General features: G+C 40.6%; 3 protein-coding genes across 5 annotated transcripts in view; 2 read left to right on the top strand and 1 right to left on the bottom strand.

The window, feature by feature from the left end:
* The window catches only part of MON1B (MON1 vesicular trafficking associated B), an 11326-nt gene extending 9253 nt beyond the window's left edge, over nt 1-2073 (top strand). For both annotated transcript variants that reach the window (XM_014792672.2, XM_087419909.1), the window contains exon 6: nt 1-2073. This exon is cut by the window's left edge and continues 1692 nt beyond it. The gene's annotated coding sequence lies outside the window, so the exon portion shown is untranslated.
* The window catches only part of SYCE1L (synaptonemal complex central element protein 1 like), an 11466-nt gene extending 313 nt beyond the window's left edge, over nt 1-11153 (top strand). Inside the window, 12 exon segments of the mRNA XM_087419910.1 lie at nt 4848-4910; nt 6460-6519; nt 6705-6779; nt 7342-7389; nt 7652-7706; nt 8942-9025; nt 9272-9335; nt 10221-10290; nt 10383-10470; nt 10700-10730; nt 10732-10784; nt 10988-11153. Of these exon segments, the coding sequence (XP_087276036.1) occupies nt 4848-4910; nt 6460-6519; nt 6705-6779; nt 7342-7389; nt 7652-7706; nt 8942-9025; nt 9272-9335; nt 10221-10290; nt 10383-10470; nt 10700-10730; nt 10732-10784; nt 10988-11084 (788 nt within the window). The 3' untranslated portion in view covers nt 11085-11153.
* A 79321-nt stretch (nt 11154-90474) lies between these two features.
* On the bottom strand, nt 90475-216146 carry ADAMTS18 (ADAM metallopeptidase with thrombospondin type 1 motif 18). 2 transcript variants are annotated; one of them, XM_087419905.1, is made up of 23 exons: nt 215584-216146; nt 215402-215489; nt 211980-212296; nt 157078-157360; nt 154662-154855; nt 154289-154372; nt 152552-152711; nt 151083-151188; nt 147960-148097; nt 145477-145630; nt 138000-138095; nt 133817-133965; nt 127735-127907; nt 123825-123955; nt 122891-123014; nt 121897-122141; nt 106344-106485; nt 103967-104093; nt 100603-100807; nt 99764-99949; nt 97539-97751; nt 95194-95341; nt 90475-92821 (listed from the first exon to the last, which is right to left on the bottom strand). In XM_087419905.1, the coding sequence occupies exons 1-23, from the start codon at nt 215671-215673 to the stop codon at nt 92706-92708; spliced, it is 3669 nt and encodes a 1222-aa protein (XP_087276031.1). In that variant the 5' UTR covers nt 215674-216146; the 3' UTR covers nt 90475-92705. The 2 variants fall into 2 exon arrangements, with proteins under 2 accessions (XP_087276031.1, XP_087276032.1); XM_087419906.1 differs by lacking the exons at nt 215402-215489; nt 215584-216146 and having other exon boundaries at nt 157074-157360; nt 211980-212069.
* Nucleotides 216147-288358: the final 72212 nt, after the last annotated feature.

The raw sequence follows: 288358 nt of genomic DNA, 5'->3' as shown, positions 1-288358 counted from the left end.
GGATGTTCTTACAAAAATCACCCTGCTGCCGCCATATCTAAGAAAATGAACAATGATTCCCCAATATAATCATTTCACACCCAGCCCATACCACACTTTGCATGGATTCTTTAATCTTAATTGGGAATGGCCGCTTCCGCAGACAGCTTCTTTTCTCCAGGGCATTTTGTGGATAATGACACCCCACCCCTTAGAGAGAGGAAAAAGAATTGTCCTAAAGACAGTTGGAAACTGCAGTCTAGCCAAAAGAAGAAAATGTTCCAAGACAATGAGCCACTACTATGCCACTAGCATTTTTTTAATTATAGAAATTTTCAAAATGTAGCAAAGAACAGAAAATAGCATGATGAACGCCCATGTCCCCATCACTCTGTTTCATCAGTTGTCAACTTTCTGCCCTCCTTTCTTCAATCTCTAACCCCTCTTCCTGCACACTCTTTCAACTGCTGTATTAATAAACCTGTTGGATGGCATCTTTCCAGACCTATATTTGCAGACATCAACAATAATAATGATGATTTACTTGTTTATTGTCTGTCCTAGGATGTGAGCTCCACTATTTACTGCTGTTTCCCCAGCACCTAAAATAATGCCTTCTTGGCATATAGGGGGTGCTCAATAATTTTTTTTTTACTGTATGAATAATGGAATAACTTTAACACTGAGAGCTCTCTTAGATTACGGCCACACGTTGAATGCCAGCTTTCAACAAAGGACAGACAGAAATAAGATAGATGCAAATAGATCTCATTTATTAAGCACTTACTATAGCTGCCACTGTGCTAAAAAACTATGGTAGTATCAATCTTTCAAATTCGTCAAAATTGAAGTTATTATTAACTTCACCAGCAATGGAGAAAATTTTAAAGCATATCAAGTTACCATTTCTAGCCCATCAAATTGTCTTTATAAAGGGAGGAATAATATTTAGTATTGATTACTTTGTGGGGAACAAGGCTATCTCTTGCCACCCTGGGAGAACTGACCAGTAAAGGCTTTGCTGGAGGCAGAATATTTTTAGCATCTAAAATGCTGTTCCGGGGCCAGCCCCATGGCTTAGCGGTTAAGTGCACGCGCTCTGCTGCTGGTGGCCCGGGTTTGGATCCCGGGTGCGCACTGACACACCGCTTCTCTGGCCATGCTGAGGCCGTGTCCCACATAACAGCAACTAGAAGGATGTGCAACTATGACATACAACTATCTACTGGGGCTTTGGGGGAAAAATAAATAAAAATTTAAAAAAATAAGTAAAAATAAAAAATAAATAAAATGCTTTTCCATATCTTTAGTCACCATGCTTGGTAATCAGGAGACTACACAGGTATGTGGACCAGGAAGGGTTTTTGGAGCGTTGTTGGTGGAAACAAAACACAAGAAGCAATCACAGAAATGGCTAAATTTAGGTATATCCATGCATATTGTGGAATGCTCGTGTGGTGAACTTTATTTTTAAGTGACAGAAAAAATAATTAACCTCCAATTTAATTTAAAATAATTAAAAATTAATTTTTGAAAGGATAAGCTCATGATTTTCCAACATAGAATGAGCTCCAAAAGAGATCATATTTTTATGAGAGTAAAGCACGTTGGGATTAAAAAAAAAAAAAAGGAAGGGCAGTGTCAACTACAGCCCTGTGTATGTTGCGCAGAAAAATGTCTGAAGGCTAAAGACCTAACGGATGACTGTCAACAAGGGACTTGGATTTGGGGGGCTGGGCAGAAGTAGAGACATTTTTGTGACTTTTGTTTTGTTTTTTAGGAAAGTGTAAGTAGTACTATATAATGTTAAAATAGAAAAATTTGAATGGCATTCGAGGATCATATATTAATATTGATAAATATTAACATCCCGGTTTTGATTGTTATACTGCGGTTACCTGGTAAAGTCCCTTTGTATATCAGAAATATACACTGGACTACTAAGGAATAATGGGCCATGATGCCTGCAATTTATGGTACAGAAACGCTCACAAATGGGAACTGTGATACAGGGCAAATAGGAGCACTGTGGTCTGTTTCTACGACTTTTATCTATATCTGAAATTATTTCAAAATAAAATGTTCAAAAAGGGGGCTCATGCTCTACAAGACTTTTTTTTTTAATCTTATCAGATGTTGGATTATTTAAAAGATTTACTGATCACCCATGATCTTACTCCATGACTGAGACTAGAAATGCCGTGGGGAGGAAAAACACAGAGCTTTCACAGAAATGGTTGCAAAAGCTAGCTGTCAAGGACATATAGGGACAATCGGGGGAAATCACGTGTCTTCTGGGTATTGGATGATAGTAATGATCCAATGACTAGTGATGATTGTTACTCTTGTCGGTGTGATTGTAGGATTGGAGTCATCTAAGAAAATGTCCTGAAGAAGTTGAGACTCTTAGTGAAGTAATGAAATGTCATGAATCCTGGGGTCTGCTTGAAAATATGGGTGAATATTAATGATTATCAGATCTGGGTGATGAGTAAATCAGAGTTCATCATGGTATCCTGTCTACTTTTGTGTGCATATGGAAATTTTCATAATATTTAATACTTCAAAATACTGACAAAACAAATAATCACAAACACTTCCCCTTATTATTAGAGGAGCTTTAATTTTTTGGTTTAATTTCTAAATATTAAGAGTATTTAAAAAAATTTTAAAGTCTAAAAAGGAGACATGCCCACCTATGAACAGTGATTATATCAGAGAAAGGCAGTTAGATTTAGGCCCAAGGAGAGAAGGGGAAGTTTCATTTTGAACTTCACATATTTCTGTAGTGTTTGAATGTTTTTAGAATGTTACTTGGATAAGAAAGTAAAAAAGCAATACATGAAATACATTTTACTAAAAAATCCAAGTATCGTCACCAAGCTGTTGGCAGTGGTTACTTCTGGGAAGGGGCGTGACTTGGAGGAGGGGCTGTTGGTGAGGGGAGACTTTTACTTTTTACTCCATGTTCTTCTGCCTTTGTTTATTAAGCAATTAAAAACTTCAAATGCAAAATTAAATTAATGCATACTAATTTCTAAAAGGTTTCAGGCAAGACAAAAAGGTGTAAAGAAAGTGACCATACCCCCAAACATTTCAACAAAATTTAATAAGATCATGGTAAGAATCCCTGATTTTTAATGGCTGCAAAGAATTTTATCTTATGAATGTGCTATAATCAACTAAGGTATCTTTAGGTCGCTTCTATCGTTTAAGATTACAAAATGAACATCTTGCTCACAATCCTTAATTATTTCCTTTAAGATAGATTCCTAGAAGTGGAATTGCTGATCTAGAGGACTTGAGTAGGTTTCTATATTTACTACCAGGAAGTTTGAAATGAAATACTGTTTTTGCCTATGAAATTGGCAAAAATGAAAAAGATTGAAAACATACTTGGCTGGTAAGATTATGGGGAAGGAATCATACTGTTCAGGCCTGCCTGAAACAGCTAGAGGGCAATTTCATAATAACAGTCAGATTTAATAATATACATGCCTTTTGATCCTGCAGGTAGCCTTCTAAGAATTTATCCAGTAATACGCTCCCATGTGTGCACAAAGAAGAATGTACAAGGATGGTATACTGGGTTGAATTGTGTCCCCCACAAATTCATGTCCACCAGAACCTCAAAATGCACCTTATTTGGAAATAGGGTCTTTGTAAATATGACTAGTTAAGATGAGGTCGTTAAGATGGGCCCTAATCCAATGACTGGTGTCCTTATAAAAAGAGGGAAATTTGGACACAGAGATAGACTGAGAGAATGCAAAGTGAGGACAGAGCCACGCACAAAAGGAAGCCCCAGTTTGTGATACTTTGTTACAGCAGCCCGAGAAAACTAATAAAGATGATCCCTGTGGCATTGTGGGGAAACAACCTAAATATACGTCAGTAGGGGACTGCTTTTAAATTATGGTATATCCATTCAGCAGACCACTATGCAGCCACTAAAAAGAATAAAAAGATTGCCAGTATACATTGTCAAATTATAGAAATAATATTAAAGGTAACACAGGCTCATGTTAAAAAATATTTAGAAGTATATGTGATGAAAAGTGTGCTTGAATCAGGATCCAAATTTTTTTAAGGTCTATTCATTACAATTGATTGATGTACGTCTCTTGTCTCTTTTATCTCCCCTCTCCCTCTGTTTCTTCTTTGCAACTTATTTGTTGAAGACACAAGATTGTCCTGTGGAGTTTCCCAGAGTCTGGGTGATGCTGATGGCACCCCCGTGATGTCATTTAACATGTTTCTTTGCCTGTTGTGTCTCCCCTGAATTGGTATTTAGACATGGAAACCTGATAAGATTCTTTTTGTTGTTGGCAAGAATCCTTCATAGGTGGTGTTATGTTCTTCCATCAGGGGCTCGTGATATCTGGTCGTCTTTTTTTGATATTAGCAGTCATTAATATCTATTTCCTAGATCCATCAGTGCTTTAAGAATTTGCAAATTGTGGCCTATAATTAAAGAAATTCATATGAAATCTTTCTGCCCTGTTAATTGGTTAGAACTTCATACTGATTTTGAACAGCAGCAGCAGCAGCAAAAGTGCATCCCCTTTACTCATCCCTGAGTTTCAGTAAGGGGATGTTTGTGGGGTGCTTTGACATCTCAGGGAGAAGCTGACCATTAAGGGTCCTGATTCATCCAGCACACACCACAAACCACAGGGACAAGGGACCAGGTCCTGCAGGGTCTCTACTCTGGCTGGAAACCTGCCCCTCAGCCTCTCCTTGGTTCCAGCCAGGGGTGTCTGCAGAACCCACTGGGACTTTCTCCCTCCTTACCAGGTAGGCCTGGACCTTTCCTCAGTCCCTCTTACTCTCTCTGGATCCTTTAATTCTGGTTTTCATCTCCCCAGGGCAGACCAAGTCTTGGAAGAAGACTGAAGACCTGCTGGCAATGGTGAAAAAGCTGCAGAAAGGTCACATGTCTCCTTGTGTCTGAGGTTTGGAGTCAGGCATGTGGTGCAAACCCAGCCCCTGAACTCACGACCTTGGAAAATTATCCCACTGCACTTTCTCCCTCTTAGACTATTTAATTCTTTGAACCAAAAATACAGCTTCAGACTTCAAGCAGTATAAGAGGATGGAAAACCCTACCCTCTTAAACAGACACAGACACACACACACACACCACCCCCCAGCCGTCCATTTCCCTCACCCAAAGGCCAGCAGTGACCATTTTTTAATTCTTAAGTATTTTTCCAGAGATGTATTTTTAAATACATCCGTGGGTGTGTATTCTTTGCCCGCCCTTTGTATATACAAATGGCAAATGACAACGCAAATGGCTTTGCACCTTGCTTTGCTTGTTGAGGAGGCCTGGGGGCCAGCCTGCATCAGGGTTGTGGCAGAGTGCTGGCTGGGTTTGAGGTTGGACCCCACCCCCCCAGCCCCTTCACAGGTTAAATTTTACAATCCATTTATCTGTTCCAAACGAAAGGAAACTCCCCGCCTCCTCCTGCCCTGCGGCCACCTGCAGAAGTGCATGGCGGCTGCTGCCTGGGCTAAAATTGGGTAGAGAAATTGCAAGACTGGAAATGCAGAGTGATTCTGACCATCTCCAGTAAAGAAAAGACCCCCAGGGATCTGTACGTCATAGTCAGCACCTTTGAAGCACCCACTTTCCTAGAAGTCACTGGAGGTCAAGTTGGTGGCCTCAGAAAATCAAGGGCTTGAGCTTATCAACTTGAGTGTCAGGCGTTGGTAGTGAGACCCAGCAAGGGCGGGGATGCTTTCTGCCCCAACTCCACGCTGCCGACCTGGAAGCCAGAGAGGGACAAGGAAGAAGGCGCCTTCAGACAGCACTGAAACTGGGGCTGTGGGAAGTTAGAGAAGGCTCTCTAAAGAGACAGTGATCTCTGGAGAACTTGAAAGCTGTCACCCACAGAGTGAAAGCAGAATTTTTCCCATTTAAATGAGGCCAATACCAGAGTCAGACGGGTGGAAGTGACGACCTGCCCTGCTAGGCTTTTAACAGGGTGGGGCAGGCGGGAGGTCTTCATTGGCTCCTCCACACTCAGATTTACATCTAGAAGACTCCACAGTGTCCCAGGAGGCCTGTTACCTACCACCCTCACTTCCCCCACCTCACCTTCTCCTCCCCTCCACTTGCTCACTAGAGTCACACCGGCCACACCAGCCCCTTAGCCATTACTTTGGGCCGTGCCTCACTGACTCCCACTGCAGGGGTGACTTGTTGTCCCTCTGCCTGACATGGTTCCCCCTCCGCTCTCCCCAGCCCCACAGTACTGCAGGGCTCCTATCATAGATCCTTTTCAATGTCCAGCTCTCCCACCCGGAATGCAAGCCCTGCAAGGGCCTCTTACAATGCCCAGCACACAGCAGGCACTCAATAAATGCATGCTGATGGACAGCAGCAGAGACAGAGTGCCAACACCCACCCCCTCCATCTGCCTTGGACAACCAGGCATCTGTCTTCTCTGGCTCCATCTTGCTTTCCTTCTGCAGAGGGAAGCCTGGAGCCACAAATCGAAGACCTAATTAACCGGATTAATGAGCTTCAGCAAGGTAAACTCTGGGACCTAGGCTGGCCAGCTGGCCAGGAAGGACCTGGACTCTGAATGCCTCCACTTCCTCCAAATCCAGTCTGCTCTAGGTTGTTTGAAGATGGGTGTGCAGTGTCATGGTCTGCGAGAGAATAGCACGCCCAGAGGCTGCACTCACACAATGTCTTCTTCCCTTCTTTGGCCCAGCAAAGAAGAAATCCAGTGAGGAGTTGGGAGAAGCCCAAGCTCTCTGGGAGGCCCTGCACAGGGAATTGGATTCATGTAAGTGAGACCAAAAGAGGGACCCAGAGATCCATGACCACTGCTGATGTTCCTGTGTACACCTTGGGGTCTTCACATGGGCTATTCTCTCCACCTGCCACGCTCGTATCCTACATCATGCAGATTGCCTCTTGCTATCTCAAGTCATCTTTCAGCTCTCAGCTCAAGCTTCCCCCTAACAGGTTTACCTTGATGGTCCCATCTAAAAATGGAATACCACCTTCTCTCTGTCACTGTTACTCTCATACTCGATTTGTTTCTTCACAGCCTTTATTTCCGCTTGACATGGTGTTTTTATTTATTTCTAGTCATTTCTCCCCTCAGTATAAACCTTGTGCATTCTGCAGAGTCTTCACTCCTTTGGCAATGTAGGCACTGATGGGGAAAAGCTGGATCAGGATGGTCCCCAGAGGAGATGGGTGCAGGGTGGCAAGAAGATTCCTCACCTCCGCTGGGGCTGTACCATACCCTCTGTGTGACCTTGGGCATGCCATTTGCATGAAGTTGCAATGGGGGCATAGGATATGCCCGTGGAGGCTCAAAGTGTCACTGTGTTTTCCAGTGAATGGAGAGAAAGTGCACCTAGAGGAGGTCTTGAGCAAAAAGCAAGGTATTTACCAGCTGCTCTGCCTTCATTATTCTACCCCATCACTCCACAAAAGCCCACAGTCCCTAGAACAGCCAGAGGAATCCCACTGAACCTGAGCTTCCCCTCTGCTCAGATCTCTGCCTTAGCTGCCACCTGACTCAGAGTTAACACTAAAGTCTCTCACTGCCCTCCAATGCCCCATCTGATGTGGGGCCCATTACCTCCACCCAACCTTGACTCTCCAAGAGCTCTCACAGGGCACCCTTGGCTCCTCTCCCCACAGAGGCACTGAGGATCCTCCAGCTGCACTGCCAAAGCAAGGAAGGTGAAGCTCAGAGGTAGGAGGTCCTGCCCAGCTCTTCTCCACCTTATTCCCCAGCCTGAAGGAGGAGGGAGCAAGAGCTAGGGAAAATACATCTTGGACACACACTCCTCATTTTCCCTTTCTATAAAAGGGAGTAGCTAGACAAGAGACTTCCCTGCTCATCTCTGATATTAGGTGGTGGTGTTAAGATTAACTCACTCATTTAATCATTCATTGCTAGTTTCTTTATCAAATTTCATCCACTGGTATTATTCTGTCTTCCCCTATTGGTTTTCCAGCTCTTCTGCCATCCATTCATTTGTTTATCTGTCTGCTAATTTAGTCATCCATTTACCCACCCATCCATCTACCCATCCATCCACCCACTCACCCATCCATCCATCCACACTTCTATCCTACTATCCAACCCTTCAGCCAGCCAGCCAGCCAGCCAGACATTATCTCTCCAGCCTTCCACCTAATCATCTTCCATATAATCATTCATTCATCCTCTCTTCATCTTTCCAGTCATCTGTTCATCTGACTGCTCATTTCTTCACCCAGCCATCCATCCAGACATCTATCCATCCTTCCAGCAATCGTTCCTTTATTTCTCCATCCAGCCATCATCCCTCCACTCATCATTTCTCTAACTAGCCATCTTCTCTTCAGCCAGCCACTCACCCATCCAATTAACTGTCCATCCAACCATCTACCCATCCATCTCTCCATCCTTTGAACCTTTACTTAACACAGTCCTGTGGCTAGAAGTCTCACACCTTGGTACACCATGATTTTAATTGTGTTGGAAAACCTGATGATGGATAGTTAAAGTGTGTGTATGCTTAACCACACCACACATACATTGTCTGATAAGCAGTTTATGTTCATTTATCAACCTAATCCTCACAATGACAATTGTAGGAGTTAAGGGCTAATGTCACCCTCCCACCACTACCACCATTTTACGTAAGAGGAAACTGAGACCCAGAGAGTTTAAGTAACTTGTCCAGGGTCACAGTGGAATAGCAGATCCAGACTTCAAGCCGGGACTTTAGAGTCTGTGAAACTAAACTACTGTCCCCCCTCACAAAGTTTTCTTGGGAAGGCATGGTTTAATGGGGGACAGGGTGGTGGTCTCAACAGAGGCCACATTCAATCAACAGAAGAAAGGAGAATGAAGAATGTTATGAACAGACTCCACTCCTGCAGGAGGGAGTGGGGATCATTCAGAGAATATGACCAAGGGTTTGGTCTTTGCCTTCCCAGGAAGCATGCGTTGCAGGAGTGCCCGGAGCAAATTTCTTTCCATAACTCTCAGATCGCAGAGAGTCACAGACAGAGGAAGCTGGGGTAACCACTGGGGTAACCCTGGGTCTAGGGCCTGGTTTGGCTCTGGGTGGGGAGTGGGAGTGGGGCTTGCATCAGGGAGACTTTGTTGGAAGAGGAGCTACTGGAACCAAGGCTTGGAGGATAAAGCCCATAAAGGGGCACCTAGCAGAGGGAGCAGCAGGCAAAGATCTGAAGGCCTGTGCACCAGAAGCCCCAGACCGGGCTAGGCGGGTGTCAGTTCTCTCTTTCCTGGGTGTCGGCCCCTAGGTTGCATGTGGAAGAACAGCTGAAGGACTTGATGGACCAGCACAAGGACCTCTGGGAGTTCCATGTGAGCCATCCTCATTGCCTCCAACCAAAGCCCCTCCTCTCCTGGCCTCAGTGTCTCCTCTGACTGGCCCGGGGTCCACCTACTGCTCAGGCCCAATGCTATGGGATAGTCCTGACTCCTTTCTTCCTCTCGCCCACCCACTGAATCCTTCAGCTTTCACCTTAAATCTGGCCACCTCTCACCATCCCCCCTCCACACCCGGCATCCATTGCCCAGACTGTTGCAGTAGCCATCGCTGATCCTGCTTCCCTCCTGCTCACCTAGAGAGTGCTCATCTTGCCGTGGCAAATGGGAACCCTGAAAAAGCAGTGGTCAGGGCATCCCTTCATTCAACTAATATCACTGAATGCATCTGGCAGCATTCCAGTCAGGAGGAGGCAGTGGGGAACCAAAGGGGCCAAATCTGTGCTGTCCCCGGGATGGTTGGGGGCAGGGAAGGCATACCCAGACTCTATACAAGAAAATAAGTAGATAGATCATGTAATGTCAGTGGGAAAGGCCTCTCTGAGCAGGTGACATCTGAATGCAGACATGAAGGAAGCAAGGGAGGAAGCCATGCAGGGATCTGGGTGCAGATGTTCCTGGCAGAAGGAAAGGCTAAAGGTCCTGAGGCTGAACTGTGCCTGGAGCATTTGAGGAAGAGCAAAGGGGGTGGGGGGGCAGGGGATGAGGAGAGTGGGAAGAGATGGTAAACGGGGACATGGGGAGCGATTGGGAAATGTGTCTCCATCAGCACCCAGTCACAGCAGAAACTGCACATTCAGTTAATAAATAGTTGACTGAATGAATGAAAGACCTAATTCAGGTAAGGACTTCCCGAGAGCGCGAGGGAGGAGAGGGCCAGGAGGACAGACAGACGGACACGGCTCCTCTCTTTCCTCACAGATGCTGGAGCAGCGCCTGACCTGGGAGATCCGTGCGCTGCAGAGCAGCAAGCAGCAGCTGCTCACTGAAGGTGGGACTCCAGCGCCGGGTCGGGGGGCGAGGGGGCGGGGCCTGGCCGCTGGAGCTCCTGGCCCCGCCCATGACGCCCCCCGCCTCCCGCAGAGAAACAGGCGCGGGCCAAGCTGAAGGAGGTGGGGCGGCGGCTGCGCTCGCCGCCTGAGGTCGAAGGCGCCCTAGCAGTGCATGACGAGTGAGAGCGGAGAGGGGATCTAGGGAGGGAGAAGGGGCCGGGAGGAGGGCAGTGGGCCGACGTCCCCCCGCAGCGCCCCCGGTGTCCCTCCCAGAAGGGCTGGCTCGGGGGCGGGTGGGCTCTCCCCCACACCGGCCTCCTTTGGCGTCCGCAGGTCTTAGTGGCTTCCTCCGGTCCCCTCCACACTCGCTCTCTTCTTCCTCAACTGTCCTCTGCCCCTTCTCCGCAGGCTGGAAGAGGAGCTGGGGAAACTCGGGGGCCAGGTCCCCGCCCAAACCCAGAGCACCCCAGAGGGCGGGGCCGGCCTGGGAGAGGTAGGGACCCGGGGTGGAGGCGAGGCGGGCACAGACAGAGCGGGCGGGAGTGTCCCGGGAGGCCCTCTGAGAGGGGTGTGTGGAGGCAGGGTGCCCGCGGGGGGCAGTGGGAGGGGGACAGGGCACCGGTGGCCGCGGGCCAGCGTAGGCGGACGCCGGGGCGCTCAGCTCCCCGCCCGCAGCCTGACTCCCGGCTCCCGCAGGCCGGCCTGGAGCGGCCGGGGAGCTGGCCCTGACGCTCTCCTAGGCCAGCAGGACCCGCCCCGTCCCCGCCTTCCTACAAGGCCCGCCAAGAAATAAAGGCGATGGTTGCGGACCGTCCTCCACCTCCCAGGCTGAGTCTGTGCGCCAGGAGTCATGGGGCGGGCCCCTAGCTCCTTGGGGAGGGCGGGGGCGAGGGGTGGTGAGGGGAGAAGGAGGGGACACCGGAGAGAGAGAGGGGTCCAGGGCACTCTGGGCGGGGCCTCGGCCGGCCTCCACCAGTCCCTTGGTGGGCTCCCGCAGAAGCTCAATAAATGCTCCTGAGCGGCTCAATGAATGAACGGGTGTCAAGGCCACTCCGTCTCCACGGCCTCATCTCGGGTTCCTGAACCATCTCTTTTACCAACAAGAGCCGGAGGGAACGTGTTAAAAACCTATGCGAGGTCCTGTTGGTCTCCTGTGGTTCAGAGTAAAACCCCAGCCTCCCAGAGTCCGGAATTCCCCGCAGACCCCCGCTGACCTCTTGGACCCCTCCGACCTGCCCGCCTACCTGGGCTCCCCCTCACATGTTGGATTCTAGCTGCACAGCTGCTTTCCCACTCTTCTTCAAGCACTGTGTCATCTGAGGGCCTTTGTCCTGCTGTGTCCTTATGTAGGATGCCCTTCCCCCGCGTCTCCTCAGACCTCAAGTCTGTCAGCTGCGCGAGGGGCTGGCCTGGAGGACCCAATTCCAGGTGCCACCATCTACTAAGCAGGTATGGATTAAACAAGCATTTGCTGCCTGTCTGCCGGGTACCAGGCACTATCGCAGGCCCTGGATTTTTAATAGCGTGGTCAGGGAAGGTCTCATGGTGGACGTGGTGCCTGAGCAGGGAGGTGAGGGGGCAGGTGAGGGAGTGAGCCATGTGGGTATCTGGGGAAGGATGCACCTGCGGAGGGAGTGGCCACTCAAAGGCTGTGAGGTGGGACTGAGCCTAGTTGTGTTGGAGGGGCATCTGGAGAGGCCAGCGTGGTGGAGCAGAGTGAGGCGAAGAGGGAGGGCAGATAATATTGGAGACTTGCTGGGGACCTGGTCGAGTTGGACCTTGTCTGTCTAATCAGTGTGGTCTTCTGAGAATAGGAGCTGGCACACAGCAAACCCTCAGTAAATGTTCACTGTCACTTACTATGATGATGATTCATTATTTTTCCCAACCCATCAGTGAGGGAGACCGAGGTGTGTGAGGCACTTAACAGCGGTTTATAATCTGTGTCTCATAAATGGTTCATATCATTTTTATTATTATTATTATTATTATTATTATTATTCCCAGGCCGCAGATGAGGAACACCAAGGTGCGTGTATCTCTTAGAACAGAGATTTTTATGCAATAAATGCTCAGTAAATGGTACCTATCACTTATTATTCTCATTACTAGTCTTATTATTCCCAATCTAGAGATGAGGGAAATTGAGGCAATGAATGTGTACAGTCAGCCCACAATAAGTGTTGGGTCTCACTATTGTTTCTGTTATTATCCCAAGTCCACAGAGGAGGCCCGGGAAGCTTTAATCCCTGTCCCATGGCTCACACCAGGCCCAGCTGACCGCAGGCCTGGGTTCCAATCCCCTCCCCCACTGACACTGCCCCTCTGCCTTAGACTAGCCTCCAGGGATCTTTAGGGAACTTTAGTATCTTCTTCATCATCCTCTCTGTGTCAGACAAATGAGAACAGCCTGGATATTCTGCTGACTTACATTTTCCTCCTAGGATTCAAATCCTGGCTTCCCTGCTCACTGGCTGAGTGACCTCAGCAAATTGCTTAATGTCTCCAAAACTCAATTGCCAAATGTGCAAAATGGTGATACCAACCGCGCAGAACTTATAAACCTAGCCAACTCCTCACTCCTCGAGGAAACCTCCCTGAACCCTTGATAAGCTAAATTGTCCCTCATGTGGATATGGTGTGGTACAAGGAGACGGTTGGTGCCAGGGATTGTCTCTCCCAGACTGAACTCTGTGAGTGGAGACTGACCAGACCCACTTTGTCTCCCTGGGTTCTAGTAAAAGGCCTGAAAAAACACTAAAAATAGCGCCCCTTTCAGTTTCCGCCTGTGTGTTTTTGCACGTGTATGAAATGCCGCTGAAATCCCTTGAATCTGAAGACTATTGATGATTGTTAATTGTTTCCCTGTGCTGATAGTTCTTATTCTTAACCATTTTCCTTCTCCCATCTAAAATAAATATTGGTTTACTCCACATTCCTGGAGTCCCCAAAAGCTTTTACTTTGGGTGGTAGCTTCTTTACTCTCACACATCTCCCTTTCTCATCTGCTTTTCAGTCAAGAGCAGTTATTAAATATATTCCCCCGAAAGGAATGGATCAAATGGTATTCTAGTCAGGGAATATTTTTTAGCCTTTTCGTCTTTATTCTGTTGGGATTGTGGGTTTGGAAGGGGAGAGAAAAAGAACCAGAGACTGATATTTGGGAATGTTGAACAGCAATGTGAGAACTGCGCCTTTGAGAGACTGAGTCATCGATTAGAGCTGTGCCATCCAGTGTGACAGTGACGGCCACATGCGGCTGCTGAGCACCTGCAGGTGGCTGGCCCCAATGGAGACGTGCCCCAGGTGCAGAATATACACTGGACTTCAAAGACCTGCAACAAGAAAACAAATTTAAACATATCCTTAATAATTTGTATATTGATTACATGTTTAAATGATAATATTTTGTGAATAGTTATATTCATAATACTTAATGAATATATTGGCTTAAATAAAATATTAAAGTTAATTTCACCTTGTTTTGCCTTAATTTTTTTTTTGTGTGTGAGGAACATTGGCCCTGAGCTAACACCTGTTGTCAATCCTCCTCTTTTTTCCTGAGGAAGATTGGCCCTGGGCTAACATCCGTGCCCATCTTCCTCTACTTTACCTGTGGGACACCTGCCATAGCATGGCTTGATATATAGCATGGCCCCTGCCTTAATTTTTTAAATATGGCTAATAGAAAATTTAAAATAACATATGTGGCTCACATTTTATTTCTGTTGGACAGTGCTGTTTTATTAGAGAGTATTGAAGGGGATGGGGCCATCTGCTGTGCTCCTGGCCCCTTTGTAGCCATTATCTGTGGACCACATCGTTACTGGTCCACTGAATGTCCTGATCTAGCTTGATCCCTTTGGTGCACGAACACAGCGTTGAAGAATGCAGCAGTGGTTTTTCAAGTGAGTGCTGACTCTGAGATGGATGGACATGTACACAGAGCACACAGCCAAGGCTCTGTATCCCAATCTCTTCTCTGTGTATGTATCAATGTGTGGATGAAGAGATCACATAGTCTTGCATTTCAGAAAACATTTTGAAACCGAACATGAAGAAGTAAAAATCTTCCCTAGAGCGAAAAACTTGGAGATAAGCTTTGCTAACTGCAGCTGTGCATATTCAGCATAATCAACTGTTGTTTAAAACTAACCAGGTCTTTCTGTCCCTCCTTAATACAGGAGTGAGCTGTCTTTCCCAGGAAGTCAAGGTCCAGACATCAAGATTCAGCCTCACAAGGCCAAACATAGGCTGAAGATGAAAACTAACCAGAAAAGTCCAGAAAGTCAAGGGAAAAGAAATTCAGTCTTCAAGGCCAAACGCAGGCTGGTGGGAAGGCACCAACTAGCAAGGCCACATGCTCTCCCTCCCCTTTCTAAAACCCCAGCACACGCTCTCCCTTCCTTACCTAAAACCCCAGATAAAAACCCCTACCTTTTTCCCTTTGACGAGGTGGATCTGAGTTCTAACTCCCATCTCCTCGTCTGGCTGCCTTTCGATAGTAAACCTCTTTCTTTGCCACAAACGTGGTGTTTCAGTTTTTTCTTTATGGGCCCTACTATGCAGCAGGTAAACGGAACTGTGTTTGGGATTCAGTAACAATTTGGTGAGCCGGCCAGGAGACTCTTTGCCCATGGCTCCACAGCCCTGGGCCAACTGAGATTTCCTGAAAGGAGTCCAGCAGCTGCCTAGGTGATTTGTCCTAGGGACTGTCCTCAGTACTTTCGGTCTGACCCGGCCCTGCTGGCCCTAGGTGCATTTTTCTTGTGGCAAGGAAATAGGCTCTAGATTTGTTTGTTTGTTTCTTTGTTTGTTTCTTTTGGCTTCTGGTTTGGAACTGACATCCTTTTGGTGAGTTTCTTCATTAAAACCAACCGAGTCCCATTTTTCCTTTCAATGTTTGCCTCTGTGTCAGGGGTTTTGTCCCAGGTTACTGGAGTTTGTTCAGGGGGCTCCTATTTTGTTGAAAGGACTAGGGATCTCACTCAGAAAACTCTGGTCCCCATTTGTTTTGGTTAAGTTGCCTCATTAAAACTTACTGAGTCTTATTTTTCCTTTCATCTGTTTGCCTCTGCTTCAGGGGTTTTGTTCCAAGTTGCTAGAGTTTGGTTGGGGGGCTCTGACTTTGTTGAAAGGACTAGAGATCTCACTCAGAAAGGACTAACTCGGAGCTCCGTTTGTTTTGATACTTTTGTGTGTGTGCGTGTGTGTGTATGTGTGTGTCTGTGTCTGTGTCTGTGTATGTGAATGTGTAGTTTGTTTGCCTCTGTTTCAGGGATTTTGTTCCAGGTTACTGGAGTTTGTTTGGGGGGAGCCCTGATTTGTTGAAAGGACTAACTCTTGGCTCCATCTGTTTTGATACTTGTGTGGATATGTGTGAATGGATATAATGTGTGTGTATGTGAGTGATGCCATAATGGGAAACTTGGTTTTGATTCCCAGTGGCAGCCCTCTGGGTTATATATTGCAAAATTGGGATGTTTTCAGTTATAAACCTATGAAAAAGAAAAAGATTAAACAATTAAATTTGGGCTATCCGCTTCCTCTCGTGGTCTTACAGATGTTAATGAAAACAAGTTAACAAAAGAATAAAAAGAAGCCAATAGAAAAATAAAAGGACTCTTCTCAACAAGGTAGAAATTTTTTAAAGTTTTTTTTTAAAAAAAAAAAACCCTATTGGCCCCCCAGCATTAAAGGACCTCAAACAAGCCCATTCTATTCACCCGAGTTTGGAAAAAAAATTAAAAAGCAAGAAGGCAGAAAATCACAATGAGAAACCTGACCAACAATTGTTTGGGGCAACAGTTAGACTGCTAAGGTTGATAAAATTATAAAGATTAAAATGTTTGAGCTAATATGTGACGAGGTCATGTCAACTTTGCGTGAATGTTTTTTGGGGAAATGGATGTTATGTCTGGCTAGGAATGCTTCCCCTACTCAATATTATAAGACTGAGACTTATTGATGGAATCCTAATGAAAGCTATGATTAGAGGTATAAAAATTGATAAAATTTTGTAAAAAATTTGTTTATTTAAATGGGCTTTATGTAAAATGATTGCATCTCTTTTTCCTGATTATATTATAGATTATGTTATGTATTATAGATTATGTTATGGGGATAAACATTATGTCTCACTGGGGAATGTTTCCCCTGCCTGATATTGTAAAAGCATATAAATCCACCCTTCAGGCAATGTTAATTAAACATGCTAAAGGAGAGCTCACTTTAAAATGGCCAAAATGGGGTAATTTCAGTTTACCCAAACTGGTATATTTACATATGCAATTGGAAAAAGCCAGCTACAAAGTTAAACAACCAATGGGAAACCTCTTTTAATCTTTTGAGGCCTCTAAATGAAATCAGGGCTACTGTACTGCCTCTTTAAAAAAAGACAATTTAATAATTAAACATGCCAGCAGCAAACCCAAATCTTCTGCTCCTCTCTCCTCTCTCACTGAGCTTCCCTACTTTAACTTCCCCAAAATTCCTAATCTAAAATTAAGCAAATGAAAATAAGTAAACTTTTGAGATAATTTGGAATTATAATGGCCATTCTGGGGAACCTGTTTCAAGTCCACCTTGAGGGTCACCCTTACAAGAGAGGATTCAAAACCTCTCAGAAACAATGGAATGCAATCTTTGGTTAATATGCAGAAACTTCTAGAAGATAAAATGATTTCAAAACAGCTCTAAAAAGGATCCTTACAACAAGAAAAGAATCTTTAGTAAATATATTTGGCTGAACAGGTCCATCTGCCAGAAAAACAGTATAGATCGAACTGTTCTTCTGAGTTTTGTACCTGAGAGCTGGCTAAATTTTAAAGGTCTCTGTTTGTGTCTGTCTGTGTGTAAGTCTTTCTGTATATATTTGTCTGCCTCCAGATGATATAATTTCTAAAGGAGCTCTAGTTGGCTTGAAGTAAGTGCATATATAAATTATTTCTAAATGTAATAGAAACTAGTCCCAATGTCTTTCAAGTTAACATGATTCAAAATGATCTTTGCTAAATAAAATTTTTTTAAGTTTGTTGGTTTGATTAAAATAAATATGTTTTCAGAGTTATCAACATTGAAATTGGTGCAAACATGTTATCTCTGTTACAAAATTTGTCAGCAAAAAATAACTTAGAATAATAGTTTATTTTGTCTGATGTCTCATGAAGGTTTTGTAGGCAATCTAAATATAATTATTGGAAACAAGGTAATATAAATAGATATGAAAAGGATGAAAGTTTCTGGAGGAGCTTTTTAACAATAATTATGTGTTATGGTGTATGTACTTAAAACAACTCAAGATGATGGCAAATTGATTGAATAGCACATGATGTTTTTGTGAGTAATCTAAACATAATTGTTGAGAACAAATAATTTAGATAGATAAAAATGAGTAAGAGGTTTTGGGTGCAATAATTATGTTTTATGGTCTATATGCTTGAAAAACAGCTTCCAAAATCTTTTTTGGTAACTTAAAATTTTAGAATTTTGTTAAATTAAGTTGAATGATAAAAATTTGTTGTGTTACTAGGTCATTTCTGCATAAGATAAAATATTAGAAATTGATTACTACACATAGATTTGTCTGCCTTTGGTTTTTTATCTCAAAGAAACTAAAACATATTTGAGTTTATTGATAAACATGTTTTGTGCATACTGAGAAATTTTCTATGAGAAAGCATATATTTCTAGAAAGTCTGTATACAAGGAAAGTAAAATGTATGTTTTCAGTAAAAAATTTATAAAGAATAGAGATATTTTTGTTTGTTTAGGACAAAGATAAATTTGTCCTAAAGTACTAGGAAAGAAAAAAACAAAAGAAAACATGGGACAAATTCTGAATGTAAAAAGTAAGTAACAGAAGGTTTGTGGAAGTAAAACCCCGAGGAGTTTTGTGCATGGTCAAGTTGACTGAGATTAAAAAGAATTCAATTAAGTAAATAAATTTCAATATCAAATGTAAGCTGGTGCAAAATTAGAATTTGGCTTTCTCTCTTAAAAAGATAATTCTCTTGAACTTTTGGTCTGTTCTTGATAAAGAGGTTATAACAGGTTTTCATTTGTGTAAGTCTACCTAAAAGACAGAAAATCTATGTTTTGTTAAAATAATTTCCTATGTTCAAAAGGACTGAGAGCTCTCATTAAGGTTTTTTTTTTTACTGTTTTAACTCTCTGTTTGCCTTTGATGTCTTCTGTTGTCACCTTGATTAAATGGATAACTAAGCATTGTTTCCTATTTGACCAAGTGTTTTAAAACTTTTTGATATTTTTGACAAGCTTTCCCCAAAATTAAAGTCTTTCTTTTGATTTAAAAAGAAAAGTTTGAGAATTTCCAATTATCCCTGAGACTTCTCAAAGAATTTGTTTTCTCTTTCTATAAATAGGAAAATATTAAATTAATTAGACTTATTTGCTATGTTAGATTACATGGGAAGCATTACCAAATAAATGACAATAAGCCTTCCTAGGTTATATTGTGTGGGTAAATGTTATTAATATAAGTGTTTAAAAAAATATATAACATTCCAAAAATTCTGATCTGTCCTGGTTGTCAGTCATAATTCTAGTTATTACCTCAAAGTGTTATGTGTCACAAAAATAGCCAAATATCTTTGTCAATTGCCATTTTACCATTTGCAGATGGTTGTTGTTTTACTATGATGTGTTTGCAAATATGTTTCATCTTCAGTGAGATTCATGGAAAGTATTCTGACACTTGCTCTAAAATACAGGTTTATGATAAATGTTCAGATTATGAAACTGAGCTGGGTAAAAAATTACAGAACTGTAACAGAGAAACTGATGGGCTCACGAAACTACTAATAGAAGATCAAAAGTTGATATCATACGACTGAATAAATTGATGAGGATTATTATAACTAATATGATGAGGATTATTATAACTAATAATATTATATTATTATAACAGCAATATTTCACACAATGATGACTTTTTGTTTGAAATATTGCTGAACTTTTAAATGTTTTGTTTTCCAGATTTAAGGAAACTGTTTTCTCTTTTCTCTTAAGCTAACTATGACATAACAATTTGGTAAATTATACTTTTATAAGCAGAATTGAAACATTTATCTTTTCCTCCCTACCTGATCCCTCCAGAATTTGGAAACTCTTAGTCAGTAAGTATTGTTTTCATGGCAAATAGTTATTTGCATGAGTTCAGTAAGACTCTGTTCTCCTTATAGCAGTACACAATTAGAAACACTGGTTATATTACCAAGGCTTTGACTGGAATGCCATATTTAAAAAACATGCAGGCTCAGATATGACCAGACAGCTTTTGAGGAACAAAGATTGGACTTTATGGAATAAAGCCACTTGGAAATATTGGCCTGGTGCCTTGCTTACAGGGTGCCCAGCAACCTTATGTGGTGAGTAAATAAGATCACTTCCCTGACAGGTGCGAGGAACCTCAAGATATTTTGGGGATGTTGAAAAGAGAGGAATTCACCCATATATGTAGGTATTGCAGGCAGAGTCTAATGACAAGTCCTAGGCTTGGCCTGGCCTCAAGAGGCCTATAAAGTTGAATCTGAGGTTCCTTATAAAAAGTTCCAGCAAAGCAGATTTAAAAGAGCCTATATGATCAATTGCTATTCTTGCTGTACTTATGTAACTAATTGGGCCAAGTTTATTGAAACTAGACTTATTTTGCAAACCAGTGAGTCTTAGTTTAGCTACCTTTGGTAAAAATGAGGGTGATTTTAGAGAGAAAAATCATGTTTCAATAAAAACCATAATACATATTTGTAGATGTTGGATTCTGGTTCTGTTAATTGTCTTCGAGGGTTTTTTTTCCTATCTGTAAACTGAACTGGATCCTGAATTCTAGTTTCCTTAAATATCTGGTACAGGTCTTCAAATTAACGTTTTCAATTTTTTTTTCTGTCCTTTTCACTTGGAATCTTTGAGAACTAAAACCACCCTTTTTCCTGAAGCCCTGCAAATGGAAGCTGGATATAAACCTAGGAGAGAGCACCATGATAGCCCATATTTGAATAATCTTCATGCCTGTTGCTGTGTAAGCCATTCAAAAGTGTTACCTGAATGCCTGATGACATCATTGGAAACATTTTATACTGCAGGGGATGCTTCAACCCTGACATCTAGAGATCTTCTTGACTACTGTCCCATGGGCTCAGAAATTAGTTTATAATTTGCTCCAACCATTAACCTTGATTTTCTTTTTTGTTTCTCTAGAAATTCTTCTTATTAAATATCTGGTTACTTACACAATCCAGGCCTAACTTTGGGACACCCTTCCTATGTTCTGGAGATGATCCAAAAGACCTGGAGGGAACTCATATTAAGGAGCTAGACACTGTCAGATGTTTCTCTGTAACATCTTTGTCATGGAAACTGGGTCCTCTTGAAATCCTGGAAGCACAAGATAGGACCATACAAGAAACACCACAGGGAAAGGAACCATGCCATAAAAGTACATCACAACTGTGATCACTCAAACCTTGGCTGATTACATACTCTACAGACTCACTTCTCTGAATGGTCAAATGAACCCCTGACAGACCACAAGTTGCTGTTCAGAAGACAGTCTTCTTAAGATAAGTAATAAATGACTCCCAGATCCTACTTTACTTGTTGGACTATTAGACAGCAGGCTACTCAGCTACATCAGATTTCACCTGAGAGTCTAGGCACTAACCTTGATTGGTTTAGAGGCCTCTTCTCCTAGATTCCCTGAGGATTGAGGTCCATAATGGAGGAGATACTAAAATTTGGGCTATTTTGCTACTCTATGTGGTCATCTATGTAATTATAAAATGTAAACTTACGTATAGTTCCAAAGCCATTGATCAGAGTACTAAAATATTAGTCATGCAAAGCATATCTTGCTCTCCCCACCTGGTACCCAAAAATATTTTAAAATAAAGGTAAAGCAGTTTCATTCCTCTGATCCTGATCTTTGCCTTTTCACAGCTGGAAGTAGCTAGAGCAGTCTTCACCCCCATTCCCCAAGATTGAGGAAAGATCATAAGACAGTGGGGATTGAAACTGAGCATGAAGAAGTTAAAAATCTTCCATAGAGCAAAAAAACTTGAAGATAAGCTTTGCTAACTGCAGCTGTGCATATTCATCATAATCAACTGTTGTTTAAAACTAACCAGGTCTTTCTGTCCCTCTTTACTATATGAGTGAGCTGTCTTTCCCAGGAAGTCAAGGTCCAGACATCAAGATTCATCCTCACAGGGCCAAACACAAGCTGAAGATGAAAACTAACCAGAAAAGTCCAGAAAGTCAAGGGAAAAGAAATTCAGTCTTCAAGGCCAAATGCAGGTTGGTGGGAAGGTGCCAACCAGCAAGGCCACATGCTCTCCCTCCCCAACCTAAAACCCCAGATAAAAACCCCTACCTTTTTCCCTTCAAGGAGGTGGATCTGAGTTCTAACTAATGCCATCTCCTTGTCTGGCTGCCTTTCGATAGTAAACCTCTTTCCTTGCCACAAGCCTGGTGTTTCAGTTTTTTTCTTTATTGGACCTACTATGCAGTGGCTAAACCAACCTGCATTTGGGTTTGGTAACAATTTTATGGACTTGAAGGACATTATTGGGAAATTCTTGGTGTAACCAGATTTCCTCATTAGCTCAGGCAAAAGTGCTGATTTGATCCCCTGAACACCCAGATTAGTATAAAGTTTCTTCTAATGCCATTAGCAAGAGGCTCAAAATTTGTAGACTACCAAATTACCAGGCTTCCAGAATGCCTTTTACGCAACTGTCATGCCACCAAAACTGCTAAATCCATTTACCTGAATCCTTTCTTTAATGCCCTTCATTATTTAGACTCTGGGCTTTGCCTGATAGAAATCTAACCATTATCCAACATTGAGCTTTGGTGTGAAGTTGCAAGCCAAAGTCTGGTACCACCTCTCAGGGCTTAGAATGTCATAGAAATCACTAAATGCTCTGGCCTGGATGTAAGGTGATCTGGCCTACCTTCCTTCCCTGCCTTGTCTGTCTCTGCCTCAGCCCACTCCCACTTAGAGATCTCATAACACCAAAGTGCTGTTTCCCATGACACTGCCTTTGTTCATGGCATTCCCTCTGCCTGAAACACCTTCCCCAGTCTTCTTTGTCTGGTAAATATCACTTGTGTAGAATCCAGAGCTAATAGATAAGACGTATAGGCAAACAACTCCCACATACATTTTCAGACTGTGTTATCAACAGACTTGCTACTTTACTTGTATTTATTGAAGGGTCTCATGTATTAAGTTTTTATCTTAAGAAGAATGTAACTGATATGACTTATCTATGATCCTGTAGCCAGTTCCTGATAGAGCCTAGGTGAATCCTAGCCCATGCTACAGTGGATACATCAAAATGGTCAGTTTGAGGGTAGTTCAAGCATTGACAAATAGTGACACTAATGAGGAAGGCAAGGGACTGTTCTAGATTGGGGGAGACTAAAGAGACATAACAGCCAAATAACATATTAAATTTTAAAAATTGAGTCCATAAAGATACTCATAAAAGTAAAAAGGAGAAAGAGGAAAATGAAAAAGCTTTTCTTTACAGATGAATGACAGCTAATAAATGAGGAAGGAGAGAGAGAATTTAAAGATGCCCATTTTGTAATCTACAATGAAGTAAATGATTCAGGAATAAATGGTGAATGGATGCTACCACCACTGGTGAATGGCTGTTGAGGAGCAGGATATCAGGTGTTCATAAAGATTCATCCTACAGCTTAATAATTAACTCCAAAGGAGCATGTGCCTTTACAGTGGGGAGATCGGAGTGGTACCGCGTGAACCGAGGGCCAAGTTGAGCATGAGGAGCAGTGGGACAGTCTGACCTATGTTCCTCTTGGTACAATGAGTGGGAAGTACATATCATCACCTATGTGAAGTTCTTGATGAAGTTGTTTAACTTAAATTTAATCAATAGGAAATAGACACAGTAGGAAGTTCTGTAGGACAATTGCCCTGGACGCCTGAGAGGAGTCAGTATCATAAAGAATAGAGGAGGCTCTGATGTATTAGTTTCCTATTGCTGTGGTAACAAATTACCACAAACTTGGTGGCTAAGAATACAAACTTATTACCTTACAATTCTGGAGCTAAGAAGTTTCAGTTCTGGAGGACTTACTTTACAGTTCTGGAGGACTAAAATCAAGGCATCATCAGAGCTATGTTCCTTCTGGATGCTCTCAGAGAGAATCTGTTCCTTACCTTTTCTAGCTTCTCAAGCCTGCCTGAAGTCCTTGACTCACATTACTCTGATCTCTGCTTACATCATCACATCTCCTTCATTGACTTGACTCTCCTGCCTCTCTCTTATCAGAACCCTTGTGATTACATTAGATACTCCAGGATAATCCCCCAACTCAAAATCCCTAACTACATCGTAGCTGCAAAATCCATTTAGCACATAAGGTAACATATTCACATGTTCTGTGTATTAGGACGTGCATATCTTTGGGGGCCATTATTCTGCTTACTACATTGCATGGACTGTTCTCGAATGAGAGAGACCAAAAACACCAAAGGCAATTCATGAACCTTGATTGGATCAAGGCTGGGGGAAAACAGCTACAAAAGACACTTGGGGGGCCTTTGGGGAATTTAAATATGGACAGAAATTTGAATGGCATTGTGGAATTAATGTTGATTTTCTAACAGTGATGTTGGTGATGTGGTTGGTTGGAGAATGCTCTTGCTTTGGGGGAGATGAGGGCTGAAGTAGGTTTTAAGTTTCATGATGTCTGCCACCTATTTTTGGATGGTTTCACAGATGGGAAGTGTGTGAACGTTGATATTCAGAGAGGGAGAAGGATGAAGTGGATGTGAAGAGGTATTAATGGTCCGTGAATCTAGATGTTCATTGTATCGTTCTTTTTCATAGATTTGAAATTCTTAAAAATGAAAAAATAAACCCTAATAATAAGTGGTAAATTGGAGCTCAGTTTCCATGGCCCTTTCCTATCTGCCAGACTTCCCAATGAGAAGTCCCTGAGATGACAGACTTTATATTTTACATGAGCACATAGAACTGGACTTGAGAATCTACCCCTGATCCCCAAGACACGCACACCTCTTCCTTCAAACTCTTTTTCCACAACTGAATTTGCTCATTTATGGTGTTCTTCTTAGGTCCAAGCCCAACTCTGCCTCCTCAATGAAATTTCTGTATTAGTGCTTAGTTCCTTGGAAATGAGAATGCATCTCAGGCTCTTACCAAAGGTCTTTTCATTTCTCCCCAGTCTCCATTGCTTGTCAGGAGATTTTCACTCTCTCCTTGGCTAGGGATTTCGGGAATTATAAGGGAGAATGAAGCCTGCCTGGCCTATAGGAGCCTCCATAAAGACATGACTCTGTTCTCACACTGGTGGCCTTTCCTGGTCAACAGCAAATCTGTGTCTTTTGATTTGCCCTGTGTTCTCCGGGCTCAACTGACCTCGGAGGCAGAGCAGCTTCACATTGAAATGATTGATGGCTGCCTTGGGTGTCTTCACTTACCTGCTCCAATAGCACTTCTTCCTCCCCTGTCCACCTCCTCTGTCCACAGGGCTTGTATTCAGTTCCCATAATTTGTTCTCAGAACTTTGCTTCTTTATCTTTCCAGTTCAGATGTGATTGGACCTGAGGGAGTCCAGCATTGCCAAAAGGTTGAAAGGCATGCCTAACGAATTGAGCTAGAAAGAATCCACTGTGAAAAACAGGCAGAGGAGCCAGAGGAGGGACTTGAGGAGGTGCACGCCTGAGCAGCATGCTGGACGTGCTGGACGTGCTGGATGAGGCATAGGGGAGGGAGTGGCCAAGCGACTTCATTAGACTCTCCAGGTGGATAATAATTCCTCCCCCTAGGCAGGTGATGGAGCATACTAGTTAGTGGAATAGAACCCAGAATCCAAGCTCTGCTGCACACTAGCTGTGTGACTCCAGGCTAGTTACTTAATTTCTCTCTGCCTCAGTTTCCTCATCTATAAAGTAGAGGGTTGTTGTGAGGGTTAAACAAATTGATAACAGATAGAAAGTGCTTAATACAAGACTTGGCACGTCATCGGCACTCTGTTGGTGGTGACCATCATTATTATTACAAAGAATTTTCATATCCTCATTTGGTCATCACCCCAGTAATCAATCCTACACAATCAATAGCATATGTTTTCATCAGTAAAGGAAACTAATGGTGACTAAACTAAAACTCAGGACAGAACTAGTATTTAAGCACAGGTTTTCCTACCTCAGGTCCCAGTGGGTCTCAGCCTGGTCTCTAGAAATGCTAGAGGAGGAAAAATAATTTTCCCTCTACCCTTTAAGGTGAGTGCCTAGCTGAGACCCCTTTTTCTCTGGGGCATCTCGTAAATGGATAAGCTTATCTAGGTCGAAAGTCGCCACTGTAATTCAAGATTATCTTTGGTAAGGTTAACCTGCTTGTTCAGCCTTAAAACAAAATTTTGCACACCTGAGACCTCACACTGGCTCCAGTCCAGCTTACATCAGAGCCAGTATAACTCCTGGCTGGTTTCTGGACCCACTCCGGAAAAAGAAATACTCCAATAGTCTGAAAGCGCCTAACAGCAAAAGCCTCAGAGCTAGGATCCAGGATGCTAGAGACGTGCCCAGCAACTCCAGAGGAGCAAGAAAGCAGTGAGCTCAAGGACTCAACAGGTACCCTCATCTGGTTGCTCGTTGCTCCTGGGGGCAGTTGGGGGTCTCCTTTGGTTCCCTCTCTGACACTAGAACTGTTAAAAGATAAATTGAGGCATATTAAAAATTTAAAGGGTTTATTTGAACAAAAATTGATTCAAATCGAGCAACATCCAATCCAGCAGGTAGAAAGGAACTCTGAGGAGCTGTACAGAATGAAATACTTTTATAGGCAGAAGGGAGTGGGAACAAGGAAGTTTTACCAGGCAAAAAGTGGGTTGGTTACTGCAAAGTTCCTTTCCTTTAGGGGATGGCAGGGGTCTGTCAGGCAGATTACTCGTCTAGTGCTGATCAGGCGAGTCCTGATTGACTGTTGTAAGATTCCACTCCTGGGAGAGCAGAAACTGTAATTAAGTTTCGATTTGGTGACATGGGGAGTAGCATAAGTGACTCCACTTGGGCCTGTCGTCTTGTTTTTAACAAAGGCTGGGGGCTTTATCCTTGGTAAAAAGACAGGGTGGGGGTGACATCCCGGGCATTTGAAATGGCAGATGCACGTTTTCTTTATAGATCGTCTGTGTGCACATGGGTTCCAAGTGTTCCTGCAGACCTGGTGAGAAACACAGCTTGTGGGCTATGGCTTTATTTCTGCACCTGAAGTCAGTTCTTGTTCACCATCAATACTTAAGTACTGCTCTCATTTAAAGAGAAGCTCGAATCAAATGTCGTCACTCTTTCTGTTGAAAGAAGCATCGCAGATTCTGGTGCTCATGGCACACGGCAACCTCTCACTGAAAAGCCTGGCTCAGCCAGGAGCAGGAATTTGTCACATTTCCTCTTCATTTCCTTACAGAATTTATGAACAGCTTATGAATGGACACCATGGGCAGCAGACACACATTATAGAGCGGACTTCAAAAAACTGTATTATTATCTTTTGGCCTCTGGCCAAAGAAACAATGTCTGGGAACCGACTAAAGGTAAATGCTAACCTCCTATGGCTAAACTCTAGATGGGTTTGTTGTTTATACACTTTACTAAGTGTGTTAGTGAAAGAAATAGAAGGAAAGAGAGAGAAAGAGGAGGAGGAGGGGGAGATCTGGGTGGGGGAAGGAAAGGAGAGGACAGAAGGAAGGAAGAATGGAAAATCTTGCATTCGAGATACAAAACGAAGGATTATTCAGTAAAGAGTGAACTTGCTGGATAGACCATGAAGGGGGTTCTCAGACTCCAGCCTATGGCTGACTCAGTAAGCTCTTCATGGTGACTTGAAAGAAGTTGCAAAGCCAAAGCAGGGTCAAACATATGCCTCCATGCTGGGTTCTGAACCAAGAATTGGAAAGGAACTCTGTTATCGGAATGTCAGATGTGTGAATTTGAGAAGTAGTGGAGGTCAATAACACTTTCGACTTTAAAGCACTTTTAACTTTTTATAGAGCACTTTTTAACACTATAGACTCTGTATTGTAATAAAGTGCTTTTGTATATCCATGATCTCATTAAATTCTCAAAATAATAATGTAAATGAAAGAGGTAGATGTGGCAGAAACTATGAGGTTCCCCTTGTAGGAAGAATTCGAGGATGACCCCAATGATCCAAGACCATGTGTAATCCATCCTCTAGATTGTGGGGGCACCTATAACTGTGATAGGCTCTCACTTCCTGATTAGATTATGCTGTCTGGCATGGCTGCCTTTAAGAGATGGCGATTATCTTCAGTGGGCCTGACTTGCTCAGGTGAACCCTTAAAAGGGACTGGATGCTTCCTGGTGAAGAGATTCAAAGCATGGGAGGGATTCAACGCAGGGATATTCACCCTTGCTGCTTTGAAGCTAGAGGGGTCCACATGACAAGGAATGAGGCTGCTTCCATAAGCTGAGGGTGACATCCAGCTGACAGCCAGCAAGGAGCTTTTCAGTTTCATTTGCATTATTAATATTTTCTCCATCAGGTTCTGGAAAAATTTCTTGCAAAGGGCCTGCTGGTAAATATTTAAGGCTTTGCAGCCATAGTCTATCTCTGTCACATATTTTCTTTTCTTTTCCTTCCTTCCTCCCTCCCTCCCTTCCTCCCTCTCTTCCTTCCTTCCTTCCTTCCAAATGTAAAAAATTCATTCTTAGTTTAAGGACTGAACCAAAACAGGTTGTGGGCTGGTTTGCCAGCTCCTGGTCTAGATAATCAACAAACAATAAATTAAGGCCTGAACTGCAGTGTTTGCCAATTTCTGTACTGTAAACACACCCGCCGTGATTGACTTCAAGCTGCCAACACGAAGTTTCTTCACTGTCAGGAGAAGAGATGCAGTAGCATCTTATTATATAGTGTTTCCATGTCTAAACAGTAGGAGTAAATAACCGTAAGGGCATAGATGATAGTAAAATATGGTGCTATAATTAGGAAGGTTGAGTTTTGAGTATCTGCCGCCCTTGTTTTTAATATAATTTAATTGTAAGTTTTTGTAATTTAATGTAAATAAAGGCTATGTTTAGCAACCAACTCATGTAATTCCTGAAAAGTTAGCAGCTGGCTCTCCTCAGCTGGTACTAGCCACCTCTAGCACAAAGTGTTGTGCCCCTAAAGGGAGAGGTGTGTGTTCTAATCCCCATTTTCTCCTCCTGTCAGCTGCAGTGTGAGCCCAGCAGATCTGATTATGGGCCTCCTTTCACCCTGGAGACGTGACTACATCATCAGGGATGGGAGAACAATAAGAAGGAGGAGCCTGAGTTCCTAGCACAGTGGAGCTACCCCATCAGGCCTGGACCTCCCGTGATCCTATCATAAGGCAGAGGGGAGATCAAATTCTACCTTGTTTGAGCTGCTCCTATTTTGGGTTTTTGTTACAACAATGGGCTCTACATTCTAATTAGATATTAGAATTCCCTTGTTTGAGTGAGGAAACTGACGCTTAGAGAGGTAAAACTGCTTTCCCCAAATCAGTGGGCTGAAAGTCTCACACTTATCATTTTAAACCACATTTTTGAATTCCAAGTCCATTGTGATTTCTATTACACACATCTGTTGCACATCCAGTCAATCAATCAGTCAGTCATTAATCAGTGCAGGCATCCAGCTTGGGGGTTTAGCAGAGGCACAAGACTGCTCTTGACTGACTAGTGGTCCTGTCTCTGGAAATGTTGTACTATTAGGTAAATGATGTGGTTTGGAGAAGGCAGCCTGTGACGGGATGAGAGGAGGGCCCTGCCCGGGCAGTCGGGGAGGAGGACAGGCTGCAGCAGTGCCCTCTCACCTCCGAGACTTCATTGAACACAAACAGGGACCTCATCGCTGTGCTGCTGCTACAGGGATCACAGAAACACAGAGGGAAAAGTCATCTAATGTCCAAGTGTTTGCATACCCACCTGTGTTAGCTCTAACGCCCTCCTGTTAACATGCTCCAGGAGCACTGTTGAGGATTACAGTCTTACAGGACCACTTGAGCCCCAGGACCTGACTCATTCATGACTCAGAGACTGACACACAGACGTGCTTTGTAATCATTTTTCAATTGAAATTTTCTAAGTTCTTGTAACACAAATATGTATTAATTAAAATAATGATATTAGTATTTTCTTATGCAGTAAAACAGTTGAAAGCATTGTCGCATCTCATTTAGCCTGACTTTTCCCTGAATTAATGCTCTTTCCTTGTTATGTGTGTAGGAATGTTTATACATCAAAGGCAACTACTTTTCCCTCAAACTAACTACTTTCAGGCATAAAAGAAGTCTTATAGTCTCTTGGTATTTTGTCTTAGTCCTGATGAGCCTAAATTAAATCCTTAATCTCAGGGGAGGAGATAATTTAATTTTCACTGTTTTTTTCTCTGTACTCACACCAGCTGAAGACAAATAGTGGAGATTATCATTACTAAATATTATGATTGTGTTCTGCTCACTCTGCTGGGAGGACAGGTGGTTAGATATTCCAATAACATAAATTCCAGGGTGCTACAGCTTTCAGATTCCACTTTTGGCAGAATTATCTATTTTTCTCAGGAAGCTTTATTGCATTGACACTTCATTGGTCAGAGTCTTCCATGTTAAACTTGAATGTGTCACGTTTCTCTTGGCTTCATTGTGTCTTAGGCTTTTGGCTACTTGTTCACGGAGAGAGTGCCAGCTTTTGCTGCCACCTCCAGACCATGGCCACTGCCACCTCATCTAGTAGCAGCACAGGCTATCTCATCCTCCCCCAGGGTGAGAGCTGGCATGAGGAAGGTCTCCTGTGTCACCACTGGATGGGAGATATGGAAGCTCCAGCAGGCAGCCCTGACCTGATGGACACATGAGGCTCCGGTTCCTCCCACCACTCTGGGCAAGAATAAAGTGCCATGGCCCAGAGCGTGCCGCATCATCATCACCAGTGGGTGTCTGAAAATCTCAGGTAACACAGCTGGAAATGAGGAGGAGTCAACTCCTAGTGGGGCAAACTTTGACCAGTGAGAGGCAGGAGATGAGAAGAGGCTGGAGACACATGCTGTCTGTCCTCAGATGTGCTGATCTGAAGGAGGGAGTTGCTGTACACAGTCCAGAGATGTCCTGTGTGGCTGAGAGACCAGCGGTTTCTCTCTGTGAAGCAGCGGCCAGCTCAGCAACGCACTACATTGTCTTTGCTTCCTGACTGTTCCTGCCTCTCCCTCTGTCCCCTCACTCTTTTCTCTGGGATTACGTCTCCTCTTAAAGCATTAGCACTTACTTTTATTTTTTTAATTTTTAAGCCTCGATTTGTATATTGTAAAGCAGAGACAACAGAGGATCATGGGAAAGAATTCCTCAGTTTTCCTTGTGAACATGATACAAACTGAAAACAGGAAGTCAACCCTTATGTGATTACATTCACAGCATATTGGCATTTATGATAAGTTGGAATCCACATGGAAAAGTAGAAATAAAAGTACAAGCAAGTCTTGTATGAGATAACCTAATAAAATGAATCACGTGGGTTAAATAACACATCCGAGGACTCAAGTTGCCCCTGGACAGATATTTATAAAGTTGGGTTACAAGTACAGAGTATATGTTGAAAAACAAGACAGATTACTGTAAAGGCCCAAGTTACTGAGAAGAATCAGCCCCTGACAACAGCAGTAGCAGAAGCTAGATTTCTGCTTAAGGAACAGTCACACTGAAGTCTCCTTTTCAAGTGCCAATCAAGCAGAAAACGTTGTTTCTCACTCCCCTGTGGAAATGTTGAAGGCCACCCAAATGAGAACATGCAGAAGCCATTTATTCCGAGTCTGCTATAGCAACGGAGTGAGCCACTATCACTTGCATTTGGCGGAGACTCAAAGGCAGGCAGCGGAGAAGGAAAGCTTCATAGTGGAAAAAGGAGAAGGCTTCAGGTGTGCGCTGACTGGAGGCTGTTGGCACAGGGAAGCTGTAACTGGGTTAACCGCAGACAGATAATCCTTGTGATTGGTTAGGGGCACTTTCTCCTGCTGCACTGGGTAAACCTTTCTCCTGCTGGTCCTGAGTAGGAAGTGAGGGCAAAAATTAGGGAACCTGTCAGTTACTAATCAAGTCCTGGCCGTTTGGGGACAATTACTAAAGGAGTAGTTGTTTGGCCTCCTGGACTGGCTGCTGCGTGTCGTGGGTTGGCTTCCTGCAGGTTGTGGTTGCTGCAGATTGTGAGTCAATTCGTTTTCGTATGTGTTCTGGCTCTTGTCCGTTTGTGTATTCAGTCTCTCAACCCCGAGCACAATGAAGTGGTCAAGAAAGAAACGTGTTGTGTTTAAGTCAGTGCTGTACCAATGAGCTGATGCTAAATAATAAAGTTGGGGCCATAATCTATTCTTAATTGTTATTTCTCTGGAGAATTATATCCTAGATGTAAAAATGAGTTTCAGGAAAAAATTAATCTTGATATGATTTTATTTATTTATTTTTTTTTTTAAACTTTTTTTTTAGGCAGTTGAATGCCATTTATTTATTTATTTTTTTCCCCAAAGCCCCAGTAGATAGTTGTATGTCATAGTTGCACATCCTTCTAGTTGCTGTATGTGGGACGTGGCCTCAGCATGGCTGGAGAAGCAGTGCATCGGTGCGCGCCGGGGATCCAAACCCAGGCCGCCAGTAGTGGAGCGCGTGCACTTAACCGCTAACCCACCAGGCCGGCCCCAATTTTGGTATGATTTTAAATATATAGGAAGGGCTGAGTGAGATTGGAGAGGTGAGGCAAAAAGATGAGAAGATTTCCAGGGATGCCCTCCATCCTGTGTAGTATGGTGGCTGCATGATTGACAAGATAAAGGACAAACTCAACCCGAAAAGGGAAACATTTAGGATGTGGGTCATGTGGTCTGACAGGAAGTTGCACTGCATTCACAACATTTAAAACTTAGAGAAAGTATTGTTCTTTTTCTCTTTCTTAGCCCTAGAAGAGTTTCTGTTCATGGTTTTGTTATACGCATGAGGTTCATGGAAGTTAGAGATAAGTGGAACCATATGAAGCCCTTCAGGGGTTTGGTTTGGTAAAAAGGCAGTGAATGGTATTTCAATTGTTCAGGCCAACAGGTAATCAACTCAATGCATACAGACATGACTTTCTCCCTCAATGAGTTTGTAATTCAATTGTTTTGAGAAAGGAAGAACAAACATTTTAAATAAAAATATAAGAAGATAAATTGAAGTCTAGAGAGAAACTTAGAAGGAGCGTCTACACCTCAAATAAAACAACTGTAACATTAGCTGTTTTGTTTGCAATTGTAAATGGAAAGTAGTGAATTAATCTAAACACTATAAATGATTCTGATTTCTCACAGCTTTCAGGTACACCATAGAAAAACCTACATTACCTCTTTCAAGAGACACTGGAATCAAGGGGCATTTGGCTTCATGAGGAAAATGGTTTTTATTAGTAAATAAAAATTCTTTTCTGTAAGTGTTGGTGTACAAGTTTACTAGGGTTGCTGTAACAAAATACCACAAACTGGGTGGCTTAAAGCCACAGAGGTGTATTCATCCACAGTTCTGGAGGCTGGAAGTCTGAAATCAAGGTGCTGGCAGGGTGTCTACTGGGGGCTCTGAGGGAGAAACTGTCCCACGCTTCTCTCCTTGCATCTGGTGGTTGCAGCAAATCCTTGCTGTGTCTTGGCTTGTGGACACCTCACTCCAATCTGCCTTCGTCTTCACATGGCCGTCTTCTTTGTGCTTCTGCGCATCCTTTTCTCCTCTTCTAAGGACATTCCCATTTGATTGAGAACTCACTTGAATCCAGTATGATCTTCTTTCAGTCCTTACCTAATTAAATCTGCAAATATCCTATTTCCAATTGAGGTCACATTCAGATGTTCTGAGTAGACATGGATTTTATGTATTGAACCCACTACAGATGGACTCTCTGAATTAATTATCTTAGAAAAAGAACCAAACGAGGCACCTCAAGCTTTTTAGTTCAAATTTGGACTCATTGCCTAACTGGAAATATGACCTTAACAAACCAATCTTGCAAAATTCTATGTCTAGATGTCTTCACCTTTAAAATATAAATAATATTGATTTATCTATTAAAAAGCATGGCTGGGGCCGGCCCCATGGCGTAATGGTTAATTTTGGTGCCCTCTGCTTTGGTGGCCTGGGTTCGTAGGTTCGGATCCTGGGCGTGAACCTACACGACTCATCAGCCATGCTGTGGCAGCAACCCACACACAAAATAGAGGAATATTGGCACAGATGTTAGCTCAGAGCTAATCTTCCTCAAGCAAAAAAAAGAGGAGGATTGACAACAGATGTTAGCTCAGGGCCACTCTTCCTCAGCAAAATGTAAAACTTTCTTACACCAAAGTTATAGACAAAATAAATTGCTTAAAAAAAAAACCACCATGGTTATGAGCTTTGAATGAAATACTAATTATTTAATTTAGTTGGTTGCTTGGCTTTATGTTTCCTTTCACTGGCTCAATTTCTTCCAATTTCAAATTGGTTTGTAATTTTAAAACACGATTTTTAAAAATTTACGCACGTCTTCAAGTCTATAGGGCTGGTGTAGGCATTGTTGGGGATCATTGAAGCAGATGATAATTTATTTTGATTAGAAATATCGTAAAGAAATACATATCAGAAAATTTCTCAACTCTTCAAAATCCATGGTGATTGTAAGTCAATATTCAAAAGCTTATTTAGGGACAGTGAGTAGTATCATCCATCCTCCTCACAGAGCCTAAAACATGCACATTGTAGATTTCCACGTTCAACAACTCTAAGTCATAAAATTATGCTACTTTAAGATTATTCAGAATTTATTATATCCCAAATCTTAGAAATGAGGAATTAAATCAATGCATTTTTTACTTTAGAATCAATAAACAATTTTAGTATGCACTAAAAATAGTAAAGAAGGAGCAGCAAAAACATACACAGATATTTTTAAGAAAAAAATCAGTAATCTCTCATGATAGCAATCCTACAAAACACCAGCAAGACATCTGAATGACAATGATAGAAACAAGCAAAACTGGGAAAAAGTTTTATCTAAAGTAAGGAAAACAGAAGAAATGATATTTCCACAGATAGCAGCTTCTTATTTTTTTAAGTTTGTAAAGTTTATATATAAATATCAAAAGGAAATTTAAGGGAAGCTGAGATATATCTTGAACCATGTGTTAATCACCATCTTCTGTATAGTATTACATTTGGGAAGACAAATTTCTAAAAAATAAATTTAATTATTTAATACCATAACCTGAATCTTAGTAGATCCCTCAACTTGTTGCTTTATAGAGCCTTCAAATTCAAAATGTCTTAAAATAAAAATTGCAGGTCTTATCAAATTACCTTGTGATAACCAGTATGAGAAAATTGCATCATGGAAAACTTCTATATCTAAGATGTAGTATGATCTGTAGTAATCAGACATAGTATATATCGTGATGGTATGTGTTTAGCCATCAAATAATCCATTAAAATGAAATGGTACCTGTTCTATCACAATTTTAATTTTTTGGAATGAGTCCCTTTATATCTTGGATGATTCCTTCAGATTATTAGTGGAAAATAAATTTTAATATCTTATTTAATCTGGAAGCAAAACATAGAAACTCATGAGGGATGTCAGTGGCTAAAACAACACTGCTGTGTGACAACAGAGCCCTTTATGGAAATTGAAATATATGAGAGGGAAAAAGAATAAATTTAAAAGGAGGGGCAGAGAGGAGGGATTCTAGAGAAGACCAGACGAACAATTGTATCTTTAGTTCATAACACAGTATCTCTCACAGATAAGCACACACAATATGTGTTGAATAAATGCATGATCAAAAGATGACTATAGTTCAAGACAACGTCATTGATCGAGAGTGGCTATAAATAATGACTGGATAGTCCTAATCATCCAGATGGCTGGCCAGATGAGTCCCATCCCTTCAAAGGCGACAATGGTGATGCTCAAACACAAACTTATTTGAAATTCTTAACTGTATTTTAGAATCTGAGATCCATTGTTTTCAATAGTTCCAATTATGGCATTATATTTTTTCCCTTCCTAAAATGGAAAGTTTAGTGTTTTGTAAGAAGTTGAAAGGCATTTGATTACTAAAAAGGAAAAAAGTAGACTATGTTTTATTAACTCTAAAGTGGAATTATATGAGAATGAATCATTTCTACTTCTAAATGAAACTAGGAAAAAGAGACCAAAATGCACTGAACAATATTTAAAGTAAGGTCCTGGAGCAGGACCAGGAGGTCCTGATAGTTCTTAAGGAGAGTGTTTCTTAAATGTTTTCTCGTTTCTTAAAATAGTGGATTGAAATGTTCTGTGTAGAGTTCTTGAGCAGCTTTGTAGTGGATCAATGCCTCAATTTGGATGTGTTTTGATTCTATGTATTTCTATATTTTATTTTCTTTTTTTATTGTGCATATCTAGAAATAAAATTGATTTTGCTATATTTACCTTCTATACAACGACTTTGCTGAACTCACATGTCAATTATAATAGCCTTTCTCTGTATTCATTTGGATGTTCTATGTGCACCAAGTCATCTGGGAATAATGGCACTTTTATTTCTTCATTTTCTAAGCTTGCCTTATTGCATTACATAGGACTTTCACTAAAATGTCAGAGAGAATTGGTGATAGCAGCCCTCCTTGTCTTATTTCTGATCTCAAGGGAAAGCTTTCAATATTTCACAACAAAATGTGAAGTTTGCTGGAAGATTCTTCTATTTTTTATCAGATTAGTGAAGTTCCCTTTTATTCCACCTTTGCTAAGAAAGTTTTCATTAATGAAGGCTGAATTTTATAGATAGCTTTTCTGAAAAAATGTGAATATGTTATTTTCTCTGTTACTTTGTTAATGTAGTGAATTAAATTGTTTCCTTCTTTTTGGGGGGAAATGTTATTGAAGTATGACATGCATACAGAAAAGTACAGAAATCATAACCGTTATAGCTCAATGAATTTTCACACATGAAATCAGAGTTATCAACTGTCAGAAGAATAAACAAGTCATTACCAGGACACCAGAAATACTCTATGTCTCCTTTCAGTATAGAGACTGGGTGACCAGTATCTTGACTTCAAATGTCATAGATGGATTTTGCCTTGTTTTGGTGGTGGTGGGGGACATCTGGCTTCCTTCGTTCAACATTGTGGTTGTGTGATTAATCCTTGTTATTGTAAGTAGTTGTAGTTTGTCTACTCTCATTGCTGGAAAGTATTCCTTGTATGAATATGTAAAAATCTATTTACTCATTCTACTGTTTATGGACATTTGGTTTGCATCTTTTTTTTTTTTTTTTGCTATTATGATCAGTGCGTATATCAACATTCTTAGAGAGGTCCCTTTTGTCTGTATCCATGCATTTATTTTGAAGATACACACACACACACACACACACACACACACCCTTAAGAGTAGAGTTTCCGGATCAGAGATTATGCATATATTCAGCATTAGTCAACACTATCCAATGGTTTCCTAAAGTGATTGTACTCATTTATTCTTTCACCAGCAGTGTATGAGAGTTCATAGTATATTCTCATTATATAATAGGTGTTACTATTATTAGAGAATATCCTTCCCTCGTACAGAGGTGATAGAGGGCAGTAAAAAGTAGTGGGACTGGCCTCAGGTCAGATGGAGTGGATTACATGGTGTCTGGTTCTTATATTTTCCTTGGTGTTGAACATATTACCTTGCAGCAAGTAGCCATCCAGTAAGCTTTAACTGAATTGAAAGAAATTACCAAAGATCTCCATCATATCTGGCTGGTGGAGTGAGCAGATACAGAGGTGATATATTGGTGGACGTGGGCAGTCTGTAAGCACCATAGTAGATATGAGTGTTGCAGAATATGAGATAGGATTATATAAGTAGATATGGAAGGACCTTGAAGATATGTTTCCTGCCTTGGTTTTTTTCTCAGGGTTGTTGGTGATGAATAGTCAATGTTGATTATTCTGTCTATTATCCTTATCATAGAATACTGTTCAAAAACTGGAATTGTTTTGGGGGCAACCTTAGAGGGATAAGGGGGAGGTCTAGTATCCATAAATTCAGCTCCTCTACCCACCATTATCCCTTTCCACGTTCAGACAGGGCATTTCTACCCATTTAAACTGACTGCCATACAAGATTTTATTTAAAGATACTGTTCTGCTAAAAGAGAAAAAGAAACCATTGACACAGTAATGTTTTTCTTGATAAATACTGTTTTCCGTTTCCTATCTCAACCACCTGTTAACCATTTTAGCGTTTCTTTTCAACTGTCACATGATGATAATGTAGGTGTATGTTTTTCTTTGTGCAAGGGTCATCCTGACACATTGGGTTTTTTGTTTAGTTTTGTTTTTAATCACAGCACCTGTTGCTTATATTTTTTTCATCTTTCAGTGTCTTTCTATCCGCCTTTCAGTGACACCTAACTGTGATATTTTTACCATTCCTAATAGTGACCATTTTTTTGTAATCAAAAGAACTGGAAGCAGATTTTTACATCAGTGGGATTTTAGCAAAGCAATTACATCTCGATATATATGACCTGACATGAGTAAGCCAGTTTTAAAATTTCTCCTCATCTAGAAAAGAAGTGGATTCTGCTAAATAATTCTCGATGGTACTATAAATATTGGTAACTAGGAAAAGCATGATTTATTTAATGATTTATTTAGAAGAAAAGGCAAATTTCTCAGGGAAGCATCAATGTTAGTTAATAACAAACATTGTCTAAAAAGTATTTGTTTTGGTCTTTTAGTGATGTTAGAAATAGAGAGATTTTCCATCGTGATCTAGTCACTTTTTAGAATTTAGTTCTCCTTTAGTTTTTTGTTGTTGCTTATTCTGTTCCAAGAACAACGGTTAGCGGGCCGGCCCCGTGGCTTGGTGGTTAAGTGCGTGCGCTCCGCTGCCGGCGGCCCGGGTTCGGATCCCGGGTGCGCACCGAGGCACCACTCCTCCAGCCATGCTGAGGCCGCGTCCCACATACAGCAACTAGAAGGATGTGCAGCTATGACAGACAACTATGTACTGGGGCTTTGGGGAAAAATAAATAAATAAAATCTTTAAAAAAAAAAAAAAAAAAAAAAAAAAGAACAACGGTTAGTTGCTATAAATGTTTTACAATACATGCCACATAGAATATGGGATCTCAACTTCCTTTTGGCATATTAGCATCCTGCATATGTACATGATGTCAAGAGGTGTCTCTCCGATTATTCAGATTTAACTGGCAGCCCCAGTTTTAGGAAAGTAAGTTAATGTTTTTCTTCACATGACTTTGAAAACATTCCTAGTTTATTGACTTCCAGATACTGAGCAATTACTTAGGAAGTATCTGCACGTGTATAAATCATGTATATTACATATGTTCATGTATAAATCTCTTGTTCTGAACTCTGAGCCGTGAGCCGGGAGCCGCCTTAACAGCCTCGTGTGGAGGTTGGGAGTTGACACCGATGTTGTTTAGTCTCAGTCCCTCCCTCCATTGTCAGAGTTGAGGAGTTAACTGATACTCAAGGTGTCAGAACACGTTCTTCTGATTATTTGCAGTGCTGGAAAGAATTGGTTCTATACCTTGGACACATAGATTCAGCTCTTCTCTGCATTTTGCTCAAGTCTGGTTTTGCCAGGGACCAACATTAGACAAAGCTCTCTTTTGAGGATTTGCACTGTTCTTGGTTTCAGAGTGCTGATCTCTCTGACAATGGTTCACCATGTTCAGTGGTCTCAGAGCTCCTTCAGGGCGTCAGAGGCTTCAGGTCCGGTCAGAGTCTCTGCAGATTTTGAGGTCACTAAACAGGCGCAGTTCAATTTTAAAGACTTGGATTTTCCAGCTTTCCGTGCCTTGTTACATGAGGGTGTCCTTCACCAAAACGAGAGGACTAAGACTTAAGGCAAAATATAGCAATGGCGAATTACAACCAGTGTATAATACTAGACCTGCCTTAAAACACATAAACCTTGATAAAATCTCGAGGAACCAGTTCTGAGAGTGGTGGACAAGGGCTCGTGAAAACTTTGTCTTACCATTCCTAATAACTGGCTGTGAGAATAACTCATCAGTAAAATTGTCTATGAATTTAAACTTAAAAAAAAAAAATCAAATATAGACATTGGCCATAGCCCTCAAATCATGTTTTTCTTTCTTAGTCAACAGTCTCTTTTAAGTCACATAAAATGAGAACGGTACCATTACTTAACAGAATTTATCATAATTTCCAGCCTTTATGTCTGCTATGGTCTGAATGTTTGCATCCCCCCAAAATCCATATGTTGAACCCTAGCCCCCAAAATGATGGTGTCAGGAGGTGGGGCCTTTGCAAGGTGGTTAGATCATGAGAGTAGAGCCTCACGAATGAGATTAGCGCCCCTATAGAGGAGACTCCAGAGAGTTCTCTTGCCCCTTCCAGCACGTGAGGACACTGCAGGAAGTCAGCAGTCTGCAGGCTGGAAGAGGGCTCTCCCCAGAGCCCGACGCTGCTGGCACCCTGATCTCAGACTCCCAGCCTCCCGACTGTGAGAAATGCGTGTCTGTTGTTTATAAGCCTGCAGTCTGTGGTTTTGCTGTAGCAGCCTGAACAGACTAAGACAATGTGCGTGACTATACAATCTCTTCTTCTCCTACTTTACACTTCCTGTTACAGCATCTTTCCTGACCCTGGTGTAGGACACTCCTCACCATCATGAAGATTCTGCTTCTCTCCATGGGAGAGGGGCAGGAGGAGAGGTGCTACTAGGAATTCAAGCAGTGGCGCGAGGATCATGGAATCCCTTAGGCAGCCACTCGATTTAAAACTTAAAGCATTTTTCCAAGTTGTCAGCTATCTTTTTCTCATGGGACAGTACGGTATTTGCACAATCTTTCCAGGACAGATTGATAAAATATACACATATGGGATTTGCTAAATAAGATGGTTTTGCTACTGACATGTTGGAGAATGAGCGCACATGGTACGCAGGTCCCTGTTCGTGTGTGGGGCATCCGCATCCCAGGTCTGATCTCGGTCCGCGGCGTCAGAGCTCCCCCCGCAGGAGTGGCCGGGGTTCTGTGGAGGTGCAGGGGTCTCCCTGGAGGAGCACAGCCAAGGGGGTGGCCAGATCCCGATTGCTCACAGAACTTACATCACAGAGAGTCTTGTTTTGTCCCCTTTTTCCTCCCACATTTCTTGCCACATTGTGTTCAGCAAACCTATACTTGGAATTGTTTTTAAAATTTCAACTTCCAATTTTGTTTCCTAGCTTGGTGAGAAAAGGTAATGAGATTTTGTTTTATCTCAGAAAGAATATTTTCCTTCTTTTATTTAACACGTTTACTTCTGTAGGGTGCGCATCTGCCCAAGGGCTCTCAAGTATCTGGAGAAGGAGTTTCCTTTTGAGTTTGTGAAATCCTACTTTTTTTTTTTTTTTTTGATGGGACTGTTCAAATCCCCACCCTGCCAGCTCCTTTAAAATACCCACCTCTGACTTAAAACACCCTGTATTCATTTACACTTTTCTGACTCTCCTAATTTATTGAACATTCTAGCACTTGGCTTAATGAATTTCTCCCCACCATCTAATGTGACATTTTTCATGGTGATTTTACCATCTTTGTGACGTTCCATGCAATATTCTCTCTTCCTATCTCACAGATACTTTGTTTTCATCTTATCTCAGCCATCCTATCCTAAAAGAAGACCCTAGATTTTGCTATCACCAGTGACTCTGCTGTCTCTCCAGTCCCTCTGCCCACCTCTCCTGTGTATTTCCAGCCCCCTCCTCTGCTGCCTGCACTCCATCCAGACTCCCCCACTCATCCTCTCTGTGCAGGACGCTCAGCATCGTTTTACTGTCCACACTCTCCCCCCGTCCTCATTTCTCACCTCATGTGGTTTGTCTCCACAGTCCTTGGTTATACTGATGCTCTTGTGGACTCTCAATTCCCTTGTCATTTCTAACCCCATTGTAGTCACTGGGCAGTACCCCTCTCGGTTGAATAAATTGTTCCACCTCCTCTGTGTCCAGGATGAGCAGCTCACTGTGGCTGAAGAAAAGACCTGGACCGTCCTGACAGGTCTCCCTTTAATTAGTGAGCACTGCCCTCCAGTGGAATTCCAGACTCTTTGCTGGTACATTTCTCTTTTATTTCATTTTTCATATTCCTCCTGTCTGTTACTTTCCCAGAAAACTGAAGTAGAACTGTAACTTTAGTCATCTATGAGAAGACTAATTTAACAGACCAATTTAACTAGAGGCCAACTTAACAGAATATTTTTATCAAAAAATTATAAAGACTCCATGAATAATTTATGGCCAGTATGAATTCATATGACTTAATTGCTATGGCCTGTATTTTTGACTTCCGTTATTGATTATTTCAGCAGAGCTTCAAAATGAAAACAAACAGACATTAACTACAAATGACTCAATGGTTTAAAAATATATGAATTTCCATTTCAACTATCTAAAATTGACATCTAGGCTATTCCACTGGGGGAGCAATTATGAACGTCTGAGTGTGAAATGAACACAGAGGCAGCATGGATTTATTTTATATCAACTTAATTGTTACCAATAAAACAAAATGAGGAGAGAAGACATTTGTCTTCCACATTTGGAGTAATTCTAGTGTTTTGTGCCACTATTGATGGAGCAAACAGTTATTGCTTCTTATCAATCCAGGAGAAACCACCCACCTCCCCAATCGAGCCAGTGCAGCCCCGTAAATGAGTAAATCTGATGGTGTGTTCCAGGTGAGGACGCCTTCCCATCGGCCTAGGCAACTTCATCGGAAATTGAGAGAAAGAAATTTCAGTTACTGAGGGGCAGCATAAGAAAATGGACCCACTGAAAGATACTGAAGCTGTTTCCAGGCTTATCTTTGTCTTCATCCTGGTTTTTCTCTCAGACTCTTTTTCTGGGTGTTATTGTGGAAACCTGGCAACACAGAAACTGGTAATTTAGTTTTTTCATATAGTGCAATTCTCTAAAGAATTTTATGAAAGAACTTTAAATTGAGTATTTCTTATATGAAATAGATAGTAAAAATAGGAACTTAGGGGAAGCAAAGAAATAAAACACAGATGAAGGAAAATAACAAGATCCACAAAAAAGAGAGGAGAAAGGAAAATGAAGAGATGGTTTGGGATAGAAGATTTAAAAATGAAAAATTGAACTTAATCATGAATAATCAAAAGCATTCAAATTACTATGGTAGTAATAATTTCACTGACATTCATTTAACACTTATCTAACGCCCAGGGCTTTTCTGTGACTTCATATGGATTAACTGACTGAATCCGGACTATGGCCCTAGAGGCAGTTGAAGTTATTATTCTTATTCCCAATATTTAATAAAACAGGATCACACTCATGGTTGTTGAGGACACAGCGCATTCATGATTGATAATGGAAAGTAGGACAGACATTTTGGAACGCATTTTGGTAACAGGCATTGAGAAGCTTAAGAATATTGGCCCACTAATTTTCAGTTAGATCAGCTCTCCTCAGGAAGCAATATTATATATAATAAAGTTTCCATAATTGAAAACGTTTAAATTAATATGGCTTAACAGCAAGTCAGAATGTTGTGCAGACTTTAACAACTCCTGGAGCTTAGGAACAGTACAAACTTGTGAAAACATGTGCAGTATAATAACCGAAAAAAGCACACTAAAGATAGGTACTTTAGGATTCTTGTTTTGTAAGTGGAAATACATATAATTATAGAAAAAAAGACAAGGAAGAAATAGAGCAGGATATTTTTTTCTGTAGTTAGTGAAATATGGTGAATTTTACAACTTTCATAATTTCCAAAGTTTCTACCATTAAATCAAATGTGGTGAATTGATTTCATCAGTGCTCCCTGTTTCCTGACCTTTCTTTAGTGCCCTCCCACACTGATTCTTGTCTCATATCACTTGCTTTAGCCAATGGGATGGTAGCAAATTAGATCCTTGAAAAACATTGGTGCGTTTCTGATCTCCCTTATGCCTATCTGTGATCACCATGAGAATTCCCTGATGGGGTCAGGAAGGAAACATGGAGGAGAGCTCAATCATCCCAGCCCAGGCCATCCTACATCTGCTAGCTTCCAGCCGACAAGCCACCTACCACACACACAGGAGCAAGCCCGGCAGACAGGCCTCGCCTAGATCAGCGGGACTGCCCCCTGACACCTAGGCGCATGGGAATCAACAAATGGCTGCTATTTACCCCACTTACCCCACTCACCCCACTCAGATTGGGGGTAGTTTGCTTTGCAGTGAGTTAACTTATATATGAAGTCAATTAGATTTCAGAGCTTTGCTGAGTAGCAAACCCAGGTTTAAAAGCATTCATCAATAAAGATGTATGCAAGGTATCCATTCCATTATTTATTTTTCGAATAACACTCTCTGTATACGTTCCAAGGTAACCTGGCTTTGTATCCTCCACATGTTTAACTAGATGCCTCCACTCATCTTTTTCTAACTACTATGTAACTAGATTCCTTCTCTTCGCCAGCTCCCACTGATAACCTGGGCTTAATGCTATCTAGCGAGCCTCGTGAAATGCTCCTTGCTCCTCAAACCCTCAAAATTCATGAGGAGACCCGGTTTCACTTAGCCTTCTGTCCTCCTTGCTGCCACACGTACAGGCTGACCCTGTGTACTTTTCATCGGAAGAGCTGGGAGACTCTGGCTGCGGTGTCTCCAGCTGTTCCTTCTCTACTTGAGCCGTCACTCCATGATCACCGTCGCCCTCCGATGAGCCGACACCTGCATTTCACGTGAGTCTCGCCCCACGACTGACACTTTCCTCACTTTCCTCTTACTGTTCCTGTCCGTCTGTTTGCCTCTGCAAGCCTCCCTCGTTCTCAGGCTCCCCTCCCAGGCTTCCTCAGGCCAGTCCTTAAGGAGCCCTGGTCCAGCCTGCAGCTCACCGTCCTGGCTTCTGTCTGACGTCCGCGGTCCTGCTCGACCGCGCCCTCTAACGTTCCAGGCCATCCCCTTCATCCAGGCACCACACGCCTGGGAAGGAGTCATGTGAGGGCAGTGTTTTATGTGCTTTGTATTTGGAGTTTAATCGTCAGTATTTGCTCTTTCCAAGAAAACTCTGGTTTGAACAGAAATAGGTACATGAGCAGATAATTTTGAAGCACTATATCAGTAACGGTCAAATCAAAGGCATTTATAAATTGCTGGCTTTGTCTTTTGTCTCTATTTCCTACCTTTCTCAATCCATTGACTGTGTGTGTGTGTGTGTGTGTGTGTGTGTGTGTGTGGTGGTGGGGAGGCTACTTTGATGGCAAAACAGACAACCAGTTACCATGCTGCCTTTTGCGGGTGCAAAGCTCCCTGGCCGTGGGCTGGTTGGCGCAGTCTCATCTGCAGGGGCAGTGGCAGTGGCAGGCAGGCGTCCTGAAGCCTGATCAGCTATGACAGTGATTAATCACTGTCCAGTTAGGAGAGGCGAGAATGGGGTCAGCAGACACGTCCAGGTGTGTTGGAGGAAGCGCACAGGTGCTTTCACAGAGGAGGAGGCGACAGTGACTGGTCTCCCCTGGCTCTGCTGTCTGAGTCCTCACAGGCTATAGGGTGTCGCCAAGTCTCTTAGCCATTTTTTAAAACAATAGGCTGATTTGCATCTACTTGGAGGGAAAAATTGCCCAAGTCAAATAAATTCTCCCTAATGCACTTTTCAGAGCAAGCCCAGTAGGTGCCCTGGGCCTAAGGGTGCATAAAATTCATGATGACCTTTCCAAAATTCTCTTTCACAACTGAATAACTGTGGTTCCTCTCACTACATCAAGAAGCAGTGAAATCCCAAATGTCCCGATTATTCCCCTCAGATCAATTGACTCAATAGACTGTGTATGTGTGTGCACGCAGAAGCATTCTAAGCCAGACTGATTTGGTGAGCGTGTGCTTTGACCTTCTCCCCACAGAATCATGGAGAAATGCCTACTTTCATGTGGACTTTTTGTGATTGGTGAGTTCCCAGTGCCTCGGAGGAATGTTGGCAAGTATCTCACCACCCAGAGATTGGGCGGTGTTGTTTCTAGTGTTCACACAGTATCCAGCTTGCATGCAGTAGGTTCCCAAAAATTAGTTAAATAAGAAATTTAAACACTATATAACCAGGTTAGGTGATCAGATACACAAGTTAAGATAGGTAAAAATATACATAAAAGTTGTAAAAATGAAAAAAATATGACCGAGTGCAGGAGTTCTCCAAGTGCAGTCCCCGAGTGGCAGCATCGGAAATATCTGGGGACTTGTGAGAAATGCACATTTCCATTTCTGACTCCTGCCCACAGGACCAGGAGCCCTGGGAGTGGGGCCCAGCAAACTGTGTTTTTACCATCTCTTCTGGGGTGATCACTCAATTGTAAGACCCTCTAAATGAGTGATAAGAATCTCTCGTTTCTAACAGAAGATTGCAAAATTATTTATTCTAAAGTTAACTCTCATTCACTTCTCCAAACAAACGGAGAACAGGTGATTGACTAAAACTGCTTTAGAAATGAAACCAAGTAGCTCCAGTTCCCAAATCCCATATTTGTACCTTAATTTTTAAAATATTTGTAGGGTTTTTTCCCATATCTAAACACAATTCACAACCAGCTTTAAAAAGATGCCTTGGGTCAATTGGAAAATTTCCGTATGGTCTGGTATTAGACACTATTAGGAAAGTGTTATTAATCTTATTGGTGATGACGGTATTGCAAATGCAGGATGTGCTGGAGCACAAGTGTTTGAGAGAATTATCTTTATAAATTCACCCGAGTGAGGTAAAATGCACTATTTGTGACTTTAAACATATTATACACCATACTCATGTTTTAATGGCTTCAATTAAGGTAGGACATAACAAATAAAAACAACGATTATTCCATGCAAATAATACCAGAGTAAAATATTTTTTTAGAATTCTAGAGGAAAGTTAAAGAATGTCCAATTAAAATCCATGTAAGTAAATATATCACTAATATTCTTATTCTAAGTGCACTCCTAACAGCAGCAATCATTAATGTTTGTCTGTTGCATGTTATTCTGAGCCTCCTGTCAGAATCTGTGAGAACCCTCCTTCATCTCCATGATGACAGTGACAGGTATTTGTCGCACTCCCTGGTTTGACACAAGGTGGAAGTGAGATGTAGAGAAGTTAAGTCACTTGTTCAAAGTCTGTTAACCAATAACAGTGCAGTTAGGATTCATGCTAAGTTCTCAGATCAAAACTGTAGGGAACAGATTCTTTCCACATCGTGTGCATCTTAAGGAAGGAGCTTATCGCTGCACTTAGGGTCTGAGTGCAAAGCACGTGTACACATACAGCCTACTGGATTGGGGTTGAGAATAGAGGTGGAGATGGAAGGGAAGAGGCAGAATAAAGTCCTTATGAATCTGTGGTCTGGGAGACACCTAGAGAGCAGGTGGATGTCGACACCTAGAATCTGGAGAAAATTATCAGCCAAATGCTACAATTTTTGCAAAGGGACACTAGCTCACTTAGAAAAACAATCACTAACAATGAAATGTAAAGTCCTTACCATGGCCTCAAAGACCCTACAACATCTGGTCCCTTCCTGCCTCCTTGACTCTTTTTCCAACCTCTCTCCCTCTCTCCCCTCAGCTCCAGTTATCTTCCTGAGGCTTACAAAGCTCCTGCCTCAGGGCCTTTGCACTTGCTCTTCCCTCTTCTTGCCTAATGACTAATGACATTTATGTCAGTTTCATCCCTAAGTAGTACATATTTTTGATGTTATTATAAATACTATTGTTTTTATTTTTAATTTCAATGTCAAATCATTAGTTCCTAGAACATAAAAATATAATTTAATTTTGTATATTGATCTTGTATCAAATTTGCTAAACTTAGGGTTTTAAAAGTTTTTTGTGGATTTCAAAGAATTCTCTATCTAGATATGTGCCTTTGAGATAAAGTGTATTATGCTATTTTTGGTGCAATGTTCTATAAATGTCAATTAGGTCAAGTTGGTTTAAACTGTTCTCAAGTCTTTTATAACCTTCCTGATTTTCTGTGTATTTTTTCTCTCAATTATTGAGAGAGGTGTGTTTAAATATTTGACTATAATTATGGGTTTGTCTATTTCCTTTGCAGTTGTTAGTTTTATCTTCATGTATTTTGAAGCTCTCTTATTAGTTGGATAAAGATTTAGGGTTGTGTACTCTTGGTGAATTTTTCATTGTGACTACTTTATCATTGTGAAATTACCCTCTTTGTCCCTGGTATGTTCTTTCCTCTAAAATCTACTTTGTCTGATATCTTTTTCCATACTTTTAACTTTTTTACATTATTTGTATCTTTATATTTAATGTGAGTTTCTTGTCGGCACCGTAAAGTTGGGTCTTGCTTTTTTGTCCAATTGAAAAGTCTTTGTCTTCATTAGCAGTTTAGACTATCTACATTCAATGTGTTCATTTTTATGGTTGAGTTTAAATTCACCATATTACTGTTTTTTTTTTTTATTAGTCTCCCCTGGTATTTGCTTATTTTTTCCTCTTTTTGTAACTTCTTTTGGATTGTGTATTTCTTTATTCTATGTTATCTCCATGGTTGGTTTATTAGCTACAATAATTTGTTTTGTTATTTTAGGGGTTGCTTAAGGTAAATAATACAAATCGTTAGACTATCTCAATCTATTCAAGTGATATTATACTTTTTGTATATAGTATGGGTATATATTAGCTCAACCATTTTAGGGATAAAGAAAGCTGAAACCCAGAGAAGGGATGAGACTTGTCTATAGCCAGAAACTGTGTTAGGGGCTAAAATAGGAATTCTGGTCTAGTGACTTCAGACTCGGTGCTTTTTCCACAGTGTAACACTGGGATGAGGGTCAGTGTACTTTCTCTGGAGAATACCTAGTTGCCACAATTAGAAATTATACTTATAAGCACCAATGGGGAAAAAGTTGGGATTATTTTTTTCTTATTTAGGAAAATGTAAGTTTTAAATATCCAGTAGAAAAGCCCTAAAATTTCCCTACGGACCACATGGATAGCATCACACATGGGCATCAGGTAAACAAGGACGAGTCTGTGAGCCAGCATTTCAGTTGAGACCCTGGAGCAGAGTTTGGATTCCTTTGGCTTTTCCCATTAGTCACTCTGGGAGAGCAGTTCACATCCTATAAATCAGATTCAGACTGTGACTTGTAGAGTTGTCTGAAATTGTATTTACTCATCTCATTCTGTGTGCCAGAATTAAAGCATATCTGAGACTGTCAGTATGATAGGAACCTATGCTAGGCCTGGTTATGTCAAAATCAAATGCTAGATGCATATTTACTTCTTGCATTTGCAACATTGGGATCACACAATTAATTGTTAATATACTCCATTTGGGCAGATCCGATTTTATGTTCCCTGGATCATCATAGGAACAAAGAAAAGAGCCTATTAATAATATAAATGAATATGTCAATATTACTTTTAAACACAAGTATGACATAAATAGGAACCAATATTTATTAAAATTCAAAATAAATTTTTGAATTCCTGAAATTCTCTTAGATATATTTTCCTTAGTATAACTGCGTTTATGCCCAGCTTTACTCCAGTATTATATTTTTATGCAAGATTAAAATGAAATACCTTTCTTGATTTTTACACGTTATCATTATTTGTCATTCTTATTCATGAGCTCTAAATAGCAGATACTTAATCTCTGAACCTAGGAGACAGGTCATAAATGTAATCAGTTGGTATAACTAGTCTGATTTCTGCTTTTGTCTGATTGAAGAAAATAAAGAGGAGAATTCTGACCAACACAGTTGGTCAGACCAGGAATTTGTGTATGATGTATGTATGTATGTAGATACTTTTCCAGAACCTGTTTTTAGAGAATATCAATGATGCCAAAATGCCTGGATTTCTTTCCTATATTTATAAGAATATTATATAGAAATAGCCTCAAAATAGAACTTTTCAACTAATATTTATATAACCAGACTTAGTTGTTAAGGCATTTGACATTATCTACCCAGCTTCCTCTAGAAGTTTACAGTGTATTGGGGGAAAGACAAAGGAGTAACCGTTGTTCACTGGTCTCCACTATAAATGCCCAGTAAGGCCTGTGTGCGTGTGCCAGCAAATGATCATCACTGACCCAGGCCCTGAAAACAACGACAAGAAGGGTCTCTGTGCTGGTGCATGGTGAAGGGGAGGGGACAGGGAGACAGTGAAACGAGAGGACAGAAGAACGTGGCTGCTGAGCCCAGTCCCGCCACTCTTGCTGTGTAGCCGTGCAGCTTCCAGACTCTGCAGTTCTTTACAGCCTTTGCCATGCGGTTCCATAAAACCAGAGTATCTCCAGCATCCCGCAGTGCAGTTGTCTATTGGAATAGATGTGTAGCTGCTACTTTCACTTTCTCATTTCTTTAAAAGAGACATATTCTCAGTGCTCTTTGCATTTCAGTCAAGAAATTGCTTTATTTCAGTGCAGTGGCCGTCTACCATTCTAGACTCTATGATGACGTGCTATTCTCCTGCGTGTCCACTGAAGGTGATATGATGAGTCCCATCTTGGGGATGGCTTTGACTGCATTGCCCAAAATGTGCTTTAGACAGGCTGATTAATTGGGCGAATGATGACACAAAAACTGTAAAACTAAATTAAAATGTTTGCTCAGGAAAAGCAAGAATGTAGGCTGAAATTTTATAAAGGATTTGTAGTAAAAGATTGGGTTTGATTAATGAGATGTTCATTCATTCATTTATTCAAGGATATTTCTGAATGCCTTCCATGTTCCAGGCAGTTTATTATGCTTGGTTATAAGTTGGTAAATTAACAAAATATGACCACTGCCCTAGGAACTCAATTTAATCTGAATTCAATCAATAAATAAGTGAACAAATAAAATTTTAAATTTTATATTATAACACAATTATATTTGATGAATGTTGTGATGGAGAATAATTTAGTTGGGCTCCTATTCAGAAAGTGTAGTTATGGAAAGTCCCTCAAGGAATTAGCATTTAAACCAACACTCAGTGATTGGATGACCAGTCCACCATGTGAAAACTTGGCCACATCTTTCTTGAGAAAGGAAGTAACATGAGCAGAACTCTGGAGATGGCCAAAGCTTAGCGTATTTGGGGAATGGAGAAGGAGCTGGTGTGCTGACAGGAGCAGAATTGAATTCGGGGATGAAGGAGTTTGGATTATTTAGGGCCTTGTAAATCGGAGTAAGGTGTTTGGAATATATACAGAGAGTAAGTCCGTGTGGTAATTCCATTTCTTCTTCACTAATTGGTATTACTTCTATTATTCAATGTAAATTATTGAATAAATACAAATTATTGAATAAAATATTAACTTCTGTTATTCTCTATACATTAATAGATATCTGCTTTAATCCCCAAAACAAATACTCTCAGACCATCCAGTGGAAAAGAACAGGCATCGCGAAGGGTTGATGTGCTGAAGGAAATGACAATAACTTTGAAATGACATAAACTAAGGTTAAATGGTGAACTCAATTCATCTTTAACATGATTCTGTTGAACTTCAATGGATTGAAAAATAAATCCTGGGTTTATTGATGTATTATGATATCATGTGACATGATATGCTGTGTCATAAAATATTGTGACAAGCAGGATTCAGGAATTGATAAGGTAATGGAGATGGAGCAGTTTTCCAGTTTGGATTTCTCTACTTTCAAAAGAAGATGGAAATCAGTAGAAACTTAAATATTCTGAAATGCATATGCTGTAACCATGTACGTGTCAAGAATGTTAAAATTAGGATCTGTACCAAAATGTTCCCAGTTATATGGAGCATTTACTTTACTACAGCAGTTGAGGAAGGGCATGCAGGATAGGTCAACGTTGTGGATAGAGTTGTCATCTAAAGCATGTTTCTATAATTATTGTTTGTCTACTGTCAATCTCAAAATGTGTTTTTCTCTTTACCAGTTATCCCTTCATGTCTTCCGGTCTCTTAGGTTCTTCTCTATCTTTGAGTTCTTTCGACAATGTGCTAATATATCCCCCTTCACACAGTAATTCACTGTTTTTCTATAATTGCTAGAACACCTACTACACAAGACATATAGTAAAGAAGATGCTATCTTTCCTCTTAAAACATTGAAACTGGATCATGAGGAAGAAATATTTAGATTTATAGCTCCAATGCAGGAAAAAGTTGTAGTTGGTGCAAGAGAAATTAAAAACATCTGAGGGGGAAGTTCAGAAGAGAGAGTGATAACATTTGGTTGGGAGAATTCACACATTTATGGAACTTGAACTGACACTTGAAGAATGGGCGTTATTTTGCAGGCTGGAAAAGGAGGTCCAGGTGAAGGAATATGGCGGCAAAGGAGAGCCACATGTGCACTAATCTTGAGAGGAGAGTGATTACCCCAAACTGATCATTTGTTGTGACACAAGCCAGCATTACCCAGCTTGTTCACCCCCTTTATTCATCCTACTTGGCACCCAATGACTATTGGTTATTAACAGAAATAAAACTCACCTAGTAAGATAAAAATATTCTGTTATGGCTCATTTATGTTTATTTTACTGTGAGATTCAGGTTCCCAACGATTCACACCTTTGTGTGGTCCACTCCCACATTGTACCAAGTTTGGTCTCTGGGACCAATATAACACAGAAGAGAGGATGATATGTCACTTCTGAGACTAAGTTATCAAATACTGCTGCTTCTGTCTTGGTTTTTGCTTGCTCTTTCTTGGATCACTTGCTCAAGGAAAAGCAGCTGCCATGTCATGAGTAGCCCTCTGGAGGGGCATACCTAGTGAGGAACTGAGGCCTCCAGCCGGTAGCCACATGAGTGGCCTTAGTGGCAGATCCTAAAAACCCAGTGAAGCCTTCAGATGACGGAAGTCCTGGCCGCCATCTTGATGGCCACCCCATGGGAGACCCAGAGCCAGAAAAAGCCAGCTCAACTGCTTCTGATCTTCAGAAACTGTATTAATGAATTTTTTTTGTTTTAAGCTGCTGAATTTGGGGGTAATTTTGTTAAGCAAAAATAGATACTAATACAATTCCTAACACCTGGAATAATGCTTGATATATATAAAATCTCAGTAAATGTTTACACCTTATGCCTTAAAGTGTACACTCCGTAACTTTTTATACTTGGGACTATTTTCTTTTAATTTGAGATCTAAATACATAAGCCTCTATATAGAACTCAAATTATGTTTAATGAATTTTTTAAATATGAATTGGCAATCATTCCATGTGCTCTTTATTTGCTTCCCCAGTTAGTCCCTGACATTCAAATATCAATGTTGCTGCAGGTTAAGATTTAATTTTCAGCAGCTGGCTCCATCCCAAATAAAAGGCTATGATTCTATTTTTGTTTATCACATATTATTTTTATTTTATTCTCTGGAAGTTAGAAAATTAGAAAAAAGTGGTTCATGAAAGTGTTGATTCTTAAATGCAATAATCCGAGATAAACATGTAAACATAATCAGGGAACTTAATTTTTAAAAAGTTCTCTCTTTATTTTTCATTATATTTAAAAGCTCTTTGTCATAAGGATGTCTGATTTAAGAACTTAAATAACATTTGTATAGGATCACAGTGAAATGGAGACTTGAGGTATTATTCTGCATAAGTCTTGATCAACCCTTTCATTTTTTCTAAAGACTGTTTTCCTAGAGAAGTTTAAGTTTCACGCAAAATTGAGGGGAAGGTACAGAGATTTCCCATATACCTCCTACCCTTACACATGCATAGCCTCCCCCATTATCAACATGCCCCACTAGAATGTACATTTGTTATAATTGATGAGCCTATATTGACACATCATAATTACCTGAAGTACATAGTTTACATTAGGGGTCACTCTTGGTGTTGTACATTCTATGGATTTGGGCACATGCATAATGACACGTATCCATCATTTTGGTGTCATACAGAGTATTTTCACTACCCTGAATATCTTCTGTGCTCCACCTATTCATCCCTCCGCAACCCCTAACCCCTGATCACCACTGATCTTTTTACTATCTCCATAGTTTGTCCTTTTTCAGAATGTCATATAGTTGGAATCCTACAATATGTAGCTTTTTCAGATTGGCATCTTTCACTTAGAAATATGCAGTTAATATCCCTCCATGTCTTGTCATGGCTTGATAGCTCATTTCTTTTTAGTGATGAGTAATATTCCATTGCCAGGGTGTACCACAGTTTATTTATCCACACCTACTAAAGGCCATCTTGGTTACTTCCAAGTTTGGCAGTTATGGATAAAGCTGCTTTGAACATCCACGTGCAGGTGTTTGCATGGACATAAGTTTCAGCTCCTTTGGGGAAATACCGAAGAGTATAATTGCTGAATCACATTGCAAGGGTATGTTTAGTTTTGTAAGAAGCTGCCAAACTGTCATCCAGAGTGGCTGTACCGTTCTACACTCCCACCAGCAATGAATGAGACTCCTGTGGCTCCACACCTTTGCCAGCATTTGCTGTCGTCAGTCTTCCCGATTTTCACCGTTCTAACAGCTTTGTAGTTGTATCTCATTGTTGTTTTAATTTGCACTTCCCTGATGACATGTGATGTGGAGCATCTTTTTGTATGCTTTTTTGCCGTCTGTATATCTTCTTTGGTGAGATTTCAAAGTCTTTGGCCCATTTTTTAACCATGTTCTTTGTTTTCTTATTGTTTACTTTTAAGAGTTCTTTGTATGTTTTGGCTAACAGTCCTTCATCAGATGTATCTTTGGTAAATATTTTCTCCTAGTCTGTGGCTTGTCCTCATTATCTTGACATTGTCACAGAGCAGAATTTTTTAATTGTAATGAAGTCTAGCTTATCAGTTATTTCTTTTAACCATTTAAAGTATTGAAATAATGGATACAAATGTGTATTTTTAAGTTATGTACATAAGTTAATGTAGCAGACAGATCCTAAAGTGACCCCCAATGAGTCCCAACCCCCGATGCTCATGTCTTTGGGCAATCCCCTGTCTTGAGTGTAGGCAGGACCTGTGACGTGCTTCTAACCAATGGAATATAGTGAACACGATGGGATTTCATGCCTGTGATTACAGTAGGTTACGTAGGACTCTGTCAGAGCAGACTGGAGCTAGACTCCCCCTGTGAACCTGGTGAAGTAAGGGGCCATATTTGAGAGCCCCTGCAGTGAGGACTTGCAGGGGGCTTCTTGGACTGTGGGCAGCCCCTATGACCTGAGGTAGCCTCCAGCCGACAGCCTGTAAATAGCCAGGCCCTCACTCACACAGCTGTGAGTACTGGATGTGACAACAACCCGGATGAGCTTGGAAGCACATTCTTCCCCAGTGGAGCCTCCAGATGAGAATGCAGCCCAGTGACACCTTGACTGCAGCTTTGTGAGACCACGAACAGAGACCGGCTAAGCTGTGCCTGGACTCCTGACTCACGGAAACTGAGAAAATAAATATGTGCTATTTTAAGCAGCTAAGTTTGTGGTCATTTGGTACACAGCTGGAGCAAACTAATACACTTTGTAATTTAAATTTATTGTTACTCATGTTCTTAACTTTTTTAAACCCATTTCTGTCGTTGATCATAACATATATATATATATATTTTCTTGCTATTTCAAAATAAATTAAATTTACTTCAAAACAAATAATTACAATGACAAATCAGAGCAAATCTTCTTTTTTTTTAAGAACACATTTCCCCTGGATATTTGTTATAACCCTCTATGGGGAAGAGATGCGTGTGTGAAGTTTTCCTCCCCTGACACCAAGTGACAATTAGTTCTATAACACATAGGCACCTGTTCGATTATTTTTATCTGTAGGAAGATGAAAGGGAAGTGGAAGGCAGGACAATTTGCTATTGGGGGTCACTCATGCCCTTTACTACAAACAGATGTGGTCCCTGCACGGCGGTAAGTCACCCCTGGGGTAAATGACTGGGCCCAGTTTCCCGTGGGACATCAACGGGCTTCTGTCCCACAGAGAGGATTGACCACTGTCAGTTTATCAGGTTCCTCCTACATCAGCTCATCTCCATATAGGGGTAGGGGAAGAATGACTGCAGTAACAGAATCACGAAGTGGGATCCTTCTAATTCAGTATGGTTTACACCGTTACGTGAACCTCAAACTTTTTTTGGTCCGTACCGTCATCCGCTGATTTGTCATGGCAAAAGTGAACAAGAAACAGCTTTAAAGGCTAAAATCCACATACTCTGCTTTCGTGAAACATCCAACTTAAATTTATCTTGAGTGGAAAGACTTTTCTCATCTGTGCCCCATCTCTCTGATAATATTTTCCATGTCTTCTTGTTATTTTCTGCCTGTGGATTTCCCTGCCCCATGACACAGCAATGTCCTGCAGGAAGGAATATATTTCCTTCTTCATTCTCAGCCTAGAGTCTGGCTTCTCTTTTTGCTTCCTCACCAATGAATCAGGTGCTACTGTCAGGTGCTAAATTGTTTTACACATTGTTTCATTCAGTTCCCCTAATAACCTTATATTTTAGGTAATATTATTATCTCCAATCTACAGATGAGGAAACTGAGGCTTAAACAGCTTAAGCATTTGAGGCACTTGGCATTGGAAAGGCAGTTTGAAAAATTTGTTTAAAGGATAAAAAGAGCAAAGGAAAGATAAGTTATTTTTAAAAAGAAAATATATAGAGAAAAATAATATGACACAGGAGAATTTTGAGAGGAAAAATATTTATTGAACAACACGTTTTTAGGGCCATGATCCAGGCTCTGACAAGATAGCAGATATATTAAACATGATCTGATTTTGAAGGAAACACATTGCTTCTCAAAATACTCCATAATGTTAGAAGTGTGGACAGAGGGTGGGAGATATTGGACCTCACAGAAGGGAACAGCTATCTTATAATGAGATGGGCTGCGTGTTCATCTTTGATAGATTAGTATAGTAATATTATTATAGATTTTGAATAGGCAGAGAGCGAGAAAAAAATTCTTCTAGACCAGGAAAACTGGGTGACCAATGGTAGGAAAGTGGGAAAGTGAGAAAGTGTATTGGGGGCAAATTTCAAAAATAAAAAAGATAAGATAAATGCAGAAATGAAGGTAGAATAGAAGACAAAAAAATCACTGTGCATTTCTCTCCTCTTGAAGGTCACCACCATGACCCTAATCTCCTCCAGTCTGAAACCCGGCACCATTTTCACATCAAGTACGTTAGTTTGCTTCAATTGTAAGACGACTAAAATAGCTGAGCTAAATACACACTTCCTAACTGAATTAGATAAAATCTCCAAAATTCTCTTCATTCTTCTGGTTTATTTCATTTTAGCTCATGGTTCATCTGACTACTAAGTATCTGCAACTTGAGGGCAGGAGTCACGTGGACTTTATATTTGCATTTATCAAAGTGCCGCCACAGACTACTAAACATAACAAGATCTTATTAAGTATCTGTTGAGGAGTCCAGGGTTGAGATTGGGGAAAAGGAGACACATGGAAATGGTTGAGCTGGTGGTCACTTCTTGGGAAAAGGAAGGAAAGTGTTGAGAGCACAGTTGGGAACCAGAACACAAGAATCCAGGTTGTATGTATTTTATGGTAGAGTCATGAGCAGTCTTGGAAAGTTTTCTTAAGCAATAGAGTGTCCCTGAGCAGACCCACTCTGAAAATTTAACTGAGCAGGAGATTGAAGGAGGACAGATGATACTAAAATCTAATGTACTAGTTTATGAGGCGACAGCAGGGGCCTGACCCAAGCAGTAGGAACAGGAAGAAAGAGATGAGGATATTGAGATCTAAAGAACAAGGGATAGAAGTTCAACTCTAATTCCTTCTCTGAGCAGCTCTAAAGTATAAAAGTCAAGTGAGTTATTTCATTTTTTTATTGTAGAAATCAGGAACATCATGTTACTTTCTTTTGGTGGAAAAAGTGTTACGTTGTGGTCCATTGGTGTAATGCCATTGAACTTCTTGAGCCTCTCACAGTTCCTGGTCCCTACTCACATTTGGGAAGAGTGTAGCATACAGAGAGGGAAGTGCTCAGGTTCTGGTCAGACTGCCAGGTTCCAATCCACACCTTCCCACCTGTGTGGCTGAGAGTTGATTGCTTACCCTCCTTCATCCCACAGAGTCAAGTGCATGTGAGGTTGGTGGTAGTATGAGTGTAGTGTGGTCACTGGGGGGAGAAAGGGATTTCCGTGAAGCACTGAGCACAGCACCTGACCCATAGTAAGTGCTCACGCTCACTAACTAGTATGCAAACTGTTAGCAAGGCACCTGCTTCCAAAATGCTGATCACACATCCAGTGAACAACCAAGGAGCATATTATCCGACCTAATACAGTCTGCCTGTGTGCATCATGTTCTTAAATATTGGCCTCGCAATTATTTTTACAATGGGGCCTATTAAGCATATTTTCTTAAGAACAAAATTGGTATGCATTGCCCATTTTCAGTGAACAAAATAAAAGATACACTTTCAAATTTTCTTTTGAATAAGAGGAAAATTCCACACAATGGAACTATAAATTTAAATGAAAGAATACACTCTGGAATTTACAATAGATGGCAGACTGTGTTCTTCATCTTCCCGAAGGTGTGAAATTGTAGTTAATTGCCTTGTTCTCAATTTTAAAGAGCAAAGAGTTCATAAATAATGAGCTCGAGGGGCAGTTTGCAAAAGCTCTAAAACCTCTCAATGTAGTCTTCATTGCCAAAGATGTAATTCTTCTGAGTGTTGATTATTCCCATGAATTTTAAAATATTTTAAATTACACTACAGAGACTAAACAGATGAAAATTATCTCTCAATTCCCTTTGAATAGAGCTGTGTGTGTCAATGAGAAGCCTACCACCTTTGGTTTCCAATGACACATGCATCCTTTATCTAGATATAATGTTTCTTAAAAATATCATGTAGAGTTCCACAGTGAAATGTAAATAATGAAATTACTGCTTCCTAACTGCATAATGATAAGCAAATTTTCAAAAATTTTGGGTTATGCATTATATATGTGTGTTTGTACGTGTATATATATATATATATATATATATGGAGAGAGAGAGAGAGAGAGAGAGAGAGAGACTATTTCTTCATATTTGGTGGCTATTTGTTCATTGAAAATATCAATCATTAAGTGAGATCATGATCTATTCAACACCCTAAATCCTTCTGGATTACAAATGTCACCAGCCGTTTAAAAATACTTACGTGTGTGTTTAGTACATGCAGTAAATATGCATCATGTTTGGCCCCTTCCCACCAAAACCCAGCACAAATCACCTCATGAAAACCACACCCCTCTGAGGTAAATATAATCCTTTGGGACACTCCAGCACCATAAGATTAGTTGAGATTTTCAAGGCACTAACTCTACCTGGCCACGTTGTATCATCATTTTTTTGGGGGGAGCAAGTTTTTTCTACAAAGAACTTCCACGTGTAACAGTGTGATCAGAATCCTCTTTTTAGTGGCCACATGTTGAGTAGATAATAGTAACAGCAAATAAACACGTAAGCAAAACAAGCAAACCAAGGCATGAATAGAACAGTGTTTTACTCACTCAGCCCCCTGCCCTGGGAGTTCATGAGGGGTATTAAGGTTTGTTACACTTTAGTTACCAAGAATTCCATTTTCCTCTGGGTTCTTCAAATCCCACACAGGCAATTGGAAATCAGACTGGAAAGCACAATTCAGAGAGAACAAACAATAATTACTTAACCTGCTTGTGAAGTGTAGCATAATTTAATCTTATGTGTTGCCTTTGGAAAATTACAGGAGGGGAGGGAGAAATCTATTTTAGGTGACATTAAGCATTTAGGCATCCATGGCAATTGCAAGGTCACTTTCTTTTAGGGGATGGCAAGGGTCTATCAGGGAGATTACCTAACCAGTGCTAATTAGGTGATTTCTAATTGACTGCCTTAAGATTCCATTTCTGGGAGAGCCAAAACTTTAATTAAGTAAAGTCTCAGTTTGGTGATATGGGGCTTAGCATAAGCGACTTAATATTGGGCCTGTTGTCTTGTTTTTAACAGTCTTGTGCTAAGTAAAGATCACAATCCATTTGACTTAATTCTTCCAAGTTCGGTGATTCAACTTGCAATTATTGAGTATTTGCCATGTCCCTGGCACTTTGTTAGTCACTGAGAAACTAACAGAAAATGTATGAGTCACAGGTTCTGCCCTCAAGCAGCTTATAAACTCACTGGAGAGAGGAAAGACTGACATAGTAAACAATAGCAGACATGAAACAGTATTGTTCTGTGGAGGAGGAAGAATAATTTTCCCTCCACCCTTCTAGGTTCCTGGCTGAGACACGCTCTGTAATAAAAGACAAATAAACAGGTGAAAAACAAAGAGAAGTTTAATGACGTGTATACCTCCTGTATACACAAGAGATACCCATGTAAATGTTTCTTACAAAAAGATAACTTCTACTCAGTTTTCAGAGCTTTGCCTGTGTCTGCTGTTTCTTAAAAATAACGAACTCAAAATAATCAGTGTGCCAAAGAGGCGTATTTTGGGATGGCGTATTCTGCTCCCCTTTACTCCTAAGAGACAGTGGGGCCAAAGGAAAGATTACCGGGCCGGCAATCAGGTGGTTCCTTTTCTGACTTAGCCCTGTGTGACCTTTTTGGGAAAATATAACTAAAATGAAATCTCCTGCCAACCCAGAAAACCTCTCCACAAAAAGTAGAAGAGAAAGAAGACAGTTTTACTATTGAATAAGCATTAAACTAGAATGTGATGCACATCCCAGTAATTCTCTATAGAACAGACAGAAAGAAATCTCACCCCTTCACAGAGCCAAACAGGTATAGCCCACTGATAAACAATAACTAGTCCGCGAATGGCAGACTTGACAGCACCATGCATCACACAGAGGACATCATAAATTCATTTGGTAATGGGGGTGACCATCTGTGTTAGCTAGTTGGCTTTATCCAAAGGAAAATCAAATGACAGTAGGTAGTTTTGGAGCAAGGCATCTGCCAAAGTCAGGCTCCTCCCCTCTCCTTCCAGGGAAACTGGGAGATGGGGGCTCTATCTTCCATGAAGATTATGTTTCTAAGAGATGGTTCCCAGGTCCTTGAGAAAGACACTCTTGGGTCATAAATGTGGTAAAGTGCTTGTTTAGCTTTTAAAAAGATTTATATACAGTTCAAAGAGACAGAGGAAGAGCTGACAAGTTTTCTAAAGTAGATGCTCTAAGAAAAGGCAGGCAGGCGAAGTGTCTTCTCTTATTTTCAACAGGGAGAATTAAGCCTCTTATTTTTCACTTACTTTTTTTGTTTGTTTTGTGCTGAGAAAGATTCACCCTGAGCTAACATCGGTTGCCAATATTCCTCTTTTTTTTTTTTTCCCCTCCCCAAAGCCCCAGTACATAGTCGTATATTCTAGTTGTAAGTCCTTCTAGTTCTTCTATGTGAGCTGCTGCCACAGCATGGCAACTGACAGACGAGTGGTACGGTTCCTCACCCCAGGAACTGAACCCAGGCCACCGAAGCAGAGTGCACAGAACTTTAACCACAAGGCCACCATTTACGACTCTTATTTTTAATTCATATTGGCTCTTACAACCTTGCATCAGTCACTTCATCTTTCTCTGTCTCTTGTTCCTCCAGTGTAGAAAGAGGGGGGAGATCTCTATCAGTGTTCACAAATTACTTGCCCACCCAGTTTGAGAACCACTGAACTGCCAGAAGGAAGAGCTTCTGAATTCTTCCACTTTTTCATGTCTGTTCTTGTGGTAGAATAAAAAACAAAAACAAAAACGAAAACATAGCCTTTGAAGGCAGAAAATTTCAGTTCCAAGCCTAGGATCCTCACAACTAAAAATGTGACCCAGGACGAATTATTTTCCTCTGTAAGTTCCAGTTACTTCACCTGTAAATAGAAATTGAGATAATAGTTTCAATAAAATTATGGTAAGAGTAAAATAATGTCAATTTCCCTCCCTTCCTTATTAAGGAGATCACTGTTTTATAATGTGCTATCTATGCATTAATGGGAATGATAAGCATAATTATATATTCACCCTGAATTCCAGCTCTGAATGCTAAATGTATCTGTCAAAATGTCATACACTTTATCAGTGGCTTATGTCAGTGTTTCTCCAAAATCTGGGACTCCTATCACTCGTGATCTGTGTGGTCCAGCTGGCTCATTTAATGACATTGGATCACATTTGGGGATGTTATTTCCCTCTCAAAATTTTCAAAATGATTAAATACATTGGGGGAAAAAACACTCTTATTTTGGTTTAAAATGCCTGAAACACATTTCTAAAACTTCTAGTGCCCCTGTTTTAATACAGCCATTGGCAAGCAACTATGTTTTTCTAGAACTTAATGTATTTGTTTAGTTTTCCCTGTATTTATTTCTGCATTTTCCTTCTAAAGACAAATGGTGCTAGATTTTCACATATGATAGTAATAAAAAGGTTCTTTTAAATAAATTTAAGTAAAAAATGAATGAGTTTATTTAAAGATACATTTAAAATAAAGTGAGTGGGTTCTACATAGCATGGCCAATGAAGGCATGCGTCCAAGTCAGTATTTCCCATCCTTCAAGGATGGTCAATAGAAACCACAGTTTTAAACTGTCATAATCAGAGAGAGAAGAGGATGAGTATATGGAAACTCTGAAAACAGAGGCCAGACCAGCTTTGTCATGGCACAAATGTGAATCATTTATATGATGCTGAAAGATCGGGATCAGTATAGAGGAAATTTAGCAGAGGTTCCTGTGAAAGAGATTTGGATGACATTGTGTAAGAATGTTTATTAACCCTTTAAAACCACATTTGTGCATCTTTAAACACACTGATACACTCTAGTGTTCACAATAAGGAGATCCTGGTTCTGGTTAAGCTGTGCTCAGGGCATTTTATAAAACTCCGGCAGACTCAGTTCGAGATGGATATTAACAAAACGAAGCACATCCAGATAAGTAGGGCAAGTATAATAAAGATTTTGAAATTTATGTCGTGAGACCTGAGGCTGAAGAACCTAGGAATACTTATTCTAATGAACAGTGACCTGGATTCTGAAATGCTCTTTGTATATCTGAACATACAGTCATCACCCCTTATCTGAGGGGAGACGTTCCAAGATCCCCAGTGGATGCCTCAAACCACAGATAATACCGACCCCTTTACATACTATATGTTTTCCTATACTGTGACAAAGTTTAATTGATAAATTAGGCACAGTAAGAGATTAACAACAATACCTAATAATAAAGGTGGCTTTGGGGACATTACTAAGTAAAATAGGGTTACTTGAACACAAGCACTGTGATACTGCAACAGTCAATGTGATAACCGAGACCACTACTAAGTGATTAATGGGCAAGTGGTGTATACAGTGCGGATACACCAGACAAAGGGATGATTCATTTCCCAGGAGGGACAGAGCAGGAGGGCAGCATGAGATTTCATCACGCTCCTTAGAACAGTGCACAATTTAAAACTTATGAATTGTTTATTTCTGGAAATTTCCATTCAATATTTTCAGACCATGGTTGAACCTCGGGTAACTGAAACTGCAGAAAGTGAAACTGCAGATAACAGGAGACTACTGTATATCATGTGAAAAAGTAACCAGCGAGATAAATGAGGACTTGCTAACAAGTACCGCTGTCCAACAGTAGAATTAGCAGCCACATTGAGTAGTGAGAGCTCTGTCACAGAGGTAATCAAACAGGTTAGGCTGCAGCTGACAAGCATGCAGTTGCAGACTGTGCAATGGTTCGGATGTTAAAATAAAAGGCCTGTTTGGAGTGTGGGGTGTTGGAGGTGAGAGGTTAGAAAGGGAGTTAATATGTGAAGAATACCTGCTATGTTACAGGCTATTATTAGTACTTTGGATCACCTGTTTCAGTGTATGAAAAACTTTTAAAAATGACTTTCTGGTAAAGTTGCTTAATTCCCACCTCCAACAACAATAATAAAATCTTCACATAACATTAATGCTTCAGAATCATGCCTCTTATATAGGGCCTTCAAAGACCAGAAAGAAAACTACGAGCACAAGCCAGTTTGAAAAGAGCAATGGCAGAGATTTGTGTGGGGAAGATGGGCTCAGAGTCTGTTTTGAGGTAATTATGCACTCTGCTGATGGCCAGCTGGCTTTTCCTTTGTGTTCTCATGCGTCCAACACCTGTCTCTGGGGATTCAGGTGTGAAAAGCCCAGGCCTTGCAGCTTCCAGCCTAGGACACTGAACATTCTGAGATTTGCTAAGTGTGACTCTAACCAGGAGATGGCAGCATCTGCCTAGAGATGGACCAACCAGCCATGGCCACCACACAACACCATGGATTATGTTTAAGGAACACTAGAGGGCTCTGTGCTCTCACTGTTGGCCATAGAGTAGGCTGGTTCAGAGGATCTTGTAGGGGACAGTCCTCCCCATGTCTCCACTCCACAGCTACGCCCCCCACACACTCACACATACCTACACCTATTCACAGAGAGTGTCCTGTGGCTGTCTACATAGATGTGACTATTACACACGGACACACACAAGATTTCCAAGCTGAGACTGGGCCAATGAGCTACCAGATCTCAAGGTTTAGAGGGAGCTGTCATCCCTTCTTTACCTACTCTTTTACACTTCCGCAATCAGAGGAAGTGTTCTACATTAAATACATGTTTCAGTGGCAGGATTTATTAGACTCCAAGGTCAACCAGGATACCAGATGGACATAGGTTGTAGCTAGTAGGAAACAACAGCAAGTAAAGAACCAGGACTGATTGCGTTCTTCTATGTGCCTGGCACAGTCATCACGGATGTATATATCCAATGAGATTTTAGGCATATACAGAGTTTAACGTGTGAGAGAAGTAACTTTATTCCCCTCTTTACATTTTAGGCAGCTGATTCTCAGTGTCACTTCTTAGTCACTTCTCCATGGTCATAAATCACCTAGTGGTAGAAAAGAGATTCAACCTCAAATTTATCTGTTTCCAGACACTTCTACAGTGTCTTTCTGCTGCTTCCCCTGCAACATGGGAACAAGAAATATTCAATCCTCTGAAAGGAATTCAGGGTCACTTATAATTGTTTTTCCTTTTCCAAATAGAATACAGTTGAATTAAACAAACACTTTTGACAAATGTTAGCTAGAAACTTCTACCAAAGGCAGGTTCTAGTTAAGTGGAACACAAGGTGGAATTCCGGCTTAATGTGAATTTGCAGGAGCATTGCATACTACACAATTTTCTGTAATCACAGTAGCACCTAAAAAGCCCGATTACCATATAAATTTGAAAACAGGGCTAAATGAAAATTGCTGTGCTTGTTCTCTAAAATGTTAACATACAAAATAAAATCAGCTGCTTATTCTCAGGTCAAGGTGAGACGTGAATGAACACTGACCCAGATGTCTTTTTCACACAGGCTACTGAGGGCTACAAAGCCATTATAATCTGCACAATGCATCTATCCAGTAAATCAATACGAGCGTAAAGTGGCATTAATAAAAGAATCAAGTTCTATACAACGGATGTGATAATTTTCCTCTACTCTACCTTGTTGGTGCTAAGTTCTTGTTGCAACATCTTGGCAAGAGAAAAATTGTCAAGAGAAGAGACTGGTTGGTCAGGTACCACTCCACGCCAGACATCCCCAGGGCCTGAAGCTATTTCTCATACTATAGGCCGAAGAAGAGATATTTAAGGAGATCATAGTGCCTGTATTCAGATATGCAAATATGCAGAGGATGTTTTGGGAACTCTCAGTGATCAGAGGTAAGCCTATGAACAGAAGGTAGACACTGAGGCAGAGGCTGTCTCATTGAGGTCAAGCGTTGTCACACACATCACTGTCCTGCATTGGGATAGGTGGCCTGGTGAGGGCATCAATGACCACTTGATGGACTGATGAGATACACAAGCGTAAAGTTCTTTCCTTGTATGGCATGTGCTAACCCGAAGCTGGGAGCCCAGTAATGACTGAGGCAGGCTCTGTCATTACCTTTTTGAGCCTTCAGTCTCATGGGGAAAACAGGCATTACAGCCATGGGGTGTGAAATGACTGTAATAGGGGAAGAATAGGGTGCTAAGGAGCCCAGCAGAGAAACACCTAACCTCATCTCAGGAGTCGGAGAAGAATTCCCAGAAAAAGGCTGTCTAATTTGAGACCTGAATAGTGAATAGGAGTTAGTTGAACAAAGAGGGTGAGAGAAGAAGATAGACATAATCCACCTTCCCAAAGACAAAGTTTCCTATGACTTCCTATATGTGTGAACCTTTCTAAAACACCAAGAAAAATTATATCTATTATATCTATTACCTACTGTTGCCTAACAAACCACCTCAAAATGTTGTATCTTAAAACCATGACCATATATTTGCTCATGATTCTGCAATTTGGGCTGGGCTCAGATGGATGGTTCTTCTCCCGGCTTGCCTGGGGTCACTCATGGGGCTGCTGTCATCTGTTAGCTCAGCTGGGGTGGATGGTCCAGATGGCCTCAAATTTCTGGCAATTGGTGCTAGCATTGTCTGGGGCACTTCTGGGCTTCTTCTCCACATGGCTTCACAGTCTCCAGCAGAAAAGACTGAACTTGTTTAAATGGTGGTCTCAGGCCAGCATTTCAAGAGAACAAAGGAAGACGTTTCAAGACATCTTGAGGACTGGATTGTAGAATTCACATAGTGTCACTTCCACCACATTCTGTTGGTCAAAGCAAGTTTGAGGCTAAAGAATGAAGAAATAGACTCCTACTTTTGATGGGAGGCACTGCAAAATATTGTGGCCATGTTTCTCAATCTACCACGAGCATGCTGAGAAAACCCAAAGTAGAGTCAATTAAAAGTGACTCCAGATGGGTGAAGCTGGAGGTCAGTCTCTAAGGGTGAGTAAGATTTTATTAAGGAGAGCAGAGGAGGGCCCAGCATGGCAGGGAGAGGTTGAAGAGCATGGCTAGACTGTTTAGAGTTCACAGGGTTTGGTATCCACGAATCAGGGGAGCAATTGCGGGAAAAAACACAGCAGGAGAAGAACATCATCACATCGAACAGCGTCCCACAATGCACTGGCTTGCTAGTGAAGTGATCAACAAATATTGACCCTGTCTAGATAAGCATAAGATCATGAAGGGCCTTTTATGATCAGTGTAGGAGTTTAGCATGGGAACATTTAAATCAAGGGATTTAGATAATGAGTTTTGTTTTTGAATATCTGAAGCATCATTTCACAGACCGTGCATAAAGTAGCCTTGGAATTATTTCCTTCTTATGAGTTTGGGCAGAACCTTCATTATTGGTACTTGCTATATCCATCTGGCTTCGTTGTGGACACTGAAACCAGTGACTCCAAGGACCATTACGCAAGCTCCTAGACTTCAGTACATGAGGACAAAAGCCGTCCAAGCTAACACACATCTACCACCAGTTGGATTTCCACTGGATTTTTTTTTTCCCCTATTTATCTTCAGTTGGTAGGGAAAAGACCCTTTAATGCTGAACAGCTGGTGAGAGGAAGAACTGAACAGCAATCAACTTTTTGGCAAAGCCAGGATAGAGGTGACTTAGATCACAGAAGGTCATATGATAGCGAAATGATCTAAGCCACTGGGGATGGATAGCAAACAGTTCCTCACATTTTTGGTTGCTCTGTGGGCAGGAACAAAGCATGATTTAAAATTAAAGTGCAGACTCTCTCTTTTGAGCAAATCCTTCTGTCATTTTGAGGTGGGCTGGCAACCACCTAGCCTTTGTGTTCAGAAAGTCTTTTGAAAATCAAGTAGAGGCACGTTCTTGAAGCAATAGCAAGCATAACAAGTGTCTTCCGCTTCCTAAGTATACCCCTTTGTTCCTTTAAACCCAAAGGAGCATCTGTAGAAAGACAAACCAAGAATCCAGCAATTCTTAATAGTTAGCAGTTGGAATTTATGTTGTTCAATCAACCTTAATGCTAGCAGTAACTCCTCCTTTGTTTTGCCTTGGGGAGAAGTAGAGTCTCTCAGAGGTGGCAGGAATAAAGACCTGTTGATTCAACGCATTTTGTGTTAGATTAGCTAGACTCTATAAAATGACATGCCCCTGAGCCTCAGGTTGCCTATGTTTTGCTAAGATAGGAAGGATTCCCTCAGGGACAGACAGGCCTGGGGCTAATTATGCTGTAGGCTAAATTCATCACTAAATCTTTTTCGCTAACAAAGACAAATTACCTCATACATTTTAAAAGGCCCTAAAAAATTAGGTGAGTGAACCTAACATCCAGCCAACACATGAACCCAGAGTCAGCACATGACAGCCTGCCAGAGAGACTCATTGTTGGTTTGCATACACAAAGATGAGAGTAGGCAACCATCATTGGGCATACGGTTGATGAGACCTTTCACATACCCAGGTCTTCACTGCAGTCACTGAGAGGGAGGCATTATTATTACCTTTGTTTGCAAATGAGGAAATTGTGGTTCAGAAACATCAGAACCATAGAATCACAAGAGCTTTGGTTTTACAGACATAAAGCTCTTAGCTCCTATCCCATCTCCACCACTTACTTGCTGCACATGTGACATTTAGGACATTTTTAGTCTCTTTGAGACTCAGTCTCCTCATCTTTTTAATGGGGATGATAATACCTACCTCACAGGCTTGTGACAACAGAGGAGAATTCGTTCACACTTAGACAGTCACACATACAGTACATGCACTTCAGAAGTGTTTATTTTATCAAGTGGTTATGAAGCAGTGGACCCTAGAGTCAGGTGACTTGTTTTCAAACTCCAGCTCTGCTATCTGCCAAAGGTGGTAAATTGAAGAATTAGTTTAGCTTCTCTGTGTCACATTTCCTTACTTATAAAATATGGACAATAGTAACAGCTGCCCCAAAGCTTTGTTGTGAAACTTAAAGATGAAAGTGGTAGGTAAAGTCAGTAATAAGTACTTAGATGATGATGATCATGATCATGATCATGGTAATGATAGTGTTTCTCATATCCCTCAAAAGATTTGTCCAGAGTCACACATATGTAAGGTCCAGAGCCAGGGTCCAGTCTCAGGAATTCTAACTTTAAATTTTAAGGTTTTCTATTGTAAAACAGGAGCATAGAATTAAGGGCAAGGATGGGAAACAGTTTGAAATCCCAAGAGTTGGGATTTCTGTGATGGTGGAAAAGACTTGAGCAACTTTCAAGAGACAATGGAAGTGTGGGAGGGCTGGCTAATGCCTTCCTTATGGCCAGGATCGGACCTCGCAGGCTTTGAGCAGGGAGGCTAGAATGAGGTTCTATTGCAAGACCGGCATAGCCTCTCCAGTCTGTGCACAAAATCTGTCAGTCATGGGATTGAATTATGGAGCCGGCAGATCTGGAGTGTGATCTTCAGCTCAGGTTTGAAAGAGATCTCTGCCATGGTCACAGAGAAGCTATAATCTCTTTCTTATTTCTCCCTTTATCCCTATAGGTTTCTCTTTTCAGGGAAGTCTCTGGGGGAAGTCATTTATATCTTCAGTAAAAAGTGTCTTATCCTGTATCATTCATTCATTCACTCACTCTCCATGTACTACTACTTGCCCGAGGTCAAATAGCCAGTATATTAAGTCTCCATTTCCTTATTTGTAAAACTGATAATAAGAGTATCCATCCCTGAGGATTTGAATCAAGACCATATAAGATAATGCAGGTAAAACACTTAGCTATTGTTGATTAGTTATTGCCTTACTGCTTATGGATCACTCTACTGGAAATCTATTAGGTATATAACAGCAAGAAAGGCATTGAGTCCTTTGATTATTGTCTGAAGGTCTAGGTTTCAGTCCTGGTTGGGCCACTGAGGACTAGTGTGACCTAAGGAAAGTCATTTTTTCTCTCAGACTTTTTTTTCTCATCTGTAAAATTAGGTTATTGGAAAAGGTCAACACCTAAAGGATATTTTCCAAGAAACATTAGTCTCATGAGATTGTCCTTAGAATTAAAAGAGGTTCAATGGATATATAAGTCTGGGGAAGTTTGTATCTTCTATTCCTCTCCTAGAAATCCTCAGTGCACATTACCGTAGTGAAGACCCTGCAGGAAAGGAGTCCTATAGGAAAGAAACCTGTTTGGTCGGGATTAAACTAAAGTTTCCCAAAGCCATTTGACTATATGACCTTTTTCCCTCTATAACAGCAAATCACCTTCCCATGGATTATTTTCTGGGATATGCTGAACTGGTGGTCTCCTAAGAGCCTTTTCAACTTTGGCAATCTTTTCTCTCTACCAACATCACCTACAGTCGATGTTTCCTTCTGTCATTTCAGCCTCAGGTACAAGTGGGGATGCTCTCCTGTTGGTAGGGGCCACATCTGTCAAACTGAAACCATGGCATAGGCAACTGACAAGTCTATATTTACAAAGAGCCATGTGGGTAAAATACACACTTATCCGTGCGTGCACAAAGAAGATGATAATATGCAAAATCTAAAAATGCATTTCACAACATTCTTATTGCTGCCAAACTGTTTGGTTTTTTTGGTTTTTTTTTTTTTCCACTGTTCCCTGGGCAGCCTTTTCTTTCAGAATTGTATCCCATTTTTCTCACCCAAATGGAAAGAAAAACTTGGAACCAGAATCCTTTTGTTGCCTTCCGAGTAGCTGAGCCAAATCAGAGCGATGGCCTAGAAACCAGAAAGTTTGGATTCTAATTCTGCTTGTGCCGTGAACTTGGCCTTGATTAGGAGCAAGTCACCCGTCCAATCAAATCCCACCTCTCTCCATCTAGAAGGTGAGGGAGTTGAGCTAGATTGGCCTCTGTATTCTCACCCGGCATGAGATGTGGTTTCCTTTAGATAAACGGCATTTGAAAGCTGCTTGTGATCCAGCAGTCCCACAGCGTGTCCCTGCAGTCTCCTGTAGGAGCCATCTGATCCTGTATGGTTTGCATTAGGCTCCCTGCACCAATGAGCAATGGCAGGGGTTGGGAACAGCCTGAGCCCATCTGGCTCTTTTAAAAGAGGCTGCACTTCACACCCCGTGTGCCAATGCCCAGGCTGATGTCACCTCATTCTTTGGGAAAACGTTCTCTCCATCTGTTGAGACAGCCGGTGTCTGCTAGATCAATGGCCTGAATTGTAGAGATTTGGTCATTGTCTTTCTTTTTTTTTTTTGTATTATAACAAAAGAAACATCATCAACACAAACCCTAATTTAAGTTATGTGAAGGATTTACTTAAATCCACAAAAGCAATGAGAACCAGACCTGGGCTTGCAAGGAGGGCCAGTTACAATGGCTTAGATTAAGGCATGAGGATCAGCTTCAACTTTGAGGTTAAAGATTGTTCTTTCTTTTGTGGCTCTCTCAGCCCCTTAACATCACTTAAGCATAATTGATTCGGGGGAACTGAATGCTGTGAATGTGTACATTGGCTTCTGTTTCCCCCAAATTGTGCTTTATAGGAGCTCAAATTCTCTGAACTGTTGAGCACAGAATTCCTCTCCCCAGAAGAAGCCTCAAGTGTTGATTTTGAGGTTGTTTACTGCATCCCTCTCCCTGCTCCATAGGCGATCAGCTAATTAAGACCTGCTTGGAGCTTGTCTGGATCACCTCAGCAACTCCCTGGTAGGGGAGGTCTCCGTATGCAGGTGGAGGAGCATCAAAGACCTGGGCTATGCCTCTGGATGGCTCAGGGACTTGACCACTCTGTGACCCTGGGCCGATGTTTAACCCCTTCTGAGCAGGGTCAGCTTCCTTTTCTGTACAGTGGGGTGGATACTCCCTGCCGTGAACCCCTTATATGGCGGCTCTGCTGGGACACCACCCTTCTCCACTTTGCTCTATAATATCATGGGCCATCTTGCCTTTGCCTCACTCTACCTTGTTCTCTGGTGTCCTTGAGACTTGGCAAGGGCTTCCCCTTCTTCTGGCAACAACCTTCCTCTTTTACTTGGTGAATGTGGACCCATTCTTCCAGACGCAAGTCAAGTGTTTTCTCCCCAGGTAGTTTTTCTTGACATTCCAGGCTAGACTCCCCTGCTCCGTGCTCCTCTCTGACACCCTGTATTTACATTCATCATAGCACTTGAGGAACCTGAAGTCCCCACTCTCAAGATGCTCACAGACTCATGACAGATGTGTCATACTCTTCTATGTTTGCAGCATCCCATCCCCCTTAGGGTGGTTAAAGCTATTCTAGGCAGATCATAGTTGCTGAATGAAAGTGAAGAATATACCTTATTTTTACACACCAGTGATGGAAAAGGTCCTACTAGTGAGCTGAGTGATGGAAACAAGAACTTGGTGATAGTCTATTATGAGCCAGGATACTGTATGTATTCCACCCCATTTAACCTCTTCCAATTCTGATGATGTATATGGTAGCAATGTAATTTGAGACAGGAAGAAATTGAATCTCAGAGAGTTCAAGTAACTTACTCTGTCAATTGGATCCTTTGGGGAGGAGATACTGCGAGGGAATTAGTAGTTCAAGTGGTTCATCGTGTGTGTGTGTGGGCAGGGGGCTTTGATAAAGTATGGCCCAATTCAATGGGGAGCTCCAGAGCAAAAACTGCCCATTAGAGATGTCTCATGTTGAGCTGAAATGGTTATCCTCCAGTATCCCCACTGTGCTCAGAGCTGAGGTGAATCCTGAGGCACTGCAGCTGGAAGTTCTCAGCTAACTGCACTCCTTGCCATATTGAGTCTAGATGTCCCGACGAAGCCATGATTTGAAAGTGGGTCAATCTGACTTTAAAGTCCATTTTTTACTACACTACATTTCTGAAACTTAAGGGGCCTCCTATTACACATCCTGAAATAAAGTTTCAGAGATCAAATGGATGACCAAGATCTGTGCAATACCAACATAAGTCTGACGCTAGAGTTTAAGCTCCTACGTAAAACAAGATACAAGGTGACCTTCTCATTCACAATCTTGCTTCCATTACTCTGTTTCCTCTCTTAAAACTGTGCTTTGGCAGGACATACAGGGATCATATAATATACTGAATGATTAAAAGTTATTAAAACCCCAGATGATTGAACCTACTGATTAAGCAAACTGCATGGACATCCAAATCACTTAACAGGGCTCTGATGGTCGCCAAGTATTATAACCCTGGACTAGAAAGGCAAGGGATTTATTCAAGCTGGAGTACTTCTCATGCTTCCTCCACCAGAGGTTGGTATGAGCCAAGTCTTGATTAACCATGACCTCATTTTCATCGTTGACATCCTGGGACTGCAACCTTCCGACCACCCCCATGCATGGCCACTTGAGGCCCATCAGAGTGGGATGGCACGGGATCTATTACAGTATGAACTCTCTGGAGTATTCAGAAAACTAGAAATTGCTACAGAGCCTCTTCTTTCAATCCAATACATTAAAATAGCTGCAAAATAAGACGTTAAGTAGAGCGATTGAGATGAGTTCAGCTTTCCCTTTGATGATTCTGTTGCTCAATTTGGCAAGGCCAGGTCTAGAAATGGTAGTAAGGGTAATGTCTCAATCACTCTACTTCTCAAACCTCAACCTAGAGTTAATGAGTATCTCTGGGGTTGAAGTTCAGAATCATTACTTTATTACTGATCTAGTTGAGCTTATCTCAAGAGAATGAGCAGACTGGTGGCAGGCACTAGAATCTTGAAACCCGTCCAAGTCTACACTGATCTTAAAAGTTCTAGGCCCAAAGTCACCAGTTATTTAGTGGGAGAGATAAGCTGAAAACCCAGTCCAGTGGTCTGTTAGAATTATAGGGAGTCATATAGCTCTTCAAATCAACATGTTGGTGGCTGGCTCAACTGGTGGTGAGCTTACCATCCCTGAAGATATTCAAGCAGAGGCAGGAAAGCCATCTGTCAGGTAGGCTGTGGATCAGACTCTTGAAGAGCGAAGGAGGTGGGAGTCTGTAAATTCTCTTATAACTCTGAAAGTCAACTTCTAATAATGGTAGACAGACAATCCAGTAGGAAAAAATTCACTGTGAATCGTGCCTAATATATACATCTGCCAACACCTTTCTTCAGATCATGCTCTAGTGTCTAGGCTTACTTTCTAATTCACAGATCCAATTGCATCACTTCATTGCTAAAATCAACAACAATCCCCTTTTACTCTTCTCTGTGGTCCACCCTGACTGCAAAACCTTTCCAACCAGATCTTCTCCTTTCCCTTTGGACCTCATCCCTTACCATTCCCCTTCTTATCTCGGAGCATGACATAAACTTGGATGCCACCTATATTAGCTATCTATTGCAGTAAAACAAATTACCCCCAAACGTAGTGGCTTACAACAATAAATATTTCAGAATTCAGAAGTGGTTAGCTGTGTGGTTCTGGATTAGGTCTCTCATGAGGTTGCAAGAAAGATGTCAGGTAGGTCTCAGCCATCTGAATACTTGACTGGGCTGGGGAATCTGCTTCCAAGATGGTTCTCTCACATGGTTCCAGTTGTTGTCAGGAGGCTTCAGTTCTTCATGGGGGCTTCTCCATGGGCTGCCTGAGCATCATCACAACACGGGGACTGACTTGCCCCCTGAGTGTGAAATCCAAGAGGGACCAAGACAGACACTATGATATTTTTTATAGCTTAGCCTTGGAAACACAAACAATCATTTTGGCAGTATTTTGCAGGTTACACAGGTTGGCTTTTTTCAATATGAGAGGGGACTACGCTAGGGCATGGATACCAGGAGGCAGAGATCACTGGCGGCTTTTTTAGAGGCTGGCTGTTGCACTCTAAACTAACTCTGAACATACTGTTTTTTGCCTCGATTGTCCTCGCCTCTTCTCTGTCTGGTACTCTCCTATCCATCCTTCTAGAATCATCTCAAATGCCACCACCTTTCGAGTCTTTTCTGAATCCAATAAACAGAACTAATGATACTCATTTCTGTTTCCCATAGCACTTTGTACACACTTTTGTTATCTCTTATAAAAAGATGCATTTTATTATAAAGTATAATTTCATCTCTCCACCAAGAGATAAATAAAAGAAAGGGCCAAGAGGTATGTAAAAAAAAGGACCATATCTTATCTAGTGTTTCTAATATTGAGTTAAATTTTGGCAAATAACAAGTACTTAAGGAATATGTCAATGAATTAATATCATTTTCCTCATCTTATCCTCCCTAACCTACTTTCAGGGGCCAAAATTAATACTAATGAAGTCAAGTACAAAACAGAACCCAAGATAAAGTAAAAGGCACTCAGTGTTATTTTTCATTTAAACCCTAAACCTAAGTATAATTTTAATAGGAAACAACTTTCTGTAGGGAAAAGTTGAGATAAAATGGAAGTTACAACTGTCAGAGCAAGAAAAAGCCTTAAAAGCTATGTTGCACAAATTTCTCCTTTTGCAAATGGGAAGAAATTGAGGCCTAATTTTAACACATATTTTTCATGGCAGAAACTAGAAAAGTGGGTTAATTAACTTTGATAAAAAGTAGAGAATTAAATAACTTGAGTATATTGGGTTTTGTTCCTTTATCTCTTTCATAATCCCAAATCTCTAATTTCATCCCCGTAAGTCTTCCTTAAAAAAGAGCAATATAGAGTGAATTAATTGAATGAGTCAAAAGGGACAGGGAAAGCAGATATTCACTCCAAAACACTGAGAGAAGACTCAGGGATTTGGTGCCAGGCAGGGGTAGAGAAGAACTCTTTATAAAACAGAGAGAGAACTTGAAGGAGGCCCCATTCACCTCTCCTCTGAGCTCCAGTGTTCTCTTTCTTTCTTTCTTTCTTTTTTTTTTTTTGTGAGGAAGATCAGCCCTGAGCTAACATCCATGCTAATCCTCCTCTTTTTGCTGAGGAAGATCGGCTCTGAGCTAACATCTATTGCCAATCCTCCTCCTTTTTTTTCCCCAAAGACCCAATAGATAGTTGTATGTCATAGTTGCACATCCTTCTAGTTGCTGTATGTGGGACGTGACCTCAGCATGGCTGGAGAAGCGGTGCATCCGTGCACGCCCAGGATCCGCACCCAGGCCGCCAGTAACGAAGCGAGCACACTCAACCGCTAAGCCAGGGGCTGGCCCCAGTGTTCTCTTTCTTGATGCAGAATCCTAACTTCCAGAGTGGGGTGGTTTTTCTCTGGATAAAGAAAAATAAATACAGTGGTAAAAGCTTGCTAAGTAAGGACTGAAGATGAATATTCAACAGTAAAACTGACTTCCTTTTAGGCATAGGGAATCGAGGGAATTGGAAAGGCGACAGAGAGAGAACACTAACTTTTTCAAATTCAATCATGAATTTAAGCTGTATTTTTTTCCCTGGGTGGATCAGGGCTCATTTATCCTCCTGTCTCATTCTTCTGTGACCTTCACTATCCCAAAGTGGTACAACTAGTTTTCATTATCAAGAGTCATCAGTGTGAGTTTTTAGAGGTTCCTGGGTGAGGAGAAGGAAAATAAGGTATTGTGGAACCAGAGAACTCTAGTGCCCCGTGTACCAACCCCACCAATAAGGCATAGGCAGGGCGTTTGCTGCCAGCATCATAGCAACAGTGACATACATCCAAAAAGGTTTTGATTTGAGCTTTCCAACAACAAGCTCCCTGAGGACCACTTCCCCCCCATTCTCATTGTGTCCCATGTCACCGCAGCAACTAATACTCAGCACAGATGTTTTCAATCTTTGCTTGTTGAACCCACCCAGGGCAGATAAATAAATTGCTTTAGTAATTGCACTTTCAGGCCACTTACACAATAGGCTGAAGTCATTCTTAGATTTTCAGTGAGAATGGAAACCATCGTAAAATTAAGGAAGAGGCAAAGGCTTGGAAGAGCCCTTAAATGACTCATCTACAATGTTGTTGGAATTGAATCAGTGGTTCCCAGCCCTGCTGAATATGAGAATAACCTGAGATCTTGCAGCTCTATCCCATATCAATGGAATCAGAATCTCTGAAGGTGAGGTATGGGCATAATATTTTTTTCCATTCTCTCTAGGTTATTAAAATGTATATTCAGGGTTGAGAATCACAAGATCTAATGATATCCTGGGATCAAGAAGCATATGAGAATAAATCAAGCTCTTCCAGAGGATTAATGCTGAACAAAGTCTAAGCCCCAGATTTTCTGGCTTCCAATGTGGTCTTCGTTCCAGTGCACCACAGAAATGATTTAGTAATTAATGCACTTAGTAATGTCTGCTTAATCAATTCAGGGAATAAAGACAGTAAATCTTTTTTTTTAAATTGAGATAACGTTAGTTTATAACATTATGTAAATTTTAGGTGTACATCATTTTGTTTCAATTTCTGTATAGACTGCATCGTGTTCACCAACAAAAGTCTAGTTGCCATCCATCACCATACACATGTGCTCCTTTACCCTTTTCACCTTCCCCCTGTCCTCTTCCCCTTTGGTAACCACCAACCTGTTCTCCGTATCTATGTGTTCGTTTGTTTGTTTATCTTCCATATATGAGTGAAATCATACAGTAATTGTCTTTCTCTGTCTGACTTATTTCTCTTAGCATAATACCCTCAAGCTCCATCCATATTGTGCGAATGGCAAAATTTCATCTTTTTATGGCTGAAGAGTATTCTACTGTATATATATACCACATCTTCTTTATCCATTCATCTGTTGATGGGCACTTAGGTTGCTTCCAAGTCTTGGCTATTGTGAATAATGCTGCAGTGAACATAGGGGTGCATAGATCTTTCTGAGTTAGTGTTTTTGTGTTCTGTGGATAAATACTGAGAAGTGGAATAGCTGGATTGTGTGGTATTCCTATTTGTAATTTTTTTGAGGAATCTCCATTCTGTTTTCCATAGTGGCTGCATCAATTTACATTCCCACCAGCAGTGTATGAGGGTTCCCTTTTTAGAGACAGTAAATCTTAAGATCTCTCTCTTATGTGGTGAACCTTAGGCATCCAAGATCTTCAGTCACTAGAATATTGGGCTCCATTACTTGTTGAGAATTGGGCTGAATTTATTGTTTTTGAGAGGCAGCAAAAATAATGCTCTTAGAAAGCACATTGGACCGCAAGTCAGGTAAAACCAGGTTCTAGCATCAGCTTTGCCATATACTAGCCATGCAACTTAGGTTGAATGCACTCAGTCTAGGGCTGTGGTTCTCTATCTTGGCAGCATACCAGAGTCACCTCTGTAAGCTTACAAGATACAAACGCTCTGACTCCACGCCCAAATATTTCCATTTAGACATCTACAGTGGCTCGGGAATATGTACATTAGAAGATCCTCAGGGGATGCTGTTGTCCATCTTTAACTGAAAATCCCTGGACTAGAGGTCTCCAGATAACATTTGTTTCAGTTCTGATATTCTCTGTGGTCAAACAATTTCTATGACTCTGGTTTATACTCCACTGCTTAAGTTGTTTGTTCTTTTTTTAAAAAAACAACTTCATTGGGATATAGTTTGCATATCATACAATTCACCCATTTAAAGTGTACAATTCAATGGTTTTGATATAGCCACAGATATGGGCAACCATCACCACAGCCAATTATAGAACGTTTTCAAAACCTAAAAAGAAACACCCCACACTTTAGCTATCACCTTCCTGATCCCTAGCTTCCCCTCAGCCCCAGGTAATCCTTTTTCTGAACCTATACATTTCCCTATTTTTGGACATTTCACATGAATCAAATCATATATTATGTGGTCTTTTGTGACTGACTTCTTTCACATAGCATAATGTTTTCAAAATTTATCCTTGTTGTAGCATATATCAGTACTTCATTCCTTTTTATGGCTGAATAATATTCCGTTTTATGGATATATCACACTTCAGTTATCTATTCTTCAATTGATGGACACTTGGGTTGTTTCCAACTTTTTTTTAAGTTATTTTATTGAGGTCATATTGGTTTATAACATTGTGTAATTTCGGGTGTACATTATTATATATCCGTTTCCGCATAGACTGCATCATGCTCACCACCAATGGTCTAGTTTTTATCCATCACCATACATATGTGCCCCTTTACCCCTTTTGCCCACCCCCTAACCCCTTCCCCTCTGGTAACCACTAATCTGTTCTCTTTATCCATGTGTTTGTTTATCTTCCACATATGAGTGAAATCATGTGGTGTTTGTCTTTCTCTGTCTGGCTTATTTCACATAATATAATACCCTCAAGGTCCATCCATGTTGTTGCAAATGGGACACTTTTGTCTTTCTTTATAGCTGAATATTATTCCATTGTATATATACACCACATCTTCTTTATCCATTCCTCAGTTGATGGGCACTTGGGTTGCTTCTACGTCTTGGCTATTGTGAATAACGCTGCAATGAATATAACGGTGCATAAATCTCTTTGAATTGTTGATTTTATGTTCTTTGGATAAATACTCAGGAGTGGGATAGCTGGGTCATATGGTATTTCTATTTTTAATTTTTTGAAAAATCTCCATACTGTTTTCTGTAGTGGCTGCACCAATTTGCATTCCCACCAGCAGTGTATGAAGATTCCCTTTTCTCCACGTCCTCTCCAACATTTGTTATTTTTTGTCTTGGTAATTAGCCATTCTGACAGGTGTAAGGTGATGTCTCATTGTAGTTTTGATTTGTGTTTCCCTGGTAATTAGTGATGTTGAACATCTTTTCATGTGCTTGTTGGCCATCTGCATATCTTCTTTGGAAAAATATCTGTTCATATCCTCTGCCCGTTTTTCGATTGGGTTGTTTGTTTTTTTGTTGTTGAGTTGTATGAGTTCTTTATGTATTTTGGGAATTAACCCCTTGTTGGATATATGATTTGTAAATATTTTCTCCCAGTTGGTGGGTTGTCTTTTTGTTTTGTTCATGATTTCCCTTGCCTTGCAGAAGCTTTTCAGTCTAATGTAGTCCCATTTGTTTATTTTTTCTTTTGTTTCCCTTGCCTGAGTAGACATGGTATTTGAAAAGAGGCTGCTAAGACTGATGTCAAAGAGTGTACTACCTATATTTTCTTCTAGGAGTTTTATTGTTTCAGATCTTACATTCAAGGCTTTAATCCATTTTGAGTTAATTTTTGTGTATGGTGTAAGATAATGGTCTACTTTCATTCTTTCGCATGGGACTGTCCAGTTTTCCCAGCATCATTTATTGAAGAGACTTTCCTTTCTCCATTGTGTGTTTTTGACTCCTTTGTCAAAGATTAGCTGTCTATAGATGTGTGGTTTTATTTCTCAGCTTTCAATTCTGTTCCATTGATCTATGTGTCTGTTTTTTTGCCAGTACCATGCTGTTTGGATTACTATAGCTTTGTAGTATATTTTGAAATCAGGGATTCTGATGCCTCCAGTTTTGTTCTTTTTTCTCAAGATTGCTTTGGCTATTCAGGGTCTTTTGTTGTTCCATATAAATTTTAGGATTCTTTGTTCTATTTCCATGAAGAACGTCATTGGGATTCTGATTTGCATTGCATTGAATCTGCAGATTGCTAGGTAATAAGGACACTTTAACTATGTTTATCTCCCAATGCATAAGCATGGAATATCTTTCTGGATTGTTTCCAACTTTTGACTGCTATGAATACAACCTACCAAAACTGAATCATGAAGAACAGGAATCTTAAACTGACCAATAATGAGCAAGGAGATTGAAGCAGTAATCACAAACCTCCCAATAAAGAAAATCCCAGGACAGATGGCTTCATGGGTGAATTCTTTCAAACTTTTAATGAAGAATTAATGCCAAGCCTTCTAAAACTCTTCCAAAAGTTGAAGAGGAGGGAACACTTCCAAACTCATTTTATGAGGCCAGCATTACCCTTATGCCAAAGCCAGATAAGGACACTATAAGAAAAGAAAATTACAGGCCACATTCTTGATGAATATAGAGGCAAAAGTCCTCAACAAAATACTAGCAAACTGAAATCAACAGCACATTAAAAGAATCATATACCATGATGAAGTGTTATTTATCCCTGGGATGCAAGGATTGTTCAACATATGCAAATCAATAAACGTTGATGCACGCTAAAAATGCAGGCTAAAAATGCAGGCTAAAAATCATATGATCTTCTCAATAGATGCAGAAAAAGCATTTGACAAAATTCAACATCCTTTCATGATTAAAAAAAAAAAAACTCTTAACATAATAAAGGCCATAAATGACAAGCCCACAGCTAACATTATACTCAATGGTGAAAAGCTTCCTCTAAGATCAGTAATAAGACAAGGATGCCTACTCTCACCACTTCTATTCAACATAGTACTGGAAGTCCCAGCCAGATCTATTAGGTAAGAGAAAGAAATAAAAGTCTTCCAAATTAGAAAGGAAGGAATTAAGTTGTCTCTCTTTGCAGGTGATGTGATCTTCTACATAGAAAATCCTGAAGACTCCACCAAAAAACTGTTAGAACTAATCAACGAACTCAGTAAAATTGCAGGGTACAAAATCAACATACAAAAATCAGTTGTATTTCTATACTAACAACAAACTATCTGAAAAATTTAAAAAGCAATCCCATTCACAATAGCATCAAAACCAATAAAATACTTATGAATAAATCTAACCAAGGAGGAGAAAGATCTATACACTGAAAACTATAAGACATTGGTGAAAGAAATTGAAGAAGACATACTGTGTTCATGGATTTGAAGAATTAATACTGTTAAAATGTCTCTACTACCCAAAGTGATCTATAGATTCAATGCAATCCCTATCCAAATTCCAATGGCATTTTTCATAGAAATAGTAAAAATAATCCCAAAATTCATATGAAACCACAAAAGACCCCAAATGGCCAAACTGATCTTAAGGATGAAGAACAAAGCTGGAGTCTTCACTTTCTCATTTCAAATTTTATTACAAAGCTATGGTACAGTCATGCACCACATAACATTTCAGTCAACAACGAACCACATATACAACACTGGTCCCCTGAGATTAGTACCATGTCACCTAGGTGGGTAGTAGGCTATGCCATCTAGGTTTGTGTAAGTACACTCTGTGATGTTCACATAACCACGAAATGACCTAACGATGCATTTCTCAGAATGTATCCCTGTCGTTAAGCAACACATGACTGTAATCTTAACTGACTCGTATTCAAGTTTGCTGATTCTTCCTTTGCCTGCTCAAATCTGTCACTTAGCCCCTATAGCATATTTTTTTCATTTCAATTATTGGGCTTTTTAAACTCCATATTTTTGTTTCTTTTTCATAATTTCAATCTCTTTGTTGACATTCTCTATTTGGGACATCATTCTCATACTGGACCATTACTCTTAGAGTTTACTTTAGTTCTTTAGATATGATTTTCTTTGATTTTTGAAATATTTGAAATAGCTAATTTAAGGCCTTTTTTTTTTTTTTTTTTTTTTTTTTTTTTTACAAACGCTAATATCTGGGCTTCCTCATGGAAAGGAAAAGAAAAGAAACTTACCCCTTTGCTATTTGCTTCTCCACATTGACTCACCTCAACAATGTGCCTGCGTATATTTATTCTCCAGATCTTTAGGCGGGTGTTTTTCATATTTTGTCCAAAATTTGTCTGTTTGAGAGTTGGTCTTTAGGAGGCTTATACCACCATCCTATAAGTGGAAGCCACAGGGCAATTTTTAAACAAATCTTATTATTGGTTTGTTTAAAATAAAACTGGCTCCTCTCTTTCCTAAGTGAAAGATTTTATTTCCTTAAACAAACCTGTGTTCTAAACCCAGTAATGTCATATTTTGCTGTGTGACCTTAAGTGAATTATTTACTCAATGAACCTCTGTTCCCTCATCCTTAAAAGGAAGGAAATAATAATAAGGAGTTTTATGTGAGAATTAAAGAAGAGAGTGCAGATAAAGTGCCTAGAACAATATCTGGCACGTGATGGGGGCTTAATAAATGTCAGCCCACTTTTCTCTGTGTAGCAGTAAAGGTTTGGAAAGGAGTTGAACTAGCTGGTGATGATTTGGCTTCTGCATTTGAAGGCAGTAAAACCAACATCTGAATGATCTGGGTTGATAAGATTATCTAGATGGCTGCTAAATCTCCCTGCCGCTTTCTACTGGGGATACTGAGACTCTTAACTCCCAAACCTAATCTTGCAAAAAGCAGTCCTTTACAGGGTACCTCTGAAAGACTCTTTGTGCTAGTAAACAATGCCCAGAGTGTGCCTTCCAGATAGACACTAAGGTAAAGCAGCACATTAATCTTCCCCCAAATCCTATTTCACATCTTCCGGACCTTGCAGAGGGGAGATGGGTGGAAACAATTGATCCATTGAGAATCACAGGCTGACCTCCAACTGAGACCTCTACCTGGGTGAGTAAATTTGGATGGAGAACAAGTGGTTTGGCCCCAGCCAAAGGTTGTTTCCTGCTCCCGGACTGAGGCTGGCTGCAGTTCAGTTGTGAACTCTGCCATTAAGACTGCCACGGGAAAAGACGTTAAAAGTGCCCACCCAGTCAGGATTTAATTAACGGTCACACAGGAACCGACTTCCTCCCACTCTGGGAAAAGGAGGAGTTTGGCAGCTGGTCATTCCCGGGCTGCCAGCTCTCAGTCCTTTGAGGGCCTCAGCCATCCACCTGTGCCAGGAGGCTGGCAGCTGAGGGTCAGATGATCCAGGGCCTCAAGAAATCTCAGCCACGTATGAACCTGCTTCTCAAGTTATTGCCTGAAAAGTTTCAAAAGCATAAAAGTCTTCTTTCACCCTTCAAATTTCCTTCCCTGTTGCAAGAGCATCTGTTGCCTTCTTCACTCTTCTGTCTTCTTTTTCTTGATTGTCATTTTTATTGTTACCATTTGTTGAGTATTACTACATGCCAGACACTCCTGTTTAGTGCACAATACCTTATTGAACCTTCAAACAATTCTGGTTACTATAGTTACTCCTGATGAGGCCAATCACTAGTGAATGAATGACATATTTGTTGAGTGTCTGCACAGGGTTGAGTAGGGGAGTGAATTTCCAGACACTTGTGGTTTTGTGTGCTTGCAGGCAAAGTGGGTGCTGGCAGCAAGAGCATGACCTTGGGAAAAGAAATGCAGGTGCTGTCTTTGGGAGTAAAACCACCCCACAGACCAGTGTGCAAGAGATTGACTAAGGGTTGCAAGCCATATGGAGAGGACGCTATGTAGCTTCTGCTGCAACCACACACGTTTTCTGCTCAGCTCTTATCATGGTTGTATTTTATGTTTCCCTATGACATGCTTTGCTTAATGGCTATACTCGTCCGTGAATCATAAGCCCACTGAGGGCTGTATATTTCTCTTCAACCTTGTAATATCCAGCACAAGTGTGTTAACTTTTGTTGAATAAATGATTAAACGCCTGTTCCTAAATGAAGAAATTAAGGCTCAAATGAATGAAGTGACATTGTCACTGACCAGATGGGTTCTTTGGGGTCTTCCATGAATCTAATAGTGTCTCCATGAATCTAATGCCATCGTACGGAATGTCTGTGAACCTTGGTTCATATTCAAAATTAGGGGAGTTAATTGTTTCACATGTTGTTTCAAGATTCAGATAACTACAGACAATCAGACTAATATATGGAAAATACAAAGCATATCCCTTGCATATAGCAGTTGTGCATTCACGTTATTATTACCATCATCCTCACATCGTCATTGCCTCTTCCTGCTGTTCCCACTCTTATTGCTAGTCTTCAGGAACTCGAGCATCTTATTACATTGTTATTCTTGGTTTTCCAGGTAAGTCCTAAGAAAATTTTATGAAAATAAGTAAAACATTTAAGTTTCATCAAATGACTCTTGAACAGAGATTTTTAAAAAATCTGTTTCATAGAATCCACAAGAGATTAAAGAACACTATGCCCAAAATAACTTCCCCCAGGTGTGCCTCTTTTTCTCTCTTAATGTGTAGAATAGAAAGAAGGAACTAAGGTCAAATTAGTTTTTCATTCCCTGCATCCTTCCAAGCCCAACTTTATCAATGATATGTATTTTTCCCTCTTGGGATGGAGGTGGGTGCAAATGAATGTGTAGCTCCTCCTGTCAAACTCTTAAAGAGTAGGTTGTATGAGTACAGCATAATGCCCCCATTCTCCAAATTGTTTTCTGCAACCACAGTTCAGAACTTTGATAGTGCCTCTCACCCCACTCTTATCCAGGAGAAACAGGCTTGCTCCTGACAGGTCCTTATCCCTCAATGACCTCACAATAAAAATGAGGGGCTTACTACAATAAGGTGTAGTCAGGAGCAGGATGATTTAATTATCATTGTTTCAATTGTTCTATTGTTCTATGTTTCTTAACAAAACAAATATAGTAAATCAAAGTACTCTTTTTTTTTTTTTTTTTTTTTACCATGGGGGTGTTGTCTTTCTGTTTCTTTGCAGGGAAAGATTCGCCCTCTAAACTAACCTCTGTTGCCAATTTTCCTCTTTTTTTTTTCTCCCCAAAGCCCTAGTGCATGGTTTTATATGCTAGTTCTAAGTCCTTCTAGTTCTTCTATGTGAGCCACCACCACAGCACGGCTACTGACAGATGGATGGTGTGGTTCTGCAATCGGGAGATGAACCTGGGCCACTGAAGTGGTGAGAGCTCCAAACTTTAACCACTAGACTATCAGGGCTGGCTCTCAAACTACTCTTTTATCTGGGCATAGATGGCCATTTTAATCATATTGGTTCCTGTCATTGTTTGGGTCAAAAATGCGTACTATCTGCCCACAAAGATTGATACTGTTAATGTTTCTCCTTTTCAAAAGGGTGTAGGGAAGCAATTTAGAACATTTTTAAAACAAATGCTAACACTAAATTGAACCTTTTCATCTCAGTCATCAAGTTAAATAATCACATAAAAAAAGAACTTTAGAAACAATCTCATTTAGTGCTCTCTTTCTGGCCCCACAGAGTTCTCTTTCATAGATTATTTCAATTCTGCACTGAAAGTGCTATTTAATTGTCTGAGTCTCCAACTAGACTATTAGTTTAAAGGGGCAGAGCCCATGTCTGTCTGGTTCCCTCACGTATCATCCATTCAAGAAATGGTAGGTAATGGTGATACCACATTAACAAGATGAAAAAAGAACCCTGCCTTATAGACCTTACACTCTAATTGTAACTTCAGTACCACGAACAAGCTGAAAGTTACCATCCTGTGGTTATTCGATGAGTGAAATTGCAAACGGATGAGAAAAGTAGCCTCTTCGGTAATCAAAATTTGTTTGGGGTGCTGTGGTGCACTAAGTAAACATCCCCAATGGGGTGTGAACAGTACAGGAAGAATCGGCTCTGCAGAGAAAAGTTCCTGTGTGACCATACACTTGAGCATAGACAGTTCTCATTTTGAGCATATTCTTTTTATTTAAAGAGCTTTATTAAGATATAATTTACCTGCCATAAAATCTACCCATTTAAAGTGTCCAATCCAATGGTTTTTAGTATATTAACGGAGTTTCGTGACCTTCAACATCCTTCTTAATTCATGGCTCAGGGAAAAGCCATAGCTCAGTTCCCAGAAGATACCAGACTTTTGGAAAGGGAATGAGTTAGACAGTTTTAAAAACTGGTACTTTCATGAGGTCACCTCTGCCCTACATAGAGGAAGTATGACAACATTTTTATGCTTCTTATTGTACTAGAGCTTTTCTTTTAGGGGCAGGAGCTTAAGTTAATATTACAGATACCATATGAACTCAGCAACGTTTCTTATTACATTTCTATTTGAAACTCACTACACATTAAAATTGTCATTAAACTCAATAAAAGTGTTTGCCTGTCAAGCAAAAAAATCACTAAGTATCATATAATACAGTGAAAAGTATACTTGCATGAAAATCATTATAACTGACTTTATGCCTGGACTTCCCGTTAACTCACTAGGTAATTTTAGGAAAGCCCCACAAATGTTTGGGTCTCAGTTTCTACATTTGTGAGAGAGAGAGAATGAAACGATGACTAAATTCTCTTCCAGCTCTTAATTTCTATACACTAATTTGCAAGTGGGCCACTCTCTCCTCAATGCTATAATTTTGTGATTTCATTATTTTAAAAGGGACAAAAACTCACATCTGCAGTCTGCATGATCCTAATTTGTGTATGTAATGTTGACAATAATACAGACTAAAAACAAGCTTTATCAAATGACTGGAGTGAATGTAAAAGTGAGGAATTTAAAAAAAAAATCTTAGGACTCTATGACCTTGGACCATTGCCTAATGGTTGTATGGATAAGCATCCCATATTTTCAAGTATCAGTCCCTTTGGGTCAGGACAAGATCTGTTTCTATGCTTGGCTATCACATTACAGTTGATGCTTAATAAATGCTTGTTGAAAGAAAGAATATATTTAGATAGCAAAAATGCAGAAAAAAATGTTCGTTTAGGCAGACCAAACTACAAAAGGGTAAGTATAATTCTGTGTATGTCAGAGAGAATTTTAGCATGAAAACAAGTACTAACCTCTAAGAAAATGTGCAATGTTTGCCCCTCAGCTGACCAATCTGTAAGTAATAAAAACCCTGGACAATGACAGCATCATAACAAAGGAAGAAATTTGCTGAATACAATAACAATTATTCCTTTATTAGTTTAGGACTATGCAGATATAGAAATAGCCATGTTCATTTTAAATATCTGGAACCAATCTTTAAAAAAAACCTGTAAATTAATGAAGTTAGCCATTAAACAAGAAAAATCAGAGGCCCAGAACAGCACAAACCATGAAATTAACTCGTTTATAATTTAGCGTGGCTAAAAAGCATCATTTTAGCAGCTCTTCCCTATATTATCAAAAGCTGAAGTTATTTTCATTCGGTAGAGTCAGCCAATGCATTTCTGGCAATTTGTAAGGAAGTGACAGTTGGCCTGATTCATAAAAATGATTAATTCACCTCTTGGCACCTAATGACTAGGCAGGAAACAGGACAGAAGCCTTCATTCGGCCTTGACTCTGGATCTCAGGAGTATACTGTTTTCATTCGCCCTGGGTTTCTCCACCACACACACGAGGCCCTGGGAGTAATTTGCTAAAAGAGACTTCCCGCTGGGGATTTCACTGGCTTCTCTATCGTATGCCCTTTCTTTTTAAAAAAAACACAGTACATTAGCTCTTGCATATGAGTGCTTGACTGAGAGAAATGGCCCATTGCCCTCAATACCTGTCTTCCACCGCCCACCAAACCCTGCTGTAGGCTACTGACACGCTTGGGAATGAGAAGAAACCCGGAGAATGATGACCAGCGAACTGGGCCCTGCTGGTGAGTCCTTTTCTTGACCCATCATTTACTGCCCCAAGAGTTTCCCAGGTGAAACATACTTGCAGACGATGAGAGTAGGCCAGGCCCCTTTATCATTAGCTGAGTTTAGCCCAGTGCTACACCAGGGGACATGGTGCCAAGGGACCTCCTTTGCCTGCACAAGGCAGACAGACCCAAGGCACTTCTTTATTTGCCCTAGACCAGTGGTTCCAAAACTAGCTGTGCCTCAGAGAAATTTGAATACTTTTTAAAATATAAATCCCCAGGCCCTACCCCCAGTTTTAATTAATTTAATTTCTGGAATGGGGCCTGGGATGTTTATGTGTAAAATATCCTTAGATGATTGTGATGTAGCTAATTACTTAGAAGTACTGTCATGAGACTTATTCTAGATCCACCCAGGCTTTCAAAGGGGTTGGGGCAGGGGAGAGAGGACCCTCTTTCCAAGAAAGGGGAGCTACTTAACCCCATGTATATGGAATGAGAGTCTGCAGAAACAGAGGAGCATGCTAAGGAAGGGTGGAGCTGGCGAGGCCTTCTGCCACGAGGGGGCTGCCCCATCCTTCCTGTGCTCCAGCCACATGAAAGAAGAGAAAGAAGGGAGTCAAAGAGAGAAACATGTCTGGGCCTTGTCTCCAGCAGGAACAACCCCTGGCCTTAGCTCACCTTCAAAGACCATCTCCTCCAGGGTTCTGATTGTTAACTTAGCACAGCGAAAATGCCACTCTGCACTGCACAGCAGTTTTAGAAAGTCTGTTAGCCCTCCACAGCTAACATCCCCCTTTCGAGGGTTAAGGAGTACCAAGTGTTCATTTAGAGTGGTGTTTTCCGACAAGCGGTATGGGCATTGCAGTGCAGCACTGGGTGACATCAGGTGATGTGCTAACCTGTATGGGGCAGAGGCAACCTAAATGGGGAGGCCAAAGCCATGTAGGGAAGAAGAGAAGAGGGGTAGAAAGAAACAGGGGGGTGGGTGGGGAGAAATGGCCTACAGGGTTTCCTTTTCCTAGACATTGATGTCTCTTTCTCATACCAATTAGGATGCTGGGAACAATCCCTGAACCTCATTTGTCTGTTAAACCAACCAACATTATATAAATTACTTTTTGTTATTGAACGACCTGATTATGAATTCAACTGTGTCCCTCACTAAACACAGTTTAGGAAAAAACTTAGAAATACCTTGCAAGTATCTCTTCATAATGTTCAAACAGATGGTGGTTGTGTGCACGGATAAGGCAATTTGCCGTAACTTTGCAGAAACTGAACACATTCAGAAAAATACATTCTGGATATTGCTCCTGATGGCTTCTCTATACACAAAAATTTGCTGAATAAGAGTCACTTATATCACGATTCTCAATGTCTTACAGCAAAGGTGCAATTAAATGGATATAATTTGCCTTTTCTATGTACAAATATGAATTGGGATTCAAGATAAAAATAATCTTCTCAACAGAAAATACCATCTTTATCCTAAGCTTAGTGATGCTAAACTGAATATTCTGAGGAGCTATGAACAGTTCACTTATTCTCATTGAGGAATTTTTTCAGATATGAATTCTGTAAACCAATTATGGTGACTATATTTTTAATTAAAATTAATTTAAATATTATTTAGTGGGCTTACTTTTATGACTTGACTACCTTCTATTCATGGCAAATAATATAGATTTTCCATTTAAAAGAGTTATAAAAAGTTTGCTTTATTTTTATTTTACCATATTTTCCTTAGGTCAAATCATTTTTTACTTAAACAGAAAAATTGAAATGAAAAATTTAGTAGAGGTGTTTTGTGCTTACAGGGAAACTCAAGATGACAGTAAATGAATGACAGTAGTTCAAGAATCACTTCTCCCTGAGGTCCTCTCTGGAGGAGGAAGATACAATCACCCAGATCCATGAGTGACTAATGAAAAGTTACTGCAGGTATTAAGATCTTCAGCATCAGTGGAGACCACAGAGGTGTTCGAGAACTTAACATCTTATGGGAAAGATAAGGTAAGGCAGACAAAACGTGGAATCCATATACATATTTTTACAGTTTCTAAAATAAAGCCAAGAAGAACGTAAGTAAATGGCCTGTTCTACATTGCATTAGCAATGATGGGTTCTATGCTATTAATTCCATAAACCATTTCTTGCATGATACACACTGCTGTGAGATCATCATTCCTACCGCTAGTGTATAGAATGCATGCCAAGAGAACTGTGCTTCTCTCTCTCTCTGCATCCTAATGGACTTGGCGTTGTAGGCTCCAGACACTCAGATTCTATTGTCCAGGAAACACTATCCTCCCAGAGAGCAGCAGTTATTAGAGAACAAAGACACTTCGTTATGCAACAAGTCTTAAAGTATCCTTTATTGAAAAGACAGGCTAGGTGGGAATTTATTACCTCCTGTCTCCAATTCCCCATCTTAATTCATCCCAGCTCTGCCCATAATTCTTCATCGTTATATTGTTCATTGCCAAATCCTCTGCACATGCATCTCAGGGGCCATAAGAGTTCTAAGGCTTAGATGTCCTTCTTGCTCTCTCTTTTCTAATCTCTCCCAGAGTAGCGCAGAACAATGACAAGAGATGAACCTTTTAAATCTGATGGTCCGGGTCATCATCACTTGATGACCATGTGCCCTTGAGCCAAATATGTGATCTCTGTGAATCCCAGAGTCTTCATCTGCAAAGGGCAGATAATGGTACCTTCCTAACTAGGCTGTTGTGGGATTAAAGGGTTTAGCACAGTACCTGGTACCCATTAAACACTAATATATGGTTGCTTTTATTACTATTTTCTTACCAAATGGTAAAAAGGTACATTTTCTCTTCTGCCATCCATTCCATTTTTCATTCTTGACCATAATTTCTTTTATATGTTTGCCAAATAGCAATAACTCATATAAAAGTCCTCTTAAATATATTTTAAAGATATGCATGCATAAATGATCCACATATATACATATACATACATATATATGAATGTATGTAATCACATATTCGGGGGAAATACTGTATATTCAGGTCAATTGGACTTCCTTTGCCCAGATAATTTTGATTCTCCACTGGGCTGATGATTCAAAATTTGGAAAAGCTGAGAACAATTGCTTTTTAATTTATTTTTTCTCCCTTCCCCCCCTCCACTCTTTCTTTCTGCAGAAATATTTTACCAGAATGCCTTTCAAATCGAAAAAAATGAAGAGAAAACCAACTACATTTGTGTTTATCTAACTTGGATGATTTCCATAAATAAATGTTGACGTGACCATTAGAGTAGAAAAAAATAATTCAGTATCTCCATAAGATGGTAAATATGTCATCTATTTCATCCTAGAATTTGATGGTTTCTGATTTCCTCATACACAAGAAAAATCATTAATTAATATCTTATCTTTCTCCCCCAACTTTTTCTCAAGTTTTCATTGAGAAATTATTCTGAGATTCTGAGTCAAGATTTATACAGTTAAATCACCTTGGAAAGAACTGACTTCTCATTAATTTATTCAAGAACTTAACAAGTTTCGAAGATAAAGAAACAGAACACTTTATTATAAAACTTATAAAATAATTAAATATTACACATATATTTTGACTTTTCTCTATAGCCCATGGTTTTATTCAACATTTTCCCTCAGAATTAATATCACTTACTCAGAGAAATGAGAACACATAAGAATAGGTTATTAATAAATTAATTTTTCCATAAAATAATGATAATTATATAAAGAAACAAATAACTTGCAATTTTTCAGAGGGCAACGGGGTGGTGATGAGGAGCTATTTTTTTCTGATGATAAAATGGCCACTACTTTAGGCTAAGCCATGTAGATTGAGAGAATATTCTAATCATTATATTTCTGAGACTTGAGAATGCATGATTTTAATTAGAATGAGAAGAAAGGATGCTCTGAATTTAACAAACCGCTGTCTAGTTGTTTGTGCTGAGCTGGCAAACCCCTGTTTGAATTGAGACTTTTTAAAGCAGTAAAATTGGGTTACATTCATCAAAGAAATTGAGGAATAGAGTAGAATTATATAAATATGCCCTTTATAACCACATCTCAAAAAATTACAGAAGGACACAGTCATGTAAGTTACTTTGGTTTTGGCAAAATAGTGTGGTGTTTTTCCAATTGAGAACAATTTTAAGCTCATTAGTGCATACCAACAGCTGGCTTCTGAAGACTGAAAATATCATCTGAAAGATCATAAAATACTCTTATTCATTGAAGGCTCTTGGCATATTATGATTTATTAACATCAACGTAGCAAGAAGACAGATGGATTTTTCTATTGCCACCGTGACTTTGTTCTTGTTAACTAAATCAGGGCAAATTTAGACATGTCAGTTAGTAGGAAAAAACCACGTGGCCTTTAATTTCCCAAGCAGCTCTGATATATAGGGAGCATTATAAATGATGGTCTCCTCTCCTTCAAAACACTGCTTTTTGCTATTTAGCTCCTCCTAGATTTTTACCAGGAATGGACATCTCACCAATTCTGATTCCCAAAGAGCAAACTTGAGGCTCCTGTGCACTTACTCAGCTAGCACCAAAAGTTACCAGGTTGATATAATGTGTAGGGTGTCAATATCTGCCTTTCATAGGAGTGTTGTTTTTTTCAGAGTGTGAATTTCAATTAAATGGAGACCTTAAACAGTCCACGTTGCCCTGTTTTCAGAATATTTCTTGGAACACTTTTCAAGTTGTGAATTTTAGTCTTGGAGACTCTCGATAAGCAGAATATACTTTAAACAAAATAATAAAAACAACACACACACACTGAATAAACATAACATGAAGCTTGCTAGTCCAGCAGCAAGCACGATCATGAGCACCATTTGGCTTCTTGTATAACTCCTGGTTTAACGTGTCCACAGTTCAGTCAAACTGTGAGCTCCAAGTAACAGTTAGGCAAGGCGTTCCATCCATATTTGATTGCTCCAAGTCTCAGTCTTTGACCTGAAGTCTTAAAGGACCTTTTCAAAACAGATGTCTGTCATGGAACCCTCTGACGTTCAAAGGGGAATCTGTCCCAAAGTTGATGTCCGAAAGTTGACAAGATTCTCACTTTGTCAAAATTATAAATTTGATGTATGTCGGCGTGATTCATCATTTCTTGCATGTAACAGTGCAAATCAAAGTTGCTTTGTTTTTGTTTTTTTGTAAGTCAGATTTGTCATCGCTTCCCATTTTCAAGTGCTTCAGAGTACCATGTGCTTTGGGGAAGTGAATAAAGAGGCAGTCTGTTCTTCAGAGCCAGCTCCTCAAATACTGCAGCTCACAATTGGTTTGCAGCGTTCAGCTTTCTATCTGAAAGGTGGCTGGTCTCTCCAGAGGTTGAAAGGTAAGACCCTGGCCCTACTGTGTTGGAGAGGCCAGCAAGATCAGCTCTTCCTTGTGCATGACTTGCAGCACTGTTTACCATAAAACTTGTGGTTGCAGACACCATGCTGAGGAACTAGATGACACCAGCTGAAGAAATCTACACAGGATGGATCCTCTAAAATGAGAAAATATATTTAGCGTGTTAGGAAAAGGCTCTTAGCCTTTTTCTTAAGGTGAGGGCTTACAGAACAAACATGTTGGCTCCACCTGCCTTGTGCCTCTGAGTGGTTCTTCCATCATACATTAGGACTTGGGTAGGAGGGTGCAGGATTAGGACACCTTAAAGGACTATGACCATTAACAAAATTTAAACCAGTGGGGGGAAAATGGATCTTAAAAAAAAAAAGTCATATCTAGCTAGAGGTTAATGTCTAATCCTCCCCAAATAGCTGGGGAGGTACCATTTTGCATCTAAGGGTATGCACAAGGAATCCCCCAAGGAGCTTGTTGAACCACTGATTCTGCTTCAGAAAGTCTGAGGTGAGGACTGAGATTTATATTTCTAACAAGCATCAGGGGATGGTGATGCTGCCGGTCCACGCATGTTACTTTGGGGAGCAACGAGACTAATATATTGGGAGTCAGGACGCCTGGATTTAAGGCCCACCTGCAACACTCTATGTAACTTTAAATAATTCTCGTGGCCAATGTGCAAATAAGTGAATTTAAGTGAGCACCAGTCCTTTCTAACTTCTTTAGTTGTTTAAATAAGATTACAGATGTGATTATCTGTTGGAAGCAGAAGACTGTACATCAGGGATTCTTACCCAGAAGGGCCTCAGGAGACACAGAACACACATGAAACTGTATGTAAAATTTTCTTTATGTAAACATGAATGCACATTTAGGAGGCGGGGCTCTGTTGTTTTACTGAATTCTCAAAGATGTGACTTCAACAGTATTTAGAGTCTACTCCATACGTGAATAAATATTCTCATTTCTAGCCGGAGTTGTTTTCCCCTTCCTCTATGTAAGCCTTAAGTTGACTTTACCCTCAACTCAGCCAGAACTACACACCACTCATGGGCACCCAACCATGTCCTTTCCAAATTCATCCTTCAGTGGCTCCCCACTGTGCTTTTGGTCATGATGTGCAAGGCTCTCATCTCTTCTGCTTCATTTCCAGCTGCTCTTAATTTAGATCCTATCTTTCTATGATTCAGAACTGCCTACATTTCCTTCTTCAATCTTCGGTTCTTCTGCTTCTAATTTTCTTTACACACACACCCCATTTCATAGTAGCCCCAGTGATACTTTTAAAACATAAGCTAGTTCACGTCACATCTCTGCCACAAACTCTCCCGTTAGCTCCCGTCCACCCAGAGTGAAAGGTATAGTTCTTACAATGACTGACAAGGCCCTAGGATCTGGTTCCTACAGTCCTGTACATGTGGGTTCATCTGTGGCCGTCTGACTAAAGGGTGGAATTTGAAATTATCGACGGTGAAGAAAGGAGGAGATGGTCTGGGAGAAGTGCTCAAAATGTGTGTTTCTTTTTCCATAAGCTTTTTGCTGAGAAAGGCTGCAGGTTTATAGAAATCTAGCATTGCCTAGAGGTGATCTGGCTCTGAGCAACTTCTATATAACTAGTTTTCTGGTCTTGTGCAAGGCTCAGATAAGATAGGAGAGAGAGAGCAGAGGAGGGAGAATTGATGCCCCGAGCCTGGAGCTAAGACTTTAAGGAGTAGATAATAACAACAATTTAGAGATGGGAGGTGATATGGACAGGGCAGAGCAGATGAGTAACAGGCCCAAATCTGATTTTCCACAAGTTGGAAAATGTGGCAGAAGAAATTAGACAGTCTTGGAAAAGCTGTGATTGGATAAAAAGAAAACTCAGCAGGTACATGATGGAAAATGATTTTTGAGCACAAAGAAATCTGATTAGGCTGAAAAAATATGTCATGGTGTTCGTTAGATTACTTTAAAATAAGTCATACTAGTGAGAAATGGTATAGTTCATTCAGATAATTGAATTTCCCATTTTTCTATCAGCATTCACTGATGGAACTTCATGTAGGTGTAGTCTTAGGATATTACATATTCATTGTAATTGAGTGTAATTTATCTGTCTCCTCAATTACAATGAGCACTCCTTGAGGGCACTTCTTGTTGACTCGTGCATTCTGATTAGCATAGTCTCTGGCAGACAGTGGTTACTTTCTCATAGGTTCAACTAGTTTAGTTTAGAAAAACGGACTTGCAAGATTACCATTTCCCCTTTCAAAGTAAGAATTAGCGGCTAAAAAGCCTTATCATAGAACTAAATGTTCCCTGCAACGCTGTGCAGATGAGATCTTTTGGAGCAGGAACTGGCCCGCATTGTGTCTTGCACACCCCACTGCAAGGAGTGCCATTCACATCAACTTCGATGTGAATGGCAGCCCCTGGAGTGGTGCAATGTACGAGCTGCACAAGCAAATATGGCGGGTGTTTGAAAAATTCTCTGAAGACGAGTAAAATTGACTGGAGCGCGGGGCCCTTTACCTCTCCTTTCAGGAGCTGGACAAAAGTTGGTATTACAGGCTCGGAGCACCGGAGGTTTCTGACGGAGCAGACAACTTGAGGAAGGCCGGCCCTGCTGAACACAGTGGACTGACCGGGTCTGGACCCCTCCTCCACAGGTCACCGTGCACTGCAGAAGAGGGAAAAGAGGAAGGAGTCAGAAACACTCAGCTGGATGGCGTCCTTTCTGAGGTCAGTGACTTCAAATAGGAGGAATCCCCGTGCTTCATGACATTACCAAGATGCCTGTCAATAAAACAGGGATTGTCCAGAGCCAGGTATACGTGCTCATGGTCCACAGAATCTCTTCTGACACATGGGAGCCATTTGATCTGATTAGAAGGGTCCTAGGCCAATGCTATCTATTTCGCTCAAGAGCATGGGTCTCCCAGTTAAGTGACTCATACAGGAGAGAGCTTCCAGAAATACAGAAGCTGCAATAAGAATGCAGAACAAATACAGACACATCTAGGCCATTAATCACAGTATTTAAAGAATTCTAGATAATCTCTGCAGATGCAATCGTGGAGGGGATAGTTCAAAACTAGGACAGCAAAAGAAATGATACCCTGAAACAGCTTTGGAATCAGGCCCTCGGTGGCCAGCCAGATGCTGAGTTAGCATGGTGGATATGGTGCTTCCTAGAAGTTAGGGAGTCTACTGACCAATTAAAATTAAAAAAAAAAAAAAATAGATGACTAACAAGGACTATCAACTTTCTTATTTTTTCTGGACACACATATGAAGACTTAATATTTTCTTGTTTTTTCTTTTGTTATGAAGTATCTTTATATTATCTGGGGAAAAGACAGCCCTTTATTTTGATTTGCTTTAAAAAAATTCACTAGCCTTATTTTATTGCAGATGGGTGAAGACTTCATCTTGGACAAGCATTACTATATGGACTGATATTTCGGAGGAAAAAATATGTTGGGGTGGAAAGAGTATGAGTTTTAGAATTAGCCCAACATTCAAATATAGATGTATGATTGTCATCCAATCATTTAAACCAAGAGTTGGCGAGCTTTTCTGTAAAGGGCAAGATAGTAAATATGTTAGGCTTTAGGACCATATGGCCTTTGTTGCAACTGCTCAACTCTACTTTTGAGCACTAGAGCAGCCAAGGACAATACGTAAACAAATGAGCATAGCTGTGTTCTAATAAAACTTTATTTACAAATAACAAGCAGGGGTTGGGGGAGCAGATTTGGCCTGCTGGCAATTGTTTGCTGACCCTTGACCTAAATAACCTTATAAGAATCAATTTCCAAATCTGTTAAATGAGGAAAATAATGATAAAAATTTTAATAAGAAATCCATAGCAATACGTATAGCACCTAGCATAGTGTCTAGCCAGAGATATGCGACCATGCTAATTTCCTTCCATGTTTTAGTTCCCAGATTCTCCCAAAGACACACACACCTGTATATATAAAAACATGTGCACACACACACATGTACACACATGCACACACACACATGTACACACATGCACACACATATACAAATGCATGCACATATGTATATATAAACGTATAAACAGACTCATGTACACTTCCACCTGGCCCATGTTAAATGGCAAGGTGGGAAGCACCTCTCAAGCCAGTGGGTTCTTTGAAGAGCTATGCAGCGTCTGTTGGTTGGAATGCTGCAAGGACTGAAACACAGCTTTGGATCCTGAGGACACATTGTTCTCTCAGTCTTAGCATCACACACCATTCCTAGACAATAAGAACCAAACCAATGTGACCCAAGTGTCATCCAAGTCTTCTGAGAAAAAGGGTGCCTCTAATATCTGATGAGCTTAAAAGCTGGGTGTCCTTGGCTGAATTGCCTAACTCTCCGAGCTTTACCTGCCTCATCCATAAAGAGGGACCCACAGATATTACCCACTAGTAAGATCATTCTAAGGATGAAGTGAGAGAATGCATGTAAATACTTAGCATAGTGTACAGTAATGATGTGACAAATGTTAGCTATTATATTATTCAGAAACATAAGAACCAAATGAGTCAAAACTGTGAGCAGCATTCCTAAAACAGAGAAGACTCTAGTGGTGAAAAAAAAAAAAAGAGAAAAAAACCCCAACTCCACAAGATGTTATCATCTCCGTTTTCTAGATGTGAAAACCGGCTCACAGATTATGTAACCTGCCCAGGGCTACACAGGTGGTGGAGCTGGCCCAAGAACTCAAGCCATTCTGCCTCCAGAACTCGAGCCCTTTGTTTTTTATGTTTGGATGGGTCTCTAAAAGCAGCCACTGACGGACTACCTCCTTTTTTCGAATCTCACTTAAATATAAACCTCCCAAATCTGCAAGTGCTCACCTGTTGCCATGGCGATGAATACCATCCAGCTGCCATATTGTACACTGGACGAGCCAGACAAGCCCCTCGGTTGCAGGTTTCTTCCAAGTCCAGGTTTGGTTTCTTAATATTGCGACATCTTCGCTCTGGGAAAGTTATCAGCTTTCCCTGGAAGGCCTTCTCGCTGCATTTCATTTCCCTCTTCCTCACACCCAAACCACAGGTCACGGAACACTAGGAGCCAAGAAAGGTATAAGCCTACAGAACTCCACAGTTAAGTCTGCTGAGCAGATGTGTTCCAACATAAGGATGCACTATCTATGAGAAATTGAGGGATGGGATGATGGCAGGTCAACCACCTGCACACAAAGATCCTAAAGATACAGCAACCAAGTCCCTCATGTGATAGGTGAGGACCCAGAGGCCAGAGAATTTGAGTGACTTTCCCAAAGTCACAGAGCGCATTAGCACCATGAGGCACTGTAATACCACAGTGAGCAGGGACCATGAGATACCACATGGATGTGAGTGAGACAAAGTCCAAGAGAAAAGATCGGCAGAGGATGAGATGAGGGTCTCTGTGTAGTGTTTATTTGGATGTCCAGGTTTGGGGTTAAACACCTGTGGGTCCAGGTCTACCTGAGGCCTCTCTGAGGAGCTGGGAGTCTATGCCAAGGAGGCAGAGCACAGAGATGAGGGTTAGAGGCAGCCAAGTGGAAAGAACCTCCTGTAACAATTATCCTGTATTTTTATCTTTCCTCTCCCTTGGCTGAGATATAACCTGATGCCATGTTATGGCAGGAAAAAAGGGGGCAGGGTAGAGGAGGATGGAGGCTAAGGAAATAAGTATGAGAAAACTTGTTTCTGTTTTAAGTATTTTAAATAGTATTATAGGATGATGTATGGGACCTTGATAAAGTGAATAAATCAGTAAGAACTGGGATCAGTGTAACTTTCTATAGAAATAAAGGGTGACACTGAGCTTCATACTTACAACAGCTCCATTGTACAGACAAGGAAAGTGAGGCTTAGCCCTGTTAAGTTGCTAGCCCAAGATCACACCCTGAGTAAATACTGAAGGCTGCATTCCAATGGGGTAAGTCTGAGTTAAGCACAAGTATTAGCCATTAGAGTACAATGTCTCTTAAAGAAAATGTGTGAGAAGGGAGATGGACGTACTATATACTTATCACTACGATAGAATAAAAGGGCACTGATGGGAAAGATCCAGTGGCTATTGGGATGGAAGCTCCTCCTCTACTGGACCACACCATGCCCACAATTGACCTTTCTCTTTCTTGGCATCTGTCTTCCTCACCGGACTGTGAGCTCCTGAAGAGCAGAGACCTCGCCTCACATGTTACCGATGCACACTTCAGGTTGGGCTCCTTTTCTCGTGTTTCCTGTACCTGTGAACTCAACTGAGTTCCCTAAGCCAGAAATCTAGGAGGCATCTTCCAGTCTTCTTTTTCCCCTACTCCCACATATGCCTGGAGGTACCAAATGGCCTCTTTAGGAACTCGCAAAGATATTGCTTCTCTCCATCCCTGAAACACTTGCATCTTAATTCCTGCAATACCCACACAAATACCTTTCCTGCCTCTGGGATTGCCTGCTTTGCATCGGTTTCCCTCTCTCTAAAATGAAAACTTGATTGTTCCACTTCTTTATGTAAAATTTTAATTGGCTCCCCAATGTTTATATTTCTAGTCTGTCACTCAAAGCCCTCATGATCTGTGCCTGATGACATTTCCAGCTTCCACACCCCACCCCCGCCACCATTCCATTCTGACTGTGTTATATTCTCTCATTTCTCCCTCATATAGAATGCCCCCTCTCTCTGGAACAACATATCCTGAATCCCACCTTGGCCTGATTCCTGCTCATCCTTCAGGCTCACACTGCCTAGAAAATCTCTTCTGACAAGGATACCTCCTGAAGTCAGGGTTGGATGGACCTCAACCTCTCCCATGGAATTACAGACCCCATCACAGCACTCCACACCCCTTGCCCATGTTTCTATATGAATGCTTTAAGAAGTTTTGTACCTCCACTGCCCAGGCATAGGCCCAATCAGTGTGATGGGTGCTTTATCCATGTTCGATGAAGAAATCAGGAAGGAAGAGTGGATAATTGGTAAGCATCTGGTATATATGTGTGGAACAGACAGGAGATTTCAGCATCTGGATGCTGCTGGGTGAGCTGAGCATTTCAAAAAAACCCCAGCAGTATATCTAAACTCATACCTCACTCCATGAAGAGACGATCCACTGCAGCCGGTTGTTTTTGGGGCATCGTCCTAGGACACAGCCCTCCTGTGACTCTGGTCTCGGGATGCTGGAGCACAGGCTCTCGGGGAGGACATCTGCTGTGGCAGAACTTTTGCACAGGATTTCTCGTTTCCTCACCCCTCGCCCACAGGTCTTGGAACACTTGAGATGAAAACAAAATGCCATTTGCATGCTAGTTTCAAATGATTTTCTTCCAGGTAAATGCTGAGAATACATTAATAAAGTATTTGCAAAACTATTTTTAAGCATTAGAACCAAATGCCCAGAATAATCCCTTGCAGCCAGTAGGAGAAATCCTTCCTCCAGTCAGAGGACTTAAATGCAGATTGGCAGTCACCTTCAACATTCTTTACGCCCGACTCCTCTCTGTATTCTTCTAACCCCACCTCTTTCCACTGAAGCAAGAGTTAAATGTCCTTTCTATGCCTCACTCTTTGTTTTCGTATTTTCCATCTGCTTTGGAGAATTCAGTAGCTAGTTTCATCTGCCCGTCTTCCAACATTCAAATCTTGTCTAGCTGTGCTCACCAGTCTAGCCTAAATAGCCCCCTCACACTAATTTCTGGACTTCTAAGGAAGATTCTAAGTTATTGTACAGAGGTTCCCAAACTTCAGGATGCGTTAAGAATCACTAGAAATGCTAATTAAAATGGCCTATCACGTTAACTCAGTGTGATTCCCATGAAGGTATAAAAAGCTGAGATCCCCTTAGGGAACAAAGACACCACCTCGACTTTGGCAACCTGCGTTTTCCACGAGGAACGAGACCAGTGACTCCAAGTCTTTCCCAGTTACCTGAGACCAGGGCCCGAGGCTCCACTCTGGAGGGCAGGCATCATTGTTGCAGACTTGAACCTGAGTGGGTGTGCTCACTGGGCAGAGAGAATGTAACACTGCTTCCTCCTTTTGGAAGGGCTTCTTCTGGACACATTGGATCTTCCGGCTCTGCTGGCCCCCCGCACACGACCTACTGCACTCACTCCATTCGCCCGGCTTCCAACTTTCAGTGAAAAACAAAATTACTTCCAATGAAGCTGAGACTTTGGATCACCACTTCCAAATCAGTTACTGTGAAAGATTAACCACCTGATGAAAACCTTAGATCAATTTTAGAACCAATAAGAGTGATTCCTACTAATTATTCTTTTATAGATGTTGAAGTCTACACTGATGTAGTCCAGTTGTAGGAATCACATTTAATCACTACATAGTTCTGGGGAAAAATACGTACTTGCCCTCTGCAGGGGAAGAAACATGTACCATTTGGAAATCTGAGCAATTCATCCACTCAGCCAAATTTATTGGGATCCTAACCCTGTGCCAGGGACTCTCTTAGGCATTAGGGTTGGAAAAATGAATGAAGCAATATTTTTTCCATTAAGGAGCCTACAACACAGTGAAGAGGTGGATATGTGAACAAATAAAGACAACACTTTCTAATAATTGCTACAATAGAAATTAATACAAAGTACAATAATGAGACTAATGGAAGAGAGATCAATGAGAGAGAGAGGGGTGTGTGTGTGTGTGTGTGTGTGTGTGAGTGTGCATGCACAGGAAAGAGGGGCGCATTCATAGATCTTTCAGAGAATATTTCTAAATAGGCAGTTCCTTCAACTTCTTTTCTGGTCAGTCTTAAAATTTACCGATGGGTTAAAGATAAAACCTCACATTCTTTATTTAAAGATTGCTATATCACTTTTTCCACAGTTATCTGAGACTTGGTGTATATTGAAGGGTGATCAACTACAAATTAAACTATTAATCCTTTTCAACAACTACTTTTGATTAATTGAAATTGTATGATTTGAGGGCCTAGCATAAAAAAGATCCACTAGATATGATCATTATACATTTCAGTCACAGCAGCAATGTATAAAACTCATCTTGGTTTATGCATATTCTAAGTATCATCCTAAGAAATAAAACATCACTAAGACCAAATGTGTTTTTGTTACACCTTTGCATTTCTCTCCTGGCTCTATAATTTTTTCCTCTAGTTTCCCACACAAGCGTGATGTGTGAAGTTAAAGACCTTTAGTCCAGAGAATTTAGCACATGAATTCTAGGATTATATGTATCCTAAAACGTTGCATAATCCATATTATCTTATTTAAAGAAAGATGATATCAAATAATGTCTTATGTTTGTACAATCATTTGTATCTTATAAGAAGATGCAAAGAAAATATATATTATTATGAAATTATTAGTTTCAACATTAGCCTATAAAGCAGGCATTTTTGTCTACCAAATTCAAGTTTCTTTCCCTTATGTGGAAAATATGATGAGTCTGTAATAGTACTAGAAAGAGCATAGCACAAATAGACTTTTTGCATGACATGCAGGGCTCTCCATACTTGGGCCCCAGGCTCACTTTCCACCTCGCCTCATTCCCTATCAACCCCTGCCTCAGAGCCCAGACTACTACACTGTCAGTTTTCTCCCTTACTGCTTTTTCACACACAACATCTTTATAGCACGTATCTCACTGCATCTTAATTATTTCTTTACACATCTGTCTCTTCCTTTCGATTGTGGGTTCATTGATGGCGGGAACTACAAGCTATTCATCTCCATATCTCAGTTCTCAGCTCAGAGCCGGCATATAGTAAGTGTACACGACGTGACTGTTACGTGGGAAAATAATGGAGTTAGATCAGTTGAACTCCTTTGTCCTTATAACTCTAATAGTCTAAGCTCTTATTTCTAGTATATCCCTGAGGAAGAATCGTCCCTGAAAGGTCCCATCATTCAACAGAAAATACTGAGATACAGATAATAGGATGGAGAAGAAAGGAAGGGAGCAAAAGATCCTGCCCATTTCACCACTCCGATTGTGCAGTCATTGCGAGGGCCCGTTCTGCTTTTAAATAGCCAGTAAACTTGTTACTGCACAGAATGTCATTCCTATATGTAGTCATCAGGGAGGTTCTAGGAGTTTGGCATGACCTCGGCTCTCTCCTTTTTCATGGATGTACATACAAATGGGGTCCCTTTCTTCACTTGGCGGAAATAACCAATGTTGGGAATAAGAAAACATCAGTTTGCCATTAAGGCCTGCTCACAATCCCTACATATACTTATACATACATATACACACACACACACACACCCCATCTAGGGGAGAGATTACTCCTCAAGGGTCAATAACATTGTCTGGTAATCACGTCTTAAAGCCACTGGATAGTTCTTGGAACCAGATATTTCTTAACAAAAGAGGAAAATCCCTGGAAGCCCCCCAAATTTCTTTCTCCTTTTTGTGTTCAGGATACAGCTGGTTCCAGATTCTAAGAAAAAACCTGGGTTGACAATTAGGCGTATGGGACTGGAGGATAGCTGAAGCCCCAAACAATTATGACAAATACACTATTTACAAGGAAAAATATATATATGCATCTAAAAGGATTGTGCAATATAATTGCATCACCACAAAGCAAACACTACTTATTAAGATGATCTGAAACATTAGTGAAGACAACATTGCTTTAGAAGAAACTCTGTCAATTCTATGTAAATACATTTGGCGGAAGATAAATCACATAAGGAGAGACTCCATTTGGCTGGGAAGATTACTTAAAATTAGGGTTCAAACAATAGTGTGACTAAAGTCAATCCAAAAACAAACCCACTGAGCTCCCCACAGTGTACCCTCATCAGAAGTGGATGACCACTTGGTTTCTACCCTTTTCTTTTTATTTTGTGTCTTGCTACTGTGTAATTTGCATTTGGGGTTTCATGGTCTGCTTAGTATTATGATTTGTAAATTCTTGGAAGACTATATAAAAGTTTGGCACACAACCACATGTAAATTTAACTAATACAGGATTCTGTGTTATTTAAATATCTGATTGATTTAGTTCAGAGAAGAGGGGCCTGTATGCAAAGGCCACAAAAAAAAGACAGCTTGATGCCTTTTTTATCCCAAGGTTAGGTTTGCATAGCCAAAGTCAAATGAGTATCTACAGCAAATTTGTGTTTTCAAGTTATATATTTTAACCTCAACTATCTTCTTTCTTCAATTACTTGGGGGGTAGGCATTCTATCTATTTTGAATCACTTTTGATCAGCAGCATTGACAGTGGCTTTAATTATTTCCTATGAAGAATAAAGGCATACAAATACAAAAATAACCAGAAAGACATCGTCAGATGACTTACTAGGCAGGGCAGGAGAAAGCATTGCATGTTTTGGGTTCAGTTGCTGGCTTGGATCTTGCATTGCAGAACGAGGAATTGACTTGAGTATTCTGATCTCGTAAGCAAATGGCCTTTACACTTATGTAACCTAATAAGACATCAAAAGTTACAAAGTGAAAATTATAGAAAACCAATTCAATTTAGTTTCCAAGTTTAGCTGCTGATTTACCAGAGTTCTGATATTTTATTGGGGATACAGAATCCACATATTGTGTGATAGCACCTCCTTTTGATAAAATCTGCAACTAATTTGAACGCCACTTTCCCCTGAGATAATAGTTTTCATATTTTAATAATTTTTACTTGTAGCTTCTTAGTTTTAAAGACTGCTGTGGGTTCTAGAAACATACAGCAATAAATACAACCTTTTGAAAACACGGCAGCTGTAAAAGGAAACATCTCACAAGCTTTAACTCACACTACACACATCTAATGGAAAAGGTTCCTCAAAGAAAAACCATTGGTGAATTACGTGTGGAAATGCTAAGATTCTGCATTTCCATGAAGCATCTTCTACTTCCATAAGAGTATGATGCATATATAAACAAAAAGTTGAACTCACTGAATATGTATTCATATCTGTCAGCTAAGAGTGGGTTTTTGTTTGTCTGTTTTAGTGGCATCCCACTGGCCTTGCTTTCAATATTCATTTCAGGATTTCTCATCAGAGCCATACATTGTTTTGTGAATAACTGTATTTGTCAGCTTCCCAAATAGGAATGCTACCTACTCTTTCAATTGTGTTTATTTATATTTACATGGTACTTCTCCTTAAAATGGAATCCGAGAAACAATGAAGTCACTCCTGCTATAACGATTAGGTTGAAGTAGGTTTGCTTTCAGGAGGCACTTAAACCACCCTGGCATTCTCTCAAGTTACTACTGCTGGAGAACTTATTCATTTGGACTCTTCTTCTCATACACCTTGCACCCATCATGGTCTTTGAGTCACATGAAGGGATTGCTGAATCAAAGCAAGGGGAATCCCACAATGCGCTTCTCCAGCATCCTCCCCTTGGTTGGGTTTATTCCCTGTAAATGAAAAATGGGTGGAATCTCTCTACTTCCCAAGGAACTGTGCTCTCCCTGGAACACCAGGAAGTTATTGCAGATGCTCTCAAAGAACATTTGACATACGAAAAACTGCTTATGCTCTAAGACTAAGTGAAAAAGAGCATAAAGATACATCTATAGCATGGTTTGTGTTCTGTAAAAAAAGATTACAAAATGATACCTTTGCCACATGTATGTCAAACACACGTTTTTATGTTTGCGTAAAAAAAACAATAGAATGATTTAGACACAGTATTGACATTGGCTATTGCCGATAGAGAATTATGGGAGATTATTTTTCATCTTTATAGCATATTGCTTTAAAAATGTTTATTAAAAAATGAATATATTTTTAATACCTTTTAATTATTCAATATATTTTTTTAAAAAAGAAGTATTTCCTCATATTTCGTTAATTAGCATAGGCACCTGAAGAATAGGCCTTACAGACGCAAGAATTTTTTCATTTTCTATATTCCTATCCTGTCTCTGGTTCCAAGATGCCCCATTTTGCTAAGTGGGAAGGACTAGGCAGCCCACTGTCACCAGGTGCTCTGAATATGAGGAAATGTGTGACCAACTTCATGCTTTGGTTTCATGGACCTATTTATGGACTTTCATTCTTCTTCCCAAAGGGGCAAGTGTGACAAAGATTGACTTACATACAAATAGGTGATATTTCTGGATCTAAATAAAATGCCTGCCTTCTCCTCGCTGACAGGATGGCTGTTGTTTTTCCCTCCTTACAAGGGTTATTTCTCAGACTTAATCCATTTTCCTACTGAGAGAGAATTTGCTGGCCTCGCCCCTGAGGGGATGGAATGATACAATATCCATGTTTCAGAGGGCCGTCCTAAGTTTGCCTTACATGTGTTCCCACTCGTCTTGACCCAACCTTCTCTAAGTCCCAGTGGGAGGTTTACAACAATAGAAAAGTCAGGATAGGGAGAAACTAAACTGTAAGCTGAAAATAAAAAATATATATAAATATATAGGTATACATATCCTTATATTTATAAATAAATAGACATACTTTGTATACTTTTCCCCATAAGTTTCAGATGTATAACTTTTGGCTGTGGATGACTTGAGTTTGGCGAGAATTGGTTCTTTTCTACATACGAAAATTCTCAAATAGTACAACTATATTTGCTTTTTTACAGTGATGGTTCCCATAAAAGACAGTTCTTTTGTTGCTTATTTAAACCATGCAATTTAAAAGGCCTGGAGTGGAAGAACCTGTTTTAAGAAGAGACTTGGAAGACAGAATTAGGAAATCAACTACCTCCACCACAGGAGACGGAGCAATCGGACTGCACTGTACTCCAGGCATGGATGTGCCTTTTTGAGGCTGGCTGAGTTCCATTCATGACCTTGGGAAGTGCATACTTCCAAGCTATCCCCGGATTTTTGCCTTGCATCAGAATCTGGACAGTGTAAGATACAAATCAGAGATCAAGATACACGTCAGACTCTGGAATTCCAGAAATCTCGCTGAACATTTTAAAGATATTTGCATGACATTTTGACCTTAAAGTTGGTTCTCATCATTGTTCCCAAGTGTGTTTTATGTTGATTTAAAGTTTTCCCATGACACTTTAAAATGTGTACCTCCATATCATCAAAACTGATTTAGAAAGATGATAAATAGGGAAAGCTGACTTGACATTTGTCGTAAGCCCACAACCCTCAACTCTAGGTTGAGTGAATGAATAAAGTAAAAAACATTTTTTAACATTATATTGAAGGAAAGAAGCTTATATTATGAGGTCTCAACCTTCACATTAAACTTGAAAACTTAGCATGATACTAACACACAGTGGTGCCCCGCAGATAACGGTTGAAACTCAATCTACATCTACACATTCGTATGATTTACCCTGGGCCACAACTTACAATCCTTCTCCTGGGTGCCAGTAGAAGCTGGGCACAAGGGAGGCGCTCCAAAAACCTTAGAATACCCCACTTAGAGCTGCCTATCATCAACTTTAGAATCCAAGCAAGTTTCCAATAGGATTTCCAAAAAGAATTTGTCCAAAGAGAATGTGTCTGTTAACTGTGTACCAGGATGAGCAGATAAGACAAAAAGAAATACCATCAGAAGTAGAGGTTGGTAATATATATACTGGAATGGATTTAACCTCAAAAGGGCAAGGACTCAGGATAAATCTGATCCTCTAAGGTCTGACTACCAAACTAAGAACAATCATTTTCTGGCATTTCCCAGGTGCCAGGTACCCTGCTGGGTTTTTTCTACATATTATCTCAAAACATTCCTCTAACAACTCTATAACATAGCTGCCTGTTTGTTCATTGGAAAAAACTGAGAAGAATGAACTTGTGCGAGATCACACAGAGGCTCAGTGAATGGGCTTAAAATAGAACTTAGGACCTCTAACAAAATGTGCCTTCACCCTGCAGTATGTCACCTTGCATCTGATATGGGCAAACATTATTTGCCCCCCTTCCTGATGCTGTCTTTTCTTAACTATTCTTCTCTTTTTTTCTTTCAAGCTCAAAGCATGAATATAAATAGCTGGTTCTCTTCCACTCCATGAGTCTTGTGGAAAATTCTTTACCACCAGAACTGGGCATTTGTGCCCAAAAGCAAAGCAGATTTCCAGTTAAAAATAGGAATCCCTGGCTCTATCTCTGTCTGGCGGGATCCCACCTCAATTAAAGTTGGGTGGGTGGCAGCTGTTCAAGGATCTCCATTATACCAGACCACTCTTTAGGATGCTACAAAATGGTTTCCACTTTGCTATTAGCTTAACCGTTTCCAGGAATATTATGGCTGAGTCTGGAGATTCCATAGTGTGGACAATAAAACAAGTCTTGGTGCCACCCAGAAATAACCAAGATCTTAGTAGACGTATCTTTATTCCTCTCAATCTCTCCAAAACAAGTAGTATCATTAAAGTGGACAAACGCCAAATTCTCATTAGTCATCAGTGAAAACCTTCTCCAAATCAAGGTCCTAGGGGTCTTTTAGTTCTAAGGATCTTTCTAGTTTTGCTTTTCTTATTTTTTCAGCTAAGTCATACAACTGTTCTTGGAATCATGTGTTCAATTATGTTATAACATTTCATACATTTTGAATAAATAGCATGCTTTCCTTATTTGAGATTTTTGCAGTGTTTCTGTTAATGTCTTCATGTGATATTAAGTAGACACAGACACTTTAGAGTTTTATTCATAATCAAACTAGAATTTTGAGAGAAGTTTTACATTCAGAAGATAATCTTGATGCTCGCTGATATTTCAACTCAATTTCTCCTTTAATTAAAGTAGTATCTCAAATGTAACAATTTTGGTTGCTATTTTCTGTGTGTAATAGGAATGTCGGGATCTTGCAGGGGAGAATATAATGCAGTGCACTACATGTACACACGTGGCAGTACAATATAGGTGAAATGCATGAGAGTTACAGTGAGCTAAGGCTCACGAGGCAGGATGATAGTACAATACAGTGGAGTCACACATGCATGTAAGTAAGGGAGGCAAATTCAAGTGTAAGTGCGATAGAGAAAGAAATCCATTCAGCTATCTCCATTTCCTAGGACCAACCCATTGCCGCATTCCAACTAGATCCTGAATTCTCTGCCATAGTGGAAAGGGATCCCCAATAGAAATGCAAGAAAATACAAAACAACGTTAGTTCTTGCTTTTGGGGTTTCAAGGACATACATTTTGGAGACTTAAGAGTGGTTTAACAAATTTTCAATAGGCATTTAAAATATATTCTACTTTCGGGGCCTGCCCGGTGGCGCAGGCAGTTAAGTGCGCGCGCTCCGCTGAGGTGGCCCGGGGTTCTCCGGTTCAGATCCTGGGCGCGCACCAACGCACCACTTGTCAAGCCATGTTGTGGCGGCGTCCCATATAAAGTAGAGGAAGATGGGCACGGATGTTAGCCCAAGGCCAGTTTTCCTCAGCTAAAAAAGAGGAGGATTGGCAGATGTTAGCTCAGGGCTGATCTTCCTCACCAAAAAACAAAATAATAATAATATATATATATTTTACTTTCACCTTTTAGACAGACTGTAGAACCTAAGCCATACATGGCATGTGGTTTCACTGTAAAACATTTTATTTATTTTTATTTTTTTAAGATTTTTATTTTTTTTGTGAGGAAGATCAGCCCTGAGCTAACATCTGCCCATCCTCCTCTTTTTGCTGAGGAAGACTGGCCCTGGTCTAACATCCATGCCCATCTTCCTCCTCTCTATATGGGACGCCGCCACTGCATGGCTTGCCAAGTGGTGCATCGGTGCGTGCCCGGGATCAGAACCGGCCAACCCTGGGCCGCCGCAGCAGAGTGCGCTCACTTAACCGCTTGCGCCACTGGGCCGGCCCCTCACTGTAAAACATTTTAAAATGTGGCTGTGAACAGCAGGATACATTTAAGAAAAAATATTAGATTGTGAAGATCAAAGTGTCATCACTATTAAGCAAACAGAAACAACCAAGATGTCAAGTTTCCCCAGGCCTCCAGTAAAGATATCCATAAAAAATTATCAATGCTACCATCAAGAAGAGAATTTACACAAGCTCCCCGTCAACCCTGTTTCTGCACCTGTACCCACACCCTCTCCTCTCCTTCTGTTACCCAGGTTGCCCTGTCCTGGCTCTTGTCTAAATCCAGATTCTTCTCCACCATGCTCCGGATTCCATCTTCTCTCACCTACTTAAGATCACTACTATAGTTGACCCCTCTCTCTTGAGCCTGATTGAAATTTCCCTGTCTACTAGATCATTCCCAACATCATCCAAACATGCTATTATATCACTTGTCTTAAGAAAAACATGATCTTATCTCCACATATCCCTTCAGCTCGTGTCCCATCTCACTATTTCCTTTTATAGCAAAAATCCCTCTAAGAGTTGCTTTACTCTCTGTCTCCGCATCGTTCCTCATTCGCCCATGATCCTTCTCTATCAGACACCCCTCCCCACCACATCACCGAAACCGCTCTTTCCAGGGCACCTTGTCATATCCAATAGTTGATGGGCCCTGTCTCGCTCAACCCATCACCAGCACTGGACACAGTTGATCACTTCCTCCTTTTTTCACCATCTGAAACCCATTCTCTCAGTTCTTTTCCTGCCTTGCTGACCTCCATTCCCAGTCCCTTTTGCGGAATCCTCCTTATCTCCTAACTATTCAATGTCAAAGTGACCTCCAACCGCTTGTCCTCTTCTCTTGTTTATCTATATTCGCTCCTCTAAATGATCTCATCCAGTTTTAAGTGCAATTCACAAGTTGACCACTCCTAAATTCATAACTCTATACCAGTGCTTTCCAATAGAACTTTCTGCAATAACAATAATGTACTATAAACCTGTGTTGTTCCATATGGTAGCCACAAGCCACATAAGCACTAGTATACTAGTATGATTGAAGAATAACAATTTACATTTAATTTAAATCTAAACTTAATTAACCACATGTGAATAGTGGCTACCATTCGACAGCACAGCTATAGATGAAACCCATCCTCTGACCTCTATATTCACATATTCAACTGCCTAGTGGGCATCTCTACTTGAATGTTTAAAAGGTATATCAATGGCCAACATCGAACTTGTGATTTTCCTCCCCGTCCCCTGAAGGGCGGTCTTCCTGATCTCATAAAATGGCAACCCAATCTTTCTAATTGTTCGGGCCAAAAGAAAAAACTGGAGGCACCCTGATCTCCTCTCTTTTTCTCACACCCCACATCTAATCAAACAGGAAATGGTGTTATCTTTACTTTCAATAAATCTCAAATCTGACCACATCTCAAGTTGGTCTATTACTACTGCTGTTTCCTGGTCTAAGCTACATCATCTTTTCTGATTCCCATGATCATGGCCTCTAGGGATGAGGAGAAGCCATATTCTCTAGTGGAGGAGATGAGACAGGTCCACACTTAAAAATAACACAGTGATAGTTACTTAAGAGTTTAAAAACAAAGTGCCATAGAACCTGCAAAGGGAAATTGGGAAAAATTTCTGTGAAATTGGGAGAGGAGAATCCCACGACTACCTAAAGAAGCTTTGTAGCTGCCATTTAAGTAATAAAGCATCACGGTGATGATTTCAACAAAGAACCCACAAAACAACAAAAAAGAATTCGCTTTCTTTGAGGATTTCTATTCCCCACAAAGGGACAAACTTTTATATCGAGTTTCCCACCTCCCTTCCCTCAAAGTTGAAACAAAAATATGTAATGATTCTCTGAAAAAATTCTTGAGCTGAAAGTAAGAACAGCAGTAAACAGAATATTCAATATTTAATAGCAAGAAGGCAAATAATCCATTTCGTATTACCAAGGTAATAAGATGTTTACTTATCCAGCCAAAGCAAGAAGAGAAATAACTTATACAATTTACTGTAAATCTTAACAGAATTATGCAACTTTAAATTACTAACTCATAAAATACATAGTAGCTGGTTATTGTTGTATTACTATTATAGTTTTATAGCCAATGGCATATAGGATATACTGTTTATATTTTCTTTGTTGAACATATTAATGCATTCAATGGATGTATAAATGGATAAGACTCCCAATTTTAAAAAAATCAAATGACTCAATGCTTGACTATAATGTCTATATAACTATAAATTCACATGCAGAGTTGTATGTGTAATCACGTAGCCTAAAGACAATATAAACCAGCAGAAAGCTGACTTAAGAATTTATTTTAACATCAGCTCATAAAGGCCTCTTAGAGTAATTCTTTAAACAAATAGACACCAAGACCAAATATCTAAGAGTATCTTCCAATTATATTATTTGCTTCTCAATGATAATTTAGGCATTCTCTGCCCTTTTCTTTATCCTTTATTGAGGAAAAAAGGGACCAAGAACAGAATACACAGCAGTCATCTCATCTCTTACTGTTTGATGGTGACAAATAGTCAATCCTTTGGATCTATTATCCATCTGGCTAATAGATTCTCTGGTGGCCCCTTCTTCACCCCTGTCCTCAAAGAGACGGGACTTTGTTAAAAAAAAACAATCAATCCTATCTTTAGGAATGGCTACCTAATTTGGGGAGCCCAGTGCAAAATAAAAATGCAAGGTCCATTGTTCAAAAAAATGAAGAATTTCAGGTTGGAGACAGCAGAGCATTAAAACAAACACAGGGCCCTTCTGAGCATGAGGACTCTGCAGAAGCCAGCCCTGCCCAACCTCGAGCTTGAGGTTGCCTCACGTGCATTTAAGTTTTAAGACATAACTTAAAATTTTCCAAATTCTAAACTACCCTGTGGTCTAACAATGACTTTACCTGCTCTTCCTAGATAGAGACTATAGCCCCAATTTGATGGCTTGTTTATACCCACGTACCTCAGTGTGACCATGACCATCATCTTGACCACAGACAGTCTGTCCCCTCCGGAGCTGGGAAGCAGGAGGATCTTGGGATGACGCATGAAAACCACACAGCTAATATTCTAATTACCTCTGTGAATGCTGAGGACCCTATCTAGGACAACACATAAAGTGAAAACAATAATTCCCATCATTCGTGTCTATTTTAAAACATTTTCAGTTACTTTGTCAAGAGCAGTCAGTAACTTTTTTCAGCACTGGTGGAGAAGACAAACACCCTCCAGGGCAAGGGAACGCCACATCCCTCCCACCCCCCCACCACAGCACAACATCACAATAAAGCTGCTCTGAACCATCACACGCTGCACGTCAGGCTGTACAGCTGAGCCGTTAAATGCACAAATTTGGAAAGACCGCCAGTGATTCAGTCTACTTAACTGGACTTAGTCCAGAAAATATTCCAGCCAACTGGCATTGGGTCTCTAATTTACAGCTGGCAAGCAACGTCCTTAAATGCTTCCAGGTCCTCAGCAGAACTGCTTAATGTCTACCTTTAACACAAGAACCACCTGACTTCAGACACAACACTCAGCAGCTCTGACCGCAGGGTGCAGAGTTATAAAATTTACAGCTTCTTAAGTTGGAAAACCACAGACGGCGCTGGACTCTACCAACTGCCCTCTGAAGGAGGGGGATGCAGTTTCTGCTTAGGGCACACGAAGTTAAAACAAAGGACACACTGAATAATCTTGGGGAAACAGCTTTCTTTCTTTTGTTTCCATTTTTAATATTAAAACTATAAATGCCTCCAACCAACTTTATATTTGTTTCGTTATTTAAGGCCTTTTTTTTCTTTTAAAGGAGTTGTCCTAATTCTCCCATAGAAATTAAAGAGTTATGGATAGGCTTCAAAGACTGGCTTTTTATTTTATGCTAGAAAGTTTGTTTCTTGTCTTAAATAATGCATTTGATTGCTTTTAAAATAATAATAGCAATATTTATTGTGCTTACTGTATACCAGGCAAAGCATTGAACACGCACTATTTCATTTAAAGTTGGTAAAAACATTATGAGGAAGACACAATGCTCTTAATATCCCAAAACTGTAAATGAATAAACCAATACACAGGGTCACATAGCTAATAAGTAGCAACACTGGGACTCAAGTCTCTGATATTATCTGACTCCAAAACTTGACATCTTAACTCTCATGACAGCTCTGAAACACGATGTCTAGGATTCTAATTTGAAATTCTAAAAACTGGATGAACTGTTGAAAAGATTTTGTCACTGGGACTCAATAGCATGCTATAACATTTACATTGTGTGATTGGGTTGAAACTTGAAAGTTTTGCTTCTTGAACATGCTAATATCTGATGTAAGCATCTACGCTTTTTCATCTTCTCAATCCATTTTCCCTGCATTTAAATGTTTAGTTTAACTACTGTTTTAACAACTGAAATACAATATGCTTTATAGATTGGCCTTTCCCAATAAATTCCAAATTGCACCCTATGCTAATATTGACTAACTCAGAGAAGGGATAGTTTTGTGATGGAAATTCATGTTTTTCTAAGTCCCCGTGATTTTTGGAAGCCTGTGATGTTAAAAATCAGCCGGTTGTCTTTGCCCTCTTGTTCGCTTCAAAGCTTGAAGAACATGACCAGGTATCATCATTGCTATTACGTGTGAGTGAGTTGGATTTGACAAGAGACAGCCACAGAAATACCCTGATCAGGGACTTGGAAACGCATCTATTAGGCAGCTTCAAAGGTGTGGGCTGACATGTTGAACCTCGACTACAGTTCTAATTCAACTCATCAGCATTCCTCAGAGAAACAGTGTTCTCCGACCCGTCACCAAAGTATTTGCCATGAATTAACTGGAGGCCTGAACTTCAAACAGCAAGTGGCAATCTAGACAAATGATGTGGCATCGCTAAAGCACCTCTGAATCGTCCTCAGGAGTCCGAGTTTTATATCATCTGTTCTGAATTAATTCTCCATTCCTTCTTTGCCTCTTTTGTGTTTTGTGTCTTCACTCAGGCCACGCTACTTGGCTAATCTCCTTTCCCTTACACCGATTGTATCTTAAGGCACATCTTTACTCATTTCAGCCCCTTTCCCGTGGGGAGAATTCAGACAGCAGGGTCAACAAGGAAGGAGCGAGATGAGAAGGTAACACTTGGTCAGTGGTGCTCACACACTGTCATCTCATTGATCAATGTGCCGTCCACCTGGTCTCCTGCCACCCCATCATCTCCTTTTGCCAAAGAGAGGAGGAAGTTGCTTATTACGGTAATTTTCTTTAGATGTCTCTTTCTGCCTTGAAACTGGCTGGAGTTAACCTATTTCTCACTTACTGTCATTACAAAGGCTGCTGTACTTTTCGGCTTCAGGATTCTCCTTTGGTATACAGTTAAATGGGAATGGGCTTTCAAAGAGTTAAACACCCCCCTGTGCCGCTTAACGTAGAGGAAAAAAGTCCTTAACATAAAGGAGAGCTTTTATTTTTAAGACTTTTCAAAAAAGGAATGCTGTAAAAACACAGATGATCATATTTCAGTCTCGGAGCAACAACCTGTGTTATCATGTCATCCTGAATCACTGTTTATCAGACAGAGATGAAGTTACTTTATAATGAAACACTCATGATGAATTTCCTCACTTACCCTCCAACTGCGTGACAGTTTGATAGAGAATATGACTCATTCATTGTTGTGTGTGTGTGTGTGTGTGAGAGAGAGAGAGAAACAGAGAGATGGAGAAAGAGAGAATGAGGGAGAGAGGAATTGAAGAAGGAGAGGGACAAAAAGGGAAAGGAAGAAGAGGGAGGAGAGAGAGAGAAGAGGGGAGAGAAAGAGAAAGAAAGGAAGAGCGGGAGAAACATGCGCCAGCAAAAAAGTTCATCTTCAGTCACTTCTAAAGCATATATCATCTCCAACTGGACCCCCTAGCTAATCATAAAAAAAAAAGAACTTTTGTGTTTTTTTTTTTTTTTTTTTTTGTGAGGAGATCAGCCCTGTGCTAACATCTGCCAATCCTCCTCTTTTTTTTTTGCTGAGGAAGACTGGCCCTGGGCTAACATCCGTGCCCATCTTCCTCCGCTTTATATGGGATGCCGCCACAGCATGGCCTGACCAGCAGTGCATTGGTGTGTGCCCGGGATCCGAACTGGCGAACCCCGGGCCGCAGCAGTGGAGTGCGCACACTTAACCACCTGCGCCACCGGGCCGGCCCCGAACTTTTGTGTTTTTAATTCTCATTGTCAAGGCCTCCTAAAATTATGTATTAAACAGGCCTTTTGCACAGTGCTTAAACAAGGAACAAAGTCAGTAACCTTAAATTACCTGTATCGCAATCTCAAAATGGAAAAACATTATGTTTTCAGCCATACTCAAAAAGCCCAGTGTATATAGGTCTACTTCAGATTAAATGATTATTTTTCAATAAAGGCATGTGTAAATGTCAACTCCCATCTTCAGTTTTCACATTTCTACCACTTCAAAATTTAATTCCTTACACAACACACCACACTAAATTTAGCTACGTGGGGTGCAGAAGTAACATAGGTTATTTTTTCTTGGTGTTCCCAAACCCAACAAAATAAACATAATGCAGTGGTCTATACATAATGTCCAAAAGACTACTGAAATATAAGCTGACTTTTAAATCTTTCAGATGACTAATAAGTACACTAGTTCAATGAGAAATTCCTCAGACTTTATGCCAGACTTACATTGTGGGGAATAAGTTGAATAAACGAAATATGTGGAAATTATCCAGTTTTATAATAACTGTATCTAGTGATCTCAGAAAGTGTATGATTGCCAAATCAATATTGATTTCTTTTTGTGCTGGGGTGTGTGTATGTATGAGTAGGTTTTCCCTGGGTAACGCAGAAATATAATACCGAGTCATGAAAATTAGCAACTTTTCTCCAAGTTATTTACATGTATATGTATGTATGTACTTCAAAATAAAAACTTGATTGATGGACTTAAGTAATGCTAAAACATTTAAGACCTAAGACAATCACATACATCCTTGATTACCCTTAGGAATTTCCCTTGGCCACCGAGAAAATCAGTGGGGCCAGCACTATTTAAATTGACATCCACCTGTTGCAAATGTTGCAACATGTAGAGTCAAGGTTCCAAGAAGAACGAATGCTTGTAACAGAGACTGCATTTTAAAATTGGACGGCCTCATGACTCAGATAAAAGTGAAGGTCTGTTTTCCATTTAGTTTAAACTGAGCTTCTCTATGAAGACATTCTATAAAGTTTTGACATATAAAAATAACCAGAAGCAAAAGACACTTTTATTTGGTGTCAGGCCACACACTTATTTCTTGGGGTTAACTGACAGCAATCAATTATTCCCAGGATTGCATTAGCCTGCCTTGCACTAGAGAACACCCAGAAATAAGCGAGAAGGGCTGGTAACCCCACCACCCTACGAGGGCAAGTTGCTGCTCTCCCAGATTAAGGTAAGTCTACTGTGGACTAAATTGTCAGCAACTTCTTATGCGTAAATTATTCACTTTGGGAGAGGCAAGCATTTTAGGAAGCATATTGGTTCCTCAAATGCAATTTAGGAGATCAAATTTCAGTACTTTAAATGTTATTCACTGTACTTGACTTTAAACTGTGTAGTTCTAAGACTAGTCCTAAGAGATGATGAAATCTAGTGGTTTTTAAAATGTATCCTGCAGAAGTCGAGTCCTCTTCAGAGAACTTCAGATTACGACTGTGGTTTGGGACAGAAGTGCCAAAATGGGGGAAGGAGAGGACTGGTCTCTGGGCCTGTCACTCCTGAGTATGGTCAGAGAAGTTCTCCTTTCATTTGCTTTATTCATCGCCTCCATATATGACTTTTCAATTTGGAAAGAAGAGTCTACTCTTTAAATGAATGAATGAATTTTATCATTGGGTGTCATTTATTCAACAAATATATTTTTGAGCAGCTACAAATGTTCCAGATATTATGCCAGCTTGGGAAGCTACAAAGATGAGCAAGTCATCTTTCTGCTAATATAGGGTTTCAGGTGCTACAGAACTGCCTCAGGACAGTGCTAGAGGATGTAGTGGAAGACAGTTTAGCCTGGGGAAATTATTTCACAAATAAGAAAATCGGGTCCCAGATACTTTTAACGACTCATGCAAAGTGACATAATGAGTAGCAGAGCAACCCACAGTGCCAACTATTTATATAGATGCTCCCTGTTCTAACCCATGTTGTTTCCAAAAAGAATGGAATCCACACACCAAACTCACACTTTACATTCTTTAAAGATCCGAGACTACAACGTTTGGCAACATGACTTATGTCTTAACCATTTGTGTATCTCCAATGCCGAGCACAGGGCTGAGCATTGAATGGGCACCCAGCAAATATTTGTTTAAATTTTTTTATCAGACATGCAGAGGAAGTGAACAGAGGAAAACTGAATTGAAGGTAGTTACCTAAATCAATCCATCCCAAGGTGGCTAAAGATGAGAACTAGCTAAGATATTGGAAGGATCTGATGAACACATATGAAGTCGAGAAAAATAGGGACATTATCCTCACAATGCCATCCTCATGTGTTTTGGCAAACATACCCTTCTGCTGAATTTTACACTATGATAAGAACTCAGTGAACATGTCATAATTTTAAGTGGCTAAGAGAGAAAGCACTTTCTTTCATAGACTCATACTTTCTGCGGATGGAGCAGCATTTTTCATTTTGGTAGGTTCCCACAATTCGATTTCAGCATCCCACAGGATTGTAAAACACATTCAACATTTTTATATTGGAGTGAACATATTTTTGGCTCCAAAAGTATTCATTTTGGTTCAATACATAGTCATATGGAAAGGCATATGAACTTTATTTAACTTCCTTTAAAGAATACATCCGTGGATTACTTGGATACTGATATATAGCCTAGTTTTGGAAAAATATAATTTATTGCTTATTGTGATTTTAACTTTTAAAATCATTGTGTTCTACCGATTTAAGAAAGGTATGAGCACTTGATAAAAACTGACCCGAAATTTGATGATGTTCTCCTGAGAGCAATAAAATATAATTTAAATATTAAAGGCATTAACCTAAATTCTTTTAAAAGATAAAATAGACATAATACTAGGTTACTGGATTTTATTTTATTTTTTTTTAGCTCCTAACATTTGTGTAAGTTTTGAATGAAACCGTAACTCCTTTAAACATACAAGCAAGGAATATCCACTTAATCACACAAGGTTCCCTCCAGATTGTTTTCAGACAGGTCACATTCCCAGGACATTACTTTAAGCTTTCACTGATTCTATAATTAGAATGAGGACATAAAGTGAGACTTTGTAAAACAATAGCTGAGCAAATGTGACCACACTCAGTGCAGTGAAATTATAATTTGTATTAATAGAGATATTAATATAGCTTTTATTTCTACTTATGTATTAGCAAAAAATTATTAAAAAATATATTATACATGTCCAGTTGAACCTAGGGAAGACTTTGTATTTTTATAATTTTATTTAGGTCAATCCAATATTTCCCCTTACATTTTAATTGGTTTTTTTCAAGGAGCTGTCTATATCTGCAAGGGAATGGATTGATGAACCTGACCCATTTTGGAGAACTCCATCGCCCACTGAGGCCGTCCTTCCATTTCTCAAAAATAGCTCCTATACATCAGGAAAAATTGGGACCTGGTGAACAATCCAAAGATTTAGTTTTAGTCAGTGCTAAACAATGTAGATAAATAAGAAATGCTAAGACAAGGCAAAGCACAAATAAAAATTCTCAGTTTGAGGCTGGTATCAGGTTCAGCGACAATGTGTCAATTATCTGGTTAATTTCATCAACACAGACAGTGCCAGGGGATATTTGAGGTTCTAAAGATGAAAGTAAGAAGAAACTCTGTTATTCTGCTTTGCCCTTTCCATCATTTCTTGTCTTATTCTTTGTTGTGGTTTTCCTGCAGATAATATATGTTTAACGGCAAACCTAAAATCACAAACAGAACTATGAAAAACTACTGGAATAGTTTTGCGTTTATGAACAAAATTGGAGAGAGAAACATCACCAACAAAAATGGCTGCTTGTCATGAAGTAGTAAAACACATATTTCTCATCAGGAATGATTCGCACTCTGTTCTGACCATCCATGGCAGACGCCATGAAAGGCACCTGGCCCCACTTCCCCATCTAGGTTATTTTTCAGGCCCACAACTTGGTTTGTGTACATTGGCTTACAGATGGATCAAAGGCCTCTTGGCAAAACTGATGAAGCCATGTTGCTCTAAAACTGTTATCTTGCAAGCTAAATATATCTCTCTAAAGAAAATAGACCTTTTCTAAAGAAAGAGGAAAGATATTCGCTGCTCTGATGCTTGACAGAAAAGAAACAGACCATATACATTAAAGAAAAGGTTTCAAAAAAAAAAAAACAGAGATCTTTAACTGGAGAGTTCAATTCCTAAGCCTTAGGTTTAATTAAAGTGTAATTTCAGGGGCTGGATTTATTGCTGAGCTCCAAACTACCCTAACTTTAGTCCAATTTGATTGAGGTTCCTACTCTCACTCTCTGAAATGAAAGACCTGAGAGGGCTGGAGGAATATTTCCTAATGACAGCTTCTCTCAGAATGAGCGTTGTGAAATCTCTGAAGGACCTTCTATCACGTAGACAGAGATGATACGACCTAGTATCTCAAGTTCACAAGATAATGGGAAGTTAACTCACAGTCAAGACCCAGGGCCAAGGTGTACACTCAAATATCTACTGGGGCCAGAAGTTCCTTCTTCTTAAGAGATGTCAAAATCTATATTTTTATAAGAAATCACCTGATATTAAGCCATTGATCCATTTTGTTTTAACATGATGAAGATCTGGGAGGTGGATTTGGTCTGTGGTCACCAGTTTGCTAACCATGGTCTGAGGTTTAGATTTTTAAAAAAATATATATGTGATATGCTCAGAAGACATAATGATGATAATGATCACAAACATCACATGCCAAATACTCTGTAAGCATTGAACTTATCTTAAATTATCCTTCCGATAGCCCTAATAGTTAGCTAGCATTGTTTGCCCATTTTTACAAGTGTGGACATTAAGTGACACAGAGGTTAAGAAACCTGCGCAAGAGTCTGTACTCTTAACCATACTAAGTGTACAACATCTGACTCAGAATCCAAAGTTACAGGTAGCATATTTTTTAACTATCTTCCACACATCTTCCTTAGAAAATGTTAAATGTCGGGCCTTAAATAAAAATAATAATAGTTGAATTAAGCTTATGTTTCCTTTATTTGGGAAGAGAAGAGCATCATGAGTGGACTGAGTCCAAATATCACACTCCTATATGGAAAGATCTGGACTCCAGTTCAGCTCTGCTTTTCTCCTAGCTGTGTGAGTTGGGCAAATCTCTTAACCTTTCTTTATACTTCCTTGCTTACTTTTCTGGCAAGTCAGTGAGGTACGTTTTCTATCCCAATTTTGTATGCGAGAAATTGAAGCTCCAAATGACTAACGTGAGAGCCAACCCTGAGGGCCTAGCAGTTAAAGTTCAGCGCTCGCTGTTTCAGCAGCCCAGGTTTGTCTCCCAGTTGCAGAACCACACCACCCATCTGTCAATTGCCGTGCTGTGGCAGCGCCCCACATAGAAGAACTAGAAGGACTTACAACTAGGATATACAGCCATGTACTGGTGCTTTGGGGAGGGGAAAAAAAAAAAAAAGAGAGAGAGGAAGATTTGCAACAGATGTTAGCTCAGGCAAATCTTTCCCTGCAAAAAAAAAGAAAAAAATGACTAACATAAGTGCCCGGTCACGTAAGTGCTTAGTAAGTGGGAGCCAGTATGACTTCTCCACAACCCGAAGCAAATCACTTGCCTCTGAAAACAAATGATCAGTCTCATTTTACAAACTGGAAAAAGCAAACTCAGAGATGTTATGAGAACCAAAGAAACCATACATATGATAATCATCTCGCAGAGTCATTTGCAGATATGTTGGCTGTTTTTATCACCATCATCATCATTACCCATGATTTTTTTTTTTTCTTTTCTTACCTTTAAGGAGACTACAACCCACAGAAGTAAGGTGGTTTGCTATGACTAAAACTTTCTTGATGCTCAAGTGTTCTCTCTACTATATCACTCTGCCTCCTAGGCTACTCCAACTCTGTGGTGAATAGCTATTACAGACCACCAAAATGGCAGGCATAGACCAACAGGAATAACATCAAAAGTATTCCTACTACATTTCTGACATTTATGACAGTCAAGGATAACAGTGAAAGGTTGGCATCTAAACGTGAAAATCAACGCGTTCTCTTGGAGAACCATTGGATTCCTGCTCTCTTCCCCAAAATGGAGTTGCTGTCTTTTCCCCTTTGTGCTTTGAAATTTAGCCAATTGGGAAACAAATTTGAACTAGAAGGATTAAGTTCTTTAAACTGGCTCAATTTGGGGTCATCTATAAATTTAGCCAGAGGCATTGAGAACTGAATGAACAGAAGGAGCTTACTTCAAAGACCAGCGTCTCATTTGTGGGTCCTGGTGCATAGAGATGTTCTGGGTGGTTGAAGCCCCGCTGGTATTCAAACACGGTCCCAGCAAAGGTGAACTCCCCAGGCCAGTTGATACTCCAGCCCCCTGTGAGGTAATACTTCTGATTGAGGCTTCGGACTGCGAGGTAACTGGAGGATATCTGTAGTTCCTGGATTTCAATGCTTCGGGCCCCCGCTGGAATGATGACGACTGGATAATACTCTAAATGAAAAGAACAGAACATTTTTTCTTTCCACATTGTGCTTTGGAGAAAAGTGACTAGAAATGCCCAGAGACATGTAGTGTTTATTTTTATAGAGTAGGGTTCTTGAGTCATTAACTGACATTCATTTCTACTCATGAAGTAGAGAAAATGATCAATTATTTCATTTTCCAAGTGGTAGGAACACCAGAGAGAGAGAAAATGTACGTGCCTTTCCCAAGCATGTGTGTGTGGACAGAAGACACTCTTCTCCTTTCCGGAGCAACATAGGCCACGAAACTCAAGAATGCTTTTTATTTTTAATCTACCTGGAAGAAACGCAGAGCCATGTATTCTCAACAGTGATATTCAGAAAACAGGGCTTGAAGTTTAATTTTACTCAAGATGTTTAGATAATTGCTTCCAATATTCATCTAACGTTGTGAGTGTGGATCATTTACGTTTCATGATAAGTTCTTTGTTTAATAAATGTACGTGGGGCATATGACAGCCTGGTCAGCACATTAAAACTGCAAAGAAGAAAGGCATTTGCTCGTAACACATCTCTGAGATGTATGTATTGATGAAACTCTTCACACTATAAAACTATCTCTCCTCCCGTGCTCTTAGCCAAGTGATAAAAACCACCATTTTCCATGTGTCAGGTGAGCTAGTAAAAGGCTCGACCATATTTAGCATGACTCAATCTTGTTCAGTAGAGAAGGGTGTGTCCCACCAATGATGGCAATGAAGCAACAGCGTCTCTTACCATTTGCTTTGTGCTGGTTGAGGTACAGGCCTTTATAAAACTTGCAAGTCGAATTATCACCTTTGCAGACACCACAGGCATCCAAGACCGCTTTAGAGCCAAGTTCAAGATCGCATCCCACTGGCTGTGACCAAAAAATAAATTCAAAATGAGAAAATCGAAGATCAGAGAAGCCGGCGGCTAAGAATAACCAAGAGGTACCTGGTTTTCTGTATTTACGGAACATTAGGAAGGTGGGACTGCTTTCTGGTTAAAAGCACAGTCTCAAGTTTGACTGACTAGGCGTTCAAACCTTTCCTCTGTCATTACTAGATGCATGACTAGGCAAGTTACATAACTATTTAAGGCTTAGACTCTTCATCTGTAAAAAAGTCACCGTTGCTACTAATGGCGGGTGAGATTATTCGGGCCAGGTCCACCACTGAAACATCAAAATGCTAGGCAACATGCAAACACACATACACACACACACCCTTAAAAGATCAAAGAGCTCACAACAAAATTAAAAGAGAAAGTGGAAACCCAAAGAGAAAGGAAAGCTAATCAGAAATAAATAGTAGCACTATTTCAAAACACATGAGCTTCTTATCATATAGTGAATGTCCTTAGTAAGCATGCAAGAAGTTTACTGCTATTATTGACAACTACTTTTTTTACAACTACTATGTAAAGTAGCATATGTCATCATCTCCATTTCTATATACAGGGAAACGGAGCGGAAGCAAAACTAAAGAAATTAGACGGAGGTCATGGAGAAAGTAAGTGGGGGAATTTAGAGACAGTGCTCACATCCAACTTGAAAACGTGCCCTTTCTCCCTACGCCACCTGCTTTTGTCCAGACACAGAATCTCTTGCAACCCTTCTCACGGTACGCATCTGATATGAGGAAACACAAGCACGATCATACATGCCAAAGAAGAAACGCTCTCTTACTTCACAAATCCCATCGATACAGACATCATTTTTGTGTGGGGAGCAAGGGGTTCCGTCTTTCACTTTGCCGGACATTGCAAAAAAAAATTCAAAGTTCTCAGCCTTGCAGTACAGTTTACATCGATCTTCCTCTAGAAGCAAAGAGATCGACAGAGGACATGGTCAAGAGGAAATCATAGGAAAATAAAATGACTACCAAAAGGATGTTTTAAATTTATTTAGAAAGCTATCATGATCAAAATGGAAAATGTTATGCAAGGTTTTATGTGTGGGTGTGTGTGCACGTATGTGAATGAGAGCATATGTATGTGGCTTTTAAAAATATGAATCCCATTTAGCAATCCATATAAAACTGCCCTAACATTAATACATAAGACTTTTTTCTTTTTTTTTTTTTTTAATTTTTTGTTTATTGCGGTAACATTGGTTTATAACACTGTATAAATTTCAGGTGTACATCCATGCAGAAATACATAAGAATTTTATTTTTCTAATCCTTAGTAATAGTCACAACACACATGATTGTGTAGCTACCCTCCTTGGGGAGTAAATATTTTAGGCTTCACAGGCCCTCTGGTCAGCCATTGACAACACATAAAAGAAGGAGTATTGCTGTGTTCCAATAAAACTTTATTTAAAAACAAACAAAACAGGTCAGATTTGGCCCACAGGTCACAGGTTGCTGATGGTAATTTAGCACATGGATTACTTTACATATTTGCTCAGTCTGTTACGAGGAAAAATTTTAGGCACTTTGGAAAAAAGGCATATGGTCAATAACGTTTATAAAACATATAGAGAAGAATCATATCATGAAAAGGACAAGGAAGCAAATAAACTAAACCTAAAGTCTACAAAACGTAACTTTTATTGCCAATTAAGTTCCTGAGAAGTTTCTGGCAAAAAGAGAAAGAAAAGCATTTCTCAGGCAAAAAGAAACAAGTATTATATTTGTAGCGCTCTTGTTATCAGAAAGGAGTATTGTGCCAATTTCTCAAATCGGGTTCTTGGCCAGAAATTCCAGACGACGTTTCTCACGAGACCTTACGTGGGCCACACCATGTGATATCCCTGACAACAGTTTTACAACAAATGTGTAAACAGTTTGCAAATGGTTGTGCTTCATAAAACCTCTCAATAAAAGACAAAGTCAGAAATGTGAAAGAAGTGAAAGGATATGGTCCAAATATGCAGACACGTGGACAGATTAAAATATTTTCTCTCACCTAAAAAAAATTTTTAACAGCAGCTTTATTGAACATCTCCTACTTTTTACATATGAGGTGAGGGAGCTGGAAGACATAAATATCCTCTCTTTTCTCTGTCATTCCTAGGAATTAACAAGTTGTAGAAGGTTCAGTTTTTCCAGCACAGATCCCTGGGCAAGTTTACAAACTAGTCCATCAGAAACACAGAGGAAAAAACCTCATTACTATAAGTTAAAGACTATCCACATTCATGAATCAGATCGCCTTCTTCTTCCCAAACTGCAGGAATTCACAAGACCTTCAAATTACGATCAGTTTTTTCTGATTCTAAGTAAATATCAAGGAGAAGAGGGAGGAACAAGACGGCCTCAACTCCCCTGCCTCCCACACTAGGATGTGAAATCCTACAGCTGGGTCTCTGTTTTATTCAACGTACCCCCCTCTGCATCGAGCAGCATCACCCAGGCAGTATGTGCTCAGTAAGCATCTTTGGAGTGAATAAATGGAATGGATGCTCCCTCCTTAGTCAAAACTGCAGTAAAATTAGTGAAAGAACTTCGAAACCAAAAAACATTTTACAAGTTACAAAATCTATTTGCTTAACTTTCTCCTTATGTCTTCAATACAGAATCTATTTAAAGGATGATAACAGAACCGAGTCCATAAACACTGTATTTGAACGAAAGGTGGAATGTGAGAAAGGCCAAGAAACATCCAAGTAGACAAAGCAGAGAACAGAGGGGAAGTGAAAGGAAGGACAACAGAATCTTGGAGAAAGAAGCACAGATGAGAAAGATGGAATTACAGAATACAACCAAGAGAAAAGAAATCTTCAAATATCAGATTTGAAAGCAACTGCAGCTATTCTATCTAATTGTCCACTGGAACCTGTTGTATAGTATCCTTCCTAGGAAATTACTCAGTTCCTGATAGAATGCCTCCAGTGATGGAGAGCTCACTACTCATAAAGGAACACACTTCCATTATAGACAACTGATATTTATTTAGTTATTCATTCATTCCAAAAGTTATAAATATGTGCCAAGTGCTGTTCTTAGATGCTGGAGATACAAGCATACTCTCAATGGACCAAGGCTTCATCCTTATGAAACCTAAATTCTTCTGTGGAGAAAGATAATAAATAAATGACTATACAATACAAATTCATGCATGGATAAGAGCTATGAAGAATAAAGCAGGCTAAGGGTTCAAAGAATGACATGAAGGAAGGATATTTTGGGTAGGCTGGCAAGAAACCATCTCTCTCAGATGATATGGTGAGGAAGTTGTTAGCCCTTGAATCTGTTCTCTGAAGCAGTTGCAAATAAATCTAAATCCCTGTCTATTCAACATCTCTTTGAATTTTCGAAGGTCACTACTTTCTTTTCTATAGAAAACATCTATAGACCCCTCATTGCTTCCTCCTAAGACACAGATTTCAGAATTTTCATGTCCATCTTTACCTGTGCTTTTGGACAGTCATGACCCAGAAACAGATCAGGGCTCCTGCAGTGGCTGGTCTGGTGTTGGATAAAGTTGAACTATCATCTCCTTTGGTCTGGAGGGGCCACTTGTTATTATGATGTCTCTAATTACATTAGCTCCTTTATGGTAATTGATAACATAGGGTTTTTTTGAGCTTTTGCACAAGAATAGCCTTCAGTCTTATTTCCTACGGATTGTCATTAAATTTAGTCTTTCCATTTTATACACGTGCAGCTGGGGTTCACATTTATCTTTTTTCCAGGGAGGATGAATGAGTTTTGTTTTGTCTTTGCTGAGGAAGATTAGCCCTGAGTTAACATCTGTTGCCAATCTTACTCTTTTTTTGCGTGAGGAAGATTAGCCCTAAGCCAACATCTGTGCCAATCTTCCTCTACTTTATATATGGGTCACCACCACAGCATGACAAGTGGTGTAAGTCCGCGTCCAGGATCTGAACCTATGAACCCAGGCCACCAAAGTGGAACGCGTCGATCTTAACCACTACACCACAGGGCCAGCCCCAGGATGGATGAGATTTGATAAAGTAAGTGAACAAAAATAACGGAAAGAAAACAACTAGAACAGTGACAGCTTATTCTGCACAGGTAATAGAAAGTACATTAAATTTGCATATTGTAACTAAAGTAAAGGTTTTGATGTTTACCCCAAAACAAAAACAAATTAGTTTAAAAAGTAAAATACAAGCCATTACTTTAAGTTATAGTAGGTACTAAGAACCCAGTATAGAGACATTTTTTATTCATGGGTGTGTGTGTGTGTGTGTGTACACACCCTGCAAATAGACCTTCCCATGCTTGTAATTATCTCACATGTCAGTTACTGAGTATGGTGTCTCTATGGGGCATGTATGGTTTCACAAGCTTTGGTCTGGACAATTCATACCAATTTCAATTAACATCTCTGGGAAACTTAATTGCTGCAATGTCAAACATAAATTTAGAAACATAAGTACATTCCAAACACATGAACCCTTTGGTTTACAGATGTGGGAGACAAGGGGTGTCTTGTGAAAAAAAAGCATGGAAAAATAAATAAAACCTATGGAACTGAATGAAAAATTGGGCTAGGATGGGCTAGTCTGGGAATGAAAGGTAAACACTGAAACTCTTTCATATAGGCAGCAATTTCTTCTGTGTTGTTCATTCACATTACCATCCCCCTTGAAACATATTGGAGGTTCATAGAGACCAAATTACCTTCCACTTTCGTATAGGGTTTCCACTGGTAGAACCATCCACGGAAAGGTTTGCTGTTATATTCTGCACACTGCTGGGCTCGAAAATCCAGGCTATTTTCATCACAGGGGTTAATGTTGCACAGCTGATAAATACGGCTAGAACCTGGACAGAACTTGCCACCATACTGAGGCCTAAAATAAAATTAAAGTACTTTAATGTTAGCAATCGAAGGGCTCACTCTGAGTCACGGGCAGTAGCATATGGAAGGTCAATCCAGATGAACATTAGCACAGTGTATAGAGTGTATAAAGTCTATTACAAGAAGGCAAGTATGTAGCATACAACTTACCATGTCCTTTCTTGTATCCATGGCAGACATAACTAATCAATCAGGTATTTTTTTCCTTTCCTTCATTCCTTTTTTTTTTTTTTTGCAGTACTTGACATGGCCTCAAAATCTTTCTCAACATAACCCTTAGGTAGCCACTACCACTGCTCATTAATTACAATTGGTATCTTAGATCAAATTTATTTGCCATCTCTGATCCAATATTTACACTCTGGCAATTTACTTAAAGACTGATGAAAGCATATTCTTGACATTCATCATGTCACCTCATATGTTAGGAAATCTATAAATACATCTAAGTGTTCTTATTAATGTAGATGTGTGCTTGTGTGCCACACACATACACACATACCCCATGTGTTGGCATTAAAGCTCTTCAAATGCAAACCCAACAAACTCTCTAGCTTTTCTCCCATATCTGAGCAAGCTCATCATCTTCCCATGGCTTGCCATGTACCTGGCTGCTACGTAGAAAGTCAGGGCACTGAGGAGAAAGAGCAGAAGGCCCCACTCACCATGTTTTCCAATCCAGCTTTATCAGTCATTGAGTTGATATTTTGATTATTGTCTGCCTGGTGTGTGTTTTATTCTAATTGATTCTAAACTCCAACAAAACACATTCCCTTGTTTTCAATCTCCATAATCACTTTTTAACTTTGCAGGTGGCCTACTGTTTTCCTGCCAAGCACAATGGGAAATGGATTTCCAGAGCAGGGAATCCCATTAGAACATAAATGATTATGATCTAATTGCAAGCTCTTTAAGATCTTGGTAGGCAGACTACAAAAACCAAAAAGGAAAATAAAGAAAAAAGGAGCACAAACCACATTGAAAATAACCAAGAACATCTTATCCAGCCTACTCCAGGCACAAAGTAATTGCTTCATTTCATTCGCACTTTTCTGTAGTCTTCTCCAAAGGCTAAAACCCAACTATGGATCATCTCGTACAACTAAGCTTTTGCTCAATGTAAACATGTAACATGAAAGAAGGCTCTGGGTTAATAAATTTATGTGATTAAAATTCCTTGTCTCTTTAGGAAGCACAAGAATGCTGTAAAACACCCCTGGATTTGCTTCAGCATATTTTATCAAATCCTCCTATAACTGCATGCTAAAATGGATTCCACAGAAACGGGAAGTGTCACACTGCCAGAATGAGATTTTTTTGCTATTTCAAAACATTCTGGAGCAACTACTTAAACATCCAGCAGTCATTGTGCTAGAGCAAGTCCCTGAAGACTTCTTAAATCATTATCTAAAAAGCATTTCGAAAACCCTTAAAGGGCCATATGATAGCCTTACGATTCCTGGTCGTCTTTCTAAGGCATATTTAAAACTTTCTCAGTAAGCCTTTCTGTCTGAGATTTTACAAATCACCTTCATTTAGACTACCCAAATTCAATAAAGTGAAAGAGGACCACATGTGTTACTTTTTCAACTCAGAAATTGTAACATGGGAAAGACCTCAAATCTCATATAAGCCATCCCCTCATTTATAGATGAAGTGAAAAACAGCTGATAGAGCTCGAAAATCTTGCTGAATGAAGGTCACACAGCTAGAAAGAGAGCAAAGGTAAACCTCGTGCCTTTGGACTCTCCAGGACGCTTTTCTCACTCCACTCTGCCTGAGTGTAACTGGGTTAGGCAATGGGAGCCTGGCAGGGAATAGGAAGACAGTAATGCACAACGGTTAGGGAGCTGGCCTTGTATAATGAGGCCGATCTGGATTTAAACATTCCCTGCCTTTTCCCAGTTTATCTTCAGGCAATTTTATTTAACCTCCTAATCTGAAAAGTGGAGGCAGTTGTGACAATTAACTGAGATAATGTTTGTAAAGAATTTAGAGCAGAGTGTAGGGTAGAGTTGGCACAAATAAATTACAACTATTTTTAAATGCTTTCTACTTTTTTTTTCCCCCCTGAGGAAGATTTGCCCTGAGCTAACATCTGTTGCCAATCTTCCTCTTTTTCTGCTTGAGGAATATTAGCCCTGAGCTAACATCTGTGCCAATATTCCTTTCCCTTATATGTGAGTCGCCACCCACATGGCTGACGAGTGGCATAGGTCTGCACCCGGGATCCGAACCCATGAACTGGGGTTGCCAAAGTGGAACACGCCAAACTCAACCACTACGCCACAGGGCTGGCCCCAAATGCTTTCTACTTTTAATGACTGGCAAGAATTTGGACTTTTCCATCAAATCCTCAAATAGAGGGACACTTTTCTGCAGCTTTAAATGTAAGTGTTAGGAAAATTAACAGAAAATTTTACCATGACATCCCTTAGTGTAATAAGAGTAAAAACAAAAATATAAATACTATAAAATATAACCATACTTGCTTCTGCATAATTTATCGGTCCTGACTACAAATGGCTGATCAGTAGAATCACTTGGGGAGCTCTGTTTTAAAAAGAGAGAGGGAGAGAGAGAAAGAGAGAGAGAGCAATAGGCAGACTCCTGGGCCCCTCCACAGGCTTTCTCAAAAAGAATATATAATGGGGAAGATTCAGAACTCAGTGTTTTTTAAAGCACACTTGGCGATTCTGATAATCAACTGAGCCTGGAAATTACTGGTTGGAATATGGGCCAGAGATTTGATTCAATTATTATTCAAGAGTTATGACTCTAGTGGTGTATTATTCTTTCTCAAATAGACTCACATTTTAGGAAAGTTCTAGAATGCCTTAGAATGTTTAATTTTTGCTGTTGTAATTTCACTATTTTGTTTTTTATTATTAATTTTCTTGAACAGAGTTTCTAGGAATTTCACTAGGCTCTCTTTCAGTGTAATAATTGAATAGTCAGGCAACCAGAAAAAATGTCAAAGGATTAAGACTGTGGGATCTTGGTCTGACTCTACCATTACCAGCATGGTGACCTGGCCGAGGGTTGCTACTCTGAATGGGACCCTCTGCCTCCCCTGGTCACCCATTTGTCAAATAACTGGATTAGACAACAGGTTGCAACTCACATACCTGTTCTAACCTGATTGGGAGCAAATGCCGGGACAACTGTTTGGAGAACGTTCCTGAGACACAGAAGGCTCAGCAGAAAATAGGCTTTGATCAATTAAAAATGTCTGCCACAGACATGGGAAAAAGAAGATGGGCCATATGTGCCTGGCATTGGCATTCCAGAAAAAGATAACCTTTAAACTCTTTTGAAGCTGAAAAGTTTGATAAATCCATGAATCATCCAGGAATAATTCACTTTTTATGAAACAAAGTATGTTCTGGGAAAACCATCATTATGTGACATAGAAAGCTCACAATGCTTCTCACGTGAGAAAATGAAAATGGTTAGGCTGAGTGATGTGAACAGACCAAATGGTTAGACTGAAACAGAAAAGAAATCAGTAATTTAAAATAGGGAGAAAAAACAGCTTTACTCTAACCAAGTGAAATAAGAAAAGAAAACAACTCATTCAATTGTCTTGGGATAGCCGATCATTTACTTGTTTTATTTGTGACTTCATGCATAAAGTAAACAGTGTCCTGATTAGCCTTAATCTTGTTTGAAATGATAAAACTGCACCAAGTGGAACTACTTCAGTGATTAATTCTTTTACTAAGCATCTCTAAAATTACAATATGATATTTCCATGAACAATGCCCTATTATAATGAGAGTTCTCCAACTCACAGATATGAGAGAGGTTTTAATTTAAATCTCAGGGGCATCATTCATGCACTTTACCAGCAGAGCTATTAAATTAGGTAATCTATTTCTTTCTTGGGAAATATTGAGATTGTAAAATGTTGTGATGTATGAAAACCAGATCCATGAAATATGCTGCAAAAATGAAAAGTAATGATTTTAACAATTCTATCCAAGACATGGGCTACATTCGAAGTAGAGGAGAGTGATTTTAATAATCTGGTATAAGATGTAAATACATCACCAGCCGCCCTACCATTAGACCTAGTTCCTGGGTCTGATGAGAGCAGTGAGTCTCAGCTGGGGATGACTTTGCCCCTACAGGACACTTAGCAATGGCTGGAGACATCTTTGATTCTCACTTCTTGGAGGCTGGTGGGGTGGGAGAGCCATCCTACCGGCATCTAGTGGGTAGAGGCCCGGGATGCTGCTAAACATCCTGCTCTGTTCAAGACAAACCCCCACAATAAAAAACTTTCCAGCCTAAAAATGTCAACAGTGTTGGAGTTGACAAATCCTAGATTAGCCTGAGATATCCTAAAGAGTGCCTAACTAACCACAAAGTATCTCCCAACGCTCGCTTTATTTTGCAACAAACTGGCCTTTTGATCTAGCTCAGACTGCTGACTCAGATGAAGTACCATTTGTCTCTTTTAAAATTTCCCTTTGCTCTAGTTTCATTATTTATTTTAGCTCTCAATCTACCAGACACTTATGCAATGCGTACAATGTGCCAGGCACTTTTTTTAAGCACTTGACAAATACGAGCTCAGTTGATGCAGGTACTGTCATGATCCCATTTTTTACAAATGAGGACTCTAGAGCCAGGAGAGTAAGCTGTCTATGGCCAGCCAGGAAGTGGCAGGCTTAGAGGCAAACTCGGGTTATTGGGCTTAAGAGTCTGTGTTCTTAAACTCCGTGCCACCTCTCAAATCGTGTTGTAAAATTAAATCACTATTTTCCAAGGTCGCATCACCTTCTCCTCACTCCATCACATTCTCCAAAGTCCAGGTTCATCAGTAAGAGCTCCCTCCACTGCTTCTGAGAGCTGGCCCTCTGTCACCCTGTGTTCCTGGTGAGTTTAGGATAAAGATCATGGAAACCACATGGACCCCAGCACCTTTTGCTGAATGCCCATTGGATGCTCCTCAGTGTGTCAGACATTCCACAGATGCAATTTCTAATCCCCCCCAGACCTGCAGAGGTGGGTATTACTATCTCCATTCTATACATAAACCCAAGGTCAGAGTTCAAGTGACCTTCCCAAAGCCACACAGTTAATAAGTGGCAGACCAAAGATTTGGAGCCCTATCTTTCTATCTCCAAAATCTGGGCTCTTTCTACATCACCATGCCATTCAGGAAATACACATATCCCACGTGTGTCACGTGGGGGATTAGAGCAAATAAAAGTCACATAAAACCACCTTCATTTTCATCGAGCACAGACTGCAGTTCAGAATCCAGGACAACTACACCAGAGGCGCCCACGGGTGCCCACGGGCCAATTTCAAGCCATAGATGCTTTGATGAGGGTTCACGGGGTTTTATTTTCTTTTATTTTTTAAAGAAAATTGAATTTGTTGTCAATATTTTAAAAATTGGGAAATTTCACACACAACATGGTTTGGGATTTCTGGTTTCTCTTGAAAAGTCAGGCAGATCTGTCAACACGTGTTGATGTACATTCCTGCAAGGGAAAAACTGGCATCCTTTCTCCAGTTCATCAGTTAAAAGAAAAACACGTTCCACCAGCCAAGCTCCTCTGTTCTAGAATCTCACAGGCATTTGGCTGTGTGATTGTATCGCCCTCATTTAGACTCAGAAAGTAGCTCAGATCATTACTGGAGTCCTTGATCATCACATTCACCGATAGAATAACTCCTTTGCTGTTTTTCAGTTTCTGCCCACCATACCTCCCCCCAGCGCATTTAACCTTTATATGCAAACAGTAAAACCCTAGTTGGTTGCTATGAACTGGAGGGAAGAAAAGGGGACTTAAGAACAGTGTCTAAGCAAAACAAAACAAAAACAATACGTTACAGGCTAAAGGTTAATGCCTTACAAATACTGACTTCCTGTCTGAGCCTTACTTGGGGTTATTGCAGTGTCTTTCTTGATACGTGACTCCTCCACCGCAAGTTCGGGAACATTCTGACCACTTTGACCAGGCAGACCACTGGCCGTGGACGGGCCGGGGCCCGTGCTCCCCAAACTTTACACACTGGCCTTGCCGACACCACTGCAAAAAGAACGTGACATGTTTCCTGTCAGAGACCACCTGGGAAAGGGCAAGGAGATGCAGATACCTGCACAGGAACAGGAAAAACGAGTCTGCGGGCATGACACCTTAATAGAATTCCTTCACTGGCTGCGCTTTAGAAATACCCACTTACTCCAAGTTTACCGCATGCATTTTGAAAAGGGTGACATCTAGAGAGAAGGGGCATCTGTCACCAACAGGCGAAGTATTATATGCTTTGTGAGCAGTCGAGGTGAAATGTTCAGAGAAGATTCCACCCAATAGCCAAGGAAGGCAGTCAGTGCAGACAAAATGACAACAGAGCCTCCCCTCACATTTAGAAACAACGCTGCTTACAGGACAAGGTGGATCATTCACTCAAGCAGAACCAGTTTTTAAGATATTAACATAGAGCACAGAGTATTTCTCATGAAACTGAATAGCTTTCGGTCTATGCAAATTGTGCATTAGATAACACCCTTTGACCTTTGTCTGGATGAAAGGTCCCTCCTTCAGACCCTCTGATGACTTGGAGCTTTCTGAGTGTCTTTTATGAATTAGCTCTGGGTCTCTCACGTGCCAATGATCTGCTTAAGCCAGGGTGAGAGCTGTTTTCTGCACTAACCTTTCCAATTTCCTTCTCCTTTGTCATACATTCCAGGCTTTGCTGGTCATCTCTGTCCTTCGGGGTTGCATTAGCCTCTGGTAGTGGTTTTCTCCTGCGGTGCTTTTATTATGAGCAAGTTCTGCATGACTTACCATAACTGCACACTTTCCTAAAAGCCTCTGCAATTAGATCCAAAGCGTTGGGGCTTGGACAGCGCCAGGTTCTGCCGAGGAGTGGGGGTTCGGTTACAGAATTATGGGGAGATTGTTTGACTTTCAAATCTTCACTTTTCCCCCATGATACATTTGGCTTCGTGGTTGTTTACTGTGAGGCCTTGTTATTGGTGCACTTTGTCTAGGTCAAGATTTTGCTTCGTTTCTGCAAATTCCTGCCATGTGCTGATTAATTCTTCTGTTTTTAATTTTTCTTTTCCCTGGATTAATTGCCATTTCAGAGTTTGCACGAAATCATAGAATACTGTTGAGAACTTTTAGGGGGAAAACAATCGGTCAGTTAAGGATTTTGTCTATCATAAGCATGAATCTGAATCTTCCCTACCAGGAATCCCCGGGACTCTCCTGGACTGAGCTCAGCAGCTGAGACAAAATAACAACAACAATAGCCAACAACAACAACAACAGAAGCAGCTACAGTTATTAACTTGCTTCTATGTGCCAAAAACGGTGCAGGTGGGGAGAGGGTGAGGGGGAGGACTTTACGTGCAGTATCTAATATCATCCTCGCAAAACATTTAGGAGTTAATAACTATTTTCTGGATGAGAGAAATTTAGCAAAGAAATACAAACTAACCTGCTCAGAGTCACACATCTAACACAAGTAGCCGAGACTGGATTTAAACTCAGTAGCCAAAACTCCTAAACAGGACACATAGACTTCTCACCTCAGAGGCAAGTTGCCCACCAATGTATCTTAACTCTAATTTCTTTCTTTAGAAATATGGTTTTTAGATCTTTACCAATCCTTCAATTAATTTGACTTTCTTTTGTTTCAGTATTCATCCTAGTATTGGGTTAGGCTGCTGACAGAGTGTCTCCTCCGGCTTTTTCAATCAGTATAGAAATCAGGAATATATAGGAATATACACACATACATGCACAATCTGCATATATATATATATATATAATTCTATATGTAAAATGTAAATATAAAATATATACATATGTAATTTTATCAATCTATCCATATATATTTCTGGCACTGCTTCTAATTTCAAATTAAATGGCCATGACTTAGACAAATATCTTTACGATAGCACACACAAACCTTTCTCTCCTTGCACACATAATCTAGAGAAAAGTACATGGCTTCACATCTGCACATATTTACTGAACATTCATGGTATAAATATCACTGAAGGACCAGGGACTGGAGAAGGAAGGGGAAGGATTGAGTTGGGTTCCAGTTATGAAGAAACAAACAAACAAATCGTGGAGCACTGCTACTCTCCGAGATAAAACATGAGTAAGAGATGGCCCTGGCCTCATGGAGTTTTTAGTCCAATCAATAGCCAATTATACCCCCTAGTGAAGGAAGAATCAGAGAACCATATATACAAATGTGGTAATAATTATACTTGAGTGATGATGGATGAAACTTATCAGAATGCTTTCTACTGGGGGTGACCTTACAGTTGAGGGCTTTTCTCCAGCATACATAACTAGAGTCCGGGCTTTTAAAATAATGATGGTGGAGGGTGGTATCAGGACATTGTTTTCTAGCTTCTGGCTTGATTTGTCTTATGTTATATTAACTGAAGTCTAATCCAGGGGCATTTTCATCCCCATGGAACTAGATCCCTGGTGTATTTCTGTAATAAACCTTAGACCTATGCCATTTATCACTTATTTTCCTCATTTATTATATCAACTTTTTCCTGTACATTCCTCTTACGTTTAACGCTTTCTTAATGAAAAAAAATACCCATTTACCCTCAAGTTGCAAGTTCTAAATTCTGATGCTTTAAAAATAAAAATGACTTGAGCAGTACTTATATTTTCAGTTATTCAATTGATTCATTGTTTTGTATCATCGCAGCTAAAACACTCCTACGTACATTTTCAATGAGAATCCTTATTGGGATTTCTTAAGACTAGTACATCTGATTAAAAATTGCATATAAGGCCTTAATTTTTAAAATGTTTATTTTCTTTAAAATAAAAAAGTTAAAAATTGCAAATCTTTCAAGAGGTGTTAAATAAATGACTTAAATAGCAGAAAGCATTTTCTGAACACTCATTTATTTTCGTGTGTCTGTATCTTTGCCTTTATTGTTGGTCTCTCCCTGAAAGTCTCTCTCTCATCCAATGGAAGAACTTCAATCAAATTCCAACATCCTTCTTGGTGCACCCACTCATCATAGCTTATTCTAAGCGCACACCTAATCCCAAGCAAGATTCATTTCTCATTCATCTGGGCCTTGATAGCAACTACATGCTTAAAGAAAGTGCGTTTAAAAAGACAGTTATTGGCTTCTGCACAGGTTTCCCCACTGGACTGTGAAACCTTGAGATAAAACTGAGTTTTATTCATTTCTGTAGCCCCAGAGCCTCCTGTCCCCAATATCTAGTAGTCAATAAATTATCATGCAATTGAATTCACTTTAAGTGACCAATTCTTCTATATAGGCTTGTGCTGCCTCTAGAGAGCCAATAGCAGAGATCAAAAAGCCTGTAACATCTCATGCTCTCTCATTACTCAGAGCTCCTCTATCATGGTCTTTCAAAGGAACCCCCCTAAATCTAGGTCATTTACTGGTATCTCACATGGACCTTTCCCTCCAGACTCTATCAGGAAAAGGGAAGAAAAATAGAAACTAATATATGAGAGTTCTTAATTCAAAACATAGAAATCTCCCATAATCTTCCATAATGGAAGTGGTTCTTAGGGTTCAGGATACTGGCTACAAAAAAGACTTTCCAGTACCACTTAGATGGAGATATGGCTCAGGCAAGTCACTACAAGTGAAAGGACTCTATTGGGCATTTCAGAAGCCCAACAATCGGTCCTCTGAGGGGAGTAGAGCTCTTGGTATGGAGGGACAGTCCTTTCTTTGCTACTAAGGGGGCATCTGCTCCTTGAGGCTTCACCGGACTGCACCAAGTTTAAAAGGCAAAGGGTATACAATGAAACCTAACAGCTCATTCTAATAGAAATATTTTGACCCAAGCCTCCATCTAAAAATGGAAAACAAAGGCAAAAAGAAAAAAAACCTTAAACAATTGAGCCAACTGGGTGATAACTAGCATAGAGTTTTTATAGTAACTGCTAAATAAATCTGGTTAATTTAAAGAGAAGTCAGAAAATATATGCAGCCAAGGCATTCCATTCTAAGGTCACAGTACAAATAGTTTGGGTTCTACGCTTTATCAAGTTTCTAGAACTAAAAACTAACAAGTATGCTGTTTACCATACTCAAGCCACAAACGGTCCCTTCCGCCGCAGGCATAAACTTGGTCTCACATCTGTGGCCCACTCGGTGGCACCAAAGTGATTTGCAAATGTCCTGAAAGGTAAGGAGATGATAAGAGTGATGATACAATAAAAACAAAAAGTATTCAAAGATTTTGTACACAATATTATATTTTGAGATGGCCAAAATGAGACAAAGTATCCAGAAAGTAGAGGCAAGAGAAGTTGGTAGCAACAAGGTAACCAGAAATACGTTCTAGCAAACAACTCTAAGCAGGAAGTTTCTACATTACCCATATATTCATGTGTGTTTAGTAATGACTTGGAGGTAACAATAATTAATTTAGAGAACACTTGAAACTAAGAGACCTTGTTTATAATAATAATAATAATAACAACTACAACCAGTGAAGCAGAATAGGCCAAGGCTGGAATAAAAAGCAAATCTGATTCAAATTCTTGTCCTGGAATTCAGGTTGCATGCCCTGTTATAGACATGTTATAGACCTGTGGCATGACATGTTATATCTTTTAAGCTGTAGTTTCCTCACCTGTAAATAAAATAGTGATAAAATTAGCACTTGCCTCTAAAGCATTGTTCTCAAGGATAAATGATGTAAATGATCATCATCACTACCTTCTTCATCTTTATAGTCATTTTCAAGCATTTATACAATTCAATTTTCACACTAGACCTATGAAATAATTTCACTTTCATGCTAGACTATAGTAGGCAGAATAATGTCTCCCAAAGATGACCACATCCTAATTCCTGGAATTTGGGAATATGTGAGGTTATATAGGAAAGGAGAATCAAAGTCGCACACAAGATTAAGGTTGCTAATCAGTTGACCTTGAGATGGGGAGACGATCTTAAATTTTCTAGATGGGCCCAAGGTAATCACAAGGATCCTTAAATAGGAAAGAGGAAGATAGAAGAGAACCAGAGAGATGACAGTGGAAGGAAGACTAAGGGGGATGTTGCTAGCTTTGAAGATGGAAGAAGGTGCCATGAGCCAAGCAATACAGGTGTCTTCTAGAAGCTGGAGAAGGCAAGAAAATGGCTTCTCTTCTAGAGCCTCCAGAAGAAACACAACCTTGCCAACACTTGATTTTAGCCCAGTGAGACTCATTTCAAATGTCTACCTCCAAAACTGTAAGAAAATAAATGTGTTGTTTTAAGTCACTACATTTGTTGAAATATAGCAGCTGTAGGAAACTAATACTGTTACAACACCATTTAGTGGTGGATGCTAAACCAATTCCTCATATAAACTCATTAGATGAGGAAACTGAGCAAGCTACTGACACTTTCAAAGCTGTCAAGTCACACAGCTGGTAAGGGGCAAAGTCAGGACACAAAGTGGACTGATTCCAGAGTCCAGGTCCTTGACCACGGATGGATTCTGGACATCGATTTGCTATTCACAGATGTTAGAAAGCTCTCGACTTCTCCTATTTTAAAGAGGAGTTGCCTTTTACAAGTAAAGGGGACTGAACCAGATTCCTTCCAGCTCAAACAGTTGAAGCTGCTATTCAGAATGGCATCGCTAACGGCATGTCAAAATCATGAAATTTTAAAGTGATTCTATTTTGTTTGCCACATTCTATTTACAAGGTAGAAACGTGAACACATACATTTTGGGGAAAATATTAACAACCAGGGAGGAAACAAAATGATTTTTGTGGTCACTTGTGGTAACCCTGAAAATTCAATTAACCAGGCACCCAATTCCCCAAGCCTTCCAGTTAATGCAGATTTCACGGTTAGAAAATATGGCAAGAACACACTTAGAAGTATTTCACAAAAAAAGTTTTCCACAGAACTGAGAAAAGAAAACATAGGGAAACCAGAGATATGTTCAGTGAGTCTGGTCTTATAGACCATAAAATACTTTCCCCCAAAGAGAATGGAAGGATATTCAGGACACTGCTTGGAAACACCACCAGCAGCAACAGTCCCAGACATGTGCCACACATACCACTTCCAAATCTCAAAACAGCTCATAAGACACAATATATAAATATTTCCCATGGAAATGGACCTGCTACCAACAGTAGTAGAAATCATAAGGCAGCCTTTCAACAAAGTGATCCAGGTTCATCATCTCCGCGTGCTCCCATATTGTGTCACCCTGGGTCTGGGGAACAAATTATATGGAAAAAGGACAGTCTACATCAAAATGGAGGAATAAGAGGTAACCATTGAAACAACTAAAGCCACAGTTAGAAAGCCTTTCAGAATTAAATTATTTTCCTTCTTACAGCCAGGGAAAAGCCATAACCCACACCCATAGCCAATATGGCGGCCACCAAAATGACCCCAGGGCAGACCAAAGCAAAGGAGGCCCAGATTCCACAGCCAATGCCAAGCCACAGGGCTAAGGAAAAGGAGCAGCTGGAGACGACCAGGAAAATAAAGCAAAACACAAAAACACAGGGATTCCAGAGCGAAATAAGACAGGCTGTATGAACATGTTATTTCTTTTGTGGTGAAGTACAGAAGTCAAACATAATTACAGCCAACTGCATGCTTTGGCGACTGTGAGAGCCCTCTGAGAAAGCTCCCTTTCAAAGTAAACAGAAATGGGAGTTTGCACTTTTTTGCTTGTTCTTCCCTCTTTTTTTCTACCATATTCAACTAACTTTTCTTTATCTATAATTCACTAGACTTAAGTCATAATTTAAGGGAATAAAGAAGTAACCACAGAGACTCCAAGGTCTCATGTTGTCTGGATGTGGTTTTCAAGAAAAGAGTCTCAATGCTGTACATTATTCTGTCCTGTCACTTGTTGGCCACGTTGTCCAGTTTTATTCTAAAGGATGGATGCCCCTTCAAGTGAAACCTGATGTGCTAAAAATGTTAATGGTCTTCGCAAAACAAATTTCATAAAGCATCTTGACCTTAACACATCCAAAACAAAATTCTCCATCTGTCCTGCAAAACCCGTTCCATGCTCAGCCTTCTTCAGCTCACTTTATGACACCTCCAGACTTGTAGTTGCTCAGGTCAAAAATCCTGGAGTCATCTTGGACTCCTCTCTTTCTCCCGGATAAGTCTCTCTTGCTTCTTTGAGGAGGGATGAGAAGGGGACAGAGGCAAAATCCTCCACTTTTGGACATTGGAAGTTGTAAAAACACGTTAGCTTTGGTTATCCTTGTAAATCCAATAAATAATTACTGAGTATCTGCTAATATGTCAGGTACATGCCAGGCATTGCAGACACTCTCCATCTACTCAGGCAAGAGATATACATGGATAGACAGTTATAGTATAGGATCACAAGTTTATGATGGTGACAGATAGGGTGGAGATGGAGCCCAGAGAAAGGAATGTTTAAATCTTCTTGGGGAAAAAAGGAGGCAATGCTTGGGCTGAATCTTTAACAGCAATAAAAAATGATTAGATATTTGTTACATGGACAGCCGTGCAGCCTTCTAGGATGGGAAGCATAGATACAAGGCTTGTAGATGTGAAAGCAGGAAATGTTTGAAAAACATACAACATCAATATACTTGGAACATAAGTCCATGGGGGAGGTTAATAGAAGTTGAAATGTGATGTAATAAATTTAGTAGATTACAAAGTAGGTGTGATTTAGATACTACAAAGTTTCTCTTTATTCTCCCTTCTTTTATCCCAACGTCAAATTTTTTTGAATAATTTTTTTATTGAGGTATAATTGATATATAACATTATATTAGCTTCAGGTGTACATCATAATGATTTGATATTTATATATATTGTAAAATGATCACCACAATAAGTCTAGTTAACATCCATCACCACATACAGTTACAAAATTTTTTTTTCTTGTGATGAAGACTTAAGATCTACTTTCTCAGCAACTTTTTAATATGTGGTACAGTATTATTAACTATACTCACCATGCTGTACAGCACATCTTCATAACATTTATTTTATAACTGGAAGTTTGTACCTTTTGACCACTTTCACTCTTTGAAAGAAGAAATAAATGCCCATCCCACTATTTTTGGCATGCCTTTTCCTTCAAAGGAAATGCTCTCCGAGGTGATGGGCCTGGAAATATTCATCAGAATTCAAATATCTTCCTCATAATTCCTATTCTTCTTCAAACTCTCTTGGTGCATCTACCAATGAGCATTTATGAAGCTTCTGCTATATGATAGTAACTGCTGGCAACCGAGGTGCAGAGGACAGGTTGCTCATTTCTAACTTGTGAAATAAGCAGCATTGGAAGCATTGATCAGAGTATCTTACAGCACTTGGGGCATTTTGGCAAACAGCACTGATTTACTCAGAGTCAGTAAGCATTTAACGAATGCATAATAATCAAATGCATTTTCTCCTCAATTGCTATAGAGGTAACCCTCTTCTAGGTCTGTTCAAATAATGTGGAACCATTAGCCAGATTAACAACTCATTTTCTTGAACACTTCGAAAGGGAACAGAGATCAAGTTTGATATGCCAAAGACACAGAACACTTGAGGTTGGGAGAGGAGGGAAGATGGGATAAGTGATGAAAAATAGCCAGCCCCAGGCCCTTGGACAAGGAAGCCGCTGTGAGAGAACAGCCAGGTGTGATGCTGATGATGCTGTTGAAGGTATAAGGAGGAGAGCAAGAAGAAAACCCCTATGATTTATTAAGTGGTGCAACTGTATGAAGAGATAAATCCTCACAATTAACAGGGAAGAATTATTATTAGTCTCACTTTTAGATGTGGATATAAAAGCCGAGAGAGGTTAAGTCATTTGCTCAAGATTCTAGGAAGTGATGGAAAAAGGTTTTAAACCCAGTTCTAACTAACTCCAAAAGCCAGAGATATGTATGCATGTGGGTGTAACACTTAAGATTGTCTAATTCAGTTTTCACCCTTGGGCATGCATCAGGATCACCTAGAGCCCATGTTCAAACATAGTTTGCCAAGTCCTACGGTCCAAGTTTCCTATTCCCTGAGTCTGGGATGAGACCCGAGTATCTGCATTTCTAACCAGTTCCAGAGGCTGCTGCTATACTGCACCTGCTGGTTCAAGAGGATACTTTGAGTATTATTATTTTTGTGCTTCTAACCACTGTGCAAAACTGCCTTTCTAAGAGGCATAGAGAAAAAATAGGCAGATTGAGGAGAAAAAGTTAGAAAGGGAAAGTAATGATAGGACAAAAAAGACCCTGAAAACAAACTTCCTCCTTTTCCTTGTTGGAGTTGGTCTAAACGGTTCAGACCAATAGCACAGATAAGAGATTTTGTTGTTTTGGAATTCTCCTAACTGGGGCCTGGCAGGGAACTAATTATGATGCTCAGAAGTGTAGTCATGGTTCAAGTTACAAGTAGGTTTAGGAATAATACCAAAAGCAAGACTGTGGGGAAAAAACAATATTCCACATTCAGGATACACCAACCAACTCTACCTTCTCTATCTTACCTCATCATCATCTTGAACAATCTCTCTTAAGCAGTTCTCTCTACCCATCCAGGCATTCCTATCTCTGTGCCTTTCCTTATTTTATTCAGTCTTCTAGTCTGGAATTTCCATTTCCCTCTGCTTCACTTCCCAGGAAAGACCATCACACTGAGATGCTACCTTTCAAAAATATGGTGTGGTTCCAGAAAAAGATCTATAATTTATTTAAGAATGGTTGTTGAAGCCTTGCACACTGCCTGACACAGAACAGGCACCCCCACAAATGTTTGTTGAATGTATGATCCTATAGGAATGATAGTAATTTTAGAAACTTCATTTATATTTCTAAAGAAAAATCAAACTCATTATCAATTGTGCATTTCCTGCATAGTAAGTGCTTAATAAAGTATTTGATTAATGAATAAGCCAGTGAATCCTGTAAGAATGAAGCATACAGGAAACAAATTTAGCAGACAAACTTTTTCAGTATAGTGAATGGCTACTTACTTCTGCCAAATGTATTAACTTAATAGGCAATTAGAAACAGTTGTAATTTATACAGTGTTAGAAACCAATGTTACTGCAATAAACAAAAAATTTAAAAAATAAAGAAAGAAAGAAACAGTTACTAATTTTTACATATGATACGCCAGCATTTGCCAAAGTAAGGTCCATGTACCACGGAGGATACACCAAAAAAACTGTGGATGGTGTATGTATAAACTTTTCTAATAGTTATACATTTAAATTGCATTAGAAAAATATGTAATCCCATATCAAACCTGTGATTTGATGGTTATTATTTCTTAGGGCTGGACTGGTATATTTTTAAGTGAGTTGATTTATAGAAAAGCAACAAGTGAATAATAAGACAGAGATACAGCATGACTGATGAAGGTAATTGTTAACAACTGAATGTTAATGTTAATGACTGAAGCTTAGGAAGCACTGGTATTAACTAATGGGGAGAAGGTAGCTTAACATCAACGTGGTTTTGTTTAGGTTTCACCATTTGAAAGTTTTGTGGCTTTGGGCAAATTGAATACCTTCTCTAAGCTCCAGGTAAGAAGTGGTGATACTTCTAACTTCAAAAGGTTTTTGTGAAGATTGAGAAAGTAAAGTAAGCCTCTAAGTAGAATGCCTTATGTGGAGCAGAGACTCACTTAACAACTGCTGGAGGTGATGGTGGATGGTGGTGGATGGTGATGGTAGTGGTGTTGGCGATGGTGGAGGTGGTGCTGTTGATAATGACGGGGTGATGGTTGGTAGTGGTGCTGTTGGTAATGATGGTGGTGGTGGAGAAAGAGGAAGAGGGAGAAGAAAAGAAGAGAAGTAGAAAAAGAAAGAGTGGGAATAAGGGATGGAAAAGGAGCTATAAAACTCCATACTTCCCTGTATCCAGATACGTAGGATGTCCATGTTTCTCTTTGAATGCTAGGAATATACCAAGTTAAAAATGATTCTACTTTTTAGTGATGTTGAGATTGTCAGTGATGTAGTTCCTCACCAACTGGAACAATATTCCTGCCGTCGCTACATCCTGAACTTTTGCTTTTTCCCATCTATCTTTCTCACAATATTGAATGAAAGACTTGACCCAAAATCTTATTGAGATTACTAAGATACACCTTGAACTTTTACATATCAAAAAAAAAAAGCTGGCTGCTGACAATAGTTTTCATATACTTTAAAAGGCATATGTGTGTATTTTGAGGTGGTGATGATTTTAAATGTATCACATTAAAAGGGAATATGAACACAACAATAACAAAAAGAGAGATGAGAAGTAGGTAAAGCTCTAGTACTCAGATTTACTACTTGTGATAAAATCTTCGTCGACAAAGGAGGAATTTTCTCCCAAGGATGCAGTCAGACAGTATTTAAACCAGACATGGTCTATGGGGGACAAGCCTGGATAATTCATTGACAGTAAAATTGCCACTTAATTATCATGCCAAACAACTGACATTTTAGAGATAACCCAGACTCTGACCCTTGGCCTTAGCAAACCAAATGTTTATACTTCTATTAGGTACACAGATGCATTGCAGGATCTTAATGTAAGTTTGTAATCACAAGCAAACATACCTTCGCAAAACCGAGGCTGCATAACTTGGCTTTTGCTCCAAATTGCCACTTGCACTGTGTGTCAGCATCATAAATCTGTCCTGGGAGTTTGTCCGGATATTTATACTGTCCTGTTTGCTTGGGCTCATCCACCAGACACCCAGCCTGAGGTGTACTGCAGTGACAACACATCCTTATTAATGACCATGTTTATCTGCAATCTTTCCACTTCAAACGATACACCTCTGAATGCATTCATGCAGAGAAAAATATAACACAGCTAAAGAAACAAGTATATGCTTCAAGTTAAATGTATCTTTATTCCAAAAAGCAAGTCCTATCCTGTCCAAGAAGATGGAATTTACACAGCCAGGAAGGTTTTACATGGTACTGGACGTTACAGCATCCAAGTGAATTGGCTTGGCCAGCTAGGAGATGGGTCATGTCAACATACATACGTACTTGAGAACTCTCCCCAACAGTCCCGTTCAACACTATTCAACAAATTTTTATTGAGTGCTTACTCAATATTGAGTGTGATAAACATTAGGCTGAGCACTAACGGTACAAAATAAACTAGAGAGAGTCAGTACCTGTCTTCATGGAGTCGAAAGTCATGTTGTATTTTTCACAGATAATGGGGCAGTGGTCAAAGATGTACTTTACCTCAAATAATCTTTACAGGCAAAAAATGAATACGGTTTTTGAAAGAAATCAGGAGAAAGGATATATTGGGGCATAAGGCAGAACAATTTCCCTGAGGTATGTTTAACTGGGATGTGTTGAGAAAAAAAATCAGTCTTAATGGCATGGACATTCTTAGAAAGCACCATTTACTTAAATTATCTCCATTTACTTAAATAATTAAACCACAATATCAATGAGAGGTAAAATAGCATGGCGGTCGTGATTTTAAAGTCAGACAGATGGTGGTCATAGTCAACCATGCAACCAAGACCAGCTCTTACACATCTCATTACTGACAACGATGACTTCCGTAAGAGTTGTTAACAGATCAACAAGAAAATGTAACGGGGCTTAACACAGCATAGTAAACATTTAAAGTTAGCTGTTATCCAAAAGCATTTACTATATCATATTAATGATGGAAATTGAATCTATATTAAGTTGGCCTTCATTTATAATATTTATTGATTCCATTGTCACATGAGGTAGAAAAGATCATTTCAGGCCCCATATCAAAAATTTAAAACTACTAAGAAAATCTCCTATGTGACAAAGCTTATTATTAGCAAAAGATTTGTCAATTTTTTACTATCCTTTGGGACATCTTTCGGTTAGACATGTTTATATTTAAGTAGTTTTGCCTGTGTGTATTGCTAATTCTGTAAACATCTGCAAATAATATGCAGTAGCACGGATTTAAAAAAAAGTATCAATAATATCAATTCCCAAAGAAACTTTGTTAAGTTTCCCTAACATTTCATCAAAGGGAGTTGGGATTAGAACCTGAGTGTTCTTGTGAGTCAACGTAGATTAATAAAACATATATACAGTTAATAAAATATATACACAGTCATCCGCCAAAGAACATTTTAGTCATGACGGACTACATGTAAGATGGTGGTCCCATAAGATTAGTGCCATACAGCCTAGGTGGGTAGTGGGCTATACCATCTAGGTTTGTGTAAATACACTCTATGGTGTTCACACAATGACGAAATCACTTGATGCATTTCTCAGACTGTATCCCCATTGTTAAGCGATGCATGACTGTATATAACAACTATAGTGCTATTTCAATGGTCAAATGGTCAAATATATATTATAGCTAAATAAAATTAAAGGAAACTTCAAAGAGTTTCAACTTTGGGTTTATCATTTAATATGAATCAAATAGTCTTACCTTCCTAACTCCCGTTTTACTAATGCAGTCTAGGAGGTTTGAGTTATCAAAGGGATTTTACACAGCTATCATCCTCTTTGGATGTCTTTGAATACAGAGCTAGCTTGTGCCCACTTCAAACAAAATAGCCAATCAAGACAATGCTCCATTCATTATAAAACATGCATACCATTTTAGCATTTTTAATACTCTTATGACCAAATTGATTGATCAGATTAAAACAATTAGTCACAGTAAAAAGACAATATATCTAGCAACCTCTGGAGGTCATAGTGGAAAGATAGTTATAAGCACAGATCTTGGAGACATAACAGACCTAAGTGTGAGTCTTATGTCTACAACTTACCAGCTGTACGACCTTAAACAACACAATTAACCTCCCTAAGACTCAATTTCCTCAATTCTAGAATGAGGATATTAGGATTGCTGTGAGTATTGAATGAGGCAATATGTGGTGAGCATTTAGCACAGTATTAGACCTTCAATGTATTTTTTTCGACAATAATAATGACAATGTCATCATCATCATCTTCATCATCACCATCAATCCACTGAGGATTTGTTTTCACAACTGTTGAACATTGTTCGCTGTCACCACTCCAAACTTGGGAATACCCTTGGCTTTGCCTTGTCTTACCTAAGGAATTTCTTGAGATATTGCCGGCTACACGAAGACCACGAAAACACCCCATTGTTTCCCGTCAGCGTGGGAGACATGATATTGCCCTCAGCCTTCCTGCAGGGGTTGCCTTCTCCATCATGAATCATGCCAAAACTGAAAGAAAAAAACAAAAAGCCTTCTTTGAACCCATTTTCTAAATTATAACCAGAGGAAGAAAAAGATGCAGTGAGAATCAACGAATTCAAGTGAGGGAGAGAGTTACCGAAATTGTAAGAAACGAGACAGACAAAAATGAGTTACTATGTAGTGTTGTTAAAATTCATGTAGAAAATTCTAAAGAATGGTAAAGGCTTTGTTATATTATGTCTTGGCCACAAAATCAAAAAATAGTACCCCTGCTACATAGTTAAGGGTGAGAAAATTTTGGTCAAGATTTCTAAGCTAAACTAAAGTGATGGGATAGTCAAATTCTTTTCTTTCAAATAGCAAAATTCTCCTCTTGCCACTAATTGTGGAACTGTGGCAAGGAAGTTCAGAGTGAGTAGGAGGTGGGTACAGAGAGAAGCTGATTATAAGTTGTTTAGGGACTATTCATCCAAACGGCCAGTGTGACAAGTAAACTTCTAATGATCAATTTATTAGCTGAAATCACAAACCGATTACAATTATAACTCCCCTATAATCATAAACATCTTTAAAAATTCATGGTTGAATCCATCTATTGAAGGCTATGAAGGACTTCTTTTGAATGCATTTTTATGGGAAGACTTGGATTTGTCCCATTTCAGCACTGAAGGTTCTAGCAACTGGAGAGTAAAAATAATTTTAGGTGGTTTACTCCCTAGAAATCATGTTCATTACACCTAAATGATTCGCAAATCTCCCTACAGGTAAAATAAATGTGACATTACGTATATACCCACATATGATACATACACCATAAAGACAGAGCTTACTTCAGGCCATATTAAGGTGATAGGGGATGGGAGAAAAGCTTCTTTTTTGGTCATCTCTAAAAATTCAGTAAACAAAAAAGCTTTTTGTTTTTTCTAGGGAGGCAGAAGATGGAGGGATATCAGTTTATCATTAATTTATATTGTTCTTAACCTAATTATTTAAAGGAGTAAAATTTGCCTCTTAAGAACATATTTTTATGAGGCAGATATGATTTGTGTGGAAATAAACGTGTTATTCTTATTAATAGCTATCTTTTGAAGATAGCCTATACCAAATAAATAATTATGTTATAACCATAGATATGATTTTGTGGTGACTCATGTCTATAAACTAGCCATTTTTCCAGCATTCCTCCCAATTTATCAGGCAAGTAAGAGCAGGATGGCGGTATACTGTGATCCTATCGGTGAATGCCCCAGGTCTTTGGTGACACATTCACAAATAGGTATTTATTAACCTCAACACATACTCAGGGAAAACGTTTTTCTCATCCTCAGCTTTGCACAATTCAATTCTTCTTTCTACGTAACCAGGAAAATAAGGGGGTTTGCTTTGGAGACACCCTTTCTAAATATATTTGTGAAAGTCAAAAACACAAGGAAACTTGTGTATAAAGTACCAGAGGAAAGAGAAAGAATCCCAGAAACAAGGATGGAATGGGGAGAAACTGAAGCCATTATTCAAAGAGGAAAATGTAATCAAATTGGCACTTCACTGGAGTTTTATGGACATAATACAACCAAGTTTGAACTGAATTTTGACCCTAAAATTTTTTAATTTTCTAATTTACTTTGATTTAACAGCATTTTAGATGATGATATGTATTTTCTTTAGCACATGTCAAAAGTCACATTAAAATCTCATGAATTGTCTCTTTCAAAATTTAACTCTATAAGGCCCTGTTATCTAGAACTGAGTATGTATTTTATTTGACTCTACATTTGACTCTTTTCTCCCATACTACCTGGAGAATGTCTTTGCTTTTCCTTTTCTAAAATGCTGGATTTTGACTTTGGTAACTTCGACTCATAAGCAAAGATAATTAAATTTTTAATGGTCAGTAATTTGAAAAGTGAGACTTTTTAATTTGGACTTTATGCTGGTGAAACAAATTTGGAAATGCATGTTTGACATTTACAGATATTTTATTTCCTGCTCTGTACAAAGGGACCTAGTATCTAGTGGGCATTTTTCCACCTCCATTTGCAATAAAATTGATTCATTTATATCTTGCTAAGAAAGTGGTTGTGTAAATACATAAAATGCTGGGAAACTGTTAGATAACAGCAATGGTCAAAATTCAAATATCCTAAAGATAATAAATCTAGCTCATAAGACACACTAACACCAAAATATCAATGTATAAATTATGGTTCTGGAATGGATGATGTTTGCTTTTATATTTAAGTCAGAAATTAATTAGATGCTCTGAAAATGAGCATTCAACATAAATGTTGAAAATACACACACACACACACACACATTCCTAAACTCATACATCCAAAAGCACTGTCTTTTGAAATAGTCATTTTGTAAAGCAGTATGCTATTCCAATGTAGCTGCTATTGCTCAAATGATGTTTGAAAATTCTATATAGAATTGTCTCCACACCAGACTCTATGCCTCATAAAACAAATTCATCTTATTACTTTTAGGTTTCTCACTCTTCATTTTTAACTTTATTCTCACAAAAGAAAGGCTTACTAACACCAATTAAAAGACTATTATGTACACGCAAAGACACCAACTAAGAGAATATCCAGTATATGCATCAAAAGTTTTTAAACAATTAGCATGACATTACATTCTGGGAATTTACATGTCTCCATGATTTTTTCCTTTTATCTAAAGAACTAAAAGTATCTTCATTGTATCAAAACATGGAATAAAATAAACAAATGCCTAAAAGCCCCCTTAGATAGCTTAGTATGCCTAGTATATGTCTAGGTATCCATTTACGCACACAGTGTAATACTATGGGCTATTAAACATTGTTTTTAAAAAAAGCAACATCAACAATGAGTGACCTTTACTGGGCCCTTCTTAACGTCAGGCACGATTCTAAGCTTTACACAAGATTTACCTATATATTCTCCCTAGATCAATAATAATCATTAGAGGAATGCCAATGAATTGCCCAACCAGCTTTCACATAAAGTGGTGAATCAAGGGGTCACTTACTTGTGCCCTGACTCATGAGCTATGGTGAAGGCCAGGCCAAGCCCCGTGTCCTCATTGATGGTACAACTTCGGTACTTACTGCACATTCCACTGATTGGGGCAAACCCTATTGAAAGATCAATTTCAAGTGTTAGTCCAAAGAAAACACACTCAGATACCTGATCATTTCTTATGTCCTCAAAATGTTCTGCACAGTTTCAGTTTAATAGATTAATGAATGTATTTAATTTTTTTGCAGGAAAACACTAAAGGTATACGGTTCTCTGTCCTGTCCAAACAGAGAAAAGCAGTAATTAATACATTCTTGCTTTTTAAGATATTGTCATCAATTGATCCTCCTAACAATCCTGTGAAATCAGTACAAGTAATGTAAATCCCATTTTATTTATAGCATAGTAAGTCATAGGACATTTTTATGCCTTATCTAAGTTTATTATTTGGGTCAGAGCAACTGCTAAATAATAGCTAAACCAATTCAAAATGATCACTTAACTGTAGTATTAGCACGAAATCTCAGGGTATATTTTCTAAGAGAACACACATTCTTGTCTTTTTCTAAAGCAGATAACATGGGAAGGTCTGGACAATGTGAGCAGACTAAAAATTCATTTTTTTTTAATTCACTATGATGTGATAAACAGTCCTGTTCCCCAAAACTAGTTCCTTCCAAGAGCAGTTATAAAATCATTCCAGCCAGTCCTTGATGCTATCTTGAACTACATTATAGTGTTAAATGTCTTTCTTCCCAGTTTTGCACCCTCATAATCAGTAGAACAAGGCTATGTACCCAGTTAGTTTTAAATACGTACTGGGAATTGATTGCACCCACCTTGCTACCATGATATAAGAGATTATCTAGAAAACCTAATGTATAAGCACATATCATGGGCAGCACCATCATCATCACCACCATCATCATCAACAATGATCTAGATGATTATGATTTCATTAAAAAAATTGTTGAATTCCTACTATATGCAATAGAATATACTAGAAAGTATAGTATCAATGTAAAAGATTTAGTCCTTACTCACTATCTTATACAAATATAGAAAAGCTGAGTCCTTCAAAGGTTGAGTAACTTCTAAAGGAGGCACTGCTACCTGGAGTCACAGTTAAGTCCCATGAAGACCAGTCAAATTCTCTTCAACTACTCAGTTCTGCAGTCATGGTGCTTATGGAATAACCCACAACTTGTCTAGTTAAACAATTTATCTCATTCCTCAATGGTGATCAACAGAGTTAATAAAGAAAAATAAACAAAATGAATAAAGCAAATGGGCTCCCCATTCCACACAGAGTTCAGTTAAACAGAACAACATTCACCAGCAGGTACAGTGAAGATACTCCACAATCTAAATATTAGGTTTCCTTATGAAGGATCACAAGGGCCACCCACCCAACAGAAAGTTTGTGTACTGCATTTTCTGCTAACAGAGGCATGCATGAAGCATCTGTTCATACCATACCTAGAGTGTCACATGGTTCATTCTTCCAGGAACAAATATCAAATCCCGTGAGTAAGATGGCGTGGTCGTGCCTCTTGCCATTCTTTCCAATGAGGGCAGACTGCCACTGACAAAAACTATTCAGAGACTGGTCTGCATGATGGTTGATCAATAATCCTCCCTATGGGAAACCCACACAAATCAGAGTGTGAATTTGTCACAGAGATGAGAACGCTGAATCGTTCCATTTGTACAGGCAAACACAGAAACACCATGTTTCTAGGGAGAAAGGTCAGTAGAGGAAAACACTTGAGCTAAGGTTGGAGACAATTGGTAAAAAAAAAAAAAGAAAAGAACTACTTCAAGTAAATGCTCACAATATTTAAATTAGCTACAGAGTTTCAGCAGTGTAGTTTATGACCAATTACATTTCCACAACAAATAACCTCATGTCAGTTAGGAACATCTTTGTTCATCTCATGCTAGTACCACCTTTATGAAACTGTTATAACTTCTAGAACATAAGTAATTATAAATTAATGGTGATAAAATTCAATGCCTTCTTCAATAGAGCATGAGGAAGTTAGTGACGATAGCTTATTTACTCCTATGTCAAAATTTCCAGCAAAGGGTTGGCACATTGTAGGTTACAACCAATCAATCAACCAATCAAATGAAAGCTCACTGAATGGACAAAGAAACAAATATAAGATTCTAAAGGATAAGATAGGACTTGCCCTTAAAATAATTATTAATCAAAATCTTTCCTTAAAACTATTGACTTGGGTCAAGCTGAGGGTTTCCAGACAAGATCTTTAATTATCAGTGAAATTAGCATGCTGCTGGCTTCAAAGTCCTTGGGCAAAGTATTAAGTGGTAGGTTAAAGACAAAAGTGGCTCCCAAACCACACAGACCCTTTCTACTTTCCTGAAATTCCAAGAACAATTTGACAAGTTGTTAACCTCTGTAGCTCGACACACCTGGGCAATTAGATTAATTTTTGTCTTGTCTCTGACTCCCTGCTTTGTACATTCATTACTGGGCTTACAGATGAAGAGGAAAAGCCACAGGGGACTTAAAAAACAGTCTGTTTGATTGGTAATCCCACTTCAGAAAAATATGGTTTCAACATCAAAACACTACAAAGCAGAGTGTGCCATGCAATTTAACACTTTATTATATGTTCTGCTTTTATAATTTGCCCCATGCCTCTGTCTTGCGTCTCACTGTAATCAATTCAAGGGCAGTTAAATATTCCTTATTTGTTCTTTGTAGTACCTAAGATGGTGCAACAAGTTTACTACAACAATTTTCTGATGACTCATTTTGGGTATATTTTCAAAACATCTTTTTGTATTTACCCACAATTAGCCAGCATATCCAACTTGCAAAATCCAACTAACCCTTAAATCTATTACTAAATGCACCTTCCTTGTGATGCCTACATAATATTAATATTTTTATATATAACGTAATATTTGTATTTTATATTTGGATGTATGTTATATATGCATACTTAATCATATTTTATGTGGCAGTGTATATATACACAAATATATATGAATAATTATTTTGTGATGTTTTATTTATTTGAACACACAACCCTATTAGATTGTACTTTCCTTGAAGGTAGAGTCAGCATATTTTCAAATTTGAATTTCTAATGACTAGTACATGGATTGGCACATAGTAGGTATCCAGTAAGTATATCCTGAATGGCAGAATGAATGAAGAAACAAATGATATCTGCCACTTACTGGTTCTTGTTCCAGAAGAATGAGGCTCACCACAACAATGTTTATATCACTTCCAATGGTCCCATCTTTAAATAAGCTGGAAACCTGTTGAAACCATTGTAATCAAACAAAAAGAAAAGAAAAGAAACAAAATCCAAAAATATCCAAAACTGTGGAGGGAGGGGGAAGATCTATCAGAGATATTTATAAGCATATAAGCTTCAATTTTACCAAATATATGTACACATGAAGCCAATTTCCTTAAATAAAACTCAGGGCTTATTTTCAATAAAATTACATGGCTCCATCTGCTATTCACCTCGTGTAAGGGAATTCTATGATCTTGAGCTGTTCTGGAGAGCCAGAGGGTTGGAGTCCTGACAACCCCCCTTACCATGTTCATGACTGTAAGAATGTACGTGGTGACATTTGCCTTGCTGTGCTTTTCCACCATTTTCTTGTCTGCTACCACAAGGGTTTCCACGTTTAGGCCCTTTTGTGATTTTCCAGCTGATCTTCTGGGCCGCCCTGCGCCCCCGTATTCATCAAACCTGAGATAGGTGTCCTCTGGGGGAGGCTTGGGGGCATCTACAATGGACATAAGAGCATTTGGAAGTGAAATCAGTAGAGAACATCTGGGTGAGATAGACAGAAATCTGAAGAAGGGAGGAAAGAGACGATGTAACCAACACTTCACAAATCTACTGCTAAGTGATGCCATCAGTGTCTGTCCTGGGGCTTTACACCTAGCATGTGGTCAAGAAAGACTCACTCAATAGAAGTGTGGATGGATGGGTGGATGGATGGGTGGAACTCAAAAATGTTCTAAAGAGTAAAAGAAAACAAGCCACAATTCTAGCTGGTAGAGCAGGTCAAGAAAAACCAATTTTTATTGAATTGTCTTTTTTGACTTTTCTTGGAATAGTCTTTAAAAACAGAAAATGTTCATTTTATTTTATTGCTAAAAAACTGCAGAAATAGACATTATCCTTTGCATCTGAATTCATGATAACACTTTACATATTATTTTCTAAATAAAATTTAGAAATATATATCCTGTAGAACACTGTCTAGGTCTTATACTCTTGTTTCATCAACACAAACTTTAATGTAGCGCAAAATGAGTGGTCGATGATGTGGTCAAGGAGGACTCTCTGATCTGATATTGACTTAGTTATTGGGGAAACAGCATAGTCAGGGATGATATTTAAAGCTATATTAAATACTTTATAACAGGTAAGGTGTGGGCACCACATTAACAGAAGGGATACTGGCATAGCTTTGAGCAGAGACCTGGGAGCGCCTATTGGGCCAGGCATGATCCTTTCAGTTAAGGGATAATGACAAGTCCAAAGCTTGCTGGGGTAGAAAAGGGCATTTGGAAAGCTCAGGACACTAACTATGTACTACTAATATAGAAATATTTTAAAACTTTAACAACTGGAATTAGTCATAATAGTGAAGCCAGCTTTCCACAGAGTGAAATTAAAAGATCAAACCAGTCAGAATTAGATTTAAAACCTTAGGTTGTTCACTTTGATGAGTGACCCTGCGTCTCAGTTTCCTCATCAATGAAAAGAGCATAAGACCCAATCATAAGGTTGCTCTAGAGATTGGTTTGGACAGCTCATATCAAATATCTATCATTGTCTCTTTGAATAACATTACTATTATTAATACCACTATTATTACAGATCCATGCCAAATATATGTTCCTTAAAGAGGATATTTCAATAGCATCCAAAACCCAAAAACCAATTAAAATGGTAGAAACTGTCTTTCATGGTTGCTCCCAATCACCTTCTCAGGGACACCCGTTCCTCTTCTCCACGGGTAGAACTATCATCTGACTGCTCTGTCCAACTCGTTACTCATTTGCCACTCATGACTATTGAGCCTTTGAAATGTGGCTGGTGCCACTGGAGGAATGGAAATTTCAATTTTATTTAATTTTAATTAAAAAAGTAATACTTGATCCCATTATTGAAAAACTTTATATTTGGAACAAATCAAGTATGTAAATCCACTTTTTCAATGTTAAATTTTATAAAATCTTGATACAGATTAAATATTTCTGATGAGAATTTGTCATTTGATTCAAAATTGTGTTCTACATGTAAAACAAATACTAGATTTCCAAACCTTAATATGAAAAAAGGAATGTAAAATATCTCATTAATAATTTATTTTATTGATGGCATGCTGAGATAATATTTTATATATATTGGGTTAAATAAAACATGTTATGGATTACTTAAAGTTTTTTTAATGTTGCTGTTAGAAAATTTAAAATTACATTTGGGGCTGGCATTATATTTCTATTGGACTTTGCTGGACTAGAAAATGCAGATGGTTGTGCCTGGGTATAAACCATGCCCAAGGGTCCCTGTGTTTCACTTTAACCTCCATTCAGGTGCCAATGTTGTTGTTTTCTGGAAGTTTCTTCTAAAGTCCTCAAAAGGAACCCCCAACCACACTTGAGGATACACCTCTGATTCCTTTCATCATTTGGAAGACTAAGTACTTTTCTCATGAGCACAGGAACCAAAATGATATTGGAACATTTGACTGAAAAATAGGAGAGTCTAAAAGAGAAAAAAAAAAATATTGAAATCTTTCCAGTTTAACCTAGAATTGATCACCCAGTTTTTGCCTGACAGGGATGATTACTGGTCTGTCTCCAAGACTAACTTCAGGGGGTGCTTAGTGTAGCCCCATTTTAACCTGCAAAATCAGCAACCCAACAGCACTTGAGAAAACCTGTCAAGGGCCCACAGAAGAACAGAACAAGAAAAAGTTTCCTTACATACATTTCTTGCGTCGTCCACAAAAATGTTGCTTTTGCAACCTTCGATGGTGATGCTCTGTTTCTTGACTCTGAGATGTGTGGGGAGAGTGACTTGGGGGGTGAGCAAGATAATTCTGGCTGGAGCCCGGGTAGCCATGGCAATGCTGGACCTTCTCCTCAGCTGTCCTTTTGTACAGTACGTGAGGATGGTGGCCTGCAGGTGAGCTGTAGTTGTGTTCCTGGGCCAAGAGCTGAGGTAACGGCGAGATGAGGAATTCATTTTTTCGTGTCCTTATTAGACCTGACTAAAAAGCCAGATACAAAGGAAACATTAATGATTCCATGCATCCCTTTTTTGTGCTGATTTTCAGCAGCTGTTTCTCGGCTACTTCCTGTGTGCAGCCACTGTGCTAAATGCTTGGCATGTTTCATCTCAGTTTATCCGTACCATTAGCAGTTGCAACTCTTATTACTCCCATTTTACAGATGAGAAAACTGAGGCTAAGATAGGAACTGAGAAAGCTAGTATCGACACCCAGACTTCTCTACCTTCAGACGCAAGTCTCTTAGCTACTATTCTAGGTTGCCAATCTTGATGTTTGTGGCTGAAGGGCTGAGACCTGGGACATCCTGGGAGGCTCTGCATCTATGACATGGCAGACACTGCGGGAAACACTGGAAGGGGTGATGAATTTAAAAACAGCCCCACCCTCAAAGAGCTCATGGTGTAAGTAGTAAAAACAAAGACATTCCATCTTGATTTCATAAGTGCTAAGTTTTTTACTAGCAAGGATGGCAGAGAAAGGAGTGAGCGGACATCGGTTATCTGCAAGTAGTGGTCTGGGGAATTCGATGAGCTACACCGTTATGAAGAGACATATCTGCTAAGTGGAGAAGAAGGAAGGGAGTAGAAAGCCCACCCAACCCCAGCTTCACTTTCCAAGTTCATGGAACAACACATGTATCTTTGTACCTGACATTTCAGCCGCAATATACCCGTCTTTCTCTCAGCACCCTGTACTCTCTCTTCTCTGCGCTTGGTCCAGAACTTCCCTGCTGTCCAGGCCCTGCTACGAAACTGTGGCCTGTGGATCAGCTGTCTCAGCCTCACCCAGGAGCTTGTTAGAAACGCAGACTCTTGGGGCTCCCCGCAGACCTGCTGACTCAGAATCTGAATTTCGTGTAGATCCCCGGGTGATCTCTATGCCTATTAAAGTTGGAAAAGCACTGACACAGACAATTCTTAAACTTTGCTGAACATTAGAAACACCTGGGGATCTTAAATACACACACACACACACACACACACACACACACACACACACACACACAGAGTCACTACTCCCAGGCAGAATCCCATACCATCCAAAACAGAATCTCTGCCTTTCTGATGGATGTATCAGAATTTTTTTTAACTGCCCAGATGATGATCCCAATGTACAAACGAGTTTGTGAACCAATACCCTAGGCCTCACCTTCACGTGCAAAATGGGGAGAATTCTTCCTGCCCTGACCACCTTACAAGGGGAGAGAAAATAACCATTGCAGAAGCCCCTAATACATTCTCAATTGCAGCAATTGAGATGGTTGATGAGGATGAGTGATTGAATCAACACTCATGCATCCAGCACCAGCTAGGCACCAGGCACTCAGGTAAGTGCTAGGATACAACTATGTGAGAGACTCACAAAAAGAGCATGTGGTTTACTGGGGAGCCAGACACGCAAATATTCAAGTATGGTACAGAATGCTAAGGAGGCATCGGGGTGAGGGCATGTTTCCATGGGAACACAGAGGAGTTGGCACCCAACCCACCCCGCGGGAGGATGGGTGGCATCAGAGGGGCTGTCCCAGGCCCTATGTTGGCCCTGTGTTAGGGTTCAGTTTCTCACTCCTAAAAGGAGTCCCAGAATGTGTGGTTTGGTCCTGATTTTTCTGCCACTTCAGAAGTCTGCTGCTTTCTGAAAGCCTGTCTTATCGGCTGCAGCATTGACACGGTGTCTAGAACCGGGACACAAAGACAGATGCTTTCCCTCATTTAGCAAACACACTGAGCACCTAATTCATAGCCCTGCTCTAGGCGTTGGCATAAAGAAAAGAGACACACACTAAGCAAATAAAACAGTTCACATTCACGTCCTCATGGAGATTATGGGAGAAGAGAATAGATCAGCAAGATAAAAAGTTAAATAAGTAACATCTGACAATCCCAGAAATCCTGTCCATCGCGTCTTCGGGCAATATCTCAGAGCAGCCCACCCTTCTCCACCCAGCCCAGGCCCATGCTGAGTGAGGCTTTCATCATCTCTCATTTGGACACTTTGTCTCGTTTCGCAAATCTCCCCCACCCAGTCCTCTCCAATATGGTCTCCCCACATCAGCCAGAGTCCTCGTCCAACATAAATCAACTCATTCCACGCACTCTGATATTACTCTAATCCAGGTCCCTTCTCCTGGCCCACAAGTCCCTGCATAATTTGCTCCCTGTGGAGCCTGGCAGCTTTATCCGGCCCCTCTCCTTCACACCATTCTCAACAGGACTCTTTCACTTCTTGAATCTACTAAATTCTTTCACTTGAAGGGGAGCAGAATTTGCCATCCCCAAATATCCCTGTTTGGCATAAGGATTATCTTGAGCTAGTTGTTATTAAGAAACAGCAGACACAGGAAAAGCTCTGAAAACCTAGTAGAAGTTACCCTTTTGTAAGAGACATTTCTACTTATAAGGGAAATCTCTTTAGAAGGGTGTCTCCCTCTCTGTACTGGGAAGAGAAGGATGACTCTCAATCTCTAGAAACTCTTATCAATGGAGAAGGCAACCACTTAAATATGCAGAACAGCCTCACCTTTGTTTACTGTGCTTCTCCTGGTCACCTCTCATCACTGCCCCACCCCCAACATCTTCTTTCGTCTTTAGCTGGAGATGGTATTCAAGGTGGCAGCTTGGGCCATTTCAGGGAGTTACTCAGTTTTCCTGGGTCTCTCCCATGTATACAGGACGTACACACGTTATTGAACTTTTGTTTTTCTCCTGTTAATCTGTCTTTTATTATAGGGAGTCTCAGCCAAGAACCTAGAAAGGCAGAGGGAAAATAATTCTTCCTCCCCAACATACTCGTAGCTGAGTCTGCACACACTTTTCCCTTCACCTGCCATCTTCTTCTCCCACCGGCTTCCTTGGCTTACTGGTGCTCACTGCTTACGTCTCAGCTTAAATGTCACCTTCTCAGAGAAGTTGTACTCATGACCCTGTTTAAAACTACCCTCCCCTACTTCCAAATTATCTCAGGTCACAGTTTATTTGCTGTGTGTCTATGTTCAATGATGGAAACAAACCAAACACAACCTTCTCCCCACCACCTCTGACATACAGTTTCAATGTATGCTCTGTGACAGCAGGAGCTGCATCAGCGTCCCTGGTGCCTCCACACATTATCACCCAATAAGTATTTGTTTATTATTCTATAAATATCTGTGAATAAGTGAATTAAAGAATCTCAGAGTGGGGGCTGGCCCCGTGGCCTAGTGGTTAATTTCAGCACGCTTTGCTTCGGCAACCTGGGTCCACGGGTTCGGATCCCAGGCGCAGACCTACATGCCACTCATCAGCCATGCTGTGGCGGTGACCCACATACAAAACAGAGGAAGACTGGCACAGATGTTAGCTCAGGGTGAATCTTCCTCAAGCAAAAAGAGAGGAGGAGCTGGGAAGTCACATGTTCAAATTCACAAAAACCACGAACTCTTTCTACATTCCAGGTGTGAAGCCACGAGAACTCCATGCAATACTGTGTTTAAACCTCACGACCACCCTGCAAGGAAAGAAATCCCAGCTGGAAACACAGGCAGAACTCAGGTCTCTCATTCTCTCACCTAACCCCGACCTCCCAGTGCCCTCACCGCTCCCAAGCTGCATGAAGACAAAAGACACCATTCACAGTCTCCAACAGACAGAGTGAACAGTCACGAGAAAAAAATAGTGAATTATCCAGGAAAGCCCTCCAGCCTTACTAACTTTGTAGCTTCATTAAACTGATATCAAAGACTTAAACCACTTAAAGTGCCTTAACTGGACTAACCAGTTTGGAAGCTTTATTTTCTCCCTGTTTCATGAGAACTGTAGGCAACTCAAATGCAGAAGGAAAACTTCTGTTTTGAGAAAGCAACAAAAAGTAATAATAATTGTCATCCTATATTGGGACAACCACACTGGGCCCACATAACCCTCTATTTTTCAGTTCGGAGTGACAAAGACAAAAATCTAGCACAATTCTTTACAACAAAACAAGGATTTTACAGTGTTGGATATTTCAGAAGAAAAAATTCTCTTTTAGGTTCAGCTTGATGGAAAATATTGTAGTCTAACCAAATAAATACATTTTATAATTTAAAAATATAAACCCAGTACATCCAAAAGGAACTATCTGTTTATTTACTTGCTTGCAGAACGTGTGAAGCATTTTGAGTTACTGAACACATGCGAAGTTCTGGCTAAATAGTGGTGAGCAAGACGGATCTGTGGTCTCATGTGGCTTCCGATTAAATGGGGGAAGCAGGGATTAAACAAGTAAAGATCACAAATAGAAATGAAACATTTCTTTGTGTAAAGTATGAAGAAAAAGAACAGGGTTCTAGGAGAGAAAATAACAGAAAAGATGAGAAAAGTGGGGAAACTAATTTTAGAGTGGAAGGTCATGGAATGCTTTTCTGAGAACGGGTGTTTTCACTGAGACCAGAAGCCCTTTTCTGGTTCATGCAGGGGAAGCCTAGATGGACTAAGAGACAAACACCTCAGAACTAAAGAGGGTGGGTACAGTGGGTGAGGGAGAGGAGGGGAGCAGAGACCCAGTGGCCTGCTAAGAAGGGGTTGGAGCACGCGGACACCATTAGGCTTCCAGTAGGCTAGAGGAGGACAGGAAAGGCCCCAGGACCATAGAGATCTGGGTGCCATAAGCTGAGAGATGCCCTGACTCCCCACCCAAGGGGACTCCTTTCCCTAAGAAGGCCAGGGAGACAGAGGTAAAGAACTGGCTGCATCCTCTTCTGGGCTGAATGGTCTGCTCACGATATCATCCCCACATTAAACCTTCAATCTCTTCCAATTTTAAAGACCTAGAAACTCAGTCATGTAATTTAGCTGGTAAGTTTAAAAACTAAATGGATACTGATCAAGAGTCAATATTCTATTCAGATCATATTTTACCATTTTACACTTTTAAAAAGGAGGTAATGTAAGTTTTACCCGTTAGCAGTTGTTTCCTATTTTAGATTTCAATGGCCAAAATAATTCTCAAAGGACTCATAACAGGTATAAATCACACTTTGTGAAATTTCCCTTTAAAACATCCTCCTTATAGGTCATATTTCACCTCCATTAAAGGCTTTGGATTTAACAGAAAAAAGAAGACCTCAGATTCTAGAAATAGTTGACAAATTAAGTGGTGGTATGAATGCACAATTTGTTTTTATAAGTTCAGAGTGAACAGCCTTAAAGATTAGTGAAAATTAGGAAGCTATAAGCCCTGTGAAGGCAGGGTCCATGTCTTAAGTGACTTATATCCCAGTACTTATACCTATTAAATAATCAAAAACTAAAAGACTTCATGGATTAATGATGTTTGCTAAAAATGAACCAAAACTTCAAGGGGGATAATGTAGGTAAATCTTAAAGAAGTATTTGAAATAAGAATAAAAAACCCATGGGCAATATCATTATTCTATTTCTATTTTTAATAAAGACTAACTGGCTGGAAAAATACTGACAAAGACATATATTTGCAGTTATCAGTAATCAAATTCTTTTTCATTTAAAAATTTTTAACCTATCTCCAACAACTAAAAAAAATATTTCAGTCAAGACATCACATTCCCTTTTTTTCTGTGTGTGCTTGAGGAAGATTTGCCCTGAGCTAATATCCATGCCAATCGTCCTCCACTTTATATGTGGGATGCCGCCTCAGCGTGGCTGAGGAGTGGTGTAGGTCTGCGCCTGGGATCCGAACCCATGAACCCAGGCCGCCAAAGTGGAGTGCGTCGAACTTAACCACTGTGCCCCAGGGCCAGGCTTTCACATTCCTTTTTTAGAAAGGGTTATTTTGTCCAGACAATAGCACTAAAGGAAATAATTTATTTGTTGCCCAACATGTATGAGGACACTCCAAAGGAGAAATCTCAGTTCAGAATAAGCCTTTGTCCATTCTGAAGACTCACTCTCTTATCGACCTGCCCTCCACTGAAAAGAGGCAGCATCGTGGGAAAAGGATGCTTTTGATTGGCCTTAAAAATAAATGGATGGTTGCTGCTGGGAGAAAAAAAAAAATAACCAAGTAGACTTTCTGGAGAATATGGCAGAAGGCACCATGATCGTGGACTAGAGGGTTCAAGTTACATCCTGGCCATCGGCTTAGATGGGACAGGTAAGGGCCCACCTTTTCCCGGTGAACACCTGAGCAGATCACTCCAAAGCTGTTCCACAGATGCTCACTGAGCACTGCCTGTGGTACATGCAGCTGCATCACTGGGCAAAGATGATCTATCCAGGGGACCCCCGACCTCAGCTAGGCAGGTAGAGTCTCCATGCACTCTAGTCTCTATGGCTTCCTGAGTCACACTGTTAATGATGGGTCAGAAAAAAAGTCCAAAAATCTTGCTGCAGAGGTTCTTAGAAATGCCTGGTTTTTCCATCCTTCCTAGCCTGGGATGTTTGGCTACTTCTTCAAATACTCCAGTAGGCTCAAAATGCATTATCCTTTTCTTTCACTTACACTAACCAAATTTGGCTCCAAAACAATGTTAACTAACATGGCTTTGACCATATGCAATGGTTTATGCTACTGACATAAAGATGAATCATCTCAGTCCCTTTCTTCAAAGCACTTAAACTATACCATCCGTACTGGTATAGAGTATGCCATTCTAGCAGCTCTTAAGAGATATTAATAACATACTAATGAAACTTATTTTTTTGGCTAATTAACAATATTTCTATTGAAATAAATACTTAATGACTTCCCCCAATCTCATGAGAACAGAATACAGTGGCTCACAACTCAACATTGGGTTGGGAGGTATAAGCCAATTCTGTTCAACTTATGCCTGTGCCCCTTCTCAGAAGGGTGTATACCTCTAAAAAGCTTTTGATTTTTTAAATAATGTATTAATATCAAAATGGTTGACTTGTTTACCATAGCCTACTGTAAACATTTTAATATTAATTTCAAAAAAATTAAATGCACAAATGGTCATAAATGCACATGGTCTTTATAAGCAGTCATAATCTATGTATCAACATTCATAAATTAATCCAAGTGGTTTAACTGTGATCAACAGATGTTGGGGAGTCTCCCTCTCCCCATCTTCCTTTACTACCCTTCCTGGAGGAACAGGTCACTCTTTCCTCTATACCACACATGGTGAGAAGCATTCTATCTGCTAAATCTCAGCTGACTCTTAGAACAGTTCTACTTGATGGGTACTTCTATTAACCTCTCTATATCTCAAGGCTGTCTGATCACACAGCCTTCCCTTACTCTTAAACACACATCCTATTAGGATTCAGGAAAAGTTCCAGAAACACTGTATTGTATAACTGAAAATTGCTAAGAGAGTAGAACTTAAACAAACAAACAAAAAAGGTAAACATGTGAGGTGATGTATGTGTTAATTAACTCAATGTGGGGAATCCTTTCACAATGTACATGTATATCATATACATTGTATATGCTTATATCTTTAAATATCTTACAATTTTATTTAATTATACCTCAATAAAACTGAAAAAAAAAAGAAAGAAAAGAAAGTTCCAGAGTGGATATGACTTCTTGGGAGGAGTAGGGCAGCAGCCTAAATAATTGACTCTTAAAGTCTAACTCTTAAGAACAAAACACTTCTGGGCTGGCTTAACATAGGTTCTAACCTCCTGTCAACTACGTTTTACTGTCACTTCAGATGGATCCAAAGGACATAGAGAGATACCCACAAACTCAGGTCTTCCAGAAATGAAGGCTGGAATCAAGTGGCATTAAAATCAGGGCGTCATCCTTTTGGCTTCCCCTCTCAATTTTCACACCAAAGGGAGAATGTTCAATGGTATCACTGAGACAACTTCTCCCTGGATCTGGAGATAACTGGCTCCACTGTTCTGTGGAATGTGGCCTTACTGGACATCACTAATCTAGTTCAGATTTCATGCTGCAATGCTCTCATTTTTTCCCTTCTAGTGTATTGCAAGTACTTTCAGTGCAGGTCAGGGCTGGCCTACTCTTTGCAACAGCCATGGCATGTGCTGTATGTCAGAGGTACTCCACACATCTTTGGGAGAGATATACACAGAATAATAAGGAAGGGAAACCACATCTTCCCAGCCCCTTGGATAGCTAAATAAGCCCTGACAGTCAAGAAGAAGGACAGATGTCAAAGCTGCATGATCCTTACAAACAGTTTGGTCATGAAGATTTTTTCATCTAACGAAGACTAAGGAAGGAGCCGTTGACAGCCTTGCGTCACATAATCCTCTTTGCTCCAGCCTTTTCTTAAGAATCAGATCATTTCAAAGGAAGCTTCAGGAAGAATGTAATTCGGAAGATACATGACTGCCAATGGCTGTTGGTTAATTGTGAGGGACCAAGTCGAGATAGCTAGCATGTCTGGATTTAATGGAAACCAGACTTTCCATGAACTTCACATGGGAGCACGTAGCCAGTCTTTCCCTCTAGATCATTCCAGGCTTTGGTGCTGTGTCTGCTAATAACAGACCTTCTCCTTCATATGTCATGTCAGCATCCTCTGGAAGAGGTGGGTGTGCTAAATGTCTGGGAGCAGATGATAATAACTTATATCCATCTAAGTTGTGTTTTTTAATGTGAATTTCAGAATCCAAATTTGTGCTCCCAACCTCAAATCTCCATTTTTCCCAAACAATGTCCTACCGAACATGGCATTACGCAATTAAGAATGTCGACCAATTTCAATGTACCATTGATCTTTTGAGCGTCTAACTCTGTTCTGCCCTGAATTCTCATTCCAGTTTAGCCACATATGGCCCCAGGCCTAGAATAAAGCAGTGACCTCCTCTCTCATCTCCCTGTTGGCAATCCCTACCCTCTCTTGCTCCAAAGTTATTTTTCTAAAGCCTCACTTTGAACAGGTCACATTCATGCTGTATTACTACAAAGTGAGTGCAGAATAAGAAATATGGATTTCAAACCATTTTGCAGTCCAGTCCAATCCAAATCCATCCCCTGGTAGCCTCTCTACCCAACTTCTACCCTTCCTACAGAGCTCCAGGTACACTGGCTCCATCACTGTTCCATCAACAGGACAGCCAAGCTCCCATCCCAGGGCCTTTGTGGTTGTTGTTTCCTGTGCCTAGAAGGTTCTTTCCCCAGATACTTTACTTCATTTACATTTTTGCCCAAAGGCCACGTCTTCGAACCACTCTATAAAAACAAAGCAAATCTTGTCATTCTCTACCTCAGTCAGCTTTACTTTTCTGTAGAGTCCTTATCATTACTTGTTGGTCCATCATGTAGCTGTTGGCTTATGAGTTTATTGCCCGTCATTCCTAACAGCTCCATAAAGCCTGGAGCCTGTGTCTATCTTGCTCCTTTTCGTATGTCCAGTGTCTGGCACATGGCTAGGTGCTCTGTAAATATCTGTGGAATTAATTAACGAGCTCAAAATAAGACAACATGCTTGGTACTAAAGGAGACATAAAAACAAGCAAGACTTTGATGCCTGCACTTTTACTACAGGAGACAAATACATAACCAATTACTCAGTTATATTTCATCCCTTTCCTGCTTCATCATTCTGATTTACATGCCCCTCCTGTAGGCTTCCATATCATCTTGTACTTTTCCACTGCATTTATCAAAGGGTGCTATGATCCTCTCTCCTTGTAACGTAAATCCCTGCACAGTACAGATAATGTACTTGACTTTGTGCCCTTGGAACTCAGGTGGCATTGGCATGACATTCAAATCATGCTGAATGAATGAGGAAACACACACAGTTCTGTGGGAGTACAAAGTCAGACCACCTCTGAAGATAATGTGCGAACTCTTGTACAGCGATGAACAGTTCAGGGTTTTGAAGGGAAAAGCCATAAGAACTCATCTATGTTATAGAAAACTGGCTAGACTCAACTTGTAGGGACTCTCTGCCTCCTGTAACAGTGAAGGATAAACTAATTTGACACTTCATATTCTGCTTGGCATTACTGTGAAATATGCTAAATATTTAGACAAAAATAGAAAATTATATGACGAGTTCACATTGGCTATCATTTGTCAACTCTTACTAGGCCATTTTTGCTTCAGATTTCTTCTTTAAAGAGCCTCAATATTACATATACAGGTATTTGAGTATTAAAATCTAAATTCTCAGTATCAATTAAGATCAATATTTTCATATAAGATTAGTATCATTTGCTATCAAAACTCTAACTCCTTGCTATCTGAAAATCAATAATCAATACATCATTGGTATCTCTTGCTATTTAAATTCTCACTACCCAAATTTATTTGGTTTCTGAGTTTGGAGAGTAAGGAATTTATGTAGTTGATGCTTAATACATGTTTGCCGAAAATAATGATTTTTCTAGAAGGAACAGTTGACACGGGTCCTGTGACTCAGCTGGAGCTGCATAAATAGTGTCTGTTATATTTGCAAGATAGTAGAGGAATCCTTTTTGGAATAAATGATGCTCCTCCATTCCCGACGCTGCTGCCTTCTGAAGCACAGCATCAGGAAGACATACGTTTTTACTTGTGTCCGTAGTGGTGACGGGTTATGTCAAGCTCTCCACTCCACCCTGCCCTGCCTTTCTTGGAACCGACAGCATTCATCTGTTAAAAAGACAGCTGGAGCTGGAAGCCATGCCAGTAACCAGCTGTTAGAGATGTGATGAAGTATGCCACACGGCGTCAACCCATTGGGTAGCTGCAGAGGGGTCTGGATGACTGACTGGGCTTCCCAAGCTCTCCCTGGGGTGGTGTGGAAGAGCCAGAGATGAACACCATGATGGAAATGGCTGGTCCCCATTTTCCTCAGTTATTTATCTTCTCCTGCCCCTCCTCATCCCCTGCCTTAAGGTAAAACCAAGGAACATAACCAGAGGATTATGGAGTGTTAGCAATTTTGTACTTCATCCCCCTGATTTTACACAGAAAGGAAATGGGACCCAGAGAGAACAAAAGAATTGCCCAGAGCCTCACAACTGATCAGCAGATCATTTTTGCCTAGCATTCAGTTTTCTCATCTACTTAATGAAGAGATTGGACTTGATAATTTAAGGGCCCTTCCACATCTGAAATTCTACTCTTTTTATCAGTTGGGATGACATCACGTACTGTGATGCAAAATACAATTTCTGCCCAGGACAGCAAACTCACTTGAAAGCCTTGTACACATGTAGCAATAAACATGTTTGTTGATGGTGCTACCTAGCAACAGAGCCCATTTAGGGGCCTGAAAGCCCATCTTCATTCTGGCTGAATACCAAGCTTAAAGATGTAGACACTTGTATCCAACTCAGACCTCAGAGTCTGAATTTCTAAGGTTTGAAAATGAATCTTCTAGAACAGAGACTACAAACTGATGCCCACAGGCCCAGCCTGGCCCTCGGTAGGTTCCCCCCCATCCTCAGCTTTATTGAGGTATAATTGACAAACAAAAATTGTGTATATTTAAGCTGTATAACATGTTTTGGTATATGTATACATTGTGAAATGATTATCACAATGAAGCCAATAAATATATCCATCACTTCACGTAGTTACCAAATATTTTCTCTATATGGTGAGGACATTTAAGATCTGACACCATCCTAGCAAATTTCAAGTATAAAATATAGTATTATTAACTATAGTCACCACGCTGTACATTAGATCTCCAGAACTTACTCATCTTGCATAAGTGAAAGTTTGCACCCTTTGACCAACATCTTTCCATTTCCCCCACATTCCAGTACACGGCAACCACCACTGTACTCTCTGATTCTATGGGTTCGACTTTTTTGGTTCCACATATAAGTGAAATCATGCATTATTTGTCCTGTGCCTGGCTTATTTCACTTAGCATAATGTCCTCCCAGTTCATCCATGTTGTTGAAAATGACAGGATTTCCTTTTTTCTGGCTGAATAATATTCCATTGTACATGCATACCACATTTTCTTTATCCACTCATTCATTGACAGGCACTTTGGTTGATCCCATATCTTGGCTATTGTGAATAATGCTGCAGCCAACATGGGAATGCAGATATCTCTTTGAGATCCTGATTTCACTACCTTTAGGTATATATCCAGAAGTGGAACTGCTGGACCACATGGTAGTTTTATTTTTGTCTTTTTGAGAAACCTCCATACTGTTTTCCATAATGACTGCACATTCCTACCAACAGTGCACAACAGTTCCCCTTTCTCCACATCCTGGCCAATACTTGTTATCTCTTGTCTTTTTGATAATATCCATTCTAACAGGTGTGAGGTGATATCTCATCATGGTTTTGATTTGCATTTCTTTGATGAGTAGTGACGTTGAGCATTTTTTCACATACCTGTTTGCTATTTGTATGTCATCTTTTGAGATATGTCCATTCAGGTCCTTCACCCATATTTTTAATCAGGATATTTGTTTTCTTGCTATTGAATTGAGTTTCCCTCTGTATTTTGGACATTAAACATCTATCAGATATATGGTTTACAAATTTTTTTTTCATTCTGTAGGTGATCTCTTCATTTTGCTTATTGTTTCCTCTGCTGTGCAGAAGCTTTGTAGTTTGATGCACTTCCATGGGTCTGTTTTTGCTTTTGTTCTCTGTGTTTTTGGGGTCATATCTAAAAATTCATTGCCCAGATCAATATCAAGAAGCATTTTCCCGACATTCTCTTCTAGTGGTTTTACAGTTTCCAGTCTTATGATTAAGTCTTTAATTCATTTAGCTTAGTTGTTATGAAAGTATTTCCATACATGGATGGTTGTTCAAATTGATGTTTCTATGTGGGGACAAGAATTGGAAACTTCTACTCCACCATCTTGCTGACATAACTCCTCCCTCAGTAGGTTTTGTTATTCAACTCTGTGTTAACATTTTTTTTTCCATGTAGGAATTTGAACTCAATATTGTCATTTCATCCAATTTTTCAAGAGAAGTCAGAAATTCTGTTTTGTATATACAGCTATTGGGCAGCAGCTAAGGAGAGGCTGCCTGCCAAGGATATGGCATATGCTCTCCAGTTTGTCACAGTCCCCACCCTTCCCCATTGTCCCATGTCCCTCACTACATTACTAGTCTGGTGCCTGTGGACATTTGGCTTTGTGACCTCTGCCCTAAGTCAACTCTGTATTTGGTGCATTACTTATATAAGAGCCATGTCTCATTATCCAAGGCATTTCTTTTTCCCTCTTTTATATCTGCCAGATTCCCTAGCACAATGCTAACTTCACATATTTGTCACACACAAATGTAATTACTGAGGAAAAAGTATCTGGTTATGAAGGGTCTATACTGAGCAAAGGAAAAAAGAACTGGGATTTTGAGTCTGGATTTAGATTCAAGTTCTGATTCCACACCTTAAAATCTTTGCAACCTTAGCCTTAGTTTCCTCATCTGTAAAATGAGAATAACAGAATTCTATTTTTTAACATTGCTTGGGATTATATCAGGTAATGCCTGAAAAGCACACTGCTTGATGACAGACATTCACTAAGAAATCAATGAATGGTCACTGTTCATATGAGGCAGGTAGATAAACACAGCTTTCTCAGAAGGTTGGAATAGAAGCATAGTTTATTTACCTTGTGAAGTCTGTGAGTTTGCAAAGACTTGGTGCCTTCATGCAGAAACAAACTACAGAAGCCTGCAAATGGATAAACATTTCTGTCCTGTGAACCAAACTTGCCTTCTGTAGCATCCAAATTACTGCTCCAAACAGATGCTGGGGATGGAGGAGGTGGGTCTGGAGGCAAAGTAGCAAAAGACTGTTTGCATTCAATTAAACTAATACCCTCCATCCAGATTCAGCTTCAGAAAGACATAAATAAGTTAGGATGTTAGGCAAATGCATACACTCTTCACTTGTTAACATATAACTGAGGGATTAATTGAATGTGTGCAGTGATTTCCAAGTTTTTCCTCATGCTTTTGTAGATTTCCTTGGTTTATCCAACGGTCATGCAAGTTCTCTTCCTGTTACAATCACAGGGTGGCAGGGAGAGAAGAAGTGGCTTTCTTGCCAAATGTTGGGTCATTTCCATCTGATGTCAATAGTGACATATTACTAGTCAGTCATGGGTCATGGATGGGTTTACAAAATTATTCAAAATATCAGATGGCCCAGGCCACCCTTGTGCCAGCATAAATTGTATCTCAATAAACCAAGCATGCGTAGGCTTCCAGATTACTGATAAAAATGGACAACTAGGTTCTTGGAAGCAATCTCAAAACGCACTATTCAAGAGTGTACACACAGAGACAGCTCTTTCATAACTCAGCTGCTCAGGCCTCATACACTGCCATGTACTCCATAGCCCATTCCTTTATTTTAATTTGAAGCATTTTAAAGTGAATTGCTTCTGCTGCCATGTCGCTCCTTTAATCAGAGATTACAGACTGCATATCAGTGGCTTACCATGATCACATTAAGAAAATCAGCAGCCGGATGTTGAGCTCTTTAACTTCTGCCAAAAAAAGAGTTTTATTTGATTCTCCGACCATAGCTAAGATAACATGTGAACTGAGATTACAGCTAATATCTTACATTTATCCATCAGCAACCAAGACTGTGAGTAAAACTGTACCTTGTTATCCAGTGGTTTATTTACCTGACGACTGCTGCCCTCATATGGGTGCTGCAGACCCTTCTATACAACTTGAGTGAGAAAGACGGAGCCTGCTCTTGTGTTCTCTCTAGGATTCTCTCTCATCACTCTCCCCACCCCACCCCCACACTTTAATACTTCCTAAGCAGGCAGGTCTTGTGCTCTTCATTAAACTTGCCAAACCTGTTTCGGGCTTTCCCCAGTAGTTCTTACACTGGATTCACCTTCTTAGAAAGTTATTCCCTGACTATCTTATCAAAAACACCCCTCCTTACATCATGATGGCAGGCAGCATTGTAGTCATGCCACAGACTGGAACCAAATGTCTGGGTTCAAGTTCTGGCTCTGCTACCTGTAAGACTTGTGACCTTGGCTGAGCTACTTGACCCTCTGCACCTCAGTTCCTGAGGATAAGTGAAGGATACAGACTTGTTCTGAGCATCAAAGACACTAACATACGTAAACCACTTAGAATAGTGTCTGACACACAGTGAGTGCCTGGCTGGCCTATTTCATTTGCTACTTCACTGCCTGAAAATATCATGTTTCTCTCGATTGATTGGTTGCTTATCTTTTGCCACTAGCATGTGGGGTAGCAGAGAGGAGGGACCTTGTCCATCTTTGTCCTGTTTTTCATCCCGAGCCTCTGGCACCAAGAGTAGAGTCTGATGCATACCAGATTCTGAATAAGTATTTGTTGATCGAATGAATGATGATCAAATGATGGTTTTGTGACAAGAGAGCAGCCACTAATGAAGCTGGCAGCAATCAGCTGAGTACAGAAATCATTAGGTGGAGAACAAGGGATGGGATTCAATAATAAATAAAAACATGAGTATCCCAAACTTTGCATTATCTAGTTCCACAAATGTATATAAGATTACAGCCTATATGAGGAGTTTGGTTTTATTTTGTTACTTTTTTTGGTGTGAGGAGGGGAAGGGGAGTCTGGAAAACGTTCCTCATGATAGCATGTGACTGTCAGATAAATTCATTTAACAAATATTGAATATTTATAATTGGCTAGGCACTGACCTAGGCCTTGCGGATGAGGAAAGAAACAGTTCTGGCCCACGGCTCAGGGAGCTCAGATTCTGACCAGGGAGACAGATAGCTAGACAGACATTACAAGACAGCCCCCTCCTGCCCCACCCCCATTCCCCCAAGGAGCCTGGGAGACCACTGAAGGGGCACCTAACAAATTCTTAGAAAGGCTTCTTAGAAGCGGGAATGTCTAAGCTTATTCTTTAATGAGGCCAGTGTCAGCCAGGTGAACAAGGGGGAGGGGGAAGGATATCCAGGTGAGGGAGGAAAGGTGAGCAAGAGAGAGCAAGTGGCTGAGCTGCCTGCAGCTATTTGATCCGTCAAGCATAGAATGGTTATGTGCGCTGGCATGCATATGCTTTTAGGAGTGCAAAGTGGCAAATTTTTTAAAGCCCTAAACACTAAAAAGATAATATGTCCCCACATGTAATTCCAAATAAAAATAACATTATTAGTAAAACTTACATCCACCTGACATCAAAATAGCCAGAATTTTACAACACGTAGAGCAAAAAAACCATTATGTTCATTAGAGCAAAGGCCTTTGAGCTTTATGTTGAGAAAAATGGAGAGTCATCAGGGATTCAGTTCCGAGGAGAGTTAATGTGGCAGCAATGTGGAGGATGGATTGAAAGGAAGACAAGATGAAAAAATCCACCAGAGGCTATTGCCTGGGTTTCTGCAAGAGAAAATGGCAATGGAAAACCAAGCAATGATGGTAAAGATGGAGTAAATAAATTAAAAAAAAATAAGAATGTAGACTTATAAGAATTTAATTATTGGGAATGGGTAGTTAAGGAAGGTACTCAAATCTCTTTTGTAGGCAACTGAGTAGATCCTTTGGTCTCATTTTTTACCACCTGCGAAGAGTCACCCAGCCCTGCTGACTTCCTGTAAACAAGCCCTTGAACCAATCAAATCTATAGTGTCCAATACAGTAGTCACCAGCCACTGTGCCTATTTATATTTAAATTTCATTCATTAAAGTGAAATAAATTAAAAGTGCAGATCCTTAGTCACACTAGACACATTTCAAGTCCTCACTAGCCGCATGTGGCTAGTGGCTATCATATTGGACAGCACACAAAGTTCTATTGGGCACACCAGGCCACCATCCTTCCTTCAACTTTATCCAATAAATTGTCCATGATCTCACACATTTATATTTTGTTTTCTTTTTTAATCTAAAAGATGTTAAGCTACTTCTGAAAACAGGAATCTCTACCTACCTAAAAGCATAAATTAAATGCCACAGCATATATGCATTTGGAAGAGAAATGTGGCAGGATTGGAAACCAACCCTCCATGATTTCTCAATCTTAGATAAGACCAAAAGAGGCTTGCTGCAAACAAGCTGGAACCTAGTAATGTCAAATAACAATTATTTGGGTGTTCCTGATAAAGTATCAATATCCAGGGTGGGGGCGGGGGGAGTCAACAATAACGTTCTATCAATCTCCCTTTTAATATCTGCAAAGAGCTCTATGAACAACCTATAATCCTTGAGGTTAGAAATAATGGGAATTATAATATCTGAAAACAACGAGAAAAACTACAACAATTGTATTTAGTTTCAAGTTGAACAGAAAGAAAAGGTTTGTTTTCTTCACAAAGGGGAAGGCAAGGGAATCCAAAACTTCTTTTCAGATCAACTTGATACCTCACTTTCTGAGTTTCAAAAGAGCCTCACAAACAGAGAAGGTGACTTAGTGAATTGGACAGAGGTTCCCTGACTTTGAGAAATGTAATTCACACCACTATTAACTAAGAAAATTGACTACCTATGTTCATAGAAACTTCGGTACCAGAAAAACAGTCCCTCCCCTATGTGGATACTCAATTATCGTACAGGAAATTGAACAAAAATGATGGAATCATTTAATCAAAATTTTGACCACATACCATGTGCAGGCATAGCTGGTAATGCTGGTATCTATCTGTGGCTAGTGAGAATATAGATAACCTTCCCTCATCAGCAGAGCTTCGTGGCAATTTTATTTCTGGTCCAAGAAGGTCTGAGAAAATATAGAGTGAGCCACAGTCCCAGAGGAGACCTAAAGAAGGCTGGTGAAATTTACTTTTGAGGAACCTAGAAACCATACTTACATCTTCTTTCTGACTCAATCATCAGTGAGTAAATGTGATTTGAGATGGGGTTAGAAGGTGGGTAGGAAGAGTGTTTGCAGGGGAGGAGGCCAAAGTTCTCTGAAAGCCCACTAAGGTTGATGGGATCTGGCCCCTGCCTACCTCTGCAGCCTCATCAAGGACCCCACTCCTCCAGCTGCCCATTCAGTGTGACTCCACCATGGTGGCCTCACTGGTTCCTCAAGTCAGCCAGGCTTCCTCCTCCTCCAGAACATGTGCACAAGCCATTCCCTCCACCTAGCGTGCTTGTGAGGTCTCCTCTTCTCCTAGCTAAAGTGTCTCTCCACCACCTCTCAGCTTAATCCCTGTTTCCTTCAGGGCTGCCTCCTCTTAATCCCCCTCCACCAAGCACACCTTCGTTACACCATGCACTTTTCTTTCGAAGCATTTACCAAAGTTGCAATTGCATGTCTCTACGATTCTTTAACGGATATATCCACTCCAACAAGATTAAAAGCTATAAATTCCACAAGGGCAGGAATACACCTTTTACAAAGTCCATCATTCCATCTCTAGCATCTGCCAAAGGCTCTGACATTGAGTAGGAGGTAAAAGAAATTAATGAAAGGATGGAACGGACGATGGCAAACAGAACTCTGGAGAAACCTGAATTGGAAAAGGCTTTTGGCATTTTTAGACCCACTCTAGAGAAAGGTGATAGACATGATTACTGTTATTATTACTACCACTGTTACTACAAGTACTAGTGTTAGTAGCAGTACTTTCTAACGTTTACGAAGCACTTACCATGATGAGCTGGGCAGGGTGCCAAGCTGCTTAATCTCATTTAGTTCTCCTAACAGCACTCTAGGGTAGGAAACGTACTGTTAATATTTTGTAGATGAGGAAACTCAGCCTCAGAAAAAGTTAAGCAACTGCCCAGGGCCACCCAGCTGGTATGGGAAAGCCAGAATTTTCACTAGTCATTTGACAACCAAGCTCAGGCACTAGACCACAACAATCTGTAACTCTCTACCATACTCCACCCAAGTCTCACAGAATCAAAGAACTTTTAATCTCTAGACATTCCAGTTGGGTAAATAAAGCTATTGCCACTGACAGCGAGGGAAGCCAAGAGGTTAATCGACTTATTGTGTTTGCCATAAAGGGAAATTCGAAATATCAGCAGAAAAAAATTATATATCAATATAGCTTCAAACTGCAGCAAATTAAAAACAGATTGCAGACTTTTTACAAAACTATGACTACACTTCAGCATAAAGTCATTTGAAAATAACTATTTCCAGACGCCATATGGGTTATGTACTAGTTTCACATGATTAGTATAATTTTCGAAGGAAGTTGTTATCAGAACCACAAGGTTGAAAAATCATTTTAGACCAAAACCGCAAGAAATATTCGAAGGTAAAAATCTTAATGGAAAAACAAATGTTGAAGGTAAGACAACTGGTCAAGAGAAAACCTGCAAAGAGTAAGTTCTAAATTCCAGGACACAGGGGAAATCTAGATTGCAAGAAAGCATGTAAGAAACGGGGATTGGTTTATTCCGTAAACCAAAGTCACAGACCAGGTGAATTTCAAAAACATTGTTTTCAGAGACTTGCACATTAAAGGATATTCCAGCTTTCTCCCTTAACATGTGCCCATCTGCCTTGCTTTTTAAGATGTTCTTATTATTCCAAATCTAACACAATTATTTCCATAAGCGAAGAAGAAAAAATAATTTTAGAATCTGTTTTAGATACAATAAAGAAGAAAAATCAACCATGTGAAAAGGAGCAACATTGTGCATTTATTTATTCCTATATAAGTGAAATATATAGAAGAGGGCTGAACCCTCATTTTTCCAATTTTCCTAAGTACAAATATAAGAGGATGTCAGACTTCCCAAATGCTGCGGCTATAATATTAATACATCATGTTAACTCTTCTTATCTGTAATCATTTACATCATCACCATCACCCAGCAGATATTACATTCAAAGAAACCCATGATTAACTCCATTCCAAACAGTGCCCTTTTGTTTGAAAAGCTTAAAGGATTCATCTTGACTAGATATGCAGATCTTGTAGAATTTGGAGACATTAGCATATTGATTGGGTCCTAAGGCATATTGCTTGGGTCCTAGAACAAATTAAACCTGAACTATTGCTCGAGGCAAAAATGATAAAACTGAGGCTGCCCCACTTTGGGTACATCATGAGAAGGCACGATTCTTTGGAAAACACACATAATGCTGGGAAAAATAGAAGACAGAAGGAATAGAGGAAGACCAAACATGAGATGGATCAACACCATAAAGGCAGCAATACGCATGAGTCTACAGAAGCTGAGTAGGGCTGTTGAGGACAGGACATTGTGGACACCACTCACTCATACTGTCCCCAAGAGCTGGAGCCAGCTTGACGGCACATAACAACAAAACACATTGATGTTAATTGATTCCAAGGAACTGGGTAAGTTTGCCACCATACAGAGAATGAGAAGAAAATGGGGTTTGTTTTAAAAAAAAGCCCCCAGGAGATTCTGATATTTAATCGGAGGTGGTTATACACTGATGACACAGACATGTGCTTTGTTTTGCCCACACAAAGCTTCTTACAAAAATGTTGAATAAGTCGCCCACGTTAAACACAGGAAAATTTCACAGACTATCCAGATGTATGGCTTGGGAAACTCAGAGAATCTGATGACACTGGGCCTTAATTCCTGAGAAACTGGAGGTGACAAGTAGCTTATATCTTTAGATGAAGCCCCTGCCCATTTGCCCACAGGCTCCCCTGTGCACTCCTACTGCATCATGTGTCAAGATTGTTTCATTTACTCATATATCCTGCCTGCCCCCAGGATTTGAATTTGGGACAACTGATATAAAGAACAATGAGGGTAAGAAACCAGCAAGAAGCAGTCAAAAGAATAGAAGGGAACCCAGGGAGTGGTATAAGAATTACATACAGTCACGCGTCACATAATGCCATTTTGGAGAACAAGGGACTGCATATACAACAGTGGTCTCATAAGATTAGTACCACGTAGCCTAGGAATGTAGTAGGCTGTACCATCTAGGTCTGTGTAAGTACATGCTATGATGTTCACACAATGACGAGATTGCCTAATGATTCATGTCTCAGAACAAATCCCCGTCGTTAAGCAATGTGTGACCGTATTCCAAGGGAATCCAGGGTTTCCAAAAGGCCACAATCAAAATTGTCAAATACTTTTAAGAGGCCAGATAATCTAAGGGCTGAGAGCAATGTGCCAGTTTCAGCAACAAGGAGGATGTGATAACTTTGGTCATGACAGTTTTAAGGCTTTCATCTAGATCTCAGTTTCTCAGCCTCTGCATTATTGATATTTTGGGCCAGATACATCTTTGTTGTGGGGGCTGTCCTGTGCATTGTAGAATGTTTAGCCACATCCCTGGCCTCAACCCACTAGATACCAGTAGCACCCCACTCCCCCAGATGTGACACCAAAAATGTCTCTAGACATTGTCAAATGTCCCCTGGGGGGCAAAATCACGCACGGTGGAGAACTGCTTTAGGCAGAAAACAGATGAAAATGGGTTAAGAAGTGGAAATTCAAGATCTGAAGAGAGAGAGGATTGAAAATATATTTCTAGAAGCTTGGGTTTGATGAGGAAAAAAACAGTCATAGAATGACTATTGCGGAGAGATGCTGAGTATACAGATAGCTTATTTGTTTATGTATGCATGCAAAAATACAAATGACATGAGCCTGTATAGCGGCCATCAGCCTTCTGACCGCTGGCATCTGTTCTTTTGGGCTGGAAGCCACACCTCTTCACGGGAGAATCCCTCCTGCCTCACTTTCATTCCATGCGGTTCACTAGCTTTGGGGGCTGCCACTTTACTTGGGTTTAGAGATGAGCCCATCTCAATCCCGGCCCATGAGGCTCAGCCCTGTGCACTTAGCTGGATCTCATGGGAAATAGGCTGTCATTAGTCTGATATTGTTTAACTGGAAAGAAGTAAGACTGGGACTGCTTGTGGCCATCCTTGCCACACTTTGGGAGGCCTGAGAAAGGAGCCAACACAGAGAAAAGCAGATCAAGGAGAAGGAGAGAGACCAGTCCTGACACGCTCAGTTAGCGCCTGAATCCTGCAGAGCCCAAACCAGACACTCCTTTTTCACTTAAATCAGGTGAGGCAAGCTTTTCAGTCTTAAAATGAAAGCTTCAGGGAAGCTTGAGGAGTTCTGAAGTTTTCATATTTTCCTTTTTTAAAAGAAGATAAAACTAAGTGATGTCTGTTGTTTCCTCTAAGTAAGAGACCCTACTACTTCCTAGTGTTATGAGGCTGGAATGTTGCTTAATCTCTCTGATCTTCAGACGCTTCAATCATGAAATGGAGAAGACAACACCATAGGCTTCATAGAGTTGTCTTGGGCTGCAAGTAAGATAATGCTGCCGGGCACAAAGTATAGTGTGGGTTACACCAAGCACTCTACACATAGTGCATATCAATAATTACCATTCAGTACACAACCATGACTTAGTTACTACCACCACCACTACTAGTTACAACAACAACTATAATTGTAATCACCCCAAATAATTCTGTCTCTTACATAAATTAATTACAGATAACTTTGCTATCTACAATCTAGAATCCCATATGGATCTATCTGTAAGAAGAGAGTGGCTTAGATGAACATCTGACCAGCATCTCTCTCTTTAAAATAAGCAAAAAGACTTTCTGGTACCAAGAAGTATATCGTGGCACTGGTTAGAGTGAATCAATGCCCACAGTCAGATATCTCAAATATCAGAATTTAAAATGGAGTCTCTGACCCCGCACAGTGGAAAACCCACCCTCTGATCTGGGACCTCACAGAAGACTTCTGGTGCCTTGCATCACGTCCCCTACAGTTCCCTCTGATTTCAGCCCCAAATGCAATGGACAGTTCAGGGTGAGCTCATACTTACATCCAGCTGATGACATCCCACCTCAAGCCAGCATTGCATATCTTTGCATATCTGCCCCATGGCTTTCTTCTATGTCAGAGTGCACTCAGCCTCCAGCCCAGCATTGAGGATGGGGTGAGTTAAGACTCTCAGGGAAACCCTCAACTAGTGGAGGATGGGACTCAATGAAAGTCACCCTTCTGGATCTAGGAATTCTAGGAGGCATTTGCATACTTCACAAATCTTGCAGAATTGAACTCACTGTGGCCCCAGAAGAATCCTCTAGAAAGCACCCTAACATTGCTATTTTTCCTTCCTTATCACATTCTCCCTGCCCTGTCACTTCTCCTTCCTGGGATCACCTGGGAGCACCCAAATTCTTCTCTCAGGTTCTGCTTTGGGAGAAACCAAATTAAGACAAAGTCAAGGCACTATAATTCAAGATAATAATAGCCAACATGTTTACCATGTACCAGATGCCATTTCCAGATCTTTACTTAAATTAATTCATCAGTCCTTTAAAGTAGGTGATATTATTGACTCTGCTTTATATATGTGGAAACTGAGGCAAAAAGCATTTAAGTACGTTGCCACCAAATGCTGGAGCCGGGATTTGAACCCTGTCTGGCTCCAGAGCCTTAATTACTGTGCTATGCTGTCCTCATCAGAAGCTAGAATTCACAAGCTCTGTCTCCTTCTAGAACAGTTGAAAAAACACAGGTACATAAGAACTTTAGTTATATAATGAGATATTCAGTTTCCTAAGTTTCCTGTTACAGCACAAAATATGACCCACCACTTGTTTCCTGCCCAACGAGAAGACTGTTCCCCTGGGAGATGCCCAGGGTCCTCCACCTCTGATCACTCTTGTCTTCTTCCTGGAGGCAGCCCCCAAGGCCAGCAGTGTTCATTATTCTGGCAGTCCCCAGAGCACCTCTCCAAGCAGAGATTCTGACACAGAGGGGGCTCTTGCAGGCTCCTGCAAATCTCAGTGTGGCTGGAGCCCTCCAACACCAGGAGTTGAGAACAAAGCCCACTTTTGAGTGCTGGTTGAGATTCCTAATGGGACTTTAAATTCTGAGAGTAAATTTTAAGTCCCAGATTTAAGCAAAATGTAAACAACTTTAAAAATCAACCTTAAGAAGGAGAATGTTTACGTGCCTTCTCTTCCCCTTGATATACAGACACGCATTTGATCAATATGGATAGTTAATCTCAAGACGAACAACACGTTTTTAAAAAAACAAAGAAAGTAAGTGCTGGATTAGCACAGTTGGCCCCCAAAAAACAAAGCTTTAACTTTCCAGTTCTTATTCTTACAAAATTATCCTAACTCTCTGCAGTTTGAAGAGATGCTTGGCTCAAGACCAAGAACTCCGGCCATGCTTGAATGCCCTGAATTCCTTACCTCTGCACCTGGCTTTCTCGTGGGACATGCCCCACGATGTCCTAAAGACACAGTCTCTATCAAATACACGTGAAGCAATTACTGGGCAACGATCACATGGTGGTACATTATCAATAATTATTGTTTTTATCATTACTATAAATTACAACAAATAAAGCTACTAGTTAGCTGTTTATTATGTGCCACACACTGCTTAAACTGCTCTACGTACATTAACTCAATTTTATGTGTTCATTATAACTATGAGACAGATAATAATAATGTCAACTTTATAGTTAAGACAACTGAGGCACAAAGAAGTTAAGTAACTTACCCAATGTTATATAGATGAAAACAGGGAAGTACATCAAGGTTAAGTACATCATTAAGGAATTTATCATTAAGAGGGTGTTGGTACCATTAAGACGTAGAATGATAAATATAAGTCTAGACAGCTTTTATCCCTGGGCTAAGATTTGATATTATTGGGAATAATAAGGAAAGCATTTATTGAGTATGCTTTCTTTGAGTGATCTCATTCAATCCACATAACGATATTTGGATATAGGGAGTATTTTATCCATACTTGGGAAGGATGTGAACAAATGAAAGTTTAAGTACTTTTCCCAATGTCACAATGCTACTAAGTGGCAGAGACAGGATTTGAACTTAAGATTGTCTACGTCCAGAGCCTGTGCTTTCAACTCACTATGTCACACGACAGAATGACATATGAGGCTGGAAGTGGGGGGTGGGAGGTCTTAGAGACCGATATGGTTAAAAGTCAATAGTACCCTTGCTTCTGGTTATCCAAGGCCCTCTCCCTGGAATACAGCCTGTTGTTGTCTGATCAGGTCCTCTGAACAACACCTAAATGATCTTCACGTCTCAGCCAGTTTATTGTCTATTAGAGGAGACAGTCATTCATTTCATTCAAAATACGTAGATGGAGGACTTGTATATGCAGATGTTGTGAGCAAAATCGGGGACAGTCCAGCCTCACAGTTCTTAAGGTCTAGTGAAAGAGACAAACAATAACCACAGAATCACACAATTAAGTGTACAAATACAAATGGAGATTAAGAACTGTGAAATGTAGAGACACGGTGTGTGAAAGTGTAAAACAGAGGGACTTGAACGAATCCAGTTTGGCAAGAGGGCTAGATGGGAAAGGAAGCTTTTCGAAGAGTGTGACCTTGGAACAGAGAGCTGAAGCACAACTGACGGTACATTTGGAGCAAGGCTTTCTTTGAGATACAGCCTCTGAAAGCTCTTCAGGTGCTGGTTCTTGTGAATCAAAAGCCTTGTCCTTTGAGAATAGTGTCTCCTTGCAAGAGTAGGAAGAGGAAGCAGAGGAAGAAAAAGCTATGAAGGAATGAATCAACAGCTTGAATTAAGTTCTGCATTCCTGCTACAACAATCGTAAAACTCCAGGAGGCAGCGGATGCCCGTGAACAAAGAGAAGGGGGTGCTTCTCAAAGAGACAAGAACATAGATTTGGAGGATCAGTTCTCAGGGCCACAAAAAGTTAGGTTTGAGAGGAAACGGATTTTGAGTGCGAACCTCAATTCTATTCTACTATGTTATCGTATGGACCCAGGGCTTCTTTACAAGTTAATAACTGAACCAATGACAATAACATAACAAGAAAATACGAAATAAAATCATAGAAAATTGGCTGTAAACTCCATGGCTAAATATTTTTAAAAAGTCAACATGGGAAACAATAGTAAAGATGATTTCACTCTCAAATACATGGTAGATGGGGTAGTTAACAATGCTGGAGTTTTTGTTTGTTCTGTTTGTACAGTGAAAGGCTATAAATTCTCAAAGCTCAGTCCAGGTCACTCTGTACATCTACTTTCCAATGTATGTCTTACACAGTCTACTCTGTGGTCCTTTGCAACCAATGTGACTGATTTGATGCCAGGTTCTGAGACTGCAAAGATTATGATCTGGCCTCTTTCCTCATGGAGTTACCTGTCTAGTGGGAAGATGGCCAAGTTAACAGGCAATTGCAACGCCACAGCATGATGACAAAGGTAAGCCCTGAGAGCACAAGGCATGAGTCCTTAACTCATTGTGCACTGAGTTAAGTGCACTCGCGAAGATTTCTTGATGAAACGGGTGTTTGGACAAAGTCTTAATGAAAGAACGAGGCCAGAGCCTGCAGAAAAATGTTTTTTTAGGACTGCTGTTAATTACCTTAGCCAATGGTGAGGAAAAAATTCCAAGTGATTTTAGACAGATCAGCTCTGACTAAAAGTGACTTTGCAATCCAGACAAGGGGAATGCAAAAGAGAGACTTAATTTAAGACTTTGTCTTGAAGCAGCATTTGGCCACCCCTGTGCTGGGACTGGGAGAGAAAATCTGGATGACTCAGTGGTGTGTTGACAGCTAAGTGGACCCATGCTGCTCTTGGTCAAATGCATCTAAAATGTTTCAATCCTGAACGAAAATCAGACGGAAACAATGGAATTCTTTCCAATATCTTGAGCATCTCTCACCCGCTGGGGAGAACGCCTTGCAGTGTCCAAATCCAGAGTCAATGCAGCCCCTATTTCAATCAATGGAACAGATTTATTTTAATGCTCTAAATGAGCAGGAAGACTATAGTCGGGTTTCCACTCCATTTAATGTTGAAGGATACTGCGTAGGAAATAAACTCTTCTGGTGTGTTCTTAAGTACAACTTTTCATAAACAAGAAACCAGTATTAGTCCTACAAAGGTTATTCCTTTGCCTCAACAGATGAGAAAACTTAAAAGTGATTAACTTCTTGTATTAGTCTGCTAGGGCTGCCATAACAAAATACCACAGACTAGGGGGAATAAACAACAGAAATTTATTTTCTTACAGTTCTGGAGGTTGGAAGTCTGAGACCAAGGTGTCAGTCAATTCAGTTCCTGGTGAGAGCTCTCTTCTTAGCTTGCAGATAGCCATGTTTTTGCTGCTTTCTCACACGATGGAGAAAGAGAGGTCTGGTGTCTCTTCCTCTTCTTATAAGGGCACCACCTCTATCAGACTAGAGTCCCACTCTTATGACCTCTTTTAACCTTTATTGCCTCCTCACAGGGCCCACCTCCAAACACAATCACATTGGGGGTTAGGGCTTCAACGTATGAATTTGGGGATAGGGGAGAAACAAACATTCAGCCTATTCTCCTCTCTGACACTTAGTTTCTTCTTCCATAAAATGGTGATAATAATAAACCTCTATAATGTGGTTGTTATAAAAATTAAATGAATAACAAAGTAAAGCACTTAGAATGTATTAAAAAGTAAGCTAACACTATCATTATCAATTGAAAGGTGGTACAGTATAGTACTTAAAATCTTAGGCCTTGGACCAAGAAAAAGATTTTTAAACTTACAAGCTACATGTAGAAGGAATTCTGATAAGAGAATGAAGTGTTCCGCTACCTTCTTAAGTATAACTCTTCATAAAAAGTAAAGTGCCATTACATGCAAAATGATTACTCCTCTTTATCAATACCTGTGTGGCTTGTCTCTCAGTTCCTCACAGTGCCAGCCACAAATTAGGTATGCAACAGCAGTTTATGCTGACTGTTCCCATCACGCCCATATTTTACTTTTCTCTCTTTTCTACAGTGTCCTCAATAACTCAACAGTAAAACAATAAAGACATAAATTGAGACTATCTTGTAGTAGACCATCCTTTCCATTGAAAACAACCAGATAAGCTTTATAAGATTGACATAGCCCCCAAAATATCTGTTTGAAGATATTAAATAACTATAAAGACATCCAGGACCAAAAGGGTAAATATTCCAGAGGGAAGGGAAACAGAATTAGGTGATCTGAGAATTCTACATTATTCTCCCCTCAACATATTCAATGAAAAGGCTGAAGACACCAGAAACCTCAGCATAACTTTCTACTGATTCAAGAAAATAGGAATACAGAAACTTGTTTGGGGCTACCAAAATATCCAGGACTTGAAGGGCCAACATCCTAGAGAAGAGAATTACAAAGAAGTGAATCCAAGAGTCAAAATGTTTATCTCTTTGAGGAATTTGCTACTTCAGAAATGGTGCTGATTCAGAGAAGCCAAGCAGAAAGCGACAACTCAAAGTTTGAGGGAGCTACACCAAGGTCTTGGCAGTTTCCTGGGGAGACAAAAAGAAAATTAAGCTCACTAACCACCACGAAGGAGAAAACTGGTAAACACTTCCAGTCTTCAGTTGAGACACCTGAAGGAGTAAATCATATGTGTAGGGGTAAACTGGAAGTAGACCAGACTTCACAAAGACTGAAGTTTAACCTCAAAACAGCTGATTGGATTAAATTGATCTACCCTTACCTAACTGCCTCAAGAAGCTAAAGGCTCATTTAGAATCTCTACAATTTTTCACACACAATGTTCTTCATTTTATTAAAATCACAAGGCATAACAAGAAATAGGACCGAGGTTGGGAGAGGGGGGACTCAGAAACTAGAAAGAGATCTACAGGTGATGCAAATATTGGTATCATTAGCCACAGACTTTAAAGGAACTGTGGTTAACATGTTCAGGAAATCAAGTAGCAAGTGAGAAAATTTCACTGGAAAACCAAAATTTATTTTAAAAATCTAATTTTAGAATGGAAGTTATAATAATTGAAATTAAGAACTCAGAGAGATTTAACAAAAATTCAGACAGAGCTGAAGGGAGGACTAATATTGTGGAAAATAGCTAAGTAGAAAATATATAATATACATGTTACTGGTTATCTGAAAATATATGTTTAATATATATGCAATTGGAGTCTCAGAAGAGCACGTGAGAAAACATAAGACAGATGAAATATCTGAAAAGATAATGGCCAAAAATTTTCCAAAATGGAAAATAACACATACCCAAGAAGCATTACAAGCCCCAAAGAGTTTAAATAAAAAGGAAAAACATACCGAGGCACATCATAGTACTATTGCCGCAAACCAAAGGTGCAAAAAGAAATCTTAAAAACATCCAGAGGAAAAAATTTTTTAAAGATATATTACCTTAAAAGGAACAACAGTAAGAATGACAGTAGACTACTTGACTGAAACAATGGAAAGCAGAAGATAATGGGTTAATATCTTTAAAGCACTGAAGGAAAATAAAGGCCAACCTAGAATTCTAAACTCAGTGAAAGATGAAGAAAAATTAAAGATATTTCCAGACAAATGAATACTGAGAGAATTATTTGTCACTATATTAAAGAAATATTAAGATTTCTTCAGGCAGAATATAGATGAATGAACACACACACACACACACACACACACACATTCACTCCCAAAAGGAAGGATGGAAATACGAGAGAATAAATAAAGGGAAAATGGGTAAATATGGGTAAATCTAAATAAATATTAATTCTATATGCAATAGTGCTTATATCTTGCTGAATTTAAAGTAAATATAAAATTAAAATACATGACAATAAAACCTAACAAGGTGAGAGGAGGGCAGATGGATTTCAAGTGTTCTAAGTTAACTACATTGTAACAGAAGCGGTAAAGGTATTCATTTATGTTAGATTCAAACAAATCAAAGATGCATGTTGAAATCTTTAGGATAACCACTAATAGAATTAAAAAATAATTCACAACTCACAGGCTGAAAGAGAGAAAATAGAATAGTAGTGATAAAAATAATGATATTCAAAAGAAGGTAAGAAAGGAGAGCAGAGAAAGTGGAATGATCTGAAAACAAATAGGTAGCAAATTTAATACCAAATATACAAATAATTATATTAAGAGCGTATGAACAAAATACTCCATTTAAAATGCAAAGAATGTAAGAATGAATTTTAAAAACTTCACTACATGCTATTTATAAATGACTCACCCTAAAACTAAGGACAAAAAAAGTTGAAAGTGAAAGGATGGAACAAAAGTTATACCATGAAAGTATCAACCAAAATAAAACTGTTGCTGTACTAATCAAAGTAGACTTTAAGGCAAGAAGCATTACTAGAGACAAAGAGAGACATTTCATATTGTACAGGGGTTAATTGACCAGGAAGAGACCAAAATGTTACATCTGTATAAGCCCATAACAGAACTTCAAAACATATAAAGCAAATTTTATGCAACAAAAAAATAGGCAACTTCACAATCATAAGGGAGCATTTTAACATACATCTCTCAAAAGCTGGCAGATCGATGCTGGGGATCACATCTTCTCTGCCATTAAAGGCTCTACGTGGCTCTGCTGCCTAGTCTGTCGAGTTGTGACCTGTACCAACCTTAGGAGTTGTAGAAAGGATGCCAGGGGACCCAATAAATGTAGAAAAGGACTCAGTGGCCATTGAGGATTCGGTTGTGAACTTCATCCCGGAGTGGGTTTTAATGGATTCTTCACATATGAAACTTTAGGAAGATGTAATGCATAAAACCTTCAGGAACCTGGCCTCAATAGGGAAACTGATATCCAGAGAATATCAAGAAGCTGAATCTTCCCATACCCCAACTTCTCAGTTTCCTGTCACCAGAATCCACCATCCACCGAGGAGGCAGACAACCAAGGACACCCACCTGCAGATTCCCTTATCTCACAAGGCCTTCCCCGCAAGCAGCCTCACAAGGCCAAACACAGGTTGAAGATAAACATCCCAGAAATGTCCAAAGGCACAAAAAGAAATTCAGTCTTCAAGGCCATATGCAGGCTAGAGGGAAGACGCCAACCAGCAAGGCCACATGCTCTCCCTCCCCTATCTAAAACTCCAGGACATGCTCTCTCTCCCCTACCTAAAACCCCCAATAAAAACCCCTATCTTTTTCCCTTCGCGGAGGTGGATCTGAGTTCTAATTAACTCCTATTGTAACAGCTAGATCTTAAGTTAGCATGAGGGAAGCCATCTTAGTGAAAGGAAGCAATATTGTAACTATATATGGCCCTGACTCACTAGTCTCTGTGAATATATTCTAGCCTGCAGGTTGTCTGGATGATTAAGCACCTTTCACTTTTGCAAAATACATGATCTGCTAGTTCTATGACTCTTGCTTATGTACATCTCCCAGCTGTGAAAAGATGATAACTTTGTTCTCTGAGTTCCCCAGGAACATGACGACCTCCAGAAAGAAAAATTCTGCATTGGTATCCGTCACGAATGACAGAAGACAGAGATAACGTGGCTCCTTGAAGTTCATCATACCAGATAGTCAACATCCCTAAACCCTCTCCTTCCCTGCCCATTTCCCCTATATAACTGCCTCAAGATTCTGTATGATTTTAAGATGGTTCTTCAGGACACTAGACCACCATCTTCCAGTTATGCTAGCTAATTGTATAAACTTTCTTTTCTCAAGCACTGGCTTGTTTGCAATTGTTTGGCACCAGATTGCAGAGAGCAGAATGAGCCCCCTTTTTGCTTGGTTACACCATCTCCTCGTCTGGCTGCCATTCGATAATAATAATAAACCTTTTCCTTGCCATAAAAAAAAAAAAGCTGGTAGATCAAGCAGCCAGAAAAATCAGTAAGGACAAAAATGATCTGAACAGCACAAATAATATACTTGACAAAATTGATGTATAAAACACCGTACACACAATGAGTGGATTCATATTCATTTTAGGTGCGTAAGGAACATATTTTGACTCTAAAAGTGACCACATCCTAGGCTATAAAGCAAGACTCAGCAAATTTCAAAGCACTGACAAGTGGATGGATGTTCTCTCACCACTGTGAAATTAAGCTAGAAATCAAAAACAAAAAGATAACTGGAATACCCTTAAATATCTACAAATTGATCAATTCACTTCTAAATAATCCTTGAGTTAAACAGATATCCAAAGGGAAATTCTAAAATATTTTTAACAAATGGCAATAAAGATTTAACATATTAAAACTAGTGATATGCAGCTAAAGTAATGCTTATATGGAAATGTTAATCTTAAAAAAAAGATTGAAAAGCAATGATCTAAGATTCTATATAAAAAATGAAAGGAATAGCAAATTAAACCCAGTGGAAAGCAGTAGAAAAAAACATTTTTCAATTCATTTTATGAAGACAGCCTAACTCTGATATCCAAACCTAACAAAGACGTAAAAAGAAAATAAAATTACAGACCAGTTTTTCTCACAAACATACATAGGAAAACCTAAACAAATATTTGCAAATCAAATCCAGCAATGACTAAAAGTGACAGGACATCATGGCCAAGTAAGGTTTATTCCAGGAAGGCAAGGTTGGCTTAACATTTGAAACAACAATCAATAATATTTAATGAAAAATCAGTAGAAAAATCATATGATCTCAACAGATACTGAAAAATTTTTTAAATAAAATTTATTATCAAATTACAAATAAAAGGGAATGTTACCAATTTGATAAAGTCTATCTACAAAGAAACCTACGGCTAACATCGTACTTAACAGTGAAAGAGTAAAATATTGCCCCCCAAGCTCAGGACTGATACAGTTTAATATTAAAGATGTTTAATATTATCACTTCTATTCATAGCCATACTTAAGGTCCTTGACTTTGCAAGAGGCAAAAAAAATCCATACAGATTGGGGGAAAAATTGTCATTATTCACAGAAGACATAATTGTACATAGAGAAATCGAAAGAATTTACCAGTAAATTTCTAAAATGGATAAGTGAAGGATTTCTAAATAAAAGTCTATATATAAAAATCAATTTAATTTCTACACATCAGTAGCAAAAATTTAGAAAATGAAATAAGTACAACTATTCATTTTCAGTAGCATCGAAAACATCAGTCCAGAAAAATAATCTAACAAAGAATGAGCAAGACCTCTATAATGAAAACTACAAAACATTACTGAAAGAATTTAAAGACTTAAACAAATGAGATACACCATATGCATGCATTGAAAAGTAATATTGTAAAGATTTAACCTATAAATCCAATGCAATCGAAGCAAATATCCCAGCAGCGTTTTCGTGGGAATTGGCAAACATCCTAAAATGTATGTGGAAATGCAAACAACTCAATGTAATTGAAGCACAAAGATGAAGGACTTACACTACTAGATATCAAGACATATTACAAAGCTACAGTAATGAAGGGTGCTATTAGAACAAACACAAGTTAAAAAAATGGAGTAAAATAGCGAAATCAGGAATAGACCAACACATACACCATCATCTGATTCATGACGAAGATAACACTTGCAATGTAGTGTGCTTAAAAGAATCAAAATAAACGGTGCTATATCAGCTGGATATCCAATTGGGGACAGATGGTATCTTGACCCACTCCTCACACCGCTCACAAAAATAAATTTCAAGTAGATTCTAGACTAAAATGTGAAGGCAAATAAGTAAATAAAGCTTCTAGAATTTTACATTGGAAAACATCCTTATGATCTTGGGTGCAGGAAATGGTTTTAATACAGGCTGCCAAAGACTGATAAATTGGGAGACATTAAAATTAAGAATGTTATTTATCAAAAGAAACCATTAATGGGGTGAAAAGATAAGCCAGAAAGTGGGAGAAAATACATTTATCCAAAAGAGATTCCATCTCCAGATAAACCAATAGAAAAATGGCAAAAACAAAAAACTTAGACATTTGATAATAGAGGATATCCAAATGTTCATTAAACGTGGAAAATTGCTCAACCTCTTTAGTCATCAGGGAAATGCAAAATCCCAATGTGATATACTACATACACTCTAGATTTGTTCAAATTAAAAAAGACAAAAAATACCATTGTTGGCAAAAATGAAGAACAAGTAAAACTCATATTCAGCTTGTGGGGATGTAAATTGGTAGAACCCTTTGATGATTTCTACTGAAGCTGAATTTGCACATGCTTTATGACCCAGAAATTCCATTTCTAGAGACCCAACACAAATGAGTACATCTTTGAACCACAGGACCTGCAAATACATATTTACAGCAAGATTATCTGTAATACCCAAAACCAGAAACAACTCAAATGTCCGTCAACAACAGAAAGGATAAATAAAGTGTGCCTATTTATGCAATGGGATACTTTAGAACAATGAAAATGAATAAACTGCTGCTACTAACAACAATATGGGTAGATATCACAAACATGCTATTGAACAAAAGAAGCTAGTCAAACAACATTCTGTGGATTGCATTTATGCAAAGTACAAAACAGGCAGAACTAATCTTCAGCGATAGAAGTCATGATAGTGGTCATGTTAGGGAAGTGAGGCGGTTAGGAACTAAGAGGAAGCATAAGAAGGGCTTCTAGAATGATATTCTATATTCTGACCTAGTTGGCAGTTACATGAGTGTGGCCACTTTGTAAAATTTATTTGAGCTTTATCCTCATTATTCGTGCATCTTTCTATATTTATGCTATTTCAATTAATTATTTTAAAGGAGAAATGGAAACATTCTTTAAAGGAGAGAAGTGGTATGCAGGATTTCAGAAGCACCTTGTAAATGGAGTGGCAACATTTTAGTCAAAAACTCTAGACGAAAGCTACATTGCCTGAAGCCCTGTTCTACTGAAACAGACACTGAAGAAAGTAGAGATAAGAAACTACATTAGAGGCAAAAGTAGCATTTAACAGGGGACTGGCTGATTCCAGAGAGAGCAACAAAACACTGTTCACCTAAGCTGATGTGACAGGATAAATAGTATCACAGACATTCTGCTCTCAGTAGCTGACTCAACAGCCGAGGCTGACAGATTTACAACGGAGAACTGAATCCTCAGATCAAAAACCATGGGCTCCGTTTGGGGCTTGATGACCTACAGTATACACTGAAACCCTTAAATCAACAGGTTTATGGCATTTATGGTGAAGCTCTCTGACAGGTCTGCTTCGTCAAACAAGCCTCGTCTTGAATCTGAGTTCAGCTAAAAGCTGGGCTATCAGAGGCAAGCATTTGCTAACAAGAGAGGAAAAATGTTCTGTTTCTGTTCAAATACTTAATGGAAATCTTGTGTGCTTTGGGGGTAAAGAAAAAACGGCACCAATGTATAGAGATGTACAAGACCCATCAGAGTGCTAGCAAAGACTTATTTATTCAGTGATGCCATAGCCACTGTTAATGTTACCATAGTACAATTCTCAGGGTATGTCTGGGTTGGATCTAAGTGGCTCAATACCACTTTCTTGAGGGACAACTGCACAGACCACATTACATACCCATTAAATATGGACGCTCTATAACAGTGTCTCAAACTCTTTTGGCTAAAAGCCATGTCCAAAAAATTAGCATACACACCTTCCACATTTTATAACATGGCTCAGTGAACATACGCATACACATCAACACTGCAAAATTTCATGAAATTCTCACTTTTCCTAGATTATATATAATCTGGTATTGTCTATTCTATGCAGCTCTAGAATTTCCTTTCTTACTAATGTTCGCCATAACTAAATTGACGCATGACCCACTATTTGGTTGCAACCCCAAACTGGAAAAAGACATTTTCTAAAAGGAATTAGAATTTTTTTTCAAATGTGTGAGCCAGGCTACCTATTTTTTTTTTTTTTTTTTGGCTTTCATATTGAGATATCATTGACATATACCATTATATTAGTTTCAGGCATACAATATAATGATTCGATATTTGTATACATTGCAAAATGATCACCACAATGTCTAGTTAATATCCATCACCACACATAGTTACAAATTCTTTTTCTTGTGATGAGAACTTTTAAGATCTTCTTTCTTAGCAACATTCAAATATACAATGCAGTATTATTAACTATAGTCACCATGCCGTATATTATATCCCCAGGTTACCCTTTTTATTTCACCAATTCTCAAAATTTGGTGAGATGAGAATTATTGAAAGTGAAGATTCCAAGGGTCCCAATCTGAGAGAGTATAATTGAATAGAACTGGTCTTGGGCCTAGGAATCTGAATTTTTTACAAGCACTCCAAACAATGCCTATGCAGATAGACTGAAGACGAGAGTTTGATAAATGCTTCTGTAATCCCATTCCTCTATTGTGAGACGAGGAAATTGAGGCCCAGAGAAGGGACGTGATTTGCACAAGGTCACAGAGTAACTAGTAAGAGTCTTGGGACTAAAACCAATGCTTTTGGCTCCCAGACCATCTCAACAGGTGGCCAATGCCCTTTCCCCCTTATTTTAAACCTTGTTGAGAAGGTGAACAATAAAACTGAGCATTAGCCAGTTAGAAGAGCAACTAATAACATTGGAGTCCTTTTGCAGAAATTGGCTAGAACCAAACCCAGGAGCGAGTACAGGGAGTTGAGAACATCTTCTTCCTTCCAGTCAATATGGCAAGAGAATGTGTTCGGCGCAGTGAATCTTTCTAAAACCTTCCTTTTTATTCTCGAACCTCACACTGTGGCCAGCAATATAATAGTCTGCCCTTTCAGATACCCCCTGTTTATCCAGCAGCTTTGGAAGACCCTCACATCATTTCAAACTGGCTCATTTATTACAACTGAAACCCCTGTTTTCCTGCAAAGTGCCAAAGAAGCATAAACATCCACTGCTACCTGTCTTAGGGGATAAGCTGGAGAGAGTAGGATGGTAGTGATGATTTCTTGTGATAGCAGATGCTCATTGAGTGTAGCTTCTGCAGCACACCAGCCCTTCCCACCCACCCCCAGGGCATTCACACTCACTGCCTCTCCCCGTGGGGTGCCCTTCCCCAGCACAACCATACCGCTGGCTCCTTTATGTGCTCAGGTCTCTGCTCAATTGTCAGCTCATCAGGGAGACCTTTCCTGACCACCAAATGGGGAAGAACAAATGCCTCCTCCTCAGCCTTCCACTCCGCCAGCATCCCTGTCTCTGTTACCCCACATATAGCACTTTGACCTTTTGACATACTATGCGTTCACTGTTGGTATGTTTATTGTCTGTTTTCCTCCCTGCCACGAGGGCAGGGACTTTTTCTCTGTATTCACTGCTCTATCTCCAGCATCTAGAATGCATTGGGCAGACAGAAGGCCCTCAAAAATTACATGTGAAATGACTAAGAGATAGATGCTTCTCTCCAAGGCATTGTGATGTGTGTTCTGCATGAAGAATGAAGACTCACCACAACCATAAGAGGTAGGTGATTTTATCCATATGTTAATGAAAAGGAAAATGAGAAGCGCACAGGATTTAAGGCTGCTCAGGGTTCTCAGCTCTCAAGCAGAGGTGCTGCCATTCACACTGGAGTCAGCCCAGCCAGCAGCGAGGCTGCACCGCTTCCCGGACTCCCTGCTGCACCTGGTTGGCACTCAGCACATGTTCGATAAGTGACTGAATTAATTTGGATATATTTTTAATATTTAAAATATTTGATTATATTAATATGTAATTGATGTGAGTACAGATTTGTATATATTTTTATTTGAATATATATACCAGAATATTTATATATTTGAAGAGAGAGAGTGAGTGAGCACCAGGCACTGTGATGGACCCTTGAGATGCAATAATGAGAAAAAAAATGTTTAAAGGCAGAATTCATGCTCTCTTGACACTTGCCATCTAGCGCAGGAGACAGACATTACTGAAATAATCACATTACTAAGTGTAAAAGAACAACGGGAGTACGTTACGAGAACCAGAGGTGCAAAGTCGACTCTGCCCAAGGATGGTGCACAGACCCTGTGATGGTTAACCTCACGGGTCAACTTGACTGGGCCACGGGGTACCCAGATATTTGGTTAAACATTATCCTGGGTGTGTCTGTGAGAGGGTTTCTGGCCGAGATGAGCATTTGAGTCAGCAGACTGAGTAAAGCAGATTGCCCTCCCCAGTGTGGGTGGGCCTCATCCAATCCTTGAAGGCCTGAATAGAACAGAGGCTGAGTAAGGGAGAATGTGCTCTCTCTGCCTGACTGTCTTTGAGCTGGGACATTGGTTTTCACCCGCCTTCAGTCTCAGACTAAGCTACACCACCAGCTCTCCTGGGTCTCCAGCTTGACAACTGCAGATCTCGGGACTTCTCAGCCTCTATAATGCATGTGCCAATTCCTTCCTTCCTTCCTGCTACCTACTCATTTATTTATTTATTACAATGTTATAATATATTAATGTATCATATATTAATGACAATATATAATATACTAATAATATATATTAATTTTAATATGTATTAATAGTATATATATATAATATATAAAATACACACTTCTGTTTCCCTGGAGACCCCTGACTAACACAGGCCCACTCAGGCTCAGCCTACCACCAAGAATAGAAAGAGGAAGGAGGTGCATCTGAGCAGCACCCACAGCCATTTCCCTGGACTGAGGATGTCTCCTTCCTTTCCATAGAATAAAGGCCACCTGCTCCTCGTTTCAAATGTTCCTGAGAAAACCCTCTTCAGCTTTTCTGGCCTAAAGAAGTGAGGACTCAGCAAGGGACTAGAGCATTAGAACCAGCATCAGGCTGCTCTAACCGCTAGCTGCAGAAGCAGCCACTGGCAGGGTAGGGCATGAAGAAACCCTTCTAACAGTTGATTTCTCTTGCATCTCTGTGGAAGTTGCTGGGTTCATTCAGACTGCCACCAGCAAGGAATATTTGCTCAGAGATCCATTCGAGCAGAAATACAATGAGATAACTAAATTTTCTGATACACTAAATGTGATCCTAAATCAGATACAGCATATTTTTGAACATTCATGGCTCTGGATTATCTTTGCCACTGAACCCCTCCATCGGACAGGGAAATTTATAATAGTGTGACATTAGCTTTTACTGTCCTGACTGTCTTGTAAAAACTACATTTTGCTCTGCTTTTTAAATATATTAGTATAACTAGAAAAGTTATGAAAAACAGAAAAATGAGACAATAAATGAGACATTAAAACAGCAAAAATTAAACTAGCAAGTTTTGACCAAATATAATTAGAAGAAAACTAATGTGTAAATTCTGAAATTTTTCAAAACACAAAATCCTTCCCTTACCTTCAAGAGAAATATTTAATTCAGTATCTTTATTTTAAATCTGATTTCACCATCAGCATTGTGCAATTTTCTATGTAACTGTATAATGACGAAGGGCCTCCAAACCAAAACATCAGCCTGTCCACACCAGAGGGTATTCAAAAGAAAACTTAAGATGCTGTGGAAGCACTGTTTGGAAGACAAGCAATTTTAGCAAAGTAGTGAATCAAAAGGGAATCTTTCCGGCCTGTTGGCTTTCACTGTGCATGTCTGGGAACTTCAAGACAGGAGATGACTAGTCCCGTCCTGTCCGACGCAGTAGCTGATACTGGACACCTGAAATGTGGCTGGGCTGAACTGAATGTGTAGCAATTGTAAAATGCACACTGAATTTTGAAGACTTGTGTATAAAATAAAAGTATCTCATTAATAATTTTTGTATCAATTATATTTTGAAATACTTTTGCTGTATTGGATAAAATAAAATACCAACATGAATTTCACCTATTTGTTTTTACTTTTTTAATATGACTACCAGAAAATTTAAAAGGACATACGTTGTCTTGCGTTATATTCTACTGGGCAGCACTGTGCCAGAGCAAAGAGGAGATAGAATTCCATGCATCATAAAAAAGACAGGATTTCATGGGGGAAAAAACCCACTTCTGTTGTCATTATTTAAAAATAAAAATCTACTGCACACTAAAATTAGATTCACTAAAATAAACGTCTTCAAAGACACAAATGAACTGCATGTGGATGTTGAGAAGTGTAACCCATCAATAAGCATTCTTGGTTTGCAATGTTGCCCCACATGTCATCATCCAAAGAAATCAAAGAAATCAATTAAAAGTAGTTGCAGAGTGTGAAGTCATCCTCTAGACCAGTCATGGAGTTTCCGTCTCTCTCCAACTGTTCACTGACAGGGGTACAATGTGCTCACTTGTATTGGCTGCTTTAAAGCCATGTCCAGTTATTGTTGGCAGACATGGAGAGGCGTGTAATAACAAGACAACTGACAAAGTAGTGAATCAACAAGATAGGTAATGCATCCAAGATGCACTGTTAGGAACAAATATTGACAACGCTAGATGCAACAAGACAGTACAGTGGGCATTGCTCCCAGTAAACGTTGATTCATGAAATGTGTAATCAAATTACCCATTGCATTTACCTGTCGGCCATTCCATGCTGAACGCCTTGTTGCATTATGCTTGCCTGTTTTCTCTGGGAAAGTATGAGCTCTTTGCAGAAAGTGCCCATAACTTGTCCATCCCTATCACAGTTAAGACTTTCACTTCAAAGTGACAGAAACTTAAAATTAAACTAGATTAACCGAAAAAAGAAGGTTTATGGTTCTGGTAAATGAAAAGCCCAAAATACTTTAATTTCATGCATAACTGGACATCAAGACTGTGATGATCCTATGCTCAGGTGAAAAGATAGTTGCAACTCTGGATTTACATTCCATCCTCTTTGCCACCCCACAGGTGTCCCAGAATTTGATTTTATTGGCACTGATCCTGTTACATGTTAATCCCTGAACCAATCACTGTAGTCAAGGATATCTGATGTTCTGACTGGTCACTATGGAAAACATGTCACCTCCACCCAAATTCCAAGGACTTGAGGCAGAGGTGGGAAAGGTCCCCAAGGAAAACTGCAATGTTTTTACCAAAAGACTGGGGAAATGGATGCTTCAGCAGACAAAAAATCATAGGTGGCCACCGCCATCTCTGAATCTCCACATCTAACTGCACATAAATGATACCCAATTAATGAGTTTTTTCAATGAATGAAAGAATGCATGCATAAGAAATATCCAATTCATGATGTATTCCAAACATAGAAATGATGTATCTGTTCTACTTTACATACATTCATTGTAACAAATGTTTATTGAGTGCCTACTATTTGTGAGGGACTGTTCTAGCCACTGGAGACACAGCTGTGAACAGCAGAGATGAAACCCTAGATATTCAAGAGGGGAAGGCAGCATGTGCAAGGTAATAAACAGTAAGTTTATTATATGAGTGATAAATAGGATGAAGAAAAATAAAGCAGGGTAAGGGGATGGGGAGTCATGGGGAGCCATGGTTGTCAGGGAAGAACTTTCTGCAAAGATAACGTCTGCACAGAGAACTGAAGTGCACAGGAAGTGAAAGAAGGAACTCGGTGAATATCTGGAGGAAGAACATTCAATATGCAAAATCAGTGGAGTAGGGGCATCTGAGGATGTTGAAAGAAATTTGGATGACATCCTAAGAGTAACGGAAAGCCATTAGCTGGTGGAGAAGAGGAAGGTGAAATTGTCTGGCTACTTCATGAAGAATAGATTATAAGCCCACAAAAGATGAAAGAGCATCATCAAGACAGGAAGCTGCTGCATGAATCCAGGTGAGAGACAAGAGTGGCTTAAATCACAACGGGGGCAGTAGAGTGACAAGAAGTGGTCAGAATCGCGTATGTTTTGAATTGACCTGTGAGCAATGATATTTACATGGATAGGTAAGATCATCTGGTAGTTATAGATCTTCTCGGGCTAATACAATCATTTAAATTGCTTGCCCATCATATTAAAAATTAGTCTCATCACTCCCTTAGCTGTGCTCTCATGGTGCTTCAAACATACTTGAACTGTAATATTAATTTTGTTGCACTGTCCTTATGTAGTTATAATCCTGGCACCATTACTCCTCACCCTCACATTGAATATAGGATATATATATCCTTGAATATAGGAACCATAGGATCATTTTTGTATTCCCATAGATTATCATAGTACCAAGGCACACAGTAGGTTGGGAATTAATGTTTTGGGTTAGAAGGAAGGGTGGGTGGGTAGGAGGAAGGAATAGAGGGGAAAAAAGGAAGAAATGTCAAGCAATTAGTTACTGATAGCTAGGAATACAAGCCCCAAAGTGACCTTGACTTGCTTACCAGGTATATGTATAAAGAGGTGGAGGAATTTGAAGAAGGTTGCAAATTATATAGATACCAGTGTACTACTCACTCGTAGATGATGGGTCTGTTCAAGGAAGGGATGACAGAGACAAGTTAAATGATCAGGTCAGCTGGGGAGTCTATGCATATGAGACTAGATTCCTTGTCTTGCATTCCAATTAGAACAGAGCTCCACGCCTCTTCAAGTACAGTGAAGAATTTATACATTTAAAGAAGGAAATGTATAAATTCCCCAACTACATGCAGTACATAGAAAATTCTACTATACCTTTACAAGTTTCTCAGGCTTGAGCACACATTCACAAAACACAGAGAACATTCCCTATTTCCTTCCCAGAACTGCCCATTGCCCCCATTCTCAGAGGTCAAGAGACTACAGAGGTCATTTAACTTTCATCTAAGGGCAGCTGCAAATCCAGAAATAGAATCCACATTTCTAATCTACATCCACATGGTTAGGCCCCCTCTTTCGCTCATAAGAATGCAAGGGTAAATTTTATCATAAATATTTCCGTTTCTTCAGAGATTCGGTTATTTTCAGCAGTCTGGGTTGGCATGCTGTGAAATTCAAAAGCAAATACACATCTTCTAAAATATTTCCAGACGGTTTTCCTGCTAACACTCAATCCACCCCCAGCTCCCATGCACCGTTCATCCAGTCTCCCCAGCAAAGTTCTTCAGAAGTAGGGGAAGTAGCTGAAACCATTATTCTTAATGACACCGAAATCAACAGCAAGTATATTCTGATAAAAATAAACGTACATAAATGCATTCTATTAAAGAGGCCGCTTTGTGATTGTGCTCTATCAATGGTTCTCTGCTGGGGACAATTATGTGCCCAGGGGACACTTTGCCATATCTAGAAACACTTTTAGTTGACACCACTGGAGAGAGCAACTGGCATCTAGTGGGTAGAGCCTGGGATGCGGCTGAGGCTCCTACAATGCACAGGACAGCCCCCTTCACAAGAATCCATACTAAATGTCCCCAGTGCCCAGTTGAGAAACCCTGCACTAAATACAGCAATTTCCTGAGCAATTTTAAAGAGCGAATATCCAAGGAAACTTGCATCTTCTCCTTCGACTCATTGCCTCACCTGTCCCATGAAGTAGCACAAGTAGCTGATGGATGATTTAAGATGACCATGATTCTGGAAAGGGATGTGTTCACACCTGCTGGAGAGGAAGCACTAGAGAAATTTTCTGTATTAGCTTTTTATTGCTGCGTAACAAATTACCACATACTTAGCAGCTTAAAAATAACACCCATTTATTAGCTCACAGTTCTGCAAGTCAGAAGTCTGGGCATAGCACGTCTGGGTTCTCTGCTCAGGGTTTGCTAAGGCCATAATCGGGGTGTCAGCCAGGCTGCACTCCTTTCTGGAGGCTCTGGGAAAGAATCCACTTCCAAGCTCATTCAGGTTGTTGGCAGAATTCAGGTTCCTCCAGTTGTAGGACTGAGGCTCCATTTCCTTGTTGGCTGTCAGCTAGAGGCCACTCAGCTCCCAAAGGGCCCCTCCATCTCCCAAGCCAGCCACAGAGACTTTCTCACAGGTCAACTCCCTCTAGCTATGAACCTCTCTGACTTTCCTGATTCTGTATGATCATATGATTATTAGGTCCAACCCACCTGGAAAATCTCCCTATGCTAAGGTTAACTGATCTGAAGCCTTGATTACATCCACAAAATCCTCTCCCAGCGGCACCTAAATTAATGATTGATTGAATAACTGGGAGAAAGTGTGTGTACACCAGGGGCCCCGAAGTTTGGGGCCAACTTAGAATTCTACCTACCACAATTTGCATACGGTATTATTATCTCACTTAATTCTCACAGCTGCCCTTTGAAATTTTTTTTTCATTTCCACTTTGTAGATGGGGAAACTAGATTCTCAGATATTTTGATAATGTCTCAAAGCTGGGTGAAGGGTACACAGGAACTCTCTGTATTATTCTTGCAACTTCTTGTGAGTCTAGAATTATTTCAATATAAATGCCTTCCAAAAGAATAATTTTGCCAAGATCACACAACTAGTAAGTGAAAGAGATGGGCTCCTAAAATCCCATGCATTTTAACATGCCATCCTGCCTTCTCAAACTACTGCACAAGGCATTTCCAAGGTGATAGCATCTCTAAAGCCCCTGACATTTATCTAGACCAGTGGTTCTCAATCTTAACTGTGCATTAGAACCAACTGGGGAGGCTTTAAAAAGCACAGATACCTGGGGTCCCCCTCTGACATTCTGTTTTCATTGGTCTGGGGTGATATCTGGGCATCTGTGTTTTTTAGAGCTCTGTATGCTAAGAGTCACTGATCTAGACTTATTATTGAATCATAAATGACAGTGTTAAACATGTAATATTAAACAGACATTAGTATTTGCTTTACACACAAAAGGAATCCTTTTCAAGGAAGAGAATTCATCTTACTTCAATGCATTTTACTGGAAAACAGTGATTGCAAAACCCAGAGACAAGACTAAGATGCAGAAAAATACATTAGCATATTTAGAGTGAAAATGCATTTAAGTAATATTTTCTTTCTGCCACATTTCTGTGCTGCATAAACTCAATAATCAAGGTGGAAAAAAAGTAGTATTCATTATTTATCCATGGAGAAATTAATTTTGGGTCACTCTTCCTTTGCCTCCTGGAAGTGGCAAAGTAAAATATGGAAGGGAGTTGAGGAATTGGAAAATCACAGGATGAACCCATAGACACTAAAAAGTACTCTGCTGTAGGAGAAGCCAGTAAGTCATCAGAGAGATAATCTCCTTTACTAGCTTATCTCAATCCCTTTAAAGTGCCGTCCCTCAAAGAAGGATGCGCGCAGAGCCGACTTCTAGTAAATTAGTGATGGGCACTACAGAATTTATGTCAGACAGCATGCCCCCTTGACTTGTAGTGGTAATAAGATAAAATATTCCAAAGCTCCACAGCATGAATAAGCAATCAAAAGAATTCAGCTGCAAATGAAATCCTTAGATACATCAAAGGCATCCCTCGAGGAGAGGTGAGCCTGCTGTCCAGACACAACTCTCTCACCAGACTCGTATTATGGTATTTGAGTGCACGCCACCCTGTGATTGGACGGAAGAACCGTGGGAACGGGCTTTCCTAGGAATGACTTGATATAACTGAGGAGAAACTCCTGAGTTTGTGGACAGAGAGATGTTGGAAGCCCAGGCAAATATTTTGGGTCATGAAGGCTTTCATGTACCCTGCTATCAGTAGGCCTGTTTATATTTGGACTTCAGGAATTAACCAGGACCATTTTCTCTTATACTGTTTATTGCTGGTGATGGAAAACCATGAAATTTCACCAGCACATATGCTCTGCTGGAAAGAACTATTCTTCTAAGCGACTGTCTTAGGCTCATGGAAAACAAAGAAGACAGTGATATTGGGTAGCTAATGTCAATATTAGTAAGCAAATCTCTGGCCATAGCTAATGTCCTGTATGTGTTTGGCACCTCTGCTTTTCACAAAGTAGGTCTCTTGATCTCTCTCTCTCTCATAAAATATAGAATTACACGCAACTAAGAAGTCCCATATATATATGCATGTTCTTTTCAGCAACAGCAAAAAACTGGGAACATATTAATCAGAAGAGAATGATTAAATATGCAGCAAAGAGAATAAGATAGATGTCCACATAGTGATCAAGAAGGAACGCCAAGACAGACATTATTTTTAAGTACTCCTTCCCACCAAAAAAATGCCTCAGGAAAAATATTTGGTAATACAATTTATGTACATTTTAAATGCACACACACACACAACAGAAATAATAAACCCTGGTTTCAAAAAGAGCTTCAGACTGATAACTGTGGAGCCCTCTGTTTACTGCGTATTGCCCTAGACCTCCTTCTATGCATTAATTCACATATCGATATATAAATTAAAATATAATTTAGCCTTATTTGGATATACAGATGAGCTGAGTGTGGCCCTCTGAGGCTTACAGACAGGTGAGGGAGCAGATAAAGCCCAGAGCCCCACACACGTGTTCTCACATATGATATAGGTTACAACCACGGTGTTGTTGCTGAGTAAGTCACATGAGATACCAGGCCCCCAAGGAAACATTGGACTCATCTCTGGAACTCAGGAGGTTCTACATGCAGAAGGAAGACAAGGGCAAAAAGAGCTGAGAAACTGAGAAAGAGAGGACAGTGATGACATCCTTGGGTACCTTGGATCCAGCCCTGCTGAAAGCTAGCCATTCTAGGATAAGAAGGAAGGGAGGCGGTGGGAGAGGGAGGGGAGGAGAAGGGAGGTAGAAGAGAGAGGGAGGGAGGGGTGAAGGGGAGGAAAGAGGAGAAGGGAGGATGGGAGGGAAGGAGGGCAGGCAGAGGGAGGAAAGGGAAGGATGAATTAGAAAGATTATCCCACAGCCAAAGTACATTTTTTACGCTTAATCTAGTTCTTTTTTTTTTTTTTTTGTGAGGAAGATCAGCCCTGAGCTAACATCCATGCTAATCCTCCTCTTTTTTGCTGAGGAAGACCGGCTCTGAGCTAACATCTATTGCCAATCCTCCTCCTTTTTTTCTCCCCAAAGCCCCAGTAGATAGTTGTATGTCATAGTTGCACATCCTTCTAGTTGCTGTACGTGGGACGCGGCCTCAGCATGGCCGGAGAAGCGGTGCGTCGGTGCACCCCCGGGATTCGAACCCGGGCTGCCAGCAGCAGAGTGCACACACTTAACCGCTAAGCCACGGGGCTGGCCCCTTAACCTAGTTCATGATGGAGTTGTTCTACTTGCAACTGAAAAGTCCTACAATGTATAAACAAGAAGAATCTCTACATTTTGATTCACACTACCCACCCCTGCCTGCCCCCTTAGCACACACACCAGGTAACACTAGCTGGAGCATTAATAGTCACACTTACAAGTTGTGATGTAGTCCATAAAGCAAAAACAATTCTCCAAAGAGATTCCAATAGTCTACCATTTCCCCTGAGAAAGTTCTTTGCAGACACCTTGAGGACACTGATTCACAGTCACCAGTGCCTGCTGGGTTGGAACCATTCATGCAACTTTTCCTTCCTTTATTCAAATGAATACCCAAGCTCTATCTAGAACCTACTGAATTTTCAGAGGTGGGGCCTAAACACATGTTGTTGTTGTTTTTCAAAGTGACCAGGTCTTTTTGAAATGCATGGAGAAAAAAACACTACTTCAAACCTTGAATACTATAAATTATATAGTATTATAAATTAAACACTATACAGGCCTGGGTCTGTGTCTTAGCTAAATCTTCCTCTCCACGGCTCCAGTTAATAACCCAATAAGTGCTCAATAAAGATAAACTATTATTATTATCTAGACTAAAACTTTCCTGCCTGTGGGTGGTAAGGCAGATTGACATTAGCCAATTTTGGAAGACCTTTATGGAAGAAGGTCTGCAACAATGACAATTATTACTCTATGATCACTACCACCGATATTATTAATTCGTGCCAGGCACTTGTTTAAGCATTGTACATAGAGTAATTTCCTTTCAATTAAGCATCCATAAACCCCATGGGGTAGGTACTATCAGTATCCTTATCTTACCGGTAAAGAAATTAAGCACAGAGAGGGTAAGTAACTGAACCAGGTCATGCAGTTCGTAAAGGCCAAAGCCGGGACTTCAGAGTCTGAGCTCAAAGCCATTACATGACACTGCTTTCTCAAGCATGCATTGATCCAAATCTTGACCTGTTTGTTGATCCTTCCTCTTTGATTCCTTATCTTTCTCTCATTTCTTCATAGTTGATCAAGTCGTGGTTATTTTCCCCCACAAAATCCCCAAACGATCTCAGCAGGATGACTGCCAATATGCCAGCGTTCTCTTCCTGTCCTGACAGGTTTGGAAAGGCTCCAGGATGGGAGCTTCCATTGCCATTTCCTTCGCAGACCCTCCCCTGGTCCAAAGTCAAGAATAATCAAGCATGGAGCTCGGACTATGTGCCAGGCTAAGCCCTCATCATAAATTGTTGAGGCTTAGGAGATAGACAGAGAAGGCTCCCTTCTTGCCATTTAACAGAGGAGAAAACTGAGGTGCAGAGAGATGAAGAAAGCTTGGGAGGCTTGATGCTTCAGTGGCCATCCTCAAACAGGCAGAGAGCATGGGGAGGAAGAATCCACCTTCCGCCCTCCCATGTGAACTCCCCTCAGATCAGCCGTGGGGTTCTGCTCTCTGGCAAGAAACTTGCCTATTTTTTTAAAAAAGACATTGGCTGGCATTTTGCTAAAAGTGTTACTATGAGCAAATAATTGTCTTCACAAATCATGTCTGAAAAGGGCATACAGGAAAGGCAAAAAAAAAACAAAAAAAAACTTTTTACCCTTGATGAATCAAGTAATAACCTAAGAAAACATTTCTGATTTGGATCAGCCTTGTAAATACAACCCAGTCTAATCCTTAATTTCACATGATCCTCTCAAGTGATTGAAAAGTTCCAAGGGAGTGTATGTAATTCAGCAAACCCCTGCTAGCTACCAAGGCCACACAGAGCACAGAGCCTGGTGTCTCTCTGCCTGTCTGGACTAAGGTCATTTAACTTCAGTCCTTTCATGAATGGAAGTCAGCTTCCTAAAGACTACTGGGCAGGCAGTGACCAGCAACAGACAATCAATGGCCAAGCTTTCTGAGTCATAAAATATTTCTGAAAAGGCGAGATCAAAGAGTCCCGATCGCCTATTGAAACCCAACTGCTTCTAAAGCTCATTGCAGGGACCCAGGCTCTCTGGAGAATGAGTCCCTGCAGTCACAGTCCAAAAAGACCACCACTAAGAAAGATACAATGAGGACATTAGGGCAGCCAGCCATGGAGGAGAAACGTCTCTTACGGTTTAATTGTTGGGGACAAAGAAAAGAGAAACGAAGGAAAGCCAAGTGACAAAATTGGACACTGCATCAGGAATCGAGGCTGGAGGGATCTCATGGCAGTCTTGACCACAGCACACATTCCACTCTGAGCCCCTGATGCTGGGCTGAGGCTGGATCCTAATCAGAGACTGGACAGAAGATGCTAAGAGGAACAGCACAGCAGTCCACCACTCTCGCCAGCTGGGCCCTCGCTGAGGTTATTAATCAAAGGTGAAGTACTGATGTATTACAGATCTGGGTGGAAATGTAATACGGGCGACAGTTCTTGCATGCCTTTTCACTTGATCTTCACATTGTGAATGGAGCTCGAATTTCTTAAGGGGTGCATTTCCCCAACTGCGACACACAGTAACTAGATTTATCAAATACCAATAAAGTGCAAATAATCTTAGACCTAGGAATCGCTCTTCCATGGTGAACCACAGAACCCTGGACAAGTTGTTGACGGAAGTATGATTAAAAAGGGGTGGAGTAGTCAAATTAGTATCAAAATTCCACCTCTCGGAACTTCACAATGCATATTAGTACATTAAAAGGTGTGAAATGTATTACAGAAAAGACATTTGCTTAATTTCATTTAAACCTGAAGTTTCCCAACTTCATTGGGAACCCTCTAACTTCCTAGAGCCTCTCCTACCAGTTAGAAATCAATACATAATATTATAGTATCTCTTTTGAGAATCATTGCTCTGGTGATTTTCTTGTCTCTACCACTCTGTGAAGAAATGCTCCTTGAAAAAAAAAGTTTCGATGGCCAAATAAGTTAGGCAAACTCTAGGTTTAGACAGAGTTAAACAAATGTCTTTAATGTGGGACATTTCTGAGTCGTTAATATGCTAATGTACATGGTAAAGCTGCAACAGGTGGCATTCGGCACTAATTGGACTAGGCACCCCTCATTTCTAAAACCATACTCCACAAACTCTGTTCCAGGGTACTGCTGAATCTTAGCTTGGTTCAAAACAAAAGAGCAATTTCTAGGTCTAAAATTACCACTCTATCTTCTCCCTTAGAATGAAATTCTATGAATAGGAGTACAGCATCCACCTTGTTTGCAGTTTATCCACTACGCTCTGAACAGCACCAAACATAACAGAAGCTCAGTAATACTTGTTGAATGAAAAAAGTGATCATTTAATGTGTCTTTCCAGTCAGTTCTTAAAATATGACATTTCCACTAAGTCTCAGAAATGAGATCAACCTGTTAAACCAACAGCAATTATTAAAACAATTTGCCTGTATGTTCAATGTCTTAATCCAATGGCTCTCTAATGCTAATATGCATAAGAATAATTTGGAAAATTAAAGTAAACATTCCCGGACCCAGCCTCCCTGAAGGACTGTTGTGGGTAAAGAAATTCAAATTTTCAACACCTCAAGTGAAGCTAATACAGCTGATCACACTCTGAAAAATCACTGTCCCAACAAAAAGGAGCACTAAGGTGGAGCATTTGGGGGCAGAAAGGCCTTTTAGATCTCCTAGCATGTAGGAAGAAAGATACAGGTTTGTTCTATCATCCCAGAAAACAAAATTAAGAAATACAGGTCAAAGTCACTAAAAGGTAGGTGTAGTTCAACATCCACAATGAAGCGTCTCCCAGCAATGGCATGGGCTTCCTGGCTGTAATGACCTTCTTATCACTGTGGTAGTCTCGGAGAGGCTGGATATGGTAGAAAGGACACACATGGCGCAAATGATGAGATTAGGTTAATCTGCAACCCTGAGACTCTGGGACAAAGGCTGCAAACCCAGATGCCTCCATAGAATGTAAGGCAGCCAGGTGTAGGGGGCACTGGAGAGGGCTTGGTCCTGTCTAAAGACATTCAAAATTTTAACAATAACCATCCCCAGAAGTAACGGTAGGCAGGATTCACTCAGGGAAGTTTACAATTTCTGTTTTATGAATCATTCCGAGTAAATAACCGCCTACTCAACTCCTGAGTAAAGTGAGACCTGTCAGTTGGGTGGGAGGGGGGTGCATTTTACAAAAATATTTTAAGCATAGTTTAATTCTGAATTACTGACGGAAATTCCCTACCAGAGAAATCCTGGCTGGAGTATGTATGTATGCATGAATGTATGTGTGTATGGATGTATATATTTCACTATTATAACCCGTCTATCCTTTCTCACTCTCTCCTGGGGTTGACCTAGCAGTTAAGATCATGGTTACCTGGGCCTGGCCCAGTGGCATAGTAGTTAAGTTCGCATGCTCCGCTTCAGCAGCCCAGCATGCCCGGGTTCAGATCCCAGGTGCGGACTACACACTGCTCATCAAGCCATGTTGTGGTGGCATCCCATATACAAAGTAGAGGAAGACTGCCACAGATGTTAGCCCAGGGACCACTTCCTCAAGCAAAGAGGAAGATTGGCAGCAGATGCTGGCTCAGGGCCAATCTTCCTCACCCACCAAAAAAAAAAGATCATGGTTAGCTTTCCTGTTGGTACTTTGTTATCTAAAGGTGACTTATTACGTTCCTAATACACACTGCTTGCACACTAGGAGATTTCTATAACCTCTAAAGGCATTCTGATGCCGGTCCTCCAGCTCCACTGTTGGAGAAACACTGGTGCAGAGACTTCAAATGGAAGAAGCGTCATCTATCAGTCCCCTGCATCTCGTGTCAGTTTCTATATTAATGGAAGAAGAGTTGCTCATCTCTTTTAGCATGTTAATGTTGATGAGTCTTTCCAACAAGTATGTCAGAGGTTTGTCCCTCTCCTGAATTCTTGAATCATTTACTATTCTGAGTCCATTATAGTTACTAGTTAACTTTTGAGAAGGTATGAAGCCCTTGTTTGGCCAAAGAAGTTGGGCAATGTCTATAGGTTCCAGGTGGCCAGAAGGATGAAGAAATTCTTCCTCCTGACATGATTATCTCTCTCCATCATCACATCTTAATGTGCCTAGCGAAGAGTTCCCTCAGTGTGGTACCTCGTGATCTCACAGTGCTCGTTATTGCTATTTGATAGTGTTTCATAAGCCAATCAATGCACTGTTAGAGATGCATAGCCATAATAACAAAGACGTTAAGTTGGCAAAGGAGTGTTTTTGCTCAGAATTCTTCTTTCTATTTACAGAGAAAGGCAAAAAACACCACAATGTAGGCTGAAAATATTTATACTATTTCCTGTCTATATATAACATAGATAGATCACAAAAGAGGGGATACAAATGGCCGATGAGCATAAAAAACAGTACTCAACTTCAACAACCATCAGGACAATACAAACTAAACCCATAATGTGGTACCACTTCATACCCATCAATCAGAGTGGCTGAAATGGAAAAGATAAGACAATAGCAAGTGTTGGTGATGATGTGGAGCAACTGGAACTCTCACACACTGCTGATGGCAGTGTAAATTAGTACAACACTTTGAAAAGCTGTTTGGCATAATCTACTAAAGCTGAACATATGCACACCTATGACCCAGCAACTTTATTCTCAGGTATGTTTCCAACAGAAAGTGTCCGTAAGTTCACCAAAAGGCCTAGACAAGATGTTCAGCAGTACTCTGCATAACAGCCCCAAACTGGAAACAATTTGAATGCCCACTGCCAACTACATGGAAACACTGTGGAATATTCATAAACCAGGATATTGTATAATCCTAATTATGTAAAATATTAAAAGAGGCAAAATTAAGCTATGTTAGAAGTTACCTCTGATGGGTAGTGACTGGGAAGGGGCCACAGCGGGGGCTTTGGGGCACTGGTAATGACTTGTTTGATCTAGTTGTGGTTATGTGGGTATGAACTTTGTGAAAATTCATTAGGCTGTACTCTTGATTTTTGCATTTTTCTGCATATACATTACACTTCAACACAAGGTTACAAAAATTAATACAGAGCAGTGTCTCAGCTTCTCAGTTGTGGTTCTGTCTTCTTTCAAGTTTTTTTCTTACTGTTTTATTGAGTATGGGTGTATGTGTTGGTGTTTCACAGATGTTTGGCAGGGTGATGAGGAGGTGGGTAATGCAATGGGGATAAGCTTGATTCTCTCTCTATCCCACACCAAGTGGGCCCTGCCAGGGTCAACAAATAGGATAATCAGAGTCAGAGGCCTACAGATGGCAGTGGTCTTAGAAATCACTTTACATGGTTCAGGAGAGAAAACTGAGGTCTGGAGAAGGAACGTTAATTAAGTATATGCAGCTGGTTTGTGGAACAGTAGAGACAATCTAAGTTTCATGATTCCAATTTACATCAGCCTGATACACAGGCAGATGTGGTTGTCAATTACTTCTTTCACAGCCATCACAAAGATGGAAATTTTTAACCTGCCTTATTCTTCTGTGTTAAGTGATCATTTGCCCCCTGTTCAACAGTAAACCTCCTCCTTAGAAAAAATAACCCAGCATCTATTAAGATGAGACAACTGATCAGATTTCCTCTCACTCACAGAGAATGGAATCCTGAGAGAGCTAAACAAGAGGTGGCTAAGTTTCGCTGGAACTAGAACAGCTGTAGAGCAATTATTCCCTGCCAGGAACTGCTGTAGCACTTTCCATGCAAGAAGTCACTTAATCCCCACAGTCCGATGCTGTAAACTCGCTTGTTATTCCCATTTTAGAGATGAAGACATTAAGACACATAGAAGTTAATCACTTGCCCAAGGTCCTACTAGTAAGAGCTAGTGTGAGAACGACTTTGGACAGACTGCTCTTAAACACTGTGTTATGTGGAATGGGATAGCTTAAGCCACTATGGTGGGTGGGGTGTTAGGATACTGGAATAGACAGGAGAGAGGGAAATACGGGAGAATGCCCCAAAAAGAGCAGGAGACTCATCACAACCAAACCAAACAAACAAACAAAAAAACAAACAAAAAGATACATTCATGTGTGTAACTATGCTACAATATATAGGTCATTAGCGAGCACGTCGATCATTTAAATGGATCAAGCTTAACTGGGAATTGTTAAATCTTTGCTTCACTCTGTATCTTAAAGATTATACCAAAGAATATCATAACTCTGGTTGTGATGAAAGATTTTAGATAAATTTCAAGCCATATTGTGGGGAAAAAAAAATGTTTAAGTAATAAAGTTTCAACTAGCAAAGAACATGGGAGCCCTCATTCACGGGCACCTAAGCCACCCCTCTTGCTTTGTGCCACAATGTGCCATGTACATTACTAAGTTCATCCTCACGTGGGCCTTCTCACATTTTCCTTCTTCAGGCCATCCCAGAGCATGACCATGGTGTGTCTCAACACACACAAACTCTTCTGTCAGTTCAAGACACTTCTCCATTGCAACGCAGAATGACGTCAACCCCAAATGCCATTTACTGCCTCATATATTTGATTGATTTCTGAGAGAAGTATCATTTACACCAATATTCTTGGCCTGGAGCTTGACAGATGAGGATCACACAGAGAGGAAATAACACTTGTCTCAAACGCTTTTAAGTGTTCTGCCTCCCCGGATGCCACACTCAATCCTGCCAGCCCTCGAACACACCACATCGCATTCTCAAAGAATGTCTTATGTGAGCAGGACAACATGAACCGATCAGTCAAAAGAAAACAAAGGGCCTCCCTTCTACAGTGAAGGTTGGGCTTAACAGGGCTGCTGAACACAATTTTGCATTAAAATACAGTTTTCCCGTTTCAAAGCAATGTAGAGGCATGTGGCTTGTTATATAATGCCTGGTCTCTCAAGACTTTACAAAGCGAATGGCATCCATCAAATTAATTTCCTTGGGGATCGTCTCAAACACAGAGAATGAAGAGGCCCAGACCATTAAACATCAAAAGAATGTTCTAAATGGTAATTAAAGTTCTACTATATTTTCTTTTTCTGGGAGCAGATTAGATTAATTCAATTGAGAATATTATAAGTATCAAAGCTGACAGTGCGAATGTGTCGAGTTGGCTGGAAGAACACTTAATATTGCAGACATCTGTTCATGCAAGTCACACAAAACACACGAGAGAGGGAGTCGACTCCGAGTGCAGAGTACTCACCAAGCCGGCACACGTAGACACAGCGACGGAGGAGGAGCTGTCATTTCTGATAAATCCCTGATAGAAACATCGCTGCACCTCGGGTTCCCGAGTCTCTGAAGCACCATCTTTTCCGAGTACCTGGACAATAAAGTGACTGCTCAAAATCGCCGAGGGCTTAAGTTCTAAATGTAGTTCCTGTCCAAATGCTGAAAATCGGTAATGCAGGGAGCTGCTGGCACTCTGCGCCGACCGCTTTTTCCTGCCGTTGTGCAAAATGTCGTGTGAAATATACGACCCGCCCGAGTCCACTTCTACTGGCGTGACAAAGACGTAATCTGCAATGGGAAAGGGTTAGCTGTCAGCACCCAGAGCCGGCAATGCCAGAGAGTCGCTTTCCAACGGGCTGGCAAAGAGCAATGCACAGCTCAGATATCTTCGTTCCTATAGCCATGCACCTAGATGAAATAGAACTCAGAGCAGCTTATGAAGAGAACTCGGTGGTCTTTGCAATTAGCTCTGCCACAGTAATTCGTGCAAAAACAGAAAGTCAAGTGCAATCCTGATGAATGTCAAGAATGTTTGTGAAAAATGCCACAACTCTCATGGCCTGTAGATAGATAGACTTTTTATACATTAGTCATACAGCCATCCATACATAAAAAGTGAATTTTTGGAGACAAAATTAACAAATATAAAAGCACAAAAGAAATGAAATTTTTTTCAAGGAGATTAATATCTTGTGTTTAAACTGAATTGGGACCATTTTTTTTTTTTTTGCAGAGTTTAAATTTCAAATGACAACTCACAGTGCTGAGTAACTTGAGATAGTCCCTCAGATAATTAACAAGTAACCTGAGTTACATATTTCTGATATTAATTATACGTGATAATAAAACTCCAGCATTTGTATCTCTCTTAACATTTTATTATGAGCTCTCACAGGGACAATTCCATTTAATTGTAAGCATAAAATATAGTAGATGCATAAAAATGCCTAGGAATAATCAGAACTTTCCTGTAGAGTCTGATGTTTAAAATCGCTCAGACATGTTGGTGGGGGAGTGTCAGATCAGAGGACACCTGGAAAGGCATGTTTAAAAATACCTTCACCATTGCTCCCTAGAGCAGCACTAATTGCTGCTTGTTCTAGAGAGGAGGAGCTAAAAAAACAATTTGCTGCTTGAAAAAAATGAAGCGAGCACACTGTTTTCTATCACCAAACATTGAAACCAAAAAATATCATCCCACAAAATGATGTGGAATATGCCCTCTGTGCATTAAAAAACGCTCTGCAGTTCCACTTTCTAGGCACAGAATGGGAAACTAATTTGGAAAGTGTTTAGAAAGATTCCGAATAACTAAGAGGCATGTTTGAGTCACTTGGGTCCTTGGTTACTGGAGGAGGAAAAGAAAGAGGAATTTCCCTTTTCCCAAAATAGTCAACAACCAAAAAAAAAAAAAAAAGGCTAAGGAATGAACAGAAGCCTTGTAGCTACCAGGGATCAATGAGTGATCTTCTAATTGGGCCTATGTTTGCAAAAAAAATCCCAACATGACAATAATTTTCAATTGTTTTCTTCTGTGAATGTACCATCTGTGACTTTATTGTGCGAGCAACTCTCATTCTTACAATGTTCTTTATGTCCTGCCTCTTCAATTTTCTCCTTGACTCCTTTAACTAAAAATACTATCTAATTGGGGCCAGCCCAGTGGCGCAAGCGGTTAAGTGCGCACGCTCCGCTGCAGTGGCCCGGGGTTCGCTGGTTCAGATCCCGGGCACGCACTGATGCACCACTTGGCAAGCCATGCTGTGGCGGCGTCCCATAAAAGTGGAGGGAGATGGGAACGGATGTTAGCCCAGGGCCAGTCTTCCTCAGCAAAAAAAGAGGAGGATTGGCAGATGTTAGCACAGGGCTGATCTTCCTCACACACACACAAAAAAAAATTAAAAAAAAAATATCTAATTGACATGCGTATTAAAAAGTAATTGAAAAAAAAAGGTTTTCTCTTCTCTTAACCTTAAAAAACTGAGCAGTATATATACTATTTCTCCTTTTAAAAATCTCTATTTGTTGCTTTACAGGTATGTGGCTCTTGATTTAAACCTCCTCCCTCCACCATCCAAAAACCTAACTGTGACTGTGAAAACCATCCCTGACACATACTCCAGACAGTCTCTACAATAAGTTTTCTTACCTCCTTGTCCAAAACCATCTGAAACTCTGCCTGCTCTTAGTTGGGAGGCCATGTGGGAGCCTTATCCAGCCAGCCTTCCATGGAATCAGCCCCTGCACAAAGACCCCCACACCCCCACCCACCCAGGCACCTGCTACTAGTTTGTTTCCAAGGGGAGAATGAACAAGCTGACAGTAATATTCAGTCCTGTATGGGAAGAGGGGCAGTCAGAGCCTCCTGTGGAGAGTGATTTGATCAGTTTGCCCAGGGGCTGACTAAAGATGAGGTCCTTACAGGTGGTGGGGACCTCCAGCAATCTGCCCTGACATAACAGTGAGGGGTTGTTTTAGGAACTGCAGCCAGCCTCTCTGGTTGGGCAAAAGGTTAATTTCTCAAGACCTAATTCTTGGCTCTCTCCTGTCCCCTCACTTACCCACTCCTTGGCACAGCCCTGCTCCATGACTCTGCCATCCCTCTCTCCCTAATATGATCCTTTGTCCTCTGACAGGAGTAGGAGATGACCCTGCAGGGCTAAAAATTACAGAATCTCAGATGGACATCAAGGTCTTGCTAGACACCTTGGATCAGGGATCAGGTGTTCTCCTGTAGCTGGTGGGAACAATGGGAACAAGGATTTTCCTTCTGGGCGCCATCGAAAAGTTAATAAATGACAGAAGTGAAGGGTGTTCTGGAAGTTTGTGGCTGGGGAACCTTAGAAGACACAAAGGGCCCAGAAACCTCAAGCTACCTACTTTCCTCTCTCTAAAAGCTGTCTTTGGGAATGCATGACACAAGGGCAGAGAAAAGGAGAAAAGAGAGGGAAGGAAGAAAAAGGACAGAAGTAGAGAAGAGAGCAAGGAGGAAAGATGTGGGGAGGAAAAGGAGCTCATAGTCTCATCCTCCACCAAGAATTAGCTTTCTCAGAAGAGAAGGAAATGAGGAAGGGGTCTTTTGATATCCACTGCCTAGTCAATGTCCACTTCCTTTCTAATTTCTCATCAAAGTTAGGATTCTTTTTTAACAAGCCGTTTGTGAACGGGAGAAAGTATTGTTTTCTCATTCATGTGACTTGCAGCTTGAAGCATTGATTCTTTTGATAAGTTGAGTCCTTGCCACATCCCCCCTCTCCAAATAGGAACCATTTCCAGAAGGGACACACACCTGCCAGGTTGGAGGGTGCGCTTTTCTATCTCTTCTCTCTTTTAGGGGAAGGAAGGGACAACGTGCCTGGAAAGGCCCTTCTGGGGTGGGGGGCAAATACGAACCATCGTTTAATCCGCTGCCGCCGCTGCTGCTGTCACTGGCTAAGGCTGCGGAGACCGACGCACAGCAGAGGCAGCACAGCTGGAGCGCCTGCAAGAGAAAAGGTGACATCGCGCGTGAGGGGCGCGGCGGGCTTGGCGCCCCCTGCCACCCGCTCTCGGCGCGCCCCGTCGGCGGCACCTGCCTTGGCCACGCGCCCCAGTCCCGCCGGACCCCACGGCGGGCCGGAGCCGGCGGCGGGGAGGGCGCACGCGAGCAGGAGGGCGCACTCCATGGTCAGGTGCGGGCGCGGCGGCTGCGGGCGGCCGGACGCGGCGGGCGGAGCGCACGGGCGGCGCTCATTGTCCCCGCCGCCCCGGAGCGCGGAGCTCCAGGTGCGGCGCCAGGTGGGAGCCGCCGCCGCTCACATCGCGGGCCGGGCGCGCCGGGGCCTCCCCTCCTCCGGCCGCCTGCGCGCCCTCCCTTCTGCCGGCGCCGGCCTGTGGAGCTGCCCCCTGCGGCTCCCCGGGGGTACGGGGGCTCCCCGGGCCGGGGCTGGCGCGCGCCTCCGAGCGCAAACGGCCGGGGAACTCTGTCCGTGCCTGCCCGCGCGCTTGCCCGCCAGTCTGTGAGTGGGTCTGTGTCTGTGTGAGCGTCTGAGGCTCCCGGGGAAAGCAGCGCCAGCTGGCTCCTCCAGCGCGCTGGAGCCGAGCGCCCGCCTCTCCACCGCACGGTGATTGGCGACCAGCGGCTCCTGGGCCCGTCCGAGCCCCCTGGCTGGTGCAAGGGCGTGGGATTCCCGGCTCCCGCTCGGAGGGAGGGGGCGAAGGGGGAGGGGAGGCTGGGTGAGAGTGGGGGAGGGAGGGACCGACCGCCGAGAGAGGGAGGGGAGCGCCCTGGGTCAGGCTGGGTAAAGGTAATTGAAGCGCACGGAGGGATGAGTTGAGAAGGTGGGAGGCTCAGGTAAGGGGCGCGACTTCTTTTGCTACCTGTGTAGAGTTCGCTTTTTACAAGGCTTCTGGCGAGACAGCCAAGGTATTTAGCGTTCTCGACCTCTCCAAAGTGCCTGGTGCCATCGCCTGCCTTATCTCATTTACCTCAAGCCCTGTCCTTGCAAATGTGGGAATTATTAACCCCTTGATAAAGATGAGGAAACTAGGCTGAGCTGGGCTCACGACAGTGCAGCAACCCAGAGTAACCCCGGGAACTCGCGAATCTCAGGGAGCCTGGAGGACTGGCATCCTGAGCCTTGTCACTGCCTGCAGCTGTGCCGGCTGGTGGTGGCCTCGCCTCTTCTCCGGGCTCTGGCTCTCTTCTCCAAGCGACCATGCCTCCAACTCCGCGGGATCGAATCCTGGCCCCAGACACCCCAACCTACAGAAATCAGCCATAACAAACAGTGCTGCCCTCACCGTGAATGTGCATCCTATTTGCTGTGTGCCTGTTCATTTACTCAATACATTTATTTGATCCCTACTGTTTGGAGGGATGAACAAAATATATTCTCACAGGCCAGTGGGAAAGACACTTATTGGATAACTCAACAACAATACCAGAACCAAAATGATCACAAATACTATAGAAGAATAGGCTCCTAAATTAGAACGACTAATGGCAGAATCTAATTGGGAGAGAGGGGCATAAGAATGTGTGTGCAAAGGTAAGAGGTCTCTTAAGAGCTGACATTTCAAATAAGACCCAAGAGAGTGGGTCAGTTTTACAGGGAAACAGTGGAGTAAGATCTTGCGAGTCAGGAGAGGGAGCACAGCACCAGTAAAAGTCTTGAAATAGACAATGTGCTTGCCATGACAGAAGAGTTGCAGGCCAGAGGGAGAGGCAGAAAGCAGAGGGCCAGGTCAACAAGACCTTGTAGGCTGGAGTGTAAGAATCTGTTAGATTTAAGATGTGAGTGTATGTGTGTAGGAGGCAACATTATCTCCAATAAAAACGACATGGACCTGTGCGAATCTGGATTGGAGGTGCTGAGGCAAGCCACGGAGAGACAAGTAAGGAGGCTGTTGCTAGAATCATGGTGAGCTAGGATGGCATCTTGGAGCGGGGTGGTGGCAGTGGAATGGACGTATACCCTCCCCCGGTCCTAAGGGTACTGAGCTGGTTACCATGAGGTCCATGTCACAGCTTAGAACAACTGACAGCTCAACATGCATAGTCTGTCCACTGGATGCAGCAGTGAAGAGGTAAACCCAGGGCTGCAGAAGCAGAGAAGGTGACACGACTTCTGCCTACGGGAAAAGCTTTTTGGAAAGGCCTCACAGTGAGAAAATCCAGGTTAAACAAACCACTTGGGTTTCCCTACCTAATCTGTGTAAGCTCTTGGGGCCTCCATGTTATAATCTGTAAAATAGGAATAAACACAGTACATCAAAAGGCTATCCCAAGGATTAAGTGAATATATTTTTCTAAGCACTTTATAAGTGGGCTTTAAAAGAACAGAGGATACCCTGTATTTCTTTACTTTATTAATCCTATGTCAAATCTAATGTATATCAAATCACCTGTGCTGCTGCTTAAAATGCAGATTCCTGGGCCATGAGCCATGGAAACCCTGCTTCAGGAGATTTGGTGTAGGGCCCAAATATGCGTCTGTAGCAAGCACCTGCGGGTAACTCTGACACAGGTGATTTCAGTGCTTTATGTCATTTCAGTAAAGAACCGGATGCTAAAGGAAACTGGACATCAAGGACATGCAGTAAAAATGGTGCTCAAAGTTGTGTCACCAAGCAACAGACCAGATGAAAAAGAAGACTGGGATGGACAGCACTGTGAGTCATATCATCAAGTAAACACTGAAGGACACTGGGGGGTAAATGGGTTGTCCACACAAGGCTGAAAACAACCATGTCCCTCATTTGCATCTCTCCATTGAGATGCATTTGCATACAGTCATCCATACCCCTTTGGTCTCTCTCTTTTTTGACTAATAATACAGGCGACCCAGCATGGTCAGGGCTGGAGTCTGAGAACAACTCTTACTTGTGCTCTGTGCTAGATTGTGGAGTTTCTCACCCTTAGCACCATTGACATTTAGGGCTGGGTCATTCTTTGTGGTGGGGGCTGTCCTGTGCATTCATTGTAGGATGTTTAACAGCATCTCTAGCCTCTACTCACTGGATGCCAGTAGCACCCCCACAATTGTGACAAAATGTTGTGACATTACCAGATGTTCTTTGGGGAGCAAAATTGTTGCTGGTGAGAACCTGGATGAATAGTATGGGTCCCAATCCTATTCTGCAGCATTTTTCTCCACCAACCTGGAGCCTCACAGCCTCTCTCATTCAACTGGACAAATACTTGTTGAGTGCCACCCTTTGAGGGACTGGAAGGCTCCTTTCGAACCTAACGCAAGTGGCGCATCCCCCACTGATTTTGCAGCTCTTCTCTCATATCCCAGTAAACTTTGGCACTGGGTAGATCTCAGCCTTCCATGGTTTGACATAGAAACCATGAGTCATCTCTCACATACTTGTAGATCTAGAGAGCAAAAGTTCCAGCTCCATTCCTTTGCAGATGACCGGGTCCAATTTCTTCTGCAGGGCTAACACACAAACACTGTTACAGCCATGGCTTCTGGGTAATTGTATACACTCAATATTCCAGAAACTAGCCCTGCAATATGTACAAATTGCCTCTAGATGGTGACAGAGAGTCATGAGCACATGGCCCAGCCTTTGAGTTGTGAATTGAAGAGTAGCACCTGCTTCTAAGTTACTTGGAAATATAAATCTTTGCTGATTTTAAAACTATAAATCTAAGACACTATAATGAATATCTAAAGTTCATAGTAATCAGTTTCAGTCCATTTGGGCTGCTATAACAGAATGATATAGACTGGGGGGCTTATGAACAACAGAAATCTATTTCTCCCAGTTCTGGATGCTGAAGAGTGTGAGATCAAGGCACTGGCAGATTCCATGTCTGGTGAGAACCTGCTTCCTGGTTCTTAAAGGGCCTTCTTTTTGCTGAGTCGTTACATGGTGGAAGGGGCAAGGGAGCTCTCTGAGGTTTCTTTTATAGAGGCACTAATCCCGTTCATGATGGCTCAGCCCTTAGGACCTAATCACTTCCCAAAGGCCCCACCTCCAAATACCATCACATTGAAGATTAGGTTTCAACATATGAATTTCGAGGAGGGGCACAAACATTCAGTCCATTGCATAAACCAACGGGGAGAAAAGAAAAGGAAAAAAGAATCCTTGTTGTGTTGTACTCTGTCAAACTTTGCCCAGAGCCTGGCACACAGCAGGCACTCAGTCAATAGTTGTAAGAATGAAGAGAGGAAGGAGGGAAGGATGGGAAGAAGGAAAGGAGGGAGGGAGGAGGAAATGGTGGGAAGATTTGAGATGGAGAGATCACACAGTTCCACTCTTAACTACTTAAACCTTTCCCCTTTTACCCTTCTTTAAAATCTATGCTACAGTTCAAGGCATTGGTTTTTCTTCTTTATACATTGACATAAGTTCAACCTTTTTTTCAAAATATGCCTTAAGTCATGTACCCCCTCCTGGCCAGAGTAAGTAATAGATGGCAATCTCTGTTATTTATTTACTTTTCCCGTGGTCTCTTCCATGGAAAGTAAGAAATGTTTCGCCCCTCTCCCACCACAGCTGACTCTCTGTTCATTAACCAACCCTTTATTTTCTCCTTTCCTTCCCATTTAGACAGCAGAGGGACACTGCCCCTGCTCTGGCATTTTAAAGCTGCATTGAATAGTTCGTCAGGTTTTATTTAACAGATTCCTGACAGTTTTCTGTAGAAAGTATTTTCATGTTCAGAGAGAAAGATGTCCAAAGCCATGCATCCAAACCTAAGACAGGTAAAATAGAAACAGAAAACAAGTCTTAACTTACTTCTACGCAGTAGCCAAAAAGAAAAATAAAGAGATGGAAATGGATTTATATCCTTGAAGCCCTGAGAGGGAAGGGCTGCCTTCTGGCCCATGTCTCAGAAACAAGGTACGGTTAGCAACACAGTGGGGAGGGGGGAGGACTAGGTGGAGGACCACAGAGCAGCAGGTCCAGACTTTATCTTCTTTACAGATAATCAGAAAGATAAGGTGTTCCCCACACACAATAGGGAATGAATGACAGTCAAACAAGTGACATGCAACAACTTTTGTTTTTATTCGTCAGTGACAATACAGGAAACAGAACCTCTTAGTTTAACAGCCAGCTTTGTAAACAGATTGTCATCAAATACGATTTAGGAATTATCAACTGTTCTCCCTCCTCTCATTATATTTAGTCTTTCATTGCACTTTCTTAGCACATTGACATTGACTTTTTCCCTTTGTAACCTGTGCCCTCCGACTTGTCTGTATGATGCGGCTTCCTCCACTCATTCAGCTTTACTCTGTGGACCAGGCTCTGGCTACACATGCTGCTTCCCTGTCCTATATTTAGTCTTTTCCCAAGCCCTCCTTTAAAAAGTAGCTTGTTTGCCTGAGGCTGAAGAGGCAGCTTTAGAACTAGACTACTTATTTCCATAAACGAATTCAAGGCCAAGTTCTGAACTCTCTGCACAGTGGAAGAGGGGAATATATACTTTGCAGAAGATCTGGAAAATATCAGGCTGCCTCAGAAAGGGAAATAACTTTTATCTACATCAAGTATTCGCTCCTCATTCTCGACCACCGTGATCTCATCACACCAAACTCACGTCTCTAACACCGGCCAGGCATCCCCAAGCCTGGGACAGCCAGGATTGGGAACAACTACTGGTAATCAAAATCACCTGGGGAATTGTTAGAACTACATTCTTGGGCATCCTTATGAATAATCCAAATAAGTGGGTCTGGGATGAGGCCCAGACATCTGTCTTTTAACCAACACCTGGGTGTTTCTGATGTAACTAAATATATTACAAACCAGTAATTGTGGCCCACTGTGCTTACACCTCTGTTTGAATGCCAGAACTACTTCCTAGTCAAAAAGATTGAAAGCTTCTGGAATGCCTTTGATTCATTTCTTATTTACGAGGAAGAAAAGTATAATAGAAAAAATAAAGGACAGGCCTGGGATTGAATCCTTGCTATAGTAATGAGCCACATTCGTTGTTCGTTTGACTAAATTTTTGGGTGGGAGAGGGTACTTGGCCTTCTGAACATTTCCCTCACCCTTCTGGTTTAATTCAGATTCAGACCTGCCCAAACATATATAATAATTTCTTTTTGGCAAAAATTATTGGCCCAATAGGTGGGCCCTGGACTCAAGTGTGACCTATTAGAATCTTTCACTGGTGTTGATCTGCACAGTTTGGGAGAATGAATCCATATTTCAGCTAAGGTTGTCACAATGTATGATTAGAGCCTGCAGCTGTCAGAAGCCATCCTCCTGAGCTGCAAAAAGGAAATCCATCGAGAAGCAGGAAAGAAAGAGGAAAATACACAGGTTCCAGTCTGAAGCCATGATGCTTGTACCTTAATCCTTGAAATCACTACCATTTGAGCCAAGAAGCCTCTCTCCAACTCTCTTTTCCCCTTTAAATAGGTCTGTATGGGGTTTCTATCACTTTCAACAAAAGTAGTCCTAGGACTTTTGCTATGTGACCTTGAACACAAAGTCTTAATGTGCTCATCTCTCATACAGGGAGAATAATTGCTATTTCACATACTTTTATTTTCATGAGGGCTGAATGGAGCAGCATATATAAAATGTCTGATGCAGAACCCAGAACCACTGGTGCTCAATAAGTGGTCACTGTTCTCCCCTTTCCTGAGCTTCCTTTGAACCTTATTCCTGTATCTGGTCCGCTTCCCGAGGCTGTGAACTCTGGCTTAGAGAGGATGCAATCTGCATGTTCTTTCACCCAAACTCCAGGCTGGACCCCGATATTCCCGTCTGATTCCAGGGCTGCAGCTCCCTGACACAATGCCTGGGTGTGCATTAGAAAATGTTGCTCCCTTCTGTACAGGCACATGAAAGTGACCAAAAGTTGGAAGCTATGCAAATTAGGACAAGAGTGCCCCCTCTGGGCTAATGATGCCTTTTGCAGACAGGATTTAGAAGCCTACTGGGATTTCATTTCAACTCACCCCCAGACAGAGCACAGCCATTCCCAGGGCACAGCCTGGGTTACAACCTCCTCTTAGCCCTTTTCTTATCTTGGATGGGGCAACTGACCAGGAGCAAATATTCGTCCTACCTCCTGCCTTACTGCATTATTATTTCTAAATGACCAATTTCATCCTTTCTCCCACTTACTCAGCATCCTCCTGCCTGTTCACACTCTCTCTGGGTGCTCTTTCAAAGGGCTGGGCTGTGCAGGTGGAGGTGAATGAGCTATATTCTTAGTCATGTACCCTTCACTTCTGCCATCAGTTCCCTGAAACTGTCCCCACCAAGGCGAGACTCCAAAAGATAATTTTATGGAAACGACAATCATAAAATGACAATGAAGCTATTTAAAAATACAGAGAATGGTAAAAATGTAGACCCTGTTCCTTTCACTGAGAGAGAACCATTAAAAAGAATTGAGAGAGAGCCCTTGGCAGTATTTATCTCTTTTAAATAGTTATAGCGTTTGAAACTACTGATCACTGCCTCCTTCTCAAAACCCTCTCACCTGCTCAGCTTCCAAGTCTTTACTTTGTCCTTTCTTTTTCCTTTCTAGTTTAATTTTTACTTATTATTTCCCTGCCCTTTTTATGTCCCTTAAATATTGGTGCTCCCCAGACTTCTGCCCTTGTCTTTGCTCGTAAGATAAAGCCCATTCCTGGGCATTCAGATCCCATCTGATTTGCTGACGACTCCCAGATCTGTTATTCCGGCGCAAATCTCTGTCCCAGGCTCTAGACACATATTTCCAACCACTTACGTTACACTTGCATTTTTAACTGGATGCGTCAGAGGCACCTTAAACTCAACAAGGCACAGAGCAAAACCATCAGCTAGTCTCCACCTGCCATCATCTGCCCAGAATCCCAAGCTGGGAAGTTCGGGAGCCTCCCCTGGATGTGGGAGATGAAGAGGGAGTAGGGGGTCAACTGGTCACGATACCTGCTTTTGAAATGCCTCAGGATCAGTCCCTCTCAGCCTCATCTCGATTAATTGAGGCCCTCAGTATTTGTCACCCCCTTAAGACTTAGAGAAGGGGACATCTCATCCAGCACAGACTTCCCTGATTACCCTGGCTGGCTTAGGCTGGGCTAAGCACACCTCCCCCCGTTCCCACAACAACGTGCCATTCCCTTCAGCCTCTAGACAAGTACAATAGAGGCCATGACCCCACCCCAACCACCGCTGCCTCCTCAGCTTAGAGCAGAAAGTACGCCATTTTCATCCAGTACCAAGAACAGGGCTAGCTCAAACACATTTGGTAATGCGTTCAATGGAAACCTCATTGCCCAGAAGGAGAACGTCCAGACCGCCAAGACAGGCACTTTATATCACCTCCTCAGCCAGCACGACTGTGGAACCTCATCACCACTGCCTCCTCAAGGAACAAATCCCATAACCGGACAGGTGCCGCACCTGCCTGAGAACAGCTCCAGCTGTTTTTGTTCTCACTGCCTCCCTCCTGCCCAGCTTGGCCTCATTTCCATTCCTTCCCTCTCCCTCTAGTACACAGTCTTTTTTTTTCCCCTTCCCTTCCTAACTAAACCCAATGTTTTTGTAGTTGTTCAAATAAGTCTAAGCGCCTTGAGGCTTATGCCGACTGTTTTAGCTACACGATTCCCCACCTCAGCTGATGTTCCCAACCTGGGTGCATATTGGCCAGGTCTCACCCCTACAGAGTCTGAGTTGATGAGTCTGAATGCACGTCAGGAGTATTTTTTGTGTGTGTGAGGAAGATCAGCCCTGAGCTAACATCTATTGCCAATCCTCCTCCTTTTTTCCCCCCTTTTTCTCCCCAAAGCCCCAGTAGATAGTTGTATGTCATAGTTGCACATCCTTCTAGTTGCTGTATGTGGGACACGGCCTCAGCATGGCCGGACAAGCAGTGCGTCGGTGCACGCCCGGGATCCGAACCCGGGCCGCCAGTAGCGGAGCGCGCGCACTTAACCGCTAAGCCACGGGGCCAGCCCACGTCAGGAGTATTTTTAAAGCCTCCTGGCTCCAGGTGAATCTAAAATGCAGTCAGTTGAGACCCAACCATTGTCTACAGTCTCCATCTATACTCAGAGTGCCATTCCTAGACCAGCAGCATCTGCATCACGTGGGAGCTCACCAGACATGCAGCATCTCAGGCCCAGCCTCGGATCTTAATCAAGTCCCAATTAATCAAGAACCTGCATTAGATCAAAATCCCCAGGTGACTGTATGCAGATTAACATTTCAGAAGTGCTCCTGTAGAGTTAGGCAGGCTGGACTTGGACATGAACTGGATGAACTTGGATAGTCTCCTGCCCTCTATAAGCCTCCGCTTCCCCATCTACAAGATGGCTATAGTGATAGCACTGTCTCACAGGGATGTAGGGAGGAGTAAAGGGATCGCCATGATCATCAGCTTGTCTTGATCAAGTATTTGATAAGTGGTAGCCTCATTATCATTCATTCTCTCTCTCTCTTCCTTCATCCCTCTACCCACTATGGTGGGAGCAGGCAGAGCAAGAATACACTTTGTTTATTCTTTGTGTTATCCTGGGAAGCACAGCCAATAGGAGGCTTGCAGATGCCATATTCACATCCAAATCAAACTTCGCCAATTTTAAGCATGCAAAGAGGCTGTGGCTCCCTTGGTTAATCTGCATCACGCAAAACGCGACTATGATCTGGCCTTCTAGACACCATGTCTACCCCGTTACACAATCACCATCCTGCTAAGAGTGCTGGATGGAGCCTGCACCCTGTTACACAGGCAATTTGTTTCCAGAAACTGCGTAGCCACTTGGCCCCACCACACTTGAGACTGGTGTTGCCACGATACTGAGAGGCACAATTTCAAGAGGCAGATCATTTAAAACCAATTATTAGAACTCAACTGGCTTTTGCAAGGAATTAATTTAAGGACTCCAGAGGTGCCAGAGGGATAATAGTAGAAGGGATGGGGGGGTGGGTATTTCTTACTTTTAAAGCAGTCTGGGATCTATTTAGAGAGGTTCCAAACATCAGGTGTTGTGTCCAGACTGCAACCTAATACTTTATATTGCTCTCTTCTGTGGAGTTCTAGTGTCCCCTGTGATTGGATGAAGTCTCTCTGAAAAGCTAACATTGAACTGGGACATAATAACAGCCTCGGGACATCAGAGCCAGCTTGTGCTGGCCCAGCAGTGCTGGACGTTTTTATGTGCATTACATTAAGAGCTTCCATCTCTCCAGACAAAGGGGGGAAGCGCTTCCATGGTGGGTGGCCCCAATTAAACCCTGTGCCTAGTGAGTTTCCGCCGAGGCTGACTGGAAGGCAGCCAGGGCTGATTAGAAAGCAGGTACCTCAAATGGCCCAGCACTGCTGTAATGAAAAAGCCCTGGAAAACTGCTAAATGACACAGAGGAAAATCATTACAATTGAAACTCCCCCCAGCCCCCACTCCATGCTCCCTCATGCCTAAAAAGACCTGACTTCTTCAGAATTGCTTAAATATTGCTTTGCCCAATGAGTTAACTGTACAGTAAATGAAAGATCTCTTGCAGACACATAGCTTTGAACACACTGCTTTAATTATGAAACACTTATTTGGTTTAAAAGCACATGAGGAGAATGCAGACAAAAACAAAACGAAAACAGCCCGCCCCCCCAAAGCAGATATATTGTCACATACACTATAGAGCAGAGGGTAAGTTTAATATGGAGGGTTTGCAAATATTACTTAATTTAAAAATAGTAATAAGTATTTTTTATGATGACAAAACCAACACAAGCTCCTTTTTAAAATCTTGAAAAATAAAGAAAAGTATAATGAGAGAACAAGAATAATTAATCATCCACCCCTCAAAGATGACCACAGATACCATGGTATCTTCCTTCTGTGAGCACTGTTTTACATAGTTGAGATTGCATTGTACATAATTTCGTGTGCTGCTTCATTTAACTAGTAGGATATAAGGACTATGTTGCATGTTTTAAAATTCCCTGTACCATCATTGTCAATGATTGGGACATAATTCTTCAAAGGAGTGTAACATAACACATTTTTGCATAAATTTGGAAGCTCCCTCATAAATTTGGAAGCTGTGGGACAGCTGAGCTATAACAAATAATAGCAGCAGGAACATCTGCACCATTTCTCTATAATGAGGAAAGGAGGTGGGGACTAATATTCCTGGAGTTACCCTGGGCCAAACATTGTGCCAGGGAACGTTCTGGAGGATACCTCATTCAATCCTCTAACAGCCCTGTGAGCGGGGTATCCCTAATCTCCTTTAACGGATAAGGAAACTGGGTTCATTGATACGTGAGGTCACTGGCCAAGGTCACAGAGCTAGTGAGGCAGAGCCAGGATGAAGACTAGATCTGTCCGAATCTCCCTTCATTCTTACTCCTCATCCATTTGTAGACCAAAGCAGTGTAGTCAAAAGAGCACGAGTTTGGAGTCCAAGTGTTGTTTGCCTCATACGATGCAAAAGATAAGCGCCCCATGAATACATATTGCATAAATTCCTTTCATTCTCCTTTAAATTTCATAGAGGGTGTCACTTGAAAACCTGGTGGTTGCAACCATGAAACGTTAGATTCACAAGGCTGTGTCTTTTCCCAGAAGCTACAGTTTTGAATTAAATTTTACAAATGAAGAATATCATAGGTTTAGTTAATAACGTAGAACCAGGAAAACTAGAAGCACAGGGCATACATATGTCTCAGAAAATTCCATTGTAGTGGAGAGAGACTCTAGTTTGGATAGTAGTAACAACAACAATGATGAAAGTTACTCCCATTAATTGATTTCTTACTTGGTACTAGGCCGAGCACTGTGAACACTGAAGAAAAATAAGCATCACAGTACTCTGCAAAATAGTTTCCTAATGTGGAAAATGAAAGTAAGAATGTCTAAAGTACAAAGAAGTTAAGTAATTACCAGCTGATATAATTTACATAAGTTTCAGTGGTAGAATATGAAAGGGGGTCTGCTGTTTTCCAGAAACACAGGTAAGGTCCATCTCACCATCCTTTATTGGTTAGCATGATCATTGGGCTGGTGGGTACAACCCACCCCCAATCATGCAGCAGTAGTTTCAGATTTCCAGGGAGTTTTAACGTGGGAAGAGAAAACCCTTGTACTCCTGGAGTCCACCAGCAGATGTCTGTGTAGCCATCTCGAAGGCTTGACCAGACAAGACTTCAGCTAGGAATGGGCAGTGTTTGGAATTCATCCCTAACTCTCAGAGTTACACCAAAAAGGACCTTCATAATTCACGTGGGCTATCCCTGGGTGTCAGAATTCTCACCCAGGCAAGTCACAGGCCTGACCCAAGATGGCATTTATATGCTTAGATGATAGAGGAAAGTAGCTGAGAGAAGCAAAAATTAGGGCATGCTGGAAAGAGGAGGAAATTTAGGAGATCAAAAACTTAGAGAAGAAAAACCAAAGACAATAGCTATCAGATGGATGTAATATAATGGAAAGACAAGTAAACCATTTAACAGATGCAAAGAGAGGGAACAGTGTGTGAAAGGTAGCATCAGATATTAAAATTGGTATGTATTAAATCTGTATACCTATTTAACTCCTTTGACACTTCCAACAGCCCTATGAGATAGGTAATATAAATAGCAATTAAACTCTGAGCTAGAGCATAGATTTCAGTCTTTTTGAACCTTTTTACTCCATCTTTATGTAAGCCAGATGATGACTGAATTCACCCTGTCCCTTAAAACATGAACCCAATTAGTGTGACCCCTAAATCCCTTGTGCTGTTGGAAGTCTAGTGGCCTTGCCAGAATTTGAGAGACTTCCTAGACATCTGCTTTCTCACATTTCTCCTGGCTCCCATTGGTCTCTCAACATCACCAACTCTCACCCCTTCCGCTGTTCTCTCCTCTGTCCTGCATCAACCCAGACATAGAACACAGTCCCTTTTGTTGGCCCCAGACCACTCAAGAAAGGCATCTGTGTGTGTAGCAGTTGTTACTTAAATTTGGGGACTCAAGTGCTTCTTATTTTTTATTGTGGTAAAATGCTACCTTAGGGTTTCTCCAGAAAAACAGAACCAATAGGATATATGTAGATATATAGAAAGAGAGTTATTAGAGATTGGCTCATTCAATTATGGAGCCTGAGAAGTCTCACAATCTGCTGTCTGCAAGCTGGAGGCCCAGGAAAGCCAGTGCTGTAGTTCCAGTCTAAACCCAAAGGCCCAAGAACTGGAGGCACTGATGTCCCCGTGCAGGAGGAGGTGGATGCCCCGGCTGAAGCAGAGAGAGTGAAATCGCCCTTCCACTGACGTTTTGTTCTATTCAGGCCCTCAATGGATTGAACGATGCCCACAGGCATTGGTGAGGGTGATCTTCTTTACTCAAGCTACCCATTCAAATGCTGATCCCTTCTAGAAACACCCTCATAGACACACCCAGAAATAATGTTTTACCAGTTATCTGGGCATCCCTCAGCCCAGCCAAGTAGACACATAAAACTAACCATCACAAGTACACATAACATAAAATTTACCATTTTAACCATTGGAAAGTATACAATTCAGTGGCATGAAGAGCATCCACAATGTTGAGCAACCATCACCACCATCAAATTGGTTCACATCACAGAGGTCTAAACTGATTTGAAGTGATATCAGATCTCCCTTTCTTACAAGTCATTTGGCCACCCACCATGTGCTTGAGGTCTCCATAAACCCTAAGAACTCTCCCTCTCCTTTTCTTCTGCTTTTTGTGCAGAATAATTTAGCCTCGACCTCCTGTCCAGTTCCAGGCCTATCTTAGCATATCGGATAACTCATTAATGTGCTCTGCAGGAATAAAAGGTCCTTCATTCCTTGCTTCACTCTTCAGTAGAACAGAATAAGTAACAGAAGCACTGATGTTTCAGACCCCCTTTCTGTTTACCCAGTGTCCACAAGTGAAAAGAAGATGGAAAGGGATTGATATCCTCATGGCTATGAAGAGTGCCATTTCCTTCAGAAGGCAGAAATATCAATCATCAGTTTAGGCGTAAGACAAAAAATTATTGTTGTTGTCAATTTCTAAACTACAAAAGCTGGAATACATTCTCTCTCAACCATGGAGCTATGAGTGAAACCAAACCAGATCTTCTCATCACCAGTTCAGACTAATGGGTCCATTTTCTAAGGTCAATCTAATAGGCCATAATTGGCATGAGCCTGAGGCTGGATTTCTCCATGGGAAGACTTTCACACTATCCCCAACCCCTCCAAAATGGGTTGATGACCCTTCTCTGTGCTCTTCGAACACTCAGTATTTTGCTCTGTCATAGGAATAGAAAATTAAACCAAAAACTAAAATAAAGTAGGATGGCTTCCTATTGGACTTCAAGCCTCTGAGATCTAAGGGCTATGTTAATTCCATCTTAAATGGTAGTTCTTAACTGGGGACATTCCTTATACCCAGGCGACATTTCGCAATGTCTGGAGATGTTTTTGGTTGTCATAACTGGGATAGGGGTTGCTACTGGCATCTAGGGTGCAAGGGTCAAGGATGCTGCCAAACATCCTACACTGCACAGAACAGAAACCCCACAACAAAGAGTTATCCATTCCAAAACGTCAAGTGCCGAGGTTGAGAAACCTTGATCTTAAAGCTTATTCATTTAGCAAACATTTATTAGGCACTGTCTATGTATCATACCTTGTGCCAAGGGTTGGAAACACCTTGCATCTGTTTCCTTACCATAACTATTTTTGTAATAATAATAGTAAACACCCAATGAGCATTAAAGGGTGTAGGGCCCTAAGTTCACTCTTCATGTACATAATATTATCTTCTATAATCTTCACAATAGCTCTGTAATGTCACCATCTCAAATGAGACAGTGGAAGCTCAGAAAGACTGAGTAACTTTCCTAAGGCAACACAGCATCTGACTTGTGCTTCCTGATTTATAACAATCACACACAATTGCCTAACAGATAAAAAGCATTTGGGAATCATAGTATATACATCATAGAGCTGTTATAGAGATTATTCATTTTATCTCATTTTTTGTTTTTAATGACTCCATACATATAGTAGGCTTTCAGGCTAGAATCTTGAGAATGACCTTTGCTATGGTGGGCAGTTTTAGAGATGCTAGATTGTCACTTGAGATAAGAGAGAAGATAGGAAGTCTAAAAATGAGACATGATTGTAGGGGATCTTGAATGCCAAATTATTTCCCAGGGAGCTTTGTTGAAGACCCTCAGCAGGAGAATGAGTGTGTGTGTGTGTGTGTGTGTGTGTGTATTAGGGAAAGGCAGACTTAATGGATGGCAGAAAACAGAGAGAAAATCATGTAGGTGATATTGATGATGAGAGCCTGGACCAGGTGACAAAAGAAACATCTCCATTTCTTAGAATCTTAAAGCACTCCTTTTCAGTAAATGTTTCCATTTCTTCACACAGGTAAAGAATACTCTGTGCCCTCTCATTTTACCAGGATCCTCTGAGAAGAAGTAAATGTGCAAGGATCTTAGGGGTGATGATTGTGAAAATAAATGGGGAAGAGCCAGGAAGGCTAGGAAACACACCAGACCATGATGTGGGTTTGACCCCAAGTGAAGGAGAGAGGGAAGGATGATGGAGTGGAAGCATCTTACACTTCCGTGCAGTATCAGGAAGTTTCCAGGAGGCCATTGAAAAGGCCTCAAGCCAAAGACAGCCATCAGAGGAGTTTCATGTCTCCTAGGAATGGGCCTGTCTTAGTATCACTGCTACCTTTACTCATTGGCTAGGAGCAGCCCAGCAGAAGCATGGCCTTGGCACAAACGCAGCAGTGGAATTCAGTGCACCACAGCTGGGCCCTTGGTCAATCACCCTCCCTGTAGTTGAATGTTTATGAGGCACATTCTCATGGCCACTATGCCAGGTGCTTTAAATGTTTAACCAAAGACACACAAATCCTCTGCCTTCACTTCAACTAGACGTGCATGTACTCAAACACATGCCCCTTAGGCAAACAGCATGTCACCTGCCTGCCCTCTGAATTGCACTCGAGCATCAACTGGTGGTACTAGCTTAAAGCCAATGAGCTCATCTGCTTGCAGGACATGTTATAAAGGCCCCTCTCTGTGTACAGTTGATCTTCTCCCACTCCACCCCACCTTCGCCCCAAAAGTCCTACTTTTTTGTTTTGTTTCCTATTAAAACCTGTATCTCAGCTTTGATTGTCTGGCTCTCCTGTTTCTTTCTGCAGCCACTAGGCCTGGGATAATAAGCTATAAACACTGTAATCATGTGTAAACAATACCTCTCAGAGGGGAGCTCCAAGCAAGGGAGGCCGTGCCATCGTCATTCCTCTTCTGGCAGTCCTGCCCCTCCTCCCCAGTGCAGCGCGGGTGATGTGAGGGGCGAGCCTGAGCTGCTGGACCCTGGCCAGCCGGCTGGGAGTCCTTTGGTGGGACCTGAAATAGTAATGGAGCAGGGCAGATGGAGGTGAGGAGCTTTCAGGGTCCTACCTGAGTGCTCCATAGGTGGCCGCAGGGCACTTGACTCAGATCCAAGGGAGGCACCTGGCTCCAAGCTGGCATGGAGCCAGTTTCGGAGGGTAAGCTTGCTGTGAATGACAGCGTCTGGACTCAGTTCGTGCTTTATTGTTGTGTGTCTCTTTAAAACTAATTCCTCAGTGAAAGATGTTTGAAACCTAAGCCTCCCCCTCCTCCCTCTCCATTTTATTTTCAGTTGCAGGCACTTGTCCCTGTTGAGAATCAGGGGAGTCCTGCTAGTGAGCAAGAACCTCCTGGAAATCGAATCCCTGAGCAACGCCAGGCACAGTTGTTGAACTATGGAAGCTTCCCCCAGGTCTAGAAATGACTAAGGAAAGAGCAAACCTCTTTCCATCTCGCAGAGCATCCAAGGCTGTGCCTAGTGCAGTAAATGAAGAAGAAATGATTTCTCAAAAATGTTTGGGACACACTGGTGTAAGAACTGTCTCCCAAAAATGTATATGGGCTAGGACAATGGTTCTCAGTGTGGTCCCCAGACCAGCAGCATGGGCACCACTAGGAACTCATCAGAAATGCACATTTGTGTGTGTGTGTGTGAGGAAGATCAGCCCTGAGCTAACATCCGATGCCAATCCTCCTCTTTTTCCTGAGGAAGACTGGCCCTGGGCTAACATCTGTGCCCATCTTTCTCTGCTTTATAGGGGACGCCGCCACAGCATGGCTTGACAAGCGGTGCGTTGGTCCACACCCGCGATCCGAACCTGTTAACCCTGGGCCACCGAAGCGGAGTGTGCGAACGTAACCGCTACGCTACCAGGGCCGACCCAGAAATGAACATTTTTGACACGCCCACGCCTACTGAATCAGAATCCCTAGAGGTGGAACCCAGCACTCTCCAGGTGATTCTGACCATCGCTAAAGGTTGAGAATCACTGCTCCAGAGACAGAGGTTGTTTTTCACCAATAACTAGAACACAAGGGGATTTGTTTAGTTATGTAATAATCCTACCATGTCTTATCACAGTGTAGTATCACAAATATTTATTGAACTCCTACTATATTCTCGGCTCTGGGCTAGGCATAAGAGAGTATAATGGTAAATAAAGAGACATGGTCCTCATTCTTACCAGCTTCTCTTTAGTAAAGAGAATTGATATTAATCAAATAAATACAAATAAGTGTAGAGGCACCAATTATTTTAGGGGCTTTGAATAAAATTACCGAGTTGATCCAGTATGGGAGGTTGAGAAAAGCTTCAGCAAGGAAGAGGTACTTGAGAGATGAAGGAAACATAGACATTATGTTGATAAACTTTGGAATGGAGGCAGCTTTTCAGGCAAAGGAGACAGCACATGTCAAGGCCTTGCATCTGGATGGGTGGCTCATTCAAGAAACTGACGGAAGGTCAAGGTGGCCAAAGTACAGAGGTCAAAGGGCAGAGAATTATGAGACAGGATTTGTAAAAGAGGCTTGGAACCATGTTAAAATGTTGGTCTTTATTACAAGATCCATGGCATCCTTTGCAAAGTTTGAAGACGAGCAGGGCAGCGTGAGGGGATCAGTATTTGGAGAAATCCCACTCTGGTTGATGTGTAGAGAAAGGATTGGGAAGGGACAAGGGTGGAAAGTACAATTAGGAGGGCACTGCAGTTGTCCAGGCCAGAGATGAGGTAGGGGAGGACAGGGTGGTGGAGGTGGAGAGTCAGAGCCATGAAAGGAACTGAGAGGTACTGCGAAGAGTCTTTCACACGTCCTGGGGTGAGGCAGGCAAGCGTGTCAAGCATGAGTGCCACTTCTGGCTTGCACAGCAAGAGGAATACCATTCGATGAAGTGACATCTCTGAACAGCATCAGGTTTGGGACAGGGTTGGGGGGTGAGACAAAGAATCAAGCTTTTAAAATGTTGAGCATTAGCTGTCCTGGAGACTTACAGCTGTAAGCCTGGAGTAGGGTCTCAGAGAAAAGATTTGGGCTGGACTCACTTCACAAAATGTGAAGTGACTACATGTCTACATCTTAGGGTTGAAGCACACAAAGAGAGTCTAGAATGAGAAGACGGTAGGTCTCAGGATCCATCCCAGAGGGATTTCAGTATGTGTGACTCATGTATAGCAGGGCTCAATAAAGGTTTGTATAATAACATGAAGAAGAAAAAAGAGAAGGAGGGAAAAGGAGGAAAAAAATGAAAGTAGAGCAGACTGCATTGGGATAAAACTCTGGCTCTGCCACCTGAATGAGGTACTTATTCCTTCCAAGCCGCATTTCCTCCATCTGTAAAATGAGGGGAAAGGAGTCCAGATCTCATACATGTATTGAGAGGATTATGTGATATAACATTTCACACACAGAGAATGCTCAGCAAACCTTAGTGATCATTGCCCTGTGGCAGGCACAAGAAAGACTCTTCATATTATTACGGAATTATTACATGAGTAAACCATTGATTGAATAATAATATTAATCTCCTTTCTCATAGAATTATTTTTCTGAGATCCAATTTGTAGTAATGGAGTGGGGACAGGGAGGGAGTGTGTTTGAGTTTTACATTCCATCCAGTAACCTTGGGCATTCATTTGGAGCCTCCATCTTCATTGAAGAAATTGGAATAAACTGATGCATGATTCCAACCTAGCAATATTTGTTTTAAAGACAGATTAGTCTATCTTTGTTATGTTGCTATTCTCTAAGGAAGTATTACCCTGTATTACATATATCAGGATGGATTATGCCAATTGCTCCATCTGAACTTTCTCGCTGTACATCACTTTAAAAAATCTGTGTTACTTTGTAAGATCTAATCTCTTTCAGAACTATCACCTCTAAGGCACTTTTACAATAAATTAAAAGGCAAATATCAGGCGTTGTAAGAGACTCCAAAATGGCTGGACAAATGAGTATGTTTCTAGAAGGTGATCTGGGACCTACTTTTTAACAACAAAAAAAGTCAGGGTTGTTATAAGAAGGCAAACTTAAAAAGTGACAAATGGCATTATTGCATCTTTGGATAGAAATAAGTATATTCCTAGGATCATTTGAAGGAATTTCACTTTCTCTTTCATTAACCCTCTGAGAATATGGGAGCAGCATGCCATGAATGCCGCGTCTTAAATATGACATGAGGATTATTAACTCCAAAGATGTCCCCAGCCAACAACAGTGAGTTGGCTTTACCTCGGAGGAAGTCTTGGAACCAGCGATATCTCCTGAAATCTCATAAATTACAAGGGGATAATCCTCATTGATGCAACCTGACAAGGTGTTTATAAGGACTCCAAAATCCTCACTATAGACATTTCATGCACCATCCCTCTGTAATACACTTCTTTTCACATTTTAGCCATTGTGAAATAAGGTGATGTGCAATTAATAGCATCTTACAAACATGATGGTAATGAGAAGAATAAAAAAAAAACTAGAATTTAGTGGGTGCTTCCTTTGCACTGGGAACCACACCAAGCATTTGTATGCTTTAGCCATTTAACCCTCACAATGATCTACGAAGAAGGTACTGTTGTTCTCCCATATTACAGAGAAAGAAACTGAGGCACAGAGAGGCCAAATAACCTACCCAAGGCCCCTTGACTAGTGAATGAGGAAGCTGGGATTAAGAAAAAGGTTTATCTGACTCCACACTAAGCTCTCTTAACATGAACCAGGAGACAGTTTTGTTGGTCTCTCTCTCTCTCTCCCTCCAGCCAACAAATTATAACTCTTTCTTCTTGTTGGGAAAAAAAAAAAAATCAAGGAAGATCATACAGTTATATAGGTACGCAAATTTTGTGCCTTTGAAGGAAAATAAAGTATTAGTTATCATTTCCATTGTTGTTAAGGAATAAGAAAAATGATATAAATAGAAAAACCAGAATGGCAGAAAGTTTGGAAACTGAGTCAGATTATTTCTGTGTCAACCTCATAATTTTCCTTTTCTTTTTTTTGCCAAATCTGTGTACCACCTGAACTATTTACTTATTTTTATGTAGCTTTTATTGACTTTACAAACTTTAAAATGATTTCATCTAATGTGAATATATTAATAGTTTAAAACATTAAGCTATAAAAATTTAAATTCTGTGTGCCCCCAAGAACCTTCTGGAGTGCCAGCAATGGAATGCGTTCCCCATGTTGGAGACTCTGGTGGGAATGATGAGGAATGCAGGGAAGAAGACAAAAGAAAGCAAATAATGGCTTCGAGACGTGGTGGCTCCAGCCCTCTCATCTCTAACCTCTTTTTTCAACTTCTCAAGGAATCCCCATAGGGCACGACTCAGTTGCCTGGGAAACTCTGGTCTGCATAACCTGACCACATGTCATCCTGTGACATATGGAAGGGTCCGCTAGCCACACCAAGGACCCGCCATAGACATGTCACCCTAAGTCTGAACATTTCTTGTATAACAAGCTCTGAATTTAAAATTCAAAAAATTATCCATCAGAAAGAGAATGTATCACAAAATAAAACACGAAATGTTCTAAATTCAACACTGGGTTTAAGAACATATAACACTGTGGTCTCATGTACACAGGCAAAAAAAATGCAGCAAAGCCCAAATGTTTAGTTTCAAAAAAAGGAAACATCTAGTCAGTTCTGCTCCAGTGTCTTCTCTGTGGTCCAATTAATCAAATCAGAATGGATCCCAAACTGGTAGCCATTTGCCAAGCCTGCAAGAAAATGTCTGATTCTGATTATTAAATAAACAACTCCCAAAAAAGGAAGTGTTATGGAGAAAGACAAACATTTTCTTCCCCTGAATTGCAGTGTTTTGAACTCCTCCCACGAGTTGGTGGTAGGAAAAGACTAAACTAGCTAGAAATTGAGGATATATCAAATCATATTTTATTCCAAACATAAGATATCAAAATGTCTAAATTGCCTCTTAAAACTTTAAGTGTTATTGCTTTGTCTTACGTTTTAAAGAAAATAATTATGACACATTCTTGGATGGCAAAGGTTTTGGTTATATATTTCTTTACAGAGTTCTATAAATTAGTTCTCTCTTAAATGTACAAGCTTCAAAGCAAGTACTAATGAATTCAATTTTGATTTCATAATCTTTTTCATGATTCTTTATGCCATAAGCCAGAAGGCTGCTTTAAACGACCTCAAGGCAGCCTTTGTTGGGATAAGAAGCAACAGATTTAGAGCAGAGTTCCAACCCTAACGGCTACTTACTACGTGTAGGAGAATGCCCCGCTCTACCTCGCTGATCTTTATAGTCATCACGTGTAAACTGGTAACACTTCACGTGATTGTTGAGGATATAAATGAAATAGTGAAGTGGGAATTCTTTGTGGCTGGACAGAGAAAAAATCTGGAAGGATAACACAGCATGTTCTCAGCCAAGCTCTCCTTTTGGGGACATGTGTACGGGTGGAGGCGCGTGTTGGGGATGGGGGTTAGTACATGGCACAAGGGAGGACTCCCATTTTGTATTTTACTTACTTCCAAACTATTTGAATGTGTTAAAATGAACGTGCCTCATGTATAAATGTCAATGATTAAAAAGAAATATAAGAATAAAAAAAGTGGGGGCCGGCCTGGTGGCATAGTGGTTAAGTTCCACATGCTCTGCTTTGGCGGCCTGGGTTCGCGGGTCCGGATCCCGGGCACAAACCTATACCATTCATCACGCCATGCTGTGTCCATGTTCCACATACAAAATAGAGGAAGATGGGCACAGACGTTGGCTCAGGGTCACTCTTCCACAAGCAAAAAGAGGAAGATTCGCAACAGATGTTAGCCCAGGGCCACTCTTCCTCACCAAGAAAATAAATAAATAAATAAAAGAAGCAGAAGAGGAAGAGAAAAAATAGCAAGAAGACAAAAGATGCCCATAGAAAGCATTCTTGGTCCTTGATTTGTTTCCTCAACCAAGTGAAACCAAGTGGAAACCAACATCTTGCCCTTCCCCAGAACTGCTGGCACTCCGCCAGGAGCTGACGATTCTAAGGTAAGCTGTGGAGTGATAGGAAAAACAACACCTCAGATATACTGGCCCATCTGAGCCTCAGTTTGCCTTATTTGAGCAGCTTGATATCCTTGCTTGAAGGATTAAAAAATGAAAAGAAAAAGAAAATGTAAGTCACTCTGTTTATCATGACTATAGTCACAATGCTATTACTATCAATCATTAACATTTGTTGAGATTTTGCTGTGATCTGGGAATGGTGCTTAGCGTTTTTTGGGGGGAGGGTTGAGGAGGATTCGCCCTGAGCCAACATCTCCTGCCAATCCTCCTCTTTTTTTGCTTGAGGAAGATCAGCCCCGAGCCAACGTCCGTGCCCATCTTCCTTCACCTTGCCTGTGGGTCGTCACCACAGCATGGCTGAGGAGTGGTGCAGGTCCGCGCCTGGGATCTGAACCCGCGAACCTCGGCCACTGCAAGTGGAGCGCGATGAACCCAAGCACTATGCCACGGGGCCGGCCCCACTTAGTATTCGTGTAGTGAAGGTCTCATTTGATGTTGGCACAACCATTTGAAGAAGGCATTATTGTCATCCCCATTTGCACGTGGGAAACATGATACTGGAAGAGTTAGGTAACTGATCTGTGGTCACAGCGCGAGCAAGTTGTAGAGCTAGAAACTAAATTCCAGCAATCTGGAATGCTACGTGGGATTAAACAGCAGGAACTCAAAAGTACTGAAGTAGAGAAGTTGGCAAATTGGTGTTTTCTGATTATAGTTGAATTTCTTGTGGGCTTGGCTTATAGACTCAGAATTTTTAGTATTGGAAAGGATGGTGCAGGTCTTTGAGCTTGACCTCTTTCTCAGAAAGGGAGTAAGGAATCTTTTTCACATATCCAGGAGAGAAAGATTCTATTCTATTTGCTTAAATGGCTCCAGCAAAGGGAAATTCAAGATTTATGTGGACAAATCTTTGCACTGTTGGATAATTCTACTCATTAAAACTTCTTCCTTAAATTAAGCAGAAATTGGTTGCTCTATGCAATTGCACCAAATGCCTTAGTTCTTGTATCTGAAAACCCACATAATTAAGTCTATTTTCTCTACCAGTGCTAATGCTTGAACTACATGGAGATAATGCTTGTGTCCTCACAAACTGGGATGGTTCCTCTGGAGGAGACAGTAGTTTAGGTTTAGGCTACTTATAGTTCTGGACTCAGATCTCAGTTTGGCCCTTTTCTAGTCATTAATCTTTGGGCAACTTCCTTAAATTCGGAATCTTAATCTCCTCATCTAGAAAATAAATTGATGAACACAGTGCCCATGTCATAGGGCTTTTGGAGAATAAAATATAAAGTTCCCAGCACAGCAGAGCGCCAGGCACAGAATAAGAATCTACTACCTGTTGGCTTTCCTTTCCTTTCACTGTTTCGTTGGCCTTCCTCTGATTTCTCTCTAGTGTTTTTGTGAACCCCTTGTAATGTGAGGCTCCCATCTAGACACAATACTCCAGATGTGCTCTGATGCAAAGGGAGGCAGAACTGTCAGACCCAGGACATAAACACTCTGATTTTTTATTTAAATGTCCTCATCATTCCAAAGATCCATATTTGCCTTAGAAATGGATGAAAAAATCAGACTCCTTTTCCCTGCTTTCTAACCAAGTCTCATGTCTCCCATGGTAAACTTATTGATTTTACTATTAGCCCAAAAAGTAAGACTTTCTTTTCTCCATATCACATTCCATTTTCAAACACTATTCCTGCCTGTTGATTTCATTGTGTCCTGGTTCTGTTGTCAATGCTATTAGCAATCCCTCCCCACTTTGTGGCAGCTGAAAATGTGATAAGCATACTTTCAACCCAAGTAACTGATAAAAAATGACAAACAAGACAGGGCCAGGGAGTGATCCCCATGTCACTTTGTTGCAGACCTCCCACCAAGTTGACAAGAAGTCATTAATCAACCTCCTCAGCCATCTATGATTGTGTTTAGCAGTCCTACCATCTAGTTCCCATGTCATAATCCTGCACGCACGACTATCAGGGAAACTTTATCAAATGCTTCTCTGAAAGCAGGATGCATTTGTCTCCTGGTCCACCAGCCTCATAGTAAAAACCATCAATATAGTATGTGGAGTTATTTTGGTACAAAAACACAAACCACGTTAGTATCAACATGCATTCTTAAATGCTCATCAATTTAATAATCGGCACTAGGCTTTTCAGAGAAGATCACTTCTCTTTAAAAGGATTAAGTCACTTCTTAGGTTTCCAGAAGTGACTTAAATAGATAATTACCCCCATTTTAGAACATTCGGATGTTTCTAATATAATGGCATCCTTCCTATTCTGTAATAAAATTCAAAAGTTTTAGAAAATTACGCTAATGAATCTTCAGATGCTAGAATTGTTTTCACAAGGCCTGAAGGAAGATAACTGCTTTTATGTAGGTGATCACTATCTTCTTTCCTATCCAGGCAAGTTTCCGCTTTTTAAAAATTTATTTGATCTTTTCTTTGCTGTTAGAAGACAGCAAATGAATGCGGCTTCATTTCAGACCAGCAAGGGAGAGGAACGGGCATCACGTGAACAATACCTTGTTCTTTTATCAAACAAGTTCTTTTTCCTTATGTCATTTCTAGTTTATCTTTTGAATTGAGAAAATTTGCTTATAAAGCTTACTTTTAAATCTTTACATTGCCACAAACTTCTTTAATATAGTCACTTCAGCCCAATAAGCAAAAGCAATCAGTTTTTGTTTATATGCATGCATATTTTACCTATTTGTAATCATTGATATACTTTTACATTTACATTTTTTAACTAGTATCAAAATATATCCTATTTTGTGCTGTTACATATTCTAGTGGTAACGTTTAAGCAAAGATTGATATATCAGCTATCTGGACTATAATGTAGAATAGATTTCAAAACACTGAAAGTCTAAACTATATAATTTTTAAATGTAATTTTTATATAAATATGAAAAAAATCTTGTTTGTACTAGCACAGAATTGTTTTTCATCTATTTAAATTATTTTTTGATATTACTTCCCCTGAGACAGAGAATTGGGTCAAAGTGAACTAGTATTTTCTTTACTCTTAGTGTTTATAACGATTTACATTTAAAACAATTTATGGTGCTACCACTCATGTAGAGATATGTTGTTTCAAACTCCACCTGTGTTATATACATTGTTAATTTTCAAGTATTCTGTTCTAATAGAAACCCTTCTCTTTTGTACTTATCCCATCAAGACTTACCTTTGTGGCTTGTAGATATTTAAACAGTATACAAATTGTAACACTTATGATATTAATTTTCCCTGCAGTAAATTAAGAAGAAAATAGTTCTATTTAGTTTTATTCCTCTCTTTTTGAAATAGTGCAATTAGATTTTGTGAGGTGGCAACTTTACATCCTTTTTCTATAACATCCACCTAGTACATTTATCAGAGGGTTGGCTATAATGCTAACTTTATTACGGCTATTCATAAACCAATAATGGCAGCTTTAAACTTTGTAAAAGCACGTGCAAAACATGAAACAGCTTTCAAAATTCACCAAATTTGTCTGCCATAAGAGAGTTACCGAGAACCCATTTGTTCTAAGCATGGTAGGTGCTGTGGCAGAGGCAAAGATGGGTAAGACATGGCCCTTATAGTCAGAGACACGTAATTGATGAGGGATAATAAACGAAACAAACAAACAAACACAGGAATAGGAGCCAGGATATGGAAAGTGCTCTGAGCGTACAAAATGCTATGAACAAAGGTTGGAGAAATGAATTTGGGATTTAAAACTCCCCGCTTGGGGTGGGAAGAGGTGGCGGAGTTCATGGTGATTAAGACTTATCAAAACCCGAAAGAGATATTTTCTCTGCTGCTCAAGTTAGACAAGAGTGCCAAATAAGGCTGATTCCTAGGGAATCAGAAATAAACTCTCTCCCTAGAGAAGGGTCCTCTCCTACCCTTTGTTTTTTAAAAGCTGAGATTGTGCTGAGAAATGCAACTATTTAGGAGTCTGCTGTGGGAGAATGCAGTGTGTTTGGGGGATGTTTGCTTTCGGTGGTGCTTTCCCAAGAAGGAGAGTTTGATCTGGGGTCCAGAAGGACTCTGAGAACTGGGCTTGGTTCCTCGCAATCCTGCAAGAGTGGAATGTGACTTGTACACTGAGCCACCACTGTGTTTTGCCATCCAGCACTTGGGACCGTGAAAGACAATTTGTCATTTCAATATTCATCGGGCGAGTCCACCAAGGACCAAGTGTTTGCATCTTCCTGTTTCTCCTAGGCCACCCAGAAATCCCACTGTGGCCAACCTTAGGTCTGGAGAACAGAACGTATGCATTGCATTCCTTTCCAGGATAGCTGATCTTGAGACCTGCCACCTTACCCAGCAAGGAATGTTGTTTATTGATCTTAAGTAATTCTGGGAGCCTACATTCCAAGGCAGCTTGTCAAAATACTGGTCAAATTAATATGTCATTTGATTACCCCCTCATGGCTGCCAAAGATTCCATAAATTTGATACATATATAAATATAAATCACATCTCTTTTTTACCCTTTACCTTTTCTCCCACTAGTGGTAAACTATTGAAGCATTCAACTTGGCTAATTAATCTTGACATGCATAATGCAATTTGTTTCAAAAGGAAGTTGGGAGACCTGGATGCAAATCTTGGCTCTGCCACTGTGAGCAAGTGGGCTCGATTCAAGTGTGTGGTTTCTTACGAAATAAGATTGACTTTTCTTCTAGATGTTTAAATAACTGGCCCTTTGTAATCATTCAGGTGCCAGTTGAAATATCAACTCCTCAGAGAGAGCTTCCCTGATCATTTGATTTAACTAGCCTCTCTCTCCCTCAGTCACTCTCTATCTGGTTATAGTCTAACATTTCATTTTTTTAATTTTATATTTATTTTATTTTTCATCATAGAACTTGTAACTATCAAGTATTATCTAATTTATTTATTTATTTTCTGTCTCCTTTGACAAGAAAGTAAGCTTCATACAGGTGGGAAGGAGCCTTTTCCGTCCTATTTATCTTGTGCCTGGCATGTTGTCTGCCACAGGATTAGCAGTCAATAAATATTTGTTGAAATTAAAATTAAATGAAAGGGATTTGGCAATGGATTCTTAGATATGACACTGTTCTGGGATGAATTGTGTCCCCCTAAAATTCATATGTTGACACTCTAACCTCCTTCTGGTACCTCAAATATGACTATATTTGGAGATAGAGTTTTTCAAGAGGTAATGAAGGCAGGGCCGGCCCCGTGGCTTGGCGGTTAAGTGCGCGCGCTCCGCTACTGGCGGCCCGGGTTCGGATCTGGGTGCGCACCGACGCACCGCTTCTCCGGCCATGCTGAGGCCGCATCCCACATGCAGCAACTAGAAGGACGTGCAACTATGACATACAACTATCTACTGGGGCTTTGGGGAAAAAAAAAGGAGGAGGATTGGCAATAGATGTTAGCTCAGAGCCAGTCTTCCTCAGCAAAAAGAGGAGGATTAGCATGGATGTTAGCTCAGGGCTGATCTTCCTCACACACACACAAAAAAACAAAAGAGGTAATGAAGGCTAAATGAGGTTGTATAGGTGGGCCCTAATTCAATATGACTGATGTCCTTATAAGAAGAGGAAATTTGGACACACAAAGAGACACCAGGATGTGCAAGCACAGAGAAAACACATGTTAAAAGCAGCAAGTGGGAAGCCATCTGCAAGGCAAAGAGAGAGGCCTCAGAGGAAACCAAAGGTATTTTTGTTATGGTGAAACAAAAAACCAGGGGTATTTTGTTACTGCAGCCCTAGCAAACTAACACAGACTCCAAAAGCACATGCAACACCAACAACAAAGAGATAAATTGGACTTCATCAAAATTAAAAACATTTGTGCATCAAAGGACATTATTAAGAAAGTGAAAAGACAATCTACAAAATGGGAAAAGATTTGCAAATCATATATCTGATAAAGGTTTAACATCTGCAATATATAAAGAACTCCTAAAACTCAACAACAAAATGACTAACAACCCAATTTAAAATGGGCAAAATACTTGAATAGGCATTTCTTCAAAGAAAATGCAGATGACTAATAAGCATATGGAAAGATGCTCAAAGAGTCATTAGGGAAAAACAAAGAGATATTGCTTCATATCAATAGGATGGCTATAATCAAAAAATTGAAAATAATAGGTGTTGGTGAGGATGTAGAGAAATCAGGACCTGCATACGTTGCTGATGGGAATGTAAAATGGTGCAGTTGCTGTGGAAAACGTATGGTAGTTCCTCAAAAAGCTAACCATAGAATTAAGATCCAGCTACTACTTATATACCAGGTATTTACACAAAAGAACTCAAACAGATACTTACATGCCAATATTCATTGCAGCATTATTTACAAGAGCCAAAAGGTGAAAACAACCCAAATGTCCATTAACAGATTAATGGATAAATACAAATGGTATATCCATACAATGGAATATTATGCAGCCATAAAAAGAATGACATTTGGATACATGCTATAACATGGATAAACCTTGAAAAAATCGTGCTAAGTGGAATAAGCCAGATACAAAAAGACAGATGCTGTGTGATCCACTTATACGAAATATCTAGAATAGCCAAATTTATAGAGAAAAATAAATAAATTTAGAGGTTACCAGGGGATAGGGGAAGGGAGAATAGGGAGTTATGGCTTAACGTTTACAGAGTTTCTGTTTGGGACAATGAAAAAGTTTTAGAAATAATTGTCATGGAAGCACAACACTATGACTATAATTAATGCCACTGAACTGTACACTTAAAAATGATTAAAATGGCAAATTTTCTTATAACATTTTACCACAAAAAGGAAAAACACAATAAATGAATAAATGATTTATAACCCCCCTTATCTTCTCCCAGATTAGACTTCTATTATCAATGGTCAAGATAACTGGTCCTATATTTAAGAGGCTTTTTTTTTCTACTTGGATTTTATTTCTAATATGAGTTTGAAGGTATATTAATATGATTTTTGTAAGTTGGGAACTTCTGACTCTGCATATATTCTTTCTTGGAAGCAGGCTGAAAAATCATGTCTGTTGAGGAGCCTTCTCTACAGCTGCAGACTTTCACTTTCCCTAATGCTCATTCATACTGGGATCCCTAGCACAGTGTGTGGTATACAGTAGGTGCTCAATACAAACTTATTAATGGGTGGAAGTAGTAAACGTAGCCAGAGCATCCTAACTCTTCTAGGGCATCATGACACATCACAGCAATTTAACTTCATATATAACATCAACCTCCCTCATGAAATCGTCAAATTAGAGTAAGCTTTCTTTTTCCATCTTCAATAGGCATTATCTAGCAAAGATATAGTTTTTTTTTCAAGCTCCAAATCTTCTTCAAAATGGTATATTTCTTTGAGTTACTATGGGTAGAAAAATGCCCCATGTAATTTATTTAAAGTTCCATTAAGGAACCCAAGTAAACCCTTTTCCTCCAAACATATCTAGTCTTAGGATTGTGTGTATGTGTTTAGGTAGGATGTCAATAACTTCAAAACATAACATGTCTGTATTAAAAATGCTCCAGTTGGAGTTGCTACAGAACCAAAGCACAGGCGGCAGAGGATGAAGGGCACTCAGAGCGACAGGGACAGCAGAATCATCCTGAAGGCAAATAGGGGCAAAGATTTCAGGAAACACAGCGGACTGAGCCTGACTCTGAACACTGAGCTCCCTCCTCATAAGATTGCAAGAGGCTCTTACACTGCAACTGCAGGCCTCTTAGCTTGAGCCTTTTGTTGCCAAAGTGGAATTGTTAGACCTATATAATTTGTTATGGTAAGGGTTAAATGAGATGATGAGTAAAATAGCTCCCAAATTCAGGTGGTTAATTAAGCTATCCTTCCCACCCCCACCCCCCCTCCATTTCCTCCCTGATAAAGTCAATGAAAAACCTGTGTGACACACAGAGGACTCCAGATCCCCATAACCTGGACCCTCATGCCTCATCACGGAACCTAAGCTCTTTGATCTGATGGATAGCCCTGGGTCTGGGAGCAGCCACAGTCCTGAGGACCTCGGTCCCTGAGTCACTGTTTATATGAAGTTCATTAACTATCAGCAGCATTTCCTATTGTCTCAACACGGTTAACAGTAGCATCCTTCTCAAGTGCCCACCAGCACACTCCGATATTAAAATATACTTTTTAAAAAGAAAAACAGGGGTTTTCTACCAAGCCTCTCCACCTTTAAATCTGACTGCTGTGCAGAGTATTTGACCTATGTGGACTGGCTCATGGACGTTGTATGTGGTTAGGAAGAGCCTGACTTCAGTAGCTGTGTATGAATATAACATTCACCAGTTCTCAAGAAGCTTGACTTTCCAAAATGGTTAGGGGGGTGGCTTGTACAATGCGTGGTGCTAGTTGCTGAGGCTTCTGTCCTGTCACTCTCTAGGAAGTATTGGACAGGACCAGAATTGTTTGAAAATGATTAATTTTTATGGAAGACCTGTACAAAGCTTGCACCAAAGCAAAAAGTGATAAAACTACAGGGTCCTGACCTTTGCAAGGAAATCTCTCTCATGGCCAGGACAGATTTCAGCCTACCAAGGATTAAACTGTTTAACTGGATTTGCAGTTAGGCACGGTAGAGTCTGCATTCCCCATTCCTGGGTGCAGAAAACACGAACCAGGCACCACTGGTAGTTCTGGAGATGGTTTTCGGAGGTGCATGAACAAAATCACAATGGAATCTCGGGGACTGAACATAATTGAAAAGGGACTCACTTTCTCATTTGCTGATGACACCAAGGGGAAGTGTCTTGGCTCAGAACTGGTAGGTCTTTAATACCTCTCTGTTAGAGAGATAGATTAGTAAGCATTAAGGAGAGAACAAGCCTGGGGTTAGAACATTTGGCAGGCAACGACATGTAATTAGAAGATAACTGAAAAAAAAAATGCAATGGAAATAATTCAAGGTTTTAAAATTCTTATTGTGGCAAATGATATAAGGATTCTTTTTTATGTATTTCTATTTGGAAGAAAAGAAGCGTTGGCCTAAAGACAAATATTAAGGAATTATTAGTACACAGGGTCCTCTGAATATGTCATGAAGGATTCTGATGTTTCTCTATAATCTATTTTTTGCCCCTTTACTTCCAACCTGAGTGTAAAGAACAAACATGGGGAATTTTGAATCTCCTGAAAATTGTACATGCAATAGAGCAATGGTCCCTTGGATATTTCCTTCATTTTTAGATCTTGTGTTAATTAGATAATCTCTAGGGTTTCTTCAGGCTATAATTGTTCACTTTTTAGATGATACTATTGGGGCTCAGCAAGGTAATGGAATTTGCCTGAATTCACAGGGCTAGTAAGTGTCGGAGCAAGTACAAGGACTCATGGCACCCTGTTTGCCATCTGCTGAGGAAAGCTGCCCAAACAGGTTTGGGGCAATATTCCACTATTCTCAGTTCCAAATGTACTTTCTTCCTGAAAACTCTAGCCTGTATGTATTGTCCATTTGGGACAAGAGGAGCCTTAGCTTGCTAGCTCCAAGGCAGAGACCATCTGGTGTGTGAGAAAGACACGTGTGATGATGACCTCAGGGATGAGATGACACCAGCCCCAAAGCCACTGGAGACACTGGAGTTCTGTTCTTGCAAAGAGCTTAGTGACGGTCTCTTCCTTCTATGACATGGGAGTCTACCCTGTGTTTATTGTTCCCACAGCCCAGACCCAGGGTGGGCCTTCTGCAGTTGCTTCCCAGCCCCACCCTGTCTAAACACGCAGCCCCTACTGAGTTCTCTCCAGGCGTCCCAGCAAGGCTTCTCTAAACCCTACTGTTGATAAAAGCCAAAGCCATTGTAGGGACTGCCAAAGGGTTCTGTGTCATTTTGTTTTTTAAATATGCTCCCACTGATAGTTGAAAGCCCACTTACTTTTTAACAAAAAATATTTCAAAAAACATCCCCATAAGGAAAATTACGTCCTGGCCTCACTTGTCCAAACAGGCATCTGTCCACTTAGAGGGACATGCATAGTATTGAGTCACAGATGGTGTAGACAGTCAGATACTGAAAATTGCAAAGATTGCACTGGCCCCAGTTTCTTCCCTTTAGGCTTTTCTTTTCTCATTTTGTAATAAACTGGGGCAACTGGGAATTCTGTGAAATCAAGTGCATTGGTGTCACTGAAGGAAAAGCACATTGATTTGTTTTAGATTCATTGGTTCAGCAGGAGGTGTATCTAAATTCAGCTAGAATGACACCTGAGATGGGAATGTGAAATTTTTGGAAATTTGTGTTAAGGATACTGCCTTGGGCACCAGAATTCGCTCTCAGCAATCTTGACCAGCACTCTCGAAACGTAGCAAACATCAAATGAAGAATCATTTGGATAAAGAACTGTGAGAAGACAGCTTTACAAGAGGGGCGGCAACCCTGTTCCTCTTTCCTCCTCTTCTCTAGAATGCAGCTTCCACTCGCTCTCTCATTCTTCAGTGAGAAATCTGGATGACAGTGCCTGGTACAGATGAAAATTCATACTACTCTGTCAGAGACTGGTCAAAGATCATTTCCTGATGTCACCTGGGGCTCAAGCAGAAGGGTGTTGACACGCAAGCAGAGGGGCAGGACAGCGCAGTGGTCGAGAGTGTGGCTGGGAAGTCAGGCTGCCTTCAGCTGAGAATCCTGGCTCCAACACTAACCAGTTCCAGACTTTAGGCACTTCACCTCTGCAAGCCTCCCTTCCCTTGTCTTCAAAGGGAGACTTGAGGAAGATCTGCCTCACAGGCTGTGGAAGGATCATGTAATACCCTTAGAATGTGCTTGGCACTGAGCTGTTACCGTTTTGAGATGCATGTGCCCATGATAATAGAAATTGTTAGTAGTTTTTGTGCCTGGGGCAGCCTTTGCTCACCCCAAGGTGAAGAAACAGGGTCCTAAATTCTCTCTCTTGCCTGGTGTATTTAAAATAGAATGAGTAGAATTCTCATCCCAGCCTCCCTACTAATTCAGGATCTTATGTTGGATAAATTATTTCCTCTCTGTATTTACCAGGACTCTTTTGGTGGTAAGTACCAGAAACCCAACTCAAAACAATTTAAACATAAAATAGGATTTATGAGATCATACCACTGAGAAGTCCAGGTGCTGGCTTCGGGCACTATTTGAATCTGGAGATTGTGAAGAACTATACTCTGACGACCTCCTTTTTTCTGATGTATCACCTCCATGCCTCCTGTATTCTAATTCTTGGCTGTGTCTCTCATCTGTCTTGTCCTGTCCTCTCCTACCGCACACAAGTTTCCTCCACATGTTTTGGGAGATGGCTCCCAGATAACTCTGATTCATGCCTTCCAATTCTGTATAAAGAAAAAATGCCTTTTCTTTCAGCTCTAGATGAATAAACCCTGGGGAAGATCTTGGAACGACCCAGTTTAGGGCATGAAACCAAAAGCTGGGCCACTTGCTGTGGTTGGAGAAATGCAGTTCTAATGGTTGGCTGGGTCTACATTATGTGTCCAACCATGTCTCAGCTGAGCCACACTGAACGGAGGGCAGCATATCTACTGAAGAAAGAGGGGTGTTGAAAAAAATAAATAACGCACACTTTCACCCAGAGTATGAGATTCTCTATGTTGAACTTTATACCTAGATATTAATGGTTCTCATTGGGGGCACATGCCAGAATCTCAGGAAAGGAATTAAGTATATTAGTTTTCAATATTTTCTTATTTTCTCAATTTTATTGTTCTTAATAACTAAGACTTTGTATATTCTCTTTAGTCAAGAATTCATTTGTTTGTTTGTTTTCAAATTTTAGACTCACTGAGCTGGAAGATCCTTTGCTATGAGGAAGAGAAGAATGACTTACTGGTGTGGTCCCTGTGTCTGAATCATATGTTCACATTTTCACCCTGACTTAATTTTCACACCCTAAAGGAGCAGAGAACTGGCCCACAGTGTTCCAAAGAGTATTTTATGGTCCTATTTCCAAGCCTAATCCCTCTCTTCCCACTCCCACCTCTCACCCCAGAACATTTTAAGTGAACAGAATGCAGAGCACAGGAAATAGTATAAACAACTATTTCCAAGAGACAAAGTTGAGATGAAATGTGGGCTCTACCACTTGTGAGCTGTGTGAGCTTAGACAAGTTATGTTACCTGTCTGAACCTCAGATTCCTCGCCTGTAAAATGGGAGTAGGGTTAACTATTTCAAAGCCTTGTTATTAAGATTAAATCACATACTGAGAAGCGTGTCTTCTGCTTCTAGACAAGATAGATTAACAAGCTTTACCCTTCCACCTAAGACAAACAGACAAACAAAAAGAGACAAAATACATAGCAAAGTTATTTTCAAGACATTGTACATCAAGCAACAGAAGATAGTGATCCCTGAGAGATGGGAAAGAGATGAAGCTAGCACTATGATTGTTCCAGCTTGCCTCCTTGAAAAGGTTTGCAATCTGTGGTGTGATGAGGGGGATCCCAGGTGAAATCAGGAAGACTCTGAGTTGAAGAGTTGAGTTGAGGGTCCAAGTAGACCAAGACAGACTGTGAATAGAGCATGCAGACCACCGTGAGCAGAGCACGCACGCACTGTGACTAGAGCGTGCAGGGCAGAGTTTGGAGAAGAAAGAGCTGTGCTTAGAGAGAACCTCAAAGCTCAGTGGATGGTCCTTCTTTAATATTCAGCAGAGGCCTGATCAGCATGTGTTTGTGAGGAAACTACTTGAAATAAGGGAAAGAACCATCCAAACAGATCAAAGGGAACATTGTCTGGTTATCCCACAGGGCCAGGAAGAATGCCTTTTACCCTAGCTAGAACTCATATTTCTTGCGGCATTAGGGAGAACAGCCAGAGAAAAATAGACATGTACAGAAAAACTAAGATAAGGGTGAAAGCAGGTTTCTCCTTGGAAATGATGCCAGCCAGAAGACAGTGAGGCAGTCTAGAGCAGTCGGTGGCCAGGCCTTCTGTCCTCATGGTCTACCATCCACAAAGAGCAGACCGCCTTCACAAGGTTGAAGCTGGTTTCCCAGTCCATGGGGAGAGTAGAAAAGCAAGCTGAGTTTGCTCTAGGGGACATGACTTGAAAAGTGCACGCATTATCTCTGTTCATACCCCATTGGCCAGAACTGAGTCCCGGGGCCAGACTGGCTGGGAGGATGCCGTAAGCATAGTCTCTAACCTCAGTGAGGATCCGCTCAAAGTAAAAAAGTAGAGCTTCTATATTGCAGGGTGACTACCAGTATCTACACACCTCCTTGTTCCCATTTATTCTTTATCCGACCCCCTCTTTATTTGACCAGTTAGCGACTGTGCGGCTACGCTACAAGACGTTAATCTCCATGAGGATAGGAACCAAGTTAATTTGGTGTATTCCTGCCCAAGACCTGTTTTTTGTTTTGTTTTGTTCTTGTTTCTTTTCTTTCCTTTCCCTCCCTCCCTCCCTTCCTTCCTTCCTTCTTTCCTATCCTCTCCCTCCCTCCCTGCCTCCCTCCTTCTCTCTCTCTCTCTCTTTCTTTCTTATTCTATATTGTTTCTCTACATTGTTTTTCTTTCAACAGCCTTATTGATATATAATTCACATACTATACAATTAACCCATTTAAAGTGTACAATTCGATGTATTTAAGGATATCTGCAGGATTGTGCAACCATGACCACTTCTCTAGGTGTAGAATTTTTTGCCATCCCAAAGAAACCTCATACCCAATTGCGATCACTAGGCATTTTTCCCCTCTACTCTTTCAACCCCAAGCAATAAGTAATCTACTTTCTATGTTTTAAATGCATGAAATAGCAACAAATCTCATTCCCTGGCACCTCAGTGCCTCACACGTAGTGAGGACTCAATAAACATGTACTAGAAGTAAAATTAAAATGTTAAAATTAAGATGTTAAAATCTTTTTGCTGTCATCATACATTCTCAAGTTAAAGATTCCCTACAAACATTTTTCAAAATAAAGTTTACCAAGTAGCAATATGTATCACTTTATCTTGTGCCCAGAGTAAATATAAAATCTCACTATCCGGCTGCTGGTAATTATCTCATCTTACCTCCATCACAGATATCTGTGAAGGGAACAATTGTAGCTCCCATTTCACAGATGAGAACACTCCAGTCTGCTCCCCCCTCACTAGCTGGCTGATTTTCAGAATTGTTAACCCACTCGCTCAACACAGATCTGTCTGAGTCCTCAGCTGTAGCTAAGCAAAAAACACACAGCTGTAAGTTGTACGTTTTAGAAAATGCCATCTTAACAGGGCTTATTTTGAGTGGGGTGTGCAACCTGTTACATAAACAGTACTTGTTTTTAAACTGAACAATTACAACCTGCCCTCTGATCTGCCTGCCAACCACCCTCCTATCAGGCGTTCAGCCTGTACCATCATTTTCCCCAAAGTGACATAAATATCCACACCAACACTCAGAAAAACTGGACATCATCACAGACAAGAATTTTTCTGTTCCTTAAACTGTTTCCCAGCTTGCTCTCACGGTTGGCAAGATGCCTCTGTTGAATCACTTGATATTCTGACTTTTCTTACAGTACTCTGCAACAACCAGAAGCACAGACACCTCCTCCAACTGTGTGGGTTCTGGGTACGCGGAAATGTGAGGGCATTCAGGGTTCTGGTTTCTCATAGAAGGTCCTCACAGTCTTGGTCTCCTTGCTTTATTTTAATATAGTCACTTAATGTACTGAAATGAAAATAAAAATTGTTTAAAGTATCCATTTCATAGCTCCTGGTCCTCACCCCAGGCCACCAAGTTGCCAAGTGTTGCTGTCTGCACTGTCTCTCCTTTCTAACCAGTCCCTTTTGTAAGGGAACAATGGTCTTTCTTTCCAGACACCTTGAGGAAAGGACGGATGAAGCAAAATGAGGCTGGTGAGGGTAGGAGCTGCCTCAGACTCAGGATGAGTGGCAGGAGGATGAGAGCATCTGGGAGGAGGGCCCTGCCAACAGCTCCTGTACACTTTGATGTTTTGAAGGCATGTGGAAGGCAGCCAGGGAAATTCAGATACACTCACCAGTAATTGATTATTCAGCTGCACGTCAGAAAGACACAGCTTGGCAGGGACTGACGGCTATTGTTTCCTTTTGCTGCCTTTGGGTGTGGCAGCCAAGGAAATGTGGGGCAAAGATACAGCCTTTGGGGGAGTGGAGGTAAGAAGTCATCCAGCCGGGGAAGCCTATTGTTCAGGTATTTGCAAGCCGCCTTTTTCCATCCAGTGTGAGATGGGCAGTGGTGTGAAGTAGAAGCTGATAAGAAGGCAAGACAGAGCCACTGATGAATGGATGGAGAGGAAGGAAAAAGGAGTGCAGATACTATGGATAAAGGGAATTTTTGTGGGCTTAATGATTTTTCAATTCTTTTTAGGGTGGATAATATGAATCCACCACAGTTTAGTGCAGGCACAAGTATTCTAAGAGAGTGAATATTAATTCTGATCCATCATTTATTCCACTGCATGTTGACTTTCATTTATTTTTAAATATACTATTGAAAGAGCTTATGAAAATTATACCACTGTTCCCCTCCATGCAATTTTCTTGTTATATTTTGGTCAGATGAACAAATATCTATGATAAGTTTTGAGTAATAACTTCCACTGGCTGTTTTTCATGAGCACAATGGGCAAACATTTCCAGGCTGGAAGAGAAAATGTAGAGACCTTCTAGGACAAGGATCTGAACTTGGTGTGCATGAGGATTGTGGGGAGAGTAGAAAAGGGATAGGTATATATCAGATTTTCCCAGGGGAAAATTCATGCTACACTTAGATTTTTAAATGATCTCACTGCTCAGATTTAATGTTCAAACAATTTAATCTATTTGGAAATTTCAAGAGGTTGAGCTGTTTATGCTTATTAAAAAGGGAGTGATGTTGACCTAGTAACAACTTTTCGGTTACAGACAGGTAAACTGATGCCCAGGGTGACTGACTTACAAAACACAACCCAGCTAGTGGAAGAGGCAGACCAGAGACTTGCCACCAAATACTCTAGTTCCAAACTCAATCCACTTTGCATGATATTCACGTATTTGACGGCTGGAAGTCCATGTTTTGGTGTCTGTCCTAATTGTCTCTCTGCTAGAGAGAGGAAAATGAGCTGCCCTTGTCTGAATGGCAGCTGATGTGTCACTAGAAGTAGTAAGCACTCAACAAATGTTATTAGTTTATGCCAGGCATTGTGCTAAACATTTTATATTTATCATCTCATTGAAACCTCATAACTATACTACAACTTGGGTACTATCATTACCCCCATTTTACAGGTGAGAAAACTGGGGTTGAGAGAGGGTCAGTGTTTTGCTCAAAGTCACACAGTTAGCACATGGTTGACTCAGTATTAGTGCTCACGACAACTGGATACAGAACTCACACTAATTGCTGGAACATATGAATATCTAGAATCACAGCTGTTTTTGTTTTCAAACAATGTGGGCTCCAGCTTTGGTAGAGTCTGAGTAGAATTTGACCATTATTCCTCTCAGTGTTCTGACCACAGCGCAGACTGCCTCAGCATGGAGTGAGCTGAACATCAGAGAAGGGAATCAAGTAGATGTAGAATGTTCACTGAGAAAAGATGCCTCTGATCCAGGGTGAAGCCAACAGCCTTAGGTCTTTCCCAGTACTGGGTGTCTATGATGCTCATGACTTGCTTTCCACGCCTTTCCTCTGGGCTTGTGATTCACTAATTTTGGCTTTCCCACTTATATCTCTCAGATTGTTGTGTCTATTGGTACCACTAAGGTATATGTGGTCTTACCCATACTGCTAAGCTGCCTTCACAGGATATGTGAATTCTGGAGAGAAGGATTTCTGAGAGTGTATGTTTCTTTTTCTCATCCCAGTGAATCAGACAATAAACAGCATCGAAAGAGCAAGACTTTTTTGTGTGTGTGTGTGAGGAAGATCAGCTCTGAGCTGACATCCATGCCAATCCTCCTCTTTTTGCTGAGGAAGACTGGCCCTGCGCTAACATCCGTGCCCGTCTTCCTCCACTTTATGTGGGATGCTGCCACGGCATGGCCTGACAAGCGGTGCATCAGTGAGCACCTGGGATCCGAACCCGGGCCACCAGCAGCAGAGCGTGCGCACTTAACCGCTACACCACGGGGCTGGCCCGAAAGAGCAAGACTTTTGCTTGAGCCCCAGCTGGTAAAACAACATGACCTGGGCTTGTTGTAGGATGTTGAGACCATAGAAAATGAATGACCATGAATCTGCTTGGAAGCTGCCTGCCACAGAAACCTAGCAGCATGCTCAAAGCGCAGATCATTTGAACAAGAAAGGACTTGGTTATCCCCTTCATTTTGACACATGAGAAAAACCAGAGAGAGCAGGCAAATTGCTTAATGTCACACAGCAAGTTGGTGATAAAGTTGGCACTAAAACTTTGACTGGGACACCTCTTCCTGGGAGATCTTCCTGAAGGCTCCTCTCATCCATCTATCCATTCATCCAACAAACATATATTAAGAGCCTTCTTTGCTGTTGTCTGTGCTGGATGACGAAGATTCAAAGACAAAGACCTCCCATTCCCTGTGTTTCTAGCAGGGAGAGAGACATGTATCTAACAGTTACATTAATTTTTGAACTAAACTTTGTGGGATGAGTAAGAGTTGGTTAGGTGGCCTAGTGGGAGAGAGAAGGAATTTAACAAAAGGGCACAGATACATGAGAGGCTATGGGGAGATGAGAAAGAAAGCCTTCAGCTCACACGGATGCTAAAAACAGAGGCAGAAGAAGTAAAAACACTGGCTACCTCAGAAAAACATTTGGGATGTGGGCCTCTTTAGGAAATCTCCTACAGAGAGGAATCCATGGAAATGAGGTTAATCTGGAATCATTGTCTTAAAGCAGCCTAAAATATCTAAGGACCTATCTATCTAACTTGCCATCTCATTTCACATTAGTTCTATCTTCTAAGACGGCTGTTGGCATCAAGAAGAATGTGAAAAGCCATAAGTGGGGAGAAGACCAGGGAAGCATAGCATTTTCTCAAACATACTCTTCTGTGGAGGCAGCTTAAGAGAGGGGTCAAAGCTTTATATAACTTAGTGCCAAGAGACACCATAATCCAAGAGAGACAAGTGGGGAAGCCAAGACTAATGTCTCAGAAGCCAAAAGGTAAGCTGGAGAAAACAAGCCCCATGAACCATAGTTGCTTGCACCATAGGTTTGCAATGTTAGTGACTCCATCTGAAGATCCACTCTTTTGACTGAGCCCACCCTTACAGACATAAAAGGCTCATTTCAAGGGGGTCCAGAGATTGCTGAGTGAAAAATACACTGCACGTGGTTAGGGTGGTAATAGAATGGTTAGCTCCTTCCCACTCTGAGAAGGCCTAGAGACCTCAAGGATCTGACAAAGCTAAACGGTCTGCCCAGCAAAGCTGTGGCATGGTGCCAATAAAGCCAAAATGAGGAGTTTACTGTTCCAGAAGTGGTCACATGTCTCTTTGAGGAAAGAGTCACTGGATTTACTTTTTCCTCAGCATCTATCTCTGCCTAGACATGCTTCATTTTTTTTCTCCCCAAAAGATTTGTCTCAGGTCAGCCAGAGAGAGGAGCTTTGCTTAACTCAAGATTTGGCACAGACACCCAGAGTGGAATAAATTTTGAAAGATCCAAAATGTGGGGTCTGGAATGACCAGTCAAAGTTATTAAAATTTTTTTCCACATAGAGTCAGAGACTATGTGAAAGGTAACAGGAAGTCTCTTCTGCCTAATTATTTGATGCATATAAGGAGCTACAGAGCTCCCAATTTTAAATACATACACCCTGTGATGGTTAACTGTATGTGTCAATGTGGCTGGGCCACGGTGCCCAGATACTTGGTCAAACGTTATTCTGGATGTTTCTGTGACGGTGTTTATTAGATGAGATTAACATTTAAACTGGTGGACCTTGAGTAAAGCAGATTACTCTTCACAGTGTGGGTGGGCCTCATTCAATCAGTTGAAGGCCTTAATTGAACAATGCTCGACCTCCCCTAAGCGAGAAGGAATTCCGCCAGCAGGCTGAGTTTGGACTGGAAGTGCAACTCTTCCTGGGTTTGTACCCTGCCAGCCTACTCTGCAGATTTTGGATTTACCAAGCCCCCACAATTGAATGAGCCAATTCCTTAAAATAAATCTCTCTTTCACTAGATGATAGATAGACAGACAGACACAGTCTGTTGGTTCCATTTCTCTGGACAACCCTGACTAATACATACACATGCATAGTCATACTAAGTGCCTACTATATGTCAGGCAACATACCAGGTTATTTATATCCATTTAATCCTCATAAGCACTATACAATCTAGCTATTATCATCTCCATTCTATAGGTGCGAGAACTGACAATCAGAAAGATTAGATAACCTGATCAACATCTCACAGCTTACAAGAGACAGAGCTAGGACCTGAACTCAAGTCCATCTACCCAGAGATTGCACTCAATTCCCCAAGTGATGACAAGTAACTAGGCAAAATGAGACAAATTAAGTGGAAAAACATGTAAAGGGAGAAGACCCACAAGTGTGGAATCATCTCCCAATAACCATCACCAGTGAAATCATTTACAATTGGAAAAGACAAGCTGCTGGAAGAGTCTGGGCTGCCCTGGCAAGGCAAGTACAATCCAGATCTCTCTCTCTCTGTCTCTGCCCATTCCCTATGCTGCTTTGATGGGTTTTAGCTGGACGTGCCCTGGAGGGAGAGAAAATTCATGGCAGCCCCAAACGAGGACAATTAGGTTTCACATCAGCTTCCCTCATGACTTCATCATTAACTGTTTCCCTTTGTTGAAATATTTTAGAAAATTATCCCAGACAGATTTCTGGAATACATGGGACTTGGAGATTTTTTTGATGAAGGACATTCCACTGAGAGCAAGCCTAAATATTGACTCATCAGAGGAAACATGTTCTTGGGGTAATGCTGATGGATACTGGAAGTTGAATCCCAGCTCTGCAATTCTAATCTGGGTGGACATGGGTATGGAGCAGTTCCCCAAATTTCTGCCCAGATCTCTAATGTCTAGTTTAAATAAGGATGGAAGAGGACCATTAGCCAGCCCTACTTTTTCTAGTCTTCTTCCTTTACCGGGCCACGCGCTTAGCTTTCTCCCAACATGCTTTGCTGGTGACATGACTGAGAAACCTTCACCCAGCTTTGATTGGGAGCTAACCTTGACCATTCCTCTGCTTAGAAATAACCAACTCAGAGCGCCTGAGGATGAAGTCATGGGAGCATCTTGGTACCTAGAGACAAACATTCCATTATTCCATTCTCCATTAGCTTAGATAATCCAGTGTTGACCAAAGGATTGTCTCCCTTGCTCTGCGTAGTGTGAACGTTTATTTCCAGCATCTTCCAGATTTTCCACTGATGTGTTTGCATCCCATACGTGTCTCAGCAGTCTCCAACTTTGATTCTGTTTTGTTTTTATTTCTCCCTTTGTGTAGTCTTTAAGTAGTCCCTGATGGTGTGTGTATGTGATTTCATATCACGAGAATGGTGTGGCCATAGCAATGAAGCATTAGGGTGTATCATAAATCAACCACAGTTTGGGGTAACGATGACAAGCATGATTTATAGGCTGTTTCACTCTGATTTCCATGTAGCTATTCTCTGATTCACAATTATCCCTTGGAGGAGAGAAAAGTAAAAGAAAGTACCGTGTGGGTGGTAGGCTCCCCCACCCCCCAGAAATTCACGATAGTCATAATCTCCATATAGGAAAGCAGATATTTATGCTTTCCAATAGATAAATGTTATCCATGGCAACTTGGGAACTGTCAGAGCTGGAAGAAATGAGTCAACTCAGAATCATTTTCCCTTGACCTTGGTAAGACTAATTTCACATATTGGTCAAGAGAATTAGAAAATTATCAATAATTTATCACATAGTGAACCTATAGAATGTAACCTAAACTATCAATATATAAATTAAATATATAAATGGTGGCAATCAACTTTTGGTTACATTGAGTGGAAGCAGAAAATGTGATTGATTTTACCAAAAAGCACTTCTTTTTACACACATATGACTTTTGGCCTATTAGCCTTAGCTAGAGTGGACTATATAATTTATCTTCCAAACTGGGATCTTTTTAAGAAAGGGAGTGCTTTTAATTATTCCACTCAACAGAATCAGTCCCTGGCAAACTGCTGTGCCTGCTGTGAGCATATCAAGTGTCATAGTGATCACTGTGTCATCTGCCCCATCACTAGATCCTTAAAGAGCAGGGATCAAGATACCTTGGTCTTCTTTATTGAGACACCATTTCCTTCTCTGCTAGGGGCAGAGAATATGTTTGCATTGAATGAATGACACAATGATATTTGAAATAAATTCATCCAGGTGTCTGATATAAGGTAAGCACTCAATACATTATATTAGTAAGTATACTTTAAATATTAAAATGAATATAATCTATCATAGTTTAGATGGCCAGCACCTTTTGCAGATGCTCAAAATCAGTGGTTTGGGGGACACTTTAATATTTTTTCTTATTATTTTCTCCCTGGACCTCTTTTTGTGCTTTTCAAATGTAATCTTATCTAGAACCCAAATATACAAAAGAGATGAAAGCAATTAAGTTTGTGCCGTTTGAAGGAAAGCTCCTCAGCATTTGCGGTATTCTTCAAGTACAGCTTCAGATCCAAATGGTTTACTTAGAACAAAATTCGAACCCTACAACTCTAAATAAACCCCGATTAAAATGCTACAATATCAACTAAACGTGATTTGGAGAAAGAATCGCGATATTTTAGGCAAGTTCAGAAGTGTATTAAGGGAGAATCAAGAAGAAATATTTGGCATCCACTAGGTTTTTGGGTTTCTTTAAAGTTCAGTGCATATGATACAGCAAGTTGAGGCCTGAGTGATTCCTTTAGCTGAACTTCAGAGATAGACCAGAACAGAAAGAGAAAAAGACCACTGCTATTTGCACTATTTATCTTCAGACTCTTTCAGACTCGAGAAAGCGTTCAATGGAAAATAGATTTTCTGAATGAGCTCTATGATATTTTTCTTAAACTTCTCCTTCTGTCTGGTCTGCCAAGCCCTTGCTTCGACTCTCTAGGCTGTGTTGATAAAAGTTGTTCTTTGTAAAATTGGCTGAAATGTAAGTCGGTGCTTCCATTTCTGAGGGGTCCCAGAAGATTCCACAGGATGTTCCTGTTAGGGATTGTGAGAGTTGGAGCAAAGATTTGGATTCATTGACTCAGTCTAGGAGAAGTTTCTTTCCCAAGTTCCACAAAGCCAGAGTTGTCTGCAGCGGGTCTATGCTAACATCACAATAGGGCCACACCCAGAAACTTGCCAGGCCTAATGCTCTGGGAAGCAGTTGGCCAATGGCTAAGCCACACTGGGGCTTCTCTCCCATCCCACATACTCCTTTCTGTCTCAGTGGATCTTAGACCATCACTGTATTAGTTATCTATTGCTACAAAACAAATTACCACAAACTTAGGGACTTAAAACAACATGCATTTATTATCTCACAGTTTCTGTGGGTCAGGAATCCAGGCACAGCTTAGCTTGGCCCTCTGCTTCAGGGTCTCTCACAAGGCTGCACTCCAGGTTTGGCCAGGGCTGGGATCTCATCTGAAAGTTCAACTGGAGAAGGATTGGCTTCCAAGCTCATGTGGTTGTTGGCAGAATTTAGTTCTGGAGGATTGGTGGGCTGATGGCCTTAGTTCCTATCTGGCTGTTGGCAAGAGGTTGTCCTCAGGACCTTGCCTTGTGGCCTCACCATTAAGGCAACTCATAACATGGCAGCTTGCTTCATTAGAGCAAGAAAGCGAGTCAGAGAAAGAGAGAGAATGTAAGACCGACATCACAATCTTTTATAATCTGATCTTGGAAGTGACATACCACCACCTCTGCCATATTCTGTTGGTTGGAAGCAAGTCACAGGTCCTGCCCATACTCAGTGGGAGAGGATTACACAAGGATGTGTGTGAGTACCAGGAGGTGGGGACCGTTGGGGGCCATCTCCAAGTCCACCTGCCACAACCACTGTTTGCTATTAGGGACTTATTTGAAGCAGAGGAAGAACTAGAGGTCAATGCATTTCCAAACAAGGCATTCAAGTCTGTATCCCTAAACTACTTTCCAGCCTCTTCACACACCACTCCCCTTTCGTAAGCCTTTTCTGTCTTCTGCAAGCACACCAAGTCTACCAAGGCTCACGGCCTTCATGCCTGCTCTTCTCACTACCTAGAAAGTTCTTCTCTCAGCTCTACCCAGCCCCCTGTTGAAATGTCATCTCTTCTCAAAGGTCTAATCTGAATACCTATTGAATACTTATTTATTGAGCTCCTACTATGTGTTAGGTGTTGTATGGGACACTCCCCCCCCCAAAATATAAGGAAAAAAACCAGAATCTGTGACATCAAGGAATTCTCTATTTAATGGGAGAGACAAACACCTAACTAGCACTCAGCAGACCTTGTTGCAATTTACTATAAGAGAGGTAAGGGCAGGACGCAGAAGTAGGAAACTGGGAGGTGTGACTTGGTTGGGAGAAACCCACTAATTTGTCCATAAGTCAAAGCCAAATTCCTCAACTTGGCATAGAAAACCTTCACAGCTGATATCTTTTCAGCCCCCTTTCTACTCGCCATATAATCCAATCACCAAGATGAAAGAAGTCAGATGACGTCTCCGTGCTGTGCTTGTCCACACTCCCCTCCATGGGTTGTTCCCTCTGCTAAAAATATTCCCTTTTGCCTGTTGAACCCACATGCATTCTTAAAGGAGTCAAATCAAATGCTACCCCTGTCTTAGTTAGCTGAGGCTGCTACAGTAAAACACCACAGACTGGGTAATAGCACACATTTATTTTTCACAGTTCTGGAGACTGGGAAGACCAAGCTCAAGGTGCCAGAAAATTTGTTTCTTGGTGAGGGCTCTGTTCCTGGCTTGCAGATGACCACCTTCTCACTGTGTCCTCACATGGCAGAGAGAGGAAGCTCTGGTGTCTCTTCTTCTTCTTCTAAGGGCCCAAATCCCATCATGAGGGCTCCAGCTTCATGACCTCACCTAAAGTTAATAACTTCCCAAAGGCCGCATCTCCAAATACAATTAGACAGGGGTTAGGGCTTCAACATATGAATCTGGGGGGACACAAACATTCAGTCCATAACACCCTCTTTAAAGGAGGCTTCCCCAAATTCCTAGAAACTTAAGCAGCTACATGCCCTGTGCTTCTGTAACCTTTTGTACTTAACTTGAATAGCATGTGCAGCATGTATTACCATTGTGGACGTGATTCATTAAACCATTGAGCAGACTCTGGGTCTTCCTCACTGTCTCCTCTGTGGGTACAGGTCAAGGCGGGCACCCAGCAGTGGGCAGTAGACCCCTGTGAAGAGCACATTAGAGAGCAGAGAAGTCCCTCTCTACCACTCAGGCCATTCCTCGCTCACCTCGACCTCTCCTTTAAGCTTGTGTAAACCCCCACTGAACTTCTGGCTCCCTGAATCTCTGCGGGAAGGTTTGCAGTACCCGGCCATCCTGTAGTTGGTGAGGAGTTCCAACGTGTCCACCCAGAAATTAGAAACCTGAACACCCCTGACTTTCAGAGTGTTCAGCATGTTTTGGTCTTTGAAGCCCAGTCTGAACTGGATACATCTTTCTTCAAAAGAAGTTAAATTCCAACATGAAAGTCAGAGAGGAAAATAGTGTCCTCAAATTCAGAAGATGGGTTCCTCAAGTGTGAATTTTTCTGTCTGGTCAGAATTGCTTCCTTCCTGTTTGGACACTCAGGCTGATGCTTTTTTACTTGCTCATCAGTGTTCTTAAAGGAATTGCTTCATTGCCAAGGTTCTCTGTGATCTTTAAAGTACAAACTTACAATTACAATCATATTTTATATGCAATTTCCAATGTATTTCAATGTAGTGAAGACATGCGTTGTCTAATGCTTGAAAATAAAATTTAATGTGTTTAGAAAGTCTCACTGTATGATTATTTCTGTCCTTTTAACCTATCCCCTAATATTGATGGTGATTATAAAAAATAGCAATAACAATAATTACCATTTGGAGCATTTATCATGTGCCCAGAACTATACCAGGTGTTTGCTATACAGACATGTTTGTTTTTTGTCATTTTATTCTCTAAAATAAAGGAGGTTGATTTTACTAATATATTTTACAATGAGAAAATTTAGGCTCAAAGAAGAGTCTGAGGGCACATGGAGAAGGTGTAAATTTGGGGGGAGCCAGGAAGATGCCTTAGTTCCTAGCTGACTGTTGGTTGGAGGCCACCCTCAGTTTTTCTCCTCCATTCTGTCCACTGACGTCCAATCCTTGGGGATAAAGTCTTTTGTTCCCAATGAGAAATGAAATAAGTGCAACCAAGGCTTCAGAGTCAGTGATTTACAATCACACTAAGATACAAGTGACCAATAATTGTGTCTTTTTTGAAGACAGATTTCAATAAAAAGGGGTGGAGGAAGGACAGGCTGTGGGAGGGATGTTGAACCAAGGACCCTGGATGACTGAAGAGGAAGGAAGAGATCATCTCTTCTCCCATTAGAAAATGACCCAGAGGACTAAAGTTTGTTAGACTGAAGATGAGAGCAGATCGGTCATTGTGACATTTTCCTATACTTTGGTCCTGTTATTTATTCCTTAATTCCTTCAGCAAGCATTGTTATGTCTGCCCATTGTATAAGATTAGATAAAATGCCTAACTTAAACAAATACCCCTCAACATCTCATATCGAAGTTTTCAAGAGATGAAATGTTTCAGCGTCACCAACGACCCATTCTATTTCTATACATGTGACAAAAAATCTGTGTCTTTTATGTTACTCAATAAAGAAAAATGAACACATGTAAATCATTCTTTCACAATTTTGCAGGGCCTCAGAGTAGATCCCTACAGACATCTCTAACCTTCACACCTCTTCTCTGTGTGTAACTGAGGCCGCTTGAGACCACCCCAGGCTCTAGGACCACTCCAGAGCCATTGAAAAGGGGATTTAAGGAGCCTTCAATTCAATACTTGATGATCCAACTCTGCTCAGAGACCCTGCTCGGAAAACGAGGTCTCTGCCCTGCCCACTCTGTGACCCAGCACCCACAGCCCAGTACTGTTCTGATAAAGGCATGACCCGCCTCAGGACTGCTGCCATGCTCTTTGTTTTTCCTGTTCCCTCTTTTTGCAGTGGCTCCTCCTACTTGTTGTCGTACCTCTCGGTTGCCCGGCGCCTGCTTGCATTTCTTGGTAATGCCTCTTCTCACGAGCACGTGGTGATGTGGAATCCGTCATCACATCCCCTGCTCCCACTGAAAAAAAGGAGTGGAGAAATACCCTAGCCTCAGAGGTGCTTTGTATTTTTTCCTTAAACCAAGAATTTAACATTCTTCTTGAAGTGGCAGAGAAAATCCTCCAGATAATAAAAGGTTCTGAATGAGGCTTCTAATATTCCAATGCCAAAACCCTGAATGGTCAATGAATATTTGTCAGTGCTTATCTGAAATCCACAGAACAAATACTCCATGTGTGGCAGAATAGCAAAAGCCACAGATGCCAGGATTTTCTGGGAATTGGAAGCTAATTAATGTCCACAAAACTTTGAACCATACAGATTCTCTTCATCAGAAAAGAGAAAAACAAACAAACAAACAGAATATACAGACATTCACCCTCAATGCCACTATTTCAATCAGTAACATTTAGGTCATCTGAAATAGAATACCCAATACAGAGATGATAGATGATAGATAGATAGATAGATAGATAGATAGATAGATAGATAGATAGATAGACGGATAGATAGTTAGGTAGATGGATAGGTAGATAGATATATAAATTGATGGATGGATGGATAGATAGATAGATAGATAGATAGATAGATAGATAGATAGATAGATAAACAGACAGATAGATAGATAGATAGATAGATAGATAGATAGATAGATAGATAGATAGATAGATAGATAGGTAGATGGATAGATAGGTAAATGGATAGATAGATAGATATATAAATTGATGGGTGGATGAATGGATGGATGGATAGATAGATAGACAAATCATTGATGATTAGTTTTGTTTGAACGAACTGACATTTTCCTTCTCCATCACCACCAGTACTCAGAAGTCATCATAAAAAGGGATCTGACACTACAGACCAGCTAAATATCAGAAAAGAGATTTCAGTATGAGGAGCTGTGTCATTCTCTCCATGTGCAGTCACCAACTAGGAGGGGAATATGGAATCTGAGGAAACAGATGCTATATTCATGGGAAAGTCCACTCCTCAGTAGGATGTGGGTGGAATCAGAGCCCTGGTCATCAGCAACCCTCTAACTCTTCTTGACTCTAGACCTCTCAAGGAGCCGAGGGTTTAGTTTGTTTTCCCTGCCTGAGAAATTAAAAACAAAGCAAAAAAAAAAGCAAAGCAGAAGTGAGGCCGCTGGTAGGAATTCAGCTACCTATATTTTGAGAGCCAAGCATGGAGGAGTACGTCTGATCTCCTCCCTCCCACCCCGTTGACCTCTCCCAAAGCTGGCCAAGGCCCATTTGGAGTGAAGAAAGACAAAGAGTGGCTGGGGAGGAAGGTGGAGGAGGTGCTGACAGTGAGTTATAGCTTGTCTCCACAGTGAAGGCGGAGGCTAAGGGAAAAACATCTGAGGGCCAGGCCCTGGGGAGGTGAAGATGATGCAGAAAGTAGGCCAGGGAGGAGCAGGGTGGGAGTGTGGAGGGTGTTTTGCATTAGATTAATAGAGGTGAAATGGAAAACATAAAGGAATAGCCACAGGTCATGGGATATGAGCTCCTCATAAAAATCAAGGAAATTGCCTTCCTTCAGGCTGAGGAGAGGTTGGCCTGCTCATGAGCCTCCCACCAAGATGACGCGTGAGCTTCCTCCTTAAAGAGCACAGAGGGAAGCTTGGGGAAAACAAGCTTTTGTTTGTGCAACTTTGCTCAACATATGTCACTCATCCTCAGGCCAGCCTCCACCCTCGTAGCCTCCTTGCAGAGACAGGGTCACTCAACTAAAATATATGCTCCTCTGTTGACTGACCCATGGCAAGAATGCAATCACATGCCAATGCAGATTATAAATAGAGGCAGTGTTCTTTAAGCACCTACTATGTGCCAAACATTTTCACCCTGTGAGGTAGGCATTCTTATCCTCATTTCACAAATGAAAAGATTGAGGCTCAGGGATAATAACTTACTTGCCTGAGGTTCCGTAATGAATAAGATACAGACCAAAGCTCGAATACCAGCGACCCCAACTGTACTAAGTTCCAAGGACTGTGTTCTTTCCACCATACTCTTGTTTCTGAATTAAAAGCAGGAAGGGGGTTGAGAAAAAGGGTGGCGAACAAAGCGGCATTGGGCAGTTTCTAAACTACCCCTAGCGCTTTATAATTTTAACACAAAATAGGAATAAGCAGTACTGTTGGGAGACAGTTTTCCATGAGTCTTACACATTCTTGCACATCTTGTGAGCAGAGGCACTGACTGCCTTTGTTATGCACCATCTTTTAAGGACGTAGAGCAAACAGACTGGGAAGATAGAGGTAGCATCTCCCTCTGGAGCAATGAACAGGCATGCTTACTGTCCAGCATAAAAGATTCAGGTTCCCTAAGCTTGTGGTTCCTCTTCTGTGACCCACCCTACAACTTGTGTAGGTGTCACCTGGCCCTCTTTGCATTGCCCTGTGGGTGCCCGGGCAAGGGAAGCTGACACAAACATGAAGTTCCTGCTGGTTGCTGTGCCAGGAGAAATAAAGTCTTTTGTTGCTGACCCAGGAGTGTCACATCTTTTGCAAACATCCATGAAACCTTGGCAGACTAACTTGTTAGCTTGCAAGTAGGGTAACATCTCAGGCCCCACCACACTGGAGGCTTCCTGGGGAAGCAGTGAATGGACAGAAGAATCCAGATGAGTATCCTCTTACTCATCTTCTGGCACCAAAACAAAGTCCAGATGCCCTCATGTGGCACACTAGAAAGCATTCAGGTTCCTTGTGCATCCTCAGGCATGCAACCTAGGAAATATGGATGCTAACAAGCCATTCTGACCAGGCCCCAGGTCCTGAATGCACACCATCACTCCCTAGGCCGCCATATGTCTAGAATACAGTGAGGGTACTTGATTAAGTGCCTAAGAATGGCAGACACTTCTGAGAGCTTTATGTACATTATTTCATTGAATCTTGACAATAACTCTATGAATTAGGAATTATTGCTCTCAGAAAGGTAACTAACTCATGCCAATCACACAGCTGGTGCCTGAATCCACCTGAACCCATGCCTGCCATTAGCATTCTGGAAGACTCTCTTCTCCTGCTAACAGTGAATTCATCACTATTCTTGGAACATATTCCCCTACAATTCTTTAAAGCAATTCTTTAGACAAAGAACTTGTGCTAGTAAGAATAAGCAATTGCCACTCAGGGTAAAAAAAAAAAAAAAAAAATCTTATTTAGTTAACGAGGAACACTTGTTCAAGCAAAGAAACACTCTGGGGCAAATGGAACTTTATTTTTTTCCTTAATTATCTGAAGTCCATGTTAGTGTAATCCAAACCTCCCCTCAGAGAGGATGCAGTCTATATAACCCCATTTTTTTCTCTCTTTCCAATTGCAGGACATATGAGGACCTGGGAGTGACCCTCTTGGAGTGAAAGACGACATGGCGCCAGTAAGCTTAGGCAATGAGAATGTGTTTTGCTGGGCCAAGAGACATAACTGACTCCTCAGCTCATGCTACACTCAGGATTGAGGCCAGGCTGCAAATATGGGCCTGCCCACTGCTTATGTGGCTACTAGGGCAGCGTGACTGCCATTCTTCAAGGTGTCATGCCTTCTGACAAAGTCCACCTTGGAGAAGGAGCACTATGGAGCCCTTCGGGAAGAGTGGAAAGCATACAGGCACTCTGGCCAGAAAGGTGAGATCCCTCTTGTGCGTGTTGTCAGCTGAGGGATCCAGGAGAAGCACCTTAATATCTCAGAGATGGTGGATTCACGAGCAAGGGTTCTCTTTAATAGATCGTGATCAATTGTGAGAATCGTGGCGAATAATGAGTTACTGTATTAGTTTCCTAGGGCTGCCTTAGCATACAACAGACGGGATGGCTTAAAACAACAGAAATGTATTCTCTCACAGTTTTGGAGGCTAGAAGTCCAAAATGAAGGCGTTGGCAGAACCATGCTCTCTCTTCTAGCTTCAGATGATGGTTGGCAATCCTTGACATTTCTTGACTTGCAGCTAGATAACTCCGGTTTCTATCTCCATCATAGCATGGTTGTCTTCCCTCTGTGTGTCTGTGTCTTCATATGGTGTTCTCTTCTCCATGTGTGTCTGTCCCAGTGTCTCTTCTCCTCTTCTTACGAGGACATCAGGCATATTGGATTAGGGCCCACCCTGCTCCAGTAGGACCTCATCTGAATTTACATCTTAATTACATCTGCAGAGACCCTATTTCCAAATAAGGTTACGTTCACAGGTACCAGTGGTTAGGGCCTGAGTGTGTATCTTTGGGGGACACAGTGCATCCCACAACACTTATTAATGATAAAGTGCCCAAGTTTGTGAGCAATACAGTTATTCTGTATCTATTATAGTAGAAAAAAATCAGAATAATGACATTTTCACGCATCTGTACTTTCTCCTTTGTCCACTACACTCCAGAAGTGCCAGCCTCCTTTTATGTCTTTAAACATGCCAGATCTTTCTAGCCTTAGGGCCTTTGCTCCTTCAGCCTGGGACATACTTCCTACGACCTTTGCATGGCTGACTCCTTGCTCTTCAGAGTCTCTGTTTAAATACCACCTGCTCTAAGAGGCTTTCCCACATACCTCCTTTATTCTCTACCTGAGTAGCCCATTCATCTCCTTGGTAACACTCAGTATCTGTATATTATAATTTGTTTTTTTGTTCAAGGACGATCACCTCCCATCTCATTGGTGTGTAAACTATATGTGGGCAGGAGTTTTAGTCTATTTTTCTCACTCTTATATAGACCAGCACAGCACAGTACCTGGAATATAGCAGAAATACAATAAATATCTATTGGATACGTGAATGTATGAAGGAGATGTTTTCATGAGTCAGAGAAAGTGGGCCGTACTTACAGCCAGCACTGGGAATGACTCCTATTGTCAGTGGGCCCTGCCTAGCGTGTGCCGGCTCTTGCACATTATGCATCAGTATTTTATCCTGTTTAAGCATGTGGGCTTTAGAGTCAGACAACTGGAGTCCTAGTGCTGGTCCTTCCCCACAGCTCCTGTGTGACCCTCAGCATGTTATTTAGCCTCTCTGAGACTCTAGATAATATGGATGTGTGGTTCTGACTTCATGAGATTATTGTATGAATTATTCACTTAACAAACATTTATTGAAAATCTTGTTGGGCACCATGATAAAATAGAATGAGGCATATAAACTGCTTAGCAAAGCTTTTGGTATGTTGGAGGTATCGGGTAAGTGGCATTTTGCTCAACTGAATACCTAATAGGTGAAGACAGAGCAAATGAGGGGATCCATCAGGTGTAGTATGAAGATGACCATAAAGACCAAACGCCTTCAGCATCCTTTCTCACTGAAGGTGCCCCACTCTGCCCACCCACCATGACCAGAGAAGTCTCCACTCACCAGATGGAGAAAAGAGAGTGAGAGGGATCAGTGGGAAAAAGAATGTGTGAGAATATTATCCAAGTGAAGCATCATTTGTCACCATTCTGTCAGAGGGTAGTGGGGTTAGAAGGTTGGCATCATCAACTCCAGAGGTACCAGTCCTATCAGGCAAAGGTGAGTGCTATGAAGGTGGCAAGGAGAAGTAGAAAAGTTCTGGCTTCAGAGTCATCATTGGGTACAAATCCAGTTTCTGCCACATACATGCAGAAGATGAGGCAAAGAACTATATTCAAAGTGGAGGTTCATTTGGGGGTAACATGGAACACCCACTATGTGCCATATCCTTCGCTGAACACTCTACTACATTATTTCACACAATCCTCACATCAGCTCTTTGAGTCAGGCATTAATATCCCCATTTTGCAGATGTAGAAAATGAATCCTGGGAGATCAGTTAAATTTCCCAAGGACAACGAGCTATTAAGCAGAGCAAGGGGTGGAACTAACCTCTGCCTGCATTCCCTCTGCTCCCAACACTTGGCATCCCTCCCATATCCAAGATCCTGGATGTGGAGTTTTTGAACCACAAACAGGCCAAAGTTCTAATTGTTCAGTGTGTAAATGTCTACATGGCCATTTTTATTGCATCATTTTTCATAGGGCACAGAGTTATTTGAGTTTATTGGCACAGAGGACTTTCTGAAATAGCATTGGCCTCTTACAGGATTCCATATCATAAAACCATATTAATGAAATAACATTTCATCTTTGGGATGAAAAAAGGGAAACCTTATGCAATGAAGCTAGACCAGGGTTTCTCAACCTCAGCACTATTGACATTTGGGGCTGGATAAGTCTTTGTGGTGGGGCTGTCCTACACATTGCAGGATGTTTAGCAGCATCCCTGGCCTCTACCCACATACTAGCAGCACCTCCCCCCCAGTTTGTGACAATGAAAAATGTCTGCAGATATTGCCACAGGTCCCTTGGGAGGGGGCTGGTAAAAATCACCCGATTGTGAAACAGTAGACTAGACAAACATGGGTCCAAATTTTTAGTCTACAACTTTTGTGGCTTTGGGAAACTTACACACTCTCCTTGAAACTCTGTTTTCTCACGTAAAGAATGGAGATATTAATTCCTATCTTGTAAGGTAATTGCCAGAACTGACGAGATAATGCATGTGAAGCACATTGTATGTGTGCCCTCAGTAGATGCTCAATAGGTACTTATAAAAATAAGTACTTATTTTAGTAAGGCTTTTGATTAGCTTTCATAATACCCACATTTGAGGATCTGGTTTCCTTTACCCCTGGAAGGCAAAGACACTTTTTAAAATTGTTGCTGCCCATTCCAAGCAAACTGGTCTTTCATATTAATGAACAACATCTATCAAGTATGTTGTGCCCCTTATCTCCTTTTAATCTTTTTTAAAACCACTTTATTGAGCTATGATTGACATACAAAAAGCTGTACATATTTAAAGCATACAAGTTGATGAGTCTGGAGATAAATATAAACCCGTAAAACCATCACCCCTATCTATGCCATAAATATATCCATCACCTCCTTAAAGTTTCCTTTTAATCTTTACAATAGTCCTACAAGGAAAGTCATGCCATGACCATTTTAAAAACAAAAAAGCAGATTTAGAGACATTAAGTAATTTATCCAAGATCACACATCTAGAGAGTAGTGTTCAGACTCTGATTCTACATCCCAAGATATATTCTAGTATCTTATCTTCCTTCTGCATGTATCCAACAGACGCTTCCTGAGTCCTGTAGAACAGAGTCTCTTTCGTTAAGAGTTTACAAAGAAAAATGAGCAATTGCCTTAAGTAAGATGAATAAATTTTTCATAGGGGAAGAACAAAGCGTTATGAGAACACAGAGGAGGCATATTTATCTCATCTGGAAGGTTCTAGAAAGCTTGCTAACAGAAAAGATACAGAGAGAATCATGAAGAACAATTTGGAGTTAGCCAAATTGGAAGAGGGAAACAGGCCAGATAAAGCTACACAGGTTCTTTCTCCTAGAGAAAGAACATGATGGAAGTAGTTCAAAATGGATGAAGTTTGGAGGGCAGGAGAGGAGAAGTAAAGGTTGAGATGGGAGGTGGGCAGGGACAGACAACCGAGGGATGTGCCTGGTTGCAGTGTTCAGAGCTCTTCCTTGGGGTCAGGGGGCTTCTTGGATGTTTCAACTCTCTCCTATGTCCCACTTCTCACATCGACACCCTAAAATCTCTGTCTAGTGATTTAACAGGATATAAAGGACTCCATTTCCTTGTGAAGGCTGCAGCTGTGAAGTTGACATTCCACACCAGGCAAGTAGAAATTCTCTCATGGTAAAGTTGATCCATGTGTTACCATGTCCTTTGGCCAAAAGACCTAATGAAGACAAATTAACAAGACTGCTGTACTCTATATAGGACCTGTGACAAGCTACACACCACCAGGTTCTTTCCAGAAGCCTGCATGAAAATAGACAGCCAGCTCAGCAAACAAAGCAGAGGCCAGGGCTCCTGAAAGGCTAAGGGAGGGAAGGAAAATGGGCATGCTGGTTTGGGAGGCAGGGGTGACACTAGTAGGATGACTCTCTGCATAGATTTATGAGGTCAGATCCCTGTTGATCTTGGCAGGTCCTCAGAGGCCATCGCTTCCTGAGGAGGCAGGTTCCTCAACAGTACCTCCAGCACATTAGGGTTTTTTATCATGACCAGCAGGCAAACAGGCTGCCCTTTTCCTTACCTTTTAAAATTTTCAAATAAGAAATGTTAATTACATTTCAGACTTGAGAAACCTAAACTCTCCAATCTGGCTGTTCTACAATCTGTGTGTATATATGAGATATATATAATGGTTGCTGGGTTGAAGGCAAGACTTGTGGGGTGTTTTCTTGTATTCCTAGCACCTTGAACATAGTGGGCACTTGGTGAATGGTGGGGGACAGGAAATGAGATTGTAATCCCTATGGTAACATTAAAAGAGTCTTGTTCATCCTTATTTTTCACAGCTCCAATCACCACTGATAAAAATATGAGGTATCCAAAATATCTGTGGATTAATTATTCCCAAAGTATATCGTGTTGCATCTGTGCTCATTTTGAAAAGAGCAGGGCAAGTTGGGAAAAGATTGTGGTAGAGAAGGAGACAGTAAAAAAATCTGGATGTCAGAGAGGTCCATAGACAAATATGAACAGACACCTACACACATACACACACATATACACACACACCAAGTCACATATTATTCACATGTAAGGTTTTTAAGTTACCACAGAAATAACAAATCATTTGTAATATAAAAGTACCCTTGAAAAACTCCCTTAAGAAGGAAGAGAAGAGGGAGGAGGAATGGAGGACTAAGTAAGAAGAGAAGTAATATTCTTGTAATGCAGCCTGGGATGATACCAGGGAAGGTGAGGACTTAGACTTGATATGTTGCTGACTGTTATGGACAAGGGTGCTGGGATGAAAGTGACAGGGGGAGGGAGAAGGTCAAAAGGTTCTACTAGATTCTTCTAGGCTCTTCTGTGAAGTGAATTTACTGGTACCAAAGCTCTGTATACTCAGATCCTGGAAGAAGAGCTGGAGATGATGTTCATTGACACAGTATTTCTCTGCCTTCCCTGTGTTAGGACAAGGTAAACACATCAATTAATGGTGCCCTCTTTTCCCATGAGAAATATTTGAGATATTCTGTACCTCCTGGTCTATAACCACACTGGCAGACAAGAAGTAGTAGATGCAATTTAGTAATTTTTATACTGATTTGAACTAAAGCAGGAGTCAAGAACTACTCAGGAATTGTATGTGAATATGCAAGTATTTTATATTAATGTGCAACATCAGCCTTCCTCATCAGGTTCCAAGGCCAAAGTCTTTAACCCATGCTTTGTAATTGAATCCAAAGGAAAACTGGAATTCCGGTGGCGCTTCCCTGAGGTCACCTTCCTGAGTTTAGTCCTGTTCTGGGATCCTGGCCAACCGAGCTTCAGGAGAGGAGATGGGGTATTGGAGTTTCCACTGCATGTTTCCCAGTCTCCACTGATGACCACACACAATAAAGTGGGCATAAGCCTATCTAACAAAAAAGGTCTAGAAGTACTCAAATTAAACAATAAAGATAGTCAAGAAATTATTCCTATGTTACCCTGTAGAACAGCCTTTGAAGGGAGGTTGTGTTTGGCTGACCCTGGGGGCTTTAAAATCTACCCAACCCTCTCATTGGAAACACAGGAAGATTTGCATTTACTTTCAGAGGTTCATAGTCCCTGGACGTCCATCCGTGGACTTTCCTCTAGAAAGAAAAGTAAATTAAGTGTGCAGAGAAATCACTCTTTGAAGTAAGTAAAACTCTTGCCTCTAACTTCTTCTTCTAATAGTTTTGTTTCTTATGGATAAATTCCCATTTTGATAAAGTTACTAAGAAGGCTTATTGAATGATGCCAAACAGTTGCCTCTGGGGTTTCCATTCTTCATTAAGGTGTCATATTGAGTAAGTCTACGGGAGAAGTCTCAGGGGAACCAAAAGGTTATGCTGGTTTCTCCCTGGGTGAAGTTGGACATTTCCCCTTCTCAAGTTGAACTTTCTATATCTGTAAAATGAAAGGATTGTGCCATATAATCTCTAAAGCTCCTTCTAGCACATGAGAGAATGAACACTTACATCCAAGACCCTCCAGAAATTCTGATAAGCCTTCCCTGGAGAGAAATTAATAGTTAAATTTTGATGTTTATGTGAACAGAAGAGCAAGATTTTTCTGCAGACAAAGCAAAGAAGGAACAGAGGCTGTTTCGATTGGGAACTGAAAATAAAACAGTTGTCTTGTTTTCCCCTCAGCCTCTGCTTTGAGAATTAAAAGCTCTTCTTGAGTTTAAAAAATGCCTCAAAATTATCACCAGTGGCAGAAAATTAACCGTAATTTAAAAAATTAAAAAAGAGAAGGCAGGAGCAAGTCTCTGTTTCCCTCCTTGTTCCTCTGTTGACTTTATCACCCTTGCTATTGATGATTACTTCGCTTGTAAGATGAAACCTGGCCAAAACTGCATAGGAAGGGAAGAGGAAAAGGTGAATCATCATTTCTTGGTGATTATTGTAGGCCAGGAATTGTGCATATGTTATTTCATTTCTCAGAGGAATTCATTTGAATGCTGGGGAAATAGATTCAGTGATGGTAAGAAACTTGCATTAAATTATCCAAATACAGAACATCAGAATAGAGATGTCAGCCCAGGCCTATCTATTCCCAAACCCCATGTATGTTTCAATAAACCAGGCTGCCTCCATACAGACCTGATGTCTGACCTCCACAAAGATGTTTCTGAATCTGAAAGCAAAGATGACCTAATTTAACACATGACCCATTCTGTGAATGTCCATCACTACCCAAAGGGCCATGGATGATGACTACCAAGACTAAAACAAGGGATGACACTGAACACTGCATTTTGAGGAGGACAGACAGTGTCACTCAATGACAAAGCAGCATATTGAAGATGAGAATTCTGGGCTAGCCTTTTCCACTAATCAGCAAAGAATCTTGAACAAGCACTTAATATATCTAAGCTCCTGTTCCCCTGCCTTTAAAGCACAGATGGATGGTATCTTTAGACCCCTTCCTCACTTGGCCTTTATGATAATCAAACAGATCAATATATGGGAAGATACCTTTGAAAGAGCAAGGCAATTCTTTATGAATGTATGCTTCAGCATTTTTTACATATATTCTGGATCTTTAGTTCCAGCCATCAGTTCAGGTAACTGGAGCCTAAAGCAACTAACCAGATAGTTACCTAACCTTTCTATAACTCACTTTTGGTTGTGTCTGCATTACCATGACCACTAAAGAATAAAATAGAAAATAAAAATAAAAGTAGATTCCATGTACTACTGCATTAGAATAGCCATATGTCCAATGAACAGCTAGAGCTCCACACACGAGTTTCTAGTTTCACCCAGGAGACTGAAACTTCCTTGTTTATTTCAGTGTGAACTTCTTTTAGCCTAGCTCATATCTCTCTTTAATGCCTGGTTTCCAAACATCAAACTGTAGTAAGAATTTAATGTTAGGAGCTCCCTGTCACATAGCTAACAAGTGAAGTTATTATTCAAACGGAGGTCTGCTTGACTTAAAAGGTGATGCTCTTTCCACAAATGCTACCCTGCCTCCTATAGCAACAAAGACTAAACATGAGAAATAAAGCTTGAAATTCCACTTGTCTGATTAATACAGAGTGCCTATCTGGAGATTTATGTTTGTTTTTCTACTAAATAAATGGTTACATTTCCCCAGCCAAGAATACATTGGGCTAATTAATAACAGCTTTCTTTCAAAGTCTACTACATGGAAAAAATTCTCTCCCCAGGGACGAATCCCTCACAAAGGCCACAGATAGACCATCTCAAGAGTTCGTCATTAAGAGACCCCTGAGAGCAACCACACATTGACGTACTATTGGCCATTCACACCTTAGCAAAGATTAGCACTGTCAAGCAGAAAATAATATAGGATGATGGGAAGAAGAAAGGAGGGGAAGACGGATGAAGGAGGGAAGAAAGGATGGAGGGAGAGAGTCAGACAGGAATAAGAAAGTTAGGAAAGAACTGTCAAGAGTCTACTGTTTTCCAGGCACTTGCTAGGTAACATATACGTTGCTTCATTTAACAACAGACACTATTAACTTTTTTTGTTCATTATTCACTATTTATTCAAATACTTAGATCAACTTTATGAGCTATAATTTACATACAAAAAATGCAGAGTTTGATGAGTTTATTCATGTAGGTAATCATCACTACAATCATGATACAGAACATTTCCATCACACTGAATTCTTCCCTCTTTTCCCTTTACAGTCAACTCTCTCAACCCCAGGTTCTGGCAATCACTAATTTGATTTCTCTCTCTTTAAAATCACCTTTTCTAGACACTTCAAATGAATGAAATTGTACAACATGTAGCCATTGGCATCAATTAGCATACTATTTTTGGAGCTTCACTCATGTTGTAGCATGTCTCAGGTATTCATTCCTTTTTTTTCTGAATAGTATTCCATTATATGGATATTCCATATTTTGGTTGTCCATTCGTATGTTGATGAATTGTTTCCAGTTTTGAGTTATTACTAATAAAGCTGATGTGAACATTTGTGTAAAGTCTTTGTGTGAACCTACGCTGGCATTTCTCTTGGGTAAACATCTAGGAAGAGAATTGCTGGGCTGTATGGTAAGTGCACGTTTAACTTTTCAAGAAACTGGCAAACAGTTCTCAAAAGTGCTTGTACCATTTTACACCCCTGTCAGCGATATATGAGAATTCCCATGACTTCACATCTTTGCCAGTACTTGTTGTTGTCAGTCATTTTAATCTCAGACATTCAGTGTGTGGGTAGCTGTGTCCTATTTTGGTTTTAATTTGCATTTTCCTGATGACTAGTGATGTTAAGCATCTTATACGCTTATTAACCATTCACACATCTTCTTTTGTGAAGTGTCAGCTCAAATATTTTGCCCAGTTTTTACTAGGTTATTCATCTTATTATTGGGTTGCAAGAGTTCCTAAATATTCTGGTCACTAGTTCTTTGTCAGATATATGTATTACGATATTTTCTTCAAGTCTGTGGCTTAATGTTTTTTCATATGTGAATGGCACTTTTTAAAGAGCAAACATTTTTAATTTTAACAATGTTCAATTAATCTTGTTAAAAATTTTATGGTTTGTGATTTTTAATCCCTTTTTAAATAAAACTTTACTTACCCACAGGTCACAAAGATTTACTTCTATATATTATCTTCTAGCTTTAGTTTTTACATTTAAGTCTATGATTCTAATTAATTTTTGTATATGGTCTGAGGTAAGGGTCAAGGTGGTTCGTCCCCCCATTTGGATGTCCAACAAATGGTGTATCCTCATCATTTTTTTAAAAGGATATCTGTTCTCCATTGAATTACCCTAATGCCTTTAATTGTGTGGATCTCTTTCTGGATTTGGCATTATATTTGATTGATCTATGTATGTCTATCCTTATGCTAATACTACATTGTCTTGATCACTGTAGCTTTTTAGTAGTTCTTAAAATAATGTAATGTAAGTCATCCAACTCTGTCCTTCTTTTTCAAAATTGCTTTGGGGCCGGCCTTGTGGCACAAGCAGTTAAGTGTGCACGCTCCGCTGCGGTGGCCCAGGGTTCGCCTGTTCAGATCCCGGGCGCACACCCACGCACCACTTGTTAGGCCATGCTGTGGCAGGTGTCCCATATAAAGTGGAGGAAGATGGGCATGGATGTTAGCCCAGGGCCAGTCTTCCTCAGCAAAAAGAGGAGGATTGGCAGATGTTAGCTCAGGGCCAATCTTCCTCACACACACAAAAACAATTTGCTCTGGCCATTATGGGTCCTTTATATTTCCATACTGTAAAATTACAAACACGGCTTGTCAATTTCTCCCTAAGAAAAAAAACTGCTGGGATTTTGATTTGAATTGCATTGAATCTATAGATCAATTTGGGGAGATATAAATTGGAGAGATCCTAAAATACTGCATTTTCTAATTATGAACATATTATATCTTTCATTTTATTCAAATATCTTTTTAAGAATATGGATCATATTCTGACTCAGACTTAGGTCTTAAAGGTATCTAAGTGATCACTGAACCCAAAGACTTCACTTTGTATGTAATAAACCATGATTTTTTTCATATGAGTGCCCAGTCTTCCTTTTTCACCCAACTAGCCAAAGAAAATATTTGGATTATCAGTCCAGTATCCTCTCCCCTTCTTTCTTGCTCATCAGAAGTTAATTTGACTTAAATGATAAAGTGCTGAAAAGAAAGAGATAGAAAGAAAAAAAGTGCTGAGTATACTTGAAGTAGAAGAGGATTCTTTCCTTACAGTGTACACACACATATGCATACACACACATGCACAGACCCCAACCAGGGGAGTTAAGAGAAAGACACTAAAGTATACAAGGAAAGTGATTAGAAGAGGAAATAGGATTAATAAGTATAATTGTGGGCTGTGTATTTGGATCCTTGTCCATGCTCTTCAACCAATGCCCGTAATGCCTGTGTATGGTGAACTGTGATTTCCAAAGGTGGAGCTGCCGCAAGACTGAACCATATCGGCTTCTGAGTTTGTGAGGGCCCCACTCTGATGAGAGAATTAGAGCCCAGCAGAGGTCTGACTTTACATGACAGTAAAGTGAAACATAGCAGAGTCAGATCTGAGTCCCAGCCTGGCTTTATTATGAACAGAAGTTGGTCCCAGGGCCGGCCCGGTGGCGCAAGGGGTTAAGTGCGCGCGCTCCGCTGCGGCGGCCCGGGGTTCGCTGGTTTGGATCCCGGGCGCGCACCGACGCACTGCTTGGCAAGCCATGCTGTGGCGGCGTCCCATATAAAGTGGAGGAAGATGGGCACAGATGTTAGCCCAGGGCCGTCTTCCTCAGCAAAAAAAGAGGAGGATTGGCGGATGTTAGCACAGGGCTGATCTCCTCACAAAAAAAAAAAAAAAGAAGTTGGTCCCAGATGAATGGAACCCAGTTCCCGCCCTTCACAAGCCGCCCTCACTCCCTGCGTGGAGCTATGCTTATACAGTGGTAACACAGTGCATGTCACATGATCCTTATAGCACCAAAGTAGCAGTTGTTTCTCTACAAACAAGGCTGATAGCCCGTAGGCATTGGTATGTCTGTACTGGTTATTTATGTACTGAAACACTTCTGTACGGGATGAAACCAAGTGGCTTGATAAACAGCCATTTCCTCTAAGGTTTTCCCCTACCCTATAGAGCCTCTAGCTGCCCCAGCTGCCCCAAACAACATCTCCACATGATCCAGCAACCAAAGGGTTAAAGCTTGGCACAGATGGCGCCCATTCTCAGCCCTAGGGATGTGGCCTTCGTGCGTTCTGATTGGTGCTCATGTCATACAAGTTGTTAAATATTTTAAGTATCACCACTTTCTACAGAAATGTTTAGAAGACATTTGATTTCACAATACCTATTTCCTTACTATTTCTGGCCCATGTATTCCTTTCTATTCCTACAGAGACTACCTCAACATAGAATATAAGTGAGCGCCTCATGGTTATAGAAAACGTAACAGCCACTATCATTTATTAAGTACCTGCTATACTCTGACTCTTTATGGGCACAATCTCAGTTCATCCCCAAATAAACCTACAGAGTAGGTTGTCCTACAGAGCATTTTTGTCCTCATTTTATAAGAGTCTGAAGCTCAGCATGGTTAAATAACTTCCTGAAAGCCAACATCTCGGCCTCGTCCAGTTTGAGTCATTCCACCATGCCTTATCATCTTTCCTGATTTGAGTAATGAAAGCTATTTAAAAATAAACTCTCAATTAAAAATATAAGAATCATTCTCAACTGCTCCAATTCATTTAAAAATGCTAACCACCTCTCATTTTAAGAAATCATCTTTAATGTGTTTACCAACTCATGATAAAAATATGAAAGCATCCAGATCCCATTCGGGCAATATCCTGACCACTTCCCACTACAGTGGGGACTGTAGTCACACATGCTGGGAATGTGAAGTCATCTCCTTAAAGCATGGCACAAATAAAATCATTCACTTTTGCACTCCAACTCTTACACTGGTGTTTATTTATATTCTTAGCCATCATTTTTTCATGGTTTTACACTCTCTTGTTATAAAATAATACATAGATTTAATAGAGACAGGCTTTGTCACAGTAAGAGGGCTGGATTTAGTGGTTTCTAGGGGGGAATTATTTGGGATCACTAATTGAAACCAAAGTGCATTACCATTCCTTGCCTGCAACAATAAACACTCGGTCTTCAAAGGCTGACCAAGTTTCCAGTGGTTCCCAACAATAGCAGTTGTCATGTTCAAATGATGGTCCTTTTGAAACGCCAATGGAGTGAAGAAAAAGTGTGTGCTATTGCTGATTAGACAGGAATATGACTTGCAGAGGCCTATGTTACTCTCTTGTCTGCAAATTTTCTGCCCTGATTAATTACAAAGAGTGCCAGAGTGTGTTGACGCTAGTTAAAAGCATTTGCTCTTTCCAGCCTGTCGTTATACCCGAATTAAGGATTTCTGTGTCGAGGTGAGGTCAGGAGGGTTCAGATCTGTTTTCCACTGATAAATCTTTCTGTCCCATAAGGATTAAAGGAACCCAAGGCTTTCATATGTAAAACTAAGACATGATCGCCTGTGTGTATATGTCCCCATGATCAAAGGGCTCCCGGCCAAGTGGGAATGCCTCAGAGAGATAATAAGTAATTTGTTCACTACAAACATTACAATTATCTATCCCGCTACAAAGTACTGAGAATAAATTCTCTAATCAGAGTTAATTAGCATCCTTTTTGCTTTGGGTTTAACTGACTAGTTGTCTTAAAGGCACATGAATGTGAAAAATTACATGCCTTTTCTAAGCCAACTTCTTAAACTCTTTCCAAGTTAGCTGGAGTATCTGCCCACCAATTAGCTTCAACCCATTTACTTCAATTTGATGAAATCAATTGGACAAAATTCACTGAGACCCTCTTCTATATTCATTTACTCTTCCATGCTTTTATTTGTTGACTCTCTACTTCATGCTGATCGCCTTTTTGAGGGCTTAATGCCCTCAAATTCACATGACAAGGGATGCCATAAAGAGGAATGAGCACTGATGTTCCAGGAGCCAACAGAGAACAGAAGAGATGGAAATGACCCCTCCAGAGGTGACATCCAAGGTTGGTTTGGAAGAATGAATAGGAACTTGGTAAGTTTATATGAGGAAGAAGGGCATTTCAAGAAACATGGAAAACAAAGCCATGTGAAATAATAATAACAACAAACATTTATTAAAAGCTATATGCCATATGCTTTGCATATTCTAATTCTTTTAATCTTCACCAAAAATGCTGTGAAGTGGGTTCTATCATTATTCCTTTGTACAGATGAGGAAATGGAGGGTGGAGAAGACGAAGTAACTAAAACAAGACACAGAGCTGGTAAGAGGTAAGGTCAAGATCTGAACTCAGGCCATCTGACTCCAGGGTCTGTATGTTATACCAACTAGGCACACGCACGCACACACACACACACACCCACACACAGATACACACACTCACAAAATATTTAAGTGTTTTCTTCAAAGGCATCCTGGTGCGTTGGGGTAGATGAGACATAGACACATCTAATTTTTTCCACCCTGAATATATTCTCTGCATCAAAGGGCTCTACAAAGAAAATGCAACAACCACCGAGAAGGCGAAGACATTTGTTCCAGAAGAAAGGTCAGGGAAACTCTTTATGGGGCAAGAGCTCGAGTCTGAAGAATGTCAGTTGACCACCCAATGCCTCACTTTGAAAAAACAAGAAACCACATATGGAAGCGCTTCATGCAGCACCTGATGCATGGGAGGTGCTTGACATAGATGCCATGCCCCGCCCCCCCAGTGCAGCCTCCTCCACCAGGTCTTCAGAGCCCTCCCATCTGAGATGATCTTCTCTTCTTTTGTGCTACTATGGAACATGGAGGGAAAGAGGGGGTTGTAATTATTTTTTCATATAATTGCACTAATAGTGACGATCAACCAGAGTAGACTGTGTTCTCTGCTCTCTCACTCCTAGGAAGAAACCCTGGAACTAAAAATATAAGTTTACTTAGATGTACCTTTAGAATAGTGTCTAGTTCAGAACCATGTTCTCACAGCAATAGTCCATTGCCTGAGGAGTAGCTACTACTCTATTAGTCATCTGTTTTTCATGCTATTTTCTCCTTTTATCCTTCCAACAACCCTCCAAAATATGCATTCATTATCATCTCTACTTAATGGATGAGAAAACTGATGCCTATACAGTCTATGTGACTTGTTCATACTCATATACCTAGTACGAAAAGAGACAAGATTTGAACCCAGACGTTACGTTTTTTTTAACTGTGGATTCACAATGTTAACCATTCCTTCTCTATAAGTTTTCCATCAATTTTAAATAAATCAAGGAATGGAAAAATCAAGGCCATTTTCCCTTCAGTAGTTTTAGAGGAACAGGAGTACAGACTAACTTTGGAGTAAGAAGCCTTGGTATCAAGTCCTGCCTGTGCACGCTAAACACAAGTTGCAGGACATTCGGCTTCTCCAAGCATCAGTTGCCCTGCCGAGAAAATGGAAATAATATCATCTTCCTCACAAATACAGGTGAAAATTAAGGGAGACAGTATATGTAAACAAGCTTTTAAAATCACCCAAGTGGTTTTATTGTCCTTATAGAAAACAAAAATGACAGATGATCAGAATTCTGGGGCCTGCTTGGGGGCAGGTAACCATATTTGTTCCTTGGTTTCTTCATCTGTAAAAGTTAGTGACTTGGGTTAGGCAGTTTTCAACTTTCTTATTCAGCAGAAGTCTTTTTGCAAGTAAAATCTTATATAGAAGCCCAATACGTGACACAGGTCAATCCTCTATGCTTGACCATGAAGCCTCTCTAATACCCATGACTCTGTTGGAAAACCTGTTGGCTCAACAATTGGTGACATTCTAGGAGCCAACGATCCCATGTTTGAGGCCATCCATGTAGAACAACAGCAGTAGATCCAAAAGGGATACCATGCTCTTGACACCTTAACTCTTCCGTAGCTGTACAAAACCTGGGCGTTGTGATGAAAAATAATCCAAATCAATGACCACATGTTCTCTAAATCAATCCAAGTCCCACTCTTTCCAACCTTAGAGGCCCAGTGACCCCATATTGTTGACCCCCAAGCCTTCCTGTATGGTCTTCCTTGATTCTTCCATTTCCCTTGCTCTCTAGTTCAATCAAGCCACCATAAATCCTGTGACTTTAAATCTCTAGCATATATCTTGAATCCTTCTACTTCTTCCATCTCCACTGCCACTTTCCAAAACCAAGACAGTTAGCTTTGTCCAGACAACAGAGAATAATAATTTATTCTCCATACACCATCAAAGAAATAAGCTCTTAATCCCCAAATGGCTCTTAGATAAAATTGAAATTCCTAACTATGGCCTCCAAGACCTGCTTGACCACTGGGCTTCCAGGCACATTGACCGCCCCTGACTCACAGGCCAAGCTCTTTCCTCTCTCCAGCCTTTTCCCTTATCCTTCCTTCTATTTGGAATATTTTTCCTTTACCTTCTTTTCTGGTTCACTCATCTCCTTCAGCCCCAGATCAAAAAAATGTTCTTCCTCACAGGAATCTTCCCTGGATATCATCTCAAGTTCTTCCCACCTATTGTATAACCTGCATAATCCCTCCTTAACCCTAACCACACTGTATTTATCGGTTTGCTTGTTTGGTCTTATCAACCCACTCAAATATAAGCCCATGAAAGTCCAAGGACCTTACTTTTTTCACTCACCTTTATAATCTCAGCGCCTGGTACAGTACCCGGGGCACAATAGATGCTGACTAAATATATGCTGAAAGAAGGAACAAATGAATGTTTACTAGCATTTGAATTGATGAGATTCTAAATATATCCAGAAAGAATCTCTGTCTTTATATAGCTCCTTCAGCCTATTCTATTCTTCTGGCTTTTAGCAGTAATCTCAGCACCTTCCTTGATCTAACAGGGGTGCACAAAGCACTCACCCAGAATCCCTATGTCACACTGCAGGTGCACTTTCCAATTCTGGGAGCGTGTTCTGGTGTAGACCCTCCCAGCCCAATTTCTTCACTTGTGGACATATAAAAGCTGTTTGTGGACCTTCTGAAGTGTTGCTAGAAATGGTCAATTTCAGGTTTTACTGGGGCCGGCCCTGTGGTATAGTGGTTAAGTTCATGTGCTCCACTTCAGTGGCCCAGGGTTCGCTAGTTTGGATCCTGGGCGTGGACCTACACACCGCTCATCAAGCCATGCTTGATGTGGTGGCATCCCATATACAAAATAGAGGAAGATTGGCACAGATGTTAGCTCAGGGCCAATCTTCCTCACCAAAAAAAAAAAAAAGAAGGAAAAAGAAATGGTCAAATTCAGGCTTTAGCAATTTTCTGTATAGTCATCCAAGTTACATATTCATCAAGTTATATGCACCCACACATACACATTTGTTTCTGAGCAACAGCAAAACTATAGAATAATTTGGGCGTGTGTATAATTTCTACATGGATTTGCCAGAATAGATGAGACAGTGTTCAACTTAATGAATGCATTGTCACCATTTCTTTTGCTTTAACAACCTAACATTATATTGCTGGACAAGGGACCCACTGGTGCGATCCCTTAGAGTTTGCAAAGGCCTTTCATATGCATTATTTTATTTCATATTTACAATGGACTATGAACTCAGGCATACCAATTCAATGATTATTATCTCCAGGTTACAGAAAAGGAAACAGTCTCAGAAAAGTCAGGAAAACTGCTAGAGACTTTGCAATTAAAAGATGGTGGTACTCACTCCAAAGACAGTATTGTTTCCACTGTACCACACTGCCTTCTCTGATCTGATTGCCCAAGAGAAATAATTGATACATGGACCCTAACCATGTAAGTTCAGCTTGCTAGCAATCCCAGGAGTTCTTAATGCTGCCCCTAGTAATTCAAAATGGTGGAGGAGGGGCCGGTCTGGTGGCATAATGTTTAAGTTTGTGCATTCCACTTCAGCAGCCCGGGGTTCACCAGTTCGGATCCTGGGCACAGACCTATGCACTGCTCATCAATCCATGCTGAGGTGGCATCCCACATAGAAGAGCTAGAGAGACATACAACTAGGATACACAACTATGCACTGGGGCTTTGAGGAAAAAAAAATGGTGGAAGAAACAAGAGCTCAGACCAGTGGTTCACAACCAAGGGCGATTTTGCACCCCAGGGAACATTTGGTAATGTCTGGGGACATTTTTGTTGTCACAACTAGAGAAAGCAGTGCTACTAGCATCTAGTGGGTAGAAGCCAGGGATGCTACTAAACATCCTATAATACACAGAACAGCCTCCTACAACAGAGAATTATCTGGCCCAAAATGTCAGCAGTGCTGAGGCTGAGAAATTCTGGCTTAGAATAATTGCCCTTAGGATGATAAGAAAAAGGAAGGAATACAGCTTATTTTTCCCACGGGCACAAGATAATTTAGCACTATGTAGGGTGAGCTATTTCTAACCTTATGAGATGCTCTGCCTACAAGGACTGGGAGGTGGGTGGTGGAGAAGGGTCTCCTAATATTTCTCTAGGAGATATTCCCCCCATTTTATGCAGGGAATAAATAGAAAAATGAACTTCAACATACAGAAATTCACTTTGCAGCTAACTTTTTTTTTCCAAAATGCACATACTTTTAATATTTTTTGAATGTCAAATGAAAAAGTATCCACTATACGTAGGCTCCATGATATACTAGTGAAGACACAGACTGTTCTCCCATCTCATGAAGAATACAGGAAAATAAACATAAGTCATTTAATGACAGGAGACATCAAAGAGGAAAAATCATCTAAAATGTTGCCTACACTAGATTTTTAAACTTTAAGATCAAAGTCTAATCTCAGGAATTTTTTTTTTTATTACCGTGTCCTATGGAAAGGGAATCTCCAGTAGACTCTCCATATTTGAATAGCTTCTCTTTAACATAGAAAAAGAGTAATCATAATATTTAAAATATTAACAATTTGTTAGTCCAATATTATAATTGTAATATAAACAATATGTAATTCCTGATACTCAAAGCTAGGCTAAATATAAGCTTAAAATAATCTTAAATACATGTCTTTTTCCAAAGGGCAACTGCCAAACAAATGGTAGCTGGGATGAGCGCTCCATTTTCACCATGAAATTGTAAATCCATCCTCTATGAGAGAACTGTAAATTACGCATTCAGGGGAAATTCCTCTTGCTTGGCTTACTGGGGAATCCAAGAAAAGCAATGGGAAAAATGACTTAGTACCTCTGAACGCTGACCTGAAACTTGTACAGACGCTTCATTGCTAGAGAGAGGAACTGGTGGAATGTGAGTGATTCGGCAGCACTAGTCCAAAATGAACTTCTAGGAGTGATGAAGAAGAGACAGAGGTAAACAGATTCCAGTGCTCCATTTTTCCCCCTAATCAAAAACACCTCTAGACACCTACTTTGCACTCTTCAAAATACAACTATTTGACACATCAAGATCTCACAAACCATAGTGTAGAAAGAAATCAGGTGTTGTCTATGTCTTCCACATACAGTTCTTGGCAAAAGCATATCTTCGTATATTAAGAGCCAAATGAATAATACAGAAAGTGCATGAAAAAATTAATCAACTCTGAGATGATTAGCCAAGGTTTTTATCATATGTTGTCCAGACAATGAATAAAATACTTAACAAATGGTGATATGGGAATGGATGTTTTATGCCGAGGATAGTCCTTCCCTTAGATTAACTGAAGCTTGAGTCAAAAGGGCTGTTGGTCGTCTCTGAACAGAATTGGGACCGCAGAAAGTATTGTAAGTTATTTTTCTGCAACATGAAAGTATTAACACCTATTTCATAGCATAACCATATCGGTTAAATTAGACACTATATGTAGAAAGGCTAGGGCATAGGTATGTTCTATAAATGTTTGCAGAATGAATGTAAGTAGGAAAAGAGGTAGATGTGCTTGCTCCATGTGGTCCCAGAGCAGAGACACAGAACTGATGTGAGAGAATGAAAAGGACGGGGCTTGGCTTGCCTTGGAAGAATGAGGAGGAATCTGGGTAATATGTGCAATGGTTTACAGACTAGGCTCAGAAATCTAACCTCGTGTGACCTTGGGTAAATAACTTGACATCCTTGAGCTTCAGTTTCCTTGTCTGTACACTGGAGATAACATTAGTCCCTTGCTTAGCATATAAATAACTTAATAAGCAAAATGCTTAGGATAGCACATAAAAAGCACTCAATAAATGTTACTTATTATGGTATTATTACTATAATTATTATTAGCAAGGACTAGCCAACACTATTCTCACTCAGGATGTTTGGGGAGATAGTGAGCGCTCATTATTGTTCATATTTAACCAGAACTTGGAAAATCACTCCAGAAAGTTATGCCTTGGCTGGAAGGTTGCAAAGACCCCAAGCATCTCTTGATTCTCGACATAATGGAAGCCAAATTCTTACCTGCTGAAATATGCAGGACTTTCAGAAAGGCCTCCCACTTTAAATTCTCAGCAGAGCCAAGTCATAAAATTGCACTTATTTCTCTGGTCCATTTCTTGGCAGGCAGACCTTTTAGCATCCTGCAACTACTCCCCAAGCCACGGCAACATCTTAAGAGTATTTCCCATCACGGTACCTCCTAATAAAGTGCAAGACAAATTGGTAGCCGGGGGAGAGGAGCGTCTTGTGTTACATTTTGTGCTCTTTTAACTAGTCCATCTGTGATTTACAGCTCAACGGTGGGGGAGGGTTATAACTCAGGGATGAGAACGCCGGTGAGTAAAATGTTGAGAATGAAATTAGAAGCATTACATAGCGACTGCACACACTAGAGACACTTGGCTATTTTGTTTGCTGGAAGCAGAAGCTAAGAAAACAAAGGGGCTGCAACAGAGGAGATAGTCTGACCATGTGACTGACCATACATAAACAGACCGGGAGAAACTGCCAAAGTGCATGACCGGTTTTGCCTGTTAGCCCTAAAATCATGCTGGAGACTGTCTGGACCCCATGCAAAATTTAGCTTGTTCATCAGTGAAACTAATTCTGACGGGAAACAAAAGAAATCTCAATAGATATTTTTGTAGGTCTTCTACACTTCCCTTCAGATGTCAAGTTTATATATTTCTTTTCAAAACTGGAATCCCCTAGATCTAAAGTTTGGGAATAAGTTAGCAATTTTGATGATTTCAGGATACATTTTGTTAAATGTTTTGTTTATTAATCATTATTCTAAAGGCACTCGTGTTCTTCTTAGCTTTCTCCTTAAAAAAATTTAACTTCATTTTAACCAGAAGATCCAAGGACATAATTGT

Source organism: Ceratotherium simum, chromosome 30 (genome assembly GCF_057802395.1).
Source record: "Ceratotherium simum simum isolate JZ-2026a chromosome 30, ASM5780239v1, whole genome shotgun sequence".
Classification (NCBI taxonomy): Eukaryota; Metazoa; Chordata; class Mammalia; order Perissodactyla; family Rhinocerotidae; genus Ceratotherium; species Ceratotherium simum.
The sequence above is the reverse complement of the archived record's forward strand: the minus strand, read 5'-3'. Positions and strand labels throughout refer to the sequence as shown.

Coding starts and splice junctions, on each gene's coding strand:
- ADAMTS18 (XM_087419905.1), bottom strand. CDS start 215,673: ATGGAGTGCGCCCTCCTGCTCGCGTGCGCCCTCCCCGCCGCCGGCTCC. Junction 123,015..123,824: donor GTATCGATGGGATTTGTGAA/GTAAGAGAGCGT, acceptor TTTTGGTCACAG/CCAGTGGGATGCGATCTTGA. Junction 97,752..99,763: donor TCGTCTCTTCATGGAGTGAG/GTATGAGTTTAG, acceptor CTTGGCTCCTAG/TGTTCCGTGACCTGTGGTTT.